Below are 287,302 nucleotides of genomic sequence, written 5' to 3' on the forward strand. Positions count from 1 at the left end.
CCCTGCCTCCCTTCTCTCCCCTCCCTGGTCCATACTTTACTCTGCTGCCCAAATTATTTTTCTGGAAAAACATTCAGATTATATCTCAGCATTCCTCAAAAATCTCCAGTAGTTGCACATCCACCTCAGCATTAAACAGAAACTCTTTACCATCAGCTTTAAAGCTCCTAATCAGCTCTCGCCCTACCTAACCTCACTGCTCTCCTTCTACAACCCAACCAACACATTCCACTCCTCAAACACCCCCGTACTCTTTACCTTGATCTGTCTCTTTCCATCCACTCACCCCTCACCCACCTTCTCCCTCAGGACTGGAACTCTCTTCCCCTTCATATCCTACAGTCCCCCACTCTCCTCACTTTCAAAACTCTCCTAAAATCACATCTCTCCCAAGAGGACTTCCCAGATTTAGCCCTTTATTTTCCTATCTGCCCTCCACTCTCTGCCGAGTATGAACTTGGCTGTGTACCCTTTAAGCATTTTGACACTCCCCCCAAACCACAAGCATGGGCTTGGGAGGTGGGATGTCTTGTGTTCTAAACCCAGCTCCGCCACTTGTCAGCTGTGTGACTTTGGGCAAGTCACTTAACTTCTCTGTGCTTCAGTTACCTCCTCTGTAAAATGGGGATTAAGAATGTGAGCCCCATATGGGGCAACCTGTTTACCTTGTATCTACCCCAGTGCTTAGAACAGTGCTTGGCACGTAGTAAGCGCTTAACAAATACCATTATTATTATTATTATACTCATGTAAATATTCATATACTCCACTAATTCTCCAATCCCTAATCTATTTTATTGTCTATCTCCTCCTGTAAACTCCCTGTGGGCAGGTATCAGGTATTCCAACTCTGCTGTATTTTATTTTCCCAAGTGCTTAGTATAGGGGTCTTCATACAGTAAACACTCAATAAATACTCGATTGATGGATTGACTGCCAAGCCCTCAATTAAAAACTGAGGTAGATGCAGGTTAATCAGGTTAGTCACGATCCCTGTTCAATCAACCTATCAATGGTATTTATTAAGCACTTATTGGGCATACGGCACTGTACTACACAATTGGGAGAGTAATAATAATAATAATGTTGGTATTTGTTAAGTGCTTACTATGTGCCAAGCACTGTTCTAAGTGCTTGGGGGGGCGGGAATACAAGGTAATCAAGTTGCCCCACATAGGGCTCACAGCCTTGACCCCCCCATTTTACAGATGAGGTAACTGAGGCACAGAGAAGTTGTGTCTTGCCCAAGGTTACACAGCTGACAGGCGGCGGAGCAGGGATTAGAACCCATGACCACTGACTCCCAAGTCTGCGCTCTTTCCACAATGTAACAGAAATGGTACTCATATTCCTGCACACAAGAAGTTTATAATCTGGGGGTGGGGGGGGGAGACAGACATTAATATAAACAAATTATGGATATGTACTTTTACGTGGGACTGAGGGTGGGGTGAATAAAAGGTAGAAATCCAAGTTCAAGAGTGACACAGAAGGGAGAGGGAGTATTATCATCATAACAATAATTATTATTATATTTGTTCATCCCTTACTTTGTGTCAAGCACTATTCTATGCTCTGGGGTAGGTACAAGTTAATCAGGTCATTCACAGTCCCTGCACTACATGGGGCTTGTAATGTATGTAGGAGGGAGAATAATAACAATAATAATAATAATAATAATAATATCTCCCCCGATTAGACTGTAAGCCCGTCAATGGGCAGGGATTGTCTCTATCTGTTGCCAAATTGTACATTCCAAGCACTTAGTACAGTGCTCTGCACATAGTAAGTGCTCAAATAACACTATTGAATGAATAATAATGATATTTGTTAAGCACTCTCTCTGTGGTAGGCATGTACTAAACCCTGGGTGGATACAAGCAAATTGGGTTGGACAGAGTCCCTGTCCCATGTGGGGCTCACAGTCTCAATCCCTATTTTAAAGATGTGGGAACTGAGGCACAAAGAAGTGAAGTGACTTGCCCAAGGTCACACAGCAAATGAGTGGTGGAGCCATGTTCTTCTGATTCCCAGGCCCATGCTCTATCCAGTACCCTGTTAGTACAATCACTCATCCTATCCCAACTTCTCACTCTAGGCTTCAAGACTCTACATCACTTTGCCCCTTCAACCTCTCCTCCCTTCTCTCTTTCTACTGCCCACCTCGCACGCTCCGCTCCTCTGCCGCCCACCGCCTCACCATCCCTCGGTCTCGCCTATCCCGCCGTCGACCCCTGGGCCATGTCCTCCCGCGGTCCTGGAATGCCCTCCCTCCTCACCTCCGCCAAACTAATTCTCTTCTCCTCTTCAAAACCCTACTTAAAACTCACCTCCTCCAAGAGGCCTTCCCAGACTGAGCTCCCCTTCTCCCTCTACTCCCTCTACCACCCCCCTTCACCTCTCCGCAGCTAAACCCTCTTTTCCCCCCATCTCCCTCTGCTCCTCCCCCTCTCCCTTCCCATCCCCTCAGCACTGTACTCGTCTGATCAACTGTATATATTTTCATCACCCTATTTATTTTGTTAATGAAATGTACATCACCTCGATTCTATTTAGTTGCCATTGTTTTTACGCGATGTTCTTCCCCTTGACTCTATTTATTGCCATCGTTCTTGTCTGCCTGTCTCCCCCGATTAGACTGTAAGCCCCTCAAACGGCAGGGACTGTCTCTATCTGTTGCCGACTTGTTCATTCCAAGCGCTTAGTACAGTGCTCTGCACATAGTAAGCGCTCAATAAATACTATTAAATGAATGAATGAATGAATGACTGGATTACTGCATCAGCATCCTTTCTGATCTCCCAACCTTCTGTCTCTCCCCACTTCACTCTATACTTCACTCTGCTGCCCGGATTATCTTTCTACAGAAACGTTCTGGGCATGTCACCCCGCTGCTCAAAAATCCCCAGTGGCTGCCTATCAACCTCCGTATCAAGCAAAAGCTCCTCACTACTGGCTTCAGAGCTCTCCATCACCTTGCCCGCTCTTACCTCACCTCCTTTCTTTCCTACTGCCTAGCCTGTACACTCCACTCCTCTGATGCTAACCTTCTCACTGTGCCTCGTTCTCTCCTGTCCCACCATCGACCCCTGGCCCATGTCCTACCTCTGGCCTGGATTGCCCACCCTCCTCAAATCCTCCAGTCACACTTACCTCCCTTTGAAGACCTATTGAAGGCTCACCTCCTTCAGGAATCCTTTCAAGACTAAGCCCCCCTTTTTTCCTCAATTCCTCCTCCCCTCCCAATGCCCCGACTCACTCCCTTTGCTCTACCCCCCCACCCCACCCCATAGCACTTGTGTATATATGTACATATCTATAATTCTATTTATTTATAATTAATCCCTGTTTACTTGTTTGCTGTGTCCACATCTATAATTCTATTTATTTATATGGATGCTACTGATGCCTGTTTACTTGTTTTGATGTCTGTCTGCCCCCTTCTAGACTGAAAGCCCATTGTGGGCAGGGATTGTCTCTCTTTGTTGCTGAACTTTCCTTTCCATGCACTTAGTACAGTGCTCTGGCACACAGTAAATGCTCAATAAATACGACTGAATGAATGAGTTCTCTTTATTCTTCTGACAGAATAGGTACTGACAGATGAGGGAAATGAAGCACAGAGAAGGTGTGATTTGCCAAGGTCACACAGAGGGTAAAGGGCAGAGCCTTATTAGAACCCAGGTCCTCTGATTCCCAAGTCCCGTGCTTGTTCCCCTAGGCTTTCCCAGGAGTCCACTTCTGACTTAGATCAGGAAGTGGGAAGTTAGTGAGCGACTCCACAGTGCCCTTAGGTATTGCTTCCTCCCCGACATTTATTTTGGTGTATCTCCCCCGACTAGATTGCAAGATCCTTGAAGGAAGGGATCTTGCTTGGATGTTCCCTAGTGCTTAGTAATGATGGTATTTAAATGATGGTATTGGTTACGCACTTACGCTGTGTCAAGCACTGTTCTCAGAGTTGGGGTAGATATGAACTAATCAGGTTGGACAAAGTCCCAAAGTCCCAAAGTCCCATGGGGCTCGCAGTCTTAATCCCCATCTCAACTGAGGCCCAGAGAAGTAAAAAACTTGCCCAAGGTCACATAGCAGATAGATGGCATAGTGGGACTTAGAACCCAGGTCCTTCTGCTTCCCAAGCCCATGTTCTATCCTCTAGGCCTTGCTGCTTCTTGTCATGCTCTACACACAGAAAGGACTCAATAAATAATAATAATAATAATTATGGCATTTATTAAGTGCTTACTGTAGGCTGAGCACTGTGCTAAGCACTGGGGTAGAGACAAGCAAATCAGGTTGAACGCAGTCCCTGTCCCACATGGGGCTCACACTCTTAATCCCCATTTTACAGATGCGGTGAAGAGGCTCAGAGGATTTAAGTGACTTGCCCAAGGTAACACCGCAGACACGGTGGCAGAGTCGGGATTAGAACCTAGATCCTTCTGTCTCTACCCATTACGCCATGCTGCATATTGCTCCAGTGTCTGCTTGACTGATTGTAGGAAGGAGAGTTAAGCTCGTTTATTCATTCAATTGTATTTACTGAGCGCTTTCAGTGTGCAGAGCACTGTACTTTGGGCAAGTCACTTCACTTCTCTGTGCCTCAGTTCCCTCATCTGTAAAATGAGGATTAAGACTGTGAGCCCCACGAGGGACAACCTAATTACCTTGTATTTACTCCAGCGCTTAGAAGAGTGCTTGGCACACAGTAAGCGCTTAACAAATACCAGCATTATTATTATTACTAAGCATTTGGGAGCGTACAGTAGAGCAATAAACAGACACATTCCCTGCCCACAACCAGTTTACGTGACAGCTAACTCTATAGCATTGTTCTCTCCCAAGAGCTTAATAATAATAATAATGATAATGTTGGTATTTGTTAACCACTTACTGCATGTGAAGCACTATTCTAAGCGCTGGGGGGGGGGGGGGGAATACAAGGTGATCAGGTTGTCCCACGTGGGCCTCACAATCTTCATCCCCATTTTCCAGATGAGGTCACTGAGGCCCAAAGAAGTGAAGTGAGTTGCCCAAAGTCACACAGCTGGCAAGCGGCAGAGCCGGAATTTGAACCCATGACCTCCGACTCCCCAGCCCGGGCTCTTTCCACTGAGCCACAGTGTTCTACTCGGGGCCAGCGATCCAGCAAATAATAAGCGCTTAACAAATACCATTATTATTATTATTGGAGAAGGACCGTGATTTAGTGGAAAGAGCACTGGCTTGGGAGTCAGAGGACGTGGGTTTTAATCCCGGCTCTGCCACTCATCAGCTGTGTGACTTTGGGCAAGTCACTTCACTTCTCTGGGCCTCAGTTCCCTCCTCTGTCAAATGGGGATGAAGACTTGCGCCCCACGTGGGACAACCCGATCACGTTGTATGCGCCCATCCCCCCGCCCCAACCCCCCCCCCCCCCCGTGCTTAGAACAGTGCTTGACACATAGTAAGCGCTTAACAAATACCAACAATATCATTATTGTCTGCTGTGTGACCTTGGGCAAGTCACTTGACTTCTCTGAGCTTCAGTGACCCCCTCTGTCAAACGGGGGTGAAGACTGTGAGCCCCATGTGGGACAAGCTGATCACCTTGCATCCACCCCTCCCAGCGCTTAGAACAGTGCTTTGCACGTGCTGAGCGCTTAACAAATACCAACTTTATTAATATTGTCTGCTGTGTGACCTTAGGCGAGTCATTTGACTTCTCTGAGCTTCAGTGACCTCCTCTGTCCAAAGGGGATGAAACTGTGAGCTCCACGTGGGACACCCTGATCACCTTGTATTCCCTCCCCAGCGCTTAGAACAGTGCTTTGCACGTACTAAGCGCTTAACAAATACCAACTTTATTACTATTGCCTGCTGTGTGACCTTAGGCAAGTCACTTGACTTCTCTGAGTTTTGTTGACCTCCTCTGTCAAATGGGGATGAAGCCTGTGAGCTCCGCGTGGGACAACCTGATCACCATGTATAATAATGTAATGTTGAGTGCTTGGCACGTAGTAATCGCCTAACAAATATCATAAATAATAATAATTATGATTAATTATTAAGAGAAGAGAAGAAGGGGCCAAGTCGGAAGGAGAGGTGGGGTTGGAGGCGGCAGGCGGCCTGGGTCGGGCGCTGCTCGACGTTGCCGGCAGAGGGCGCGCCGGCCGCCCCCCGGTCGTGCTCTCCTTTCCCGCCAAGCGTCCTCAGGCCGAGCCGCCGCCGCCGCCACCGCCGCCATTACTGGCGCCTTCCCGAGCGGGAGGGAGGCGCGGCCGCGGCCGGGGAGCGGGGCCCGGAGCCCGGGGAAGAGCGCCAACCGCCCCGCCGCCCCCTCCGGACCCCGCGGGGATGGAGGGCGAGAGCACCTCCGCGCTGCTGTCCGGCTTCGTGCTCGGAGCCCTCGCCTTCCAGCACCTCAACGCGGACTCCGACTCGGTGAGGCGGTCGGAGCTTGCAAGGCCTCGCGGGGGCCTCCGCCGGGACCCGCCGCCCCCTCCGCAGCCTCTTCTTCCTCCTCCTCCTTCTCCTCCTCCTTCTCCTCCTCCTGCCCGCAGGGGCTTGCGGGGACCCTCCTCATCGTCGTCATGCTGTTTGATAAGCGCATTGTGATCCTTAGAAATATCTCGCGGGGATATTGCTAACCATCGTCATCTTGGCATTCGTTCAGCTCTTAGTGCTTCGCACAGAGTCGGCGCTGAGCAGATACCATTGTTATCATTATAAATATCTTTCGGGGATAGTTCTAATAGTCATCATAATGGCATTAAGCGCTTAGTGCTTCGCACAGAGTCAGCGCTGAGCTGATACCATTATTATCATTATAAATATCTTTCAGGGAAAGTTCTAATAGTCATCATAATGGTATGGAGCTATTAGTGCTTTGCACAGAGTCGGCGCTGAACAAATACCATTATTATATAAAAATCTTTCGATGATGTTTATAATGATCATAATCATCATAATGGCATTTGTTCAGTGCGTAGTGCTTCGCATGTAGTAAGTGCTTAAATACCATTATTATTATAAATATCTTTCGGGGATATTTCTAATAGTCATAATAATGGTATTAAGCGCTTAGTGCTTTGCACAGAGTAAGCGCTGAACAAATACCATTGTTATCATTATAAATATCTTTCGGTGATATTTATCAGGATCGTAATCATAATGGCATTTAAGCGCTTAAATACCATTATGATTATTATAAATATCTTTTGATGATATTTAGAATCAGCATTATAATGGTATTTGTTCAGCGCTTAGTGCTTCGCACGTAGTAATTGCTTAAATACCATTATTATTATTATTATAAATATCTTTCGGTGATATTTCTAATCATCATCATAATGGTATTTGTTCAGCACTTAGTGCTTCGCACGTAGTAAGCACTTAAATACCATTATTATTATTATAAATATCTTTCGGGGATATTTATAGTCATCATCATAATGGTATTTGTTAAGCGCTTAGTGCTTTGCGCAGAGTAAGCACTTAAATACCATTATAATTATAAATATCTTTTGGTGATATAATCATAACAATAGTATTTGTTAAGCACTTAGTGCTTCGCATGTAGTATGTGCTTAAATACCGTTATCATTATAAATATCTTTTGGTGATATTTATAATGATCATAATCATCATAATGATATTTGTTAAGCACTTAGTGCTTTGCATGTAGTAAGCACTTAAGTACCATTATGATTATTATAAATATCTTTCGGTGATATTTATAATAATCGTAATCATCATAATGGTATTCGTTAAGCATTTAGTGCTTCACACATAATAAGCGCTAAACAAATACTATTATGATTATTATAAATATCGGTGATATAATGATCGTAATCATCTTAATGGTATTTGTTAAGCACTTAGTGCTTTGCACATAGTAAGCGCTGAACAAATACTATTATTATAAGTATCTTGCAGTGACATAGGATTATGATAAATATCTTTCAGTGGTATTTACAATAATCATCATAATGGTATTTGTTAAGCGCCTGGTGCTTCACATATAGTAAGCGCTTAACAAATACCATTATTATTGTGTGCTGGACTGCTTGCGGCCCCCCCACCCGGCCCCCTCCTTTCCTGGCTTGGTCCCCTCTGCCAAGAGAGTCGGGCCTCGGCCGGCTAGTCCGGCCTCGGCCCTGCCCTGTTTTGTGCCTCACCCCCCCCACCCCCCCGGCCCTTCCCCCCAGAGATTAGGGTGCCCTCTGACCGGACCCCAGGACCCAGGTCAGCCGCCCCTGGGCACCCGGCCAACCCCTGCCCCCCGCTTCCAGAGCAAAGAGGGGTTCATTCATTCAATAGTATTTATTGAGCGCTTACTATGTGCAGAACACTGTACTAAGCGCTTGGAATGAACAAGTCGGCAACAGATACAGTCCCTGCCGTTTGATGGGCTTACAGTCTAATCGGGGGAGACAGGCAGACAAGAACAATGGCAATAAATAGAGTCAAGGGGAAGAACATCTCATAAAAACAATGGCAACTAGATAGAATCAGGGTGATGTACATCTCATTAAACAAAATAAACAAAATAAATAGGGTGGTAAAGATATATACAGTCCAGCAGACGAGTACAGTGCTGAGGGGGTGGGATGGGAGAGGGGGAGGAGGAGAGGGAAAGAGGGGAGAAGAGGGTTTAGCTGCGGAGAGGGGAAGGGGGGGTAGAGGGAGCAGAGGGAAAAAGGGGGGAGCTCAGTCTGGGAAGGCCTCTTGGAGGAGGTGAGTTTTTTAAGTAGGGATTTGAAGAGGGGAAGAGAATTAGATTGAGGTGAGGAGGGAGGGCATTCCAGGACCGTGGGAGGACGTGGCCCAGGGGTCGACGGCGGGATAGGCGAGACCGAAGGACGGTGAGGAGGTGGGCGGCAGAGGAGCGGAGCGTGCAGGGTGGGCGGTAGAAAGAGAGAAGGGAGGAGAGGTAGGAAGGGGCAAGGTGATGGAGAGCCTTGAAGCTTAGAGTGAGGAGTTTTTGTTTGGAGCGGAGGTCGATAGGCAACCACTGGAGGTGTTTAAGAAGGGGAGTGACATGCCCAGATAGTTTCTGCGGGAAGATGAGCCGGGCAGCGGAGTGAAGAATAGACTGGAGCGCGGCGAGGGAGGAGGAAGGGAGATCAGAGAGAAGGCCGACACAGTAGTCTGGCCGGGATATAGCGAGAGCCCGTAGCAGTAAGGTAGCCATTTGGGTGGAGAGGAAAGGGCGGATCTTGGCGATATTGTAAAGGTGAAACCAGCAGGTCTCGGTAACGGATAGGATGTGTGGGGTGAACGAGAGAGATGAGTCAAAGATGACACCGAGATTGTGGGCCTGAGAGACGGGAAGGATGGTCATGCCATCCACGGTGATAGGGAAGTCTGGGAGAGGATGGGGCTTGGGAGGGAAGATGAGGAGCTCAGTCTTGAGGGGTTGAATGCAACCTGGGGTGGGCTTCAGTCCACGTGGTGCAGGGCCTGTAAACCCCTTATAATAATAATAATGGCATTTGTTAAGTTCTTACTATGTGCAAAGCACTGTTCTAAGCACTGGGGGGATACAAGGCAATCAGGTTGTCCCACATGGGGCTCACAGTCTTATCCCCATTTTACTGATGAGGTAACCGAGGCACAGAGAAGTGAAGTGACTTGCCCAGTCACCCAGCTGACAGGTGGCTGAGCTGAGATTTGAACCCATGATCTCCCTCTCCCAAGCCCGTGCTCTTTCCACTGAGCCACACTGCTTCTCCAGATCAGAAGCTACTTGTTTGCTGGGATTGAATCATCCCACTCCACTGTAGTCTCCTTTTCCAAGTGCTTAGCACAGTGCTGTGCACACTGTAAGCACACCATAAATGCCATCGATCGATTGGTCCATTCCAGAAGGAGGCGGCCCTAGCTTTCAGGTGATGTGCTGGGCATTATTGTCCAAGAGCTATTCCCCCACCCCGACACCAGGCCCTTAGCCGGAAGATGGTTTGCGAGGACCGTCGAGCTGGCCTGGCCCGCTCAACCCAGCCGGGCTTGGGACCCGAATTCCTGAAGGTGCTGATTGTTGGGAGTGGGCACTCTTGACGGACAGCACCATGAGACACAGCTTGGGAGGTGGATTTCTTTGAGGTCAGTTACATTTGACAACTGACCCACGGTCACCTCTGAACAGGATTAAAATGTGCCCACAGTTGCTAAAAGAAACTAAAAATTCTGAAAACTTTATCTTGTAATTTCAACCACTAAGGAAGGAAGGCCACATTCCAAATATATTTAAAAAGGCCGCCACCCACAACATACTAATGTTGGTATTTGTTAAGCGCTTACTATGTGCAGAGCACTGTTCTAAGCACTGGGGTAGACACAGGGGAATCAGGTTGTCCCACATGGGGCTCACAGTCTTAATCCCCATCAGGGTCACGTAAACCTAATAGAGTTGGATCTCCTGAAACATGATTTTTCACTACTCGGTTTGGATAGAATACCGTTGGGGAGTTCGGAAACGTTTCTCTGACAACATGCACCTGTTTGTATAGACTGTGATGCGATGACCAGAGGAAAAGGCAATACAGTAGGGGGTCATGTTGCAACACAGCTTTTTCTCAACCCAGAACTACTGCATTATTGGAGAACAGACAGAACGTACCTTGGGGGGAAAATATTTTTCAACCTGTAAGGCTTTCTCTGTGTATTTAGACGTGAGATGATGGTGTTGAGTCTCCCATCTGGAATGATGGGTACGTCTTTGGTCCTGATGCCTCGGGACTGAGAATCTGAGTGGAGGGATTGATTTATATTTGTAGTGTTGTGCACCACCTCCCGCTTCTCTGTCAGTTATTCCCCCGGTTTGTGTGTGAGATTTCTTGATTTTTTCGAGATGATGTTATTTATCTTGGATGTAAATGTAATGCAGTTGGGTTCTAATCCTGGCTCTGCTGCTTGTCAGCTGTGTTACTTTGGGCAAATCACTTCACTTCTCTCTGTCTGTTAGCTCATCTGCAGAGTGGGGATCGAGACTGGGAGCCCCATGTGGAACAGGGACTCTGTCTAAACCACTGGATTACTGGGCACTGCCCTGATGCCAAAGTAACAAAAATCCATGAGGGCATTCGGTTCTGGATTCCAGTAAAGAACTTACTGCCGGCCTAAAGTGCCAATCTACTTCTGCAAGGCCATTCTCAGTTATCTGCCGGTCATTTGAAGATTGGTCTCAGTGTTGCAGTCCCCTGCATAAAACAACTCTTGAATGTCTTGGCCGTTCAATTATGCTTGTAGTCTGTTGAACTGGAACAGATTCCTGAGAGAAGTGTTTTAGAATGCCGGTGCTCAGGCCCCTTATTGCATTCTCTAGCATGGGCCCCTGGACTTTATCACCTGCAGTCCTAACAGCGATTTCGAGCATTTTTTCCACCAGGTCCTATCCAGCAGGAAGAGGTACGGGTTTCCCTTATCATATGAGTTGCCTTTCGGTTCTACCAACTCCCATTGACCCAGGCTGCTCTTGCCACTCGTGGGGGGCTTTTAAATGGGTGGAGACTCCAAGTTTGGGTATGGGTGGAGACTCCAAGTTTGGGGTTGATCCTTCCAGACCATGAGCACCTCAGCTCCAGTGCCTAGTATTCTGTACCTGCCATTCACCCTTACCTAGGGCCTCACAGCCCAACATTTCTACTTTCCCTAGAGGGGAATTCGCTGGTCACTCACTGTGAAGTGTAGTGCGACAGCTGGTCCACGAGCCCTGAATCTGCTAGGTAGCATCTTTTTTCTTCTTAAAGTAATTAAGCACTTATTGTGTGTCAGGCACTCTTCCAAAGGCTAGGGTAGTTACAATCAGTCAGGTTAGACATAGTTCCTGTCCCATATGGGCTCACAGTTTAAGGTCCTGCTACTGAGGGCGGGTACCCATGTTGTGTTCCAGCTATTTATACCAGCAGCATAACTGTTAGGCAGCAAGTTCCCGAGCCTAGCAAAATAATAATTTCCCCACCAGACGGTTTGGAATATTCCGGGCAGGGGAGCTGGATTTTCAGCCTATATGGGTAAAGCTCCACTTTCCTGGCGATGAGTCATGGTTCTTTTGGTTCTCAGTCCTAAATCCCATCCAAAATATCCCTCTTCCTGCCCCCTCCCCCCCAACCCACTTTGGAGAGACTGGCTCCCTTTAGCTTCTGCTGGTTCCTAAATAATAACTGATAATTAAGCTTAGGGAAGATATGAGATGATCAGGTCAGATACTGTCCCTGTCCCATTTGGGGCTTGTAGTCTATTTTACAGGTGAGAAAACTGAGGCAGAAAGTTAGGTGACTTGTCCAAGATCCCATAGCAGGCAGGTGGCAGAAATAGGATTGCAAACCCTGGTCCTTTGATTCCCTGGCCTAGGTTCTGCCCGTTAGACCACACTGTTTCCCTAAAGCCCTTCAGTTCTTCCCTTCCTGGGACAGTTAGGATTTGGGGGCTCCTTCCCTAGTAGCCCCCAGATCCTCACCCCCTTCTTTCACTGCGACCATTACCCATCCACCTCTGTACCAAACAGAAACTCCCTACCCTTGGCTTTAAAGCACTCAATCAGCTCACCCCCTCCTACCTTACCTCACTGATGTCCCTCTACAGCCCAGCCTGCCCACTTTGCTCCGCTAATGCCAGCCTACTCACTGATTGAAACTCTCTCTCGTCTGCCTTGCTGCCAACCACTCACCCATGTCTTGCCTCTGCCCTGGAACTCCTTCCTCCTTCATATCTGACAGACGATAATTCTCCCTGTCTTCAAAGCCTTTTAAAACACATCTCCAAAAGGCCTCTGACTAAGCCCTCATTCCCTCTTTGTCCACTCCTTGCTGTATCGCTCTCGCCTTTGGATTTGCACCCACAGTACCGCAGCGATTATGTATATATCAGTAATTTATTGCTTTATATTAATGTTTGTCTTTTCCTCTAAACTATAAGCTTGTTATAGGCAGGGAATGTGTCTACCAACTCTGTTACATTGTATTCAAGCCTGAGCAGCATGGCTTAGTGGAAAGAACATGGGCTTGGGAGTCAGAGGTCATGGGTTCTAATCCCTGCTCTGCCGCTTGTCAGCTGTGTGACCTTGGGCAAGTCACTTAACTTCTCTGTGCTTCAGTTACTTCATCTGTAAAATGGGTATGAAGACTGTGAGCCTTATGTGGGAAAATCTGATTACCTTGTATCTACCCCAGTGCTTAGAACAGTTCTTGGCACATAGTAAGCACTTAACAAATACCAACATTATTATTATTCCAAGGGCTTAATACAGTGCTCTGCACACAGTAAGTGCTCAATAAATCAGTAAGTCAATCGTATTTATTGAGCACTTACTATGTGCAGAGCACTGTACTAATAACTTGGGAGAGTATATGACAGTAAACAGACACATTCCCTGCCCACAGTGAGCTGACAGTCACTTATAAGTGCTGTGGGGCTGGGAGCGGGGATGAGTAAATGGAGCAAGTCAGGGTGATGCAGAAGGGAGTGGAAAAAGAGGAAAGGAGGGCGTAGTCAGGTAAGGCCTCTTACAGGAGATGTGCTTTCAGTGAGGCTTTTTAAGGGGGAGAGAGTAATTGTCTGTTGGACATGAAGAGGGAGGGCATTCCAGGATGTGGGCTAGAGGTCAACAGCGAGATAGACGAGATCAGGGTACAGTGAGAAGGTTAGCATTAAAGGAGTGAGGTGTGCGGGCTGGGTTGTAATAGAGTAGTGAAGTGAGGTAGGAGGGGACAAGGTGACTGAGTGCTTTAAAACCAATGGTAAGGAGTTTCTGTTTGATGCGGACGTGGATGGGCAAACACTAGAGGTTCTTGAGGAGTGGGGAAATGTGTCCTGAACCTTTCTGTAGAAGAACGATCCAGGTAGCAGAGTCAAGTTATGGACTGGAGGGGGAGAGACAGGAGGGAGGGAGCCCAACAAGGAGACTGGTACGGTAATCAAGGTGGAATAGGACAAGTGATTGGATTAACGGGGTAGCAGTTTGGACGGAAAGGAAAGGGCGGATTTTAGCAATGTTGTGAAAGTGGAACCGACAAGAGTTAGTGATGGATTGAATATGTGGGTCGAATGAAAGAGAGGAGTCAAGGATAACACCAAGCTTACGGGCTTGTGAGACAGGAAAGATGGTGGTGCCCTTTACAGTGATGGAAAAGTTAGAGAGGATGGGGTTTGGGTGGGAAGATAAGTTCTGTTATAGATATATTAAGTTTGAGGTGACTTGAGGATATCCAAGTAGGCTGTCTGGAAGACAGGAGGAATTGCGGGACTGCAGAGAGGGAGAAACTGCAAAGAGGGAGAGAGATCAGGACTGGAGAAAAAATACCATTGATCGAATAATTGAAAGAGGATCATTTGGGTAGAAATCCATCGTTCCCCTCCCAGGGTTGGCTATAGGAAGCTGATGGTGAAAAGACTTCCTCTCCCTCCCTCAGCTTCCCAGATACCCAAAGCTTCCCCTCCAGCCATACTGTAGGCAGTAACCCAGAGATCTGATTAGGTTTTAATAGGTATCTTGTAAGTATTGTTAGCATGTTAATCAGGTAACTGAAACTGATTTTGATTCAAACCACCTTTCCTTGTCTCTAACACTTTACTTGTTTTCTTCTCCCACCCAACCTCTCTACTTCTCTGATGTATATGTTATCTATCAATCAATTTCAGCTTAAGGGTTACAGACCTAAATTCATAGGTGAAAAAGAAAGGAGGTTGAAATAGGGGAAGTGAGGGCTTAGGGAAAGCCTCTTGGAGCAGATGTGATTTTAGAAAGGTTTTGAAGGCAGGGAAAGTGGAGGATTGTTGGACGTGAAGGGGAAGGGAGTTCCAGGCCAAAGGGAGGATGTGGACAAGAGATTTTAAGCGAGAAAGACAAGATCTAGGTACAGTGAGTAGGTTAGTGTTAAGTGTTGGGTGGACTGTAGTAGAAGATCAGTGAGGTAAGATAGAATGGGGAGAGCAAATCAAAGGCCTTAATGTCTTCAGGGAGTTTCTGTATGATGTGGAGATGAGTGTGAACCGAACATATTTTTAGGAAAATAAACCAGGCAGCAGAGCTAAGTATGGACTGGACTGGGGAGAGGTAGAGAGGTCAATGAGGAGGCTGATGCTGTAGTCAAGGTGGGATATGATAACTGCTTGAACCAGTATGGTAGCTGTATGAATGGAGAGGAAAGGGTAGATTTTAGTTATGTTGTGAAGGTAGAACCAACAGGATTTGGTGACAGATTGAATAGGTGGGTTAGATGGGAGGGATAAATTGAGGATAATGCCAAGGTTGCAGGCCTGAGATAGGATAGTGGTGTCATCTGTAGTGACTAGAAGGACAAGGTTTGGGTAGGAGATGAGTTGTTTTGGCCTTGTTTAGTTTGAGGTGTCTGTGGGACATCCAAGTAGAGATGTTCTGAAGTCAGGAGGAAATGCGAGACTGCAGAAAAGGAGAGAGTTCAAGGCTGGAGATATAGATTGGAAATCATTTGTATAGAGATGGTAGTCGAAGTCGGGGGAACGAATGAGTTCCCCAAGGGGATGGGTATAGATGGAGAATAGAAGATTGCCGCAGAACTGAGCCTTGAGGAGCTCCCACAGTTCGAGGGTGGGAGTCAGAGAAGGTACCTGAGAAAGAGATAGAAAAGGAGTGGCCAGAGAGATGTTAATAATTAGAGTACTTGTTAAGTACTTACTATGTCCCAAGCAAGAACCAGGAGAGGACATTTACGGACTAGAGGGGGGAGTGTACGGAAGTAAGAAGTTCAGTGAGGAAGCTGATACAGTAGTCGAGGCAGAAAATAAGTGATCAGATCAGTGTGGTAGCAGTTTGGAGAGAAAGAGAGATTCTAAAGATGTTGTGAAGGAAGAACCTATAGGATTTAGTGACAGACTGAATATGTGGTTTGAAAAGATGAGATGAATTGGGGATAATGCTAAAGTTATGTATGGGCATATGAGATAGGGGAGTTGGTGCTGTGTCTACTCTGATGGGAAAGTATTGGGAAGTAAAGGGTTTGGGTAAGGTGATGAGGAGCTGTGTTTTGGACACGTTAAGTTAGGAAGGAATGTGAGACTGCAGAGGAGAGCCGTCAGGCCGTGGGAGTGAATGAGTTTCCAAGGGAATGTGTGTAGATGGAGAATAGAAGGAGACCCACATCTGGGTCTTGAGGGACTCCCACAGTTAGTTTGGGAGGCAGAAGAAAAGCCAGGGAACAATTCTCAGAAGAGCTGCCAGAGAGATAAGAGGAGAATCAGGAGAGGAGAGAATCAGTGAAGCCAAGGTTCTGTTAGTCCTTCCTCTTCTTCTCTTGGCCGTCCCAGTTTCCAGTGTCATCCTCCCTGAGTCCTTTCTTTGGTATCTTTGGTTGGCTGGGTTAATCTACTGAACCTCATCCTTCCTGGCATGCTAACCTCAGAATAGTGAACTTTTTGTTTATCCTGGATGATCCTCTGGGATCATCCCCTCTGTGCCCTGTGTCCTTCCAGGACCATGGCTCACACCATCTCCCTTTCCTGACCTCCCAAGATCACAGCTCAGAATTCTCTGTCCCCTCAGTGTCTGAAGGTCTCCTTCCTCAACTATCTGGCCCCTTTCATCCTTAACAGTCCTTCCCCTTGATTGACTGGGTTACAAGTCAGTGCCATAAAAGGCTTTAGTGTCTGCTTCAATTAACCTTCCTTCAGGGTGGGAGACATAGGAGTGAATCTCCTCCTGAGTTCTTTCTCCCCATCCCCTATGAGGTTCCTGTGAGCAAAGCGAAGAGGAGTGAGATTCACTGTGCCCTGTACTGTGACCTGACCATCCTGACTCTCCTCCCAAAGAAATCCAGTGCTTTGCATGCATTAAGCGCTCAATAAATACAATTGAATAAATAATTTCTTTCTTTTGACCTACACTAAACCAGGAGGAAAAGGAAGTAACAGTTCATTTGGGAATTGTTTTAGACTAAACCCTACTTGCCTAACCTGTGCCCTAAGCCTAGCAGTTAGCACGTGGTCTGATCACGTGACCTTTGTTAATCAGATTCTCTGCTTGACTCTGACCCTGGCATTAAATCTGACCATATAAACTTTGACTTTAATATTCTCTGTTGCTATCTTTTCCCATTTGTGTTACTGGTCAAATCCCAAATCTCTTATCCTGGAAACATTATCCACCCTTGGCTTCACTTACACTGTCCTCTCCTGGTTCTCCTATCTTGCTGGTTGTTAAGCGCTTACTATGATCCAGGCTCTGTACTAGGCTCTGTGATAGATAGTAGCTAATCAGGTTGGACACCGTCCATGTCCCACATGGAGCTCACGAGTCTTATCTCCATTGAACAGATGAGGTAACTGAGGCAGAGAGAAGTGAAGTGAGTTGCCCAAAGTGATCCAGCAGACAAGTGGCAAAGCCAGGATTGGAAACCAGATCCTTCTGTCTTCCGGGCCTGGGCTCTATCTACTAGGCATTCTCAGTCGCATTCTTGGTTGCATCTACAAGCTCCTCCTCTTCCATCCAGGCCCTAACTGTGGGAGTCTCTCAAGACTCAGTTCTGGGTCCCTTTCTGCTTTCCATCAACACCCACTCCCATGGAGGACTCATTCACTCCTGTGGCTTCAACTATCAGCGTGGCTCAGTGGAAAGAGCCTGGGCTTCGGAGTCAGAGGTCATGAGTTCGACTCCCGGCTCTGCCACTTGTCAGCTGTGTGACTGTGGGCAAGTCACTTAACTTCTCTGTGCCTCAGTTACCTCATCTGTAAAATGGGGATTAACTGTGAGCCTCACGTGGGACAACCTGATTACCCTGTATCTACCCCAGCGCTTAGAACAGTGCTCTGCACATAGTAAGTGCTTAACAAATACCAGCATTATTATCACCTCTATGCAGCTAATTCCCAAATCTACATCTCCCGCCCTTCTCTGTCTCCTTCTCTGAAGTCTTACATTTCCTCCTGCCTACAGGATATCTCTACTTGGATGCCCCACCGAACCTCAAACTTAGTCTAAAATTTTTTGTCATCATCATTATCTTCATCAGTGGTATTTATTGAGCACTTACTATGTGCAGAGCACTGTACTAAGCGCTTGGGAGAGTACAGTACATCAGAATTAGCAGACACACTCCCTGCCCATAAGAAGCTGATATTTTCCCATCCAAACACTGTCTTCCCCTTGACTTTCCTGTTACTGTAGACAGCACCAGCATCCTTCCTGTCTCACAAGCGTTATCCGTGACTCATCTCTCTCATTCAACCCACATACGCAATCTGTCATCAAATCCTGTCTGTTCATCCTTCAAAACATAGCTAAAATCCGCCCTTTCCTCTCCATCCAAACCGCTGCCACATTAATCCAAATACTTATCCTGTCATTCATTTATTCTTTCGTATTTATTGAACACTTACTTTGTGCAGACTACTGTATTAAGCACTTGGGAGAGTACAAGACAGTAAAAAGACACATTCCCTGCCCACAGTGAGCTTACAGTCTAGAGGGAGGTAGACAGACATTAATATAAATAAATAAATTACAGATAAGAGTGCTGTGGGGCTGTCCTGCCTTGTTCACTCCATCTGCCTCCTTTGCAGACCTCCCTGCATCCTGTCTCTCTCTACTACAGTCTGGACTTCACTCTGCTGCTCAGATCACATCCTGAGCGTTTTTGTAGGAAAAAGGTCAGCAGAGTGATATATGGACTGAAGTGGGGAGAGACAGGAGGCTGGAAGGTCAGCAAGGTGGCTGATGCAGTAATCCAGGCTGCATAAGATGAGTGATTATGTTAATACTGTTGCAGTTTGCTACCCATTATGTGTGTAGATAGAGCATGGTCAAGGCTTGCCACCCGCAGTGTGAGATTTCCTTTAAATGGGGTTGATCGAAAATGTAACTCTCCACATTATGCCTGAATTGACTGTGCTGTTTAACTGTTACATTTTTTACTACTGAAATTTTTATCGTTTCATTTTCATTTGCTTTCACTGCGTTGGCAGTTTATTCTTTTGATAAGTGTGTGTTCTCCCCCACTTTGTTTCTGAGTCGCTTGTGGGGGAGTTGTTTATTGATTTTTCAAAAATATTCCCTTGTTCAAATCAGGGCTTTACAGTTGTACCCCCTTAGTAGCAGTAGCAACTGTAATAAATCAGTATGGGATAGCAGGGGACTTTTTGGGAGGGAGACAGGCTTATCTCCCAGGCAACATTTGGGAGGGGAGTTGCTGGCTATGAGCAGAAGCTTCACAGAGTTTGGACAAAAGAAAAAGTTTCAAACAGAAGCAGGCTTGGTGACAGAAAATGCATTTAAACTGAATTTTTGTGCCAATATTGAGTCAGTCACACATTGATCTTTTCAGGTACTTGCAAAGATAAGATTTCATTAGTGTCATCTGTGAAAACAAGGTCAATTATATGTGTATGTGCACATAACATTCAGGCATGAATACATTTGTGTGGAAATTTTATTGATATTGTGAACACTACTATTCTGTTTTTGCGGCTCTCCAGCCTACTGAAATTTATTAAGTGGCTTTCCAGCCCAGTTAGTATAGCCCATTCTCCAGTAATGATTTCCATTATAATCTTGAAGAAGTTTTTCTTAACCTCTATAAAGGGGAGAAGGTACTAAGGCTTATGGCAAAAGATGTTACGATTCTTTGGGCTTGTGAAGTGCTTTACAAGTAATAAAATATTTTTCGAAATTACCAGAGGTTAGAAAACAATTGATCCAAATATTATGAAAAATTACGTCTGAGTAACATTGAAGAAGTGTGCTCCTAATGAATAGAATGTAGCCTGGGAGTCAGAATCAATAAGTCATATTTATTGAGTGCTAACTGTGTACAGAGCACTGTACTAGGTGCTTGGAAGAGTACAATACAACAGAATTAGCAGACACATTCCCTGTCCACAACGAGTTTACAGTATAGAAGTATCTGGGCTCTAATTCCGGCTCCACCGCTTGTCCGCTGTGTGATCTTGGGCAAGTCACTTAACTTCTCTGTGCCTTGGTTATGGGGATTAAGACTTCACACAGGACATAGACTGTGTCCAAACTGATTAATTTGTCTCTATCCCAGTGCTCAGTACAGTGTGGCTGGCACAGAGTAAGCACTTTTCATGCCATAAAAAACCCCAAAACATTTGAAATATTGAAATATTGATTGCAATAGCTGCTGTTTTTATAGACGAGTCTGTTGATTTTTGTAACGGCAATAAATCTGTCTGTATTTCAAATGTGGCTTTCGTTTTGGTCCTCATAGGAAGGATTCCTCCTTGGAGATGTGAAAGGAGAAGCAAAGAACAGCATTACCGACTCTCAAATGGATGATGTTGAAGTAGTTTATACAATTGGTGAGTTGAGGAGAACCACTGTGCATATACGTTGGTTGGTGTTCTTCACGTTGCAGGTTCTTTCGTAGACTTTGGATGCTTTTAGAGTAGATTTAATCCCTTGGCATGGGCAGAAGCAGAAGGCAGGATGAAGGATAGGCTGTTGGTGAGGCCTCCTTTTCTCCCCAGGAAGATCTGTAGCTGTCTAGTTTCTGAGGCACAAAGTGAGGATGCGATGAGGTCTTGGCATGTATATAGATTTATCAGAGTGACTCCTAATAGGGACACGACAATCTGGATGCCGTGTACTTTTGGATTCCCTGTTTTTAAGAGCTTCTGTTCTTGCCACAGGGTCTCTGACTCCTGCAGTCCATGAGGTGCCCACAGCAGCTTGCTCCCGAAGCTGTGAAAAGTGGAGGAATAGAGAAAATCCACCCACCTGCCGTCAGGGCCTAAGCTTTCCCACTATAAGGGCAAAAAGGTATTGAACGGGCCTGCTTTAAAGGTGATAACCATTCAAACTCAACTAGTGCTCTAGACCAAGACCCTCCAGTCACTTATAGAGGCCAGTCGAGGGAATAGGCAGTATCTCCCTTTGCTCCTGTTGGCTTTCAGTTCTGCAGGGTTAGACATCTCCCTTGCCACTTCCAGATTCTTGCCTTCTAGCCTGTCCTTTCCAGTTGTGATGGAGCTCTTTTACCAAGTTCAGGGAGAGTCCCAGTGCTAAACACCTCAGACAACCCAAGTACTTTAGAGAGGTTATTCATTCACTGGGCTTCCTGACTCAATCCACTCTGATCTCAATCTATACTACAGAGGTTTCCTGGATCATCTTTTTAAGGTGAGACCGGTCTCTCCATTCCTCAAGAAAACCTCCTGCGGTTACATCTTTTCCTCTGTGCCAAGCAGAAAGTACTGACAGTTGACTTGAAGGCTGCCATCTCTCCCCTTACTGATCTTCTCTCTTCTTCTGCTGCACCCCAGGAAATAAGCATCATATTGAGGCTCACTCCCCACCACTCCCCTCTTCATCTCTTCTCCATTATTACTAGGGACTTTCTTGACCCCTAAAACATCCTCCTCCTTGCATCATCCTCATCCACCCCCATCCCCCTAGTATTTTATTTTTTTATAAACCAGCAGTACAGGTGAACCCCACTCAAATGGTTTGCTTTCACCCTGCCAGCAGGAGGGTGTCGGGAAAATGTTACCAAGTCTCGGCTGGGACCCCAGTGGCCAAGTACCTCTGGACTGTGAGCGTGATGTGGGCAGGGAATGTGTCTGTTTATTGTTACATTGTCCTCTCCCAAGGGCTTAGAACAATACTCTGCACACAGTAAGAGCTCAATAAATACAATTGAATGAGGTGCCATTAAATGAATACTAGCCTGCCTTCGGGCTCCAAATGATGGGGAGCCAGACCAGTTTGACTTGGCCACCTCCCATTTTGCCACTTTGATATAATAATTAATACTATGGTATTTGTTAAGCGCTTACTATATGCCAGTCACCGGGGTAGATACAAGATAATACAAAGTTCAATGCATTTTGAGTTGCCTTGAACGTCTGTTCCCCAGCTCTTACTTCTGGACTCCAAACCTCTCAGAAGCTACTCCTCCAGGACCTGCTTAGGCCACTGTGGCTGTTACCACATCTCAGAGCTTCCGCAGCTGTGCCCCACTGGTCACGTTACTCCTCTCCCCCCAGCCCCTCTCTGCCGCTGCTGGTCTTCATCTTCTAATCAATCACTGAATCAATAGTATTTATTTAATGCCACCCCTCCACTACCCCTTCACTTCCCTCTCTAAGCTCACTGTTGACCTCCTTCTTGCCAAAGCCAATGGCCACTACTCCATCCTAATATTCCTCAATCTCTCAGCTTCCATTAACACCGTGGACCACCCCTTTCTCCGGAAAGATTATCCAACATTGGCTTCACTGACTGTCCTCTCGTAGTTCTCCTTTTTTCTCTCTGGCCACTCATTCTCAGTCTCTTCTGTGGGCTCCTTTTCTGCCTCATTCATTCAATCGTATTTATTGTGTGCTTACTGTGTGCAGAGGACTGTACTAAGTGCTTGGAAGAGTACAGCACAATAAACAGTCACATTCGCATTCCCTGTCCAAAGGGAGCTTACAGGGTAGATATGGGGAGACAGACATTAATATAAATAAGCAGAAGTGTACAGCCTATGGGGCTGGGGGAGGGGGATGAACAACCGGAGCAAGTCAGGGCTACTGTAGAAGGGAGTGGGAAAAGAGGAAAGGGAGACTTAGTCAGGGAAGGTTTCTTGAAGGAGATATGCTTTCAATAAGGCTTTGAAGTCAGGGAGAGTAATTGCCTGTCAGATTTGAGGAGGGAAGGCATTCCATTCATTCATTCATTCAGTCATATTTATTCAGCGCTTACTGCATGCGAAGCACTGTACTGAGTACTTGGGAGAGTAAAATATAACAACAGACATATTCCTTCCCACAACCAGCTCATAGTCTAGGGGAGAGACAGACATTAATATAAACAAATAATAGGTAATAAATAAATTACAGATAGGTACAGATATGTACATATGTCCTGGGGGAATGAGAAAGGAGCATGAATGAAGGAGCAAGTAAGAGTGGTGCCGAAGGGAGTGGGAGAAGAGGAGAGGAAGGCTTAGGGAAGACCTCTTGGAGGAGATGAGCCTTCAAAAAGGCTTTGAAGTAGGGGAGAGCAATTATCTGATAGGAGAAAGGGCATTCCAGGCCAGAAGTAGTATGTGGGTGAAAGGTCAGCGGTAAGATAGAGGATATCGGGGTACAGTGAGAAGGTTAGCATTAGAGGAACAAAGTGTGCGGGCTGAATTGTAGTAGGAGAGTAGCGAGGTGAGGTAGGAGGCAGCGAGGTGAGGAGTTTCCGTTTGATGCGGAGGTCGATGGGCAAACACTGGAGGTTCTTGGAAAAATTTTGCTTGAATGTTTTCCTGGAAAAATGATCTGGGCAGCAGAGTGAAGTATGGATTGACTGGAGTGGGGAGAGGGAAGTCATCAAAGGAGGCTCATGCAGTAATCTATGCGGGATAGGTTGAGTGATTGTATTAATGTGGTAGCAGTTTGGATGGAGAGGAAAGGGCAGAATTTAGCAATGTTGTGAAGGTAGGACTGACAGGATTTAGTGATGGATCGACTCTATGGGTTGAATGAGAGAGAGGAGTCAAGGATAACATCAAGGTTACAGGCTTGATGGTGGTGCCATCTACAGTAATGGGAAAACCAAGGGGAGGACAGGGTTTGGGTGGGAAGATAAGGAGTTCTATTTTGGACATGTTAAACTTGACGTGACCGGAGGGCATCCAAGTAGAGATGTCTGGAAGGGAGGAGGAATTATGAGACTGTGGAGAGTGAGAGAGATCAGGGATGGAGATGTAGATTTGGGTATCATCTAAATAGATGTGGTAGTTGAAGCCATGGGAGCGAATGAGTCCTCCAAGGGGGTGGGTGTAGATGCAGAAGAGAAGGGGGCCGAAGAGAAGGGGGCCTACAGCTGAACCCTGAGGGACCCTTCCTCCTCCTACCGTACTTCCCTGATTTCCTACTACAACCCAGACTCCACACTTCACTCCTCTAATGCCAACCTACTCACTGAACCTCGATCTCGCCCATCTAGCCGCCGACCCTTCACCCACATTCCTGTGGCCTGGAATACCATCCCCCTTCATATTCATCAGCCAATCACTCTCCCCACCTTCAAAACTCTATTAAAACCCTATTAAAAGAGGCCTTCCTCGACTAAGCCCTGATTTCTTCTTTTCCCTCTCCTTTCTGCATCTCCCTTGTACTCAGATTCATACCCTTTGTTCTCCCCTCCCTTATCCCTGCAGCACTTTTGTACCTACCCATTGTTCATTTATATTACTATCTGACTTGCCCTCTAGACTGTGAGTTCGTTGTGGGCCAGGAATATGTCTACCATCTCTGTTATACTGTACTCTCCCAAGTTCTTAGTACAGTGCTTTGCACCCAGTAGGCACTCAGTAAATATGATTAACTGAGTGCCTGCTTGGTACTTTGTGTTTCAGAGAGTACAATAAGAGTCAGTAGACGTGATCACTGCCCTCAAAATGTTAGCACTCTAGCTGGGGAAACACACTAAAATAATTTACAGTTGGGAAGGGGAAGGAAAAGGAGACGAGAATAAGAGTTAAGTGCTTAGTACAGTGCTCTGCACACAGTAAGCGCTCAATAAATATGATTGAATGAAGAATTAGTGCTTAACTTAATAGTGTATTGTTGCATTAGAGGTAATAGCAACTTTTATTGAGCACCCACTTTGGATGGTGCACTGTACCTGCACTTTGGATGGTGTAGGAGAAGCAGCGTGGCTCAGTGGAAGGAGCACGGGCTTTGGAGTCAGAGGTCATGGGTTTGAATCCCGGTTCTGCCACTTGTCAGCTGGGTGACCGTGGGCAAGTCACTTAACTTCTCTGTGCCTCAGTTCCCTCATCTGTAAAATGGGGATTAAGACTGTGAGCCCCACGTGGGACAACCTGATTCCCCTGTGTCTACCCCAGCGCTTAGAACAGTGCTCTGCACATAGTAAGCGCGTAACAAATACCAACATTATTATTATTATTGTTAGACACTTGAAAAATACATAATTAAAAAAAGGAAAGATTCCCTGCCCAAAAGTGTTTATATTCCAGCAGGGGAGACAGAGCACAAAAGTGTTTGCAACTAGAGTGATCAAAATAAATAATCAAGTACACATATATAAATGCGTAAGTAAATGCTAGAATGGCTCAGGTTCCTGGGTAATGCACTAGGGAAAGCTTGTTGGAGGAGGTGGGATTTGAGGTGGGATTTTAGAAGAGCTTTGACTGTGGGGAGAGCTGTGGCCAGTTGGATTTCAAGGTGGGGAAGAGGGATGTGTTGAGATGGGGAAGAGGGATGTGTTGGAGAGATGAGAGTGAGGCACAGAGAGCGTGTTAGCTTGAGAGGAATGGAGATTGCAAACTGGAGTGTAGTGGGTGAACAGAGTGAAAAAATAGGATGGAGAGAGCTGATTGAGAGCCTTAAGGCCAATGCTCAGGAATTCCTGCTTGCTGTGGAGAAGAAATGATAATCATTGGAGGTTTCTGGGGAGTGGGGAATCATTCATTCATTCAATAGTATTTATTGAGCGCTTACTATGTGCAGAGCACTGTACTAAGCGCTTGGAATATACAAGTCGGCAACAGAGAGAGACAGTCCCTGCCCTTTGACGGGCTTACAGTCTGATCGGGGGAGACAGGCAGACAAGAACAATGGCAGTAAATAGAGTGAAGGGGAAGAACATCTCATAAAAATAATGGCAGCTAAATAGAATCAGGGTGATGTACATCTCATTAAACAAAATAAAATAAATAGGGTGATAAAGATATATACAGTTGAGTGGACGAGTACAGTGCTGAGGAGGTGGGACAGGAGAGGGAAAGGGGGGAGAAGAGGGTTTAGCTGCAGAGAGGTGAAGGGGGGGGTAGAGGGAGCAGAGGGAAAAAGGGGGGAGCTCAGTCTGGGAAGGCCTCTTGGAGGAGGTGAGTTTTTTAAGTAGGGATTTGAAGAGGGGAAGAGAATTAGATTGTCAGAGGTGAGGTGGGAGGGCATTCTAGGACCGCGGGAGGACGTGGCCCAGGGGTCGACGGCGGGCTAGGTGAGACCGAGGGACGGTGAGGAGGTGGGCGGCAGCGGAGCGTACGGGGTGGGCAGTAGAAAGAGATAAGGGAGGAGAGGTAGGAAGGGGCAAGGTGATGGAGAACCTTGAAGCCTAGAGTGAGGAGTTTTTGTTTGGAGCGGAGGTTGATAGGCAACCACTGGAGGTGTTTACGAAGGGGAATGACATGCCCAGATCGTTTCTGCAGGAAGATGAGCTGGGCAGCAGAGTGAAGAATAGACTGGAGCGGGGCGAGAGAGGAGGAAGGGAGATCAGAGAGAAGGCTGACACAGTAGTCTAGCCGGGATATAACGAGAGCCCGTAGCAGTAAGGTAGCCGTTTGGGTGGAGAGGAAAGGGCGGATCTTGGCGATATTGTAAAGGCGAAACTGGCAGGTCTCGGTAACGGATCGGATGTGTGGGGTGAACGAGAGAGACGAGTCAAAGATGACACCGATGTTGCGGACCTGAGAGATGGGAAGGATAGTCGTACTATCCACGGTGATAGGGAAGTCTGGGAGAGGACCGGGCTTGGGAAGGAAGATGAGGAGCTCAGTCTTGCTCATGTTGAGTTTTAGGTGGCGGGCCGACATCCAGGTGGAGACATCCTGGAGGCAGGAGGAGATGCGAGCCTGAAGGGAGGGGGAGAGGACGGGCAGAGATGTAGGTCTGCGTGTCATCTGCGTAGAGATGGTAGTCAAAGCCGTGAGAGCGAATGAGTTCACCAAGGGAGTGAGTGTAAATGGAGAACAGAAGAGGGCCAAGAACTGACCCTTGAGGAACTCCAACAGTTAAAGGATGGGAGGGGGGAGGAGGCGCCTGCAAAGGAGACCGAGAATGACTGGCCAGAGAGATCAGAGGAGAACCAGGAGAGGACGGAGTCCGTGAAGCCAAGGTGAGATAAGGTATGGAGGAGGAGGGGATGGTCGACAGTGTCAAAGGCAGCAGAGAGGTCAAGGAGGATCAGAATGGAGTAGGAGCCATTGGATTTGGCAAGAAGGAGGTCATGGGTGACCTTAGAGAGAGCAGTCTCGGTAGAGTGGAGGGGACGGAAGCCAGATTGGAGGGGGTCTAGGAGAGAATGGGAGTTAAGGAATTCTAGGCATCGATTGTAGACGACTCGTTCTAGGATTTTGGAAAGGAAGGGTAGTAGGGAGATAGGACGATAACTGGAGGGGGAAGTGGGGTCAAGAGCGGGTTTTTTTAGGATGGGGGAGACGTGGGCATGTTTGAAGGCAGAGGGGAAGGAGCCCTTGGAGATTGAGTGGTTAAAAATAGAAGTTAAGGAAGGGAGGAGGGAAGAGGCGATGGTTTTAATAAGGTGAGCGGGAATGGGGTCCGAGGCGCAGGTGGAGGGGCTGGCACTTGTGAGGAGGGAGGAGATCTCTGAGGATACTGCAGGGAAGGATGGGAAAGTAGGGGAGAGGGTTGGTGGTGGGGAGGGGAGAGGAGGAGGAATGACTTTGGGGAGCTCAGACCTGATTGTGTTGATTTTTGTGATGAAGTAGGTGGCCAGATCATTGGGGGTGAGAGATGGGGAAGAGGGAGGAACGGGGGCCTAAAGAGAGAGTTAAAGGTCCGGAACAATTGGCGGGGGTGATGGGCATGGGTGTCGATGAGGGAGGAGAAGAAGTTTTGCCTGGCGGAGGAGAGGGCAGAGTTAAGGCAGGAAAGGATAAATTTGAAATGTATGAGGTCGGCTTGGGGCTTGGACTTTCGCCAGCAGTGCTTGGCAGCTCGAGCATAGGAGCGTAGGAGGCGGACAGAGGAGGTGATCCAGGGCTGTGGGTTAGTGAGCGAGAGCAGCGGAGGGAGGGGGGGCAAGAGAGTTGAGATGAGTAGAGAAGGTGGAGTTGAGAGCGGAGACCTGATCATCGAGAGTGGGAAGTGAGGACAGGGCGGCAAGGTGGGGAGAGATGCTTTAGAAAAATGTTGTGAGCCATGTTCTGGGCCAAGTATGGAGTGGAGAGGAGAGAGATCAGAATCAGGAATTTCAGTGAGGGGGCTGATGCACTTCTCAGGTTGGGATCTGACAATTACCAGGGCCAGCGTGGTAAGGGTAAATCCTGGCAATGTTTTAGCGGAAAAGCCAACATGATTTTGTGACAGCCCAAATATGAGGGATGATGAAGACAGGGAAGTTATGGTTACACCCAGGTTGCTGGTTTCAAAGATGGGGAAGATAGTGGGGTTGTCAAATTCTCTCTTGGGATGCCTCAGTATGCCATAGAGACTAGGTGCCATGGAGATTCAGTGATGTTTCAGCCCTGAGGCATTCATGTTGGTATTTGTTAAGCGCTTACCTTGTGCAGAGCACTGTTCTAAGCGCTGGGGTAGACACAGGGGAATTAGGTTGTCCCACGTGGGGCTCACAGTCTTAATCCCCATTTTACAGATGAGGTAACTGAGGCACAGAGAAGTTAAGTGACTTGCCCAAAGTCACACAGCCGACAAATGGCAGAGCTGGGAATCGAACTCATGACCTCTGACTCCAAAGCCCATGCTCTTTCCACTGAGCCACGCTGCTTCTCTAAACTCTTGCTGAGAGTCTGGTGTTGGGGAATGGTGGTGGTGGGTGGGAGGGTTGGGGGGATCACGGAGAGAGAGAAAGAAAGAAATGAAAATGAGAATTTATATTGTGTTTTGGGGTAAATTAGAGCCAACAGGGTGGTAAGAGGAAGACAAGTAGGTCAAACCAAGTGGCTTTCTGTAGCTTGTGGCAAGGATGCAGAGAAGGATCTAGGTATCTGGTCCTCTGGAGGGTCCCAGCCAGGACCCTGGTAGTATTTTCTTGCACTCTTACTGCTGCCAGCAACAGCTCAGGACTTGGGGAGAGAAAATGCAGAGGAGAGAGCAAGAGATGGAGGGGATTGGTTTTGGGCCCCAGAGAGGCCAGGGAGACTCCTTGAAACTGAGAACAGGAACAGAGGGAAGAGAGCATTGATTCACCTGCCATTATCAGAAACAATTTCTGGGTAGAGGCATACAGATCCTGGGCTACCTCGGCAGTCAGTGCATGACATATCTCTGGAATTTCTATTTTACGGGATGGCTGCAACTCAGGATGCAACGGTGCCCTCTCCTCTGCACACAAGAGATGCCCAGTAAATAAAATACCCCCGATTGACTAATTCATTCATTTCCCTGCTCCCTACCTCATGGGACTCATTTGCACAAAGGAACCACCTGAGGAATTTCATGCCCCAAAAGACCTCTGTGGGCCTCATGTGTTCCATGTTGCTGAGACATGTAGGACACATGTAGGGTGCCAAACAATGAAATTTGGAATTCTTGGGGAATTCCTACCATCCTTCCTCTAGGTTAAATGTACATAGTGCTTATCATTCTCTCTCTATTTATGTTTTCCTTTCTTCTTTCTGTTTTTCTCCTAGACTTCTCTTTCTGCTCCCGAACCTCTCTGGATCTGAACTCCTCTCTTATGCCCTGCAGCTGTCTCCTATCCCTGTGTGTGTTTCTGTGCTCTTGTGTGTATTAGAGTTTGTATTCATTGATGTTTATTCACTGGGGCAGGGAGGCTGAGGTCTGGGGTACGCTCCGTTCTCATTGTGCACCAGAGACTTTAAAAGCTGAGTAGTCATTCTCTAGCCAAGTTTAAGGGAATCTCCAGGCAGTCCAGCCCTAGTGCTGCTCTGTGATGGTAAAGGAGAACTCTGGCGTCTGCCTGCTCCCCTCGGTGGAAGGAAGTGGTGAATTAACCAATTTTGATTTTCACTCAGCAGGGAGGCAGAAATTCATCCCCGGGAGGGACCCTGAACAAACCCCAAATGGCTGCTCCCCAGTAGGAGAGGAGGGTGCCGGCAGTCTTTGACACACACATACATGGAGGGGAAGTTCTTGGGAAAGAGAAGGGACAAATTTTGGGTTCCCTCTCACACAAACCAGTGGGGTTTATAGGCAGCATCAGTGACCTAAGTGTGATTAAATCCTGATAGTAAAAATATCTAGGTTTATTAAGAGGCTTCATAACTGAAGCCTACTAGAACACCATGATGTTTGGAGCTATTCCCCTGGAATGATTTTGGTTAATACTACTCCCCAGAGGCCTTTGTTGTGCTTTGCCAAGCCTGCCCACAAGCCGGACGGGGCCAAGATTTTTCCCAACCCATAGAGAATGTTATTATTATTACATTTGTTAGGTTCTTACTCTGTGCTGGCAGCTGGAATAGATACAGGGTGATGAAATCAGTTACAGGCCTCCTGGGTCCCATAATCTATCTTATCCCCCATTTCATAGATGAGGAAACTGAAGCTCAGGGACGCAAAATGATCACAAAAGAGGCCAGTGGCACAGCTGAGACTCGACCCTTCCCGTCTTTCTTATCACCAACCCCTTTCCCATGTCCTCCTGACCTGGAACTCCCTTCTCTTCACCTGAGACACATCATCTCATAACCCACCTTCAAAGCCAGATCTCCAACAGGCCTTCCCCAACTAAACCCCCATCACTCCTCCTCCCTCTCTCTTCTGCCTCACCCATGCATTTGGATCTGTACCTTGTAAGCACGTGATATTCAAGCCACCCTCTCCTCCCCAGCTCTTATGTATATATCTGTAATTTATTTTAACTCCTGTCTCCCCCTCTCGATCGAAAGCTCACTGTAGGCAGAACCTGTCTGCCAACACTGTTGCACTTAGCCCAGTACTTAGTACAGTGCTCTGCGCACAGTAAGTGCTCAACAATTAGCATTAATCGACTGATCGATTGAAAATTGACGAAAAAGTGTTTTGCCACTACCAAAGAAATAGTCCACATTTAGGTTAAAATTGTAAGCGGCAAACAATATTTAGCAAGCTTATGGCGTTTAGAGTAACTGTTACCACCACCTCTGTGGAAGACAACAGTTGCCTCTCACCACACTGAGGGACAACAACCCAACTCACTGTCAGTTTCACCGTGCTGCCTTTATCAATTAATCAGGGCTACTTATTGAACACTTACCATATGCAGAGCACCTCTAATCCCACACACCCAGCTAGGTTCTCACATCTGGCACCCACACACCCCACGTCACAACAGAGACATCCCTTGTGTCACTCCTTGTGTACATTTTCCTTTCTACAGATGATGCCTTCCCCCCGCACTAATCCCTCGTGCTGTTTCCCCTTATCTTTTCCCCTTGCCCCTTTTCCCCCTCCTTTTGGCCCCCTTTTCAACTTTACCATCCTTCCCAGCAATATGTCCAGAGGAGATCTTCTGCCTCCTCTCAAGTGCCATCCCCTCCACATTCATTCATTCATTCATTCATTCATTCATTCATATTTATTGGGTGCTTACTGTGTGCAGAGCACTGTAGTAAGCGCTTGGAAAGTACAGTTCAGCAACAAATGGAGACAATTCCTAGCCAACAAGGTGTTCACAGTTTAGAAGGGGGAAATCAGACATCAAACCAAGTAAACAGGCATCAGTATAAATAAATAGAATTATAGATATATACACATCATTAATAGAATAAAATAAATACGTACACATATACACAAGTGCTGTGGAGCAGGGAGGGGGGTAAAGCAGAGGGAGCGAGTTGGGATGATGGTGAGGGGAGGGGGAGCAGAGGAAAAAGGGGGGCTTAGTCGGGAAGACCTCCTGGAGGAGGTGACCTTTCAGTAGGGCTTTGAAGAGGGGGAGTGTGCTAGTTTGGCGATTGTGAGGAGGGAGGGCATTCCATGCCAGAGGTAGGACTTGGGCCAGGGGTTGATGGTGGGATGGGCGAGAATGAGGCACAATGAGAAGGTTAGGACCAGAGGAGTGGAGTGTGCAGGCTGGGCTATAGAAGGAGAGACGGGAGGTGAGGTAGGAGGGGTCAAAATGATGGAAAGCTTTGAAGTCAATAGTGAGGAGTTTTTGCTTGATACGGAGGTTGATGGGCAACCACTGGAGATTTATGAGGAGTGGGCTGACATGCCCAGAGCACTTCTATAGAAAAATAATCTGGGCAGCAGAGTGAAGTATAGACTGAAGTGGGGAGAGACAGGAGGTTGGTTGCGCATTGGTCCCCATTCCTTCTCACCTTATAAAAACCCTCGCCCCTTCCCTCCTTAATTACCATCTTCAACCGCTCACTTTCCGATGGCTTCTTCCCCACTGCCTTCAAACATGCCCACGTCTCCTCCATCGTAAAAAAGCCCTCCCTTGACCCCACAGCCCCCTCCAGTTATCACCCCTTCTCTCTCCTACCCATCCTCTCCAAACTCCTAGTGTGAGTCATCTATACTTGCTGTCTCGAATACCTCTCCTCCAATTCTCTCCTGGACCCCCTCCAATCCGGTTTCTGCACCCTTCACTCCACTGAAACTGCCCTCTCTAAGGGCAAATCCAACAGCTCCTACTCCATCCTAATCCTCCTTGACCTCTCAGCTGCCTTTGACACTGTGGTTCATCCCCTTCTCAATACGTTAGCCAACCTTGGCTTCACTGACTCCATCCTCTCCTGATTCCCTTCTTATCTCTCTGGCCGCTCATTCTCAGTCTCCTTCACAGGCTCCTCCTCCCCCTTCCATCCCCTAACTGTAGAGGTCCCTCAAGGTTCAGTTCTTGGTCCCCTTCTATTCTCCATCTATACTCACTCCCTTAGAGAACTCATTCGCTCCCACGGTTTCCACTATCATCTCTATGCGGATGACACCCAAATTTGTATCTCCTTCCTTGTTCTCTCTCCCTCCCTAAAGGCTCGCATCTCCTCCTGCCTTCAGGACATCTCTACTTGAAAATCCTCCTACCACCTCACATTCAACATGTCCAAGACAGAGCTTCTTATCTTCCCTTCCAAAACCCTGTTCTCTCCCAAACTTTCCCATCACTGTAGACGGCACAGCCATCCTTCTCTTCTCACAAGCCCCTAACCTTGATGTCAACCCAGACTGTGCTGTCTCATTCAACCCGCATATCCAGTCCGTCACCAAATCCCGTCAGTCTCACCTTTAAAACATCGCCAAGATCCGCCCTTTCCTCTCCATCCAGACTGCTACCATGTTATTACAGGCTCTCATCCTAGCCCAACTGGATACCTGCATCAGCCTCCTTTCTCACCTCCCAACCTCCTGCCTCTCCCCACTTCAATCCATACTTTACTCTGCTGCCCGGATTATCTTTCTACAGAAATTAATGTTGGTATTTGTTAAGCGCTTACTATGTGCCGAGCACTGTTCTAAGCGCTGGGGTAGACATAGGGGAATCAGGTTGTCCCACATGGGGCTCACAGTCTTAATCCCCATTTTACAGATGAGGGAACTGAGGCCCAGAGAAGTTAAGTGACTTGCCCACAGTCACACGGCCGACAAGTGGCAGAGCTGGGATTCGAACTCACGAGTTCTGACTCCAAAGCCCGTTCTCTTTCCACTGAGCCACGCTGCTTCTCCAGAAATGTTCAGGACATGTCACCCCCCTCTTCAAAAATTTCCAGTGGTTGCCTGTCAGCCTCCATACCAAACAAAAACTCCTCACTATTGGCTTTAAAGCTCTCCATCACCTTGCCCTTCCTTCCTTCACCTCCCTTCTCTCCTTCTCCAGCCCAGTTTGCACATTCTGCTCCTCTGGTGCTAACCTCTTCAGTGTGCCTCGATCTCAACTGTCTCTCCGCTCACCCCTGGCCCACGTCCTTCCTCTGGCCTGGAACACCCTCCCTCCTCAAGTCTGCCAAACAATCTGTTTTCGCCCCCTTCAAAGCCCTACTGAAGGCCACCTCCTCCAAGAGGCCTTTCCATACTAAGCCTCCTTTTCCCCAGCCCCCCCACCATGTCACTTGGACTCATTCATTCATTTATTCAGTCGTATTTATTGAGTGCTCACTGTGTGCAGAGCACTGTACCTACTGCTTGGAAAGTACAATTCATCAATAGAGAGAATCCCTGCGCACAACAGGCTTACAGTCTAGAAGGGGGAAGACAGACATCAAAATAAGTAAACAGGCATCAATATAAATAAATTGAAGTATAGATTATTATTACTTTGTTATATATTATATTGTAATTATGGATTATTTATTATAGATTTATAGAGTTGCTCCCTTTGCTCTTCCCCCTCTGCCATATAGCACTTATGTATATATCTATAATTCTACTTATTTATATTGATGCCTGTATACTTGTACTGATGTCTCTCTCCCCCTTTCTAGACTGAGCCCATTGTGGGTAGGGAATGTCTCTCTTCATTGCTATATTGTGCTTTCCAAGCGCTTAGTACAGGGCTCTGCACACAGTAAGTGCTCAATAAATATGACTGAATGAATGAATATGACTGTAAAACAGACCTGATCCCTGGCCATAGGGGCTTTACAATCTGAAGTGGGGTGGAACAGATGGACCGATGGCCATACGGGGAAAAATAGTAACCAGACAAATTCAGCAAAAACCAACAATTTTACAGTAATAATAAGAAATGCACCATTGCTGCTAGGAGGGAATAAAATATATTCCATAAAATACCATAAAACAAACACCTGAATCCAGGCTACCTTGGATTAAATAGTCACTTAACTTCCCAGCATTTTAATCGTTCCCTCTACCTCCTCCCTTAGAATAGGCTTTCATTCGTTCATTCAGTCGTACTTATTGAGCACTTACTGTGTGCAGAGCACTCTACTAAGGCTTCTTCCCTGGGGTGGTGGGCCAGAGGGGAAGGGCAGATGCCAAAGTCTCTGGGGCTGCTCTGTGAAACATAGTGAGGGGAGTTTGAAACCTCATAGCTGCATCTAGCTTCTGCTATCCTCAGTTTCTGCCGGCCCCCACTTCTATGATAAAAACACCATCTCTTTTCTTGTTCTAAAGTTCTCTTTGAGCAAGAATTAAGGTTATTAAATCTTATTATTTTGCCATCGGTGGCCTCTCTTAGAATTTTCAACCGGTCGGTGCTTTGTATTGAGAACTTACCTCGTGCAAATCACCATATTAAGCACTTGCAAGAGTTCAGAATAGTCGAATTGGTAGACATGATCCCCACCCTCAAGGAGTTTACAGACTCTCCCCAGTCTGTCAGTCAATCAGTCAGTCCTTATTGTGTGCAAAGCACTGTACTAAGAGCTTGAGACAGTACAAGAGAGTTGGGAGACCTTTTGCCTTTTTCTCAGCATTTCTTCCTGTTCCCCCCCCCCAAAAAAAACCTCCCCTTCTGCTCTCCTTTAGTTCTTTTCCTCTGTCTAGTCTCTGGCTCCCAGGTTCAGACTCAACCCACAGTGGTCACACTTTATGCCAGGTGTTTTCTTAATTGTTTTTTAAAAATAGTTTAACTTGGGCAGCAAGTCTGAAGTTTGTGAGTAATGCAAATAAATGTTCAGCTTTTCCCTTGCAATTAACAGAGTGATTCCTCATGTGGCTCAGATCTTACAGGCCAGCTTCTAAACGTATTGTAAGGATAAACTGAATGTTAAGCTCAACAGACCCAAGCACTCTGAAGTACATTTACTATTCCGATGCACTATATACTTTCCTTTAGATTGATTTTACTTTTAGCATGTGAATGTATTTAAACAAAGTGTTATGATGTATAAACTAAAGCCATTTAATAATTGTTTTTTACTATTATTGAAAAGCTCTGTCTACTCTAGAGCCTCAAATTATACTCTTGCACAAAAAGGCTAAAAATAATAAAAAATAATAATAAAAATACTAAAAATAGGCATTTGTTCCAAGTACTTGCTTCCAGTACACCCAGAATGGTTCTAAACATTCCAAAGCTTCCAGAAACATTTAGAATATAATAAGAAAGAATCATCACACAAAAACCCCTTATTTTGGATAAATTAATTGGCTAGTGATCAAAAATGGATTAATGGAGGGGAAATTTAGGAATAGTAGATGATACATCCTTAAGCATTAGGGTGGATAGCAAGGAAGTCATCTCATAACTGCCTCCAAACATTATGTTGTCAGGGTGGAGGAAGGAAACTGGAGGGACAACCAATGATCTCCCCTAACAGTCACATTTCTTAGGTTCATACTCGAGATCATTGGGCCTGAACATGCCATTAAGGAGTAAGTTATTCATCCTTAAAGATAGAATCACTCTTTTCCGTTGCTAGTGTACCGTTAAACACTGGAAAAGGTAATTTTACCAAGTTTCTCTTTGGTACAGGTACCAAATATACTCTTTTATCAGTATAATGCTCATTATCAAAAAGTAAGTATTCATACATATATAGAGAGAGAGCTTTGCTTGTAGTAGCATTTATGATTATTATATAAAATCTAGCAAGGACGTCAGCGTATGGCTACATAAACCGTAAACAATCTTCATCCTGTATGTTGTCAGTTATTTCAGCAGTTTAGTCAAAATTAGATGACAGCATTTAAAAAATTCTTATAGTAGATCTGTACCTCGAGATCTTATCTTTTGAAGGCAGAGCAATACACTGCAATGTGCAGAACATATTAATCTAATTAACATATGAAAAATAAATTATTTTTTTCTTTCAGACATACAAAAGCACATTCCATGCTACCAGTTGTTCAGGTTAGTATAAATCAATTGATTAGTATTTACTGAGCTCCTACTGGGTGCAGAGCACTGTTTTAATCACTTGTACAATAATTAGTAGACATGAACCCTGCCCTTAAGGAGTTTATATTCTAATGAGGGAGATAGATACTAAAATCATTTACAGATAAAGAGAAGGGAAGTGGATATTTAGGTGAGTGCTTAAGCAATAGGGCATATATACAAATGCTCCAGATGTTTGCAGAATCTTAGGTTCATAGTTGGGGTGAAAGCTGAGATAAAACTGGGTGAGATGATAAATTACTCAGGAAAACCCCCTGTAGAAGATGTAACCTCTGGACATTGAAGATGGGGAGAGCTGTGTCTGCTGGATATGAAAGGGGAGGAAATCCCAAGCAGAAGGCAAGACCTGAGCAAGGGATCTGGGATAGGAAAGATGAAAGCAAGACCAAGTGAGTAGGTTAGCTTAAGGGGAACAAAGCAGTGAGTTGGGGTGTAGGTGGAAAAGAGAGTAGATAAGTAGCAGGGAGGGGAGAGGGCTTGGTGGACTGAGACCTTTAAAGCCATTTTTCAGGAGTTTCTAATGTATGTGGAGATCAATGGATAACCACTGAAAGTATTTGAGGGATGGGGAGAAGTGTGCAGAAAGAGTTTTTAGGATAGTAACCCAGGAAGTACAGTGAAGTGTGAACTTGAGAAGGGAGAGACCAGAGGCACAGAGATCAGGGAAGAGGCTGATGCAGTAGTCAAGTGGGGCATTACAGGGGTCTGTACCAACTTGATGCCCATTTGGATGGAGAGGAAAGAGCAGATTCTGGAAATGTGGAGGAGAAGCCAAAAGGATTTAGTGACAGACTGCGTAGAAGAGTTGAAAGAGAGGGTGAAAAGCAGTATAGTGCCATGGTTGCGTAGTATAGAGAAGGGAAGGTTGATGATGTGAACTGTGAAGAGAAAGTTAAGATGTAGGTGACGATTTGGGAGGGAAGATGAGACACTCGTAGTTCTGGAGGGTCAACCATTGAGAGATGTCCCGGAGGCAAGAAGAAATGAGAAATTGTAGAGAAAGTGAGTGATGTGAACAATTTTGGTCAATCTGGGAGTTATCCACATAGGGGTTCTAGTTAAAGCCGTGGGAGTGGATGAGCTCCCAGTTGAAGTGAATGCAGGTAAAAAGAGATGAGGACCCAGAATGGACCCCCACAGGTAAGCGGGGAGAGGTGGAGCAAGAGTTGATGAAAGAGAATGAGTGACCAGAGAGGCAAGAGGAGAACCGGGAGAAAACTGTGTTGTTAAAACCAAGGTTAGAGATTGTTTTCAGGAAAAGGAAGTTGTCCACTCTGTCAAAGGTAGTTGAGAGGTTGGGAAGGATTATGATAGAGAAGAGTCTGTTAGAGTCCATATGAAAATAAGTGAATGATGGATGTCAAAGGTATAAGGAACAATCTAAAAATACATTTTATTTATATAATTTCTGGGTCCAGGGAGCTAAAAGAACGTTGCAGATTTTTGAAGGTGGCTAAAGAAAAGAAGGGAAGTCTTAGAGATCTTGATGTTCCTGATTGATAAATAGAGGTGGAGAGTAAGTGACATTACAGAAATTTCAATTGTGATTTGGTTTTGGGGCAAGGCCTTTGTCTCTCCCCCCCTTCTCCCTCCTCCTCTCCCTTTTCTCTCTCCCCCTCCCCCCCATTCCATGCCCCATTTTACATCTTGTCTGTGGAATAAAAGAACTCCTAAACCCCTCCTCTGGGTCAAACAGTGGGAATAAGCCTCCATATTTTGAAGAACATGCTCTTACAAGTGTTATTTCTGAAACTGTGGTATTTGTGTATTTGATTTTCATTTTAGTGATGCAACTTGAGGTAAAGTGACTTCCCCAGGGTCTCACAGATATTGTGTCTCTACCCCAGGTGAATTTCTCAATCACTATCCATTTGAAAAATAGGAAGTAAAACTTTTCAGCTCCTTTCTCCTGCTTTGTTACCTAATTGTAAATCACTTTGCCAAATCAGCCAGGTGTTATATAGGCTTTCAATAAACCTTAAAAAAAAAAATTAATGTGTCCCTCCACTCTAAGCCAGCTATACACATTGATAACACAGAGGAAAATGCGGTTACAGAATTCTGTTACTTAGGTAGCGCATATCCCAGTGATACAAAAATAAACAAGGAAGTAGAAAACCAAATAAAGTAAACAAACCCATTCTTATATTGAGGCTGTCAGTCAGTGTTTGGCAACGGTGTAGTATCACATACATTTATTCAGTCATATTTATTCATTCATTCAATAGTATTTATTGAGCGCATACTATGTGCAGAGCACTGTACTAAGCGCTTGGAATGTAAAATTTGGCAACAGATAGAGACATTGCCTGCCCAGTGACGGGCTTACAGTCTAATCGGGGGAGACAGACAGACAAAAAAACAACATAATCATGATAAATAGAATCAAGGGGATGTACATCTCATTAACAAAATTAATAGGGTAATAAAAATATATACAAATGAGCACAGTGCTGAGGGAAGAGGAAGGGAGAGGGGGAGGGAGAGGAGCAGAGGGAAAGGGGGCTTAGCTGAGGGGAGTTGAAGGGGGAAAGGGGGAGGGAGCAGAGGGCGGAGGGGGAGCAGAGAGGGAGTAGAGGGAGAAGGGGAAGCTCAGTCTGGGAAGGCCTCTTGGAGTAGGTGAGCTCTCAGTAGGACTTTAAAGAGGGGAGGAGAGTTAGTTTGGTGGAGGAGAGGAGGGAGGGCGTTCCAAGATAGCGGTAGGACGTGGGCCAGAGGTGTGAATGGGGGACGGTGAGGAGGTGAGCGGCAGAGGACTGGAGCTTGCGGGGTGGGCAGTAGAAAGAGAGAAGGGAGGTGAGGTAGGAGGGGGCAAGGTGATGGAGAGCCTTGAAGCCCAGAATGAGAAGTTTTTGTTTCATGCAGAGGTTGATAGGCCACCACTGGAGGTTTTTAAGGAGGGGAGTGACATGCCCAGAGTGTTTCTGCAGGAAGATGATCCGGGCAGCAGAATGAAGAATAGAGCACCTACTGTGTGCAAAACACTGTACTAAGTGCTTGGAAGAGTAAAATACAGCACTCAACAGGCATGTTCCCTTCCCACCACAAGCTCACAGTCTAGAGGGGGAGACAGACACTAATATGCATAAATAAATTAATTACAGATACATATGTATGTGCTGTGGGGCTGGGAGGGAGGATAAATGAATATTAAGGATGATGGTATTTATTAAGCACTTACTATGTGCCAGGCACTGTACTAAGCGAGGTTGTACACAGTCCCTGTCCCACGTGGGGCTCACAGTCTCAGTCCCCATTTAATGGATGAGGTAACCAAGAAAAATGAAGTGACTTCCCCAAGGTCACACATGGCAGAGTTGGGATTAGAACCATGACCTTCTGATTCCCAGGCCCGTGCTCCATCCAACGTGCCATGCTGCTTCTCTGAAGGGAGCAAGTCAGGACAGTGCAGAAGGAAGTGGGAGAAGAGCAGAGGAAGGCTTAGTCAGGGAAGGCTTCTTGGAGGAGTTGTTCCTTCAATAAGCCTTTGAAATGGGGGAGAGTAATTATCTGTCTGTTATGAGGAGGGAAGGTTTTCTCGACCAGAGGCAGGATGTGGGCTAGAGGACAATGGCGAGGTAGATGAGATCAAGATACAATGAGAAGGTTAGCATTAGAGGAACAAAGTGTGCAGGCTGGGTTGAAGTAGGAGAGCAGTGAGTGAGGTAGGAGGGGGCAAGATTGAGTGCTTTAAAGCCAATGGGGAGGAGTTTTTGTTTGTTTTAGCTCCAAACCAAGCTAAAGGTCTTCAGAGTTGTAGTGCTGTTCAACCTTCTCCGAGGCTGTAAGACCGTGGATTTCCCTCATCCTCCTCTTGTAGCAGTTCCAAAATGGACATTTACAGGCTATATTCAATGTCAGAAGGTGGGACAGCATCACAACCAATGAAGTCCTCGGAGGAAATGAATTTCTTACTGTTGAAATTATGTTCACTGCAGCACAACTGCAATGGTGGCCATGTGAGGAGAGTGGATAACCCAAACAGCTTCTCTGAAGTGAACCAAGACGGGGAAACAACTGGGAGTTGCATGAGAACAGATTATTCTAAATTCAGTTCTGTCTTTTCAGCTTTTACAACTTTGTGGGTGAAGTGAATGAGCAGGCACTGAAGAAAATATTATCAGGCTGCAAAAAGGTAGTGTGACTCACCCTTTTTCCCCAGTCATCCACATCCTACCTCATTTAGAGTAATTATTTAGTTTCTATTTTAATCATTTAGTTTCTATTTAACCCATTTCATCAATTTCCCAAGCGGTATTTTGGCTACAAGTAATGCATTTAGTGTCTCTACAAAGCTTTGCATACTTTGTTTTTTGTTTTTTTACTTTGTTCTGACAGGTAGATTGAGAATAATTACACTTTTTTTTTGCAAATGAAAGAACCAAGTAAGAGTGCTCAATTTAAAAGAAGTCATGTCAAAGCTAGAACTAAAAATGAAAAGTATACAAATGCTAACCTTGTTCTAGAATTGCCTCTAGTAAGGAAAAACTTAAAATAGTAATTTCCTTTTTGCAGAGAGCACCAAATATATGTTGCCTCCTCTGTACGTTTTGCAAAGGCTGTGTGGGTCATATTTCCTCTGGAAAATATTTCAAAATTAATTTATAGTTAATAGTAATAGTAGCATTTATTGGGTGCCCACTTGGTGTTTGGGAAGAACGGAATAACAAAGTGACATGCTTCTTACCCACACGGAGCTTACCCTTGCGAGATGTGTAGTTCCTGCACAGTTGAACCATTGAAAACTCTCAGGTGGAATACTGCCTTTGTTATTCGAAAAAAAGGAAAAACTCAGATTTGAGCTACATTCTTCAGTAATGGTAAGTTCAGTCATTCCAAATGAACTTTTTTTAGGTTTTGTCATTGATTTGTGGGGAGGCAACCTTCCCTTTGAAATCCCTAGTGACATTGGTGTCTCCTTATTTAAATGCTGTAATTTGAAATCAATTTTTTATTGAGGCCCAAGTTATAGGACAGAAAGTGTAATTTCAAAAAAGGACTCTAGCCAAGGGTTTTGTCTTTCCACATCAATTGGTTAGACCTTTATCATAGTGGAAGTGGGTGGGAGGCTTTGAAAAGGCAAATGATTTGGTCCATTTCTGAATGTTTTCTTATGTATAAACAATGTATGTTCTTTTTTTCTTTTTTTATTAATGGTATTTGTTAAGTGCTTTCTATATGCCAGACACTGTACTAAGCTCTGGGGTAGATACAAAGTAATCAGATTGGACACAGTCTGCGTCCCACATGGAACTCGCAGTCTTCATTCCCATTTTACAGATGAGGTAACTGAGGCCCAGAGAAGTTAACTGACTTGTCCAAGGACACGGAGCAGACAAGTGGCCGACAAATCCTTGATGGAATTGTAAAAAAAAAAACTTTTTGAAATGCAGAAAACTCTTGTTAAACCTTGAAACTGGAGAAAGTAATTTCCCTCCCACCCCCAGCTCTCTATATTACAGGTTATCCCCATTACAAATAGCTTAGAGTTTATCTGTTCTATAAATGACTTGGGGCCGGAGGAGGCCCTTGAGTTTCCCTTTCTTCAAGCCCCAGATATTCTCTCCTATCTGGCAGATCTGTACTGCTTCACCCAAACCAGGGATTTGCATTAGCTTTTCCCAAGCATTCTGGAAACATTAACAGAGATTCCTTGCTTCAGGGTGGCACTGGTCTGGTGAAGTGGAAAATGTCCCCCAATCTTCTGGGGGACAATTTCTCAAAAATCAGGTTCCCTAGAATTACAAATCATGGTAAAGTGGAAGTTTCTACTATAGCCACTCTAGGGTTACCCAATGAGGTGGTGGTCTGATTATAGGTAAGGGAAAAACTAACAGGCCCAATATCTTAATTGTCTCCCAGAATGTAATAGGTTGGTATAAATTCAGACGTAATTCAGACCAGATGATGACGTTCCGGGAGAGAGTGGTTCACAAGAATTTACAGATGCACCTCTCAAACCAGGGACTTGTTTTCCTGTTGCTGAGACCCAGCATAACTACAGAGAGCGGCTCCACTCATCGACTGGAACATGCGTTACACAGACCTCAGGAAGGGTAAATGTTGGCTTCAAACTTGATTTTTGTGGCTTGAGCCCATATGGAATAATTATTGGGATCTGCTGTCTTGAGTTTTACAACTCAGATAAGGGGATTGTATTGAATTAAGATTATGATTCATCTCAGTGCCTCAAGCCCATTTGTGTTGCTACGACCAATTAGTTTTCCTGGGTTGTGGTGGTTAACTAGATGCAGTCCATATTCTAGACCCAAAGTGGCCAGCTATTTAAGGCCATCTGGCTAGCACCTAGAAATGCATTACCCTTGTAGTAGTTGACTCAGCTGCTGTGGAAGAAAGAGATTAAAAATTCCCTGGCCCACATGTTTTCCCTGCAGGTAACCAGAAGCTCCCCTCCCCCATCCACCCAAACAGTAACATGATTAGGTAGGGTCAGTCTCCCGCACAAAAGGCTACATAGGGAATTGCCCAAAATGCAGAGCCTGAAGCTTCACCCTCTAAGGTTATCAATTCAGAAACAAAAACACACCACAGAATGATTAATTTAGAGCATTATTCTCAGTGAAACTGAATTCAGATTCATTCCGTTTGGGCGTGCAGCTATGGCTTAGTGATGAGTGAAATGGTGGCCTCTGGTTTTAGAGAGGATTGACTTAGAACCAGCCATTTGCCTGGGTTAAATGAACAGTTCATGCTGGGCAAAAGATGTTGATTTAATTCAGCTTTAGAGGCTGGGCTTTAAAGTGAATTGCAAACCTGTTTATAATGCCTTTTCTTGGCCTGCCCCCTGCCATGGCGAATTTCACATTGGACACATATCGTTTGTGACCCAGTGTAAACATGATCAGTGTCCCCCAAAAAGAATTTAGAAAGTAGAAAGCACCTAGAGGAAACTAAGGAAAGAAAAGTAGTCAGTAGCTCGGTTTTGACCGCAGGAGGAGGAAGTAGGTGTTTTTGGTTTTGGTTTTATTTGGTTTTGATTTTATAGTATTTGTTCATTTGTATTTGGGTACACTGGACTAAATACAAGCTAAACAAGTTGGACACAGTCAGTGTCCCACGGAATAATAATGCTGGTATTTGTTAAGCGCTTTCTGTTTGCCAGGCACTGTTCTAAGCTCTGGGGTGAATACCAGCAAATTGGTTGGACACAGTCCCTGTCCCACGTGGGGCTCACAGTCTCAATTCCCATTTACAAATGAGGTAACTGAGGCACAGAGAAATGAAGAGACCTGCTCAAGGTCACACAGCAGACAAATGGCAGATAGAGGATTAGAACCCATGACCTTCTGACACATGGGACTCACAGTCTTAATCCTCATTTTACAGATGAGGAAACTGAGTCGTGGAGATGTTAAGTGACTTGCCCAAGTTCACACAGCAGACAAATGGAGTGGAAATTAGAACCAGGTCATTTTTACTCCCAGGCCTACTAAGCCACGCTGCTTCTCCTAAGTGTGTAATTGTGTAGTTGTGTAATTAAGCCTCCCAAAACTCCTGAGACATTGGGGCCCAAACCCTGCATCCCAGATGAGTCTGAATCTGGTCCTATTTAAAGAACATGCATTCATTGAGAAACCCATATCTCCTCAGAGATATGAACCTAGCAACTCCTAAGGATCTCGTGTGATCCACTGATTAGGGCTGGGCAGGCACTTTGATCAGTTTCAAAAATCGTGAGGGTTTTAAAGATGCAGGAATTATTCTGATGGAGGAGTGGATTCCTTAGCTCAGTCTATCTTCTCCCAGTTTTAGGTAGGTGCAGAGAGTGTTCTTTACAAGTACTGTTAATATTATTATTTTTTATTATTATTATCTCAAGTAGCTCAGTAGTGTCATATGAGACTTTCCGCGTAGCCTGTGCTTAAGACAAACTTAGTTCTGAAGTAATTGGGCTAGAGCAAGGGCCTGGGAATCAGAAGGACCTGGGTTCTAATCCACTCTCCTTCACTTGTCTGCTGTGTGATCTTGGTCAAGTCACTTAACTTCTCCATTACTTTAATCTGTAAAATGGGGATTAACACTGTCGGCCACGGACTGGGTCCAACCTGATTATCTCCCCACTAGATTGTAAGGTCACTGTGGACAGAGAAGGTGTCTACCAATTCTGTTGTTCTCTCCCAAGGGCTTGCACATAGTAAGCGCTCAATAAATATTGATTGATTGATCAGAATGTGCTGACTCCATTTATTTTGGGTTCAACAGCTGTGTGGTAAAAACCACCACAGTACAGGAACTGTATCAATCAATTGATAGTATTTAGAGAGCATGTAGCTCTGTGCAGAGCACTGTACTAAAGGTTTGGGAGAGAATAATAGAGCTGGTAGCATGGCTAGTAGCTAGCAGCAGTGTGGCCTAGTGGAAAGAGCATAAACCTGGGAGTCAGAGGACCTGGACTGTAATTCTACTCCACCACTTGTCTGCTGGGTGACTTTGGGCAAGTTATTTAACTTCTCCGAGAAGCAGCATGGCTCAGTGGAAAGAGCACGGGTTTAGGAGTCAAAGGTCATGGGTTCTAATCCCGGCTCCGCCACCTGTCAGCTGTGTGACTTTGGGCAAGTCACTTAACTTCTTGGTACCTCAGTTATCTCATCTGTAAAATGGGGATTAAGACTGTGAGCCTCATGGGGGACAACCGGATTACCTTGTATCTACCCCAGCGTTTAGAGCAGTGCTTGGCACATAGTAAGAGCTTAACAAATACCAACATTATTATTATTATTGTTATTCTCTGGGTCTCAGGTCCCTCATCTCTGCAAAATGGGAATTAAGTCTGTGAGCCCCATGTGGGACGTGGATTGTGTCCAACGTGATCAGTCTGTATCTACCCCAGGTCTTAGTACAGTGCCTGGGACATAGTAAGTGCTTAAGAAATACTATTTCTTTAAAAAAGATAGTAGACATGTTTCTTGCCCTGCTTTTCAATCTAGTGGGGGAAATAGGCACTAAAATTAATTACTGGGAGGGGAAAGCAACAAACTTTAAAGATATATACGTAAATGCTGAGAAGCGAGAGGTGGGGTGAGAACTTGGGCCTGCGTGATGCAGAAAAAGGGGAAGTAGGGTGGGGGAAATGGGAAAGTGTTTCCCACTCTCTAGGTATTGGCACCTCTAGTTCTGCTCTGGAGGAGGAAGACTAGTAGCCTTTTCATCTTGGGCCAAGCTACCCTCTCACAGTATAGCAAGAAGCACAGGTGTCGAATCTGTTTTTTTCCTTGCAGGAACTGGAAATATGGTGCTCTAACTCAGTTTAGCCCATTCGGGTCCTGTCCATTTTCAGCCTAATCTGGTATTGGTATGTGCCTGAGTCAGCCTTGCCTGATACTCGTTTTGGGCATGGGCATTATCAAACAGGAAGTGTCAGGCCAAACTGGAAAGGGCTGAGACTCACTTCCAAGGGAAGTGTCTTTGGCAACTGCCAAGAACTTTAACACAACCCTGGGTACCGCCTATGGGGCCCGACTGCTGGGTTGAGTGAGCTACACAGATGGCCCCATTTTTAGTGAGTAGGAAGTTATTCACAGAACATCGTACTAAGCAATTGAGAGCGTACCAGAGAAGGAGAAGACCGGGTCCCTGATCTCTTGGACCTTGGAGTCTACTGGGGATGTCAGACACTTAAATAAATTATAGATAGGAGAAGTAAGAGTGTATTTAAGGTATGTACACAAAGTGTCACAGAGGTAAGTATTTAAGTGTTTAAGAGTCAAGGAAAGGCTGAAGTGGCCGTTAGAGGATCCATCCAAACTGCTACTATGTTAATTAAAGCCCTTTTTTATGGTTTTTATTAAGTGCTTGCCACTGGACTAAGCGCTGGGGTAGATACAAGCTAATTAGGTTGGATGCAGGCCATGTCCCACCTGAGGCTCACAGTAGTAGTCCCCATTTTATAGATGAGGTAACTGAGACACAGAGAAGTTAAACAATTTGCCCAAGATCATAGAGCAGTCATGTGGTGGAACCAGAATTAGATTCCAAGCCCTTCTGACTTCCAGACTCATTCTATATACTAGGCCATGCTGCTTCTCACTTATCATATCCCATCTAGATTACTGCATCAGCCTCCTCGCTGACCTTTCTGCCTCCTCCCTCTCCCAATTCTGGTCCATACGTCACTCTGCTGCCCAGATCATTTTTCTACAAAACCATTTGTTCCATGTTTCCCCAGTCCTCAGGAGCCTCCAGTGGTTGCCCATCCACCTCCACATCAAACAGTCACTTACCATTGAGTGTTTAAAGCACTCAATCATCTTGCCCCATTCTACCTCACCCTCTTTGTTTCCTCTTACAACCCAGCCCATATGCTTCACTTCTCTAATGCCAACGCACTCACTATACCCCACTCTTGTTTGTCTCATGGTAGACCTCTTGCCCACATCCTTCTTCTGGCCTGGAACACCCTCCCTCTTCATATCCGACAGATATGGTATTCAAAGGCTTATTGAAAGCACATCCCCCACTTCCTAAATCTTCCCCAACTAAGCCTACATTTCTTTTTCTCCCACCCATTCAATCAGTCGTATTTATTGAGCACTTACTGTGTGCAGAGCACTGTATTGAGCACTTGGGGGAATACAGTACATCAATAAACAGATAAATTCCCTGCCCACAACAAGCTTACAGTGTCCCTTCTATGTCACTTGTACTTGAATTTGCATCCCGGCCCTGCCACTCGGCAGCAGTGTGACTGTGGGCAAGTCACTTAAGTTCTCTGTGCCTCAGTTCCATCATCTGTAAAATGGGAATTAACTGTGAGCCTCATGTGGGACAACCTGATTACCCTGTATCTACCCCAGCGCTTAGAACAGTGCTCTGCACGTAGTAAGCACTTAGCAAATACCAACATTAGTATTATTATTATCCTTTATCCACAGCTTCCTCAGCCCCACAGGGCTTATGTATATATTCATAATTCATTTATATTAATTTCTCTATCCCCCTCTAGACTCTAACCTCTTTGTGGACAAGGAACGTGTCTACCAACTCTGTTGTATTGTACACTCTCCTAAGCACACAGGACTGTGCTCTGCATCCAGCAAGCGCCCAATAAATGATTGATTAATTTATTGAGGGAATAGAAAATGGGGAGTTTTTCAGGAAAGGTCCTCCAAGAGGAGATTTGAACCTAGAAGGGCTTGACCTTCTCTGATGTTCCCCTGGCCTGAAACTCCCTCCCCTCAAATCTGCTTGACCACAGTCCTCCCCATCTTTAAGGCCCATCTAAAATCCCACTTCCTTCAGGGAGCTTTTGCTATGAATTCACAGCCCCCGAGCCATGTCTGCCCAACATCTACTCTTAGCACTTATGTACTTGTATCCCTGTCCTCAACATACATGTGCAGATATGTTTTTAAGTTTACATAGTTACCTCTGAATTCATTTACCAGTTCGGTAGTTTTGTCTTGAGGTGCTCATCTCTGTTCTTCCTCAGATTTGCATAATCATAGTATTTTTTTTCTTTTTCTGCCCCATTAAATTGCAAACTCCTTGAGAGCTGGGAACATGTGTCTTGCTAATGTTATCCACTTCCAAGCGCATGTAAAGCACTAGCACTCAGGCGTGCAATCAATAGTACTGATTAATTGATTGATTATTGATTATAGCTGTGGGTATGACTGGTATTTCAAATTGTTTTAAACCTTGTAGTCAGACTGGAAGAGTAAAGATGCAACTCTAATCTGTCCATATTCATGACAGTCAAAACCAAGAGCGATGCTTCCCTTCTCAGAAGCAGCATGGAAAGAGCATGGGCCTGGGAGTAAGAGGACTTGGGTCTTAATTCCACCTCTGCTAACTGCTTGCTGAGTGACCGTGGGCAAGTCACTTAATTTCACCATGCCTCAGTTACCTTGTCTTTAAAATGGGGATTAAATCCTCCTCCCTCCAGTTTAGACTGTGGGCCCCATGTGGGACAGGGACTGTGTCCAGCCTGATAAACTTGTATCTACCCCAGTGCTTGGAATAGTACTTGATACATAGTTAACGCTTAACAAGCACCATTAAAATAATTTAAAAAAAAAGTTCTGCTCTCTTCTGGCTCTGACCTCATAAACTGATCCCTTCTAGACTGTGAGCCCATTGTTGGGTACGGATTGTCTCTATTTGTTGCTGAATTGTACTTCACAAGCGCTTTTAGTACCCTGCTCTGCACATGGTAAGCGCTCAATAAATACAACTGAATGAATGAATACCTGTTCGTGCACCTGTGTGGTTGCTGTTTTACTATCTTGGTTTCGATAACACTTGACTATTGTCATAGTTTCTGGAGTATCACAAGTTTTTTCTTTACTTATTTAGATGCCGTTATTCATTTTGATTAATAATTAATTGTGTAATGATTTATAATTTTGCTTTTTTTAGGCTCTTCCACAAAGTGCCTCTAGTGGTTTCCAACTTAGGGATGTCAGAACAGCAGGGTTATAAGACCGTATCCAGTTCTTGTACATCTACTAGTTTTGGCAGAGCAGTAAAAACTCACAGGTAGGAAAACTCTCAACTTCCTTGTTTTTCTCCCGCCATTTTGAGTGGAAAAATCTTCCATGTTTAATATTCTGTTACTGAAAAGCACAACCTGTTAGTAGAAAGAATTCTTTGAAGTCCATTAACATGTGGAAAATAGTGCTCATAATATATGGTGCTTTTCAAAAAGTCTTTGATAAGATTTCAAAATAAAGTCGCCTGTAAAAGACTGAGAGCTTGGGTTTGGAGGAATGTTCTATCATGACTAGAGAGTAGATAGAAGACGGAAGCAAAAATTAGAGACACTTGGCCACTTTCCAGGTAGAGATGGGTATGTAGTGGCATTCTCCAAGGATTGGTGGTAGGATCAATCAGTCAGTCATATTTTTTGAGCAATTACTATGTGCAGAGCACTGTACTAAGCGCTTGGGAAAGTACAGCACAACAACATGAGCTTTAATATGTTTAAAAATGATCTGGAAGAGGGCATGCAATGAAAAGTTAAGATCGACAAATGAACCTCAAATCTGGATAATGAATACCATGCATCTGAGAGTCTTTTTGAAGCTGATAGAATGGGATGAAAAATGGCAAATGAGCTTCACTGTGAACAAGTGCAGGGTAATACTCCTGGAAAAAGTAATTCAAATTACAACTCTAAAAGAAGGGTGACTGGAGTGGAGAAGCTCCCTTGTTAAAATTGACTGAAAACATTAGTATTCTTCATTCTAAAAGATGAGCAGAGACATGATTGAAGTTTACAAAATCATGAAGTTTACAAAATCATGTCTGTCCGTCTCCCCCGATTAGACTGTAAGCCCGTCAAACGGCAGGAACTGTCTCTATCTGTTGCCGACTTGTTCATCCCAAGTGCTTAGTACAGTGCTCTGCACATAGTAAGCGCTCAATAAATACTATTGAATGAATGAATGAATGAAGGATGTGGACAGGACTAGTATGAGACATTGGTTTCCAAAGCCCCGCGCAGCAGGGCAAAGGGACACACACTGAAGCTTGAAGATGATAGGTTCAAAACAAATTAAAAGAGGCCCTTCTTCCCCCAGCAGGTGGTAAGCAAATGGAATTTATTACTACGGGATATCAAGATGGCTAAAAATATCAATCGGTCCATGAGAGGTTTGGATAAATTGACGGACAAGTATTTCTTAATGCAGAGAGGTGGCGGATGCTCAGAAAGAGGAGATAAAAGTTACAGATATTACAGTTATATTCCTAAACATTACAACGTTGTAATGGCTGTTGGAGGACAACCAGCACATAATTCTTCCAATCATCACCCTGTTACAGAAGTCAGAAAGAGTACTAGAAATAGATGGATCATTGATCTGTCCCCAAAATGGCATTTCTTACTTATAATTATTCCCAGGCTAAGAAGATAATTTTATGACTTTTTGAAGCCCTGAAAAATAAAGTCTTATTTTAAAATAGCCATCTAATCGACTGCACTGTTGCACTTCCGCATCCTTACGTCTGAGTCCAATTCACTCTTCCACCTTTCCCCCTCCTTCCCTCACAAATGACCTTAGAAGAGAGGGGAGAGCTAAGAACAGAGTGCCAAAAAGCCACAGGTTCTATATTACCATTTTTATCTATGTCTATGTGTTTTCTTCTCATACACAAGAAGCAGCATGGCCTAGTGGAAGGAGCTCTGGCCTCAGAGTTACAGGACCTGGGTTCTAATCCTGACTCTCCCCTTTCATGCTGTCTGACCTAGGGCAACTCTGTAATTTGCAAAACTCTATGCCTCAGCTTCCTCATCTGTAAAATGGGGATAACATACCTGTTCTCCCCTTCCCCTTGAATTCTGAGGCTGGGGCAGGAACATTTGATCTTTTGTATTGAATCTACTCCAGTTTTTTAGTACAGTACTTGCTACTTAGTAATCGCTTAACAAATACCATTATCGTTATTATCTCTACCTGTGTTCATGTATTTACTCTCTCTTTCCTTTGTCTTTTCCTTCCACCTTTTCTCTTCCTGACTCCCTTCCTTTCTGTTTTTGCCTCTTTATTTTACTCTGCATATATGTCTGAAATATCTCCAATTGCTTTCTTCCTCTGGCTAGAGCAAACACGTGTGTTTTAAAAAAAGTGTCTCTGAACTGGACTGTCAGATAAAGTAAAAAGCGAAAGGGGAAAAGAAAGGGGACTAATGGAGATTTTAGAGTTCCAGACTAATTAGAAGTATGGAGAAAAGAGAACATTACCTTCCCATTCTAAATGATTAGGTTTTAAGGGAGATCTTAAATTTCTTATGGAGTATATAAGAAAAGGTGATAAGCTGTGTCCTAAAGCAGTCATGCAAATTAGCATGAACTCATGGGCCTTAAGACTGGGTGGAGAAGAAATTAGACAGTATTTAAAATAATTTAAATTAAGCTGGTACAGTTCTCATGTAGAGAAAAAGAGTGGTAATTGATCCTAGTTTGCTTGATGTTTTGTTGCAGTGAAGATAGAGAAACTAGAATTATCTCTACCAAATGGTAAAAGGCTCTTTTTTGAACTAAACAGTTCTTTATAATGAATCCACACATCTGTCGTGTAGGAAGGTGTAACTGAGTGATTAATAGAGATTCTCCATGGAGATGATTTATATAGCCCTTCTTTAGCATTGTGTGTAACAGCATTCTTTGGTTTATCAAAGGTCAGAATTTTTTAATGAAGATGGATCTTTAAAGGAAGTCCATAAAATTAATGAAATGTATGCTACTGTACAGGAGGAATTAAAAGTAAGTATATCTATAAATGTAAAATTCAAAATAAGTTCAAATCAACTCCCTTTTTAAAAAAATTCAGATTTTATCTGGAATCAGAGTCATGGCTCAGTAATGTATTGAAATACGGCTTCCTCATCTATAAAATGGGGATTAAATCTTACTCTGACTTAAACTGTGACTCCCATGTGTCCAAACCAATTATCTTGTATCTAGCCAAACACTCAGTATTATAGTGCTTGGCACAAAGTAAGTGCTTAACTAGATTGAATTAGTCACTTTATTATATTTGTAATTATTTGAAATGAATCATTTTTTTAAGCCTGTGAGTGAACTGTCAATCAGATAAGGACATTTAACAAATATTTTACAGATATTTTACAGATATTTTACAGATATTTTACAGATATATTAACAGATATTTTACAGATAAGGACATTTAACAAAACCCAAATAAGTAAAAGCTGTACCTCTCTCTTTCACTCCTCCTCACTTTTCCCAAGACCTGACTCAATCCAGGCAACACTAGAATGTAAGAGAATCTTCCTAATGACCCCTCTGCTGCCCGCTTCCTCTCACTTCTCAACTCCTTTGACCTCCTCCTCCATCCCACATCATTCACTCACCAACTTAGACACACGCTTGATCTCATCTTTTTAATCATCATCATCATCGATGGTCTTTAGTGAGGGCCTATTATGTGCAAGCTCTGTATTAAGCACTTCAGTACAACAGAGTTGGCAGACACATTCCCTGCCCACAGTGAGTTTAGAGTCTAGAGGGGAAGAGAGACACTAATATAAATATAAATAATGTATAATATATAATTTAAAGATACATACATAAGTGCTGTGGGATTGAGGATAGCCAGTTATCAAATGCCCAAGGGTCACAGATTAAGTACATAAACAGTGCTTAGTACAGTGCTCTGCACACAGTAAGAGCTCAATAAATATGATGGAATGAAAGAGAGGGAACCAGGGAAAAGAGAAGCAGCGTGGCTCAATGGAAAGAGCACGGGCTTGGGAGTCAGAGGTTGTGGGTCCTAAACCCGACTCTGCCACTTGACAGCTGTGGGACTTTGGGCAAGTCACTTCACTGGGCCTCAGTTCCCTCATCTGTAAAACAGGGATGACTGTGAGCCCCATGTGGGACAACCTCATTACCTTGTATCTCCCCCAGAGCTTAGAACAGTGCTTGGCATATAGTAAGTGCTTAACAAATACAATCATTATTAAAAGAGGGCTTACCTGGGGGAGGCCTCTTGGAGGAGATGTGACCTTAAATATTTAGGACGTAGGGAGAGTGGTTGTCTGGTGTACATGGAGGGAGAGAGAGTTCCAGGCTAGGGGGAGGATGTGGGAAAGGGATTGGCAGTGAGATAGAGGAGATCAGGGTATAGTGAGTAAGCTGGCACTAGAGGAGCAAAGTGTGTGGGCCGAGCTATAATAGGAGATCAGCGAGGTAAGATAGAAGGATTTGAGCTGATTGAATGGTTTAAAGCCAATAATAAGGAGTTTCTGTGTGAAGTGAAAGTAGATGGGCAGCCATTGGCAATTCTTGAGGAGTAGGGAGACAGGAACTGAACATTTTTCTAGAAAAATAATCCGGGCAGCAGAGTGAAGTAAGGACTGGAGTGGCGAGAGACAGGTGGCCGAATGCAGCAGTCAAGGCAGGGTAGCAGTTTGGATGGAGAGGAAAGGGGAGTTTTAGCAATGTTATGAAGATAGAACCAACGGGATATGGTGACAGATTGAATATGTGGGTTGAATGAGAGGAATGAGCCAAAGACAATGCTAAGACTATAGATTTGTGAGATAGGAAGGTTAGTAGTATTGTCTACAGTTATGTCTACAGTGACAGGACTTGGCTGAGAAAATAAGTTCTGTTTTAGACATGTTAGGTTTGATGTATTGGTGGGATGTCCAGAGTGAACTGTCCTGAAGGCAAGGTGAAACGCAAGACTGCATGGGAGAAGAGAGATTAGGGCCAGAGATATAGATTTGGGAATCATCTGCATAGAGATGTTGAAGCCATGGGAACAAATGAATTATCCAAGGGAGAGGTTGTAGATGGAGAATAGAAGGGCACCTACAACTGATCCTTGAGGGACCCCCACTGTCAGGGTGGAAGCAGAGGAGGAACCTGCAACAGAAATTGAGCAGTGGTCAGAGAGATAGGAGGAGAACCAACAGAAGACAGTGTCATTGAAGCCAAGGTTGGGTAAAGTTTCAAGGAGAAGGGGTGGTCTACAATGTCAGAGGCATCTGTGATAGGTCCAAGAAAATTAGGATGGAGTAGAGGCAAGAAGAACGTTAATGGTTACGTTAGAGAGGGCTGTTTCCATGGTGTGAAGGGAGCAGAAGCCAGACTGGAGGAGAGAAAGTGGAGACAGTGGGTGTAAATAACTGTTTCAAGAAGTTTGGAGAGGATTGGTAAGATGGAGATGGAGAAAGGGTGAGAGCTGGAGGGAGTCAGGGTCAAGGGAGGGGTTTTTTAGGATGGAGATACATAAGCATGTTTGAAAGCAGTGGGGAAGAAACCGTTGGACAATGAATGGTTGAAGATTAATTCATTCAGTCGTATTTATTGAGCGCTAACTGTGTACAGAGCACTGTACTAAGCACTTGGAAAGTACAGTTCGGCAACAAATAGAGACATCCTTGCCCACAACGGACTCACAATCTAGAAGCGGGGAGACAGACATCAAAACAAGTAAACAGGCATCAGTAGCTCTCACTCTAGGCTTCAAGGCTCTCCATCACCTTGCCCCTTCCTACCTCTCCTCCCTTCTCTCTTTCTACTGCCCACCCCGCACGCTCCGCTCTTCTGCCGCCCACCTCCTCACCATCCCCAGTTCTCACCTATCCCACCGTCGACCCCTGAGCCACGTCCTCCCACCGTCCTGGAATGCCCTCCCTCCTTACCGCCACCAAACTAATTCTCTTCCCCTCTTCAAAACCCTTCTTAAAGCTCACTTCCTCCAAGAGGCCTTCCCAGACTGAGCTCCCCTTTTCCCTCTGCTCCCTCTACCCCCCCTCACCTCTCCGCAGCTAAACCCTCTTCCCCCCGCCTTTCCCTCTGCTCCTCCCCCTCTTCCGTCCCATCCCCTCAGCACTGTACTCATCCGCTCAACTGTATATATCTTCATTACCCTATTTATTTTGTTAATGAGATGTACATCACCTTGATTCTATTTATTTGCTATTGTTTTAATGAGATGTTCTTCCCCTTGATTCTGTTTATTGACATTGTTCTTGTCTGTCTGTCTCCCCCGATTAGACTGTAAGCCCGGCAAAGGGCAGGGACTGTCTCTATCTGTTACCGATTTGTACATTCCAAGCTCTTAGTATAGTGCTCTGCACATAGTAAGCGCTCAATAAATACTATTGAATATAAATAAATAGAATTATAGATATATACACATCATTAAGAAAAATAAATTGAATTATAAATATGTACATATATACACAAGTGCTATGGGGTGGGGAGGGAGGGTAGAGCAAAGGGAGGGGGTTGGGGCAATGCGGGGGGAGGGGGAGCTGAGGAAAAGGGGGGCTTTTTTCCGAGAAGGCCTCCTGGAGGAGGTGAGCATTCATTAGGGCTCTGAAGGGGGGAAGTGTGCTAGTTTGGCGAATATGAGGAGGGAGGGCATTCCAGGCCAGAGGTAGGACTTGGGCCAGGGGTCGATAGCGGGACATATGAGAACGAGGCACATTGAGAAGGTTAGCACCAGAGGAGTGGAGTATGCGGACTGGGATGTAGAAGGAGAGAAGGGAAGTGAGGTAAGAAAGGGCAAGGTGATGGAGAGCTTTGAAGCCAATAGTGAGGAGTTTTTGCTTGATACGGAGGTAGATAGGCAACCACTGAAGATGTTTGAGGAGGGGGGTGACATGCCCAGAGCGTTTCTGTAGAAAGATTATCCGGGCAGCAGAGTGAAGTATAAACTGAATCAGGGAGAGACAGGAGGTTGGGAGATCAGAAAAGATACTGATGCAGTAATCTAGTCAGGAGATGATGAGTGATTGTACTAACATGGTAGCAGTTTGGATGGAGAGGAAAGGGCTGATCTTGATGATTTTGTGAAGGTGAGACCAGCAGGTTTTGTTGGCTGTTAGGATATGAGGGGTGAATGAGGGAACAGAGTCAAAGATGACACCAGATTGCAGGCTTGTGAGATGGGAAGGATGGTAGTGCCATCCACAGTGACAGGAAAGTCTGGGTGAGAACAGGGTTTGAGAGGGAAGATAAGGAGTTCAGTGTTGGACATGTTGAGTTTTAGGTGGTGGGAGTACATCCAGGTGGAGATGTACTGAAGGCAGGAGGAGATGTGAGCCTGAAGGGAGGGAGAACAAGGGAGGAGATGCAGATTTGAGTATCATCAGCTTAGAAATGATAGTTGAAGCCGTGGGAGCGAATGAGTTCACCAAAGGAGTGAGTATCGATGGAGAAAAAAGGGACCAAGAACTGACCCTTGAGGAACCCCTACAGTTAGCGGATGGGAGGGGGAGCCCGTGAAAGAGACTGAGAATGAAGATGGCAGTCAAGGAGGGAAGAGGTCAGAAGTACAAGGTGGAGTGGGTAGATTTAGAGAGCAGGGAGAGATCTCTTTCTGAGATACCTGAGGGTATAGAGGGAGAGATGAAGAGGAGTAGGGGGTATTGAAGAGGAGCAGGGGAGATTTTAGGGAGATCGTGCCTGATGCTTTCAATTTTATTGATGAAGTATGTGGCCAGGTCATTGGGGTAAAGAGTCTGGTGGGGGTGGCAGGGGCATGTCTACCATGTGACCCCCCCCAAGCCCGCCAAACTAACTCACTTCCCCTCTTCAAAGCCCTACTGAGAGCTCACCTCCTCCAGGAGTCCTTCTCAGACTGAGCCCCCCTTTCCCTCTGCTCCTCCTCCCCTCTCCTCCCCACCCAGACCTCTGCTCTTCCTCCTTCCCCTCCCTCAGCACTGTGCATATTTGTATATATTATTTCTTACCCTATTTGTTTTGTTAATGAATTGTATAAGGCCATGATTCTATTTATCTTGATGATTTTGTTTTGTTTTGTTCTGTTTTGCTTTGCTCTCTGTCTCCCCCGTTTCGACTGTGAGCCCGTTATCGGGCAGGGATTGTCTCTGTTTCCGAATTGTACATTCCAAGTGCTAGTTCAGTGCTCTGCACATAGTAAGCGCTCAATAAATGCTATTGAATGAATGAATGAACTCTATTATATGGTACTCTACCAACTGCTTAGTACAGTGCTCTGCACACAGTAAGTGCTCAATAAATAGGATTGATTGATTCCAGTTTGGTTCTGGAGTGGGTTTGGATGTTACCAACCAGGGTTCCACTTGAGTAGATAATTGAAATGGATACCTCCCATAGTTTTTTGTCATTCATTTTGAATATTTTACTTACATTTCAAAGTACAACTGCCATTCTGCAATGCATCTTTTCAAAAAAGAGAGATTCTTCATACAGTTCTCAAATTAGGGAAGAAATGTGCACCTATGGCCCAAATGGAGTTACCGTAAGTTTATCTAAACTTTTGAACTGCTGCAGTGTGATAATAACAGGAAAGAAAATATCAGTCTAGAATAATTGTCAAATCCCAGGACACTTCCTTATAATTGATGAATGAGGATTTATTCTTCTAGTTTATTAGAATTGTTTTCATGGATTTGAGCTCATTATTTTTTTTCTTGTAGAAAATATGTTCTAAAGTGGAGGACAGTGAGAGGTCAGTAGAGAAACTACTAGCAGATGTTAACAAACTGAAACAAGAAATATCTAAAAGGAAGAGTATGCGGACTCAGGACTCAGGTAAAATGAATCTGTGGACCAAATCTATTTAAGATGGGATCAAAAATGATTATCTCATCAATTTTGGTTCCCCAGTCTGTGGCATAATGAGATTTGGAGTGGGGTAGAGTGAGGAGGAAGAAAATACATTGTCCTCTTCATTCTAATGGCTTGATTTTTTTTTTGGTAGTTTTTGGCATTTTTTAAAAAATTGTGTATGTACATCACTGTGAATATAAAGCTTTGTGCCATCTCGAGTGGTAGTAGACTCGTTCTGGGCTTTCATGCGGCAGCTTGCTGTGAGGGCTGGGATCTGGGGAGTGGAAAGAGCCACAATGTCCTGGGAGGGATGGACACTCCTGCAAGAGCGGAGCCAGGAGTGAATCAGGCTGGCAACCCCCACAAGGTTGGTGTTCAGTCCCATCTGCCATCTTGGAAGTGTAGAGGAGCATAGGAGACCAATGTAGGCTAGAGTGGTAAGTCTCTAACTCCCAGAATCTCTTTAATTTGCTGTTTCTGTTTGTGAGTTTCTTCCCTCTTCCTCTCGCCCACCACTCCAGTTTTGGCCTCTCCTGCCTCCTTTCTCCGTTCAAAGGACCGTTCAGACCCTTCTAACAAAGGGTTAGCCTTTGTTCTGTGCACGTTGAAGAGCACAACTCACATGGATTGGGGCTTCTAGGGATCAGTACTAAACAGGGTGAAGATTCTAATGCCTTTTTGGTCAGGGCAGAGCAGAGCCAAGTTGTAGGCCCTGCCTTTTGCCTCCTACTGGCAAGCTGCTGCAGCACCCAGCCCGGCTCTGGAGTTGGCAGAGTTTCCCTCTACTGCCACTGTGACTTCAGTGGTTTCTCTCATCTAAACTGGGTTCCATAGTTTCCACTCCCAGTAAATATCCTGCCTCGTCCCTGGCCCACCTAGACAACCCAGGGGCCTCTCCACAGACGACGCGGGATTAGAGATTGGAGCCTCTCTGGCGACTGTTCAGATTTCATGAAACCAAACAGTCACTGTGCACTCTCCCGGCTCCAAGCAGTGGTAGCTCCTGCCTGGCTGATATCAGTGGACCTTGGAATTTAAACACCCCGAATCCCCCAGGGTGTCTGGTTGCATCAGGGCTGAGCCATGCTTGCATTCGTCCATAGGGGGTTCTAGTTCCAGGCTCGAGAGGAGCCTTTGGCTCAGCTCTGGAGCTGAGGGGAAGTGAGGAAAGCCCCATTGGAAGAAGAGGAAGGTGGTGGGAGCGGGAGAGAGGCTTGGCAAGAAGGATTACAGCTATTAATGATTACTAACTTTTCACTTTGAATGTGGCGAGCAAAAACGGGGAAGGGTATTTTAGGAGCAGGTTGGGAGATACACCTTGAAGAGCTAATTGGGTCAAAAAACAACCTAAGCACTTAGATCTGGACACTTTCAGCACTTGATATTCACCCCACCTTTAGCCCCACAGCATTATTTACATACCTGTAATTTATATTAATGTCTGTCTCCCCCTCTAAACTTGTGGGCCAGGATCATGTCTACCAACTCTGGTTGTTTTGTACTCCCCCAAGCACTTAGTTCAGGGGTCTGAACATAGTAAGGGCTCAATAAATACCATTGATGCTTGACTTTTAGCCCTAACTGGAAACTCTCAAGTCTTCTGGGATGACCAAAGCATGGGAGTCCATTCCAGGAAGATGTGGGAGCAATCACTTCCATGGAGTTGGCGCCTGTGGAGACAGTACTTTTTCTCCTTTCCCTGTCTTTCTTACCTCCATCTCTTCCCTGTGTTCCTGTTCGTTCTTCTCCTCTTTTTCCCTCCCTTTCTCCTCCTTCCCCTCTTTATCTCCATTTCACCCTGCTTTTCCTCCCATTCCTTTCTGTTTCTCTCCTGTCTTCCTTATCCCCCTCCCCACTGCTCCAAAAACATTCTATCCCAATTTCACACCACACATAAAACAAAAAGATGACACCTATTTTCCCATCCCTTCTCTCTTTCTGTCCTGTCCCCTTCCCAGTTTGTGGTTCGTCAGGACTTCTGTCCCCTCTCTGTCTCCCTGCCTTTTTCTGCCGCTTACTTTTCTTCTTCCTCCTCTCTTCATAGTGTTTGCTGGTAGTTTTATGAGTCCACCTTTTTGTCATACGTGGTAGAAGTTGGATTTTTTTTACGTTACACTTTGGCCATGGCAAACTAATAAGTGCGTACAATTTTTAGGCGAGAAAGGTTTTGGATCTATGGGAATATTTTTTATTTTGTTGAAATTTTAACCTTTATTATTTGGTTTAGGTACAAAAAAGAGTAATTCAGAAGAATCAAAAGAGAACAGTTTCCTGTGTCAGGCTTTAAGAACATTTTTCCCAAATACTGGATTTCTTCACTCATGCATTGTCTCTCTGAAAAGTAGACACATCTGTAAAAGTTTCTGCAACACTGACCATGAGCACAATGTGAAGGATAAGCTAACTCTAATGCTGGAAGACGCAGACTCCCCCGAAGCTGAAACACGACAGATGGTTAAGCGTAAGGCTATCGCCACAGAGAACAGAAGACCTTTCAAGAAATCAAGACTGTTGCAGCTCCAGAATAAATCTCAGGATAGTGACCAAGAAAAAATGTTTTCCATGAGCAGTACGGAGACAGATGAAGATGTTGAGAAACTGAAGGATGCCAAGGAATATTCACAGACACAGTCTCCTACTTTCTAATCCTTTTATTGGCCAAACAACCTTTTGCCGAGGTCATTTAATCCCGAAGTTACGGCATTCAAGCAAACCCTAATTTAAGATATTTGGAATCATAACAAATGACACCTCTCCAAATGTATATCCTATTTCAGTTTTACAACATAGTTTCAACTTTAGCACATGGCAAGGGTGGTTGGGGTTTGGGGTGGCTCACAGGAACCATAGGGAAGTGGAAACCAATTTCAGAAATTTCTAGAGAGAAGGGAGAAAAGGGGGAATGCTTAAAGAGGGCAGAGTTACCAATCACCGAAGTTGACACATCCGTTTGTTTTCAGGATGAAATAAATACTAAATAAAACCTATTGTGGAACTTCTCTGCGTATTTATACGTAAATATTAATAATTGGGTAAACAATTCTTATTTTATTGTAAAATAGGGTATCTGACCAAACTTCAGGGACCAATCGCCCCCCACCCCTATTTTTAACATTGTTACTTTGAGAAAATTGGTTTTGACTTATCTTTAAATTTAAGATGCAGTTTTCAGGAACCAATTGTGTTGTGTGCAAAGTCTTTGGACTGTCTTGGGTGAATTCATTTCTCATGTATTGCTTTAAAACATTAAAGAGTATCAGGTACTTTTTTATGTTAGCTTCTGCAATTATACTTTCCTTCCTTATGGAGCTAGCTTTAGAATTCTATTCTTGAATTTGGAGTAGCTATCATTAGATGGCTCTGACTTATGTGTTGATAAAAAAGAATGTTGGTGGACAAATGGGTTTCATTTTCTTCTCGCATAGGTTTCTTTCATTTCATTTAGATTGACATTTGAACCCAGCCCAAAATGTGCATCAGGATGCATTTAAATGATGAAAGCAGACATCTCTGTCTTTAAACACAAAAAGAGCTTCCTCTTCATTTAAAGTTCAAGCAAATTTATGATATTGTATAACTCATTTACCTCAATGAATGATTTTGTATGCTTACATAAAAACTACTAAGAAATGTATCCGAAGTTAGAATTAGACCCATTTTTAGTCTATCTTTTTTCATTGTCTTGAAAACAGACTATGTAACTTGAATAAAAACAATTATCATCCAGCAAACTAGGAAATCAATTGCTAATAAATTTAGATAATTACCAAAACTTTATATTATAATTTTTAGAATCCTTCAGAAAAGCAGGTCCATGGAATTAACTGAAATGCATACTGAAAAAAGAAAATGTCTGCTAAAACTGGTCCATTTGTTATTGTGAAAAACAACTAATTCAGTTCATTCTTTCTCACCATTGAGCTGAGCCCTCATTATTATTTTTATTTTATTATGTGCTTTTTAAGCACTGGTTGTAAATACAAAAAAATCAGTTCAGTCCTCTGTTTCTTCCCACTACACTTATAGATTAAAACATATTTTCTAAATCATAACATCTCATTTCAGAGAAACTAAATGGGAAGCAGTGTGACCTATTGGCAAGAGCATGGGTCTGAGGGTCAGGGGACCCAGGTTCTAATCCCACTCTGCCACTTGCTGCTGTGTCATCTTGGACAAGTCATTTAACTCCTCTGTGTCTCAGTTCCCTCAAATGTAAAATGGGGGAACCTGTTTTCCCTCTTACTTAGAGAGTGAACATTTTTAAATTGTATTTGTTAAGTGCATACTTTGTGCCAGGTACTGTACTTAGCACTGGGGTAGATACAAAGCTAATGAGGTTGGACACAGTCCATGTACCACGTGGGGCTCACAGTCTTAATCCCCATGGAGATAATTTGAGGCCACAGAGAAGTTGTGACTTGCCTAAAGTCACCTAGCAGACAATAATTGTAGTATTAAATGCTTACTGTGTGCCAAGCACTGTTCTAAGCACTGAAATAAATACAAGGTAATCAGGTTGGACACAGTCCTTGTCTCATGCAGGGTTCACAGTCTTAATCCCCATTTTACAGCTGAGGTACTGAGGCATGGCTTAGTGGAAAGAGCATTGGCATGGGAGTCAGAGGACATGAGTCCTAATCCTAGCTTAGCCACTTGTCTGCCATGTGACCTTGGGCAAGTCACTTACCTTCTCTGTGCCTCAGTTATCTATAAAATGGGGATTAAGACTGAGCCCCACGGGGACAACCTGATTACCTTGTATCTACCCCAGTGCTCAGAACAATACTTGGCACACAGTAATAATAATAATTGTATTTGTTAAGCACTTACTATGTGTCAAGCACTGTTCAAAATGCTGGGGTAGATACAGGGTAATCAGGTTGTCCCACGTGGGGCTCACACTTTTAATCCCCATTTTACAGAGGAGGTAACTGAAGCACAGAGAAGTTTAGTGACTTGCCCAAGGTCTCACAGCAGATAAGTGGCGGAGGTGGGATTAGAAAGTGCTTAAATACTAAAATAGTAATTATTATTGTGTTTCCTGCCTAAGGTCACATAACAGACAGGTGGCAGAGCTGGGATTAGAACTCACGTCCTCTGATTCCCAACTTCATGCTCTTGCCAGTGGGCCATGCTGCTCTAGACAAGTAATGGAGCCAGGAATAGAACCTAAGTCCTCTGGCTCTCAGGCCCATGCTATTTCCAGCTAGGCTGTACTACTTCCTTTAATTGTGTATCTGCTTGGCATATTTTTTAATGGTATTTGTCAACCACTTATTTGTGTCAAACACTGTTCTAAACACTGGGGTAGATACGTTTTAATTAGGTTGGACACAGTCCCTGTCCCACGTGGGACTCACAGTCTTGCATACAGTTACTCTCCCCATCTTCAAAGCCTTATTGAAGGCTCATCTCCAAGAGGCCTTCCCTGACCAAGCTCTCATTTCCTATTTTCCCATCCACTTCTTCATCACCCTGACTCCCTTTATTCACCCTTACCCCACTCAGACCCACAACACTTATGTATATATCCTTAATTTATTAATGTCTGTCTCCCCCCTCAGGACTATAAGCTCGTTGTGGGCAGGAAATGTGCCTGTTGTGTTGAACTCACCCAAGTGCTTAGTACAGTGCTCTGTACACTGTAAGTGCTCAATAAACATTATTAAGTAGGAGGGAGGTATCCCCATTTTACAGTTGAGGAATCTGAAATACAGAGAAGTTAAGTGAGGTGCCCAAGATTAGCCAGCAAACAATTGGAAAAACAGGAATTAGAACCTAGGGCCTGAATCCCAGGCTCATGCTCTCTCCATCAAGCCACACTGCTCACGTACTAAGTGTTTAACAAAATTCCACAATAATAATTATTGTGTTGATCATTATTAAAAACCTTTAGCATTGGTTCATGAATAAAGAATTGAGAGAGAAGCAGCACGATCTAGTATGGGTCTGGGAGTCAGAAGAACCTGGGTACTAATCCCAGCTCCACTTACCTTCTCTATGCCTCAGATGCCTCAACTGTAAAATGGGGATTAAAAACTGAGCTCTATGTGGGACATGGACTGTGTCCAACCTGTTTAATTTGTATCTAATCCAGCTCTTAATACAGTGCCTGGCACATAGAAGACACCACTGGTGGTGAAATTCACCTTTGGGTGCATGTGTGGCTGAGTGAAAAGGCTGGGTGTCATTTTTGTTGTTTGCAGCTTCTGGCATCATGTTTTCTTTTGCCTCCCTGTCTCTCATCCCTTACGAAGCTTTGGTTTGAAAAGAGCCACTCCTTTTCGGATAGCAGTAGGCCATGCAGGTCTGTCCTCCGCAATTCACTCAAACGATTTTCACTTGAATTGCTGCATCTGAGACTTGATTTTGCTTTTGATTTTGCTCCTTGCTTTTTTCTTCTCTGGTTTCAGCTCTCTATATGGCAGCTGTTGGGGTATCCTACTGTCATTCATTCTTTTTCTGGGTTCCGCCCAACATAACTTTAAAATGAGCCTAGCTCTGATGCTAGGAGACTGTTCCAGAACTTCATTGTTCGAGATCTTGTCTTGCCATTTGATATTGAGTTTGGCCCATAAATGAACTAATGGATGTGATGCCTGCCTGGGGTGCAGATCTCTTAGCCATAGTCAAGATTGGACAACATTACTGCTCTTAACACCCTTTGCTTGGCTTGGAACTTGATAAATGCTGCTGTTTAACCATCTCCCAGAGAATGTGCTGGTCTTGATACTGTTTTCTACTTCCTTGTCCATCAGTATCATCAATAGAATTTAATAAGCACCTACTTCGGTCCAACCTTTATGCTAGACTGCTTGGGAATTCATTCAATCAATTGAAATGCCTCCGATTGATTGGGGAACAGACAAAAGAAGTCAAAAGGGAAGGCAAGTGGACATTAGCTTGATGATTATCCAGCAGATAAAAGAGAAAACTGACACAGATGATGAAAAAAACGAGCTTCCAGGAGTCCGTATGGGCCAGGGGTCCACAGCATGACAGGTGAGAATGAGGCACAGTGAGAAGGATACTGGCACCAGAGGAGCGGAGTGAACGAGCTGGGCAGTAGAAGGACGGAAGGAGGTGAGGTCGGAGGGGGCAAGGTGATGGAGAGCTTTGAAGCCAATAGTGAGGAGTTTTGCTTGATACTGGTCCCCTTATTCCCGGCTGAATCTGTCGCCACGCGGGCTTGGATCTCCACTCCCTTGGAGCCACGCCTTGGACCGCCATCCCTTATTCCCGGCTAGCTCTTTGGCTGCAGATTGCCGACACAAATGTGTTGGTACCGCGCTTTCCATTGGAGCTGCGCCTTAGACTGCTGGTCCCTCATTCCTGGCTGAATCTCTCTCCTCCCCTGATCGTCGCCACGTGGGCTCGGGATCTCCGCTCCCTTGGAGACGTGCTATCAGACTTCAGTGACCTGCCCCCGGGCTTATGGTCAGTTCCCCAACCCGGACTTCTGCACCCCCACCCAAGGACTCTGACACTGAGGATCTCTCCCCCGCCCCCGACGCCATCGCAGGCCCCACAGCCACCAGATCCGCGAGTAGCTCCCAGACTGCCCCACAACTTTCCCTGACCCTCCTACTCCCAACCACCCCCCAGTCTTGTACCCCCTCGTAGCTCGACCTGGTAGCAAACCTGAACCGTAGGACTCTGTTCTCCCCAGCACCCCCTTCCCCCAGAGTCGTGGGACATTGTGCTCCCCTGCTCCCCCCGACCCCCGGGCCATGGGACATTGTGCTCCCCAACCGCCCTCCGCCCCCTCTGCCCAGAAGCGGCCATCTTTTGGGGAGCCCTCACATTCTCCTCCCGTGTTCTGACCAGAGGTGACAGATTTCCCCCGCCCTCCCCCCTTTCCCACCCCCATCCCGGGCAACACTACCCTTGTTCTCACTGTATTACTTTAGCTGCTACCTGCACCCGCAACTATTCCTCTCCCCATGAGTTTTCCCTCCCCTATCCCCTACATCAGCTCCACCCTTCCCCTTATCGGACATCCCCAGGGCTCCCTCCACCACCTTGAGACATTTGGACCACGAACCCCAGGACTCTCCTTGTCTCCAGACTTTTGATGTCAATCCGATTGACCCTTCCTTAGTCAACACCTGCCCTGGACATCACCCGCTTATTAATAATATCTTATTGTATCATATTACTGTATTACCGCTTTGGCATATTATTGTTAATCGTTCTCGGTGATGCCACCTATCTCTCTGACCTCACCATGTCCTTCTACCGCCCTCCTCCCATCTGCCCTCCCGATCCTCACCTTTCCCTTCCCCTCACCCACCCAGCTCTTTCCTGCTCTCTCCTCTGCCTCCTCCCCTCCTCCCTCCCCCCGCCCTAGAACCCCACTTTACCATCACCACCCTCATCCCTTTCTCCCCACCCAGGCCCCTGCCACCTCATTCCCATCCAAACCCATGACCTCCTTCTTGCCAAATCCAATGGCTCCTACTCTATCCCAATCCTCCTCCTCCTCGACCTCTTAGCTGCCTTTGAAACTGTCGACCTATCCCTCTCCTCCACACCCTATCTCATCTTGGCTTCATGGACTCCCTACTCTCCTGGTTTTCCTCTTATCTTTCTGGCCGTTCATTCTCGGTCTCCTTCACAGGCTTCTCCTCCCCCTCCCTCCTCTAACTATAGGGTTTCCTCAAGGGTCAGTTCTCGGCCCTCTTCTATTCTCCTTCTACACTCACTCCCTTGGTGAACTCATTCGCTCCCACGGCTTCAACTATCATCCCTACGCCAATGACACCCAAATCCATATCTCTTCCCCATTCTCTCCCGCTCCCTTCAGGCTCGTATCTCCTCCTGCCTCCAGGACATCTCCATCTGGATGTCTGCCCACCACCTAAAACTTAACATGTCCAAAACTGAGCTCCTTATCTTTCTTCCCAAGCCCTGTCCTCTTCCTGACTTCCCTATCACTGTGGAAGGTATGACCATCCTGCCCGTCTCTCAAGCCCACAACCTTGGTGTCATCCTTGACTCCGCTCTCTCATTCACCCCACACATCCAATCCATCACCAATGCCTACCGATCTCACCTTTATAATATCGCCAAGATCTGCCCTTTCCTCTCCTTCCAAATGGCTATCGTACTGGTACAAGCTCTCATAATATCCTGGCTGGATTATTGTGTCAACTTTCTCTCTGACCTCCCTCCTCTTGTTTCTCCCTACTCCAGTCTATTCTTCATTCCGCTGCCTGGATCATCTTCCTGCAGAAACGCTCTGGGCATGTCACTCCCCTTCTTAAAAACCTCCAGCAATTGCCCATCAACCTCCACATGAAACAAAACCTCCTCACTTTGGGCTTCAAGGCTTTCCATCACATTGCCCCCTCCTACCTCACCTCCCTTCTCTCTTTCTACTGCCCACCCAGGATGCTCCACTCCTCTGCTGCTCACCTCCTCACGGTCCCCCGTTTAAGCCTATCCCACCGTCGACCTCTGGCCCATGTCCTACTGCTGTCCTGGAATGCCCTCCCTCCTCAGCTCTGCCAAACTAATTCTCTTGCCCTCTTCAAAGCTCTACTGAGAGCTCACCTCCTCCAAGAGGCCTCCCAGACTGAGCTTCCCCTTTTCCCTCTGCCCCGTCTGCTCCTCCTCTGCCCTCTGCTCCCTCCCCCCGCTTCACCTCCCTCAGCTAAGCCCCCCTTCCCTCTGCTCCACCCCCTTTCCCTTCCCCTCCCTTCAGCACTGTGCTCTTTGTATATATTTTTATTACCCTATTTATTTTGTTAATGAGGTGTACATCCCCTTGATTCTATTTATCGTGATTATGTTGTCTTGTTTTTGTCTGACTGTCTCCCCCGATTAGACTGTAAGCCCGTAATTAGGCAGCGATTGTCTCTATCTGCTGCCGAATTGTATATTCTAAGTGCTTAGTACAGTGCTCTGCACATAGTAAGTGCTCAATAAATACTATTGAATGAATGAATGAATGAATGAATGATACGGAGGTAGATAGGCAACCACTGGAGACTTTTGAAGAGTGGGGTGACATGCCCAGAGCGTTTCTGTAGAAAGATAATCCAGGCAGCAGAGTGAAGTATAGACTGAAGTGAGAAGAGACAGGAGGTTGGGAGATCAGAAAGGATGCTGATGCAGTAATCCAGTCAGGAAAGGGTGAGTGATTGTACTAACGTGGTAGCAGTTTGGATGGAGAAGAAAGGACTGATCTTGGCGATGTTATGAAGATGAGACCGGCAAGGTTTGGTGACTGTTAGGATATGTGGGGTGAATGAGAGAGCAGAGTCAAGGATGACACCAAGGTTGCAGGCTTGTGAGACAGGAAGGATGGTAGTGCCATCCATAGCAATAGGAAAGTGAGGTAGAGGACAGGGTTCGGGAGGTAAGATAAGGAGCTGAGTCTTGGACATGTTGAGTTTTAGGTGGTGGGAAGACATCCAGGTGGAGGTGTCCTGAAGTCAGGAGGAGATGTGAGCCTGGAAGGAGAGAGAGAGAACAAGGGAGGAGCTGTAGATTTGGGTATCATTCACATAGAGATGATAGTTGAAGCTGTGGGAGCGAATGAGTTCACCAAGGGAGTGAGTATCGATGGAGAACAGAAAGGGACCAAGAACTGACCCTTGAGGAACCCCTACAGTTAGGGGATGGGAGTGGGAGGAGGAGCCCATGAAGGAGACAGAATTAATGGCCAGAGAGATAAGAGGAGAACCAGGAGAGGATGGAGTCTGTGAAGCCAAGGTTGGATAACATGTTGAGGAGAAGGGGATGGTCAACAGTGTCAAAGGTTGAGGAGGATTAGGATAGAGTAGGAACCATTGGATTTGGCAAGGAGGAGGTCATGGCTGATCTTTGAGAGGGCGGTTTCAGTAGAATGGAGGGGACGGAAGCCAGATTGGAGGGGGCCCAGGAGAGAGTTAGAGGAGAGGAATTTGAGGCAGCGAATGTAGATGACTCTCTCCAGGAGTTTGGAAAGGAAGGGTATAAGGGAGATGGGGCGATAACTGGAGGGGGCTGTGGGGTCAAGGGGAGGGTTTTTAATGTGTGATGGATCTCATTGTCACTTTCTGATTTCTAAATCCCCTCCATCTGTGGCTCCAGCTCCAACCTTCCTCATCTTTTAAGGCACCTGAGCCCACTCTTCTTCCCTCCCTGCCTGCAGTCTTCAACTGCTCACTTGCCCTAATGGCTCCTTTCCCTTTGTCTTCAAACAAACCCTCATCACACTATCCTAAAAAATTCCTCCTCTGGACTCCACTGTACAATTGAGCTATCTTCCATTTCCCCGACTCCTATTCCTGTCCAAACTCCTCCATCAAATTGTATACATCTGCCTTCTTCACTTCTCTTGGACAATTCTTGACCCTCCACAATCCAGTTAAATGTTTAATACATTTGGGAAGCAGTGTGGCTCAGTGGAAAGAGCCCGGGCTTGGGAGTCAGAGGTCATGGGTTCTAATCCCGGCTCCACCGCTTGTCAGCCATGTGACCTTGGGGAAGTCACTTAACTTCTCCGGGCCTCAGTTCCCTCATCAGGAAAATGGGGATTAAGACTGTGAGCCCCACATGAGTCAACCTGATTACCTCGTATCTCCCCCAGTGCTTAGAACAGTGCTTGACACATAGTAAGCACTTAACAAAAAACACCATTATTTAACAACTCTCTCATTCTCCCCATTACTCAAGTCCATAGCCTTAGTAATGCTCATGGATCCTCCCTCTATTTCAATCCCTATATTCATTCATTCAATTGTATTTATTGAGCCCTTACTTTCATTCAATAGTATTTCATTCAATAGTATTTATTGAGCGCTTACTATGTGCAGAGCACTGTACTAAGCGCTTGGAATGTACAAATCGGTAACAGATAGAGACAGTCCCTGCCCTTTGATGGGCTTACAGTCTAATCGGGGGAGACAGACAGACAAGAACAATAGCAATAAATAGAATCAAGGGGATGAACATCTCATTAAAAAAATAGCAAATAAATAGAATCAAGGCAATCTACATTTCATTAGCAAAATAAATAGGGTAATGAAAATATATATAGTTGAGTGAAGGAGTACAGTGCTGAGGGGATGGGAAGGGAGAGGGGGAGGAGCAGAGGGAAATGGGGGGAAAAGAGGGTTTAGCTGCGGAGAGGTGAAGGGGGGTGGTAGAGGGAGTAGAGGGAGAAGGGGAGCTCAGTCTGGGAAGGCCTCTTGGAGGAGGTGAGCTGTAAGAAGGGTTTTGAAGAGGGGAAGAGAATTAGTTTGGCGGAGGTGAAGAGGGAGGGCATTCCACGACCGCGGGAGGGCGTGGCCCAGGGGTCATTCATTCAATAGTATTTATGGAGCGCTTACTCTGTGCAGAGCACTGTACTAAGCGCTTCGGATGAACAAGTCGGCAACAGATAGAGACAGTCCCTGCCGTTTGATGGGCTTACAGTCTAATCGGGGGAGACGGACAGACAAGAACAATGGCAATAAATAGAGTCAAGGGGAAGAACATCTCGTAAAAACAATGGCAACTAAATAGAATCAAGGCGATGTACAATTCATTAACAAAATAAATAGGGTAACGGAAATATATACAGTTGAGCGGACGAGTACAGTGCTGTGGGGATGGGAAGGGAGAGGTGGAGGAGCAGAGGGAAAAGGGGAAAAAGAGGGTTTAGCTGAGGAGAGGTAAAGGGGGGGTGGCAGAGGGAGTAGAGGGAGAAGAGGAGCTCAGTCTGGGAAAGCCTCTTGGAGGAGGTGAGTTTTAAGTAGGGTTTTGAAGAGGGGAAGAGAATCAGTTTGGCGGAGGTGAGGAGGGAGGGCGTTCCAGGACCGCGGGAGGACGTGGCCCAGGGGTCGATGGCGGGATAGGCAAGAACGGGGGACAGTGAGGAGTTGGGCGGCAGAGGAGCGGAGCATGCGGGGTAGGCAGTGGAAAGAAATAAGGGAGGAGAGGTAGGAGCGGGCAAGGTGATAGAGAGCCTTAAAGCCTAGAATGAGAAGTTTTTGTTTTGTGCGGAGGTTGATAGGCAACCACTGGAGGTTTTTAAGAAGGGGAGTCGCATGCGCAGAGCGTTTCTGCAGGAAGATGAGCCGGGCAGCGGAATGAAGAATAAACTGGAGCAGGGAGAGAGAGGAGGAAGGGAGAACAGAGAGCAGGCTGACAGTAATCTAGCCGGGATATTACGAGAGCCCGTAACAGTACTTACGGGCTTACTGTGTGCGAAGTACTGTATTAATTGCTTGGGAGAGTACAACAACAAACAGACACATTCCCTGCCCACAGTCTAGAGGGGGAGACATTAATATAGCTAAATAAATTTCAGATACGTACATAAGTGCTGTGGGGCTGGGAGGGGGAATGAATAAAGGGAGCAGTCAGGGTGACACAAAAAGGGAGTAAGAGAAGAGGAAAGGAGTGCTTAGTAAGGAAACGACTCTTAGAGGAGTTAGACCATATTCTGTCTATCGCTGAATCCTGTTGGTTCTTCCTCCACAATATTTTCACAATCTGTCCCTTTCCCTTCAACCAATTGGCCACGATACTGGTCCAGATGATCTCCCTAAAATCTCCCCTGCTCCTCTCCAGTCCCTCCCTCCTCCTGCCCCCTGCCCCTTCTTTGACTCCATGCCTCCCAACAGTATCTCAAGAGGAAATCTCCCTCTGCTCCTCAAAATCAATCCCCTCCACCTGTGCCTCTGACCTCATCCTTTTGCACCTTATCAAAACACTTGCTCCCTCCTTTCTTGCCTCCAGACCACCATCTTTAGCTGTTTGCTCTCCTATGGCTTCTTCCCCGCTGCTTTCATCCTACTCACTGTATCTTGATCTCATTTTTCCTTTCCTTTCCTTCCTTTCCTTTCCTTCCTTGTTCTCATCTACCCTTTCCTCTCCATCCAATCTGCTACCATGTTAGTACAATCACTCATGGTATATTACATCAGCCTCACTGCTGACCTCCCAACTTCCTGTCTTTCCCCACTCCAGTCAATACTTCACTCAGCAGGCCAGATCATTTTCTACAAAAACATTAAGGATATGTCACCCCTCTCCTCAAAAATGTCCAGTGGTTGCCTATCCACCTCTGTATCAAATTGAAAGTCCTCAACATTGGTTTTAAGGCACTCCATCACCTTGCCCCCTCCTACCTCACCATGCTTCTCTCCAATACAACCCAGCCCACATACTTAGCTCCTTTAGTGCTAATCTTCTCACTGTGCCTCGATCTCACCTGTTTCGCCCCCAATCCCCGGCCCACGTCCTGCCTCTGGCCTGAAACATCCTCCCTCCTCAAATATGACAGACAATGACTCTCCCCCCATTCAAAGCCTTATTGAAGGCACATCTCCTCCAAGAGGCCTTTCCAGACTAAGCCCTATTTTTCCTCATCTCCCACATCCTTCTGCGTCACCCTGATTTGTTCCTTTTGCCTCTCCTGCCCCATAGCCCCACAGCACTTATGTATATTTCTGTAATTTTATTTATTTGTATTGATGTCTGTCCCCTGGTCTAGACTGTGAGCTATTAATAATAATGTAATGTTGGTATTTGTTAAGCGCTTACTATGTGCAGAGCACTGTTCTAAGAGCTGGGGCAGATACAGGGTAATCAGTTTGTCCCACGTGAGGCTCACAGATAATCCCCATTTTACAGATGAGGTAACTGAGGCACAGAGAAGTTAAGTGACTTGCCCACAGTCACACAGCTGACAAGTGGCAGAGCCGGGAGTCGAACCCATGACCTCCGATTCCGAAGCCCACGCTCTTTTCACTGAGCCACACTGCTTCTCCAGCTCATTGTGGGGAGGGAATGTCACTGTTCATTTTTTGACTGTACTTTACCAAGCATTTAGTATAGTGGTCTGCACATAGTAAGTGCTTAATAAATACAATTGAATGAATTAATCTATCTTGCCAATGACCCCTTGCCCACGTCCTCCTTCTGGCCTGGAACTCCTTCCCCCTCCATATATTACAGGCCACCACTCTCTCCACCTTCAAAGCCTTTTAAAAATTCCATCTCCTCCAAGAGGCCTTCCCCAAATAAGCCTTCAATTCCTTTTCTCCTTCTCTCTTCTGAGTCACCCTTGCACTCCTCCCTCAGCCCCTCAGCACTTCTGTCTATATCTGTCAGTGATTTAAATTAATGTCTGCCTCCTCCTCTAGACTGTAAGTTCCTGGTGGGCAGGGAACATGTCTACCAATTCTATTATATTGTACTCTCCCAAGCACTCAGTACAGTGCTCAATAAATGCAATTGATTGATTAATGATGATAATGATGGGCAGTGAGGAGACACCTTGTACCAGGGGGATCATTCAGTAGGAAGGAGCTCCCTCTCCCCTCCCCTCCTCTCTCCCCTTCCACTCCTCTTTTCTTCCCTCCCATCCTCTCCTACTCCCGTTACATCTTCTGCCCTCCTCCATACCCAGACTTCTCCAGCCTCTCCCTGGACCTTCCCAGCTCCTGTCCCCTGGGCTGTGGAGGTGGGGCGGTGGTGGCCAGAAGGGCCGGCAGATTTTCTTGGCCACCCCATCCCCCCCACTCACCTGCAGAGCTCAGCACACTGGTTGACTGTGGAGCATTGGAGTAAAATGTGGTCAGGGTGGGAGCCGCCCATGCTGCATCTGTCTGCACAGGTCACCCAGTCCTGGGGGTAGGGGTGGAAGATCGGGGGGTGGCTGGGCCCTGGGGCTGGGGGGAAGAGGTCAGGTCTGGGACATAGGTCATGGGCGAGTGAGTATCCTACTTTGGGACCTGGGAGGGACTGTAAGCTCACTGTGGGCAGGGAATGTGTCTATTTATTGTTGTATTGTACTTTCCCAAGCATTTAGTGCAGTGCTCTGCACGAAGTAAGTGTTCAATAAATACAACTGAATGAATAAATGGAGGGGGTTAAATGGGACTGGACACTGCCCACCACTCCTCCTCCACAAGGAACCACAAGTCCTCTAGACTGTAAACTTGTGGTGGGCAGGGAATGTGTCTGTTTATTGGTGTATTGTACTCTCCCAAGCCCTTAATACAGTACTCTGCACACAGAAAGCACTCAGTAAATATGATTAATGAATGACTATCCCAGCTTGACTACTGTATCAGATCAGAGGCTCTTCCTGCCTCCAGTCTCTCCCCTTTACCAAGCATGTTTCACTCTACTACCCAAAACATTTCTCTAAAACATGGTTTCGCAACTGTGTCCTTACCCTTCAAAACCCCCCAACAGCTGTCCATTTTTCTCCTCATCAAGCAAAAATTCCTGACCATTGTCCTTAAGTCCTTTCAATTAGCTCTCTCCCCCTCTACTTATCCACTCTTTTCCTCTATACCCCTGTTGGCACATTTTGTTCCTCTCAAACTAATTCTCACAATGCCTGATTCTGGTCTCTTGCACCAACCTCTTGCTCATGCCTTCCCTCCTGCCTAGGACTCCTTCCCCTTTCACATTCAGAAGTCCAGAGTACTCCCATCGAGTTTCTGAAATCCCATCTCCTCTGAGAGGCCTTTCCTATTAGATATCTAATCTCCCAACTTAATGTGCTCCAGTGTTAATATTTCTGTGCCACCTAAGTACTCACAACTTCTAGTGGCACTTGTGTTGATATTGTTATACTCTATTACTTTCTCTTATCTATCATTTATTAAGTATCTGTCTTCCTTGCTAGATGTAAGTGCCCTTAAGGCAAGGATCATGTCTACTATTGCACTCTTCCAAGTTCTTAACACAGTGCTGTGCACACAAAAGGCACTCAATAAACACTACCGATTGAACTGGAAATGTTAGAAGAGAGGTCTGTTCCCCTTTGTCCTCCTCAGGCTCAGGCTCCGATCCGGAGAGATGAGCCCCAAAGCGCAGCCTGCTGTGGCAGGGCCCCTCCAACCCCCGCCCTTTCACGTCTTGGAATTGACCCCAGCGCCCCATATTTCCCCAATGCCTCAGCATTTTGGGGGCGCCCCCAGGCCACAAGGCTCCCAGACGGTGGATCGGGCCACCTGTTGGGGATCGACGGCCTGTTGGAGGAGGCACTAAGAGAGATGATCAGGGACCTTTGGCCAACGAGGAATGCCAATAGAAAGCCCAGAAACCCAACTGACAGCACAGAGCCCAATGAGTGTTCACTCCCAAGACAGTGTCAATAGGAGATGAAGGTGAAAACCAGTAGCAGGCTTAAGCAAATGAAAGGATGTGTTAAAATCTACCCATGCAAGCGGCTGGCGCTCAGTACCTGGTTAGTTAAGGAGTTTGGTCAGCCGGGAAGAGGGACGGGGGCTGTGTGCTGAGCCTTCCTGGGAGGGATTGGGATTAAAGGTGCCTGACTGAGAGCAAGCTGTTGTCTCTGTGTTTCCTACATTGCACCTCTCTGGAAGTGGGAGCATCAGTCAGCAGGATGGAACGCCTACAACCTGCTTTTGGAACTGCAGAACCCAAGAGTAAATTCATCCAGAAAGCCCTTAAGAAACGAGGAGGGCCCCATAAGCCTGCCCAAAAGGGCAGGTGGCCTGCCCTTCGGAAATGGGCAGAAAGGAGCTGCAACCTAAAGTGGAAGGCAAATAGAAATTGGGCTAAAGCAGTGGCAGTCCAGGGTGGGTGGGATTCATTCATTCATTCATTCAATAGTATTTATTGAGCGCTTACTATGTGCAGAGCACTGTACTAAGCACTTGGGATGAACAAGTCGGCAACAGATAGAGACAGTTCCTGCCGTTTGACGGGCTTACAGTCTAATCGGGGGAGACGGACAGACAAGAACAATGGCAATAAACAGAGTCAAGGGGAAGAACGTCTCGTAAAAACAATGGCAACTAAATAGAATTGAGGCGATGTACAATTCATTAACAAAATAAATAGGGTAACAAAAATATATACAGTTGAGCGGACGAGTACAGTGCTGTGGGGATGGGAAGGGAGAGGTGGAGGAGCAGAGGGAAAAGGGCAAAATGAGGCTTTAGCTGAGGAGAGGTAAAGAGGGGATGGCAGAGGGAGTAGAGGGGGAAGAGGAGCTCAGTCTGGGAACGCCTCTTGGAGGAGGTGATTTTTAAGTAAGGTTTTGAAGAGGGAAAGAGAATCAGTTTGGCGGAGGTGAGGAGGGAGGGCGTTCCAGGACCGCGGGAGGACGTGACCCAGGGGTCGACGGCGGGATAGGCGAGACCGAGGGACAGTGAGGAGGTGGGCGGCAGAGGAGCGGAGCGTGCGGGGTGGGCGGTAGAAAGAGAGAAGGGAGGAGAGGTAGGAAGGGGCAAGGTGATGGAGAGCCTTGAAGCCTAGAGTGAGGAGTTTTTGTTTGGAGCGGAGGTCGATAGGCAACCACTGGAGTTGTTTAAGAAGGGGAGTGACATGCCCAGATCGTTTCTGCAGGAAGATGAGCCGGGCAGTGGAGTGAAGAATAGACCGGAGCGGGGCGAGAGAGGAGGAAGGGAGGTCAGAGAGAAGGCTGACACAGTAGTCTAGCCGGGATATAACGAGAGCCCGTAACAGTAAGGTAGCCGTTTGGGTGGAGAGGAAAGGGCAGATCTTGGTGATATTGTAGAGGTGAAACCGGCAGGTCTTGGTAACGGATAGGATGTGTGGGGTGAACGAGAGGGACGAGTCAAGGATGACACCGAGATTGCGGGCCTGAGAGACGGGAAGGATGGTCGTGCCATCCACGGTGATAGAGAAGTCTGGGAGAGGACCGGGTTTGGGAGGGAAGATGAGGAGCTCAGTCTTGCTCATGTTGAGTTTTAGGTGGCGGGCCGACATCCAGGTGGAGACGTCCTGGAGGCAGGAGGAGATGCGAGCCTGAAGGGAGGAGGAGAGGACAGGGGATCCAATCTCGACAGAGGAAAGTAGATAATTTACAGGCACACATCGAGGCTTTGGAGGCTGGGGTTGAGTAACAGAGGGAACTGAACCAGTACAAAAGTATCAAATACCACCGAGGCAAATCGGTACAGGAAGAGGGAAGTAGAGGATAATGGGAAGTTAGAAGTAGAGTTTTGAAGGCTGAGGGAAGAGGTGAGAACCCTGAGCAAGAGGAAATCTGAGATGGGGCTTTATCCAGGCACACAAGAAACTCTGTGCTTTGCCTCTGCCACCAGAGGCTTCATGCCCACTTTACCACCAGTCTCCAGTGGACCCCAAGGTCACCCCATGCCATTCAGTGATAGTAGTGGAATGGAGGACTCGACACATCACCAGGCATGAGAGGGCTAAATGACCTTCAGAAGTGGGACTCAGCTCTCCCCAATTCACATCCACTCGAGGGAGGCTTTGGTAGGTGGAAGCTCTGATGTTCGACCAGACGAATAGGAGCCCTCCACCACTGTCCTTGAGGAGGTGGTGGTCACTTCCCTATCTCTGCAGGAGAGGAAATTAGGGTGGGCCCCTGGAGACTGGAATACCTTCATATGTTGGTTGATAAGAGTAGGGCAAGCAATGGCGGAATACAGTTCTGCTTACCGGAACAAGTTGTGGAAGGCTTTGTTTAGGACCCAAGGTAGGGGGCGGTGGGGGGGTGTCTTGGTGGAGGGAGGTTTTGCCCAAACAGCAAAAGAAGTGGTAAAAACATCTTTTGGGATATATAACCTGAGCACGGGAGTAGGGAGGATGAAACCCCAAGAGGAAAAAACATCCTCTGATCTTGGCTGACAGGATCATTCATCATTCAATTCATTCAATCATTTATTGAGTGCTTATTGTGTGCAGAGCACTCCACTAAGTGCTTGGGAGAGTACAACAATAAACAGATGCATTCCCTGGCTACAGGGAGCTCACAATCCAGAGGGGAGAAGACAGACAGCAGTACAAATAAATAAAACTACAGGATCCAGGTGTGGGTTCGAACATGGGAGGATATTCTTCCAGAGTCAGCCAAGATAATATCACCTTGCCCAGAAGTATGCGACGTGCGTCCATTGGACTGACCCGACTGGGGGGAATGCCTCATGGAAGCATGGGGTGAGCTTATTGATCCTGAATTTAGGAGGGAATTGGAGTTGCAAAGTGGAGACTTGGTAGCAGAACAATTATAGAGTTATCTGGCTAAGGCAGGAGTTTGGTGGAGAAATAAGATAGCAGAAAAGAGACCCATGCTTGGAGTGTTAGGGAATACACCAGAGATGCAAACCAAGTTGCAGGATTTACAGAGTCCACTAACCAAACTTGCCGAGCTACAATCACTGGTGGCCGAGAGACCATGGGAGAATGTCAGATGGGCCCGTGAGAGCCGACACAAACACCTCAAGTGAACTGAGCTCCCCATGTGGGGACCAGGACAGAGGGAAAGGAGGCCTGCTATGATTACGAGACCTAGGGATTGGGTTTTTTCCCAAGTTGCTTGTGGGACACATCATTGTGCAAGGAATGATAAATGTTTTAGATGCAACACTGTACTAATGGGGACTGTAGGGCTCATCTGGGAAGAGCACCAGGTGGGAAGAGAACAATATAGCCACTCCAGCCTATGGCTGAATTCCTTAAGGAGTGAGGGGGTGGCTCAGCTTCTCCAAGAACCTGGATGACCCTGGCAGACCCTGGGTAGTTGGGAGGGTAACATGAAAACCAGGATCGGGAATTAGTAATTGATATGGGGGGTCTCCCTATAATGTCCTATCATTGCAAAACCCGAAGTCTGGGAATGGCTTGTGGAAATGCTACTGGCATAGGGCCTTCAACCCCGTTGGTAAAGCATCAGGTTACTCCAGGGGGTGGAATATACTTTGAGGGGAATGCATTATGGGGGCCTGAGCCGCCACCACTTCAGAGTGCCTCTACATTGTTCAACAGATGTCTACGTGCACGTGTTCAGTAGTCTCCTTCCCCTACCAGTCCCAACTCCAGCAGCTCAGGACCAACATCCCCTTCCCCCAAGTTGTCCCGTCCCATCCCCCAGCCCCAGCCCCAGTCTTGGAGCGCAGCCCCAGCGGCTCCTGGAGCTGATGCCACTGCAAGATATCTCTAAATCCCGCCCTATCACAGCTTGGAATTTACCCTAGCACCCCTTGTTTCCCCAGTGCCTTGGTATTTTGGGGGTGTCTTCTGCCACCCCTACAGGCCACATGGCTCCAAGATGGTGGATTGGGCCCCAAGGTCGATATCAACGGATTATTGAAGAGGGACTAAGAGCTGAGAGACCAAGGGATGCCAATGAGAAGCCACGGAACCCAACTGACAGCATGGGAAACTAGGGATGGTTTGCTCCCAAGGAAGCATCTTTGGGAGGCCAAATGGGAGCTGACTATGTTAGCCAGGGGCGGGCTTAAGTAAATGAACGGATATGTTAAAACTCCATTCATGTAAGCGGTTTGTGATCAGTGCCTGGAGCGGCGACCATGTGCTGAGTCTTGCCAGGAAGGAGTGGGATTAAAGGTGCCTGATTTGGAGCAAGCTGTTGCTTCTGTGTTCTCTACGCTACACCACATTGAGAGAGGTAGCAAGATGCTGAGGGTTTAGCGAACCACTAGGTGGTATATTGGGGAAAGCAATAGGCTACGCTGTAGAGGATGTGTTTTCTTAAAGACCAATTGACAAAACGCCCCCACCTGGAGGAAAGTTTACCAAGGAAAGTAAGCTAAGGAGAGTGCACCTAAAAGAAGATGAACCCAGAGAAGAGGTAGTCACCAAAGTGGAGAGATGGACAGACATGAGGAGGCTGGACATTCCAAAGCATTGATTCACATTTGTTCACACAGTTTCACTTGCACACTCTGACCCAGAGCTGGCACTCTTATTGGATATTGGAGAAGCGGGACTGACTCCTGGAAGCAGCATTGCCTAGTGGATAGAGAACTTGCCGGGGAGTGAGAAACCTGGTTCTAATCCCGAGTCTGCCATTTGTCTGCTCTGTGACCTTGGGTAAGTCACTTTCCTTCTCTGTGCTTCAGTTACTTCATCTGTAAAATTCATTCAATTCAGTGTGCAAAGCACTGTACTAAGTGCTTGAGAGAGTACAGTATAGCAATAAACAACAAACAGGGGATTAATATGGTGAGTCCCATGTGGGACATGGACTGTGTCCAACCTATTTCGTATCAACCCCAGTGCTTGGCACATAGTAAACACTTAACAAATACCATTAAAAAAAGGATGGCTCTGGTACAAGAAAGCTTGGTATGGGCAGGGACCACATCTGCTAATTCTGTTGTAGTGTACTCTCCTAAGTGCTTAGTACAATGCTCTGCACATAATAAGCACTCAATAAATACCATTCATTGATCGACTGATTAATTGATTGAAGCAGAGGAGCTGGCTAGGGCTAACCTTGCCTATCACTCACTGGGGAGGTACAGGCTTGAAGGATACAAGAGAGCCTGTGGTGCCCCCAGTAGTAAGAATATAGGGGTGGTTGAGTCCTATACTAATGAATAAACTACCCAAGGTGTGCACTGGGCTGTTGGAGATATGCTGTAAATAGTAGTTCACCACGATCTGAAAGAGTTAAAATGCCTGAATGGACGTTACAGTCCATTGAAACAAGCACAGTGGTAAACGTGCCTTGGTTTTTCAAGTACCTACTGTAATAATTTAAAGTGCAAATGGCAGCCAAAACCAAATGCAGTGTTCAGTATTCATTCATTCATTCAATTGTATTTATTGAGCACTTACTGTGTTCAGAGCCCTATAGTAAGCACTTGGAAAGTACAATACACCAAATAGAGAGACAATCCATGCCACAGCGGGCTCACAGTCTGGGGGGGGGGGAGACAGATAACAATACAAGTAAACAGGCTTCAATATAAATAGATAGAATTATAGATATATACATATACACACAAGTACATCAGAATTTCATCCTACTACATCACATACTCTATGCCTGCCAAACTGGAAATAAAAGTTGCTCCTGTTCACACCCAACAGTATGAGGACTCCACCAACTCTTAGAAGATTGGTGGCTGCTGGTGTGCTCTGAACTCTGAGTCCCAAGGAACCTGAAATTCAGCCCCTCTACTAATTTTGTTTTCAGTTTGGGTTTAGTTTAGTTTGGATAGAGCATGGGCGTGGGAGTCAGAAGGTCATGGGTTCTAATCCTGACTCTGCCACTCTTGGGCAAGTCACTTCACTTCTCTGAGCCTCAGTTACCTCATCTGTAAAACTGGGGATTGAGTCTGTGAGCCCCATGTGATTTGCTTGTACCCACCTCAGAGCTTAGTACAGTACCTGGCACATAGTAAGCACCATTATTATTATTGTTTTCCCAAGTGATGCTTTAATGCTTCATCCTTCCTGATGTGTCTCCACTGCCTTCTCCTGACTCTTAGGACTCTTACATTGTGAGTCCTTCAAGGGACATGAACAATGTGTAATTTTTTAATGGTATTTGTTAAGCACTTACCATGTGCCAGGCACTGTACTAAATGCTGGGGTAGAACAAGCTGAACAGACTGACACAATCCATGTCCCACATGGGGTTCACAGTCTTCATCCCCATTTTACAGATGAGGCAACTGAAGTACAGAGAAGTGAAGTGACTTGCCCAAAGTCACATAGCAGTCAAGTTGCAGAGTCAGGATTAGAACCCACAACCTTCTGACTCCCAGGCTCATGCTCTATCCATTAGACCACATTGCTTCTCATCATTCTCCCTTGTTTATTCTCATCCAGAATGTAATACAGTCTTCTCCCCACAGTACATGCTTAAAAAAGACAATTGCTACTGCTATTTAAGGACACATTTTGCTAGTGTTTTAGTAGGCTGATTCCAAATACTGTTTTCCAAGTCCTAATTCCCATGTATTGTATGACAAATCACTAAAATATTAAAATTAGAAGCCTGGTTAAGCTTCCTTAATCTGTATTCAACATCAAATATTTAGTTACAGGCAAAATCCAGTGGCTTATTTGAAAATGGACTTAATTTCCCCTATGGGAAGCTATTATAAATAATAAATCCCCAAACAGGTAAATAAATGAAGTACAAATTATGTAAAAAACCTCCCCTGAGCATTTTATATGTGTATTGTACCCAAAATAGATTTTTAAAGTAGTCTTTTGTCAAGCTTTTCCACTGATCCTGGCCTAGAATAAAGGAAGTCTTTTGGTGAAACTTAATACATGGGCCTCTAATCTCTTACATTGAATCTTTAAATTGTTAGATGTATCAGAAAAGCAGCATGGCCTAGTGAAAAGAGCATGGGCCTGGGACTCAAGATGACCTAATCCTAGTTCCACCACTGGTCTGCTGCATGACCTTGGCCAAATCACTTCCCTTTATTCCTCTCCTCCCACCCAGCCCCAGAGCACTTCATTCATTCAATCATATTTATTAAGCACTTACTGTGTGCAGAGCACTTTACTAAGTGTTTGGGAAAGTACAATACAACAACAAACAGTGACAATTTCTGCCCCCAGTGAGCTCACAGACTAGAGTGGGAGATACAGACATCAATACAATACAATCAATACAATGCAGATAAATAAAAATTACAGATATCTATATAAGGCTGTGGGCCTGGGGCAGGAGGTTGGCGGGTGGAGGAGAGAAAAGTGGGCAGGTCTGGGTGACATAGAACGAAGTGAAAGATGAGAAAAAGTGGGGTGAAGTCTGGAAAGGTCTCTTGGAGGAAATGTGCCTTCAATAAGGCTTTGGAAAGGGAGGAGGTTTATTGTCTGTCGGGTTTGAGGAGGGAGGGCGTTCCAGGCCAGAGGCACGATGTGGGCTAGGAGTCGGTGACGAGACAGGTGAAATCAAGGCACGGTGAGAAGGTTAGCACTAGAGGAACGAAATATGAGGGCTGGGTTGTAGAAGGAGAGAAGCGAGGTGAGTAGGAGGGCAAAGTGATGGAGTGCTTTAAAGTCAATGGTGAAGAATTTTTGATTGATACAGAGGTGGATAGGCAACCACTGGACATGGTTTTGAGGAGGGGGGTGACATGTCCTGAACATTTTTGTAGAAAGATGATCTGGGCTGCAGAGTGAACTACGAACTGGAGTGGGGAGAGCCAGGAGGCAGGGAGATCAGCAAGGAGGCTGATACAGTCATCAAAGCAGAATAGGATAAATGCTTGGATTAATGTGATAGCAGTTTGGATGGAGGGGAAAGGGCAGATTTTATTGATGTTGTGAAGGTAGTACCCACAGGATTTGATGACGGATTGAATATGTGGGATGAATGAGAGAGAGGAATCAAGAATAATGCCAAGGTGAAGGGCATGCGAGATGGGAAGGATGGTGGTGCCATCTAAAGTGATGGGAAAGTCAGGGAGAGGATGGGGTTTGGGAGAGAAGATAAGGAGTTCGGTTTTGGACACGTTAAATCTTATGTACTTGTACTTAAGTACTTATGAATTTATCTGTAATTTGTAATCTGTAAACCTCTGTACATATATGTAATTGATTAATTTATATTAATGTGGTTTGTCTCCCACTCTAGATAATAAACTCATTATGGGGAGGGAATGTGTGTTATATTGTACTTTCCCAAACACTTACTACAGTGCTCTGCACACAGTAACTGCTCAATAAACATGATTGACTGACTGACTTGGCTTCTCTGTGCCTCAGTTACCTTATCTGTAAAATGAGGATTAAATCCTATCTCCCCCTACTTAGACTGGGAGCCCTATGCGGGACAGGGTCTATGTCCAACTATATATCTTGTATATACCCCAGTGCTTAAAAATTTGGAATCAGGGTCCTTGTTTAAGGTGAAACAGGGATAACATGCAGTGAATGTAGAAGACTAATTCAAACCCTAAGTCTTGGTTTCTAGAGTTTACAAAAACTGAACACGTCAATCAATCATTCATTGGTATTTATTGAGTGCTCATTATTGATATTTACTAAGCACTTGGGAGAGTACATTGCAATAGAATTAGTAAACATGTTCCCTGCCCACAAGGATCTTAAAGTGCAGAGTAATTTACACATGCTCACAGGTTCAAATATGTCCATAATATTTGACGACAGCAGGTCTTGTGATCTTCCTAATTTTGGTAGGAAGTATCAAGTTCTCCTTTGCTGAAGAATAGCTTAGGTGATGAGTTATAATTTTATCTTTTAGGGTAAGGAAGATAATGAGGAGGGTACACCAAGATGTTGTATTTGCTCTACTCTGGATGAATACTAAATAAAATGATACAATTGTAAATGTTTCTGTATTAAATGATGACACACCAAATATCCCATCATTATTATTAAACAGCTTGGAACCTTCATTATAATGTCTCAGGTTGCGGAAAGCCTGACACCAGGGACATCAAAATTGGAAGGTGAGGAAGGCCATTGATTTAAACTATCTTATTAGGCTTCCCATCCTCTAAAGATTTCATCATTTCTTATTCAATAGATATAATTTAATTGAATTGCAATGGATCAATGTAATAATAGAACATGCAGGATAGTAATCGGTAGTCTCTTCACCTGAGCTAACATCTAACTTTCATCTTACACATATAAGGTTTGGGGTTTAGGGTGTTTAAGGATCTTGGGGGGTAACAAGGTTGTAATCCAAAAGGTCAAGGTAGGGCATAAATGTGAAATAGCAATGACTGGAAGAAAATTATCCTCAGAAGAACAAAAAATCCCAAAGGGGACAGGAGGAAATTGTTTCCATTAAGTAGGACAAAAAAACAAGCAAGTATAGAGAGAGGGAGGAGTCCTGACCCCTCCCCCCAGCCTTTTCCTCCCTCTCTACCCCCTCATCCCCCCGGCATCCCTGGGATGTCAGTTGACATCCAACGGGGGGGTTCTCCAGGCACAAAGGTCATTCTGGGTGAAGTAAAGGCGATCTTTGGAGGGGACTACTGAGAATCCACAGGAAGGATGAGGGGAAAATTACACTGTATTGGCCCCTTTTAGAGAAGCAGCGTGGCTCAGTGGAAAGAGCCCGGGCTTGGGAGTCAGAGGTCATGAGTTCGAATCCGGAGTCTGCCCCTTGTCAGCTGTGTGACTGTGGGCAAGTCACTTCACTTCTCTGTGCCTCAGTTCCCTCATATGTAAAATGGGGATGAAGACTGTGAGCCTCATATGGGACAACCTCATTCCCTTGTATCTAGCCCAAATATTTAAAATATTTGCTCTAAAATATTTCTACTTTCTTGATTGCAGTGCACCTGACCATCTGCGGCAGTTGTCTTCCAGTTTTCAGCTGAGATGGAGTTTTGCCCAGGGCTCTGCCTTACTGCATCCCCCAAATCCTTCCTCTGCCTCACTTTCAGTTTCCCAATTTCCACTCATCACCCAGGAGCCAAACCGGTATGTTCTCCATTCTTCTTCTGAGGCCTGCCCAGTGAAGCAGTGTTGAGGGGAGCATTATGGGAGCTTTAATGGTAGGAATAACTTCATCTCAGGATTTTGTGGATTATGTTCCTGTCTCATTTCTTGATATTTTAGTATGACCTGCAAGTACACTGATAGGACTGCTCAAGGAGTTGGTTGTGGAACTTGAGGGTAATCCAGGTTTCACAACCACGGAAAATGTTGTGAAATAACTTCACTTTGATGACCTGTGGACCGTGTCCAATCTGATGATCTTGCATCTACCCCAGCATTTAACACATAGTAAGTGCTTAATAAAGAACAACAGAGCCCGTCTTTTAGACTGTGAGCCCCGTTGTTGCATAGGGACTGTCTCTATCTGTTGCCGATTTGTAAATTCCAAGTGCTTAGTACAGTGCTCTGCACATGGTAAGCATTCAATAAATATGATTGAATGAATGTAGTCTTAAGTCATGCTGTCATCACTGTGTCTGATTCCCAAATGATGTGTTGACCTTCTTGACTTGAGTCATCACATTTTTAACAAGTGTGCTGCATTGGCTACAGAATTTTAAGACATTATTTAGCTCCATGTTTCCAGTGGAGATCTTTGACAAAATATTAGGGTTTTCCTGATGCAGGATAAAGTTAATACATTACTATTCATTACTTTAGTTATTTTCAAGCTTATGTGGGGCTTACAGTCTAAAGGGAAGGGAGAACAGGATTTCATCCTCATTTTACAGATGAGGAAATTGGGGCACAGATAAGTTATATGATTTGCCCAAACAGCAGGCAAAAGGCAGAGCTTGTATTAGAACCTAGGTTTCCTGACGCCCAGTCTTGTGATCTTTTCACTAGGACACGCTGCTTCTCTACTGTCACAAGAACACTCTGCCTTGGGAATGTCCCAGTCCCTTATGCCTCTGTTTCCCCATCTATAGAATAAGTGCAAGGAGTTGTTGAGAAACCAACCACCCAGATACCATTAAAACTTTTAAGTGTGTGCTTATTGTAAACTTCTGACAAAGATGGTGGTTTGTAACTGGACTTTTTTGGTGCTCTACTGTGTAAGTGCTTCTTCTTGGCAATAATGATAACTCCAGTATGGATTTTTTAAGTTCTAAAAACTATGATTTGGAGGCAATCATCAGTTCCATTTTTTAAATGAAATTAAATTGGCACTCAGTTTCTAAAATTTGGGGTTTTATTTTTTATAATTTACATATTCATCTGTACAATGCATGTTTCTTTGAATTATATTACTCCCTTCTGATATTAGCAAATAATGCAAATACATAAATAAAAAGATATACAGCTCCCTCTTGACACACACAGCATTTTTAAACAACCAGGGTTTGGCTGTGAACCCCATATGGGCCAGGGACTGTGTATGGCTTGATTAGTCAAGCGATTAGTACAGAGATCTGCACACAGTAAGTATTCAATAAATACAGTTGAATGAATTATCTTGAATCTACCCCAAGGTTTAGTACAGTGTTTAGCTCATAGAAAGTACTTAATAAACACCACAAACTCTATTATTATTATTGTTATAGATTATCAGGTTTCCAACATCAATGCAAAGTTTAGCACTATCCAGCTCTTAGTTTTGAGGTGAGATGAGGGCTCTCTTCTAACAGTACACAAGAGCAGAAACTGATCTAGAGTTTCAAGGAATCCAGATCTGCAGAGCGATGAGCAAGACATGCCCCTCCAAAAAAAAAAAAATCAATCATTCATTCAGTCATATTTATGAGCACTTACTGTGTGCAAAGCACTGTACTAAGTGCTTGTGAGAGTATAAAACAACAATAAACACACACGTTCCCTACCCACAATGAGCTCACAGTCTACAGGGGAGAACAAATTAATATAAGTAAATAAAAAAAAATAACAGATATGTACATAGGGCTGTGGTGTCCTGAGGGAAGATGAACAAAAGGAGCTAGTTAGGGCAACACTAAAGGGAGTGGGAGAAGAGGAAAGAAAGGCTTAGTCAGGAAAAGCCTCTTGAAGGTGGTGTGCCTTCAGGCTTTGAAGTGGGTGAGAGTAAGTTTCTGATGGATTTGAGGAGGGAGGGCATTCCAGGCTAAAGGCAGGATGTAAGCGAGAGGTTGGTGGTGAGATAGATGACATTGGGGTACATTAAGAAGGTTAGCATTAGAGGAGCAAAGTGTGTGGCTGGGTTGTATTAAGAGAGTAGTGAGGTAAGGTAAGAGGGTGATTAAATGCTTTAAAGCCAATGAAGAGTAGTTTCTGTATGATGCAGAGGTGGATGGATAACCACTGGAGTTTCTTTAGCAGTGGAGAAACATGGTCTGAATGTTTTTGCAGGAAAATGTTCCAGGCAGTAGAGTGAAGTATGGACTGGCGTGGAGAGACAGGATCCTGGGAGGTCAGCAAGGAGGCTGATACAGTAATCAAGGAGGGATAGAATAAGTGCTTGGATTAACAAGGTAGCAGTTTGGATGGAGAGGAAGGGACAGATTTCAGTGATGTTGTGAAGGTGAAATATATATGTATCTGTATCATATGTACATATCTGTATCATATGTATACAACTGTATGTATCTGTAATTTATTTATTCATTTGTCTATTTATTTGTATTAATGTTTGTCTCCCCCTCTAGACTGTGGACTCATTGTGGGCAAAGAATAAATAATAATAATGTCGGTATTTGTTAAGTGCTTACTATGTGCCGAGCACTATTCTAAGTGCTGGGGTAGATACAGGGTAATCAGGTTGTTCCACTTGAGGCTCACAGTCTTAACCCCCATTTTACAGATGAGGTAACTGAGGTCCCGAGAAGTTAAGTGACTTGCCCAAAGTCACACAGGAGACAGGTGGTGGAGTCGGGATTAGAACCCATGACCTCTGAATCTTAAACCCCTGCTCTTTCCACTGAGCCATGCTGCTTCTCAGGAATGTGTCAGTTGTTATATTGTACTCGCCCAAGCGCTTAGTACAGTGCTTTGTACACAGTAAGTGCGCAATAAATATGATTGAATGATTGAATGGAATGTTTAGGATTTAGTGAAGGATGGAATATGTGGATTAAATGAGAGGGAGGAGTCAGTGATAATGCCAAGATTACCAGCTTGTGAGTCAGGAAGGATGGTGGAACTGTCTACAGTGATGGGAAAGTAAAGGAGAGGACAGGGTTTGGGTGGGAAGATAAGAAGTTCTGTTTTAAGTTATATTAAGTTTGAGGTGATGGTAGGACATCCAAGTAGAGATGTCTTAAAGGCAGGAGGAAATGTGAAATTGCAGAGAGGGAGAGAGATCAGGACTGGAGATCTAGATTTGGATATCATCCGCATAGAGGTGGGTAGTTGAAGCAGTCTGCGCGAATGTGTTCTCCAAGGAAATGGCTGTAAATAGGGAATAGAAGGGGACCCTGAACTGAACCTCGAGGGACCCCCACAGTTAGAGGGTGGGAGACAGAGGAGGAGCCTGTGAAGTAGACTGAGAATGAGCAGCTAGAGAGATAGTAGGAGAATCAAGAAAGGACAGTGTCAGTAAAACTGAGGTTGGATAGTGTTCCCAGGATAAGGGGATTGTTGACAGTGTTGCAAACAGCTGAGAGGTTGAGGAGGATTAGGATGCAATAGAGGTCATTGGATTTGGCAAGAAGGAGATAACTGGTGAACTTTGAGAATGCAGATTTTGTGGAGTGAAGGGGACAGAAGCCAGACTGGAGGGGATCAAGGGGACAATTGGAGGATAGGAATTTGAGACATTGCATGTAGACAGCTCCCTCAAGGAGTTTGGAAAGGAAAGGTAGGAGGGAGATGTGGGCTACAACTGAAGGGAGTCGTGGGATCAAGGGAGGGAATGTTTTTAGGATGGGGAGACATGGGTATGTTTGAATGCAGTGGGGAAGGACCAACTGGAGAGCAAACAGGGAGGACAGATGAAAGGAGGCAAGCATTTTGATAAGATGTGAAGTACCATGGCGTAGTGGATAAAGCATGAACCTGGGAGTCAGAAGGTCATGGGTTCTAATCCCAGCTCAGCTATTTGTCTGCTGTGTGACCTTGGACAAGTCACTTAACTTTTCTATCCCTCAGTTACCTCATCTGTAATATGGGGATTGAGACTGAGCCCCCCACATGGGGCAAGGACTGTGTCCAACCTGACTTGCTTTTACCTACCCCAGCGCTTAGTACAGTGCCTAGCACATAATAAGTGCTTAATAAATACCATTATTATTATTATTATGTGAAGGAATGGGGTCAGATGCACAGGTGGAGGGAGTGAATTTTGAGAGGAGGGAGATCTCCTTTAGAGAAATTGCTGGGAAAAATGGGAGAGTTAAAGAAGGAGCAAGAGAGGGGAGGGATTGGGGAGAGGCAAGGGAGATTTTAGGTAGATCATACTTGATAGTGTCAATTTTCTTAATAAAGTAGGTGGCCAGGCCATTGGAGGCAAGAGATGGGGGAGGCAGTGGAACAGCGGGTTTGAGGAGGGAATTAAAAGTCTAGAATAACTGGCGAGGGCTATGAGCATGGGTGTCAATAAGAGTGGAGAAATAATTTTGCCAGGCAGAGGAGAGGGCAGAGTTAAAACATGAAGTGGACAAAGTCAGCCATATATATTGATTTCCACCAGCAGTGCTCTGCTGCTCGTGCACAAGAGCGAAGGAGGTGGACTGTAGGGGTGATCCAGTGTTGTCGATTAGTCATTCGAGATCAATGAAAGGATAGGGGAGTGAGTGAGTTGACTTCAGTAGAGAGGGTAGTGTTGAGAGCATTAGTTTGGTCATCAAGGGAAAGTAGTTTGGGTATGGAAGCTAAATGGGGCATGGTGAGTTGAGAAAATTGGATGGGTCAAAAGATCAGAGATCTCCTTGGGGGAACAGTAGATTTACAGGGATGAGTTGTGGGAGACAAAGCAAGCAAGGATGTTGTGGTCAGATAGAGGGATTCCAGAGTTGGTGAGGGTAGAAATTGTGCAGCGGCTAGAGAAGCAGCGTGGCCCAGTGGAAAGAGCATGGGCTTTGGAGTCAGAGGTCATGGGTTCGAATCCCGTCTCTGCCACTTGTCAGCTGAATGACTGTGGACAAGTCACTTAACTTCTCTGTGCCTCAGTTACCTCATCTGTAAAATGGGGTTAAGACTGTGAGCCCCACGTGGGACAACCTGATTCCCCTGTGTCTACCCCAGTGCTTAGAACAGTGTTCTGCACATAGTAAGTGCTTAACAAATACCAACATTATTATTATTATTAGAGATGATGAGATCGAGTGTGCATACAAGTTGGTGAGTGGGTGAGGTGGGGTGGAGCAGGAGGTTAGTGGAGTTGAGGAGTGATAGGAGGCGGGCAATATCTATGTGTATATTGAAGTCCCCAACGATCAATGTAGACATGGAAAAAGAGAGCAGGACTGTCAGAAAGAGGTCAAAATGGTTAAAGAAGTTAGGGGTGGGACCTGGGGGGCAGTAGATAGCCATTACTAGAATTGGGGGTGGGTGGAAAAGGGCCATGATATGGGGTTTGAAAGAAGGCAAATAAAGTGATGGGGGAGGTAGAATGGTGCGAAAGCGGCAGTGGGGCACGAGAAGGAAGCCAACACCTCCTTACCCGGTGAGTCTGGGGGTGTGGGAGAAGATGAGGCCCCTTCTGGAGAGAGCAGTAGGGGAGACCGAGTCATCGGAAGACAGCCAGGTTTCAGTGATGGCGAGGAGGAGTGACTGAGACAGGAACATGTCAAGGATGAAGGGGCGCTTCCCATGATGAAACGGGTTCCACAGGTCAGATTTGGCTGAGGCTGTGGGGAGGGTGGGTTGGGTGGGGATGGTGGGAGGGTTGGAAGGGTTTGACTGGGAATGAGCTGGTGGGGGCCAGTGTGGAGGGAGAGGGAGGCGGGGTGGAGTTGGGAGAGGATGACAGGGATGGAGGGGTGCAGGTGGGAAGAGGGGTGAAGATGGCTCAAGTGGGTTTTTATATGGTATTTCCAACGCGCTTACTATTGGCCAGGCACTATTCTAAGTGCTGAGGTAGATACAAGGTAATCAGGTTGGACACAGTCCAGGTCCCACATGGGGATCACAGTCTTAATTCCCATTTTATAGGTGAGGTAACTGACGCACAGAGAAATCAAATGACATAGTGTCACCCAGGTCACAGGTAATGGAGCTGGGATTAAAACACAAGTCCATGTTTTACCCATTAGGCCATGTAGGGGAGTGTACTGAGGAGGACTGCCTGTGGGGAGGAGGATGAAGAGGGGTGCTATGCGCAGGTGACAGGGGAGGGGAGACCAGAGGGAGGGGACTGAAGGCACATTGTGGGGGTAGGGGGTAAGAGAAAGAGTATCCTGAGCTGCAGCAGCTGATCTGTAGACCCAGTGGGCTGTGGCAAATTCCTCTAAAGGGGGCGACTCAGCAGCTCCCAGCTAGGGGGAATCCACAGGTTCTGAGTTGGGATTAGTGAGTCAATAAAGCATCTGCATGGAGTGAATGGATGAGCGCTCCCAAGCTCTTAGTTGTCAATGGGTGATTGTTGACACGTTGTTACCTCCTTCGTAAGTCACCGCATCCTTCTTTGCCAGGGGGTCTGAGTCCTGGTGTGTATAGCGATGGGGTGGTGGGGTGGTGGGGTGGGGGATTGGCAATTCTTTTCTCATGCAATCCCGAATCCTCGGTGCATGCATAGAGAGAAAGGGGAATGAGAATATCAGTATCTCCTCCCTCAGTTCAATTGTAGGCCCCCGGCGGCGGGGGGCGACCCTCCCCTTTGCTCAGTCCTCAGGCATTCACGTGCAGGGGGTGACCCTTCCCTCAAGTGGGATCCCAGGTCTCCAGGATGAGAGGAGGGGCTGGAGGGCTCAGCATCTCTTCCCTCAGTGGCCATCACAAGTTCCCTGCGGTGGTCGGGAGGAGGTGGTAGAGACCCTCCCTTTGTCAGGTTTTGGCCCTTGGCTTGCCGGGTGGGAGCTGGGGTGGTCGGCAGCCTTCCCCTCTGGCTCGATCTTAGGCATCCACTGTGAGTGGGAAGGGGCGGAGGGCTAGGTGTCCCCTGGAGACTCTCCTTGCCTCAATTTTTGCCCCCCTGCCTTGCCACATGGGCCTTAGGGTGGTCAGCGGCCCTTCTCTCTGATTCCTTAGGCCTTCTGTGGTCAGCGTCCATTTCCTTCAAATCGACGATCCCAGGGACCCCACTAGAAACCCTCCCCAACCTCAATTTTGGCCCTCTTCTTTGCCCAACGGGCACTGAAGTGGCAAGCCATGGTATCTCACCCATTTACAAATGACAAAACAATTTGGATATTTGTAATATTCCACGTTATTGCGTTGGTAACAGCCACTAACAGTCTGTCAGTCAGTGTTTTTATTGAGTGCTTACTGCGAGCTCAGCACTGTACTAAGTGCGATTAGACTGTAAGCCCGTCAAACGGCAGGGGCTGTCTCTATCTGTTGCCGACTTGTTCATCCCAAGCGCTTAGTACAGTGCTCTGCACATAGTAAGCGCTCAATAAATACTATTGAATGAATGAGAGTGAAAAATAACAATATAACAGACATATTCTCTGCCCAAAATGAGCTTACAATCTAGAGGGGGAGATGGACATTAATGTAAGTAAATAGAATTACAGATATGTACATAAGTGATGTGGGCCTGGGAGGGGGGATGAAGAAAGGGTGAAGTCAGTGAGACGCAGAATGGAGTGGGAGAAGGGGAAAGGAGGGCTTAGCCAGGGAAGGCCTCTTGGAGATGTGTCTTCAAATAAGGTTTTGAAAGTGGAGAGAGTCTGTCAGATATGAAGAGGGAGGGCGTTTCAGGCCGGAGGCAGGATGTGGGTGAGAGGTCGCGGTGAGGTAGACAAGATGGAGGTTCAGTGAAAAGTCTGGCATTAGAGGAGCGAAGCATGTGGGCTGCTGAGTAGTAGGATAGTTAGCAAGGTGAGATAGGAGGGGCAAGGTGATTGAGTACCTTAAGCCGATGGTAAGGAGTTTCTGTTTGATGTGGAGGTGGATGGGCAACCACTGGAGGTTTCTGAAGGGAGGGGAAACATGGACAATGTTTTCGAAGAAAAATTATCCAGGCAGCAGAGTGAAGTAGGGAATGGAGTGGGGAGAGACAGGAGGCAGGGAGGTTAGTAAGGAGGCTGATACAGTAATAACGGCAGAATAAGATAAGAGCTTGGACTAAGGTAGCAGCAGTTTGGATGGAGAAGCAGCATGGTGTAGTGGGTAGCACATAGGTCTGGGAATCAGAAGCTCCACCACTTATCTGCTGTGTGAACTTGGGCAAGTCACTTCACTTTTCTGTGCCTCAGTTACCTCATCTGTAAAATGGGGATTGAGACTGGGAGCCCCATATGGTAGAGGGACTGTCCAACTCGACTTGCATGTATCTACCCCAGTGCTTAGTACAGTGCATGGCACAGAGTAAGCACTTAACAAATACCATTATTATTATTATTATGGAGAGGAATACTGACAATCACATAAATATGCTCTATCAATTTGTGCAGGATGTGGGTGATTTTTACTGATCAAAGGTATTTATTGAGCGCTTACTATGTGCAAGCACTCCACTAAGCACTTGAGAGATCACGATACAACAAAGTTGGAAGACACATTCTCTGCCCAAAGGCACTTTCTAATATATCTAGAAATTCTAGAATTAGAATTTCTAATATTCTAATATCTAAATAAATTACAGATATATACATCAGTCCCCTCTCAGGTCACATCTGGAGAGTTTTCAATACCCTATGAGTCTGAAACTACTAAAAAGCATAAGACAAGAACAGACATAAGTGCTATGGGGCTGAGGTTGGGGTGAATATCAGGTGCAAATAGTTACGCACATTTTGACAGTGAAAAATGTTAAAGAAAAACTTAAACTTGTGGAGTTTGGGGGGTTCCACCCTAAGTTTATAAACATGACTCAGGAGGTGACACATTGGATGAAATGGGATGAAAACTGTGAAAATCCCTATCCTCTTGGTGATGGAGAGGATGATGTCAGATGAATGAGGGCACAAGGTGGTGGGGCAGAACACCTGGACCTCGTCCTTTGACCCCACAGCCTTGCCTTTGGGGTATAAAAGAGGCAGAGGCTGTTTTACCAACAAAAGAGCTGGTGGCTAGCCACAACAGTGTTTATCCTTTCTGCCCGCTCTTTTCTCTCAGCCTCCTGCTTCCAGCTCAGGCTCTGACTTGACTTGGGTTCCTTGGGTTGTGGATTCTGGGGAAGCCTGATGAGGCCCAGCAAAGGAAGAAAAAAGCACTAGCTTCCAGGTGCAAATAGGCTAAAGTTCTTGTTCCCTGCTCACTTCTGCTCCTATACTTGGTGGACATCTGCAATTGAGCAAGCAAAGATTGCAGCACATGCCAGTGTGGGAGGACCAGCTAGCTGGGCCCCATGCTTGCTCCCATAGCTGCCACCTTAACTTGCCCAGGACCGCTCACTGGCTCTCTTCCACTAGGACCAGACCCTTGAGACATCACGTGGCTTGGAATTCCAGTTCTGCCCTTTGTTTGTTATGTGACTCTGGGGAAGTCACTTAACTTCTCTGGGCCTCAGTTTCTTCACCTGTAAAATGAGTGTGAAATACAAGTCTTCCCTCCCTCTTAGATTGTGAGTCCCACGCTGGTCAGGTAGACCTGATTATCTGGTATCTGCTCCAGCGCTTAGTTCAGTGTTTGGCACATAGTAAATGCTTAACAAATGCCACAGTGACTATTATTTTACAGTCCTGATTTAGGCCATCGATGTGCTCAGCAAGGTCCTGCTGGCTGCTCAGCCTACTCCCCTGGCCCCTCAAGCTGCAGCTGGAGCTGAAGAGCTGGCAGCCAGGTAGGCAGGCAGGCAGGCAGGAAGGGAGGCTGAAACCAACAGTTCCCTCCTGTGCCATCCCTAGGTGAATGCTAATCAGAGCAGTTGTCTTGGGCCTGCATTTCATCTGTCCTTTTGGAGAGGCTGAGCATTTCTCAGCATAGTTCCACTAGGACCCTGCCTTCATGGCCTCGGTCCTCAGGGGGTAGTTTAAGGAACTACGTATCATCCTCTCTTGCATTTCCAACCAGAGCCCAGAAGGATGTTATGTGAGCAGGGGACAAGCCATCCCATGGACCACTCAATTCTGCTTTTTGTTTTTGACAGAGGCCCAGGTCAAGACCATCCACTTTCCAGCCCCTCAAACTCTCAGCTCCAAAACTGAACTTTCCATCTTCCTTCCAATCCCACCCTCCTCCCAAATTTCCCATCTGTATCGATAAGAAGCAGCATGACATAGTGGATAGAGCACGGGCCTGGGAGTCAGAAGGTCATGGGTTCTAATCCCGGCTCAGCCCCTTGTCTGCCATGTGACCTTAGACAAGTCACTTCTTTGGGCTTCAGCTACATCTGAAAATGGGGATTGAGACTGTTAGCCCTGCTTGGGACAGGGACTGTGTCCAACTTGATTTGCTTGTATCCACCCAGTGTTTAGTACAATGCCTGGTACATAGTAAGTGCTTAACAAATACCATTTATTAGCAGAAGCAGCATGGCTTTGTGGAAAGAGCATGGCTTGGGAGTGAGAGGATGTGGGTTCCAATCCCGGCTTCAAACACTTATCTGCTGAGTGACCCTGGGCAAGTTACTTCACTTTTCTGTGCCTCAGTGACCTCATCTGTAAAATGGATATTGACTGTGAGCCCCATGTGGGACAACCTGATTACCTTGTATCTACCCCAGTGCTTAGAACTGGGGTTGGCACATAGTAAGCGTTTAACAAATACTGTAATAATAATAATTATAATGTTGGTATTTGTTAAGCGCTTACTATGTGCAGAGCACTGTTCTAAGCACTAGGGTAGATACAGGGTAATCAGGTTGTCCCACATGAGGCTCAAAGTCTTGATCCCCATTTTACAGATGAGGTAACTGAGGCACAGAGAAGTTAAGTCACTTGCCCACAGTACATAGCTGACAAGCGGTGGAGCCAGGATTCGAACCCATGACATCTGACTCTCAAGACTGTGCTCTTTCCACTGAGGCATGCTGCTTCTCTACAACAATAATAATAATAACCCTATCATCCTCTCTGTCCCTAAAGCCTGCACCCTTGGTATCATCAATGACCCTTCATTGTCCTTTTGCTCTCATATCCATTGAATTGCTAAACCTATAGATTCTTCCTCCAAAACATCTTGAGGAGATGCCCCTTCCTCTTCACCCTAACAACTGTTACCCTGGTTTAAGCCCTTGTCACATCAAGGTCAGGCTATTTTATCAGCCTACTAATTGGTTTCCCTCCCTCCCGCCTCTCTGGATATCAGTCCATACCCCTGACTGCTTGCCTAGATCATCTTTCTGAAATGTCTCTCAGCAAACATCTCTTGACTCTTCAGATACCTCTAATGGCTTCCCATTTAATAATAATAATGTTGGTATTTGTTAAGCGCTTACTATGTGCAGAGCACTGTTCTAAGCGCTGGGGTAGACACAGGGGAATCAGGTTGTCCCACGTGGGGCTCACAGTCTTCATCCCCATTTTACAGATGAGGGAACTGAGGCACAGAGAAGTTTAAGTGACTCACCCACAGTCACCCAGCTGACAAGTGGCAGAGCTGGGATTTCGAACTCATGACCTCTGACTCCAAAGCCCGTGCTCTTTCCACTGAGCCACACCACTTCATTCCATCAGTATTAGATAGAAATTCCTTTCTCTGGCCTTCCAGGGTTCCTCCACCAGCTTTCTGCATTTTAGATATCAGCTCTCACTTTGCCCTCCACTGACATCACTCATGCCATTCCCCTGACCTGGAACTCCATCCTCCTGCAAATCTGCCAGATCTCAGCTCTCCCTACCCTCAAAGCCCTCCTGAAAGCCCACTGCCTCCAGCAAGTCTTTTCCAAATAATTCCAACATGTCGAGTAATACAACCAATAGCAACTTTCAGCATCCGTCTATTTATATCCATCAACAGCATTTGAGTATGCATATGCATTTAGTGATTTATTCTGACTCTATTTATAAGTATTTTTCTGTCTTCTCCATTGATTTTAAGTTTCTCCTGGGCAGGGAACTCATCTGTTCTTCTCTGGTACTTTCCTGAGCACTTAGTACAACACCACTGCACTCAGTAGGTATTAATATTACCACTAAAACTCCTGGGACACGGGCCTCCTGAACCATGCTTGAGCCTACCAGGCTCTTTCTCCACCCTAGGATTTGAGCCCTTCCTAGGGTGTCCTAAGCAGGCTCCAAACAAGTCAGACCCTCGGGTCTGGGGTAGAATCGACCCTTCCTCCATGCTGTACTCTCCCAAGGGCTTAGTATAGTGCCTGGAACAGTAAGGACTTGATAAATAAAACTGATTGATTGAATGACTGATTGATTACTGGGCTCCACTCTGCTAGGTGGCCCTGAGCTAAAGAGTGAATATCTTGGGGCAGCAGGGCCCATAGATTTCAAACTGTCTGTAGAGAGGGGAAGAGTTAAAACTTGATGTGGGCTACAGGATACTTGCCTCGTCCAGTTCTTCACCCTAGAAGTTTGGGTTCCATGAGGTTCCAAACTGGTTGACATCCATTCTAACCATGGCAGAGTGTTCACTTTGAGTGCAGTAGGCACTCATTACACACTACTCATTGATTGCATATCTGGTGGCTTTTCCTGCATTTACTTCTCCCTTCTCCTTTTCTTGTCTTAAGCCTTCCAGTTGTTTCCGACCCTTAGCAACCCCACGGACACAACTCTCCCATAACACCATGCTCTCCATCTACAATAGTCTGGTAGTGGATCTATAGAATTTTCTTGGTAAAGATATGGAAGTGGTTTACCACTGCCTCCTTCCGTGCAGTAAACTTGAGTTTCTGCCCTCTACTCTCCCCCATGCTGCTGCTGCCAAGCACAGGTGAGTTTTGACTTGTAGCAGATTGCCTTCCACTAGCTAGCCACTGCCCAAGCTAGGAATAGAATGAGTATGCCTCTGCTTGGCTCTCCCTTCCGTAGCCGAGACTGGTAGAGAACTGGAAACTCTACAGATGTGACCCTGAGATGGGTCTCCTTTTCTAGGACCATTGATATTTAGTAATGACAGGTACAAGACACCTTAAAAGTAAAATGTATTTGAAAAATTCTTTCTTGTCAGTCTTCTCATGAGAGGGGTATGTGTGTGTACGTTGCAGGCAGATCCTGTGACCATACAAAGGCAGAGATGAAAGCAAGCTTTGTTGTTAACCATGTTCTGCGTGCCAGACCACAGCAGCCATAGTATATTCACAAACAGTACAGAACCAAGAGCAGTGAGTGTACAAATAGAGGTTGGATTCTCTTTTTCACCATGCATTGAGGAGGGAGGTAACTGCATATGCCTTTCTCTTTTCTTTAACTCCTCCTCCTCCTCTTTCTTACCCTGAGAGACTTCCTGTCCTAATTAGTTTTAATCCTTATTGACAAAACCCTACAATTTTCTTTATGACACACACTCCAACCCAGCCCAACTTCCTTCATTTGAATCAAATAACACTTCTGAGAATCAGCCCTCATGGGGTTTTTCCTATAATGTATTTTTGACTCACTTAAGCAACTGTTGAGTTAATTTAGGACGTTTGTGGTGGCTCTTTCCTGTGTTGTGTCACCAACCCTACCAAGGTGTAGGGAACCATAAGGCTTAACCCCTTCAATTCCAGCAGTGTCTTAGACAAACAAGGTTGCAAAAAAATACCAATGCTCTGCTGGCCCAGTATTCCTGGCATCCCTTGCGGCAAGCAGGATTTTGTTTCATTGCCTTTAAGGTTCCAGAATGGAAGAAGTTCCCCTAATTGTTCTTATGTTTATTTGTTCCTACCCTGAAGATTTTTTCTTTGATACTTTGCTTTCTACTTATTCTTCTTTTCTATAACTATTTTCTTTCCTCTTCCTATCTGTCAGATAATTACTCTCTTCACCTTCAGAATCTTACTGAAGGTACATCTCCTCCAAGACGCCACCCCTGACTAAGTCGTCTTTTCTTTTTCTTCCACTCCCTTCTGCATCACCCTGAATGCTTCCTTTATCCTTCTCTCCTCCCAGCCTACAGCACTTATGTACATATTCATAATTTATTTATTTACATTAATGTCTGTCTCCCCCTCTAGACTGTAAGCTTTTGTGGGTAGGGAATATATCTATTTACTGCATTCTCCCAAGTGCTTAGTACAGTGGTCTGCACATAATAATCCCTAAATAAATATGATTGATTGATTGATTGATCTACCCCTCTCTATTATTGGTAAACCTGATCTCTTAATTGTAATCTGGCTTCATGTACTCAACAACTACTTTGAACTTTTCCCCCATTTTTCCATGCAGCTACGTAATTTACATTTTTATTTTCTCACATTTTAATTTGATAGAATAAATTCGTTCATGAAAAATGGAACATTTTGGCCTTCATCTTTCACCCATATCCATTCTCTTTCAATAGCCACTGGTCTTTCTTAGTAGAAAAAGTACTTGTGAGAAGCTGCGTGGCTTAGAGGAAAGAGCACGGGCTTGGGAATCAGAGGTCATAGGTTCTAATCCCGGCTCCAACACTTGTCAGCTGTGTGACTTTGGGCAAGTCACTTAACTTATCTGTGCCTCAGTTACCTCATCTGTAAAATGGGAATTAAGATTGGGATGTAGGGCAACCTAATTACCTTGTATCTATTCCAGTGCTTAGAAGAGTGCTTGGTACATAGTAAGCACTTAACAAATACCATCATTATAAATTAAGTGCTTACTGTGTGCAGAGTACTATATTAAGCACTGGGAAAGAATTAGACTGGTTTCTGGGCCTTAGGTGGCTCAGGGGAGGATGGTGAACTGGTAACAGACACATAAGGAGAGATTAAAAAAAACACTAATCAAAAACACTAAGACATCACACATACAAATGAAATACACATGAGTAATATTCTCCTCAGTGTTTTCCTTATATCTACTAATGTCCAAACTTTCAACCCCATGAAAAAGAGAGTGGTCAACTTGTCAAGGCTGCAGAGAGGTCAATGAGGATTGGAAGAGAGTAGAGCTCATTAGGCTTGACTTGGAAGAGATCATTGGAGACTTTAGTAAACATGATGTTACTGGAACCAAATTGGCAAAAATCAAATTGGAGTAGGTCATGAAAAGTAGGTAGAAAGACAGAAAGAGAAGTGGTGTATACAACCTGTTCAAAGAGTTTGATCAAGAATGGGGGAAGGGAGTTGGGATACAGGCCTGCAATCTCGGTGTCATCCTTGACTCGTCTCTCTCATTCACCCCACACATCCTATCTGTTACCAAGACCTGCCGGTTTCACCTCTACAATATCGCCAAGATCCGCCCTTTCCTCTCCACTTAAACGGCTACCTTACTGCTACAGGCTCTCGTTATATCCCAGCTAGACTACTGTGTCGGCCTTCTCTCTGACCTCCCTTCCTCCTCTCTTGCCCCGCTCCAGTCTATTCTTCACTCCGCTGCCCGGCTCATCTTCCTGCAGAAACGATCTGGGCATGTCACTCCCCTTCTTAAACAACTCCAGTGGTTGCCTATCAACCTCCGCTCCAAACAAAAACTCCTCACTCTAGGCTTCAAGGCTCTCCATCACCTTGCCCCTTCCTACCTCTCCTCCCTTCTCTCTTTCTACCGCCCACCCCGCACGCTCCGCTCCTCTGCCGCCCACTTCCTCACCATCCCTCGGTCTCGCCTATCCCGCCGTCGACCCCCGGGCCACGTCCCTCCCGCGGTCCTGGAACACCCTCCCTCCTCACCTCCGCCAAACTGATTCTCTTCCCCTCTTCAAAACCCTACTTAAAACTCACCTCCTCCAAGAGGCTTTCCCAGACTGAGCTCCTCTTCTCCCTCTACTCCCTCTGCCACCCCCCTTTACCTCTCCGCAGCTAAACCCTCTTTTTCCCCTTTTCCCTTCTGCTCCTCCACCTCTCCCTTCCCATCCCCACAGCACTGTACTCGTCCGCTCAACTGTAAATATTTCCATTACCCTATTTATTTTGTTAATGAATTGTACATCGCCTTGATTCTATTTAGTTGCCACTGTTTTTTACGAGATGTTCTTCCCCTTGACTCTATTTATTGCCACTGTTCTCGTCTGTCCGTCTCCCCGATTAGACTGTAAGCCCGTCAAACGGCAGGGACTGTCTCTATCTGTTGCCGACTTGTTCATCCCAAGCGCTTAGTACAGTGCTCTGCACATAGTAAGCGCTCAATAAATGCTATTGAATGAATGAATGAATGAAAGATGGCATATGCAGAATGCAGTGGGTTCCAGAGAAAGCTTTTTGTAGGAGAGATTGAGCATGTGTGAAGCCAGAAGGGAAAGAGCCATCTGAGAGTCACAAGTTAAAGACGGCAATAAGGAGGGCAGAAGAGAAGGAGAAAGCATTTTTAAAAGGTAAGCGATAATGGGATCTGCTTAAGTCAAAATGAAGAATTTAAAAATGAAGAAAAACTCTTGAGTACGAAGAGAGGACTGGGGCCAGGGAATGGGGGATGGGAGACAAGGTCAGGGGAGGACAGGAAAGCCATTGGGACCTGGGTGAGATGAGTCAGGGGGATTAGGGATGGATGTGAAGAGGGAGGAAAGGTTGTACAGTGTAATTTTTACTTTCCTTTAGTTCTCGGTTGTCACATCAAAGCTGGCTCAGGAACAGATCTAATGGACTTTAAAAGTCTATGGGGAAACATACCCATCAATAGAATAATTCACCATACAACCACCTTTTCAAAGGACAAAAGCTAGTTTTAGAGTGGAATGCAACAATACATTGCCATTAATTAGAAGAAAAATGAATGAAATCTGTGAATAGAATAGTCTTTCAATTCTTTACAAATACAGGATTAAAAGTTAGGGACTTCACTGAGGAAGGGGCAGTGGTTCAAAATTAGGAGAAAAAAAGGCACAAAGAGGAAGAGACACTTCTGGGGGAAAGAGGGAGAGAGAGAGAGAGACAGAGAGTGTCAGAAACACACAGTCAGATAATTCTACCCTTTGGATAGTCAGGGTAGCAGGGAAGAAAGAGGCGGTTAAGGCCACTAGCAATGAGAGCCCAAATCCCCAGTGAACTCTTCCCTGAGAGAGAAAAAAAGGGTCTGTGGTTACAGTGAGCAGGGCTAAATTGCTGAATCAAATCCATCTGCAGGCTACACTCAAATATCAAAGATTTGATTACTCATGCAGCTGTCCTTTAAGGCCCTGCCATTATCAGCACACCATACCAAAGATCAAGGCCCCCCCTCTTTCCCTACACGTCCTTTGGTCTGGGTTGTCTTCTGGAAGCTGCTTCATTATCCAGCCTGACTAGAAAATGGAGGAATCTCTAAATACTGGTCTGAATAATTTTCAAATGCTGCTTTGGGTGCCTTTGCTTCCTAATTTTTTTTTTGGTGTTGTTAAGTACTTGCTATGTGTCAAGCACTATTCTAAGTTAATATACAAGTTAATATATACAAGTTAATCAGGTCAGACAGAGTGGTTATTCTACATGGGGATCACAGTATAAGTAGGAGGGAGAACAGGTATTGAATCCCTATTTTGCAGGTGAGGAAACAGGCACAGAGAAGTCAAGTGACCAAGGGTCATATAGCAGGCAAGTGGTGGAGCTGGGATTAGAACCCATGTCCTCTGGCTCCAAGGCCCATGGCTTTATCCACTAGGCCATGCTGCTTCCCCAAAGTTCTTAAAACTTGATTTGTTTACATTGGTGTCTTCATTAAGTTTGGTGAAATAGTCACAGAATGTGATTCAGAAATGGACAAGAAATGGATGTGTTAAGTCCTTCTGGTTATATTTGAATGTTTGTAAAGCAAATTTAATAAAGCCCAATTTCATCACAATACAGTTGATACTTCTGCTTTTTCAGGAGGAGGGGACTCCCTTGTGAAGCTAAGTTTCTATCTACTCATAGCGTTCTGAAAGTAAAATAAGTTTAATGTTACCAGGAATCTTTTGCTTTAGTTAACTGAGAACTGTTTTTACCGAGTTAGTGTGAAGGCAGTTGGTAGGCAAGAGAGGGAAGAGCCTGGGGATTAGATTTAAATCAATCAATCACTGGTCTTTACTGAATGCTTACTGCATGCAGAGTGCTTGGAAAAGTACAATATAATAGAATTGGTAGATGCAATCCCTGCCCAAAAGGAACTTACTGTCTACAGGGAGAGACAGACATTAAAGTAAGTTACATATAGCGGAAACAGTAGAGGTATAAGAATATTTACATAAGTGCTTTGGGCTGAAGTGAGTATCAAAGTGATTAAGGGGGCACACAGCCGGGGAGAGCACATAGGAGAAACAAAGGTTTTAGTTAGGGAAGACCTCTTAGAGAGATGTGATTTTAGGAGGGTTTGAAGGTGTGGAGAGCAATGGGACTGTCAGATATGAAAGGGGAGGAAGATACAGGCCCAAGGGAGGAAGCAGCATGGCCTAGTGGATAGAGCATGGGTCTGGGAGTCAGGAGGTCCTGGGTTCTAATCCTGACTCCACCACTTGTCTGCTATGTGACCTTGGGCAAGTCACTTCAATTCTCTGTGTCTGTTACCTCATCTGTAAAATGGGGTTAAGACTGTGAGCCCACCGAGCGACAGAGCCTGTGCCCAACCCGATTTGCTTGTATCTACCCAGCACTTAGTTCAGTGCCTGGCACATAGTAAGTGCTTAACAAATAATAATGATGGTATTTGTTAAGCGCTTACTATGAGCCAAGCATATTATTATTATATGAGCAAGAGCCCAGAAGCAGGATAGATGAGATCAAGTTACAGAGAGTAGGCTGGTGCCAAAGGAGCAAAGTGTGCAGATTTTTTTTTTAATGGTTTTTGTTCAGTGCTTACTTTGTGCCAAGCACTGTAATAAGTGCTGCGGGAGATTACAAGATCACCAGGATTGGGTTGTAGTAGGAGATCAGCGAGGTAATATAGGATGGGAAGAGCTGACTGACCGCTCTAACGCCCGATGGTAAGGAGTTTCTGTTTGCTGCGGAGCTGGATAGACAACCATTGGAAGCTTGTGAGGAGCCCCCTTCTCCTGTCTCTCCACTCCTCCCAAACCACCAATGTTTCCCATTCACCACAGCAGCAATTGGAAATGCCTCTCTATTGGCTTTAAAGTACTCGATCAGCTTTTTCCTCCACCCCCGCCTATCCTCACCGCTCTCCTATTACAGTTCAGACATCAGACTTCATTCCTATAATACCAACCTACTCACTGTGACTTGCTTTCATCTCATCTTTAACACATTGCTTTTGCCTGCCCTTCTGTCTGGAAATTTCTCTCCCTTCACATTGTGCTCTCCCTGTCTGCAAAGCCCTTCTAAAATCATATCTCCTCCAGGAAGTCTTCCCTGACTAGTCTTTCATCTCCACACTTAATTATCTTTCTTGTAGCATCACCTATGCATTTGAGTCCTTAAAAATTAATCTATCAAAGGTATTTAATGAGTGCTTACTGTGTGCAGAGCCTGGGAGGGTACAATAGAGTAGGTAAGCATGATCCTTGCCCTCAGGATCCTTACAAATTACCTCTTAATACCCAACCCTTCCGCCCGACCCACTCGATTCAGAGCACTTACTTTTGCTTAGTCTCTGATTCCTCTCCCTGTCTGCCTTCCCCCACTAAACTGTAAGCTACTTGGTGGCAGAAATTGTGATTGAGTGGTTGAGAGGGCCAACCACAGAGACATATACAAATAATATCCATTTTAGGTATGAATGGTTGAATGGTAATTAAATACTTGTCAAAACTTTTTTTTTTTAATTACAGAAACCCCTTAGAACTTAAATTTCCTAATTTTCAATGTTCAGTGTCTAATATTACAAAGATTTATATAACACTGGATTTTCCAGAATTTAACTGCACTCTTGTTAGCCAGGGACCTCAAGCAACTCTTCTCCCCTCTCCCCTTCGATAAGGTGGCACTGATTGTATTCAGATCTTGGCACGAACACTCTATTTACATCTTGGCAGGGTGTCTACTCAATTTCCAGCTCTAAGTTATCCGCTATGTGAAGAGAGCTGGATTCCTTTGCAGACCCTTCTCCCCCAGCAGAAAGCCTCTCTCTGCCAGAAGACCGACCAAACCCGAAAACAACATGGCCTTAGTGGAAAGAGCATGGGCCTGGGAGTCAGAGGACCTAGGTTCTGATCCTGCCTCTGTCACATGCCTGCTGTGTGACCTCGGGAAAGTCACTTAACTTCTCTGTGCCTCAGTTCCCCCATCTGTAAAATGGGGATTCAATCATTGTTGTTCCTCTCCTCTAGGCAGTGAGCCCCAGGTGGGTCAGGGACCACATCCCAACCTGCTTTAACTTGTATCTACTCAGCACCACAGCATAGTGAGGCACTTACTGAATACCACAACAGTAATAATCCGCCACTTGTCTGCAGTATGACCTTGGGCAAATCACTTAACTTCTGTCCCTCAGTTACCTCATCTGTAACTGAGCCCCTTGTGGGATATGAACTGTTGTCCAATCAGATTATCTTACATCTACACCAGTGCTTACTACAGTGCCTGTCACATAGTAAGCACTTAACAAATACCATAAAAAAATTAAGTAAAAGATCAAAAAGGGCCCAGGCCCCCATCCTGCATTCAGGCACACATTTTATCCACTGCAGTTCCCAAGAGCACCATCCAGACGTGGAGCAATGTTAATCGCCTTACTTTTCTGCCCACACCACCCATTGAATAGTAGTTTGATCTGCTTGGCATGAACCATTTAAATGAATCTCTTGCTACCTAAAAGTTGTCATTTTTGCCACTGCACATATATCTGGCTGCTGGCAATGGCACAGGTCAGCTCAACTCAACTCAACTGGCCAACTCAAGCACTCAGAACACCCCTCTTCTAGACTGTGAGCCTGCGGTGGGCAGGGACTGTCTCTGTTTGTTGCTGAATTGCACTTCCCAAGTGCTTAGTACAGTAAGTGCTTAATAAATACGAGTGAATGAATGAATGAACTGTGCCCAGTCCTTAGAACAGTGCTTGCACATAGTAAGTGCTTAACAAATATCATAAAAACACTCTACTTACATCTTGGCAGGGTGTCTACTCAATTTCCAATAGGCACCAGCAAGTTTCTCTCTGCACTGTCTCAAGAATCCACCAGTTTAAACACAAAGCTGTCATTATTTTGGGGGAGCTGGTCACCCTGGAAAAGGGGACCTCTCTCAGGGGAAAAAATATAAATATATCTTCATCAGCATATCAACATTAATCCTTTCCTTCCCATAATACTCTTATAACAATGTAAATACACACCTCAAATAGTATTTGGATCAAGTTCCATCTTTAAACATTTAATTAATTATGCTTCATCATTTACATAACTTTTTTGTCATTCTAAACAATTAAGATGGAAAAACTTAAAAAATCATACAGTCCAAAACTCATCCTCCCACTTAATCTCTGTCTGATTTTCCCATCACTGTAGACAATACTACCATTCTCCCTGTCTCACAAGTCTTTAACTTTGGCATTATCCTGAATTCATCTTTTTTATTCAACCAGCATATTCAGTTGGTCACCAAATCATGCAGGTTCTACCTTCACAACATCTAAATATGCACCCTTGCTCTCCATCCAAACTGCTACCATGATGCCTCCTGTCTTTTATTATTCCAGTCCATCATTCATTCTGTTGCCTGGATCATGTTTCTAAAAAAATTGTTCTGTGCATATTTCCTCACTCCTTAAAAAACCTCCAAATTGTGGCTCATTCAACTCTGCATCAAACAGAACTGCTTACAATTTGTATTTAAGGGTTTAATCAGCTCTCCACTTCCTACCTATCCTTGCTCATCACCCACTATCAATTCATATTTATTAAATGGTTTACTGTGTGTAGAGTAACTGTATTAAGTACTTGGGAGAGCTTGGGAGAGTGCAACACAACAGCAATAACAGACACATTCCCTGCTCACGACGATCCACTCTGCACACTTCACCCACGTCTACCTCTGGCCTGACATGCCCTCCCTCCTCACATCCACCAAACCAGACACTTCCCTCCTTCAAATCCCTACTGAAAGCTCACCTCTCCAGGCCGTCCCAGACTGAGCCCCCCTTTTCCTCTGCTCTTCTTCCCTCCTCATCACCCTACTCCTTCCCTCTGCTCTACCCCCCTCCCTGCCCCAATATTTATGATGTGTAAATGATCTATAACTCTATTTATATATTGATGCTATTGATGCCTGTCTACTTGTTTTGTTTTGTTTGTCTTTCTCCCCCCTTATAGACTGTGAGCCTGTTGTTGGGTAGGGATTGTCTCTATTTGCTGCCAAAACTGCCCTTTCCAATTGCTTAGTACAGTGCTCTGCACACAGTAAGTGCTCAATAAATACAATTGAATGAATGAATGAATGAATATCTCCTTCAAGAAGCTTTCCCTGACTAACCTCTCATTTCCTCACCCTATTTGACATTCCCTTCGTGTCACCTATGCACTTGGGCTGTACCCCTTAAGCATGTGACAGTCATCCCATCCTCTGCCCATTCTCCTATCTGTAATTTATTTTAATGTCTGTCCTCCCTGATTAGACTGTAAGTTCTGCTGTGGGCTGGATCATGTCTACTAACTCTATTGTATTTACTCCACCCAAGCTCATAGTAGGTGGCTCTGAAAACAGTAAGTGCTCAATCAAATATCACTGACTGATTAATTACAACAGGCTATTTAACATTAAACTCACTCCAACAAAGAGTTGAATAATTTAATATAATGGCACTGCCCTTTCTAAAAAAAAGGTTCATTCCATGTTTGTTCCCCTCCTCAAGAACTCCAATGACTGCCTATCCACTTCTCTGTCAATCAGAAATTTCTTATCATTAACTTTGAAGCACTCAATCAGCTCGCACCCCTCCCCCCTTTCCCCCACACACCTCACCTCACTGATTTGTTGCTACATCCCATCCTGCACACTTCTCTCTAGCATCAGCACATTCATGGCCTTGTCTATCTTGTCTATCTTGCCCCCCGATCCCTTCCCCCACTACCACCGCCCTAGCCTGGAACTCCCTCCCCCTCTAGACCACCATTCTCTTCACCTTAAAGCATTATTAAGGTCACATCTCTTCCAAGAGACCTTCTACACTTAAGCTCTTTATTTCCTGGCTCCCTCTCTCTTCTAATAATGTTGGTATTTGTTAAGCGCTTAACTATGTGCCGAGCACTGTTCTAAGCGCTGGGATAGACAGAGGGGAATCAGCTTGTCCCATGTGGGGCTCACAGTCTTAATCCCCATTTTACAGATGAGGGAACTGAGGCACAGAGAAGTTAAGTGACTTGCCCACAGTCACACAGCTGACCAAGTGGCAGAGCTGGATTCGAACTCATGAGCCCTGACCCCAAAGCCCATGCTCTTTCCACTGAGCCACGCTGCTTCTCTACTTGGATCTTTGACCTTTGGGCATTTGATATTTGCCCACCTTCAACCCCATACACTTATGTACATATATTTAAATTATATACTATAACTTATTTATTATATTAAAGTCTGTCTCCCCTGTCAGCTCATTGAGGCAGTGTCTGTCAGCTCTGTTTGTACTGTATTTTCCCAAGCACTTTAGTACAGTGCTCTGCACACAGTAAGCACTCAATAAATGCCACAGATTGATTGATAATGGCACTGCCAATCAGTGATAGAAATAAATTTGGAACTGAGATTTTACTACTTCAAGAATTGCTAAGTAGAAAGATGGTCTAAAGTGTTTCTTTACTATATGTACTGCATCCATTTGCACCTTACCAAAACACTTCCCTCCTGACCACTGTCTTCTACTGTTCCGTTTTCAGTGGTTCCTGCCCCACTGTTTTCAAACATGCTTGTGTGTTTCTTATCCTTTAAAAAGCCTCCCTTGACCACCCTCTAACCCCCGCCAATCTCCCTCCTACCATTCCTCTCTTTCACTGAGTGGTCTGGACTCACTGCCCCAACTCCCTCTCCTTCAATTTTTTCTTGACCCTCTCCATTAACACAGTGCTCTCTAAGGTCATCAATGACCTTCTTCTTGCCAAATCAAATGGGCTCTATCCACTTGAAACCGCCTCGACCTCTAAGCAGCCTTCAACAGTGTGGACCACCCTCTTCTCCTGGAAACATTATCAACCTTGTCTTCACTGACCACTGTCGATCAATCAATTAAATGTATTTATTTATTGAGCACTTAGTGTATGCAGAGCACTGTACTAAGCCACTCATACTGGAGCATGTAGCACTTGCACTAAGCTCTGTGCTTCTGATCCCATTCCTTCGCACCTTATCAAAGATCTTGTTCCCTCTCTTCTTCCCTTCCTGACCTCCAACTTCAAACTGTTCATTTTCCAGTGACTTTCCTCACTGCCTCTCAAACATGCCCATGTTCCCCCTATCCTTAAAAAGCCCCTCCCTTGACCTTATGGCTCCCTCCAGTTATCGCCTCATCTCCCTCCTACCATTCCTCTCCAAACTCCTTGAAGGAGTTGTCTACACCTGCTGTCTCCAGTTCCTCTCCTCCAATTCTCTCCTTGACGCCTTCCAATCTGGCTTCCATCCCCTTTGCTCCACAGACACCGCTTTCTCAAGGTCATGAATGATCTCCTTCTTGCCAAATCCAACAGTCTCCATTCCACCCTAATCTTCCTTGACCTCTCAGCCTACCTTCCACACCGACGACCATCCCCTTCTCCTGGAAACACCTAAAATTGGCTTCAACTGACACTGTCCTCTCGCTGGTTCTCCTCCTATCTCCCTGGCTGCTCATTCTCAGGCTTTTTAAAAAAAATCATGTTTGTTAAGCTCTTACTTGTACCAGGCACTGTATTAAGCACTGGGTAGACAAAAGTTAATCAGACTGAACCACAGTCTTTGTCCCACTTGGGCTCATAGTATCAATCCCTATTTTACAGATGAGGTAACTGAGGCACAGAGAAGTTAAGTGACTTGCTCAAGGTCACAGAGCTGACAAGTGGTGGAGCTGGGCATTAGAACCCAGGTCCTTTTTGACTCCCAGGCCCATGCTTATCCACTAGGCCACTACGGTTCCTCCTCTACCTCCTGTCCCCTAAATGTGGAAGCCTCAAGCAGGCTCAGTTCTGGTCCTCTTCTGTCCTCCACCTACACCCATTGTCTTGGAAAACTCATTCACTCCTATGGCTTCAACTACCTTCTCTATGTGAAGGACTCCCAAATCTATATCTACAGCCCTGATCTCTCTCCTTCCCTACAGCCTCACATTTCCCCCTGCGTTCAGGACATCTCTACTTGCAAGGGCAAAGTCTGTCTCCCCCTCTAGACGGTAAGCTCGACGTGGTAGGAGAATGTCTACAAACTCTGTTATATTGTAGTCTCCCAAGGGTTTAGTACAGTGGCTCTGGACAGAGTAGCCCATTGTCTCTATTTGTTACCAAACTGTACTTTCCAAGTGCTTAGTACACTGCTCTGCATACTGTAAGCACTCAATAAATATGATTGAATAAATAAGTTCAATATAACAGAGTTGGCAGGCATGTACCCACCTAAAAGGAGTTTAAAGTCTATATGGGGGAGTCAGACATTAATACATAAGTAGGTTTATGGATACTATACATCCACTGGGGTAGATACAAAGTAATCAGGTTGTCCAACATGGGGCTCACAGTTTTAATCCCCATTTTACAGATGAGAAAGCCCAGAGAAGTTAAGTGGCTTGCCCAAGGTCACACAGCAGAAAAGTGGCAAAGCTGGAATTAGAACCCAGGTCCTCTGACTCCCAAGCCCGTGATCTTTCCAATAAGCCACAAGAAGCCTCAGAGGCCAGAGCCCAGAATCCCAGGAGCCTCAAAGTACCAGAGCCCCAGACCCACAGTGAGCCCCAGAGCCCCTGGAGTCCCAGAGCCACAGCAGCCCGGGAACCCACCCTCCAGGAGCTCCAGAGCCTCAGAGGCCACAGCCCCAGGGTCTCAGGAGCTTCAAAGCCTCAGAGGTCCAACGGCCCTGGAGTCCAAGAACCCCAGCAACCCTAGAGCCCCAGAGTGCTGGAGGACCAAGAACCGCAGGAGTCCCAGAGCTCCAGAGTCCCAGGAGCCCTGGAGTCCCAAGAACCCCAGGAGCCCCAGAGCACCAGAACCCTAGGAGACTAAAGCCCAAAGCCCCAGAGCCTTAGAGTCCCAGCAGTCTCAGGAGCCCAAATCCACAGTGGCCCAGAGCCTCAGAGGTCTAGAGCCTCAGAAGATCCAGAGCCCCAGCAGCCCCAGGTTCACTGACCCCAAGATCCCCCCAGACCACAAAGCCCCTGTTCCCAAAACCCAGGACCTGAAGAGCCTCAGAATTCCAGATCCCCAGAGACCCAGGAGCCCCAGAGCCCAAGGATCCCTGGAGCCCAAAGCCCCAGGGGCCCCAGGAGTCCCAGAATCCACAGCCCAAGGCCCCAGTATTCCAGGAGCTCAAAAGCCACAGAACTCCAGATCCCCAAGGTCCCCAGGAGCCCCAGAACCATGAGAATCCCAGGAGCCCCCAGGACCCAGAGCTCCTGAGCCTAGGAGCCCCCAGGATCCCCAAGGCCCTTGAGCCCCAGAGCCCCAGGAACCCCAGAGTCTATAGCCCCAGAGCCCAAGGAAACCCATGGCCTGCCAAGAGCCCCAGGAGCCCCAAAGCCCAGGAGCCCGAGTCTACAGCCCCAGAAAACCAATTGAGTACCAAGGCTGGCAGACCTAAGAGTTTCAGGAGCCCCAAGGTCAAAGAGCCCCCAGGCCCAGGAGCCCAAAGCCCCAGGAGAATCAGAGTCTCCCAGCCCTAAGGAGTAAACCCTAACACCACATTATTACAATCACTCATCCTATCTGACTGGATTACTGAGTCAGCATTCCTTTCTGACTTCCCAAATTCCTGTCTCTTCCCGCTTGCAGATCTATGACTTTCACTCTCCTGCCCAGATTTAGCTTTCTACAGAAAAATGTTCTGAGGCACGTCACCCCCCTCCTCAAAATTCTCCAGTGGTTGCCTAATCAACCTCCGTATCAAGCAGAAACTCCTCACTTATTGGCTTCACAGCCTCTCCAGTCACCTCTGTTCCCCCTTTCCCTTACCTCACTTTCTCTCTCCTTCTACATCCCAGCCCCTACACTCTGCTTCTCTGCTCCCTCCGCTTCCCCATTTGCCCCCGACTGCTCCCTGTTGTTCTAACCACCGCTCCCTGTCCCACAGCACTTGTATATATATGTACATATTTATAATTACAATTCTATTTTTTATTAATGATGTGTAAAATCTATAATTCTTTTATTTGCAATAATGCTACTGGTGCCTGTTTACTTGTTTTGTTGTCTGTCTCCCCCTTTCTAGATTGTGAGCCCATTGTGCAGGGATTGTCTCTATTTGTTGCTGAATTGTGCTTTCCAAGTGCTTAGTACAGTGCTCTGCACATAAGAAGCGCTCAATAAATTTGATTTTTAAAAATAGCATTTGTTAAGCACTTACTATGTGCAGGCACTGTACTAAGTGCTGTGGTGGATGCAAGCAAATCATGTTGGACACAGCCCCTATCCCCTGTGGGGCTCACAGTCTCAATCCCCATTTTACAGATGAGGTAATTGAGGCACAGAGAAGTGAGGTGACTTGCCCAAGGTCACACAGCAGACAAGTGGCAAAGCTGGGATTGAATTGAATTGAGTCCAAAGGCCTCAAAACTCTAGAGCCCCAGGAGCCCTAGAGTCTACACCCCAGAGCCCCAAGGAGCCCAAGGCCAAAGAACCCCTAGCCCCAGGAACTCCAGAGGCCCAGTAGCCACAGAACCCAGGCCGCAGAGCCCCAAAGCCTCAGAGCTCCAGAAGCCTTAGAGTCATAGGACCCCTAAAGCCGCAGAGCCCCAGAGCCCCAGGCACCTCTAACCCCAAGAGATCCAGACAGAACCCCAGAGCCCCAGAGCCCCCAGCAACCTTAGATCCCAGAGCATCAGGAGCCCCAGCGGCCTAAGAGGTCCACAAGTCCCAGAGTCCAGGAGGCCCAGAAGCCTCAGTGAGACCCAGAGCTCAGTGCCTCAGTAACCCTAGCAGCCCCAGAGCCCCTGGCTTCCCCAGACCACAAAGTCCTCATTCCCCAGGGCCCTGGGAGCCTCATGGCTCAAAAGCTCCAGAGCCCCAAGAGACCCAGAAGCCCCAGAGCACGTAGGAGCCTCCAGGACCCCAGAGCCCCAGGGCCCCAGTGTCCAGAGCCCCAAAGCCCCAGAACCCCCACAGCCCCAAAGACCCAGAGTCCTAGGGTCCAGAGCATCAGAACCCAATGAGCCCTGGAGTCCCAAGAATGCCAGGAGCCCAGAAGGTCCAGAGCCCCAGAACCACAGAGCCCCAGGAACCAAAAGGGCCCCAGAGCCCCAGATCTCCTGAAGCCTCAAGATCCCCTGGAGCCCAAGAACCATAGACACTTAGGAGCCCCAGAGCTCCAGAAGCCCCTAGACGCTAGAGCACCTGAGCCCAGATGCCTAGAGCCCTGGAGTCCAAGAACCCCAGAAGCCCCAGAGACACAGAGGTCAGAGTCCCAGAGCCCAATGAGTCTAAGGACCCAGAGCCCAGGAGACCCAGACCACCAGGTTACCCAAGGCCATGTACCCAAAGTTCCAAGAACCAAGGAGCCCTAGAACTCCAGAGCCCCAGAGTCCCAGATACCCAAGGCCCCAGAGCTGGCAGAGCCCCAGGAGCCTCTGAACCCCAGGAGCACCAAAAACCCAGAACCCCAGAGTCCCAAAGAGCTTCAAAGCCCCAGATCCTCAGAATCTCTGCAGTCTCAAGAGCCCCAGGAGCTCCAGATCCCCACGATCCCCAAGGACCCCAGAGCTCTCGGACCCCAGGAGCCCCAGGGCCCTAGAGTTGAATTGCAAGCTCCAGGAGCTCTGAGGATCCAAAGGCCAGAGCTCCAGGAGCCCCAGAGCCCCCAGGAGCTCCAGAACCCCAGAGTCCACAGGAGCCCCAAAGCCCTAGAGCCTCAGATCTCAAGAGCCCCAGAGCCCAAGGAGCCCCAAGGCCAAGGAGCCCCAGGAACCCCAAGGCTCCAAAGCCCCAACACCCCAGAGCCCCAAATCCTCAGAACCCCTAGGACCCTTATGACCCCAGATCCCTAGGAAGCCTAGGCCCCAGAGTTCCAGACCCCTGCAGCCCCTGAGCCCAGAACCCCAGCAGTCCAGAGCCAAAGAGCCTTAGAACCCACAGCTGCAGAGTCCCAGGAGCCTCAAAGCCCCCAGATTCCCAAGACACAGGACTCCTAAGGCCACAGAGGCCCAGAGCTCCAGGCACCAACCCAGCCAATCAGACCCTATCGTGAGGAGAGGGAGGGAGCCATGGCGGCTTGGAGCACAAAGACCACTGGGAGCCACAGTCAAGACAGTCGCTCTGCTCACCAAACCACTACTCCCATCATGTCCCTTGGCCATTGGACAGAGCATGGGAAATGGTTGTTCAGGCTATTATATATATAGATGTGCTGTGGGGCTGAGGGTGGGGTGAATATCAAGTGCCCAAAGGGTAACTGATACTCCTATTTCTCAGGCTGCTCCTCTCAGTGTCCTTTCCCAGATCCTCCTCTGCCTCGCACTCCTAAATATGGGTGTAACTTTGGGTTTGGTTTTGGGTCCCCTTCTCTTCTCCAACTAAATTTACTCCCTTGGGGAATGCATCTGCTCCCAAGGCTTCACCTTCCAACTCTACTCAAATGATTCCAAATCTACCTCTCCAGCCCAGACCTCTCTCCTTCTCTGCAGTTTTACATTTCCGCTTGGACATCACTACTTGGATGTCTTGACCAAAACAGAACTCCTCATCTTCCCACCCAAACTCTGGACTTCCCCTGACTCTCTTATCACTGTAAGACAGCACCACCACCTCCCTGTCTCACTAACCCATAACACTGGCATTATCCTCGACTCATTTCTCTCATTCAACCCACACATTCTGTCTGTCATGAAATCCTGTCATCTCTAGAATCTGCCCTTTCCTCTTTATTCAAACTGCTAGGATACTGATGCAAGTACTTATCATATCTCACCTTGACCACATCAGCTCCTCATTAACCTCCCTGCCTCCCACCTCTTCCCATTCCACACCTTACTTCACTCTGGCTGCCCAGATCATTCTTCCAAAAAAAGTTCAGGTCACCTCTCTCCACTCCTCAAGAACCTCCAGGAGTTGCCCATGCACCTCTGCATCAAACAGAAATTCCTTATCCTTGGCTTAGAGCACTCAATCAGTACTCCCCCTCCGACCTTATCTTGCTGATTTTCATTTCATTCGTTCATTCAGTCGTATTTACTGAGCACTTACTGTGTAACAAGCACTTTATTAAGTGTTTGGGAGATTACAATACAACGAAGAGACATATTCCCTGTCTACAGTGAGCTCTAGGTCTAGAGGGGGAGACAGGCATTAATATGCATAAATAAATGAATAAATAAATAACAGGTGTATACATATGTGCCTTGGGGCTGGGAAGAACAATGAATGAAAGGAGCAAGTCAGTGTCACCTACAAGGGAGTGGGAGAAGAGGAGAGGAGGGAAGACTTCTTGGAGGAGATACGACTTCAATAAGGCTTTGAAGTGGGGGAGAGCAATTATCTGTCTGACAGTAGAAGAGAGGGCGTTCCAGGCCAGAAACAGGATGTGAGTGAGAGGACATCGTTGAGATAGATGAGACTGAGGTACAGCAAGGTTAGCACCGGAAGAGGAAAATGTGCAGACTGGGATGTAGAAGAAGAGTAGCAAGGTGAGGTAGGAAGGGGCAAGGTGATGGAGTACTTTAAAACCAATGGTGAGTTTTTGTTTGACGCAGAGGTGTATGGGCAACCACCTGAGATTCTTGAGGAGTGGGGAAACGTGATCCGAACGTTTTTCCTTCTACAACCCAGCCTGCACACTTCACTCTAACTCCAACCTACTCACTTTATTTCAATTGTACCTATCTAGTCGCCAAACCCTTGTCCACATTCTCCTTGTGGCCTGAAACTCCCTCTCCTTTCATATATGACAGATCACCACTCTCCCTGCTTTAAAGCCTTATTAAAATCACATCTCCTCCAAGAGGCCTTCTCCAACTAAGCCTCCTTTTCTTCTCCCCTGGCCTTTTCTGTACTTGGATCTGTACCTGTTAAGCACTTGATAATGACCCCACCTTCCACCTCACAGCACTTGTGACTGTAGCCATAATTTATTTTTAATGTCATCATTCCCCCACCTCCAGGCTGTAAACTCCTTGTGGGCAGGGAACTTGTTTACCAACTCTGGTGGTATTATACTCTCCCAACACACAGTAAATGTTCACTAAATACATTGACTGATTGATTAATTGCATATTGGCTAAGAAAAATTTTTTATGATGTTTCAATTTTTTTCTTTAAATAAATATTTTGGCATTTAAGTGCTCACTAAGTATCAAGGACCGTTCTTTGAGACATGTATTTTCCCTACGTTTATTTTAGCAAAGGTTTAGAAAATTAACTATGGAAATGAGTCACATGATAATTCACATGAGAACTTCACAATTAGTCTAATAATGACTCAGACTGGAAAGATTGTCTTCAAGCAAAAATACAGCGTAATTTTCATGAGTTTATTTTCTCTTGAAAGGAATGCAATGTAATATAGGTATGCAAAGTCAGGCTTTCAACTTTAGGAATTGGATTTCAGACAATTTTTGAAATTCATTCATTTTTAAAGGTTTTATGGTCTTTCCTAAATTTAAGTTACCGAAATCCTTATGCTGCAAACATTGTACAGCTTTAAAAAAAGAACTATTGTAGGTCAGCAAGCTGTTTAAATGAGTAGTAATTTTGAGAGAAAAAGGGACATTGAGAATTTTTATTGAAAAGTTTTATATAGCTAAAATTTTTCCATGTTCTTGGTAAAAATGCTTGTACATTGATTTTATGACTGTGTATATGTTATATGCTCTTGACACCAATAGGGTTAATGGCAGAGAGGAACAGTAATACATATAATAATAGTAATAATAATGCTGGTATTTAAGTGCTTTCTATGTGCCAAGCACTGCTGTAAGCACTGAGGTAGATACAAGGTGATCAGGTTGTCCCACGTGGGCCCAGGCTTAATCCCAATTTTCCGGATGAGGTGACTGAGGCATAGAGAAGTTGAGTGACTTGCCCAAAGTCACACAATTGACAAGTGGTGGAGCTGGGATTAAAGCCCACAACCCCTGACTCCCAAGCCCGTGCTCTTTCCACTAAGCCACGCTGCTTCTCTATATAGTATATGCTTTCATCTCACGTTTGGAAAGAATGGTGTTGGGAAATTTGGGAACATTCTTTTGACAGTATGCCTTCAGCAGGAACCTGATACAATGGTGGAAGGACATGAGAGAACTGGAGAAGGGCAACCAGGGAAAATGGAGTAGCTAACCTAGGAGGCTATATTAAAACAGAGGATTCTGCAGCCAGAAAAATGAATACTGATTGGAGACACAAATTAAAGTTTATAAAATTATGAAGGGAATGGACAGGGTGATCTCAGAATTGTTCACTAAAGCCCCACATCAGGGTGAGTTTGGGGACCCCCGAAGCTTAAGGATCACAGGTACAAAATGATCCAAAAGCTGTTCATCTAGCCAGTGGTATTATGCAGATTTCCCTACCACCACAAATAGGTTTATTCAGTTGTACGTACAATTATATATTCTGATTATTCTATTTGTAATATGTCTATGTCTCTCCCCCATTGGAGTAAAACTTTTGTAGGCATGGAAAGTGTCACTTCTTTGTTCCATACTTGCCCAAGTGCTTTCTGCAGTTTGTGACATATAATGGCTGTTCAACTAATATTATTATGACTACTGAAAATATCAGTGGTTTTTAAGAGGGATTTGGGAGGAGGAATCAGTATGTAGATGCTCAATGCATTCGGGTGCCACTGTGGAGACAGAATATATTAGGCTGATCTACTTCAGCATGGCTCAGTGGAAAGGGTGGCTTGGGAGTCTGAGGTCATGGGTTCGAATCCCGGCTCGGCCACTTGTCAGCTCTGTGATTGTGGGCAACTCACTTAACTGCTCTGTGCCTCAGTTACCTCATCTGCAAAATGGGGATTGACTGTGAGCCTCACATGGGACAACCTGATTACCCTGTAACTCCCCCAGTGCTTAGAACAGTGTTCTGCACATAGTAAGCACTTAACAAATACCAACATTATTACTATTAATACTTTCTGCTACCTATAATTTACTTTCAAGTCTGCCTCCCCATCTAGACTGTAAGCTTCTTGTGGGCAGGGAATGTATGTATGAACTCTGTTGTGCTTGGCAGACACTATGAGCTCAGTAAAGTCGCTCACAGAAGGTGCTCAATACTACTGACTGATGGAAATGCTATCTTTGATTTTAAACAGATTTCAAAGGAAATTAGATTTTTAAACTAGAGCAGGAAATGCCATCTAGTGGCACAAGGTTGGGGAAAACGCTTTTCATTAGTCTGGCCCGTCTCACATTCTTCCATATGTGGTCCACAGAGGTTTTCATGACTCCTTTTTTTTAACGGATTCTGTTAGGTGATTACTAGCTGTCAGGCCTTGTACTAAGTGCTGGGGTAAATACAAGCTAATCAGTTTGGACACAATCCATATCCCACAAAGTGTTCACCCTCTTAATCCCCATTTTACAGATGAAATAAATGAGTGGCAAAGAAGTCCCCAAGGTCATACAGCAGCAGGCGAGTGGTGGAGTCAAGATTAGAGCCAAGTCCTTCTGACTTTCAGCCTTGTGCTGTATCTACTATGTCATGCTCCTTCTCAGTATAGCGTGGTTTATTTCAGCCATGCTGCTTCTCAATATAGTGTGGTTTGTTTCATAGGATATAATAAAGGGTGGGAGGCAAGGGCCTGAGAATTCCTTCAATTTGGTACTTGATAGAGAATCAAACAATCAATCAATCATAGTTATTGAATGCTTCCTGTTCACAGAGTGCTTGGGAAAGTACACTATTACAGAGAGTTGGTAGACAAAGCCTTGATTCTATTTAGTTGCCATTGTTTTTACGAGATGTTCTTCCCCTTGACGCTGTTTAGTGCCATTGTTCTTGTCTGTCCGTCTCCCCCGATTAGACTGTAAGCCCGTCAAAGGGCAGGGACTGTCTCTATCTGTTGCCGACTTGTTCATCCCAAGCGCTTAGTACAGTGCACTGCACATAGTAAGCGCTCAATAAATACTATTGAATGAATGAATGAATTCCCTGCCCACAGGGAGGTTACAGTTTAGAGGGGGAGGCAGACGTTAAAAGAAATTATAGATATGTACGTAAGTGCTGTGGGGTTGAGGATGGGGTAAATAAAGGGTCCAAATACAAGTATGAGGGTGAGGCAGAAGGGAGAGGGAGTAGAGCAAATGAGGGCTTAGTTAGGGAAGGCCTCTTGGAGGAATTGTGATTTTAATAAAGGTTGGGAGAGTGATGATCTGTCAGATATGAAGGGAGAAGGAGTTCTGGGTCAGAAGCAGGACACAGTCCAGGGGTTGGTGGTGAGATAGATGAGATTGAGGTACAGGGAGCATGCTTGGTAGTAGCAGGAATGCAGAGAGGTAAGACAGGAGGGGGCAAGGTGATTAAGTGGTCGCTAAAAGATAAGGAGTTTCTATTTGATGCAGAAGTGGATAAGCAATGATTCCAGCTATATGACTTGTCTGCTCTGTGACCCTGGGCAAGTCACTTAACTTCTCTGTGCCTCAGTTACTTCATCTATAAAATGAGGATTAAGAGTGAGAGCCCCATTTGGGACCTGGACTGTATCCAACCTGATTAGCTTGTATCCACCCCAGTGCTTAGTACAGTTCCTGGCACACAGTAAGCGCTTTAACAAACATCATAAAAACAAACAAAAAATATTGGAGGTTCTTAAGGAGTGGGAAAACATGGACTGTACTTTTTCTTTTTTTAGAAAAATAATCTGGGCAGCAGAGTGAAGTATGGATTGAGGTGGAGAAAGAAGGCAGAGGTCAGCAAGGAGGCTGATGCAGTGATCAAGTGATTGGATGAGGGTAGTAGCAGTTTGGATGGTGAGGAAAAGGGCCGGTTTTAGTGATGTTCTACAGCATCAATATGATTTGGTGACAGAGAAGCAGCATGGCCCAGAGGAAAGAGGAAGGGGCCTGGAATCTAATTCCGCCTCTGCCACTTGTTTGCTATGTGGCCTTGGGAAGTCACTTCTCTGTGTCTCAGTTACCTCATCTGTAAAATGGGGATTAAATACCTGTTCTCCAATCAATTGTATTTATTGAGTGCTTACTGTTTGTCGTGTGCCCTGAGAGCTCACCTCCTCCAGGAGGCCTTCCCAGAGAGTCCCCCCTTTCCCTCTGCTCCCCCTCTCCCCCCCGTTTTCCCCCTTTCCCTCCCTTCAGCATTGCTCATTTGTATATATTACCCTATTTTGTTAATGAGGTGTATATCTCCTTGATTCTATTTATCTTGATGTTGTTTTGCTTTGTTCTGTTTTGCTTTGCTGTCTATCTCCCCCGTTTAGACTGTGAGCCCGTTATTGGGCAGGAACTGTCTTTATCTGTTGCTGAATTGTACATTCCAAGCACTTAGTTCGGTGGTCTGCACATAGTAAGTGCTCTATAAATACTACTGAATGAATGAACACTGTACTGAGCACTTGGGAGAGTACAGTATATCAATGTCCCCCTTAGACTGTGTCTGACCTGAACTTCTTGTCTTGAACTTACAAACTTGAGGTTTGAAACTTGAACTTATTGGCTCAAACAACAAATACCACAATTACTCTTATTACTATTATGGTATTGAGAGCAGTGCAACTCCAGTCTCCAAGGCCCTTTCAGCACACCCCCGCCTCCCCCCCCGCCCATAACTCCATATTAGATTTTGAAGCTTTTCAACATTTTCCACATTCGGGTTCCACACTGCTGAGTTTTAGCTATGGGCCCAGTGGTGTTTTATAAAAGCTGGTGAATCAGGATTAATGGTGGCAAAACACCCCCATGATTGTTCCAATTATTCTCCAACTACCCACAGAAGTCTTGGAAACAGGGATTTAGATTGAATACAAAAAGAGAAAGTGCAGAAAGAGATCAGAACTAAATCTCAATTTTTATACATCAGTTATAACCTAAATTTACTTGCATCTGTGCCTGCAGGTTTGAGCCTAAATGTTTAAAGTTTAGTTACATGGAGAAGGCAGAGGTACGAGTTGGGGCAGCGAAGGAAAGGGGAAGGGGAACAGGAGTGAGAGAGAGTGAGATGGGGGGAAAAAAGAATTCAAGCATCCTCCCCTGGATTCAAACTCTACTTATTAGCTGGACTTCTTTCTTCTAGATTGCCATGAGCCAGACTCACCTCCTCCCAGAAGTTTTCCCAGTCTTCCAGGAGATTCTGAGAAATGGAGTCCTTCAGATCTTGGGAAATGCTGTTATCAGGAAGGTGGAAGTGAAAGGAAATGCTTGAAATCCCTAACCAGAGGCACTGGATTGTAAACTCCTTGAGGTGGGGAAAACTTATTTTCCTTCTGTGTTTCCTAAGCATCAAATGCAGTGTTCTACACTCAATAATGATGATACTGGCAACCATTATCCAACTAATCCAATCCAACCAGTATCCAACCACTGTCCAAGCTTCCAAGCCTCCTGTGGCCAGTGTTGGCGAAGGAATTTTTGGGTGGATGGATCACTTGTCTGACCTAGATTTGACTCCCAATTCTATCTGGCTAGCCTGGACTGCTTATCGTTTCTGCAACTGGGCATTTCCTCTTCCCTCTGGAGCTCTTCCACATGGGAACGTGTCTACCAACTGTATTGTACTCTCCCAAATGCTTAGTACAGTGCTCTGCACACAGTAAGTGCCCAAGCATACACGATTGATTGGTTGACATCCCATCAGTATTTTAAACTGAAATCTAAATTTCCTCTCCTAAACCCACTCCTCCATCTAACTTTCTCATCAGAGTTGAAAACGCAACATCCCTCCTGTCTCTGAAGTTTGCAACACTATTATTTTTTTTAATTCCTTGCTCTTTCAACTCCCAGATTCAGTCTGTTCCTAAATTCCTTTTATTCTCCTCCCCAACATTTCCTGGTACACCCCTTCCTTTCCATCCATTATGTCTATTTACTCTTTTGAATCTTCCCAAGGGCTTACTACAGTGCTCTGCATAAGGTAAATCAATCAATCGTATTTGTTGAGCACTTATGATGTAGAGAGCACTGTATTACACACTTGGGAGAGCTAGATTGTAAGATCATTATTCTAGACTGTAATCTCATTCTGGGTAGGGAATGCATTTGCTGTTTTCTCCCAAGCACTTAGTATGGTGCTCTGCACACCATAAGCGCTCAATAAATACCATTACTTGATTGACTGAGGGTACATTAGTTGGTAAACATGCTCAGTAAGTACTGCTGATTAATCAGGAAGACGATAAGCAAAGTAAAGCTTAGCTTTGCTATTTTACAAAAATAGTCCTCTAGACTGTGAGGTCGTTGTGGGCAGGGACTGTCACTCTTTATTGCTGTAACGTACTTTCCCGAGCGCTTAGCATAGTGCTGTGCACGCAGTAAGTGCTTAATAAATACGATTGAATGAACGAATGAAAAAAACCTCCCTCAAAAACCCTACACCTGCGCCGTTCTGGTTGTTGCATTATAAGGACAGAGTAGGACTGGAGAAGGGACAGAGAAGAATACTCAGAAAAGCTTCTAAATGAGGCTAGCTTGAAAAAGTGAGGATGCTGCAGCCTGGAAAGACCAAGGCTGAGAGGAGACACGATTAGTCAATCAATCAATGATATTTATTGAGCACTTACTGTGGGCAGAGCACAGTACTATGCAACTGGAAGACTACAATTCCCTGCCCACCATGGCTTAGTCCAGAGGACTAGACTGTAAGACTGTAGTCTAGAGGACTAGACTATAAGACTAAGCTCTAGGGCAGTTTAGTCTACAGGAACAGCAGCACCCTTGGCCTCCCAATACCAGAAAGCCATGCTGTCTTACTGATAACTTGCACCAAGCTCCTTCGTATTACCCCTGGGCCTCATCTCCTTCCTGCCTTGCTCCACTATGGTGGGATGGACACAGGCAGTAGCAGCATGAGGCTGCCACAAAACACAGAACGTTGGGGGCCTAGAGCTGCGGCAGTTATTGTGGCTGTTAGACTCGGGGCCACAAGGAACCCAAGCCTCTTGCTCCTCTAGTCTCAGTGCCCTAATGTTTGCTTTTATTTTTTTCTACTTGTCTTTACCTTTTAGGTTGTTTTTGTGTTTTCATTGTTTCACTGATCCTTAGGTGCCCGCTGCCTGTCTGGTCTCCCCTCCTTTATTCTAGGATTGGGAGCCCCTGGGGGGTTCCCATTAGACTGTGTCTAATTCTCACCTGTAGAATCTTTCCCACTGTTGAGTTCAGTGCCAGTCCTATTACAACATCACAAAAGTTGTGACTAGAGGGAATGGGGGCCCTCGGCTAGGATGGGGGATATCCACTGGAGCTTGAAGGTGTAGGTTTCAAACCAACAGAAGGAATCTTGTCTGCCTCCAGCTGGGGGTGAGCACGTGGAATCCAGGCCCACGTGCTCTGCAGCTTGAAACACCAGGAGGATCCAGTGGCAACTGCATAGCTCTACGGTTGTTGGATAGTCCACGGCTAATGGTGTCCACTGTGGGTGTCCAGGGGGGCGCAGGCCTGTGCATGGTTCCTCCATGTGTTCTTGTCCTCCTTCCAGAGTTTTCTCGACGACAGGCCAAGGAGAGAACCCACCGTGGCGTTGCAGATGGGATCTTCAGACTGGGAGCCCGTTATTGGGAAGGGATTGTCTCTGTTGCCAAACTGTACATTCCAAGAGCTTAGTACAATGCTCTGCACATAGTAAATGCTCAATAAATACAACCGAATGAACGAATGTTCCATGCTCCTCGGAGGCAGCAGAAGGAAGAGCAGCCGAATGGCACCTTCTCTTCTTACCTGCTCCTGTCGCTGCTTATGGGGCCCCCAGAGTTGCCTATGGCGTAAGTGGAAAAAGTACAGGCCTGGAGTCGGAGGACCTGGGTTCTAATCCAGACTCTGCCAACTGCCCGCTGTGTGACCCCTTAGCTTCTCTGTCCCTCGGTTTCCTCAACTGTAAACGAGAAGCAGCGTGACTTAGTGGAACGAGCACGGGCTTGGGAGTCAGAGGTCGTGGCTTCTGATCCCGGCTCCGCGACTTCTCTGCTGTGTGACCTTGGGCAAGTCACTTAACTTCTCTGTGCCTCAGTTGCCTCATCTGTAAAAAAAAAAAAAAGGGAATTAAAAAATGTGAGCCCCACGTGGGCCAATCTAATTAGCCTGTATCCACCCCGGCGCTTAGAACTGTGCTCTTCACATAGTAAGCGCTTAACAAATACCATCATTATTACTACTAAACGGGGCTTGAATCCCCGTTCTCCCCCCGATTGCGACTGCGAACCCTAGGCGGGCCAGGGACCGCGTCCAACCGAATTATCTGCCGCGACCCTTGGAGCGGTGAGCCCAGAGTAAGCGCTGAAGAGAAGCAACGACAACCACCAGCTTCCCTGGGTTTGGCCCACAGTTGGGGGGCCGGAGCCGGAGCCGGAGCCCTCTCGCCCCCAGCCGTCCCGGGACCTCAGGTGGCAGCTCGAAATCCTTTGGGCCACCTCAGGGGGGGATTTCTCCCCCGGCTCCGGCCGCCGGGGCAGTCCCCAACCGAGCCTGGTAGGGACCCGCCGTCTTCCGAAGGCCCCGGGCCCCGGCTGGGCAGTCCCCGGGGGCAGCCCGGTCCCGCGCTCCACGCCGCCACCGCCCCGGGCCCTAGCGCCCGCCGCTTTCTCTTCGGGACTTTCCGCCACCCTTCGGCGCTCCCCGGCGAAGCCGCGTTGGGCCAGCGCCGCCTCCCGGCGCGGGCCACCGCGGGCCGTCGGGCGGACCCGGGGCCGCTCGGCAAGTTCCGGCGGGAGCGCGGGGCGGCTCGGGCGTCTCCGGGCGGCGCTCGGGCGTTTCCGTGGGCGGCCGCTGCGCACTCGGCACTGGGCGGCGCTGGCCGGCTCCCTGGCTGCGGTTCCGTAGTCGGCGGCGGCGGCGGCGGCGGCTGCCTGTGGCCCGGGCGGCTGGGAGAAGCCGAGTGTCGGGGAGTGACGCGGCGGAGGTGTAGTTTGACGCGGTGTGTTACGTGGGGGAGAGAATAAAACTCCAGCGAGATCCGGGCCGCGAACGAAAGCAGTGACGGAGGAGCCTGGGCCACCGGTAAGAGGAGCAGGAGGAGGAGGAGGAGGCAGGAGCCCGAGAGCCGGGGGGACGGAGGGGCGGGAGGTGCCGGCCGGACCCCCGCGCTCGGGCCTGCCCCGCAGGAGGGGCCGCGCCAAAGATGGAGCCTCGCCCGAGCCTGCAACATCGCCGCCGCTCGCAGCGAACAAAGGATAATGGCGGCGGCGGCGGCGGACTGGAGCCCGCGGCGGCGGCGGCGGCGGCGGCCGGGCCGGGCCCATCCCATCCCATCCGATCCGGGCCTGCGGCCCGCGGCGGGGGGCGGGGGCCCGGAGGAGGAGGAGGAGGAGGAGAAGGGGGGGCGGGGGCCCGGGCCCGGAGGAGGAGGAGGCGGCCCGCACCCCCAGCCTTGGCGGGGGCGGGAGCGGCGGCCCCGCTTCACCCCCTTCTCTCGACCCCCCACCCCCGTCCCCGGACCGCCCCGCACACCGGGGACCCGGGCGGGCCTCTCTCCCCCGCACCGTGCGCGTCTTCGGCCCCGATTGTCTGGGGGCCGCGGGCAGGGGCGCCGCCGGGCGGGGGGAGGGGAGGCCGGGCCGGGGATGGCGGGGGTGGAGCAGGGGGCAGGAAGGAAGAAAAAGAAAGACCGAGGCAGTCGAGGGGCCGAGGGCCCGGGGCCCGGCGGCAGCCGCCTGCTCACCCCCGCCCCCTCCCCGGCCTCGGCGGCGCGCTCCGGAGGGACAGGCACACTTGGATCTTCCCTCCCTCTCTCTCTCTCTCTCTCTCTCTCTCTTTCTCTCTCGTGCAATAAAGTTCCAAACCAAAGGTTTATTTTCGTACTGTATTTTATTCATGCACATTTCTCCCCGCTCTGCCCCTTCAGGGGGCTAGGCATTGTTTGTTCCTGCCTAGGGCTGTCGTGGCGTTCGTTTCCACTTGCTTTTCCCTCCTTTTTCGGAAAACCCGGGTTCTGCCCTCTTGGGCGGCGTTTTAAAAAGAGCTTCTGTCATCGTAGAAATACCCCCAAATGAGCGGCAGCCTGTCAGGAGGGAAAGCCAGAGCTCCCAAGGCAGTTTTAGATTAGCTCTTTTCATCAGTCTTTTTCTTGGGGCCGTTCCCCAATGACTTTTCATGGAAGTCGACTTTTCCTATTTTTATTTTTTTTGTTTCCTCTGCCGTGTGAGGGGAGTAGGTTCCTTTGATCTGTGTCTGCTTTTTTTTCTCCCCCTTCTGTTTCCAGAGCAAGTCTTGACAATAGACTTTTCTTGTCAGAAATTGGTAAATAGAAGAATCCAGTGTGTGTCTCGACAGATAAAAACGACTTTCTCATTTTTAGTCATTGTCCATCTTTGAAGAGAGGTGACAACAGAAAGTGTACTTTTGAAACCTCAAAGATTTGGGGTGGATTTCTTAACTTCCTTAATTATATAAGGAGGCAGAAAACAACTCGACTCACTTCACCCTTTTTCCCTCCCCGAATTTCAGATGGTGTCCCAAAAGCATGCTTTCCCATTTTTGAAATGGTTTTTGTTATGCAGACACCTCCCCCTTTTTTCCACGGCACTGGTTTTTGTCTGTACTTGGGATTTTGGCACAATTAATACTCACTTTTCTAGGGTCTTTTTTTGGCAAGGGTTACATTTTTGTTTTAGTAGAACTATTTTAGAGAACTTGGGGGTGGCTATCGTATAATCCTTTTGTTCATTTTGGATTATCAGTCTTCAGGTATGACACTCCTTAAAGCTTTCAGAGATTTGTAATTGATGAACTAGACAGTGAGTGATAGCCAACACGTTAGGTTGGTGATGGTGATTGCCCTTCTTTTTAAAAATAGCTTTGGACCCCAGATTTTCATTAGTGTTCCCTAAATGGGTTTAAAAAATCCATTTTGACAATTCAACATTAGTTCAGATTACCACTAGGCAAGGGCAGTTTAAAAAGGGACATCTGTAGTGAGGAATTTCCAAGCACCTCAACAGTAGGAGGAGGGGAGTTATAAACTGCAGGAAGTGCTGATGGCAACCCTCTCAGTATTATGCAGCCCGTGCATCTGTGAGTTCTCTCAAGTAGGAGTTGTTAAACTAATCTATTTAAGAGTTTGTTGGGGTTTTTTTTCTTAAAAAAGAAAGGTAATACACTCCCCACCACTAAGCACTAGGGTAGATACCAACTAATGAGATTTGACACAGTCCGTGCCACTTGTGGGGCTCACTGTCTTAACCCCCAGGGACAGAGGAAGGGAAGTGACTTGGCCGAGGTCACACAACCACAAGTAGAGCGGGAATTAGAACCCAGGTCCTCTGACTCCCGGGCCCATGCTCCTTCCACTAAGCCAGACTACTTCTCTAGATTAAGCAGAATTAACTGTGCAGTTGCCTTTTTTTTCCCTTTATTTTTGGCCTCGAGAAAGGTTTATCAATTTTGGATTTATTCCTTGGAGATTCTCCCAGAAATTCCCCAAAACTTTTTAGAGATACCCTTTAATATTCAAATGCCCCTTGCAGTCATTAAGTACATGGGGAGATATTTAACTGCGATAAGGGTATTTGCACTGAGGGGGTGATTAAACTTCGTAATAACCAAACAAGGAACATATTTCCAGTAGACAGGAATTACTATGAAATGCCATAAAAGTTATTTTTTCCATACCTTAATAATACCTTAGCTACCTTGTGTAGTTTAGACAAGCCAAGTAAACTTTGCTATGAAAGTAACAATATTTTTCTCGCTATTTGATGTGATATGATGAAAGTGAATGTTCGTAATTAGTTCTATAATGTGGCACAGAAGAATAGATAATGACTAGGTAATGTAAGGTACAAACTTTTCGTTTTGGCTGGGGAGAACCCAAGTAGAGGAAAAATCTGGAGTTTTTCCATTCATTGAAGTTATCTTGCCCTTCATATTAATGCTGAGCTTTCACATATCAAGTCACTTCACTTCTCTGGGCCTCAGTTCCCTCATCTGTAAAATGGAGATTAAGACTGTGAGCCCCACGTGGGACAATCTGATAACCTTGAATCTACCCCAGCACTTCGAGCAGTGCTCGGCACATAGTAAGTGCTTAACAAATACCATCATCATTATTATTATTATATCGATAAATAGGTCTTTATACTGAAAACATGATTTAATAGCCGTAGTTGTTCTTGCAGATTTATCCATTGTGCTGAGAGATCCCTACCTCAGATTTGTTTTTCAAGTATGTATTGGTCTCTTCTCCCCCCACACTGAACGCTCCTTGGGCACAGGGATCTTGTCTACTGACTTTATTGTCCTTTCCCAAGAATAGCATTGATTGGTTGATAAATGGGAATGTATTCACATTATGCCTAAGTTGTTAGAATTTCTTTTCACTCTATATCTGGCCCTCTTTGGGATTCAGTCAGTCCATCGATCAATTCTATTTATTGAGTGCTTTCTTGCTTTCTGTGTGCAGAGCACTGTATTAAGTACTTGGAGAGTACAATAAAATAGTTGACAGACACAATCCCTGCCCAGTGACGAGCTTGCAGTCCAGAGGGGGTGACAGACATTAATATAAGTAAACCCCTGCAAGATCACCTGCCTTTTATCTTCAATTTTTATGAAATTCCTGTAGCTAACTTCAGTTTTTCTAGCTTAAGTTGCATGTTTTTTAATGGTATTTAAGTGCTTAGTATGTGCCAGGCACTGTACTAAGCGCTGGGATAGATACAAAGCTAATCAGGCTTGATATTGTTCATGTCCCACATGGAGCTCCCAGTCTCAATCCCCATTTAACTGATGAGGTAATACAGCAAACAAGTGGCGGACCCGGGATATAAAGACATTTTCATTAAAAATGGGGCAGAAGATGTGCTTCATGTGAAAAACTTGTTTATACTCACAACTGAGTGTCACCATCAATAGTACCATCATTTTGACACTGGAAAGCAGTGTGGCCTGTTGGAAACATCATGAGTCTGGAAGCCAGAAGAGCTGGATTCATATTCTAGCAGTTGCCTCCCATGTGACCTAAAACAAGTCACGTAACTTCTTTGTATCTCAATTTCCTTATCTGTAGAATGGAGATGAAATGCATGCTATCCCTTCCTCTTAAATTGTGAGCCCCATGTGGGATAGGGACCTGTATCTGACCTGATCATCTTGGGTCTACCACCACTTAGTATGGTGCTTGGCACACAGTAAGTGCTTAACAAGTACCACCATCATTATTAATGGTGGGATAATTTATGGTTAGGAATGAGCAAGGGCAGTATTATTATCATTGGTCACATTCTCAGTCAATCATTTAGTACCATAGCCATCTCACGTGCCTAGGCCTATGTTGCTACATTAATTAGAATTATACTTTGTTTCTCTCTTCTCCCTTCTCCCTGAAAGACCATAAACAGTTTCACTCCTCAGTCAGAGAAATGGTCTCTTTGGTCTAGAATTCTCTTTGAGTGACAGCAAAATGCTTGAGGGGACTGTTAGAACTTATGACGTGCCTTTGAAACCAATCCTAGTCATCAAGGACTTTTCTAATTTTTCATAAACAGTCCAGACGTTTCCACCAGGGACTTTGTGATGGATGTCTTTTCAGTGAATTTATTTAAAACCTTCCTGAATTTGCTGATATCTCAACCTGCACAACTTCCTTTGGGAACAGATTCCAGATACCACATACCACCTTTCCTCTAGTTTCTTAGGCACCTTCCACCTTAGGGCTGTGGAATTTGATGAGCAACAATTTAGTGTTTGCCGTGCTTACAACCTTCATGATAGGTACTGAAAAAAATTGAAAATCTTTCATACAATTTCTTCTATTGAAAGCATATATCCATAATTTTCTCGGTTGAATAAAGCAAAATTTTCAGGAAGAAAATTGTCCTCTCATCAACACTCTTATGAAAAAGTCTCATTACCTTACATAAGTGTTGTTGGCTAGAGAAGATAGTTTTATTTTTGAATGCAAGCTTTGTCCCAGTTTTTTTTTTATAGTTTGTAATGACCTTTAGCTGCTCTCTGCCCCTTAATCCTCTTGTTTTGGTCTCCCAAAGTTTCTGTGTGCTGGAAGAATATATCATCAGTAGATTTCAACTCTGATTACCAAGTGAACAGGTAGAGTGAGGAAATGGAGCATCTCAGTGCCTCTTTCATTATTATTATTTCAGCTTTTCTACAGCCAACAGTTAATGCAGTGTCTGAGTCCTTGCAGTATGGAGCCAGAGGACCTGAGTTCTGATACTGGCTCGGCCACTTGTTGTATGTCCTTAGGCAAGTCGCTTACCTAATTTCTGTGCCTCAGTTCTCTCCTGCAAATGGGGATTCAGTGTCTTTATAGGGACCTGATAATCTTACATCTACCCCAGTGCTTAGTACAGTTCTTAACCCATAGTAAGTGCTTAACAAATACCACAGTTATTATTATTGTCGTTTCAAACAATGACATTAAGCATACTGTGTCCAGAGCACTGCACTACGTACTTGGAAGAATATGGCAGAGGCAAGAGATGCCGTCCTTGCCCTCAAAGGGCTTACAATTTAACTGGGGAAAGAAACATAAATTACTTAAGTAGGAGAGAGAATAAGAATTTAATAGCATGAGAATGTTAATATTGAATTGTACAATGAAGATATACATGCTTCAGTACCTATATGTAATTGCTAAGGGTTGGCTATAGCAGTAATCTGACAAGGAGTTTGGGGAATTAATCGGGAAAGCCTCCTTGGAGATGAGATTTTGGGAGGGTATTGAATTAGTAGTGATATTTGTAGTATATCAGGAGTTCTTGCTGAAAGCAACACCCTGTACTAAGCATTCAGGAAAGGGAGTGTGAAAGACACCTTCCCTGCCCACAAAGAGTATACAGGTGGGAACAGTTGTGGTGTGGCAAATTTCAAGGGAAGCGGAGTTCCAGGTAAAGGGAATATTTGTGCTACATGGCAGGCTGTGAGTCAGAAAACAAAGCAAATTTCTTGGGGACAACGTTCTATTTTATTAAGAGCATATCATTAAATGTCCACTGGGATGGTCTTTTGGATTCTTTGTTCCTTTTGGGGATTTAATCAACTTCATGAATGCATCTTAACTCCAAAATTCTAACAACAACAAAAAATACCCTTCTCATGAAATTCTGCTTGGTTAAATAGAATCTCTTACCCTAGAGAAGCAGTGTGGCCTAGTGGTTAGAGCACGGGTCTGGGAGTCAGGAAGTCATGGGTTCTAATCCCAGCTCCACCACTTGTCTGATGTGTGACCTTGGGCAAGTCACTTCACTTCTCGTCTCTGTGCCTCAGTGACCTCATCTGTAAAATGGGAATTGAGACTGTGAGCCCCACATGGGACAGGGACTGTGTTCAACTTGATTTGCTTGTATCCACCCCAGCGCTTAGTACAGTGCCTGTCACATAGCGCTTAACAAATACCATCATTATTATTATTATTGTTAGTAATCAAATTAGCATTTTTACAGCAGGGTATTGCCTAAACAAATTTCTTTATTGATGTGTTCTCCATTAAAATGATCAGATTCTGTAACAAGGTGTACATTTCAAATAATAATAATTGTGGTATTTGTTAAGCACTTATTATGGGCCAGACACTGTACTAGAGCACTGGGGTGGATACAAGGAAATCATGTTGAGCACAGTCCCTGTCCTAGAGTGGGCTCACAATCTGAATCCCCTTTTTACAGATGAGGTAACTGAGACACAGAAAAGTTAAGTGATTTGCCCAAGGTCACAGCAGACAAGTGGAAGACTCAGGATTAGAACCCAGCCCCTTCTAACTCCCAGGCCCATGCTCTGTCGACTGGGTCACATACTTCTCATATTGAATACCAACCAACTAGCCTAATGGAAAGAACCCGGATCTGCAAGTCAGGAGCCCAAGGTTCTAACTGCAGCTCTCTGCCTGGCCTGATGTATGACTTTAGGGAAGTCACTTAATTTTCCCTGAACCTCTCTGAAATGGGAGTAGATGCCTACTCTCCTGCATGATTATCTTGGTTCTACCCAAGCAGTTAGCATATTGCAATAATAAATTCCATGGTGATTATTAACAATTTCAAAGTATCTGTTAGATTCTTGAGCAAACCTCAGGCTCTGCCCTTTGTAACTGAAATCGTAAAAATTGAAGGAAAATTTCTTCCTAGGTTGTCATAGGTTCTCCAACTAAATTTCAATAACTGAAATTCAGTAAAATTTCATAGCGTTGTCCTCCAGTGTGAAGGTAACACTTGATAGTGAGACTGAATCCCTGAGTGTAAATGTCTGAGAAAGAATCACTTGCACCCTTTGCCCACAAAAATACAGAAGTATACTTTTTCTGGTCCTTTTCCATTTGGTAGACTATTCCCCAGACACCAGTGGGTAAGAGGGAACAGGTTTGGCTTACCACCAGCAGGGCATGTGTTTGAATTGCTTTTTATAGTAGTGGGGAAGAAGCATGGCCTAGTGGAGAGAACACAGGCCTGGGAGTCAGATGGACCTGGGTTCTAATTCCTGCTCTGCCACTTGTCTGCTATGTGACCTTGGGCAAGTCACTAAACTTCCCTGTGCCTCAGTTACCTCATTTGTCAAATGGAGATTAAGTTGAGAGCCCCATGTGAGACAGGGACTGTGTCCAACCTGAATAGCTTGTATCTATCCCAGTTCTTTGAACAGTGCTTGACAAATGCCATCATTGTTATTATAATTGTTATTAGTTATATCATTGATTTAGTACCCACTCGGTGCAGCGTGGAATAGAGGTATGTGAAGTCCCAAATAGTGACACTTTCTTGCCCATAGGAGTTTACAGTCAAAGTGGGGAGAGCAACATAAAAATATTTACAAGTGTCAAAGTTGTGTTTTTTCTTAAGGGCTTTTTTTTTTTAACATGAGTGCTAAGAAGGGTGTAAACCCCAGGTGGCACAGGGTTTGGGTCAAACCTGATTAGCTTTTATCTGCCCCAGGGCTTAGAGCAGTGCTTGACACATAGTAAGTGCTTAACAAATACCGTTATTATTAAGTTCATAAGTGCTGGAGTTGGCTGATGGGATGATGCAGGTTAAGGTGCTGGGAAATTAACTGGGGCAAGCTTGTTGGAAGAGGTGGGATTTAAGGAGGGATTTCGATATGGGGAAAGCTGATGTGGGGAGGGAGAAAGTTCCAGGTTGGGAGAGCAGTGTGAGCCAAAGAATGGAGTTGGGAAAAGTCAAAAGAGGTGCATCTGGAAGCTTAGGTTGGGTGCAACTTAGACTTCTTTAGACTGTGAGCCCCTTTTGGGACAGAGACCGTCCAATCTGATTATCTCGTATTTACTCTAGCCCTTGGTTCAGGACTTGCTACATAGTAAGTGCTTAACATATACCATTATTATTATTTTCATTATTATTATTACAATTATTAGTAGTAATAATAGTATTGAAGATATTGAGCTGAGAAATAATGGGAGAAGAGAGCAGATAGGTAAGGGAAACCAGAAGGTGAAGAGCCTTAAAGCTGGTTGTGAGGCGTTTTTATTTTATGTGAAACAACATGGAGCCAGCAGAGGGTTTTGAGGAAAGGAGAGATGAAACTGAGTACCACTTGAGGAAGATGATCTGTGCAGAAGTGTGTAGTATAGATTGGAGGTGGGGAAAGGCCGAAGACTGGGAGACCAGTGAGGAGACTAGTACAGCAGTTTATCCCTGACAAGACCAGGAATGGTACCAGAATGGAACGGTTTGGGTAGAGAGGAAAGGGAGGATCAGTGAAACGTTGCGCAGGATAAACCTGCAGGATTTCGATCAATCAGTGGCATTTATTTACTGCCCGCTGTGCTAAGTGCTTGGGAGAGGACAGTCCAATAGAGTTGGTAGACACGATTCCTGCCCATGGTCTAGAGGGGGGGATGGGCATTAAAATAAAGTACAGCTATGGGAAAAAGGCAGTGTATAAGAATACATATATTAGGGTGGGGCTGAGGGAGTCCCGATTATCGACTGCTTAAGGGGTGCATAATAATTACGGTATTTAAGTGCTTACTACGTGCAGAGCACTGTTCTAAGTGCTCGGGTAGATACAGGATAATCAGATTGTCCCACGTGGGGCTCACATTGTGTAATCCCCATTTTTGCAGATGAGGTAACTGAGGCACAGAGAAGTTAAGTGACTTGCCCAAGGTCACCCAGCAGGCAAGTGGCAGAGCTGGGATTAGAACCCGCGACCTCTGACTCCCAAGCCCAGGTTCTTTCCACTAAGCCACGCTGCTTCCAAGTGTATAGGTGGCACAGAAGAGAGGGCAATTAGTGGAAATGAAGACTTAAGGGATTTGGAAGTGGACTGGTTGGGAGAGTAGAACAACAGATAGCGCAGGGTTGATCCATCAGTGGTATTTATCCGCTGACTGTGCTGTGATAGCGCTGACTGTGGACAGCTGTGTATTAAATGCTTGAGTGAGTACAGTAGAGTTGGAGCAAACCGTGCCATCAGGGGGTTTACAGTCTAGAGGGGAGGCAGACATTAAAATTGATTGTACATAGGGGAAGAAGCAGCAGAGTATGATATGTAGGTAAGTGCTGAGAGAGTGGGATGAGTATCAAAGAGCATAAGGAGTACTGACCCAAGTGCATAGGAAATGCAGAAGTCAAGGATGACACCAACCAAGATTGCCATCTTCTGGGATGGAGAGTATCCCAGATTGAGATGGGAAAAGTTAGGGGAAACGTTAAGTTTGTGGCCACTCAAAGCTGAGGCAGGAAATCCAAGTGGAATGTGGAATTGCAGGTCAAATGGAATGTCAGAGCTAAAGCGGTAGCTTTGGGAGTCATCGACATGGAGGAGGTAGCTGAAGCCATGAGAGCAAAAGAGCTTCCTCCTGAAGTAAGAGTTAAGCCAGCAGGTTTTAGAACAGAACCTTGGGGGATGAGACAGGAGGAGTCAGTGAACCAAACTTAGAGCTGTCAGGTAAGGGAGGCGTCAGGGAAACAGCGTTGATGGTTTGCACTGAGCCTTCCATGTACTAGCCTAGTCCCTGTGTGCTTAGGGGGTGAGGCAGCTGGTAGGAAGAACCAATGTAATTTGGGGATTCAGTCCTAAACAGGCCTTTTAGTGTGTTTCAGTTACCTGACAGAGAATGGGAAGATCTCATTGTTATGTCTTTTCTAGTGTATCTGCCTGATGTTGGGAAACCCTTTTAAAATTTGTTTCCCCAATTGTAAATGAGTCTAGCCAAGGGGGCCTGGTGAACTCCACTAAAATTGTGGTAAAGGCAGGTAAGGCAGACAATCATATAACTTGTTTTTATCGTACTCCATTCTCTCACAAAACTTTTGGATTCTTTAAAACAGACTTTGGGTGTGGCTAACTCCGGGGCTACCCTCCTCTAAGCAAAAATAATTTGCCAGCACTCATGTTCTCTAAGACTTGTTTTTTAAAAAAGTCCACAGGCAGATAAAACACTTTTTGGAGCTTTCCAGATGTAAACATGCTTTCCAATCTGAGATAAATTGTAGTCATTACATAGAGCTAGAAGAGGAATCTAATTAAGAATATAATAATAATAATAATTTTGGTATTTGTTAAGCGCTTACTATGTGCCGAGCACTGTTCTAAGTGCTGGGGTAGACACAGGGGAATCAGGTTGTCTCACGTGGGGCTCACAGTCTTAATCCCCATTTTACAGATGAGGTAACTGAGGCACCGAGAAGTTAAGTGACTTGCCCAAAGTCACACAGCTGACAAGTGGCCAAGCGGGGATTCGAACCCATGACCTCTGACTCCAAAGCCCGTGCTCTTTCCACCGAGCTCCAAGGAACCATGTGATAATGACCCCCCTTATCAATCCTATTTGGGATCATCCCAGTTTTTATTTCCAGCCTGCCCTCTAATAGCCCACTGGGACTGTTCATCTACAGCCCAGCCCGCACACTCCGCTCCTCTACTGTTAACCTCCTCACTGTGCCTCGTTCCCGCCTGTCCCACTGTCGGCTCCTGGCCCACATCCTACCGCTGTCCTGGAATGCCCTCCCTCCTCACATCTGCCAAACTAACCCTCTTCCCCTCTTCAAAGCCCTGTTGAGAGCTCACCTCCTCTAGGAGGCCTTCCCATATTGAGCCGTCCCTTTCCCTCTGCTCCTCCTCCCCTCCTCATCACCCCTACTCCCTCCCTCTGCTCCACCCCCTTCCCCTCCCCACAGCACTAGTATATATTTGTACATATTTATTGCTTTATTCATTTTATTAATGATGTGCATTTATCTATGGTTCTGTTTATTTTGATGGTAGTGATGCCTGTCTGCTTGTTTTGTTGTCTGTCTCCCCATTCTAGACTGTGAGCCTGTTGTTGAGTAGGGATTGTCTCTATCTGTTGCCAAATTGTACTTTCCAAGCGCTTAGTACAGTGCTCTGCACACACTAAATGCTCAATAAATATGATTGAATGAATAAATCCATGAATCAGTTAATCAGAGGTATTTATTGAGTGCTTACTGTGTGTAGAGCCCTGAGCTAAGCACCTGAGAGAGAACACTACAACCGAGTTAGTAGACACATTCCCTGGTGACCAGCTGCTCACAGTCTAGAGGGGGAGATAGACATGAAAATAAATTATGGATATGTTTATAAGTGCTGTGGGGCTTAGGGTGGAGAGGATATCAAGTGTTTAAAGGGTAAAGATCTTGCATAGGTGATGGAGGAGGGAGAGGGAGTTAGGGAAATTAGGGCTTAGTGGGGCAAGTCACATCTCTTGAGAGAGATATGATTTTTATATACAAACTCCTCCTGAATTTGCTAATATTTTCTTTCCAGCTTCCCTGCATCCATTGGTATTTGGGTGCTTACTATGTGCAAAGCCCTGTAATAAAGACTCTAAAGGAATACAATAAAGCACGTATTAGACACAGTCCTGGGTGGTGAATTCCACATACTTATCACCTATAGGCTTAAATGGGTGTGCTTTGTCCTAGTGGTGTAGGATTTGATGAGGGACATAATATAGAGCTCATGAGTTCTAACCCCAGCTCTGCCACTTTTCTGCTGTGTGACCTTGGACAAGTCACTTCTGTGGTCCTCAGTTCCCTCATCTGTAAAATGGGGATTGGGACTGTGAGCCCTATGTGGGATAGGGACTGCGTCCAACCCGATTTGCTTGTGTCCACCCCAATGCTTAGTATGGTCCCTGGCATATAGTGTTTAAATGCTGTAATTGTTGTTGTTATATTTATTGAGTGCTTACCGTGTGCGGGGCATTGTACTAAGTACTTGGGAGAGTACAACACAACAATATAGCAGACATTCCCTGCCTAGATAAGTGACAACTCATGTACATATCCCCTTCACCTTCGTCCTATCTGTAAATTATTTTAGTGATTGTCTTCTCTGCTACTCTTCAAGCTCCTCGAGGTAGGGATCCTGTTTATTGTGTACTCTTCCAAGCGCTTAGTAGAGTGATCAGCGCACATGCACTCAGTGAATACTATTGATTGATCAGGAGAAAACAATGCCAGGGGCTGCAAACACTAAACACAAGAGCAGAACAAGAGACGACCTTATTGTGCGGCCTGGCCTGTAGATCCCACATTGGCCTTTTTCATCCACATACTCCCTCAGAGCTGAACCTCATGTCAGTGGTGTCTTTGGAGAATACGAAGGCCAACTCTCTATTGCCTGTTATCCGTATATATGAAATGATTGATCCACCTTCATTCACTCTTTCCTTGCCCCTCATGACTTCAGTTCTGTCCCTTCTGAACTGGAGACTTTCCAGCTGAAGAATTGTAATTCTTTCTGTTGAATTCTTGAACCCAACCCAATTTCCTCATTTTAAAGTATATATATATATGTATATATATAGCAGCCCCTCCTAAGTGATTTTAGCATTTGTGGAAATCGTTGTTTTTTCCTCTAGAGTATGGAAGGAAAAGAAGGCTGCCCACCTTGCTTCAGTGATTGTGCAGCTCAGGTTGGAGAAGGGAATCACCTGCGCCAAGAAATCTTGATCCAGACAATACCCAAGCGGGCTGGGGTATTATCTACCAGGGCCTTGGATCTTATCTCTCAGGTCCCTCGACTTAAACTTAGGTTTTCTAGAAACAGTGCTTTCCTTCCTTGCTCATTTTGAGTGCTGCTCTTCAAGACTTAGAAGGAACTCCTGGTTCAAAGAAATCAAATACTTGGGAAAACAAGTGAGGGTACTCAGAATTTGAAGGGAGATTAGGCAAATAAAGTACTTAAAGTGTTAAAGTAGATATGATCTTATTGAATTGCTCGCTTCCTCCTTCACCTAAATATAAATCATTCATATATATGTCTCAGGGTTTTGGGATCAAAGGAAAAACGCTTCTACAATTGGAGTCTTCAGAACTGCGGCCAAGTGGAGATTTCTCTTCCAACACCACTCCTTTTCTGCCCTGACAGACCAGGAATAATTTTCCCTATTTTGTCTTCTATATTATATTATTTTGCCCTATTCTGTCTTATGTAAGTGGACACTTTTCCAGATGTTGAAGCACATGGAGAGGGCAGCAGGGAAACATTATCAAGGGAGATAGGGAGAAAGGGAGGTTTGAAAGGCAGAAGCGTTGCATTTTCCATTTCAGTTTCTACCAGTCACTGAGCTAGCCCCATAAACAGCAAAACCCCTAGTTCTTGGGGCGGTGGCAGGTGGGGATGCTGACTGCATCCATACCAGTTTAGAGCTGCCATGGACGAGAGTGCTGCCAAGGCTGTGAACCGGGTGGCAGGCTGAATTTGTCTTGTGGGCATATTTGCCCCCTCCCATGCTCATATAAGCAATCTGATATTTATTGAGTGCTTGCTATGTGCAGAATGCTTTATTAAGCATTTGGGAGGAGATGGAATAAGTAAATACGATCCTTGCCCTCAAGGTGCATATCTGCCAGGAGGGCTTAGAGTCAATTATACCTGCTGGTGAGAAGAAATGAAAAAGAAAAATCGGATAAGTGGCACCTTCAGTTTAGTAATACAACTATTAATCAATGGTATTTGAGAACTTACTGTACTAAGTGCTTGGGAGAATATAGCCTAAAAGAGTTGGTAGATGTGTTCCCTGCCCGCAGTCAGCTTACAGGCTAGAGAGGGAGACAATAATTAATATGAATAATAATTTACAGCTATGTATATATGTGCTGGGAGACTGAGGGTAGGGAGAATACCAAATGTCCAAAGGTCCCAGATCAAGTGCATTTAGATGATGCAGAAGGGAGAGGAGTCAGGGAAAAGAGGGCTTAATTGGAGAAGGCCTTTTGGAGGGGATGTGACTTTAATAAGGCTTTGAAGTGGGGAGAGTGATGGTCTGGTGTATATGTAGGGGGAGAGAGTTCCAGGCCAAGGGGAGGACGTGGGAAAGGTGTCATTGGCAAGGTAGATGAAACAGGCACAGTGAGCAAGCTGGCACTAGAGAAGCAAAGTGTGCGCTGAGGCAGGAGGCAGGGAGGTCAGCAAGGAGGAAGATGGAGTAAGATGATAACTTGAGATATGAGAATAGCTCACTGTTTATGCAAATACATATATAAATTGTAAAGAAACCTTAGGCAAAAACAACACTTATGGATTTTATTCTGGATATAACCCTCCAAAATATCCCAGCACAGTTTACTGCCCTAGCTGGTTCTTTTCTTTCTTTTCCACTGACAATTTAAGAGACAATAAAAGCAATATTTCACTTTATTTGAAATTGAAACGAGTAGTTATGTATCTAAGATAAGTAGTTGTTTGCCAAGGTGTCAGTACAAATGCTTGGAAAGCATGAATATTTATAATAGTGAAATAGAAAACTACTGGGATAAGAAATTAAAATCCTGAGAAATAATTTTCCACAAATTGAGGCATTCTTGAGACATTCTTAGCTATTTAAGGTTTTTCAATTCCTAGCAGACAAAGAGGAAAAAAGGGTCTGAGACACTGGAGTTCCCTAGATTTTCCAGAAAATAATTCCAGGCAAGTGTTAAAGAATGTTACCCACATTACCTCTATTTTTCTGGAAGGAAGAACAAACTAGTGGAAAAAAAAGTGTATCCTGATTACTGTAAAATTACTTCAAAGTCAATGAATCAACTTTTGATTAATTTCCAAGACCTCAGAAGTAGAACTTAACGGTTTTAGGTTTAGGTCACTAAATACATATTTTGCATAGATATATTGATTCACATTCCAAATCATTAGATTCAAATCATACCTTGCTCAGAATCTTAGTGATGGAGATATGAATTGTTGAGAATAAATGCACCTGTGAGTAATTCTCTCCAGAGCACATTTTTTCAGATTTCTGAGGATGACAGGTGACATGGCTTCAGGCAACAGGAATTTCATATTCTGGGAAAATAATTAGATATTCAGAAGCCTTCCTCAGTAAAAACAAAGAAATAAGGGCTAACTTGTTACTGTATTTTTAGAGGCCTCAGTTTCATCTGTTAGAAAACAAAATCATCAAATATTTTGGTGCCTTCTGAGAACATTACATTTTAGGAAAGAAAAGTTGAATGGACAATTTTATATGAGATACAGTTGACCAGCATTGCCTTTCACTTTAATTTTTAGTGACTTGGATGCTGTATGAATTTAGCATTCTCATCTCTAATCACTATCAATTAATCCTATTTACTGAGTGCTTACTGTGCACAGAGCACCGTACTAAGCGCTTGGGAGAGTATGATATAACGGAGTTGGTGGACATGTTGCCTGCTCACAAGGAGCTGACAGTCTAGAAGAAAAAGCATTACTTTGCAAGAAAAAGTGTCACATGATTATGTGAAACAAAGTTAAACCATCTGAAATCAATAGAACTTAGTGATGATGATAATTTTAGTATCGAGCTCTTACTATATACCAAGCACTGTGGTAGATACAGTACAATCATGTCGGACACAGCCCTATCCCACATGGGGGCTGTCAGTCTGAGAGAGACCAGGTATTGAATCCCCATTTTACAAATGAGGAAATTGAGGCACAGAGAAGTTTTGATTTGCTTAAGGTCACACAGCAGGCCAAGAGAGGAGCCAGAATTAGAACCCAGCACTGAGAAGCAGCATTGCCTATTGAATAGGACTTGGGTTCTATTCCCAGCTCTGCCAATTGTCTGCTGTTTAACCTTGGGCGAGTCACTTCACTTCTCTGGACCTTAGTTCCCTCATCTGTAAAATAAGGTTGAAGACTGTTGACTGGGGACTGTGTCCCCATGTGGGACAAGGACTGTGTCCAACCTGATTAGCTTGAATCTACCACAGCACCTAGAACAGTGTTTGACACATAGTAAGGGCTTAACAAATACCATTATTATTATTATTATTATTATTAATAACTCAGGTCTCCTGACTTGGAGGCCTGTGTTTTTCATTCATTCAATCATATTTATTGAGTGCATATGCTGTGCAGAGCACTGTACTAAGCGCTTGGGAAAATACAGTATAACAGTGACAGTCCCTTCCCTCAACTAGCTCACAGTTTAGAGTGAGGGAGTCAATCAGTACAATAAAATAAAATGGCAGATGTATACTTAAGTGCTTTGAGGCTGGGAGGGGGGAAGAGCAAAGAAAGCAGGTCAGGGGAATGCAGAAAGAAGGGAGTGGGAGATGACGAAAAGTGGGGCTTAGTCTGGGAAGTCCTCTTGGAGGAGATGTAACTTCAATAAGGTTTCGAAGCGGAGAAGAGTGGTTGTTGGATTAGAGGAAGGAGGGCATTCCAGACCAGAGGCAGGATATAATAATAATGGTGGTATTTGTTAAGCGCTTACTATGTGCAAAGCACTGTTCTGAGCGCTGGGGGGATACAAGGTGATCAGGTTGTTGCACGTGGGGCTCACAGTTTTAATCCCCATTTTACAGATGAGGAAACTGAGGCACAGAGAAGTGAAGTGACTTGCCCAAAGTCACAAAGCTGGCAAGCGGCAGAGCTGGGATTAGAACCCATGACCTCTGACTCCCAAGCCCGGGCTCTTTCCACTGAGCCACGCTGCTTCTCTGTCTGTGGGTTAGGGGTTGACAGTGAGACAGATGAAATCGAGGCACAGTAAGAAGGTTAGGGCTAGAGGAGGGAAGTGTGTAGGCTGGGTTGTAGATGGAGAGAAGTGAGGTGAGGTAGGAGGGGGCAAGGTGAGTGTTTTAAAGCCAATGGTGAAGTGTTTTTGTTTGATAAGGAGGTGGCTGGGCAACGCATTGGAGTTTTTTGAGGAGTGGGGTTCTGTGTCCAGAATGTCTTTGAGAAAAATGATCCGGGCAGCAGAGTGAAGCATAGACTGGACAAGGGAAAGATAGGAGGCTGGGAGGTCAACAAGGAGCATGATGCAGTAATCCAGGTGGTATAGGATGAGTGAGTGTAATAATGTGGTAGCAGTTTGGATGGAAAGGAAAGGGCGGATTTTAGCAATGTTGTGAAAGTGGGAACGACAGGATTTGGTGACAGATTGAATATGTGGGTTGAATGAGAGAGAGAGGAGTCAAGGATAATGCCAAGGTTACAGGCCTGTGAGACATGAAAGATGGTGGTGCCGTCTACAGTGATGGGAAAGTCACGGGGAGGGCAGGATTTGGGTGGGAAGATAAGGAGCTTTGTTTTGGATATGTTAAGTGTTCTTTCCACTGGATTGTTGTGATTCTAGTGCCCCACTGAAATTTGATTTGTAGGAAACTTTGATAATGGAGGGTTTTGTTTCATCTGCCAATATGACGGCCACATTTTCTTAACGTTTATCTTCAAAAAATCTCAACTCGAAGTGGCGCTTCCCCTTGTACATAACTGTATATGATACTGTAACAAAAATTACAGCTCTCATTTTCATCTGTGTTCATAAGATTAAAGGTCTATAAGAACAGTTCTTTCAATTGAATAAAAATGTTTTCAAGTGCTTTAATAAATTTAACATACTGACCTTTAAACCATGGATTGAATGTGGTGTCATCTTATTCCAAACAGTGTCTCATAGTGACAACACATTACCTTCCATAATATAGATTCTTACAATATCAATGTTTAGTTATGAAGTAGGAAATTCCACATTTTAACAAAGCAATTTTATTTTTTTAACTTGCATTTGCATCCTCTGTCCACCCCTCCCTCAGCCCCTCAGCACTTACATACATACTCACAATTCATTTATTTAATGCCTGTCACCCCCTTAGACTGTAAACTTGTGGACAGGGAATGTGTCTACTAACTGTTATATTCTACTCCCCCAAGTGCCACAGTGTTCTGCACACAGTAAGCGCTCAAGTACGATTGATTGAGTGACTGCTGTGCACACAGTAAGCAGTAAATATGATTGATTTTAGTTCTTCAAAGTGTATGCATTAAGGAAAAGTTGTGGGTTTTATGCTCTTGCGGGGGTTGGGAGGGGTGCAAACTCAGAGACCTCTTCAGAAGTAATCTACATAGAAATATTTGGTGAGTTACATAACTTTCACCCCTTTTCCCAACAAATCTCAGAACCAGCATCTGGAAGTTAAAGTGGGGTGAGTCTTAGAAGCCAGATCAAGTGTTCAAGCATAAAAGAGGAGTTCACTTATGGCATCTGTGATATACTAAGGCACCTCTCACAGAATTAAAGTATCAAAATTAATGAAAGATTAGTTAATGTTTATTTAGTAGTTAAAACTTTTATTTTGCCTCTTTGTCGGCCTGCCATTTGACTGTAGCTAACTAACCTAAAGTAAAGATTGGCTCATCTAGTTACTACTTCTGATGGGCTTGAGGATTGCTCCCAGGTGACAGTTGTAAATTGAGCAGAGAGAAGAAGAGGTGGGACCTGGATGGTGGGAACTGGATGCCAGGAGCTGGGGAAGTAGTGGTGGGGTGAGCCATGAGGGACTGACAGAGCTGGGCTCTGAGCAAAGTGGGTAGATGGGGGAGCTAAGGTGGGTGGGGAAGAGAAAAGATGATGATGATGAAAGGCACATAGGTAAGACATCATTAGCCACAAGAGTCTAGATCAGACAGTTACCCTAAAATTAATAATTGCGGTATTTGTTAAACGATTACTATGTGCCAGGCATGGTAATAATGCTAATTGTACTATTAAAGTGCTTACTGTGTTCCAAGCATTGTGCTAAGCACTGGGCTGGATACAAGCAAATCAGGTTGGACACAGTCCCTGTCCCACATGGGGCTCCCAGTCTCAATCTCCATTTGGCAGATGGGATAACTGAAGCACAGAGGAAGTGATGTGACTTGCCTAAGGTCACACAGCAGACAAGATTAGAATCCAAGTCCTTCTGACTCCCAGGCCTGTGCTATATCCACTAGACTATGCTGCTTCCCAGGCATGCAGATAAAGTGAAGGAGCTTTGAGTTAAATTTTGAGAAGGTTGATTCTCTAAAAGAACTTTAAGAAATATGAATTGAAATTGATTGCTGACAATCACAGCAATATAAAGACTGAGAAAATCATTTTAAAGCAGAGAAAAAACCATAGCAGCCATAGGTCTAGGAAGTAGCCCAAACATCATAATCCAAACAGAATATTTGCATAGCAAGTGTGAAAAGGAATGAATATCACATATTGAACTTTTAAGATTAACCTATCAATGTACAGAGCTGTATAGGAATACTTTCTGATTATGAAGGATAACTTTTGTTAAAAATAAAAAAACCCCTAAATTCCCCAAGTGTTGGTTCCTTTAAAGTTGGCACTCTTCAAAGTGCATACTGCTGTTGTATCTATTTTAAACAAAGACTCAGGATCAAAATTATGGGCATTTAGGAGAAAATGATCCCTCAAATTGGATAGATTTAAAAGATAATCATGCAGAGCACTGTACTAATTCTTTTTTTTTAAAAAAATGGTATTTGGTTAAACGCTTACTATATGCTAGGCATTGTACTAAGCACTGGAGTGGATACAAAATAATCCAGATTGGACACAGTCCATATCCTGCATGAGGCTCACAATCTTAATCTCCTTTTGACTGATGAAGGAATGGAGGCACAGAGAAGTCAAGTGACTTGCCTGAGGTTACACAGCATTCATGCAGATGTATTTGTCAAGCGCTTACTGTATGCAGAGCACTGTACTAAGCGCTTGGGAGAGTACAATATGACAGACACATTCCCTGTCCATAAGAAGCTTACCATCTAGAGGAGAAGATGGATATTAATATAAATAAATTATAGACATGTACATAAGTGTTGTGGGCCTTGGTGGCCCCTTCCAGTTATCGCCCTATCTCCCTCCTACCCTTCCTTTCCAAACTCCTAGAACGAGTCATCTACACTCGCTGCCTTGAATTCCTCAACTCCAACTGTCTCCTGGACCCCCTCTAATCTGGCTTCCGTCCTCTCCACTCTACCGAGACTGCCTTCTCAGAGGTCACTGATGACCTCCTTCTTGCCAAATCCAACGGCTCCTACTCTATCCTAATCCTCCTCGACCTCTCAGCTGCCTTGGACGCTGTCGACCATCCCCTTCTCCTCCACACCTTATCTCACCTTAGCTTCACGGAATCTGTCCTCTCCCGGTTCGCCTCTTATATTTCTGGCCGTTCATTCTCGGTCTCCTTTGAGGGTTCCTCCTCTCCCTCCCTTCCACTAACTGTAGGAGTTCCTCAAGGGTCAGTTCTTGACCCTCTTCTGTTCTCCATCCCTACTCACTCCCTTGGTGAACTCATTCGCTCCCATGGCTTCAACTATCATCTCTACACAGATGATACCCAAATATGCATCTCTTCCCCTGTTCTCTCTCTTTCCTCTCAGGCTCGCATCTCCTCCTGCCTCCAGGACATCTCCACCCTGGATGTCTGTCCGCCACCTAAAACTCAACATGTCCAAGATAAGGACTGAGCTCCTTATCTTCCCTCCCAAACCCTGTCCTTACCCCGACTTTCCTGTCACTGTGGATGGCACTAACACCCTTCCCGTCTCACAAGCCTGCAACCTGGTGTCATCCTTGACTCTGCTCTCTCATTCACCCCACATATCCTAACAATCACCCAAACCTGCTGGTCTCACCTTCATGGCATTGCCAAGATCAGCCCTATCCTCTCAGTCCAAACGGCTATCGGGCTGGTACAAGCTCTCATAATATCTTGGCTGGATTGTTGTGTCAGCCTTCTCTCTCATCTCCCTTCCTCCTTTCTCTCCCCACTCTAGTCCATTCTTCATTCCGCTCCCCGGATCATCTTCCTACAGAAACGCTCTGAACATGTCACTCCCCTCCTTAAAAACCTCCAGTGGTTGCCTATCAACCTTTGCACAAAACAAAAACTCCTCACTCTTGGCTTCAAGGCTCTCCATCACCTTGCCCCCTCCTACCTCACCTCCCTTCTGTCTTTCTACTGCCCACCCCACACGCTCTGCTCCTCTGCCAGTCATCTCCTCACCGTCCCCCGTTCATGCCTATCCCGCCGTCGACCCCTGGCCCATGTCCTACCGCTGTCCTGGAATGCCCTCCCTCCTCACCTCCGCCAAACTAACTCTCTTCCCCTCTTCAAAGCCCTACTGAGAGCTCACCTCCTCCAAGAAGCCATCCCAGACTGAGCTACCCCCTTTCCCCTCTGCTCCCCCTCTGCCCTCTGCTTCTCCTTCTTCCCCCTTCACCTCCCCTCAGCTAAGCCCCCTTTCCCTCTGCTCCTCCCCCTTCCCCCTTCACCTCCCCTCAGCTAAGCCCCCTTTCCCTCTGCTCCTCCCCCCTCCTTTCCCCTCCCCTCAGCACTATGCTCTTTATATATATTTTTATCACCCTATTTATTTTGTTAATGAGTTGTACATCCCCTTGATTCTATTTATTGCTATTGTTTTTGTCTGTCTCCCCCAGTTAGACTGTAAGCCCCTTATTGGGCAGGGATTGTCTCTATCTGTTGCCAAATTGTACATTTCAAGTGCTTAGTACAGTGCTCTGCACATAGTAAATGCTCAGTAAATACTATTGAATGAATGAATAAAGAGGGCAAGTCGGGGTGATGCAGAATGGCGTGGTAGAAAAGGAAATGAGGGTTTAGTTATTGAAGGCCTCTTGGACGAAATGTGCCTTCAATAAGGCTTTGGAGGTGAGGAGAGTAATTGTCTGATATGAAGAGGGAGGGCCTTCCAAGCCAGAGGCAGGGCGTGGGCGAGAGGTCAGCAGTGAAATGGACAAGATTGAGGTACAGTGAGTAGGTTGGCATTCGAAGAGGGAAGTATGCCAGCTGGGTTGTAGTAGGAGAATAGCAAGTTGAGGTCGGGGTGGGGGGCATGGTGCTTGATAGCATTAAAACTTATGATAAGGAGTTTCTGTTTGATGTGAGGTGGATGGGCAATCACTGGAGGTTCTTGGGGAGTGGGAAAGCATGAACTGAACATTTTTGTGGAAAAGTGATCCAGGCAACAGAGTGAAGGATGGACTGGAGTGGGGAGAGACGGGAGACAGGGAAGTCAGCATGGAGGCTGATACAGTAATCAAGGCGGGGTAGGATAAATGCTTGGATTAACATGGTAGCAGTTTGGATGGACAGGAAAGGGTGGATTTTAGCAATCTTATGAAGGTAGAACTGACAAGATTTAGTGATAGATTGAATATGAGGGTTGATTGAGAGACAGGTGTTAAGGATACCTCCAAGGTTATGGGCATGTGAGACAGGAAAGATGGTGGTGCTGTCTATACTAATGGGAAAGTCAGGGGAAGGACAGGGTTTGGGTGGGAAGATATGGAGTATTGCTTTGGCCAAGGAGAGAATTGGAGGGGAGGAACTGGAGGCAACAGGTGCAAGGAGTTCTCCAAACTGAAGGAGTTTGGAGAGGAATGGTAGAAGTGAGATGGGGTGATAACAGAAGTGCGCCTTGGGGTCAAGGAGAGCTTTTTTAGGATAAGGGAGATATGCAAGATCCTCCCTTTCCTCTCCATCCAAACCACTACCACGTTGGTACAGTCACTCATCCTATCAAGACTGGATTACTGCAACAGCCTCCTTTCTGAGCTCCCAACATCCTGCTCTCCCCACTTCAGTCTATACTGTATCTACCGCCCGCATTATCTTTCTACAAAAACATCCTGGGCATACCACCCCTCAAAAATCTCCAGTGGTTGCCTATCAACCTTAGTATCAAACAAAAAACTCCTCACTCCTGACTTCAAAACTGTCCATTACCTTTCCCCTTCTTACTTCACCTCCCTTCTCTCCTTCTATATCCCATCCTGCATACTTCTCTCTTCTGGTGCTAACCTTCTCCCTGTGCCTCGTTCTCACCTGTCCCGCTGCCGACCCCTGGCCCTCGTCCTACCTCCTCAAATCCGCTAATCACTCTTTCCCTTTTCAAAGCCCAACTAAAGGCTCGCCTCCTCCAAGGTGCCTTCTCTAAGTCCCCCTTTTCATCAGCTCCCCCTCCCCTCTGCATTAACTTGCTCCCTTTGCCTTACCCCCCTCCTCCCCACAGCACTTATGTATGTATATGTATATATCTATCAATTTATATCGATGCCTGTTTACTTGTTTTGATATGTCTCCCCCCTTCTAGACTGTAAGCCCGGTGTGGTTAGAGATTGTCTCTCCTTATTGCTGAATTGCACTTTCCAAGGGCTTAGTACAATGCTCTGCACACAGTAAGATTGAATGGATAATGATAAGCATGTTTGAAAGCAGTGAGGATAAAGCCATTGGAGAGTGAACAGTTGAAGATAGCTATCAGGGAGGGAGTAAGGGAGGGGACTGTGGGGGGGGGGGGTGGAGTGTGAGAGAAGGCAGGAGATCTCTTGAGATACTGCTGGGAAAGATGGGAGAATTGAAGAAAGGGTAGGAGGAGGAAGGAACTGGAGAGAAGCAGGGGAGATTTTAAAGGAGATCACACTTGAAGGTTTCAGTTTTCTCAATAAATATGTGGCCAGGTCATAAAGGCAAGAAATGAGGGAGTTAAAGATTGAAATAACTGTCTAGGGCAGTGGGCGTGAAAGTCAATAAAGATGGAGGGATAATATTGAAGTGATATTTCAATATAAAAATGGAAAAATAATAATGCTTTACCCTGGTTAATACCCTCAATTGGTTTCATGAATATGGGAGTGTTAATAATAATGTTGGTATTTGTTAAGCGCTTACTATGTGCCGAGCACTGTTCTAAGCACTGGGGTAGATACAGAGTTATCAGGTTGTCCCACGTGAGGTTCACAGTCTTAATCCCCATTTTACAGATGAGGGAACTGAGGCACCGAGAAGTTAAGTGACTTGCCCAAAGTCACACAACCGACAGGTGGCGGCGCCGGGATTAGAACATATGACCTCTGACTCCTAAACCCGTGCTCTTTCCACTGAGCCACACTGCTTCTCGAATGAAAGAGCACTAAATGAAATATGATTGCCCACAGAAAGTAATGTAAAGTGCGTTTGCTAGATCAAAAATTGAAAAAAAAACACACTTTGAGTGTATTAAACAGTGGAAAATTGGTCAAACCCATAATAGATAATATCAGTCAATCAGCATTTATAGAGTGCTTACTCTGGGCAGAACTAATTCTTTTGTATTTTATGCTCCCAAATGTTTAGAACAGTGCTCTGCACATAGTAAGTGCTCAGTAAATATACCATTGACTGATTGCAGAGCACTATACTGAAAGCTTGGGAGGGTACAATACAGCAGAATTAGCAGACAGGTTCTCTGCTCCTTATGATTTTATAGTCTAGAGGGGAAGACATATTGATATAAATAAAGAAGTAGTTTATAATATATAAATTAATATTATAATATATTTGTTGTGGGGGTGGGGTGAATATGAAGTGTCCAAAAGTCACAGACTGAAGTGCAGACAATGCAGAAGGGAGAGCAGGACCGGGGAAAATAGGGCTTAATTGGGGAAAATGTGACCTTTAATAATGCTTTGAAGGTGGAGAGAGTGGTGGTCTGGCGAATGTGGAAGGAGAGGGAGTTCCAGGCAAGGGAATGATGTTGGAAAGGGGTTGGCAATAAGATAGATGAGATCGGGACAAAGTAAAGTAAGCCAATGCTAGAGGAGCGGTGTGTGCAGGCTGGACTGTGGTAGTAGATTAGTGAGGTGAAGATGGGATGAACTGATTGAGTGCTTTAAAGTCGATGTTTAGGAGTTTCTGTTGGATGCAGAGGTGGAAGGACAGCCATTGGAGGTTCTTGAGGACGTGGACTGAACGTTTTTGTTGATAAATGATCCGTTCAGCAGAGTGAAGTATGGCTTGGATAGGGGAGAGACTGGAGGCCAGAAAGTCAGTGAGGAGGCAAATACAGTTGTCAAGAAGGGGATAGGATAAGTGCTTGAATCAGCATGGTAGGAGTTTAGATGGAGAGGAAAGGGTGGATTTTAGCCGTGTCCTAAAGGGAAAATTGACAGAATTTGGTGACAGATTGAATATGTGATTATATGATCAAATAGAAATATAAATATAAACTAATGATGAGAGAGAGTGAATTAAATTTGTGCTTAAGTGTGTAAATGAATGTCATCTTTCACATTGTATTTAGTAAAAAGGCACTCTCTACCAATTGGCTGGAAATGTTTGTGCTAGCAGATCTGCCATTATCTGTTCTAAATTAAAGTAATAATGTTGGTATTTGTTAAGCGCTTGCTATGTGCCGAGCACTGTTCTAAGCGCTGGGGTAGATACAGGGTAATCAGGTTGTCCCACGTGAGGCTCACAGTTAATCCCCATTTTACAGATGAGGTAATTGAGGCACAGAGAAGTGAAGTGACTTGCCCACAGTCACACAGCTGACAAGTGGCAGAGCTGGGATTTGAACTCATGACCTCTGACTCCCAAGCCCGTGCTCTTTCCACTGAGCCACGCTAGTCAGAGTGCTTCAAAGGGATGGGAAAGAGAAGGTCTTAAAACAGGGTGAGCTTTGTTTATCTCCGAGTTTATCTCTGAGCTTGTAAATCTTCGAGCTGCATTCAAGTTCAATAGCTTTATTGCTACTTTGGTATTTTCAGTTATTTACTTTTATGGGGATACTCTTCATATTGCTTTTGCTTCTGACTAGATGTTTTTAAGAAATAATTCTACCTGTTATCCTTGGAAGTGTGGAATACTGTCTGATTTAGCCCAAGTTAATTTACAGAGTATTACTATCAGCTATTACAAAAGTGAGGTGTGATTGGTGATTTTGGATAAAGACCAGGAATTTTTGGAGACATTTTGATGGGTGTCTTTAATGAAATTTTATTATTGGTCCAGAAAGCATGTTATTTTTCTCATTCATAATTTGCCATTTCTGTGTTCTGGAGCTTTTAGGTAATGACCAGATCAGTAAGTGGATAAAAGAAGGACAGGGCATAGTGATGTTTTAGGCACATGATGATTTGGGACTAATTTCTTGGGAATAATAATTAAGGGATATTTATTATGCAATTGTGATGGCATAAAGTACATGTAATGAGCCTGGAAGTAATAATGGGATCTTGTCGTACCCTTGTTGAGGTTCTTTAGACTGAAGGAATGGCACAACCAAATATACTCACCGTACATTTCACTATTACTGTAGGTAACTAAATGACCATGGAATCTGGTGCAGAGAATCAGCAGAGTGGAGATACAGCTGTTTCGGAGGCAGAAACTCAACAGATGACGGTACAGACACAACCACAGATTGCAACATTAGCCCAGGTACAAAATGATTGTGGCTAATCACTTTCCTATTCAGGGTTTTCACCTCAAAGGGCTGCAAGTTATGATTGGATCATTTATTTTGTGTGACTACAAAGAAGCAGAATTAGTGGATGTATTCATCCTATTAATTTTTATATGTAGCATTTTAAACTTGAAATTTTCACCGTCATGATTGTGTCCTTTCCTGCTTTGAGGAACTACCAATAAAATGCAATTCACTGCATAAACTGGGAGTTATTTTAAAATCTGGGGCAGGACTACATGTGAAATGCTTATATTGTATCTACCCCAGTGCTTAGTACTGTGCTTGGCCCATAATAAATGCTTAACTATCATTATTGTTACATTTCAGATATTTTTAAACAAAAAGAAAATTTGGATTTTATTTCAGTTTTATTTGAAAGAGGATTCTCCAGGCCCAGATCCCGCTTCTGAAAGGCCATTAGGCTGGCCAGTGCAGCATCACAAAAAAAACAGGCTCAAAGATACATGTGTATGGCTTACAGTGTGCAAAGCATTCATGCTGGGTGAAAATACACAGGCGGGAATTAGGCACCGTCCCTGTCCCATGAAAGCTTATGGAAGATAATTCATTTTGGTCCAAATCTACTTCAACCTAATAAGGTTGTTCTAAATTGTCCTCGCAATTGTCCTAAAGCCTTTGCATCACACCCCCATCCCCATGTCCATGTGACAACTGAGGCAGCATCTAAGCTACAGTGGAGGAAGGCCAAGTCTGAAAATTAAAAAAAGGGACACGGAAGTGTCATGACAGGGCAGTGGACAGGCCAGCTGCAAACTGAATAGATTTATACCGGATGGTTGGGCATTGATGGGGGGGTGGGGGGGTGAATGTGGAGGTGAGGAGGGGCAGGCTGTTTCAGCCTCTGAGGTGGGAAAGGATGCAGGAGGAGAGCACCAAGGAGAGGAGGAGAAGGATGAAAAGTAGTGGAACTTCCTGTAATATGGAGAAGGGGGGAAAGGTGCAGTGAGTAAGGATTCGCCAATGGTAACAGACAACGTTGAAGCGGACAAATTGAAGCAGAGGTACAAGGCCTTCAGATGACAAAGACAAAAATCCAAATTTTTGTTTAAAAAAAGGAATAGAAACTAATTCCCCACAGAAGATGCCTACCTCACTCTTTTCCTCAAGGTGTTTCCGACATGGGAAGTAGTTCCTTCCAGCTGGAAACATGAAATGTATTTCTTTAAAAAAAATAAAATAAAACTGGCTAGACAATGTCTCAACTGATGCTAATCATTTTTAAACAACAAACTGAAATTGTAGAGATTCAGTATCAAATGAGCCAGAATATGGCTTGAGAATTATAGCAGCACATTTTTTTGGATTCACAGAATTAGATTATTAAATGATTTGGGGTAGATTTCTTACATCCATTTTGTGTATATCATTACGATATCATTAAAAAACCCCCCAAACCCTCCAATATTACATAATCTCCTCAATCAGTCAAGGGTATTGATTGAGCATTTATGTGTAGAGCACTATACTAAGCCCTTGGGAGATCACAACACTTCTGCCTTAGATACTACGGGACCTGGTACAAATTAGGTACGAGCTAAATACATTTTCAGCCCCGCTGTTGGTGCAGGGAAAGAGCTCCCCTCCAGGAATCAGAAGACCTGAGTTCTTGTCTCATTCTTCCTGTAGCATGCTAGCATGGGTGGAAGCTGCATGTGCACTCTGTGGGTGGGCTGGACCCCTGCTTGCCTACCTATTCACTTGTTGCTCTTTATGCCCGAGGGGGATTATGCCTGCTAAAATAGTGCAAGTGGGGCTGTGCAAACCAGCCGCACTATAATCCTTCCCTCTCTGCTGGCTCTTGGTTATGAAGTTTCAGGACCGAGGATCATCTACAGAAGAGTCCGTCATCAAATACTGTTCTGTCTCTGAGGTTCTATCCCATGAGTCCTTTAAGTCCCATAAACATGGTCTTTTTCAATCATTGTCTTCAAATTTTTCTGAAAATACTTGCATTGTGTATTTTGATGTCACCTTCAAAGGAAGCAGCATGCCATAGTGGTTACAGCATGGGCTTGGGAGTCATGCATTCCAATGCCATTCCACCACTTGTCTGCTTTGTGTCCTTGAGCAAGTCACTTAACTTCTCTGTGCCTCAGTTACCTCATCTGTAAAATGGGGATTAAGACTGTGAGCCCCAGGCGGAACAGAGACTGTGTCTAATCCAATTTGTATCCACCCCAGTGCTTAGTACAGTGTCTGGCGCATACATAGTATGCACTTAAATACCGTAATTATTATTATACTGCTAATTGTGATGTTGACTAGCTGAGACTCAGTGAAACCTTCAAGTACTTTTGTAGTAGGTTGTTTCCACTCTGTCCTTTTCAACTTTCTTTTGCTTTGCTTCTGTTTTTACATGCTCCATTTTGAAGTCTATCTTGTTAAATTTTTTATCTCTTATTCAGTGCACCCACAAAAATTTGCTGAAAAACCACAGACATGCATGCATTCATTCGGACATGCTCAGGCATGAAAAATAAATACGGCTCCATTCAACAGCTGCAGGGAACCCAGTTGCTGCCAGGGAGCTGGCGTTTGCTGGAGAGAAAGCCTGGTGCGATTTCCCATCCCCCCATGGATTCTGCCAGGCCAGAACCTCAGATATCAGACAGGTGGGCTACAGGGAAAGGTGAAGCCCGGAGCCGGTTCTGGCCCTGCCCAGCAGGGCTCCATCATCCCTTAACTCGTGCTGGGATAGAACTTCTTCCTGCATTATTGGTTGGGAGTTACTGGGGTTGGAACCTTTTCAGCTTGGGTCTGCACTACCATCTTTTGCCCATCCTCAGGTCCTGCTGGGCTAGGCATGATCTCATCATCTCAAAATAAATGGCTTATCTATTACCCCACCACCTCTGGCTTTTCCATTCCAACCTTCTAAACTGCCACTTCACTCATACCCTCCATCTCTTAAATTCTGTCCTCACCCCCTATATGAACTCCTGCCTTAGAGCCGCCCAGCCTGTCCCAGGCAAACTCACACATCCTAGACTCTCTGCCAGCCCCTCCATCTCTAGATACTGAAATACACATCCTGGACCCTACCATCTCCACCACACTCACTCACTCTTCACTCTCTTGCCCTCTCCCCCTGCATTGCTCTCACCACCATCACCTAACACCAAACCTCAGCCCTGAATCACTGGCCACGGTCCATTTCCTCCACTTCTGTGCCCATGTGGCCAGAGGCAGTTGATGGTAATCCAGGTTCCTAGCCAGCTTTTGCCATTAGAAATTAATTTTGTCTTATTACATTCCAATTCAGTTTTTCTGTTTAAAAACTCTCCACTTCCTACCCCACTGATTCTCGTAACTATGCTCCCCACCAGATTTTCCAAACTTTTAACTCCCTCTTGATGCCCCCATCCTCATCCAACAGAGCAGGTTGGCCTAATGGAAAGAGTGCCAGCCTGGGATTCAGAAGATCTAGGTTCAAATCCTGGCTCTGCCACTTGTCTCCTGTGTGACCTTGGGCAAGTCATTTAACTTCTGTGTGCTTCAGTTTACCCATCTGTAAAATAGGGATTAATTCTGTGAGCCCTCTGTGGGATGGATTGTATCCAGCCCAATTATCTACTCCTGTGCTTAGTACAGTGTCTGGCACATGGTAAGTACTTAACAAATACCACAATCGTATTGTTGTTATTAACCCCCCAAATGATGTCGCTAGCTATTTTTTTGGTAAAATTGAAACCATCAGGCATGAAGCAGTGTGGTATAGTGGGTAGAGCACAGGTCTGGGAATCAAAAGGACCTGGGTTCTAATCCTACTCTGCGACTTGTCTGCTGTGTGACCTGGGGAAAGTCAGTTAATCTCTATACCTCAGTTGCCTCATATGTAAAATGGAGACCCTGTGAGCCTTGGGTGGGACCTAGATGGTGTCCAGCTTAATAATAATGTTGGTATTTGTTAAGCGCTTACTATGTGCCGAGCACTGTTCTAAGCACTGGGGTAGATACAGAGTAATCAGGTTGTCCCACGTAAGGCTCACAGTCTTAATCCCCATTTTACAGATGAGGGAACTGAGGTACAGAGAAGTTAAGTGACTTGCCCACAGTCACACAACTGACAAGTGGCAGAGCCGGGATTTGAACCCATGACCTCTGACTCCCAAGCCCGGGATTTTTCCACTGAACCACGCTGCTTCCCCAAGTTCCCCAAGTTAATCAAGTTAATTAAGAACTTGATTAACTTCTATCTACCCAGCACTTAGTACACTTCTTGGCACATATAGCATTTAACAAATACCATGGGGGAAAAAAAAACCTTTTCAAAATCTCCCAGTCACCCCCGCACTACTTTATAATCTGTCCCCTTTTTTCTCCCATTTTCAGGTGCTTCTCAGGAGGAGGTTTCTAATTACTCTATTAATCCACCCCAACTACCTGTGACTCAGATCCTGTTCTTCGTTCACATCTTAAAATCAGGAGCTCCCACTGTCCTCTATGCCCTTCACCAGTATTTTAAACTTCTCATTCTCTGACGGCTTCTTCTTCTCTGACTTCAAACTTGTGTCAAATTTTCCCGCCACCTGTCATTCAGGGACGGGTTTGAAGGTCAGTGTGGCGAGAATGAGTCAGAAAGGTCGAGTCATGCCAAATTTATTCCTCATGTCGAATTGAACTTCCCTCTCTGGAGGAATACATTTATTTTTTGTTATTCACTTGCAGTGAATTGAGCTTCCCTTTCAGTTCAATTAACTAACTCTTATTTTAGTTTGATGTTCTGTGCCTTGTGAATCGTTCCCTATCAGGAGAGCTACACTTAGACGTTACCTGGACATGACAAGCACCAAGCTCCAACCCGTGAACGCTTCCCATTTGGGAGGAATACATTTATGTGTTACTCGCATATGGTGAAGCACCTAGTTCCTGCCCATGAATACTTCCCATTCAGGAGAAATACACTTGTGTGTTACTCACACATGGTGGAACATCTTGCTCTCGCCCACAGGCAATCAGCACTTAGAACAGTGCTTAACATATAGTAAGCTCTTAACAAATACCATCATTACTAAACGATCCAGTGGGACACTCACCAGTCCCATAGCCCCTTACCTGGTGCAGAGCTAACATCCCACAATCACACTTCCCCCCCCTCAAAGCCCTCCTGAAGACTCATCTCCTCCAAGAGGACTTCCCAGACTGTCTCCCTATTCCTCAGCTCCCTCTCCCGTCCCCTTCACCCTGACTCACTCCCTTTGCTCTACCCGCCCTCCCCGCCCCCAGCACTTGTGTATATGTGTGCATATCTGTAATTCTATTTATATTAATGCCTGTTTACTTGTTTTGATGTGTGTATATATATAATTCTATTTATTTATATTGATGCTATTGATGCCTGTTTACTTGTTTTGATGTCTGTCATCTCCCTTCTAGACTGTAAGCCCATTGTGGGCCGGGATTGTCTGTCTTTATTGCTGAATTGTACTTTCCAAATGCTTAGTACAGTGCTCTGCATACAGTAAGCACTTAATAAATATGATTGAATGAATGAATGAATCCCCTGCCAAGGGCAACTGACAGCTGTTGTGATCCTCTGTGCAGAATGTGAGAGGTGGCGGATATTTATCACCTGTCCTTCAGGGCAGTTCAAGCTTCTGGATTCCATTTGTCCAACTCCCGCCACCCCCGTTCTTCCATACTCTATTTGGTTGGCACAGGGTAAGGGACACCTTCTTCTGCCATATAACTGGCCTGGGTTGTCTAGTGGCTTTGGTTTTAGGGGCGGTGTCCTGTCTGTGCTTCTGAGTTCCGCTTTGCCAGCTTGTGCAGTCACGAGATAGCATTTTAACCTTGAGATGGGTGAGTTCCCTGGTTCAATTTGCCACATCCCCTTACCAAAAAAATCCCTCTTTCAGTCCCATGGCCCCTTAATAATACCAGTTGTGGTATTCATTCATTCATTCATTCATTCATTCATTCATTCATTCATTCATATTTATTGAGCACTTACTGCACGCAGAGCACTCTACTAAGCGCTAGGGAGAGTACAGTATAATGATAGACACATTCCCAGAGAGCTTACAATCTATAGGGGAGACAGACATTAATATACGTAAATATAGAAATGTACATAAGTTCCGTGGGGCTGGGGGGGGGGGGGTGAATAAAGGGAGCAAGTCAGGGTGATGCAGAGGGGAGTAGGAGAAGAGGAAAGGAGGGCTTAGGGAAGTCCTCTTGGAGGAGATGTGTCTTAGAACCCAGGTCCTTCTGACTCCCAGGCCCATGTTCCACTAGGTAGTGCTGCTTTTCTCAACTGGGGGAATACAGGGTGGAAGGTTGAGAAAATACTACTACTACTAATAATAGTGGTGTATGTTAAGTGCTTACTATGTGCCAAGCACAGTTCTAAGCACTGGGGTAGATACAAAGTAATCAGGTTCATCACAGTCCCTGTCCCACATGAGGCACACGTCCTTTATCCCCATATTAGAGTTGAGGTGACAAAGGCACAGAGAAGTTAAGTGATTAGCCCAAGGTCACACAGCAGGGACATTGCAAAGTCAGGATTAGAAACCCATGTCCTCTGACTCCCAGATCCTTGCTCTTTCCACTAGGCTACACTGCTTCAGCACGGGCATCCGAATCAGAAAGCCCTGGATTCCAATCCTGGCCCTGCCACTTTGTCATGCTGCTCAATCAATCACAATTACTATGTGCGGGAAACTTCTACTGGCATATGGGAACATACAGTACAATGGAGTCGGTTGACGCAGTCCTCAAGGAGATTACAGTCTAGTGAGGGATACGAACATTAAAATACACTACGGCACAGAATGCAACTATGTATATAAATTCTGTGGGACTGGAGTGGGGTGAGTATCAAAATGCTTAATGAGTACACACCCAAGTATATGGGTGCCATAAAGAGGAGAGTGAATAGGGTGGGGAAATGAGGGGTAAGTCAGGGAAGGCCTCTTGGAGGAAGTGATTTTAGTAAGGCTTTGAAAATGGGGAGAGAGGTCATCTGTCAGAATGAAGAGGGAGGACGTGGGCAAGTAGCTAGATGGCACTCAGGTTAGAGCCTCGTGCCTCTCTGATCCTAGCCTCTGAACTCCAATGTGAATGGTAAGCCCTTAACAAATACTATAAAAAAAAAAAAAGCAGTTCTGCACCCTGCCCATCTTTACTTCCTAAATATCCTTCTCAAATTGGCAAGGGATCTCTTACCCTCCTTAGTCTCCTCTTCCCTTCCCAATCCTCCTCTGTAATTGGTTGGGTTCCAGGTGCAGGATAGGTCCCTGATGCTTACCCTAAGCCTTCTATTAGGGAGGAGGTTTATTAGGAATGAGTTTTCTCCTCTTCTGGAACTTCCAGTTTCTCTTCCCAACTTCCACCAAATATGGGGCTAGGTGGAGTGACCATCAGAGCCCTCATGAGTTTTTATAAAGTGAGAAGGTATAGATTTTGAAAGCAAGTGGAAAATCTCTTGAAAGTCAGCTGAGTATGAGAGAGTGAAAGGCGGGGAGGGTATGAGGTATCTGGTGGGGAGATTTTGGGGTGCTCACCTTTGCTGGGTTTGATTTTGTCAGCAGAATATTTGGCAAAGTCATCAATCAACAGTGGTGTTTATTGAGTGCTTACCATGTGCAGAGCACTCCACTAAGTATTTGGGAGGTTACAGTACAAAAGAGTTGGTAGACACATTCCCTGCCCACAGTGAGCTTACAGTCTAGAGGGGGTTTGTAAGCCCGTCAAACAGCAGGGACTGTCTCTATCTGTTGCCGACTTGTTCATTCCAAGCGCTTAGTACAGTGCTCTGCACATAGTAAGCGCTCAATAAATACTATTGAATGAGACAGACATTAATATAAATAAATTACAGATATGTTCATAAGTGATGTGGTTGGGGTGAATACCCAGATACCTAAAAGGTGCAGATCCAAGAGCACAGATGGCATAGAAGGGAGAAGGAGTTGGGGACAAGAGGACTTAACTGGGGAAGACTGTTTGGAAGAGATGTGACCTTAGTAAGATTTGGAAGGTGAAGAGTGTGGTGGTCTGGTCCATAATGGAGGGGGAGGGAGTTTCCAGGCCAGGGGGAAGATGTGGGAAAGGGGTTGGCGGTGAAAAAGACAAGACTGGGGCAAAGTGATAAAGCTGGCATCAGAGAGATGATACGAAAGTGGCATGGGTGAGTTAAGAGCAGGCCAACTCCAACCCCCTTGCCCTTTTTCCCTATGAGCCTTGGGAAGTGGGAATAGGTGAGGCCCTGGTAAGGGAGGCATTGTGGACTGAGCAAGATCATGTTGGCAGTCAGGAGGAAAAGTGAATTAGGAAGAGGTGTGTATGAAATGGAGTTTGTCCACTGGGGAGCAGGGGTTCAACAGTCCACATTTGGACAGGGTTGTGAGGCTAAAGGTGGCACCAGGGGTTGGGATGGGAGCAAACTGCTGGGAAGCAATGTTGGGGATTGAAGGTTATGGGCAGTGGCAAGAAAGGGATGTAGTGAACAAAGGGTGGGGTAGGACATTGGAAAAGTCTGGAGCCTCAAGGGTCACAGCCTCCAGAACTTGGTACTGAATGACTGCAGCTTCTAGCTCCTGGTCCAAAGTGACTGCCGATTCCTGTCCCTGGTCCCAAGTGACTGTGGCTTCTCAGGGTTTTAAAGACTGCATAAGTAGCCTTCTAGCAGCCATGGTCAGGGGAGGTGAGTCCTGGAACGTTTTCAGGCCTAGTTGTGGTAACGTGGGAGCTGACTGAATAGTCTGTTTCGATGGCACCTAGTGACATAGGGATGGGAGGGAGGAAGGGAGAGAGGAGATACCCAGTACAGAACTTGGTGTGTTTTTCACCCCAGTCCAAGCTCTTCTCATCGTTTGGCTAGACTCTTTTATGAGCCTTTCATTGGTCTCCTTGACTCCAGCCCCTCTTCCCTCCTCCCCGTGTCGTCATCTCCTCCCAACCCCCCATTATACATATTGCACACTCCTTGCTTGGGTCATCCTCTTGTAGGGCACTTGGTAGTCATCCTTAATATTCTTAATATTCTCCTTAATATTCTACAAAGGTTAACATCTCCTTGTGCAGCAAGCAAAAGTTCACAATTGGCTTTAAGGCTCGCCATCAGTTCACCCCATCTTCCATATATCTGCTTTCTTCATTTGCTCTCTCAGATATTTGAACTGTAACTCGCTGTCTTTTCCCAGTTCTCCATAGCCTCATTTTTTTTAATGGTATTTGTTAAGCGCTTACTACGTGCCAAGTATTGTACTAAGTGCTGGAGTAGACACAAGCTAATCAAGTTGGACACAGTCCATGATGTAGAGGTGGATGAGCAACTGTTGGAGTTTTTCGAGGTGTGGGGAAACATGTCTTAAACATTTTTGTAGAAAAGTGATCCGGGCAGCAGAGCGAAATATGGATTGGAGTGGGGAGGACAGGAGCCAGGGAGGTCAGCAAGAAGGCTGAGAAAGTAATCAGTCTCGTCTATCTCACTGCCGACCCTTTCCCATCTCTTCCCCCTTGCCTGGAACTTCCTCTCCCTCTGTATTCACCCCACTACCACTTTCTCTACTTTCAAAGCATTGCTAAAATCACATCTTCTCCTAGAGGCCCTTCCCGATTAAGCCCTCTTTTCCTCTGCTCACTCTCTCTTTTGCATGGTCTCTGCAGCTGGATTTGTGACGTTTGGACATTTGACATTCACCCCATCCCCAGCCGCACAAAGCAGATGGTAGTATCTTCAAATTATATATTATAAATTACTTATGTATTCATATTAATGTGTCTCCCCGTCTAGACTTTAAGCTTTTTATGGGCATAGAACATGTTTGCTATTTCTGTTATATTGTACTCTCTCAAGCGCTTCGTACAGTGCTCTGTGCAAGTAATGCAATTAATAGCATTGATTAATTGATAAATTTTTGGCTACCATAGCAAAGTTGCACAACCCTCTGATAATTGGCAAGTATATGATTATCATAGGGGCAGCCAGACAGTCTTAGAAGCGTCTTCTGAGGGAGGATAAGTGTTGTGCCATTTGATATACCTTCAGGGACTTAATCTTGCAAAGCTTAAAGTAACCCCAGGCATAGGCTCCTTGTCTCTTGGGGACCTAGGAAAATCACCCTACAGTCAGTCCATCAATGCATGGCGTGGTGGATAGAGCACGGACCTGAGGGTCAGAAGGTCACAGGGGTTCTAATCCCAGCTTTACCACTTGTCTGCTGTGTGGCCATAGGCAAGTCACTTCACTTCTCTGTGCCTCAGTTACTTCATCTGTAAAAGGGGGATTAAGACTGTGAGCCATTATGCGGGACAAGGAGTATATCTAACCCCCTTTGCTTGTAAACACCCCAATGCTTAACAAATACAATAATTATTATTATTAGTATTAGTGTTATTTATTGATAACTTACTGTTTCTAGAGTACTATACTTAGCACTTGGGAAGGTACAATAGATCAGAGTTGGTAGACATGTTCCTGCCCATGTCTTGCAGTCTTGAGGGGGAGACAAACATTAAAATAAATTATAGCTGTCTGTATAAGCACTGAGGGGCTGAGATGAATATCAAGTGCTGAAAGGGTACAAATCTAAGTATGTAGTTAGCACAGTAGGGAGAGGGAGTTGGGGAAATGAGGGCTTCATCAGGATGCTATTGATGCTGTTGAGGCCTGTCTACTTGATTTGTTTTGTCTGTCTCCCCTTTCTAGACTGTGAGCCCGTTTTTGCGTAGAGATTGTCTCTAGCTGTTGCCGAATTGTACTTTCTAAGCAGTTAGTACTGTGTTCTGCAAACAGTAAGCGCTCAATAAATATGATCGAATGAATGAATGAATGAAAGACCTATTGGAAGGTCCACTGCAGAGTAGCGAGTGGTTCTCCAGCTATAGGTGAGCTTGGAATAATAGAGTAGCACCCTCTTCTCCTCCCCATCCAGTGCAATGAAGATTATATTTTAATTCTTATAATTTATTATCAATAATAATAGTAATGATAATAGAGCAGATATAACTAGAAGAGCTAAAGAAGAGGGGAAAGGCACTGTGGCCAGTCCTCTTTGGGAGGAGACTAAAGGGAAAAGCCCTGAATGCTAAATCGTAGGTTTGCAGTAAAACTGTTCTGCGGCCTTTAGGAGGGAAAGGAAGTAGGAAGGGGATAGCCCAGGTTGACGGAAAGGAAAGAGGATGGTATTCCTAGGCCAGGTGGACTTTGGGATGGGAGTCTCCCCTCCCGGCGGTGCTCTGATTGAACATGAGAGTCCTGAGGGGAAAAGGCTTTCATGTAAAATGAAGAGGAGTGACCTTAGATTGAGAAGCAGCATGACTTAATGGAAAGAGCACAGGACTGGGAATGGGCATTTTACTTAACTTCTCTGTGCCTAAATTTGCTCATCTGTAAAATGAGGATTAAACAAACTTCTGTTCTCCTGCCCTCTTAAACTGGGAACTCCATCCAGAGTAGGGACTGTATTTGAGCTGATTACACTGTGTCCTCCTTAATGCTTAATATGGTGCTTAGGGGCAAGAAACCTGTTTACCAACTCATATTGTACTCTCCCAGTCATTTAGTACAGTGCTCTACATACAGTAAGTGTTCACTAAATACCATTGATTGATTGATATTAAGTTCCTAACAAGTATCACAATTATCATCATTAATAATATAATGATTCCTCTGAGTGTAAGCTTCTTGTGGGCAGGGAACAGATCACTTCTTTATTCTATACTACGTTCAGTTCACCGCACCATGTCATCACTCAGTAAATTGTACTTTTGCTATTACTCTTTATTACTGCTTCTCTTAAGTCTCCCCCCAAGGAGCACTTCCTCCCTGGCCAGAAGCTCCTCCTTCTCTTCTGAGGATCTAGCACCACCCCTGTTGAAGCCAAGGGGAGCAGAATGGAGGGTTGGGTATATATGGCAGCCGCTCCAGTCAGCCACCAATTCTCCCTGTTTCACAAGGCCGTAATCTTGGTGTTGCCCTTGACTCACCTCTCATTCAAACTGCATATTCAGTCTGTCCCCACATCCGGTCGGTTCTACCTTTTCTACATCACTAACATCCACCTTTTTTTCTCCATCCAAATTGATACTATACTGATGCAAACACTTATCTTCATCCTATCCTGTCTTAAAACTACTGCATCTGCCTCCTTGCTGACCTCACTGTCTCCTCCTTCTTCCCATTTCAGTCCATAATTCACTCTGCTGCCTGGATCACTTTTCGTAGAAAAACAAAGCAAAAAAAAGTTCAGGTCAAGTTTCTCAATTTTTCAAGAACCTCCAGTGGTTACTCATCCACCTCCACCTCAAACAGAAAAGCCTTACCGTTGTACTTAAATAATAATAATAATAATTCTGGTATTTGTTAAGCACGTACTGTGTGCCAGGCACTGTACTAACTGCTGGGGTGGTTACAAGCAAATTAGATTGGACACAGATCCTGTCCCACCTGGGGCTCACATTCTCAGTCCCCATTTTACAGATGAGGTAAGGAGAAAACACAGGCTTGCCAGTCAGAGGTTGTGGCTTCTAATCCCGGCTCCTCCACTTGTCGGCTGTGTGACTTTGGTCAAGTCACTTCACTTCTCTGGGCCTAAGTTACCTCATCTGTAAAATGGGTATTAAGACTGTGAGCCCCACGTGGGACAACCTGGTAACCTTGCTTGGCACATAGTAAGTGCTTAACAATTACTATTATTATTAATAATAAAGAGAAGTGAAGTGACTTGTCCAAGATCACACAGCAAACAAATGGGAAGCCAGGATTAGAACCCATGACCTTCTGACTCCTAGGCCCATGCTCTATATACTATGCCATGCTGCTTCCCAAAGCACTTTAAAGCACTCAGTCACATTGCGTCTTACTGTCTTGTGTTTCCGATATCCTACTACAACCCAGCACGCTAACCTCACTCCTGTAATGCCAGCCTATTCACTGCACCTCGATCTCCTCTCCCTCTTGACTGAGCAGGGAGTGTCTCTATCAACTCTGTTCTCTTGTACTCTCCCCAGCCCTTAGTAGAGTGCTGAGCACAGTAAGCACTCAATAAATGTGATTGATTGATCTCACCATGAACCCCTTGGCCGTATCCTGCCTGTCGTCTGGACCTCCCCCCTTCATATCCGACAGAGTTTCACTCTCTCCATCTTCACAGCCGTATTAACAGCACATCTCTTCCAGGAGGCTTTCCCAACTAAGCCCTCATTTCCCTTACTCCCTCTTCCCTTATTTGTCACCCTTGCTCTTGGATTTGTACCCTTTATTTACCCCATTCTCAGCCCCACAGCGCTTATGTACACAGCCATAATTTATTTTAGCCTCTGTCTCCCCTTCTAGGCTGTAAGCTCCTTATGGGTAGGGAACATGTCTAGCAACTCAGCAACTCCCACCTGCGCATATATGATGTCACCTGTTTGGCCCTGTTCCCCACTTTTGTCTGCCCCAGTTGGATATCATTGAATAGAAAAAAATAGAACGCTGTAGCCAATCCCACACACTGTCCTCCTGTTCGCCTTCCTTTCATTGTTGCTTTTTCTCCTGCCAGAATGGAGCATTTATAATTACTTGATTAAGCTCATGTTTTAAAAGGAGAATCTTGCTTTTCTTCATTAATTTGTTAATTTCTTTTCACTGAACAAGCCTTAGGTTCGTTTTCATAGCCCCCTTTTGTTGCCTTTTCCCACCCAAATGACTGCCCAGGACGAACCTGGTGTCCGCCTGTCCCTCCTTCACTTGACCCTTCCCTATCTCTTTCAGGGATTTTAAGAAAATTTGGGGTACACATAGGGCTGAGATCTAACAGGTGCTGCAATTTCAAGTAATCCTCACCAGGAGCACCTGTTTGCCCATCATCACCTATATCAGATAGTGGGGTAACTCAGGCTCTCACAACAGCTTACCTCTAGACCAAAACGTGGCATTGTACAAAAAGGCATGAAAGTGTTCCAGCAGCTAGTGAGAAAGTTCTTGCATAAGTAGGCAGAAATCATTCTGTCCCTTATCAAACATGTAAAACACTTAATTGCTCCATCTTCCAGAAACAGTTTTTACAGGGGTCCTTTATCACAAGAAACAGAATACAGACCTCAGGAAAAAGGCAAGCCCCAAGAGGAAGAGCTCAACTCAACTGAAGAGCTTCTTTTTTTGTTAGAGGTGATCAACCTTCCAGACTTCCATTTTTCCACTAATGGAAGAAATCATCACTTTGAATATCTGAACATTATTTCCCTGACACACCGTATAAACTTAACGGGAGAACCCAGTAAGCCAATTCTTCTTGGCTCTCCATACCTCTATGAGAAGGCCAAACTTTGCTTTTCTGAAAGGGCTATAGAAATGGTGCCTTACAGGAAGAAGTGAAATGGACCTAAGGCAAAGGAAGATCTCAGCAACCTGAGCTTTTGAGTAATAGAAAAATTAAGCATGGTGTCCTTAAGAAAGCATTTCCGTTCACCTCAAGAGGGCACAAGCTTTATGTCTTCAACCAGAAAGTCGTATGCCTCCACTTCCAGATAGCCTGTTTAATTTCAGTCAGTGGTATTTATTGAGTGCTTACTGTGTGCACAGCATTATACTAAGCACTTAGAAGAGTACATATATAGTTCCATTCTCTTGCTTTAAAACTAACATCCATTTTTTGTAATTTTACAAGTTGCCTAGCAATCCCAGTGTCTTGGGAACTCCCTAACCCGAATTTCTGTCCGATCAAATGTTCTGGCAATCTGGATCCTGGAGCAAGGTGTAGAATGTGATGCCTGCAGACTTTGCATGGCTTTAATTCATTTTTAGCATTCTCTCCATTTCACTATTCCCAACTGCCTCTTCCATTGCTGAACTCCTTTTAGTTGTCAGTATCGAACAGTGGAAGTGAGCATCTCTCCAAGTAACAGTGAAAAAAGTGGGTCATAAATGCTATTAGCCATTTCTTGATTTTCAAAATAATGATAATAATTAGTACCTGTTAAGTGCTTACTACATGTCAAGCACTGTGAGTGAGCTCTCTGTGTCTTTTTACTGGACTGACTCAAAAAGGGGTTTTTGGGAATTGTGGCTCCCTTGCTCCTGGCTACCTGGCTATTGTGGTGCAGTATGGCCTTTTCCCACCATGCTCTTTCATTGTCTGCCAGTGTCATTTCAATATTGAATTCTCTCTGACTGGGGCACATTATTACGAGGAGAATGTATCTCAGAAAATATGGCATCACTTGTAGCACCCAGAATGGGCCAGCAGTAGAGTTCATGCTGCAGAACTGAATGAGAATGGATAACCTGATGAAGGTTGGCTAATACAGATTGGATTTGGATGTAACTTGTTTCCATAGTCTTCATCAAGATGGCAGCTGACCAGAGGTGGTAATTTCACAAACAGGTAGCTGCTGAGATCAGGGCTTCCAAATCTGCCCAGGTTGGAAGTCTGGGGATGTTGTAATACACCCTGGCTGGTGTGCTCCCTGCTCTGATGTCCCTGTGGTTTCCAGCCCGAGCCTGTCAAGTTGTATGAAGATCATCTGTGTCTTTTGGGTGTCGCCACTATTCTTTGTCTTCTTTGCTTTTGCTTTTCATGTGGTTTTTACCAGAAAGTGGAATAAGCCCCTCCTCTTTCTCCCATCCCATGCTGGGCACTCTGAGTACCTAGTGGATGAGGGCACAAGGTCTGCTGCTGCTGTTAATGATCTCAGAGATTATGCAGCCCCAGACTACATCCTTTCTCCCTACTAGTCACTCCCCATGGCCACGAGGAACCAGGGGAGAGCAGAAGGATGGAAGAGCACAAACTCACTGCATTACCACAAAAAAACACCCAAATGTATCTCTTGCTGGTGACATGATATATTTTCCTTTCTCAATGACTGGTTTCTGAGCCTTGTTCACCAGAATGTCAAGGGGCCAGAAAAAACAAAGCTCTCTCAAAGGCATTCACTGATTGAGTGATCTCAACTTTGAACTGATGGACAAATCTACCAGACTGATTTATTAATAATCTACCAGACTGGTTATTATAATAATAATTATTATTATGAGAAGCAGCATGGCCTAGTGGATATAACACAGGCCTTGGAGTCCGAAGGACCCAGGTTCTATTCCCGGCTCTACTGCTGGTCTGCTCTGTGATCATGGGCAAGTCATTTAACTTCTCTGGCCCTCAGTTACCTCATCTTTAAAATTGGGATTAAGACTGTGAGTCCTATGTGGTAAAGGAACCATGTCCAACCTGATTACCTTGTATCTACCCCATTCCATAATACAGTGTCTGGCACATAGTAACATGGTAACTTAACAAATACCATTAAAAAATAGTAATAGTGGTATTTTTAAGCACTTGTGGTATGCCAAGCACTGTTCTAATCACAGTATGGTTACAGTATGCACATCGGACACAGTCCCTAGGCCGTATAGGCTCACAATCTAAGTAGGAGGGAGAACAGATATTGAATCCTCATTTTCCAGATTAGGAAACTGAGGGACAGAGAAGTGAAGTGATTTGCTCCAGTCCCACAACAGGCCAGAGGTAGAGTAGCGATTAGAACCCAGGTCCTCTGACTCCCTAGACTTTTCTCTTTCCATTAGGCCACAGTGCTTCCCTGCAGAACCTACAGACTAGCTTCTCCTAAATCTTTGGACATCATAGGAGATACTGGGGACACCGGGAGAAGAGGTCATTTCTGACTGTCAAAGGAATTCAGAATATCCTGTCATTAATTTCTAGCTTCAAAACAAAGAAACTGTATCTCAGCAAGTGTACACCTACCTGTAGGTTTCGTGGAGGCTGCAACTGATGCCCTTCTGTTGGCTCACCTTCAGATAGGACCCTCACAACTAGCCTTCTTTCCTAAAAGACTTTGACATAGGAGTGAGCCCTATGTGGGACAGAGACCATGTCCAACCTATTTGTTGTATCTATCTCAGCACTTAATACACTGCCTGGCACAGAGAACAAGTACCACTTTAAAAAAGGACAAGGTGATTCAGTAAATCCACTCATCCACATAAAGGGGACCCTATAGGATAACTTATCCAGGGGTCACTCATTCACAGAATCCTCTTACCAGATTGTTTTCACTGTGGATGTTGCCCTAACAGGCTTGGGTCATTATCCCACTGCAAACCAGAGGGTGGCATTCTCCATTATCTGAACTCCAGATAAGTTATTCTGTACTGCCTGGGTTCCCTAAATTCATCAGGATTGACAAGTAATTGTTTTCTGGCATCCCAGTTTCCTGCAGCAGGTCATCCAGAAATCTTTTCATCTCACATTCCTGCAATAGGCTATTCAGACATCGTTCCTTGCCAAATGTCTGGCTAAGTGCATTCTGTTCAATTTTGAGGGGATGAGACCAGCTCTCCAAAGCCCTGCCTCAACTCACTTCTTAAGAAGCAGCATGGTCTAGAGGAAAGAGCACCAGGCCTGGGAGTCAGAGGGCCTAACTTCTAATCCTGGCTCTGCCACCTGCCTGCAGTGTGACCATGGGCAAGTAACTTAACTCCCCAGGGCCTCATTTTCCTCATTTATAAAATGGAGATTTGGTACCCATTTCTCCCTCCTACTTAGATTGTGACCCATGAATGGGTCTGGGGCTGTGTCCGACCTGATTTTCTTGTGTCTACTTCAGTCCTTAATATGTATGGGCATATATGTAAATTGTTTATGTTAATGTCTGTCTTCCCCTCTAGTCTGTAAGCTCGTTGTGAGCAGGGACCGTGTCTGTCAACTCTTGTCGTTTTGTACTTTCCCAAGCTCTTAGTACAGTGCTCTGCATACAGCAAGTGCTCATTAAATACCACTGATGGATTGATTGATGTACAGCGACTAGCACATAGCACTTGATCTTGTTATTTTTGTTATGGTGAGAAGGAAAGATTGCCACCATAGAGGCCTTGAGAAACATATTAATAGAGGATGAATGCTTAAGTGCCCCTTGGTTCTCCAGTGATAATGTATGGGAAGGGGCTGCTTATTTCTATCTGTCGAGGACATTTTTCATTATTCTAATGCCTACCTCTTTTGAGATTTGGTATGAACTGTATTAAATTGATCACTTAGCATGACGCATCTTGCTGGAGAAGCAAGAGCAATGTTTACAATAAGTAATGTATTCAGGTTAGATAAGGGATGTACTTCTTATTCCTTATCCCTTGGCCTGGGAGTCAGAAGGTCATGGGTTCTAATCCTGACATTGCCACTTGTCCGCTGTGTGACCTTGGGAAAATTACTTAACGTCTCCATGCCTCAGTTATCTCACCTGTAAAATGGGGATTGAGACTGTGAGCCTCATGTGAGACAGGAACTGTGTCCAACCCAATTTACCTGTACACCCCAGCGCTTAGTACAGTGTCTGGCACATAGTAAGCACTTAACAAATACCACAATTATTACTATTATTATTTCTTTCTTTCCTTTTTTTGTTCTAGTGTATTTGTGTTGCTCATTTTGTACTTCTGCTCTCGCACTTTCCCATGCTAGTATTTTTGTCTGGGTCCCAGAATCTGATTGTGGAACCTTGAGTGTGTATATGTGATCTTGTATATTCCACTTAAAGGTGTCTTCCATCTCTAGGTGCATTTGCTTCTATGTGCTTAGCTGTTGCGGTAGGAAAGGAGAAGCAGCATGGCTTAGTGGAAAGAGCAAGGGTTTGGGAGTCAGAGATTATGGATTCTAATCCCAGCTCCGCCATTTATCAGCTGTGTGACTTTAGGCAAGTCACTTAACTTCTCTGTGCCTCAGTTACCTCATCTGGAAAATGGGGATTAAGACTGTGAGCCCCACGTGGGACAGCCTGAATACCTTCTATCTATCCCAGCATTTAGAACAGTGCTTGGCACATTCATTCATTCATTCAATAGTATTTATTGAGCGCTTACTATGTGCAGAGCACTGTACTAAGCGCTTGGGATGAACAAGTCGGCAACAGATAGAGACAGTCCCTGCCGTTTGACGGGCTTACAGTCTAATCGGGGGAGACGGACAGACAAGAACAATGGCAATAAACAGCGTCAAGGGGAAGAACATCTCGTAAAAACAATGGCAACTAAATAGAATCAAGGCGATGTACAATTCATTAACAAAATAAATAGGGTAACGAAAATATATACAGTTGAGCGGACGAGTACAGTGCTGTGGGGATGGGAAGGGAGAGGTGGAGGAGCAGAGGGAAAAGGGGAAAATGAGGCTTTAGCTGCGGAGAGGTAAGGGGGGGATGGCAGAGGGAGTAGGGGAAGAGGAGCTCAGTCTGGGAACGCCTCTTGGAGGAGGTGATTTTTAAGTAGGGTTTTGAAGAGGGAAAGAGAATCAGTTTGGTGGAGGTGAGGAGGGAGGGCGTTCCAGGACCGCGGGAGGACGTGACCCAGGGGTCGACGGCGGGATAGGCGAGACCGAGGGACGGTGAGGAGGTGGGTGGCAGAGGAGCGGAGCGTGCGGGGTGGGCGGTAGAAATAGAGAAGGGAGGAGAGGTAGGAAGGGGCAAGGTGATGGAGAGCCTTGAAGCCTAGAGTGAGGAGTTTTTGTTCGGAGCGGAGGTCAATAGGCAACCACTGGAGTTGTTTAAGAAGGGGAGTGACATGCCCAGATCGTTTCTGCAGGAAGATGAGCCGGGCAGCGGAGTGAAGAATAGACCGGAGCGGGGCGAGAGAGGAGGAAGGGAGGTCAGAGAGAAGGCTGACACAGTAGTCTAGCTGGGATATAACGAGAGCCCGTAACAGTAAGGTAGCCGTTTGGGTGGAGAGGAAAGGGCGGATCTTGGCGATATTGTAGAGGTGAAACCGGCAGGTCTTGGTAATGGATAGCATGTGTGGGGTGAACGAGAGGGACGAGTCAAGGATGACACCGAGATTGCGGGCCTGAGAGACGGGAAGGATGGTCGTGCCATCCACGGTGATAGAGAAGTCTGGGAGAGGACCGGGTTTGGGAGGGAAGATGAGGAGCTCAGTCTTGCTCATGTTGAGTTTTAGGTGGCGGGCCGACATCCAGGTGGAGACGTCCCGGAGGCAGGAGGAGATGCGAGCCTGAAGGGAGGGGGAGAGGACAGGGGCGGAGATGTAGATCTGCATGTCATCTGCGTAGAGATGGTAGTTAAAGCCGTGAGAGCGAATGAGTTCACCGAGGGAGTGAGTGTAAATGGAGAACAGAAGAGGGCCAAGAACTGACCCTTGAGGAACTCCAACAGTTAAAGGATGGGAGGGGGAGGAGGCTCCAGCGAAGGAGACCGAGAATGATCGGCCAGAGAGGTAAGAGGAGAACCAGGAGAGGACAGAGTCCGTGAAACACATAGTAAACGCTTAACAAATACCATTATTATTACTTTTATTAAAGGGGAACCTGCCCTGTCCTGTAGTTTGGAGGCCCTCCCCTGCACCAGATTAGAGCATTAACCCAAGTTTAGTACAATGCTCTGCACACAGTAAGTGCTCTCTTGGTCCCTGGGACTGGAAACACAGGCATCATGGTGAGGGTGGGACCTGAGGCCCCAGGGTCCAAGTCTTTTTCCACCACTCATCTGATACTTTTCCCCTCCAGGAACTTCTGTACTTCCTTGTTGGTGTCCCAAGACTCCTATTTTTCTCCCTCTCAGGAGCGGAAACCTTCCTCCTCCAGAGACTTGGCCACTGCATTTCAAACCCCTTGGGATCCTTTCCGATAATCCCTGTATCCTTGGCACGAGCACTCCCGTGTTCTTCTCTCCCAGGCATATCAGCTTGCTTCTCCTTGCCCTAAGATGGCTGAAGTTCTCCTTCTTCCCAACCTGCCCCTCCTCTTCAATCTCTCTCTCTCTCGTTTGGTTTATGCTTCAGGGAAGGGCAGCGAGGAGTGACTCTCCTGACTTCCTCCTCCTTTTCCAGGTGTGGGGGTCAGTGGAACTGGTCATCGCAGTGTTCATATCTTATTTGGGGGTGTTTAACAAAAAACAAACCCAAAACCCCAACTATTTTTGGCTGAATTTGAAGATAAAACCTGGAGAAAAATAATAATAATAATAATAATGGCCGGTGCAAGGCCTCTTTGGAATGCCCATGGATGGGGGAAGAGGTAGAAGAAATGCCAGCACAAGAAACAGAAGGAGCAGCTGGAGAGGTGTGAGGGGATCCAAGAGAGTAGCTCTGTGCTCTTCAATGTCCATGAAAACCTCTTCAATAAAACCTTAGGAAATTGAATTTCAGAAAAATTGAGGGTTAACCTTTCTTCAGGGTAGGTTCTCCTAAACTCTCTGCTGTCTTTTGAGTGAAGGGCTTGTATATGCGCCTGACAGTGTACTAAGCACTGTTAATCAGGTTGGACACAGTCCCTGCCCCTCCTGGGGCTCACAGTCATTGCCCATTTTACAGATGAGATAACTGAGGCACTGAGAAGTTAAGTGACTTGCCTAAGGTCACACAGCAGGCAAGTGGCAGAACCAGGTTTAAAACCTAAATCCTTTGACCTCTATGCCTGCTGCTCCTGTTGAAAACTGACTGCTAAATTAAAGGTCACCTTCATCTGCTGTTAAGATTTATTTTAATTTTGAAAATCAGAATTCTTCCTTTGTGTTGTCTGTATAATTGTATGTCTTTTTGTTTTATAGGTGTCTATGCCAGCAGCTCATGCAACATCATCTGCACCTACGGTGACCTTAGTGCAGCTGCCTAATGGGCAGACAGTACAAGTTCATGGAGTTATTCAGGCAGCTCAGCCATCAGTCATTCAGTCTCCACAGGTTCAGACAGTTCAGGTATGAGTCGAACCACTGTTTTTCATCTTTCCTATTGTTTTGCATAACTGCATCCATCTTTTTTCCTCTGAAAACGAGGTAAGTATAACTAGAGTGCAAGGTTAGTCGCACATCAAAATTCAAATCTCATTAATCCAGACCCCACTAATCTGGACTACCACCCTATATATTCCTTCTTTTACCTGTCTACTGCTGCCAAAGGAAAGAAAACAGGTTTGATGAGAAGTTTAGGGGTTTTGCAAGTCAGATGGGCTGGCCTTGAAGGCAGGAGAGTGGTCAGACTCCTAGGGATGTAGCTTTTCATTTTATATACTGATTATGGTCTTTAGAGAAACAGCATGGCTTAGTGGATAAAGCGTGGGAGTCAGAGGAACCTGGGTTTTAATCCTAGCTCTGCCCCTTGTCTGCTGTGACACCTTGGGCAAATGACTTCATTTCTCTATGCCGTAAAGCTGTAAAATGAGGATTATGACTGTCTCTTGTGGGACAGGGTCAGTGTCCAACCTGATCTGCCTGTATACACCCTCTTGCCTAGTACAGTGCCTGGCACATAGTAAGCACTGAAGTGCCACAGCTATTATTAATGTTAACTCTGTTCTGGAGAACATATAAGGTTAGGAGATCGGACCCAGTTCCTTACCTGCATGGGCCTCACAGTCTACACAGAAGGGAAAGCGGGGATCTTATTCCTATTTTACGGATGACAGATTTGGGGCACTAAAATGTCAGTGGCGGAGCTGGGATTAGATAGAATCTGGGTCTCCTGACCCCCAGCCCCATATTCTTTCCAGTAGGAATCCTGTGATGTAGTTAATGATCTGCAGAGTGGTGGGAGCTGAAACCATGTGAGTTGATGAGTTCCCCAAGAGAGTAAAGGTAGAAGTAGGAGAAAGGTAGGTTAAAAGTGGGAGGCCCAATGCAGGGCCTCCTTGGAATGCCCATGGATAGGCGAAGAGGTAGAAGAGATGCCAGAAGGAGCAGCTGGATAGGTTCTCCTAAACTCTCTGCTGTCTTTTGGGGAAAGGGCTTAGATAATAAAGGAAGAGTAACTAGTGGTTTTTCTCAAACTGTGTGCAAGAATGCTGCATATGTGCTGAATTTAATTTCAATTGTAACATTTTTCTTATGTTTATTTTCAGATCTCCACTATTGCAGAGAGTGAAGATTCACAGGAGTCAGTGGACAGTGTCACTGATTCTCAAAAACGCAGAGAGATTCTTTCAAGGCGACCTTCTTACAGGTAAGGGTAGTAAATATAGTAGCTCTTATTAGCATACACATGCACATGTATATGTATATTTATATATTATATACGTGTATATTCATGTATGTATGTGTACACACACTCATATATATCTGGTTGCTTGGGTTTCCTGCTGTCATTAATATTCCTCACATGTGCAGCTCTGTTGAGTTAAGCATAGCTTCAATGCTAGGAGACAGTCTGTGTTCCAAAATTTAATTCTGCAGCCATAGAGAAGGTTGAGCAACTTTTATTCCATTTACAGTCAGCAACTTTCTTATTTCAGTAATTTACAGCAGGATAGAGTGAATTTGCAATGGTAGTTGGGCTGCTTCCTGGATTTCTACCAGCTACAGATAGTTGGCTGGACATAGCTGTATAGACTGTGAGGGTGACTGAAGGCTAGGCAGTAATATTGCAAGGCGGTGAGGAGAGAGAGGGTCAAGGGAATCAAGAGTGATGGAGAGGGTAAAGTTTTTTTTGTTTTTTTTTGCATCGGGGAAAAGAGGGTGAGCAGGGAGTCTACAGGAGGTCTAATTGCTTGGATTGAGAAGAATGTGTCAAGAGTACGGAGGTCATAGTTAGGGGTGAGAATTGAGGTTGCTGGGGAAGGAGTTTGGATGAGCTGGCAGATTAGAAGGTTGTGGTAAGAGAACAGTAAATCCGAGTTGGTGAGACTAGAAATGGGGCATCTTTTCAAGATGACTAAAACTAGTATGTGTCCACACTGATCGTTGTTGAAGAGGGAAGAAGCAGGTCAGTGGAATGAAGAAGTGAAGGGAAACAGGGGGCAGGGAGGTCAGGGGGATGTGGCGGTTGAATTCCTTTGGAGAGAGAGCATGAAGGTGAAGAAGGCATCATCATCATCTGTTGACTGCACTGCTGGGACTGCGAGGGCAGTAGATAATGAGACTAGCAGTTGTAAAGAGTGGTAAAGACAAATGATATATAGGATTCAAGGGAGGAGGACAGGGGAGGAGGGGACGAGGTAGAATGGAAAGCAACACTGCAAATTGAGGAGCTGGTTGACTCCATCCCATTTCCTTGAGGGCCAGGGAGGGAGGAAGAAGACGAGGCCCTCCCTGCCCCTCGAAAACAAGCAACAGGAGAGAGCCAAAGTCTCGGTGATGGCAAGGAAGAGGAGTCAGTGGGCAACGAACAGACGTCAGTGAGCTGGAGTCATGGAATGGGAAGGTGACAGGTGAGAAGAACAGAGGGGTAGGAATACAAAGTATAGAGATGAGGTGTTAGATGGTGTTTTGTTGTGGGAGGGAAGAACAGGATTATGGAAAAAGAAGGGGAGGAAGGAAAAAGGAAAAGGGCCCATGGGTAAGACCATCCAATACAAACACAATCCTTCTCTCCTTCAGCAGTTCCTCGGCACACTGCACAGCCTCACCAGTGTTCTAAAATTTGTGAACACATTCAGTCTCCAATCAGTCAATCTTACTTATAGAGCACTTACTGTGTGCAGAGCTTGGGAAAGTACAGTATAAAAGAATTGGTAAATACATTTCCTGCCCACATGAACTTTCAGTCTAGAGGGGGAGACAATACTGTGGGGCTGAGGGAGGGATGAATAAAGGGTACAAATTCAAATGCAAGGGTGATACAGAAGGGAATAGGAAATGAGGACTTAGGAAAGGCCTTTTGGAAGAGATTTGCTTTAAATAAGGCTTTAAAGGTGGGGAGAGTGATTGTCTGTGGGATTTGAAGGGGGAAGGTGTTCCAGGCCAGAGGCATGATGTAGCTGAAGGGTTGGCAGTGAGATACATGCGATTGAGGTAGAGTGGGATTAAAGGAGCAAAGTATGCCAGTTGGGTTGTAGTAGGAAATCAGAGAGATAAGGTAGGACGGGACAAAGTGACTGAGTGCTCTAAAGCTGAGGGTAAGAGTTTCTGATTGATGCGGAGGTGGTGGGCAACTACTGGAGGTTCTTGAGGAGTGGAGAAACCTGGACTGAACAGTTTTACAGAAAAATGATCTGAGCAGCATAGTGAAGTGTGGACTGGAGTTGGGAGATAGAAGAGGTTGGGAGGTCAGCAATGAGGCTGATGCAGTAGCCAAGGGTGGGATAGAATAAGGACTTGGATTAACATAGTAGCAGTTTGGATTTTAGCAATGTTTTGAAGGTTGAATCGACAGGATTTAGTGAAAGATTGAAACCTGAGTTGAATGAGAGATGAGTCAAGTATAATACCAAGGGTGCGGTATTGTGTGATGGTGGATGGTAGTGCTGTCAACAGTGATGGGAAAGTCAAGGGGTGGACAGGGTTTGGTGGGAAGTTGAGGAGTTCTGTTTTGGACACGTTAAGTTTGAGATAGAGATATCTCAAGTAGAGATATGCTAAAGGCCGGAGGAAATAAATACAAGACTGCAGAGGAGAGAGATCAGGATGGAGTGTACATTTGGGAATCATCCACATGGAGATGGTAGTTGAAGCCAAGGGAGTGAATGAATTCTTCATGGGAGTGGCTGAGATGAAAAATAGAAGGGGATCCAGAACTTTTGAGGGGTCTCCCACAGCTGCAGAGAGGGAGCTGAAGGAGGAGTCTGAGAAGGAGACTGAAAATGTGCAGCTACAGCGAAAGGAGGGGAACCAGAAGAGGACAGTGTCAGTGAAGCCGAGTTCAGATAACGTTTCGAGGAGAAGGGAGTGGTTGATAGTACCCAAGGCAGCTGAGAGGTCAGGAGGATTAGGTTGGAGTAGAGGCCATTGGACTTGGCAAGAAGGAGATCATTGGTGACTTTTGAGAGGAAGTTTAGTTGGAGTGAAGGGGTTGAAAGCCAGATGGGAGAGGGGTCAGGAACCCACAGCCCTGGATTACTTGCAAAGTGTGCCTTCTTCGTTCTTGTGCTTGAGCCTCAGAGCGCTGCCGGAAGAAATCTAAGTATCAGGCCGACTTCCTCCTCTTTCCTTGCATGTTTTAACTCTGCCCTTTTCTCTGCCCGGCAAAACTATTTCTCTGCCCTTATTGACATCCATGCCCATCACCCTTGCAAGTGTTCCAGGCATTTAACTCCCTCCTTAGGCCCCCGTCCCCCCTCCTCCCTGCTCCCTTGCCCCCAATGACATGGCCAACTACATTGCCCCCAATTGACATGGCCAATAGAATTAAGAAAATTGACACCATCAGGTGTGAGCTCCCTAAAATTGCCCCTGCCTCTTCTGGCCCCCTCTTTAACTCTCCCCACCTTCCCAGCAGTATCTCTAGAGGAGATCTGCCTCCTCTCAAACGCCCCCCCCCCCCCCACCTGTGCATCGGATCCCGTTCCTTTTTACCTTATCAAAACTCTTGCACTTGTCCCTTCTTCCCTCCTTAACAGCCATCTTCAAACGTTTGCTCTCCAATGGCTTCTTCCCCACTGCTCTCAAACATGCTTGTGTCTCCCCTATCCTAAAATAACTCTCCCTTGACCCCACAGCTCCCTCCAGTTTTCTCCCTCCTACCATTCCTCTCCAAACTTCTTGAGCAAGTTATCTATATCTGCTATCTCAAATTCTTCTCCTCGACCCCCTCCAATCTGGCTTCTGTCCCCTTCACTCCACAGAAACCTCCCTCTCAAGTCACCAATAATCTCCTCCTTGCCAAATCCAATGTCCTCTACTCCATCCTAATCCTCTTTGACCTCTCTGCCTTTGACACTATCAACTCCTCCTTTCTCCTAGAAATATTATCCAACCTTGGCTTCACTGACGGTCCTCTCCTGGTTCTCCTCTTATCTCTCTTGCCTTTCATTTTCAGTCTCCTTTGTGGGCTCTTCCTCTGTCCCCCACCCCCTCTGTTCCTCAAGGTTCAGTTCTGGGTGCCCTTCTATTCCTCACCTACACCCACTCCTTTGGAAAACTCATTTGCTCCTATGGCTTCAACTATTACCTCTATGTAGATAATACCCAAATCTTCATCTCCAGCCCTGATCTCTCTCCCTTTTTGCAGTCTCACATCTCCTCCTGCTTTCAAGACCTCTCTACTTGGATGTCCTCCCATCACTTCACACTTAACAGGTCCAAAGCAGAGCTCCTTATCTTCCCACCCAAACCCTGTCCTGTCACTGTCTTTCCCATCACTATAGACAACACCACCATCCTTCCTGTCTCACCAACCCATAGTCTTGGCATTACCCTTGACTCCTCTCTGTCATTTAACCCACATATTCAATCCATCACAAAGTCCTGTCGGTACCACTTTCACAACATTGCTAAAATGCACCCTTTCTTCTCCATCCAAACTACTACCATGTTAATACAGTCACTTATCGTATCCCACCTCGATTACTGTATCAGCCTCCTTGCTGACTTCCCAGCCTTCTGTCTCTCCCCACTCCAGTCCATACTTCACTCTGTTGCCCGGATCATTTTTCTACAAAAATGTTGAGGACGTATCACCCCCTCCTCAAAAAACTCCAGTGGTTGCCCTTCCATCTCTGTATCCAAAAAAAGCTCCTCACCATTGGCATTAAAGTACTCCATCACCTCCATCATCCCCCTCCTACCTCACCTTGTTTCTCCTTCTGCAACCCAGCCCAGACACTTCGCTCCTCTGGTGCTAACCTTCTCACTACACTTTGATTTTGCCTGTCTCACTGCCGACCCGTGGCCCACATCCTGCCTCTGGCCTGGAATGCCCTCCCTCCTCAAATTCAATAGACAGATCCACCATCCCCCCCCAACCCCCTTCAAAGCCTTATTGAAGGCACATGTCCTTCAAGAGGCCTTCCCAGACTAAGCCCCACTTTTCCTCATCTTCCACTTCCTGCTGCGTCACCCTGACCTGCTCCCTTTGCTCTTCTCCCCTCCCAGCCCTACAGCACTTTACATTATCTGTAATTTTATTATTTATTTGTATTGATGTCTGGCTCCCTCCTCTAGACTGTGAGCCCGTTGTAGGCAGGGAATGTCACTGTTTATTTTTGTATTGTACTTCCCCAAGTGCTTAGTACAGTGCTCTGCACACAGTAAGCACTCAATAAATGTGATTGAATGAATGAGTTAATTAGAGGAGAGGAGGTCAAGGCAGCGGGTTAAGCAAAGGAAGAGCAGGAGTGGCTTACCCCCAGTTGATGGTGAGTTAGTCTAGAGCACGTCTCAGTTCCCTTAGTCCTCAGCCTAGTTGGTTTTTGCCTCATGTCCACACTTAAACACTTACATCCACCTGAAACTCCTTGAAGGCAGGGATCATGTCTCTGGACACACTCAGTGAAACATTATTCATTGACTGATATTTATTAGCTCTCTTTTTTCTTTTTTGTTTCTCATTTAACATTTCTCACTGCTATTCCTACTACATTTGGCTTTGTTTCTACTTTGAGAGTTAATTTTGACAATGTGCTTTTTCATTAGGAAAATTTTGAATGACTTGTCCTCAGATGCCCCAGGAGTTCCCAGGATTGAGGAGGAGAAGTCTGAAGAGGAGACATCAGCACCTGCCATTACCACTGTGACGGTGCCAACTCCAATTTACCAAACCAGCAGTGGGCAATATAGTAAGTGATCTGAGCGGTTAAATTCAATTTACATGAGTAAGACATGATTTTTAAGTATGTGTTTCCAGATTTTGTCAGACTTGCTCTCTTTTCTTTTATTATATTTATACATGCAAAGGAATTGAATTTTGCATAGTATTTTTTCTTTTCCCTTTGGGTATTTAAATTGGAGGGCAGATTGTGTTTAGGTTAATATGGCCAACTAACTGATGAAGGCATAGGAGAATGAGTTTGATGCAGGATGTTTATGTGTGTGAGGGCGGGTGGGGGGATGGATGTGTGTGGGAGAGAGGGATGACGCATGATTCCGTAGGAGGAGAAAGAAATGATTGTACCTCAGTAGAAGTAAAATGGGCCAGAGAACAAGAAGAGGGGAAGTTGGAGAAACCATTGAGAATCACCTGACAGGTAGCCAAGAAAAAGCTGAGGGACTAAACTAAATAATCACCTTGTTGCCTTTTGTTAGCAGACACTGAGACTTGACTTGTTTTTCAGTAGATAACTTACAGTGTAATCATATTAACTCAATTACATGGTAGGAAATCAGGACTCCTATGTGTCACTTCCAACATGTCCTTCTAAAAGAATCTGGTTTAAAGTGATAGGATATTCACGCGTGTCAAGTTGTGCTCTCCAGCTGAATTTGTGTATGGTAATTAACTATGTATGGTATTAATTATCCTTTTAACTTTCAAATCCATTGGGTTTTAGTTGCCATAACCCAGGGGGGAGCAATACAGCTGGCTAACAATGGCACGGATGGGGTTCAGGGCCTTCAGACGTTAACTATGACCAACGCTGCTGCCACTCAGCCTGGCACCACCATCCTGCAGTATGCCCAGACCACTGATGGACAGCAGATCCTGGTACCCAGCAATCAAGTGGTTGTACAAGGTAGGGGACTTAAAATTTTGGAACTGGTCAGAAGAATTTAATTTGCCATATTAGCTGAGGATAAGGACTTGCAGTGTAAATGGAGTGCTGTGGAGAATTAGCTTTGACCCAGATCTTTGGAAATGCTTTTGTTAATGGAGTAAAGTCAGTGTTGCGTAGATACTTCCTTGATTTCAGGCACATTAAATGGTAAAGTACTTGAAGTTGAGGTCTCTGTGTTTTGCTTTCATTGTTTGTTTCTCACAGTCTTGTACGGTGTTATCCGTGTAGTAGGGGCTCAATAAATTACTGCTGAAGTATTATGCCCATGTGAAAAAGAAAGAAAACAAAAACTTTCCATCAATTCTTTTGGACCAAAACTTATGGTAAAAATGAACAACAACAAAGAACACCTCTTTCATATTCTTAAAGAAATGATTTGTCTCTTTCTTTATGCAGAGTTTGATATTTTCTTTGCTTTCTCCAGACCAGAATCTGCTCTTTTTGCTTTTACAATAAAAATGGTGAGCTGAAAAAACTCCCCCCTCCCTTTTTAGCAAAGAATATATATTGTTAGTTAGGATCTTCTCTCTAATCATTTGTCAAGCATTCAATTCCAAGCATTCAAGCCCTCATCACTTCCCTTTCTATATTTCTTTACTTTGATGAGACCACTCCCATTTGATTAATTTCTAGTCTTTGTAAGGAAAGGGATCTGAGTTTCCTATGAATTTGAGTCAAATGAATATAATTAAGTATGTATTCTTTGACTTTATTTTAAAAGTGAAATGTACAAGCTTCAGTAATTGGAAAATTTCTACTCCTAAAAAGTATTCTATGTTCAGGCAGCTTTTGACATCAAAATTGGAATTATTCTGAAGCACACTTTCAAAAGGCCAGGTACTTTTACAGAAAAGGAAAAAAAAAAGGAGAGACCACAGTAAAAAAAAATCAATGATATTTACTGAGTGCTTACTAGATGCTCTATAGTAACACAGATAAAACTGTGTTAAATGGTACTTTTCCAATGAGAAAGCTCTGGTTTTTCTAACCAGAAACCAAACCACTGGTGGGTAGTGCTTCCATGTCCCAGCCCGGACTTTACAGGGACCACAATCTGAGTGTTTCCTGACCCTTCCTCGCAGTCAATGCTGTGGATCACTGAAGTACTGTCTTATGCAGCTTCAGGGTAGCAAGTAGTGAAGTGTTTTGCTATATCTAATTACGCTGTGCAAAGACCCTTCCTGGGAATGATTACCTGGCAGAGTCCTGATTCTTAATTAACCACAATTTTTGGCTAACTGGCATTCCAGAAGCAGTGTGCTCTAGTGGAAACAACATGGAAAGAACATGGAGTCAGAAGAACCCGGGTTCTAATCCCTGCTCTGTCGCTTGTTTGTTGTGTGACCTTGAGCTAGACATTTAACTTCTCTACCTCAGTTGCCTCATCTATAAAGTGGAAATTAAGACTGTGAGCCCCATGTGGGACAACCTGACTATAGCGTACCTACCCTAGCATTTAGTGCTCAGCAAATAGTAAGCACTTAATTAATACCATTCCCCTCAGCACTTTGAATAGCAACATTGCACTCTACAACATTTCAAGTTACAGTGAATGGCACTCCTTTAAAAAAAAATTCTCTCCTTTATCTCCCAGTCCTCCCCCCAGTTAATTAATACCAATTAAAATACTAGTTTGGCGGAAAGGTTTGGATTCATTTTTCTTTCTCAGCTGCCTCAGGAGATGTCCAGACCTACCAGATTCGCACAGCTCCAACCAGTACCATTGCACCTGGGGTAGTTATGGCGTCTTCTCCAGCACTTCCTACCCAGCCTGCAGAAGAGGCAGCACGAAAGAGAGAAGTGCGCCTAATGAAGAACAGGTATTTACAGTTCCATCTTGGTTCTAAATCATTTCAGTGTGAAAAATAGAGATGTCATAATTACTGTTCCTTCCCTAATTCAAGGACATAAAGTATCAAGTTGCATTTGTAAATAGGTTCCCATTTTCTCTCATTCTGAAACCCCTTTGGAGGACACTTGAGTTTTGGAAAAAGACCATTAGATACCTCTCTGGGAAGAAACAACCTCATGGACATTTTTAAATGTCATTTTAGAGCCTATGTGCACATTTATGTTATCACTGGTACTCAGGTTAATAATGCCATCTCAGTGTCCAATAATACATAGTTTTTACAGAGATTCTCAAAGGATGCTTGACTGAGGGCGGGTACTGCAGTCCCCATCTTTTTAAAACCAGTAATGAAAGATGGTTTAAATTCAGTCCATTTAAGCAAATAAGAACGTGATCAAAATTAATGTATAAAATTAATTTTCATTGAGGTCACCTATTCATTATTTAATCGTTGAAGATTAACAAAATGGGTGGTCACACTTGAATCACTGTTCCATAATAGTGTCTGTCCCAAGCTTCTAGAAATCCAACATGCTTGATATAAAAAGCAACCACATTAATGAGACTGCCAAAATTTTATTTTCAGAAGTTCATTTAAGACATATCACAAATACTTATATGACTGTTCATAAAATCTGTTCGAATCATAAATTTATTATAGGTTAAATCAATAAAATGAAAAAAAGACTTAAATACTTTTCTATCCAGGATCAGTAATTTAATATGGTCCACGGATAGACTGCAAAAATTTATAATTCTTCAGTTTGAATATTTGAAGGCTTAGAGGGGTCATATTGAAATCTACAAAGCGGTGTGGCTTAGTGGAAAGAGCAGGGATTTGGGAGTCAGAGGTTGTGAGTTATAATCCCGGCTACGCCACTTATCTGCTTTATGACTTTGGGCAACTCACTTCACTTCTTTGTGCCTAAATTACCTCATCTGTAAAATGGGGATTAAGACTGTTAGCCCCACATGGGACAACCTGATTACCTTGAATCTACCATAGTGCTTAGAACAGTGTTTGGCACATAGTAAGCGCTTAGCAGATACCATCGTTATTATTACAAAAGTAATGAAAGGCTGTATAGGTGAACATCGAGTTGTTCAACCAATCCCTTAGCACCAGAACAAGAAGACACCCACTGAATCTTAAAGGCTGAAAGGCTTCTTCACAGAGTGGGTGGTAAGCATCAACATGGTTTCTTCAAGGGCCCTTTTGTGCCATGGCCTGTAACACAAAACACTGGACTTGAATGAACCGTTGGTCAACCCATTATGCCATTTCATATGTTTATGGGTGGAAGGTAAAGTGTGACTTCTTTTTCATTTGCAATTTTGTAAACACATGTACACACTTGCACCATCCTTCTTGTCTCACAAGCCCGTAACCTTGGCATTATCCTTGACTCCTCTCTCATTCAATCCACATATTCAGTCCATCACTAAATTCTGTCGGTCCCACCTTTACAACATTGCTAAAAATCCATCCTTTCCTCTCCATCCAAACTGCTACCATGATAATATAATCACTGCGTGGATTATTGCATCAGCCTCCTTGCTGACCTCCCTGCCTTCTGCCTCTCCCCACAGCAGTCCATACTTCACTCTGCTGCCTGGATCATGTTTCTACAAAATGTTCAGGACATATCACCCCACTTCTCAAAAAACTCTAGTGCTTGCCCATCCAACTCCATATCAAACAAAAACTCCTCACCATGGCTTGAAAACATTCAGTCACCTTGCCCCTTCGTGCCTCACCTTGGTACTCTCCTACTGCAACCCAGCCTGCACACTTCGCTCCTCTAATGCTAACCTTCTTGCTGTGCCTCCATCTCGTCTATCTCGCTGCTGACCGCTCGCCCACGTCCTTCCTATAGCCTGGAATGCCTTAACTCCTCAAATCCGATAGTTACTCTCCCCCACCTTCAAAGCCTTATTGAAGGCCCATCTCCTCCAGGAGGCCTTCCCTGAATAAGAACTGTTCTCTCCCTCCCCTCTCCCCGTCACCCTGATGTATTCCCTTTACTCATCCCCCATCACTGCCCTGCAGCACTTATGTACATATATGTCATTTATGTATTTGTTTATATTGCTACCTGTGTCCCCCTCTGGACTGTAAGCTCATTGTGGGCAGGGAACATGTCTGTTTATTGTTGTATTGTACTTTCCCATTCACTAGTACAGTGCTCTGCACACAGTAAGCATTCAATAAATACGATTAAATGAATGAATGTGTGTGTGTGTGTGTGTGTGTGTTCATTCATATGCGTATGTATACATACACACACAAAATTGCAAATGAAAAAGAAAAGTCACACTTCACATATGTGTGTGTATAAATATATATATATATAAATATATATAAAGTGTGTGTATTTCTTGTTGGAAGCTACATCTGGGACAGATCTTTACTGGTATGTACATAAGCGGCTAATAAAACCATAATGTAACTGATAATCCGTTCTATGTTTTTTGCAGACAGACATTACTGTGCATAGTTTCTGGTGCTGTTTTCAGTGAATATTTTCATGAAAGGCTGGTTTGCCTGCTGCTACTTTCTTCCAGATATCTATGGTTGTGCCACACCAGTAGACGTCTTCCTCCCTTTTGTTTTTAAAATGTATTTTCTGTCCACTGTGTTTTTGTTCCCCATCTCAGCTCTCCATAGAATGGGGTGGAGTTTGGGTAGTTGACCTTCAGATTCGAAGAAGAGATCACTGACAGTGAAATTCACCTTTGAGGACATCTGTAGCTGAGAAGGTCAATGGGGGACCCAAAGGCCCAACCACATTGTGGTCACAAAAAGGCAATCTTTGTTGGGTTGTCATGTTTAATGTTGGCAGTACCAGGTGCTAGTGGGGTTTTTTTGCCTTCCTTTGTCTCTTGTTCTTTACAAAGTTCTTGCTTGAAAAGAGCCACTGTTTTCATGATGATAATGTGCCCTGCTGGCCTATCAGCAGTTGACTTCCAGTTTTCAGCTGGGATGGTGCATTGTCTGAGGTTCGCTTTACTGTGTCCTTAAAACATTTCCTCTACTTTGCTTTTGGTTTCCCAGTTTCAGCTCTCTATATTTTGTCAATGGTTTATTTTATTCACATCCCATATAATCCACCTGTGTTAAAGAGAGCATAGCTTACAGCTCTTGGCTCTTTTAGTTTGTACCACACTGCCGCCATACAGTGACATTCTTCCAAGGACTGTGCTAATCATCTTGATTTGGTTTTCTACTCCCTTGTCTGCTATTGTATTGTTGATTTGAGGTGCTACCCAGGTAACACAATTCTTCCACAGCTATTAGTTCTGGATTGCAAATTTGAATTTTTGTCTTTGTGTATGGCCTCCCTGGTGCAGGCTAATACATCACCTCCGTTTTCTTTAGACTTCTCGACAGCCAATACCACCTAGCTGATGTGGCAGTTTACAGTCATTTGCATGCCTTCTTGGATTTGGGCCTCAAAGGTACATTCATCTGCATTCAGTTGTTCTTGAATGACTGCTTGAATGACTTCTTTTGGCTGGTGCCCAGAAATCTGTTGAGTTCGAAGAGTTTCCCAGAGCTACATAAAGTGTATTCTAACACCTGCATCCAGATCTCTTGTTGCATCCTCCAGCATGGCTGTATAGAGTAAGATGAACAGGACCGGGCCCACTATACATCCCTATTTTACTCCATGGGCAATGTGGAATCAGTCAAATCGGGCACATCTGGCTGTAACTTGGTCAGCCATGCCTTCCATGAAGTAGCCTTGGAATCTTGATGAACTTTTCAAGGTACTAAATTTGCTTAGTAATTTCCAAAGCCCAGTCTATTGATGGAATCAAATGCTTTGGTGAGGTCCGTGAGAACTATGTAGAGATCTTGGTGCACTTTTCTTTTTTCTGACACCCACTATTGCTGGGCCACACCATGGGGTCTGAAGCAACCTTGTGTTTCTGAAAGCATTCACTTGATGAAGTTTTTTATGATTTGATCCAGGAGAACTCCTCATAGGATTCTGCCTGCAATGGAGAGTAGTGAGACACCCCAGTAATTGTTGCTTTTTGCTCCTACATCCTTCTTCTTGAAGATGGTGCAAATGGTGATATCTTTGAGATCCCGTGGGATTTCCTCAAGTGGCCCATATGTTGAGAAAGAGTTTGTACAAGTGTTTAAGCAGACCGTCCCATCCGTGCTTATAGATCTGAGTAGGCATGACATTAGGTCCAGGTACTTTGTGGATTTTCATGGTTCTAAATGCTACAGTGACTTCTTCAGTAGTTGATAGAAGGGTGGTGTGTTCAGCTGTTAGCAGGTGGTTTGTAGAGCCTCAATTTACATAGAAGAGAAAATGTGTTGAACATATTAATTGGAATGCTCTTGCCATCTTTTTAGAATTCCCTCTAAAAAGTGTAAGTGATGAGACTTGAGCCATCCTCTTCAGAGGTACAGTGGATGGTATATCTTTAGTTTTCATGGCTGCCTGCCTAGCTCTGAATCTCTTCTGCTTTGGTATCCCATCATCTGCCACATGTGTTCCTTAATTTGGTTGGCAAATGTGAGGCAGGTTGCTTTGGTCTTCATTCCTGGGTGCTGCAAGTTGCTGCTGATGCAACTGATGTTTCGTACCAAGTAGGCTTTTTATTTCCGAGTCATTTACATGAAACCAATTGGTTTCTTCTATTGGCTGTGCCCAATGAGGTCAATAAATCAGTCAATCGTATTTATTAAGTGCTTACTGCGTGCAGACCACTGTATTAAGCACTTGGGAGAGTAAAGTACAACAGAATTAGCAGACATATTCCCTGCCATAATGAGCTTAGGGGGAGACAGACATTTATATGAATAAGTGTACTGACAGCTACCTGGAATACAGTATCACAGGATTATGGTGATATTGCTGTAGATTTGCTTGTGGGTTGCTTTCACTCTCCAAGAGTTAAATGTTCAGGTGGCTTGGAGATTTGGAGGCCAGTTTTTATTGCAGTGGTTCTAAGAAGAGTGTGAGCTTGGAGTTTATGAGACCAATGAATTGTCCATTATTCCACTTCGCACATGTCTTTGGTGAGCTGAACCTCTTTGAGATCCCCATTGCTGTGGAATGATGTAATCAATGAGATGGAACTCTTTGGATCAGGGACGCATCCAAGATGTTTTTTCTTTTGTTTGGCGGGCATTTTTCATTTTGAGGTGGTGGTTGGTCCATTCACTCAACAAAAAAAACCCTCTGCTTTATAGTTTGCCAGCCCAAGAAAGCTGATGACTTTCCATGTTGTCTGGGCATCACTTGGAACATTGTATTGAAGTCATCCATTAAAATTAATTCATCCAATATAAATATTCCTGAGATACGTTTGTCTCAATCTGTATAGAAGTGCTGTTTATCTCCACTGCAGAGTGTCATTGTGTGGTTATAAATGCTTCTGATAGTAGCAAAGCACTTTGGTTTCAGGGGAAGGCAGAGTATCACCAGGTGCTTTCCTTCACTGGTCTTGCTTAGTGCTTGCTGTGATAGTAATTCTATGTCTGGGGAATGGAATGAATTCCTCTGTCAGACAGTTTGACTTTGACAGTGGGGAGAGGAAGAATGAAGAATTTGATGAGACCTTTTGTGTCTATTACCAGTGCAGGGAATATGTATTTTCACAGAATACCAGGTCCCAGAAACATAGATCTGGCCCAAGAGGTCTGCGATGGGCCCAGCCCGGTATATTTCTTGTGAGCTGAGTGGGTGTATGCTTTAGGATTTCTTGGGTGCATAAGCACTGCTTAATGGGAACCCTGTTTCTAGGTTGCACTGATTTATCTGCCCTAAAAATCATGCATAGCATCTAAAGAAGCGCCCCATTTCATAGTCATAAAGAAGGTTGGATTCTGTAGCTGTTCTTTGAACTTTTAGATTAGTCTGAATCTTGATGCCATGTAACGCACTACATTCTGTGTATCTCCCAGAAAACACATTAGCATTCCTGATTCAGTTTTCCATTTTTTGTTTAAACGTACATTTGTAGGCTGTATGCTGCCTGAGTAGCAGGACACTGTGACACCATTCAGTTCTGTCACTGCTGTTGATTCTTGGTTGGGTATATGGGGTGTAACCTTGGATTTCTAGCAAATTCTGTAGGACTTCACTGACCCTGGAAGGTGATTCAGAATCATCTGTGTCATTTTGTACTTACACTTCTAGAATAGAATCACCACATATTTGAGCTATTCCATTATGGATTCAAGAGCTTTAGGTGATACTCCCAGTGTGCTGAATTCAAAAAATTTATCAGAGACACACAATTTTATTCTCTTGAGTACTGAAATGTGTCTGCATAGAATAAGCTGAAAAAAATTGGGCCTAGCAAGTAGCCCTGCTTTACCTTTTGGTGGCAGGAAAAGGGCCAGACAATTCCGATGTGTCCAGTCATATCACTGTGGAGCAGTCTTAACATCTTGGTAGACTTTTTGGGGCAACTGAAATTCTTTAGTATTTGCCTGCAAGGGCCAGGTTCTTTTGTATGTTTTGTAATGCTTTGAAAGTCATGATGTTGTTCTCCAAACTTTTCCTGTGCAGGGAGACCCTAGGATTTCCCTTAATATGACCCTCAAAATTGTGAGTGTATTGTGAATCTTTGAATTGTGGGATGTTTTCCCAAAGACTTAATTTCCTGTTAGTTTGTTAGTTTCCTTCTCCTGACATGGCAACTGATATAATGAATGAATCCTACAGGTAATTTTAAAAGTACACAGCATATCCTTCCTCTCTGCCCCTCTGCCCCTCTGCCCTCCCCCCTCCCCCCATTATTCTCAGGACCTTTTCCTGACCCCTGTCTCCCTGCCTTCTCTCACTCTGCTATCAGGGTCCACCTCCAATTGGCCAGGCACCAGAACCCCAGTCCTAACTTCTGTTTGATTAGCCTAGCCATAGATTGATTCACAACATAGCTAAAATCTGACCTTTCCTCTACATCCAAACTGCTTCCACATTAATCTAAGCACTTATCCAATTCTGCCTTGATTACCTGCCTCGAGAAGCAGCGTGGCGCAGTGGAAAGAGCACGGGCTTTGGAGTCAGGGCTCATGAGTTCAAATCCCAGCTCTGCCACTCGTCAGCTGTGTGACTGTGGGCAAGTCACTTAACTTCTCAGTGCCTCAGTTCCCTCATCTGTAAAATGGGGATGAAGACTGTGAGCCCCACATGGGCCAACCTGATTCCCCTGTGTTTACCCCAGCGCTTAGAACAGTGCTCTGCACATAGTAAGCGCTTAACAAATACCAACATTATTATTATTATTACCATATCTGCCTCCTTGCTGACCTCCCAACCTCCTGCTTCTCCCCACTCCAATCCGTACTTCACTCTATTCTCCAGACCATTTTTCTATAAAAAGTTCAGTCCATGTTTTTGCACTCCTCAGGAACCTCCAGTGGTTGTCCAACTACCTCCACATTAAAACAGAAACTCCTCATCGTCGACTTTAAAGCACTCAATCACCTTGCCCCCTCCTTGCCCCATTGCTACTCTCTTACTATAACCCAGCTGGTATACTTGGCTTCTCAAAAGCCAACCTAATCACTGAACCTTGATCTCGTCCATTTCACTGCTGACCTCTTACCCATGTCCTGCAACACCCTCCCTCTTCATATCCGACAGTTGCTCTCCTCACCATCAAAGCCTTTCTGAAGGCACGTCTCCTCCAAGATGCCTTCACTGACTAAACCCTCTTTACCTTTTCTCCCATTCCTGTCTAAGTCACCCTGACTTGCTCCTTTATTCATCCCCACTTCTCAGCTCCACAGCGGTTATGTACATAGCCATAATTTATTTATATGAATATCTGTCTCCCCCTCTAGACTGTAAACTTGTGGGCAAGGAATGCTTCTGTAATATTGTTGTATTCTCCCAAGTGTCTAGTACCGTGCTCTGCACACAGTAAGCATTCGATAAATTTGATTGATCAATTGATTCTCAGAATGTGGGTAGGAATGGGAACAGGGAAATGGGGCAGCAAAAGCTGGAGGGGCCTGGGAGGTTGAGAGAGTTTTCTTAGAGTGGATAGGACTTAAGCATGTTTGAAGGTGGGAGAGAAGGAGCCACCAGAGGCAGAATGGTTGAAATGACAGTGAGGGTGGGGAGGAGAGTGATTTTTAAGAACTGTGGGGATAAGGTCAAGGATAATGTCACAGGTAGAAGGGGTGCATTTATAGAGCAGGCAGATCTCCCCTTGATTGAAAGCCACAACTTCACTTATTTGTGGATTAGCAATGGGTTTAATTTAAAAGTTTTGCTGTTCATAATGAGTGCAGCTAACTTTCAGTGTTGCTGGAAACATGAGTTATGGGAACTTCTTGGGGATGCGTAGAAATCATTTGACTTTGGTTTGTGTATCCTTGGATCTCTTCAGCTTTGGTGACCTACCATTTGCCTTCTATATTCTTTTGCTTATTTGAATCAATAGTTTACAAAATAAACTTTGGTAAATATCCCTTTTTTTCAGAATAATGAAAATCTGCAGGGGGTTTGCTAAACCCGCTTTGATTTTGGAGTTTTCATCATGCCAATTCTGGGCTCAATCTTAAAGGTTGCCAGCTAGATGCTTTGTTTTAGAAATTTTACCCTATTGTCATTCTCATTGATAGAGGAAGATAAGGTATCTTGATCGATAGGCTTGCTTCAATGTTCTCTTACAATTTTTGTAGGTATTGTCATTCTCCAAGAGTTTTAACATTGAGGCAACATGTTAGTTTGGATGTCACTTCCTTTATTATTAGTGAACACTTAATACATATCAGGAAATGTTCAATACAATTCTCGGTCGATCACTGAAGCAGAATTATGAACATCTTTCAGCTCTTGCTATTGGGTAATGACAGTAATTGTAGTGAGACTGTAAGCTCGTTATGGGCAGGGACATGTCTACCAACTCTCTTACAATTGTACTCTCCCAAGCACTTAAAACAGTACTCTGCATACAGTAAACATTCAGTAAATACCACTGATTGACAGTGAGGTGAGGAAGCCCACCTTCAGGGGTTACATATTCTTAAGATATAATGGGTTCCTGTAAGGGAAACATCAAGAGGCTCAAAACAATGATGATTACTGGCTGGCCGCACAGCGGTGTACAGACCAATGGACTTGGCCTGCAGGGCAAAGACCCAAACCTCCTTTCAGCCCCTCCAACATTCCCTGCCCCTCCCTGGTTCCTCCCTGAATTCATTCAGTCATATTAATTGAATGCTTACTGTGTGCAGAGCATTGTACTAATTGCTTGGGAGAGTACAATACAACAATAAACAGACGCATTCCCTGCCCCAAACGAGTTTACAGTGTAATATTCATTCAGTCGGATTTATTGAGTGCTTACTATGTGCAGAGCACTGTACAAGGTTCTTGGAATGTACAGTTTGGCAACAGAGACAATCCTGCCCAACAACGGGCTCACAGTCAAAAAAAGGGAGAGACAGACAGCAAAACAAAACAAGTAGTCAGACATCAATACCATGAAATAATAATAATAATGGTATTTATTTAGCGCTTACCAAGGCATTTACCTTGTCAGGCACTGTTCCAAGTGCTGTACTAAGCATTGTACTAAGTCTGTGGGGGGGAGACAGACATTAATATAAGTAAATAAATTACAGATATGTACTATGAAGTGCCATGGGGCTGGAAAGGGAGAAGAACAAAAGGAGCAAATCAGGGCGCAGAAGGGAGTGGGAAAAGAGGAAGGTTGGGGGGGGTGGGGGGGGTGTTAGTCAAGGAAGGCCTCTTGGAAGGCATCCCCCTCAAGGAAGGAGATGTGCCTTCAGGTAAGGCTTTGAAGTGGGATGAGAGTTGGATTTGAGGAGAGAGGGTGTTCCAGGCCAGAGGCAGGACGTGGGCAAGTGAGATAGTGGTCAAGGGGTTAGCAAGTGAGATAGATGAGATTGAGGCAAAGTGAGAAGGTTAGCACTAGAGGAGCAAAGTTGTGGGCTGATTGTAGTAGGAGTGTAATGAGGTGAGGTAGGAGAGTCAAGGTGATTGAGTGCTTTTAAGTCAGTGGTGAGGAGTTTTTGTTTGATGCAGAGGTGCATGGGAGACCACTGGAGTTTTTTTAGGAGTGGGGTGACATGTCCTCTTCATTTTTGTAGAAAAATGATCTGGGCAGCAGAGTGAAGTATGGACTAGAGTGGGGTGAAGCAGGAGGTAGGGAGGTCAGCAGGGAGGCTGATACAGTAATCCAGCTGTGATAGGATAAGTGACTGTATTAATATTATAGCAGTTTGGAGAGGAAAGGGTGGATTTTAGCGATGTCGTGAAGGTGGGACCGCTAGGATTTAGTGATGAATTGAACATGTAGCCCCTGAAGGTGGACTTCCATACCTGGATGATTTGGAGCAACCCTGAGGGCATGTATCCTTTTCTGGCATTCCTTCTTTTGTGTCTGGGGTTTTGTCACCCTTTCTGGGGATGGGTTCCTGTTCTTGTGGGTATTCAGAAGTTCAGGCTTTGCTAAAAAGCAAGGCTGCAGCTGTTGCTGGATCAGAAGCAAGCTCTGAGTCTGAACTGGCTAGTTCCCCACCCAGACAAGATAGACTGCAGAGTTTTCACTCTGCACATTTTAACAAAAACATGGTCTTGTTTTCTTCAGTGATGCTGTGATATTTTAGATTACAAAGTATGAAATTCCCAGCAAATGCTGGAGCTGTCCAAAATTTTGTCTAGTGGTAGGAAGACATGCTTTCTTTACCTATTTTGGCATCTTTATAATTATTTATCAAAACTCATCTTTCCTCCAGAATGCTGTCTCCCACCTAATTTTCCCATCCCAGTTTTGACTCCTTCCTCTTTGCAACAGCCAGATTCAGTCTATTGCCAAATCCTGATAATTCTTCCTCCACAACATTATGATGTAATTGATTCTGTAGCCATATCACTTATTGAGTGAAACAGATTTTCTTCTGAAAAATACTTTTCTTTTCAGCAGATCAGGTCAGAGAAGCAGCCTAGCTTAATAGAAAGGGCACAGGCTTGGGAATCAGAGGTCGTGGGTTCTAATTCCGACTCCACCACTTAGCTGTGTGACTTTGGGCAAGCCACGTAACTTCTCTGTGCCACAGTTACCTCATTTGTAAAACGGGATTAATTCTTTGAGCCCCATGTGGGACAACCTGATTACCTTGTATCTACCCCAGGACTTAGAACAATGCTTGGCACATAGTAAACACTTAACAAATAACATAAATACCATAATTATTATTATTATCATCACAGGAAGATGTAAACTGCAAGTAAATTAAATAGAGCTACTACTTCCCCAGTGTTTTGGTCATTGAAAGAGGGAAGGGTCAAAGAACAGAGATTAGCAGAGAAAGAGAAGGGCCATGGAGAAGGGTTCTTCTAAACACCAGCCTCTTCACTTTCAGGGACCCAAGGACAATTCAGCCATCTCCTCAGGGTATCACCAGATTAAGTAGTTATTGCTGTCTTTTACCTCAGCTGCAACGTTTAAACTCACCTACCCCACCATTCATTCATTCATTCATTCATTCATTCATTCATTCATTCATTCATTCGGTCATATTTATTGAGTGCTTACTGTGTGCAGAGCACTGTACTAAGTGCTTGGAAAGTACAATTCAGCAATAGAGAGAGACAATCCCTGCCCATACCGGACTTACAGACTAGAAGGGGGAGACAGACATTAAAATAAGTAAACAGGCATCAGTATAAATAAATAGAATTATAGATATATGCACATCAGAACAAGTAAACAGTTTCCTCCTCTCCCTCCCATCCAAACCACTGCTGGCCACAGGGTCTCAGGAGAAGCAGCTTGGCCTAGTGGATAGAACATGGGCCTAGCAGTCAGAGGACCTGCGTTCTAATACCAGCTCTCGCAGTTGTCTGCTCTGTAACCTTAGGCAATCGTTTAACTTCTCTGTTCCTCAATTACTTCATCTGTAAAATGAGGATTAAGACTGTGTGGGGCTGATTAGCTTGTAACCACTCAGTGCTTAGTACAGTGTTTAGTACTATATGCCTGGCTCATAGTAAGTGCTTAACAAATACCATATATATATGGTATATATCTTACATATATATTTATATACATATATGTTATGTGTGTATACTTATATATACATATATGTAAGATATATGATAATATATATATACCCCCACACACATATATCTTAAAAAATTGTGATATTTTTTGTGACTGTTTTAAGTGCTGGGGGATACAAGGTGATCAGTTTGTCCCAAGTGGGGCTCACAGTTTTAATCCCCATTTGACAGATGAGGTAACTGAGGCACAGAGAAGTTAAGTGACTTGCCCAAGGTCACACAGCTGACTAGCAGCAGAGCTGGGATTAGAACCCGTGATCTCTGACTCCCAAGCCCGCGCTCTTTCCACTGAGCCACATTGCTTCTCACACTATCTTACATAGTGTGATTTAGCAGAAAGAGTGTGGGCTTGGGAGTCTGAGGTCGTGGGTTCTAATCCCGCCTCCACCATTTGTCTGCTGTGTGACCTTGGGCAAATCACTTAACTTCTCTGTGCCTCAGTTACCTCATCTGTAGAATGGAGATTAAAAATGTGAGCCCCATATGGGACAACCTGGTTACCCCATATCTACCCCAGCGCTTAGAACAGTACTTGGCACATAGTAAGTGCTTAACAAATACCATTATTATTATTAAATATATATATATACACACACACACACACGTAGATAGATATAGGTATAGATAGATCAGGCTTGTTTGAAGTTCGACACTGGACAGATTGTATACACTTGGATTTGGAGCTACATTTGAAGCCAAAAAATCCAAGAGATCTTGGTGTGAACTGGATTCCTCCTTATAAGACAAATTTTCACAGTCCCAGCTCACCTGAGAAAGCATGAGAGTTCTACAGCCCATAAACTACTCACCTGGCTCCTGGGCTAAAGGTAGCCAAGACATCTTGCCTCTCCAAGTGTTTTACCTATGTTGTATTTCCCAAGTGACCACCGCAACGATCCTCCCCCTGGGACCTCTGAATCATTGCGGCCATCTCCGCCCATCCCAGCCCCACCTCCTTTCCCAGCCTCAGCAGAATGAGGCCCTCCCTCGTAACAAATTTGGTAGTGGCTACAGGGGAGAAGCAAAAGCCCAAGCCTTTGGGCCAAACCATTTCCCCCACCGAGCCTCCCTGGCCCACCGTTTCAATTCTCCCCTCCTCCAGTCAGCCCATCCCAGTGCTCCCTTCCCACCATACATCCCCTGCCCCCTCTGCCACCCAATCACTCCCCATCCCTAGTGCCATCCCCATCCTTTCTCCCTGCCCTATCCCAGTTATCTGTCCCAGAGCCACTCCTCATGCCCCTCCCCTTGCACCAGCTCCCATCGACTCCCATCCAACCTCTCCCCACCCCTTGTGCAATCCTCTCCCCGCAAACCCTCCCCATGGCTTCAACCAAGTGCAGCCTGTGGAACCCCTCCTCCATCATGGGGAAGATTCCATCATTCTTGACCTGTTCCTGACCCAGTCACTCCTCCTTCTCACCATCATTGAAACCCAGCTCTCCCCAGATGACACGGTCTCTGATGCTGCTCTCTCCAGAAGAGTCCTTATCTTCCCCAACTCTTCCAGACTCGATGGGAAACTGGCTTTCTTCTTGGACTCCGATGCCGCTTTTGCACCATTCCACTTCCCACATCCCGCAGTCTCACATTTCCTCCTGCCTTCAAGACACTTCTACTTAGATATCCTCCTGTCACCTCAAGCTTAACATGTCTAAAACAAAACTCCCTATGTTCCCATTCAAACCCTGTCCTCCCCCGACTTTTGTTCACCCTGACTTTCCCATCACTGTAAATGGTACCACCATCCTTCCTGTCTCACAAGCCTGTACCCATGGCATTATCCTTGATTCCTCTCTCTCGTTAAACCCGCATATTCATTCTATCACTAAAGCCTGTCCGTCCCACCTCCATAACATTGCTAAAATGCACCCTTTTCTCTTCAAACTACTACAATGTTAATTCAATCACTTACTCTACCCTGCCTTGATTACTGTTTCATACTCCTTGCTGATCTCCTAGCCTCCTGTCTCTCCCCACTCCAGTGCATACTTCACTCTGTGCCTGGATCATTTATCCACAAAAATGTTCAGGACATGTTTTCCCATTCCTCAAGAACCTCCAGGGGTTGCCCATATACCTCTCCATCAAAAAAACCCTTCCTCACCAATTGGCTTTAAAGCACTCCATCACCTTGACCCCTCCAGTGTCATCTTGGTACTCTCCTATTACAACCCGGTCTGCACACTTCGCTCCTCTAAAGCTAACCTTCTTACTGCCTGGATCTCATCTACCTCGCCACTGACCCCTCACCCACACCCTGCCCCTGGCCTGGAATGCCTTCCCTCCTCAAATCTGACACATGATTTCTCTGTCCCTCTTCTCATCTTCTCCAAGGGGCCTTCCCTCACTAAGCCTTACTTTCCTTTTCTCCCATTCTCTTCTGCATTGCCCTGATTTGCTGCATTCATTCATTCATTCATTCATTCATTCATTTGTATTTATTGAGTGCTTACTGTGTGCAGAGCACTTTGGCCTAGTGGCTAGAGCCCAGGCCTGGGTGTCAGAAGGTCATGGGTTCTAATCCTGGCTTTGCCACTTGTCTGCTGAGTGACTTTGGACAAGTCACTTAACTTCTCTGTGCCTCATCTGTAAAATGGGGATTGAGACTTTGAGTCCCATGGGGGATAGGACTGTGTCCAACCTGATTTGTTTGTACCACCCCAGCGCTTAGTACAGTGCCTGGCACATAGTGAACACTTAATAAATACCATTATTATTATTACAGCTGCACAGCACTTATGTATGCCCCTGTAATTTATGTATTTATTTTTATTGATGTCTGTCTCCCCCTCCAAACTGTAAGCTCCTTGTGGGCAGGAAATGTGTCTTTTTATTGTACTCTCTCAGTCGCTTAGCACAGTGCCTTGCACACAGTAAACACTCAACAAATTTGGTTGAATGAATAAATGAAAACAACACCACAATCAATGGAGTGGGGAGAGGGGAAGGTGGGAGGGAGAGTGGAAAGAGCAACTGGTACCACTAGGTATAGCATAGGAAACACTAAAGCAGCAGCTTATTCCAGTTTTAGTGCCTTTGTTTCCAGTCCCGGTACTGAGCACGTGTAGATACCACCTGCAAATCTAGTCATTTGTTGCTCTGATCATTTACATATTCCCTCTCTTGAATAATCACACCAGTGCAGATCCTCCATGGCCGTCCATAAGTTGTCGGGCCATCAAACCGTTCCTGCAGCTAATCATCGGTCACTATCATCAGGGGCTGCTCCTTATGGTGGGGCACACTGGGAGCCAACATTTTGGATTCTCTGCCATCAAGTGGCCACGGCCTAGGGCTTGAGCGCTGGGTGGAGGTGAGGCGCCGGAGTCAGACCTCTGCCGGACTCGAGAGTACAGTTGGGTGGCATCCATGTCCCCACCACCACGGGGCTGGGCACTGGGAAGCAGGAAGACAAGGAATCACCCGATGAGGGGAGTGTCTAGCTCTCTAGTTCCACCCACCTCTCAGAACACATGGGATCGGAGGGCCAGTGGAATGGAGCTGGAATCAGGGGTTTCATCTCTGAGGAGGGGGGCAGGGGATGTAAGCTCCACAGTAGTGGCAGCTCAAACTCTCCATTTGGTGAATGCTCCCACTCTCACTCCTGCCTGCATGCCAGACTCAGAGCCACCCTCCTCTTCCTTGGCCACTGACAGCACTTGCCCACATTCCAGGCTTTGGAGGAACCAAGCCTTCTCCCCTCCTACTCCCATCATGGATGCAGCTCTCCCACATCCTGTACCTTGGAGGAACCAAGTCCTCTCCCTTCTCGCTGTGGAGGCCATCTGTCTGTATCCCAGGAAAACTGAAACCGACTTGTTCATTCCAAGTGCTTAGTACAGTGCTCTGCACATAGTAAGGACTCAATAAATACTATTGAATGAAACTTCCCATTCCTCCCCACTCTCCCTGGGCCCCTTCTCCCTAGCCACTGCAGGCACACTCCTGGCCAGGATCCTGGACTCCTCCAGGCACTACTTATGCAGATGGCCACCACCACCCTCAGCATCGGGGAGGGCATCACCCAGACGGAAGCTATCTACCTGAATAAAGGCAACAATAATTAGATTTATGATTATGAATTTCAACTGTGAACCCATTTAATAGAGGGTAGATTAGGGTTTGAAAGAATAATTGAGGGAGTACTTGATAGCCATTGTGATGTTCAAGTGGTAATTTAATTTAATTTCAATTAAAGGAGTACGGGTTTCATATGCGTTGTAAGCTTTTCAGTGGAATAAAATTTCAGTATATTAGAAGCTTAAAATGTTTGAAATTTCTCCGGACTAAAAGCATAAAACGATAGGGAAAACATTTGTTTGGGTGGTAGATATTTAATATAAAAAGCTATTTCTGATTCATTCATTATGTCTTTAGGAATGAATCCTGCAGACTGGTAAATTTACTCATCAGTCTAACCTAAAATCACCTAACAAATGGACTTTGCTTTGAAATTTTGACTGCCCTTTTTTGCATATAGGGAGGCAGCACGCGAATGTCGAAGGAAGAAGAAGGAATATGTGAAATGTCTAGAGAACCGAGTGGCTGTGCTTGAAAATCAAAACAAGACACTGATTGAGGAACTGAAAGCACTTAAGGACCTTTACCGCCACAAATCAGATTAATTTTGGATTTCAGTTTTCATCTCCCAACGTGAGAATAAAGACTGGTTTGGCCCCAACCAGAAAGACAAAAGAAACTTTTTATTTTCTAAACATTTCTCTTTTTTTTCTATGCGCAAAACTGCCTGAAAGCAACTACAGAATTTCGTTCATTTGTGCTTTGCATTAAACTGTGAATATTCAAACATCTGCCTCCACTTTTCCCCCTCAAGAACTTATTTTCTTCATCCTGATCTTGAAGAAGAAAAGACAAGACTTCTATATGCCCACCCTCTTCAGGAACTAATACTTTTATACAATTGTGAAGATACTTTGGGGAGGAGAGTAAGAATTATTTTGTGACAATTTCAAGGGTTTGTGCTGAGCTTCTTGGTTGTTTCTGGCCTGAAGTACCGTGTGGGCCTCATACAATTTAGAGGTTTTGACTGCCAAATTGATACATAGTTTCACATATTCATTGGAAACACTGCAGTGTGTTGCTAAATGGCATTCCCCAAAAAAGGAGACATGGATTTGGAGTTGGGTGAACAGAGGTTTTAGAAAAACAGAAAGGGTTTCCTGCATAATCATGTTAATTCTCCACATTCTGCAATATTAAGACCTTTTTTTCCCAAAGCTCCAAAGGCATTTGCTTCATCACCATCACCGATGTATTTTGTTGTTTCTGTTCAAGGTTTGGGATGCATTAAAAGAAGTCATTAAATGAGATAGCTTGATAATAATTGAAAATGAAATCAAAGGTACAGTAGCAAAGAGCATTTTTTAAAAATTTTAGACATCAGTAATGCATTTGAGGTTTTAAGCAGAGAAAACTGTTAAGGACAGCCTGTTCCTTTCAACACATTCACTCATGAAAATGGGATTGTTTTTACCATCCATCCTTCATACGGTCTCTGTGTTTACTGTTTCAAATGTTTTAAACTGTAACCTCCCTGTTTTTTTTCCTATTGTACCAATGCCTCCAGCACCAAAAAAGTCCCTTATAAAGTTTAACAGAAACCCAAGCAGAAACTTGTGAGTGAAAAACACTTTTTCAGTTAAGTTGGCAAAATCTGTGCTTTGTTTATATTGATTATGAACTTCTGTGGTAATATGTTTACAGCAGCATCAGGTCATATGTTTCTTTTTCCAAGAAATCTCATGTCTCTGTTACTATACTATAAAAGTATCAGTCTGACTACTGTCAGTATTATTTTATTAAGTGTGTGTTTCTTCAGAAATATTTGACTGGAAGTGTTTGTATTCCCTGTACTCATCCCCAAAAATCAACTCTGAATTTGTGTTTTGCGGTAATAACATGAATGGTTTCTGCTGGGGAAAGAAGCTACATGTCGTAGCTGCAGAATGTCATTTGTGGGTGTGTGTGCCATCACACCCTGTAAATAGCCAAGACTAGTTTTATGGAGCAACTTATGTTTCACTGACTACTCAATCTGCCTAATTACCCCCCCCCCCAAAAAAAGGGGTCCCATTCAATGAGGTACATGTAAGAGGAAAAATGATAAGCAGTTTTGGACATTTGTTACAGTATTACAAATTGCGATTTTTCTTCCTGAAGAAGGATATTCAGAGGAGTTTAAGAAAAAAGAAGGGTAAAGATTTAAGCATTAACGTTTTATCCCAAATCATAGTGATTTGAGGTTGGTGTTAGTCCCATGTTAAACAAGAATAATTGTTGAGTGGGTTGGTTTTGGAAAAGAAGATTTTATGTTACCTATTTGTAATTACAGTTGAAATTTACCATTATTTTAAGAACAAACAAAAATAATCCTTAATTTCCAAAGGGAATTCATTTTAAGAATTCAGTGACACAGGAAGTTCTGAAAGTTTCCCCTTAAAGTAGGTATTTCAAATGCTCAACTTAAAAAAAATACATAAACATAATAATAATAATCACTTCAGCATTGGTTCCAGAAGAATCATAAAGCAATCCTAGGCCAATTTTCCTATTATAATTATTTCTTATAGGGCTGAAAGATTCTATAATTGTGCTGTGTTGAGCAAATTACTTCCCCCTTGTAAACGCATCTTTTTTTTTCAAAAGATTATGTGGTGAGTTGTTAGTCTACCTAGTCCCTGGTAAGTAATGGCCATTACTTGAACCAATTGAACAGAAAGGTTGGAGAATACCGAAACCTGTTCTGTTGTTGACCCTGAGTTGAAATTATGGATACATTGAAAACTGCAGTTTCCTCTATGGGCACCTGGCACCTTTGGGAAGAGTTAATTGTACTGAAAAAAATTTGAAAGATATTTGTTTTATGCATGTTTTGAGAATTGGGAATTCTTGAAATCTTCTTTGGAAAACAGCTTAATAAAATAATCAAATCCATCAAGTGAGTTTTAGCCAAGAGCGGTCCCAGCTATGTGTTACTAGTAATAATGCACCCTACTTTCTTCACATTGGCCCACAGAGGGAAGCCAAAGTCTCTAGAGGGTACTGTGTAGAAAACAGCAAAGGTTGGGTTAACTGATTTTGCAGATCAAGTCCTTGTGGAGGTTAATTTATAGGACAGATACATTCAGATAAAAACTAAGTGAGGGTTAGTTTTATTTTTGATATCTCACAGTTCTGAATATTCAAGCTTTGATAGCATGGTTTAACTGAAAGGTAGGCTAGAAAGGGCTAGATCCATTATGTTCACTATATAAAAAAAGTAAAATATAATTTTAATGTCATTGTTTTACAAAATTAAAGCACTAGATTGGCAGTTTAGATATTGCCACAGGTGCTCTGCTAATTTAGATATTCTTGGAAGAACACATGTATTATATATGTACATATATATACACAGTATATAATCTGAAGCTCTGAGAGCTCTTAAATCAGGAATGCTGAGTATTATAGTATATTACGGTCAGATGAATCTTTATGCTTTGTGTGCTTGCATTTCTTTTAGAACAGTAGTTCATTTGAGGCTGCATTATTCTGGCACTCATAATTCATTATTTTTCTTAATTATCTTGTTCCCAGTTTATTTTCTGATATTTTACTCTGTTTTCTTAGATTGATATTTTAAAAGTTATTAGCCATGCTTGAAAAATTTTCCCAGAAAAAGTTTTTTTTTTTTTGGCTTTATTTTTGGCAGCTATACAGTAGTAACAAAACATTTAGAAAAAGGAACCACTGATTTACAGGGGTGGGTGACATCATCTTGAAAGAGGTAATTTGGTATGTAATTTGAGCAAGGATTTTATCGAAATTGGTGTTTCACAGAAGGTCAACAGCACTGCTTGGTTCTGTAAGCACAGTATCAATCATGCGAGGCTATCCTGTCTGTAATTTATTTCTGTGCCTTGGGCCTTATTCCTTCTAGTATTTTGACCAGTAAAGATGGTTATTTGGAATCAAACAAAAGCTTTTAAAAGGAAACAACACTATTTGATTGTACAAAATTACTTGCGCTGATTTTAATGTTTCTAATCCAAATTTGGATTCTAGCCTTTTAATCAGTGTTATAGAAGCTGCAGCCAGTCATAGATTCAAATTGGTCCCTGTTTATTTAGAAAATGTGAAAGGTCTTTCAAAGAAAGATTAGCATCTAAAAATTTGAATTAGGGTCAGAATGCAGGAACATTAGAAACATAGTTTTTCAGTAAGTTTTAGGGGTTGGTTCTGTTACTATTTTACCCCTGAAATGGCAGAATATATTCCATTGATCTAACTCAAAAGTTGTATATTTATTTGGGTTCTTTTTGCAGTATACTCTTTGTAAATGTTTGGTAAAAATTGCACTTTTATAAATATCCAGTTAGTAGAAAATTGGGTATTGGTGACTTGAGAAACTCCCTCATGTGGTAATTGTGAGCTGACTGTCTATCGCTCCTCTCTAAAAATCATGTAGCTTTTTTTATGAAAATTTTTTGTTGGTTGAGCTCTCTTTGCACCTGAAATGTTCAACTTGAATTAAGGTGTTCTACTTGACTAGAAGGAGATCCAGGATTGGCAGGGCCAATAGATAAGTCTGTGTCTGACCTAATGTTATCACTTAGCAATTTGTTAAACACACTAAGGACTAAGTTATGATTTTGACCAGAGAAGGAATAAATCATTCCCAAAGTTAAAATTAAGTTGGAAGGGGATGTGGAATGATTTTTTCAGTCACTTTCGTCCCCTTCCCATATTATACAACCTGGTTGGAGGTTTTAGAAACCCCAACTCAAATAGGGGATACTGGAGGAAGATTTCATTTATGTTTAGTAGATCTAGATCTAAAGGCAAGAGTGCATTGGTATAATTTCTTCATTCCATTGTGGAAAAAAAAAAGCACAATTGAAATGTTTGATGGGCGGCAATGAAGGGGAAATGATCATTTAAGAAATAATCTGAGTGCTTTAATGTCGACATGAAAAATTGACTATAAGCTCACTTTATATACTGTCACTAGGGACTGGTTTCCTTGACTTTCTTGAGTCCTTGGCTTCGAGAGATGCATTTCACCTCTCCAAAATCAGTATCATAAAACTCAGCCAGTTTGGCAGGATTTTAAAATACATTATAAATAGGGTGGTGAAGTTCCATCTGTCTCCTCTGCTTATGATAAGTTCTTATTGATTTGGAGAATGTAGTTTAAACCTTTGTATGAGTCTATAGAAGCAGTCAAATGTAAGAGGGACCAGATTCAGTTTGGAAAGAGGGATTGTATTTCAGGTGTTTTAACTTGAAATTTATTTTTTAAAAAAGGAAAAATTTAAAAAAATGAAGCTTTTGAAGCAAGTTGATTTTATAAAGCGACAGAGTAAAAATATTGGTTCTGTGAGTGCAGGTCTTATCTGGAGATTGGCCTGGTGGGTCATGGTAATTTTAGATCTCATTCTCACCAGCAAATAAAATGAAAAAAATCAGCTAGCCTTTGGAGATGCATTTAGAAGAGCAGGTTGAGTCAATATTGGATTACTTTATTGGAGCAAATCTTATGCAGGACTTGCCCACTCGGGCAGGGAATTTCTAAAGCAAGAATTTCAGTCTCAACTGCAAGACTCCTCTGAGAAGCCAGGGTTCATCTAAGATATGGGTTGAAGGAGGAGCAGCAGGGCTGGGAGGGAGAAATCCCTAGAGTGAAAAAGGTTTTGTGCCAGCTGGCCATGGGACAGTGTCTATTACTGTGTTTTGGAATTTTTTTTTCTGTAAAAGTTGTATTTTATCCAGGTGCCACTCCATTTTGTGTGTTTAATAAAATTATTTATATTTTTTAAAATGGGAGAATAATGATTGAAAACTACAGAATTGTCTGGCATTTAACATTCTCTTGATGGAATGGATTAGTGAAGAGAGGAGTGCTAAGGTAGCTTCCAATATAAAAGAATCCCCAACTGATATATGGCATATTGATTGTTACAAAAAACGATAATGTCTAGATGCAATTTATAATTTGAAATGTATTAACAAAAAATGAGACCCAGGAAAGTATAAAGAAAGATTTTGTTATTTAAGAGATTTGGGGTGAAGCATTGTTGACTACCCAAAACTCTCAGCACCAAACAGGGTATTGATCTTAACTCCAGTCTTTCTGTTGGAGTCTATTACTAAACAAATATCATATGGAAACAAATCTCTAAAATTCCCTACAATCTAGAAATATCCCTGTTTTGATTTGTTTTCTCTTGGGGTTTTTTTGTTGTTGTTGTTGGGTGTTTTTTTTTACTTAACCTTTTGTGCATCATCCATGTAAAATAATGTACTGAGTTATAGTGCATTTTATTAACACTATGTACATATTAGCTGCTTTGTGTTTCAGAATGATAGTAATTGCTTTGTATATTAAAGTGATCCTTGTGAATTTGTGAATTATTGTCATAAAGAAGTGTTTTTTCTTACTGTAACCTTTGTGGTATAAACTGTTATAACTCCGTTTTTACACCAACATTTATGAGCAGTCACATAAACATGCTTTTAAAAATCTCTAAAACGTCTCTTTTTGGGGGGAAAGTATTTCTGATCAACAGCTGCATAGAAGCTGGATTTTTTTTCCAAATGATTTTTATTTTTATTCTCAAATGAGCAGTTGTACAAAAAAGATAGAGAATGTAGCATGTCAAGTACTCTGATAAAATAAATCTTGTGAAATAAAAGCCTTAGCATATAGCAGAGAATTAGTTAATGTGACAAATCTACTTGTATCTGTTTGACTGGCCTTCTAATTCCATCCAGAGTTTCTCAATGTAAGACTTGAATGGCAGTCTAAAAATGAAATGGAAAAGGGGTGTAAAACCCAACATCTTTCTCACCTATTGGTTTTAAATTAAAGAATAGCTGGTGACTTGGGACGGGGATGGCTCATATTCAAAACTTTACTTAGACTTTTGTTCATTTAAGTATTCACTTTGAATAAATTTGGAACAAAGGAAATGAAATTAGTCCGCATTTGCATATCTATACACCACAAGTAAAAAAAATAACAGGAAGTAAAGAAAGTAGTGTTGTAGGTAACTGTTGAATGGTCACTGATTTTTTTTTTTTATTTGTGAAGATTGCTTTTAATACTTTATTCTCCCTTCCTCATCTTCGAATTTCCATGAAAGCCCTACAGGGTCAACAGTACATATTGAATGCTGACTGGGCAGAGCATTTTACTAGGTGCTTGAGAAATCAGTGTTATTTTTTGAGCACTTGGGAGATTGTAGTACAATAGAATTAGTAGACATGTTCCCTGCCCGTAGGGAGCTTACAGTTTAGACGGGGAGCTAGACATTAATATAAGTAAATTATGAATTTGTACAATGCTGTATGGGACTGAGTGTGGGGTGAATATCAAAGTGCTTTAAAGGGTACAGATCCAAATGCATAGGCAACACAGAGGGAAGGAGTAGGGGAAAAGGGGCTTAATTGACCATTCCTTCATCTTCCCTCTTCCTACAGTCCAGCCTGAATACACAGCAGAGAACTCCAAACAGGTATGGCTGCCTGACGTCTTGGTGATAAAGGCCTCTTTTTTTAAATGTTATTTGTTAAGCACTTACTATGTACCGCATACTGAACTAAGCGCTGGGATAAGATACCAACTAATCAGGTAGGACACAGTCCATGTCTCACATGGGGCTTGTAGTTTTAATCCCCATTTTACAGATGAGATAACTGAGGAATGGAGTTACGTTCATTCATTCATTTGTATTTATTGAGCGCTGTGTGCAGAGCACTGTATTGGAAAGTACAATTAAGCAATAAAGAGAAACAATCCCTGCCCACAAAGGGCTTACAGTCTAGAAGTTCATTCAATAGTATTCATTCAATAGTATTTATTGAGCGCTTACTATGTGCAGAGCACTGTACTAAGCTCTTGGGATGAACAAGTCGGCAACAGATAGAGACAGTCCCTGCCGTTTGACGGGCTTACAGTCTAATGGGGGAGACGGACAGACGAGAACAATGGCAATAAACAGAGTCAAGGGGAAGAACATCTCGTAAAAACAATGGCAACTAAATAGAATCAAGGCGATGTACAATTCATTAACAAAATAAATAGGGTAACGAAAATATATACAGTTGAGTGGACGAGTACAGTGCTGTGGGGATGGGAAGGGAGAGGTGGAGGAGCAGAGGGAAAAGGGGAAAATGAGGGTTTAGCTGCGGAGAGGTAAAGGGGGGATGGCAGAGGGAGTAGAGGGAGAAGAGGAGCTCAGTCTGGGAACGCCTCTTGGAGGAGGTGAGTTTTAAGTAGGGTTTTGAAGAGGGAACGAGAATCAGTTTGGCGGAGGTGAGGAGGGAGGGCGTTCCAGGACCGCGGGAGTTAAGTGACCTGCCCACGGTCACATAGCAAACAAATGGAGTAAGGATTAGAACTCAGGCCCTTCTGACTCCCAGCCATGTGGTCTAACCATTAGGATGTGCTGCTTCTTTTTACATTATCAACTAGCTGCCTGCCTTCCCATCCAGGCAGCCCTCTGTTTACTCCAAAACATTTACCTCTTCGCTGTCAAAGACCTGCATTAAATTCAGCAATTAATCATTGAACCACAGGATTAAGCAGTTATTGCTATTGACAACTTCACCTATAACCCTTTAACTTCTCTGACCCTGATATGCTAGTTCAATGTTGGTATTTGTTAAGCGCTTACTATGTGCCGAGCACTGTTCTAAGCACTGGGGTAGACACAGGGGAATCAGGTTGTCCCACAAGGGGCTCACAGTCTCAATCCCCATTTTACAGATGAGGGAACTGAGGCACAGAGAAGTTAAGTGACTTGCCCACAGTCACACAGCCAACAAGTGGCAGAGCTGGGATTCGAACTCATGAGCCCTGACTCCAAAGCCCGTGCTCTTTCCACTGAGCCACACTGCTTCTCCCCTTCTATCCCCTCCCTCTAATCAGCCCAACCCTGTCCTTCCCAGCAGCCCCACTCATCTGCTTCCATCCAACCTCTCCTCACCCTTCTCCCCCACCATGCCATCATCCCTGTTATCCTGTCCCAGTATACCTCCTCCTCCCCTCCTCACTGCCTATCTCCCCATCCAACCTCACCCCTTGGTTCATCCCTTCTCCCAGCACTTCACAACCTCATCCAAATGAGCCCTGTGGAACATCTTTTCATCCTTTTATCCTTGACCTGTTCCTGACCCAGTCACTGCTCTTCACCATCTGGCTCTCCCCACATGATGCTGTCTCCCTGCCACTCTGTAGGGTAGGCCTTATCTTCTCCCACCCCCCAAGGTCAGTAGAAAAGCCAGGGTGGGAGTGGGCTTCCTTCTCACTCCCCAGATATCAGGCCAACCTTGTCCATCTTAATGTCATCCTAACCGGCTTTAACTCTGGCAACATTATTTCCCCATCCTTATTGACTTATTGCCCATTAGCCTTGCCAGTTGTTTCAGACATTTAACTCCTCCCTCAAACCCTCTGTCCACCTATCCTCCCTCCCCCATCTCTTGCCCCTATTGATCTGGGCACGTATTTAATTGAGGAAAATTGAAACCATCAGGGATGATTCCCAAAAATCTTTCCTGCTCCTCTTCAGTCCCTCCTGCTGCCCATTCTTTGACTCTCCCATCTTTCCCAGTAGTATCTCAAGGGATCTCAAGAGATGGCTTCAACTACCATCTCTATGTGGATCATTCACAAATCTGCATCTCCAGGTCTTACCCTTCCCTGCAGTTTTATATTTCCTCCCTTTTTTTCCGGACATCCCAGTTGAGCTGTCTTGAAGACTGCTCTTAGATATAGAGGTGGATGGACAATCACTGCTCTACTTGGATGTCCTGCTGAACCATCAAACTTAGTGTGTCCAAAATAGAACTCCTCACCTTCCCACCCAAGCCCTATCCTCCCTGACTTTCCCATCACTGTACACAGCACCAGTAACCACCTTGTCTCACAAGCCCATATCCTTGCCATTATCCCTTCAGCTGTACGCTAGTGAGCAGGGAACATGTCTACCAACTCTGTTGTATTGTACTCTCCTAAGTGCTTAGTACAATTCTCTGCAGACAGTAAATGGTCAATAAATACCACTGATTAATCTTTGACACATTCGACACACATTTTCAATCTGTCACCAAATTCTGCCGGACCAACCTTCACATCATTGCTAAGGTTCAATCCTTCCCTCCATCCAAACCGCTGCCACGTTAAATTAAAGCACTTATCCTATACCACCTTGATTACTGCATCAGCTTCGTTGCTGATCTTCCTGCCTCCCGTTTCTCACCAGTGCAGTCCATACTTCACTCTGCTGCCTGGATCATTTTTCTACAATGTTCAGTCCCTCTCCTCAAAAATCTCCAATGATTGCCCATCAACCTCCACATTAAACAGAAACTCCTTACCTTTGGATTTAAAGTACTCAATCACCTTACACCCTTCCTACCTTACCTCTCTGATTTCTCACTACAACCCAGACTACACACTTCGCTCTTCTAATGCCAACCTATTCACTGTATCTCATTCTCATTTACTTCACCACCAAAACCTTGCCCATGTCCTGCTTCTGGTTTGAAACTTCCTCCTGCTTCATATCCAACATGATTTCTCTCCCCACCTTCAAAGCCTTATTAAAATTATATTCCCTCCAAGAGGTCTTCCCTAATTAGGCCTTCATTTCCTCCTTTTCCCTCTCCCTTTTATGTCACCCTAGCACTTGGATTTGAACCTTTTATTCATTCCACTCTGTGTCCCTCAGCATTTGTTTATAAATCCTTAATTTATTTGTCAATGTCTGTCTCCCCCACTAAACTTTAAGCTCTTTGTAGGCAGGGAACATGCCTACCAATTCAGTTATACTCTCCCAAGCATTTAATACAGGGCTCTGCTCCCAGTAAGTGCTCAATTAATATGATTGCTTGACTGATGGATTTAATCAAAGAAGTCCTATTGAAGGAGGTGTGATTTTAATAAGACTTTGAAGGTAGGGAGAGTGGTGGTAAGTCATAAATGGAGGGAGAGGGAGTTCTAGGTCAGAGGGTGTATGTGGGAAAAGAGTAGGCAGTTAGATGAGATTGAGGTACACTGAATACGTTGGCATTAGAGGAGAGCAGTGTGTAGGCTAATCTGTAGTAGGAAATGAGTGAAGTAGGTAGGAGGGAATGAGCTGATGGAGTACTCTAAAGCTGAGAGTAAGGGGTTAATGTTTGATCCAGAGGTGGATGAGCAACCACTGGAGGTTCTTGAGGGGGGAGAGGGGAGGAGACATGGACTGAACTTTTTTAGAAAAAATGATCCGATCAATCTGTCTTCTGTCCCCTTCATTCCACAGAAACCACCCTCATTTAGTCATCTCATTTATTCACTCGTATTTGTTGAGTGCTTACCTTGCAGAGCACTGTACTAAGTGCTTGGGAAAGTAAAATACAACAATAAGTGGACACATTTCCTCTTCACAATGAGCTTACAAGCTGGAGTGGGGGAGACAGACATTAATATAAATCAATACATTTCAGAAATATACGTAAATGCTGTGGGGCTGGGAAGGAGGATAAACAATGGGAGCAAGTCAGGGTGATGCAGAAGAGAGTGGGAGAAGAAGAAAAGGGGGCTTAGTCAAGGAAGGCTTTATGCGCCCTCAAGAAGGCTTTGAAATGGAGAGTAATGTCTGTCAGATTTGAGGAGGGCCAAAGGCAGGATATTGGCTAGGGGTCAGCAGGGAGACAGGCGAGATTGAGGCACAGTGAAGAAGATTAGCACTAGTGGAGTGAATTAACCCAAACTTTACCCACAACCCTTACCCTTTATCTAACCCTAGCCTTATCCCTAATCCTAACCCTAAACCTTAACCTAACCCTAACCTTAGCCCTTAACATAACCCTAATCCTAACCCTTTCCTTACTCTGAGGTCTTAGTGCTATTGTTGCTCTGGGGTTCTGGACTCTGGGATTCTAGGGCTCCTGGGGCTTGGGGGCTCTGGGGCTCCTGGGCCCCTGGGGATCTGGGGTTCTGTTGCTTTGGGGCTCTGGGGCTCCCGAGGATCTTGGGCTCTGGAGTTCTGCGGCTCTGGGGCTCTTGGGGATCTTGGGACTCCAGGACTCCTGGGGCTCTGGGCATCTGGAGTTCTGGGGGTATGGGGTTTCTGGGACTCCAGGGCTGCTGGGCCTCTGAGGATCACGGGACTCTGGGGCCTTGGGGCTCCTGTTGGTCTGGAGCTCTGGATTCTGGGGTTCTGCAGCTCATGGGTCTCAGGGGCTCTTGGACCTTGGGGCTCTTGGATTTCTGGGGCTTGGGGGCTCTCAGGCCTTGAGGCTTTATGGCTCTAGAGCTTCTGGAGCTCTGGGACTGTGGGGTTCCTGATGCTCTGTGACTCTGGGGACTTAGAGCTCCAGGGCCCATGGGCTCTCAGAGCTCCTGAGGCTTGGGGACTGTGGGACTCCTGGCATTCTTGGGACTCCAGGGCTTCTGGGGATCTGGGGGTCCTGGGGCTCTGGGGATCTCGGACTTTGGGATTCCTGGGGCTTTAGGTCTCCTGGGGTTCTTGGGACACCAGGTCTCCTGGGGCACTTTTGATTTGAAGTTTTGGGACTCCTGGAGCACTTGGGCCTTGAGGCTCCTGGGTCTTTGGAGCTCTGGGGCCTTGTGGCTTCTGGCACTCTGGGGCTTTGGGGGTTTTGGTGCTCTGAAGCTTCTGGGGCTGTGGGGCACTGGGGATCCTGGGGCTCTGGGGCTTTTGGGCCTTGGAGCACTGGACTCTGGGGTTCTAGGCCTCCTGGGACTCTGAGGATCTGGAGCTCTGGGGCTCCTGGAACTCTGGGGTCCTGGGGATGTGGGCCTCCTGGGGCCTTGGGGCTCCTGGATTTCCTAGGCTCTGGGGCCTTAGGGCTGTTGGGGCTCCGGGACTCTGGGGCTCCTGGGGCCTAGAGCTCATTGGGCCTTGGGGCTCTTTAGCCTCTGAGGTTGCTGGAGCTCTGGACTCTTGAGGTCCTTGGGACTCCAAGGCCCCTGGAACTCTGTGGATCTGGGGCTTTGGGGCTCCTGGGATGTTGAGGCTCTGGGGTTCCTGGGGATCTGGACTTCTGAGGCCTTGGGGATCCTGGGGTTCTGGGGCTTTGGACTCTGGGACTCTGTGGGTCTGGGGCTCTGAGGCTCCTGGGACTCCAAGGTTCTGGGGCCTTGGGGCTTTTGGTGTTTTGGAACTCTCAGACTTCTAAGGTTCTTGGGACTCCAAAGCTCCCAGGGCTCTGGGCATCTGGGGTTCTGGGACTCATGGGGCTCTGAGACTTTGGGGCCTTGGGATCGTCGGGGTCTGAGGCTGCCGAGGCTCTGGAACCTTGAGGGCTTGGGGTACCTGGGGCTCTGGACTCTGGGGATTCATTCATTCAATTGTATTTATTGAAAACTTACTGTGTGCAGAGCACTATACTAAGTGCTTGGAAAATACAATTCAGCAATAAAGAGAGACAGTCCCTGCCCACAGTGGGCTTACAGTGTAGAAGATCTGGGGATCTGGGGCTCTTGGGGCTCTGGGGCTCTCGAACTCTGAGTTGCTTTTGGTCTTGGTGTTCATGGGACTATAGGACTCCTTGGCCCCTGGGGATCTGGGTTTCTGGGGCTTTGGGGGTCCTGGGCCCTCGGGCCTTGGGGCTTCTCAGGCTCTGGGTATTTGGGACATTGGGGCACCTGGGGCTCTATGCCTACTTGGGCTCTAGGACTTCGGGCCTTCAGGCTCCTGGGACACTGGGACACTGGATTTTGGGCCTCTGGGGCCCTTGGTGTTTTTGGGACTTCAGGGCTCCTGGGGTTCTGGAAATATGGGGCTCTGGGCTCTTGGGTTCCTGGTGCTTGGGGGTTCTGGGGCTCTGCAGCTAAGGGACCTGGGGGCTCCTGGGGTTCTTGGGACTCCAGTGCTCCTGGGGCTCTGAGGATCTGGGGCTCTGGGGCTTTGGGACTGCTGGTGCTCTAAAACTCTGGGCTCTGGATTTCCTGGATTTCTGGGGCTCCTGGGGCTCTGGAGCTCTTGGGGGCTTGGGGCTGCTGGGATTCTGGTGCTTTGGGGCTCTGGGACCTTGGGGGTCCTGAGGCTCTGTGCCTCCTGGGGCTCTGGAGTTCATTCATTCATTCATTCAATAGTATTTATTCAGCACTTACTATGTGCAGAGTACTGTACTAAGTGCTTGGAATGTACAATTCGGCAATAGATAGAGACATTCCCTGCCCAATGACGGGCTTATAGTCTAATCGGGGGAGGCAGATGGACAAAAACAAGACAACATAATCACGATAAATAGAATAAAGGGGATGTACACCTCATTAACAAAGTAAATAGGGTAATAAGAATATAAACAAATGAGCACAGTGCTGAGGGGAGGGGAAGGGTGGGGGGAGGAGCAGAGGGAAAGGGGGCTTAGCTGAGGAGAGGTGAAGGGGGGATGAGGGAGGGAGCGGAGGGAAAAAGGGAAGCTCAGTCTGGGAAGGCCTCTTGGAGGAGGTGAGCTCTCAGTAGGGCTTTGAAGAGGGGAAGAGAGTTAGTTGGGTGGAGATGAGGAGGGAGGGGATTCTAGGACAGCGGTAGGATGTGGGCCAGAGGTCGACGGCGGGATAGGCGTGAATGGGAGACAGTGAGGAGGTGAGGGGAAGAGGAGCGGAGCGTGTGGGGTGGGCAGTAGAAAAAGAGAAGGGAGGTGAGGTAGGAGGGGGCAAGGTGATGGAGAGTCTTGAAGGCCTGAGTGAGAAGTTTTTGTTTTGTGTGGAGGCTGATAGGCACTGGAGTAAGAGAAGGAAGCTGACCCCTCCTCCTTTTCCGGTGAGTCTGGGGGAGTGGGAGAAGGAGAGGCCTCTGCTGGAGAGCGCAGCAGAAGAGACCGTGTCTTCAGGAGTGAACCAGGTCTCCGTAAGGGCCAGGAGGAGGAGAGAGCGGGAAAGGAAAAGTCAAGGATGAGAGGTAATAATAATAATAATGTTGATATTTGTTAAGCACTTACTATGTGCAGAGCACTGTTCTAAGCGCTGGGTTAGATACAGGGTAATCAGGTTGTCCCACATGAGGCTCACAGTCTTAACCCTCATTTTACATATGAGGTCACTGAGGCACAGAGAAGTTAATTCATTCAATAGTATTTATTGAGCGCTTACTATGTGCAGAGCACTGTACTAAGCGCTTGGGATGAACAAGTCGGCAACAGATAGAGACAGTCCCTGCCATTTGACGGGCTTACAGTCTAATCGGGGGAGACGGACAGACAAGAACAATGGCACTAAACAGCGTCAAGGGGAAGAACATCGCGTAAAAACAATGGCAACTAAATAGAATCAAGGCGATGTACAATTCATTAACAAAATAAATAGGGTAACGACTTGCCCACAGTCACACAGCTGACAAGTTGCTGAGCCGGGATTCGAACCCATGACCTCTGACTCCCAAGCCCGTGCTCTTTCCACTGAGCCACGCTGCTTCAGTTTATCTGTAATGGAGCGGGGATTCCAAAGGCCACACTTGACAGCGGCTGTGGGTGGAGGGGAGAGAGGGGGGAGGGAACGCGGGGAGGGGAGGGTTTGGATGGCAATGAGATGGCAGGGTGCCTGGGCGGGGAGAGGGGGATAAGGGGTGGTGGTGGTAAAGTGGGGTTCTAGGGTGGAGGAGGGGAGGAGGCAGAGGAGAGAGCAGGAAAGAGCTGGGCAGAAGAGGGGAAGGTGAAGGTGAGGATCCGGAGGGGCAGATGGAGCCGGGGGCGGGTGGAAGGACATGGTGAGGTCAGAGAAGTAGTTGGCAGCACTGAGAACAATTAACAATAACATGCCAAAGCGGTAATATAGTAATACGATACACTAAGATATTATTAATAAGCGGGTGATGTCCAGGGTCAGGTGTTGACTAAGGGTCAGTCGGATCGACATCGAAAGGCTAGCAGCAAGGAGAGTCCTGGGGCTCGTGGTCCAAATGTCTCAGGCGGTGAAGGGAGCCCTGAGGATGTCCTATGTGGGAAAGGGTGGAGCTGATGTAGGGGATAGGGGAAGGGAAACTCATGGGGAGAGGAGTAGTTGCGGGCGCAGGTAGCAGCTAAAGTAATACAGTGAGAACAAGGGCAATGTTGCTCAGGTATGGGGGTGGGGAGGTGGTGGGGGAAATCTATCACCTCTGGTCAGAGCACAGGGAAGGAGGGAGTGAGGGCTCACCAAAGGATGGCCACTTCTGGGCAGAGGGCGGGGGAGGGCTGTTGGGGATGTAATGTCCCACGGCCCGATGGGGGTTGCAGCTGGGGAGCAATGTCCCATGGCCCGGGGGTTGGGGGGAGCAGGGGAACACAATGTTCCACGACTCCGGGGTGGGCAGGGGGAAAGGGGAGCACAATGTCCCATGGGACACAGTGTCCCGGTGTCGTGACTCTGTTGGGGGGAGGGAGGGTGCTAGGGAGAACAGAGTCCTACGGTCCGGGTTTGCTACCGGGACAGGCTACGAGGGGGTGCAAGACCAGGGCGGGGTTGCGGGTAGGAGAATCAGGGAAAGATGCAGGGAGATTCATTCATTCATTAGTATTTATTGAGCGCTTACTATGTGCAGAGCACTATACTAAGTGCTTGGAATGAACAAGTCGGCAACAGATAGACACAGTCCCTGCCGTTTGTCGGGCTTATGGTCTAATCGGTGGAGACAGACAAGAACAATGGCAATAAATAGAGTCAAGGGGAAGAACATCTCGTTAAAAACAATGGCAACTAAATAGAATCAAGGCGATGTACATTTCATTAACAAAATAAATAGGGTAATGAAAATATATACAGTTGAGCGGACGAGTACAGTGCTGAGGGGATGGGAAGGGAGAGGGGGAGGAGCAGAGGGAAATGGGGGGAAAAGAGGATTAAGCTGCAGAGAGGTGAAGGGGGGGCGGTAGAGGGAGTAGAGGGAGAAGGGGAGCTCAGTCTGGGAAGGCCTCTTGGAGGAGGTGAGTTTTAAGTAGGGTTTTGAAGAGGAGAAGAGAATCAGTTTGGCGGAGGTGAGGAGGGAGGGTGTTCCAGGACCGCGGGAAGACGTGGCCCAGGGGTCGACGGCGGGATAGGCGAGACCGAGGGACGGTGAGGAGGTGGGCGGCGGAGGAGCGGAGCGTGCGGGGTGGGCGGTCAAAAGAGAGAAGGGAGGAGAGGTAGGAAGGGACAAGGTGATGTATAGCCTTGAAGCCTAGAGTGAGGAGTTTTTGTTTGGAGCAGAGGTCGATAGGCAACCACTGGAGGTGTTTAAGAAGGGGAGTGACATGCCCAGAGCGTTTCTGCAGGAAGATGAGCTGGGTAGCGGAGTGAAGAATAGACTGGGGTGGAGCGAGAGAAGAGGAAGGGAGATCAGAGAGAAGGTTGACACAGTAGTCTAGCCGGGATATAACAAGAGCCTGTAGCAGTAAGGTAGCCGTTTGGGTGGAGAGGAAAGGGCGGATCTTGGCGATATGGTAAAGGTGAAACCGGCAGGTCTTGGTAACGGTTAGGATGTGTGGGGTGAACGAGAGAGACGAGTCAAAGATGATACTGAGATTGCGGGCCTGAGAGACGGGAAGGATGGTCGTGCCATCCACGGTGATAGGGAAGTCTGGGAGAGGATCGGGCTCGGGAGGGAAGATGAAGAGCTCAGTCTTGCTCATGTTGAGTTTTAGGTGGCGGGCCGACATCCAGGTGGAGACATCCTGGAGGCAGGAGGAGATGCGAACCTGAAGGGAGGGGGAGAGGACAGGGGCAGAGATGTAGATCTGCGTGTCATCTGCGTAGAGATGGTAGTCGAAGCCGTGAGAGCGAATGAGTTCACCAAGGGAGTGAGTGTAAATGGAGGTCTGGGAGCTACTCGAGGATCTGGTGGCTGTGGGGCCTGTGGTGGCGTGGGGTGGGGGTGGGGGGTGATCCTCAGTGTCAGAGTCCTTGGGCGGGAGTGCAGAAGTCCGGGTTGGGGACCTGACCATAAGCCCGGGGGCAGGTCATTGAAGTCTGATAGCACGGCTCCAAGGGACCAGAGATCCCGAGGCCACGTGGCGATGATCAGGAGAGGAGAGAGATTCAGCTGGGAATAAGGGGACTGGCGGTCTAAGGTATGGCTCCAATAGAGAGGCGGTCCTGGTGCAATGGTGGCGGCAATCGGCAGCCAAAGAGCTAGCCAGGAATAAGGGACAGGTCGTCCAGGGCGCGGCTCCAGAGGAGCGGAGATCCCGAGCCCGCGTGGCGGCGATCAGTGGAGGAGAAAGATACAGCCGGTTCTTGGGATTCCAGTGCTCCTGGGGCTCTGGAGATCTGGGACTGTGGAGCTTTGGGGTCCCTGGAACTTTGGGGATCTGGGGCCTTGGGACTCCTGATCCTCTGGAGCTCTGGCCTCCGGGGCTTAGGTCTCTTGGGATTCAGGACCTCTGCGGCTCTTGGGCCTTGGGGTCCCTGGGCTGCTGGGGCTCTGAGGCTCCTGGCGCTCTGGCTCTCTGAGGCTTTGTGGCTCCTCAGTCTGTCTGGATGTGGGGCTCTGGGATTCTTGGGCTCCTGGGGTTCTGGGGCCTTGGGCTCCTGGCACTCTGAAGTTCCTGGGGCTCTCGGGATCTGGGACTTTGGTGTTCCGGGGGCCCTTGGGATCCTGGGCTCTGGGGTTTGAGGTGCTGGGACTCCTGGAGCTCTGGACTCTGGGGATTCTGTGGATCTGGGGCTCTGGGGCTTTTGGGCTTCTGGGACGGACTCTGTGTTCTAGGGCTCCTGGTATTCTAGGGCTTTTGGGTTTTAGGGCCTGAGGGCTCCTAGGACTCTGGGGCTTCTGGAGCTCTGGGCTTCTGGGGCTTTGGGGTTCTTTGGTCTTGAGTCTCTTGGGGTCTGGGGCTTTGGACTCTGGGTATCTGGGGCTCCTGGAGCACCCCGCTCTGTGACTCTATGCCTGGGAGCTCCTGGGGCTCTGGGACTTCTGGGCCTCTGGGGCTCTGTAGCCTTGGGGCTGCTGGTTGTCTGGGGCTCAAGGGCCTTGGGTTTCCTGGGGCTCTGAGGCTTTGGGTCTCTAAGACTCTTGGGGTGCTGGGGATCTGGGGCACTGGGGCTTCTGGGACTCTGGATCTCTGGGACCCTGGGGCCTTGCTTCTTTGAAGCCTCTGGTTCTCTGGGACTCTAGATTATGGGACTCTGGGACTCCTGGGGCTCTGGGAATCTGGGGTTCTGTCGCTTTGGGGCTCCTGAGACTGTAGGACTCTGGGGCTTTGGAGCTCTATAACTCTGGGGCCCCAGGGGTTCTTGGGCTCCAGGACTCCTGAGGTTCTGGGAATCATGGGTTTCTGGGGCTCTGGGGCCTTCAGGTTCCTGTTGCTCTGGGGCTCTGGACTGTGGGGTTCTGTGGTTTCTGGAGCTTGGTAGCTCTGGGGCCATGGGACTCCTGGGCTTCTGGAGCTCGGGCTTCAGGGCTCTGGAGCTCTTGAGGTTCTTGGGCCTCTTGGGCTATTAGGACTCTGGGATCTTGGGGTTCTTGGGCTATGGGTGCTCTGGAGTTCCTGGGGCACTAGGACTGAGGCTCCTTTGGTTCTTGGGACTTCAGTTATCTTGGGACTCTGGGGATCTGGTGCTCCTGGGGCTTGGGGACTCTGGGGCCTTTGGGCTTCTGGGTTTCTGGGGCTGTGGACTCCGGGGCTCTGGGACTCCTGGAGCACTGGTGGTCTGGTGATCCAGGGTTTTTTGGGACCCCAGAACTCCTGGACCTCTGGGCATCTGGGGCTCTGTGACCTCGGGGTTCCTGGGGTTCTGGGGCTCCTCGAGCTCTAGGGCTCTGGGTCCTGGGAGCTTCTGGGGCTCTGAAGCTCCTGAGCCTCTGGGGATATGGAACTCCTGGTGCTCAGGAGCTCCTGGAGCTCCGGGGGGCTGAGGTTCCTGGGGCTCTGGGGCTATGGGGCCCCTGGGGCTCTGGGCCTCTCTGGTCTTGGTGCTTCTGGAATTCTTGGTATCTGGGGTTCTGGGGCTCCTGGGGTTCTTGGGACTCTTGACCTCCTGGGGCTTCTGGGCCTCTGGGGCTCCTGCGATTGTGGGAGTCTCTGGGGCTTTGGAGCTGCTCCTGCATCATGGCTCAGTGGCAAGAGCCCGGGCTTGGGAGTTAGAGGTCATGGGTTCGAATCCCAGCTCTGCCACTTGTCAGTTGGGTGACTATGGGCAAGTCACTTCACTTCTCCGTGCCTCAGTTACCTCATCTGGAAAATGGGGTTTAACTGTGAGCCTTATGTGGGACAACCTGATGACCTTGTATCCACTCCAGTGCTTAGAACAGTGCTCTGCACATAGTAAGTGCTTAACAAATACCAACATTATTATTATTATTTTGTCTCTCTTTGACCTTATAATGCCTTGGGCTTTGGGGCTTCTGGCGCTCTGGGGTTCTGGAGCCTTGGGACTCCTGGGGCTCTGGGCCTCTGGATGCTGGGGTTCTAGCTCTTCTGGACCTCTGGGGCTGTAGGGTGTAGCTTCTGGAGCTCTACTGGCTATGGATCTCTGGGGCTCTAGGGCCTTGGGGGTCCTGGAGCTCTAGGGTTCCTGAGGCTCCAGAGCTCCTGGGACTTTGGAGTTCTGGGGCTCTGAACTCTGGGGCTCTTGGCCTCTGGAGATCCTGAGACTCTAGGGCTCTTAGATTTATGGGCCTTAGGGTTCCTGGGGCTCTGGGATTCCAGCGCTCCTGGGGCTCTGGGAATCTGGAGCTCTGGAACTTTGGAACTTCTGAAACTCTGGAGCTCTGGGGATCCTGGGGGCTTGGGGCTACTGTGACTCAGGGGGTCTGGACTCTGGGGTTCTGGGGTTCCTGAGGGGCCTAGGGGGCTGTTGGAGCTCTATAGCTCCTGGGACTCTGGGGTTCTGCAGCTCTGTGGCTCAGTCTCCTGTGGTTCTTAAGACTTCAGGACTCCTGGAGCTCTGGGAATCTGAAGCTCATGGGCTTGGAGGACTCTGGGGACTCTGGGGTTCTAGGACCTTAGTGCTCCTGTTGCTCTGGGGGTATGGACTCTGGTCCTCTGGCGTTCCTGGGGCTCCTGCGGCTCTGGGTCTCTGGGACCATGGGGCTCATGGGGTTTTGGGGGACTCTATATAAAATAAATAAATGAATGGTAGTATTTGTTAAGCACTTACTATGTGCAGAGCACTGTTCTAAGCGCTGGAGGATACAAGGTGATCAGGTTGGCCCACGTGAGGCTTACAGTTTTAATCCCCATTTTACAGATGAGGGAACTGAGGCCCAGAGAAGTGAAGTGACTTGCCCACAGTCACACAGCTGGCAAGTGGCAGAGGCGGTATTCGAACTCATGACCTCTGACTCCCAAGCCCGGGCTCTTTCCACTGAGCCACGCTGCTTCTCTTATATCTACTAGGTCTCTGGGGTCTTGGAGGCTCCTGAGGCTCTGGGGCTCTATGGCTCCTGGGGCTGCTTCAGCTAAGTGTCCTTATGGCTTCTGGGACTCTGGTTCTCCTGGCTCTGAGTCTACTGGGTCTCTGGGGCCACTAGGACTTTAGAACTCTGCAGTCTGGGATTCTAGGGCTCCTGGGGCTCTGGCGCTCTGGGGCTGCTGGTAATCTGGGGTTCCTGGGGCTCTGGTCTCTGGTCTGCTGGGGCTCTATGCCTGCTGGGGCTCTTGAGCTCCTGAGCTCTGGGAATCTGGTCTTTGGGGCTTCTGGGGCTCCTGGGGCCTTGGGGCTTCTGGACTTCTGGGGCTCCTGGGGCCTTGGGGCTTCTGGAATTCTAGGGCTCCTGGGCTCCTGGGGTTTTGGGTATTTCAAGAGCTTCTGGGGCTCTGTGATTCTTTCACTCTGGGGCTTAGGCCTCCTGGGGCTCTGGGGTCTTGTGGCTATTTGGCCTCTAGGGCTCTGGGGTTCTTGGGCTCTGGGGCCTTGGTGCTCCTGGGGTGCTGGGATTCTGGGTCCATGGGCCTCCTGGGCTCTGTGGATCCTTGGGCTCTGGGGCTTTGGAGCTCCTGATGTTGGTAATCCTGGGCTCCTGGGCCTCTGTAATCTCGGGTTCTGGGGCCTTGGGGCTCCTGGGACTCCTGGAGCTCCTAGAGTTTTGGCTGTCTTTGGCCTATGGCTCCTGGGACTTTGGGGCTCCTGGGGTTCTGGGGTTCTGGTGCCCTGGACTCTGGGTTTCTAGCTCTCCTGGGCCTCTAGAGCTCTAGGATCTTGTGGCTTCTGGGGGTCTAATGGCTCTGGATCTCTGGGATTCGGGGGGTCTTGATGCTCCTGGATCTCTAGTGTTCCTGAGGGTCCGGGGCTCTTGGGGCTTGGAGATTCTGGAATCTTGGGGCTCCCCGGACTCTGGGGTTCTGGGGCTCTGGACTCTGGGGATATTGGGGGTCTAGGGCTCTGGGGCTCTTAGACCCATGGCCTCTGGACTCTGGGTTCTGGGGCTCAGGGCCTCAGGGCTCTTTGACCTTGGAGCCCCTGGGCCTGGGGGGCTGCTGGGGCTTTGTAGTTCCTGGTGCTCTGGAACCTAGTGGCTCTTCAGGCTGTGGGACTGTGGGATCCTGGGATTCTGGGACTTCTGGAACTCTGGAACTTGGCTCCGGGGCTTCTGGTTCTCTGGGGATCATGAGGCTCTGCAGGTCTTTGGGGCTTCTAGGCTCTGAGTCTCCAGGGCCTCTTGGAATCTGTGTCTCTGATGCTCCTGGGATTCTTGGGCTGTGGTGCTCTGAGGTTCTGGGAACTTGGGTCTCCTGGGGTTCTGGAGTTCTATGGTTCTAAGTCTCCTGGGATTAGAACAGTGCTTGGCCCATGATAAGTGCTTAACAAATGTCATCATTATTATTATTCTTGGGACTTCAGGGTTCCTGGGGCTCTGGGGATCTGGGGTTCAGTTGCTTTGGGGCTCCTGGGAATGTTGGGCTCAAAACTCTGAGGCTGTTGGAGTTTGTGGGACTCCAGGACTTCTGGGGCTCTGGGGATCTGGAGTTTTGGGGCTCGGGGTCTTCTGGGGGTCTGTTATGGGGCTCTGGGGTATTGGGGCTCCTGTTGCTCTAGGACTCTGGACTGTGGTGTTTTGTGGCTACTGGGACTCAGGGGCTCCAGCTATAGGGCTCCTGGGGCGCCCGGGGCTCCTAGGCTCTGGGGCTCCTGGGGTTCTTGGAACTCCAGTGCTCCTGGGGCTCTGGGGCTGGGAGTCTCTGGGACCTTGGAGTTCATGGGGCTTTGGTGCCTTGAGGCACTTGGTGCTCTGAGGCTCTGGACTCTGGCACTCTGGAGATCCTGGGACTCTGGGACTCCTCTAGGACTTTAGGGCTCTAGGGCTCCGAGTCCTCAGGGGCTTTTTGGTGCCTTAGGGCTCCTGGGGCTCTGGGGTTCTTTGAGACTCCAGGACTCTCTCAGGATCTGGAGTTCTGGGGCTTTGGGGCCCATGAGACTCTGGAGCTCTTGGACCCCTGTAGTTCTTGGGCCCTGGGTCTCCTGGGACTCTGGGTCTCCTGTGGCTCGGGGGTTCTGGTGCCTTGGGTCTCCTGGGGCTCTGGGGCTCATGAAGCTCTAGGACTTTGGGGTTTTTGGGCTCCTGGAGACCTGGGACTCTGGAGCTCTTGGACTCTGGGGCTCCTGGAACTCTGGGACTCTGGGGCTCCTTGGGTTCTTGGGATCCCAGGGCTCCTTGGACTCTGTGGCTCTGGGGTTTTGGGGTTCCCGGACCTCAGGGGATCTAAGCTCTGGGGTTCCTGAGGCTCTGGGCCTCTTGGATTCAGGGGTTCTTGGACTCTGGACTCTGGGACTCTAGGGCTCCTGTGGCTCTGGGGATCTGGACATCTGGAGCATTAGGACTCCTGGGACTCTTGGGCTTTTGGCTCTGGGGCTCTGAGTTTCCAGGGGCTCTGGGGCCCTGGAGTTTGAGCTTTCGGACTTCTGGGGCTCTGGGCTCTGGGGCTCCTGGTAACTTGGGGCTACTGGAGTTCTGGGCCTCTTGGACCTCTGGGCTCCTGGAGCTCTGGGGCTCCTGGGGCCCTGGGGCTCTGGACCTACTGGGCTATTCAGGTCCTGGAGTTCTTGAGATTCCAGAGCTCTTGAGGCTCTGAGCCTCTGGGGCTTTGGTACTCCTGGGGCTTTGGTACTCCTGGGGCTCTGGATTCTGAGACCATGGGGCTTCTGTGGCTTTGGGGCTCTGGATTCTGGGGCTCTGGGGCTCATGAGGTCCTGGGAATATGGGGATCTGGGGATTTGAGGCTCCTGGGAGTCCGGGGCTCTGGGCTCTGTAACTCCAGGGGCTCAGAGACTGCTGGGGCCCTTTGGCCTTGGAGCTCTTTGGTCTGTGGGGTTTGTGGGCTCTGGAGCCTTGGAGATCCTGAGGTGCTGGGGCACCTGCGGCTCTGAGGCTTGGGGGCCTTGGGGTTTCTAGGGTTCTGGGGCTCAGGGGCTTCCAGGAGTAATGGAACTCCAGGGTTCCTGGATCTCTGGGTCTTGGGGTCTCTGAGGTTTTTGAGCCTTGGGGCTCCTGAAGCTCTTTGACTCTGGACTCTGGGACTCTGGGCTTCCTGGGGTTCTTGGAACTCCCGGGCTTCTAGAGCTCTGGAGATCTAAGACTCTAGATGTTTGGGATCCTTGGGCTCTGGGGATCGATGGCTCAGAAGCTGTGGGGCCTTGGGGCTCCTCTTCCTCTGTGGTTCCTGGGGCTTTGGACTCCTTGGACTCTGGGACACCACTGCTCTGTAGCTCCTGGGGTTCTTGGGACTCCAGGGCTCCTGGGGTTCTGGGGATCTGGGGCTCTGAGGCGTTGGGGTTCCTGGGACTCTGGGGATCCTGGGTCTCTGGAACTTCTGGGGATTTGCGGCCTTGGCGCTCTTGTTGCCCTGGGCTTTGGGTCTCCTGGGGCTCTAGGGCTACTGGGGCTATGGGACTGTGGGACCTGAGGGCTTCATGGGCTCAGGAGCTCCTGGGGCTCTGAAGCTCCTGGTGCTCTGTGTTCTGGTGTCTTGGGGATCCTGGGGCTCTGGAGCTCTAGGGCTCTCTGTTCCTGATGTTCTTGGGACTCCAGGGATCCTGGGGCTTTTGGTCTTCTGGGACTCTGAGGCACTGGGCTCTGGGGCCCCAGGAGCTCTGAGGCTCCTTTGGCTCTTGGGCTCCAGGACCGTGTGGCTCCTGGAGCTCTGGGACTCTGGATTCTGGGGATCTGGGGCTCTATGGCCTTGGGGGGCTCCTGTTCCTCTGGGGCTCTGGGGTTCCCGTGGCCTCTGGGTCCTTAGGATTCCTGGGCCTCTGCATCTCCTGGGGCTCTAGGGCCTGCCTTTGGGCTCCAGGCTTTTGGGGCTCTGGGGCTCTTAAGGTTCTGGGGTTCTTGGGACTCCAGGGCTCCGCTTCCTTGGAATTCCTGGGCTTATGAGGCTTTGGGGCCTGGGGGCTTCTGGAGCTCCAGGGCTTATGGTCTATGTGGTTCCTGGGGCTCTAGAGCTCCTGGAGTTCTGGGGCTGTGGGGTCTTGGGGCTCCTGGGGCTCTGAGGCCTGGGGACCTTTGAGCCTCTGGAGTTCTGGGGCTCAGTGTCTATTTAGTTCCTGGCACTCTGGAGCTCCTGGGGCTCTGGGGTCTTGGGGTTCTGGGGCCTCGGGGCTCTTTGGTCTCTGGAGCTTTGGGGCTCTAGGGCTCTGCGTTTCTGGGGTTCTAGGGACTCCAGGCATCCTAGGACTCTAGAAATTTTGGACTCTGGGGACTCTATGGCTCAAGAAACAGCGTGGCTCAGTGGAAAGAGCACGGGCTTTGGAGTCAGAGGTCATGAGTTCGAATGCCGGCTCTGCCACTTGTCAGCTGTGTGACTGTGGGCAAGTCACTTCACTTCTCTGGGCCTCAGTTACCTCATCTGTAAAATGGGGATTAACACTGTGAGCCCCATGTGGGACAACCTGATTCCCCTATGTCTACCCCAGCGCTTAGAACAGTGCTCTGCACATAGTAAGCGCTCAACAAATACCAACATTATTATTATTACTCAAGGGGCTCCTTTGGCTTTTAGACTCTGGGACTGTGGAGCTCCTGGAGCACTGGGGCTCTGGGCTACATGGGGCTCTGTGGCCTTGAGGATCCTGAGGCTCTGTGGCTCCTGGGCCTGCAGGCCCTAGGACTTCTTGGGCTCTGAGGCTCTGGACCTTGTGTCTCTGGGGCTCCTGAGTCTCAGTGGCTCTGGGGCTCCTGGGACTCTGGGACTCTGGGTGTTTGGGGTTGCCAGTGCTCTGGGTCTCCTGGGGCTCTGGAACTCTGGGGCTCTAAGAATCCTGGGATGCTTAGGGCTCCTGGGGTCTTGGGGATCTGCATCTCTGGAGATCCTGGGGCTCTGTTACACAGGGGCCTCTGGGGGTCCTGGGACTATGGGGATCTGGGGTTCTGTCGCCTGGGGGCTCCTGGGGCTCTGGCCTCTGGATCCTGGGGCTCTGTGTCTTCTGTCATTCCTGGGATTCCAGGATTCCTGGGGATCGGGGCTTTGGGGCTCCAGGGACTCTGGATCTCTGTGCTGTGGGACTGCTGGGGCTCTGGGGCCCCTGTTGCTCGTGAGCTCTGGACTCTTGGGTTCTGCAAGTCCAGGAGCTCTAGGGTCTTGGGGCTTGGGGGCTCTGGGGCTTCTGCGACTCTGGTGCTCCTGTGGTACCTGGTACTCCAGGACTCCTGGGGCTCGGGAGCTTTAGGGCTCCTGGGATTATGGAGCTCTAGTGCCTTGGGTCCTTGTTGCTCTTGAGTACTGGACACTTGAGTTCTGCAGCTCCTGGGACTCTGGGGCCCCTGGGGGCTCTGAGGCTCCTGGGACTCTGGGGTCTTGGGGTCCTGGGGCTCTCAGCCTCTGGTGCTCTGCGGGTCCTGGGACTCCAGAGCTTCTGGAGTTCTGGGGCTCTCAGGCTTTGGAGATCCTGGGACTCTGGGGCTCCTGAGGCGCTCGGTGTTTTAGGGCTCTGGGGATCTGAGGGTCCTTGGAAGCTGGGGCTGTGGGGCCCCTGGGACTCTGGGGTTCATGGGGTTCCTGGAGCTCTGGGGCTCTGGGACCTTGGTACTCCTAAGTATTTGGGGCTCTGGAGCCTTGGGGCTCTTGGGGCTCTAGGAACTCCAGGGCTCAAGGGGCTCTTGGGATTGGAATTCTGGAACGTTGGGGCTCCTAGGACTCTGGGATTCTGGGCTCTGAAGCCTTGAGGTTCCTTTTGTTCTTAATCTCTGTACTCTTGGGTTCTGATGCTCTAGGGGATCAGGGGTCTGAGGCCTTTGGGTTCTAGGGCTACTGGGGCTCTCAGGCCTTTGGACTCTTGGGACTCAAGAGTTCCTGAGGTTCTGGGACTCCAAGATTCCTGGGACTCTGGGGCTCCTGGGGCTCTGGGAACTTTAGTCTCCTGGGACTCTGGGGCTCCTGGGGCTCTGGGAACTTTAGTCTCCTGGGACTCTGGGGCTCCTGTAGAACTGGCAGTCTGGGGATCCAGGGGTTTTTAGGACTCCAGGACTCCTGGAGCTCTGGCCATCTAGGGTTTTGGGGCTCCTGGGACTCTGGGTCTCTGGGGCTCCCCGGCCTCCGATCACTCTGGAGCTTCTCTGCCTCTGGGGTTGCTGGGGCTCCTGTGACCCTGAGGCTCCTGGGGCACTAGTGCTCCCGTGTCTCTGGAGCTCTTTTGCCTTGAGGTTCCTGGGGCTCTTGGGCTACTGGGGCTCTGGAGTTCTGGGGGTGGGCTCTAGGGCCTTGGGGCTCCTGGGCCTCAGGGACTCCTTAGGCTTTGGGGCTCTGGGGATCCTGGGGTTTTGGGGACTCCAGGGCTCCTGGGTTTCTGGGAATCTGGGCCTCTGGGCTCCGGTTGTGCTGGGAGTCTGGGGTTCTAGAATGCTCGGACCTTTTTGGTCTTGGGGTTCTTGGGACTCCAGGGCATCTGGGGCTCTGAGAATCTGGGGCTCTGGGTCCTTGGGCTACTGTAGCACAAATGCCCCAGGAGCCTCCTGGGTTTCTTGCGATTCCAGCTCCTGGGATTCTGGGACTTCGGGCCCTGGGGCTTGTCCTGAGCCCCCAGCTCTTGTTAACCAGGACCTTCCTGGACCGGGGGAGCTTCAGTGATATGTAGTAGAGTCAAAACACACACCAACCACCAAGGTTACTGTGGAAAGTTTTTTACTTAGTTTTACCAATGTGTAAGGGAGTGACACATACGCACTCACGCACTCACTCCACCAAGGGTCTAATACTAGTCTGCTGGTATTCATTCTGCCAATGCTTCTTTCTGCTTCCAAATGCAGCTCTCCTGCAGCTCTCAGCCTGCTTCCTGAGTGCCTTCGTCTTGATTCAAAACAAGCATCTTTTATCCGCCTTAGGCTTCGCAGCAATGTGTGGCTTACGTAGCAGTCATTGATTGGTCCAGGCCCTTTACCGGGTAGAACAGGGAGAGAAAGCCACACCCCCTTCCATGCTCCGCCCCCACAGGCCCGCAATCACCTGCCACAAGTAGAGCACATCAGTGCTCCAGTCTCTTCCTTGTTCGAGGGATCACAAATGGTCACTAACAAGGCTGTTTGTAGTGGGTTCACCACAGGCTTGGGACTTCTGAGGCCCTGGAGCTCTGGGGTTCCTTTGGTTCTTGGGACTCCAAGATTCCTGGGGCTCTGGGACTTCTGGGGCTCAGGAGTTCTGGGATTACTGAGCCTCTGGGATTGTTTGGCCTTGGGGCTCCAGGGTCTCTAGGGCTCTTGGGTCTTAGAGCTGCTGGGGCTCTGGGGCTCCTTGGACTCTGGGGCTCCTGAGGCCTAGGGTTCCTGGGGCCTTGGGGTTCCTAAGCCTCTGGGGCTCTGGGACCTTGGTGCTCTAGGGCTCCCGGGGCTCCTGGGGGTCTGGGACTATGAGGCTTCTGGGGCTATGGGGATAATGGGCTTCTCTGTCTCTGGGGCTTTGGGGCCTTCGGGCTCCTGGGACTTTGGGGCCTTCGGACTCCTGGGACTTTGGGGATCTGGTCTCTTTGTTTCTGGGGCTCCTGAGGCTCTGGAGCTCTGGGGATCCTGGGGTTCTTGGGACTTCAGGGCTCATGAGGCTTTGGGTTTTTGGGGTTCCCAGGACTCTGGGGCTCCCTAGATTCTAGTGTTCTGGGGCTCCTGGGCTCTGGAGTACCGGGACCTTGGAGCTCCTGGGCCACTGGGGCTCCTCGGGCTTTGGGATTCTTGAAACTCTGGGGCTCATAGGGGTCTTGAGACTCCCAGGACTCTGGGTCTCTGGGCTCTGAGGCTCCTGGAGCTCTGAGTCTTTGGGGCCTTGGGGCTCGTGGGTCTCTCAGGCTCTGGGGCTTTTAGGTTGCTGGGGCTCTGGAGCTCCTGAGGCTGTGGAGGTCTGGGGCTCCTAGGGTTCTTGGGACTCCAGGGCTCCTAGGGCTCTGCAGACATTGGTCTCTGGGGCTTGTGGCTCCTAGGTCTCTGGAGCTCTCTGCTCTGGGGCTTTGGGCCTCCTGGAACTCTGGGTCTATGGGCTCTGGGGATCTTGGGGCTCTGGGGCTTTTGGACTCCTGGGATTTGGGGACTCCTGGGATTTGGGGACTCTGGGCTCTCGTGCTCCTCGTGCTCTAGGGCTCTGGGACTCTTGGGCCTGGGGGCTCCTGAAACTCTGGTTTTAGGGACTCTGGGGCTCTGGTGATTTGGGGTTGGGGGGCTCCTGGGGCTCTGGGGCTCCAGGGCTTTTTGGGAATCCAGAACTGAAAGAGATCTGAAGCTCTGGGGTTTGGGGCTCCTGGGATTCTGTGGATCTGGGGCCTTAGGGATTTTGTTGCTCTGGGGCTCTGGGGCTCTGGGGTTCTTATATCTTGGGGGCTCAGCGGCTCTGGGGGCTTGGGGTTCTTCTGCCTCTGGGGTTTCTGGGGCTCTGGTGCTCCTGAGGCTCTGGGGCTCTGGGGATCCTTAACCTCTGGGATTCAATGCTCTGGAGCTTTCGAGCCTTGGCTCTTCTGGTGCTCTGACATTCCAGGCTCTGGGGCTCTGGGACCCCTGGGTTTCTTCGGACTCCAGGGCTTCCTGGAGCTCTGGGGCTCTGGGTCTTTGGGATCTTGGGACTCTGGGCTCTGTGGATCCTGGGGCTATGGGGCTCCTGGGACTCTGGGCCCTGGAGCCTTGTGACTCCTGGGGCTCTGGGGCACCTGGGGTTCTGGGGCTTCTGGGGTCTTGAGGCTCCTGGGGCTAAGGAGATCTGGGTCTCTGGGGCGTTGGGGATCCTTGGGTTCTGGGGCTCACGCTTGGGAGTCCTGGGGCTCAGGGTTCATCAGGCACCTGGGACTCTGGGGACCTGGGGCTGCTGTGGTTCTGGAGACCTGGGGCTTTATGACTCTGGGACTCTGGACTCTGGAGACACAGGACTCCTGGCTTTCGGGAGCTCTGGAGCCTTGAAACTCCTTGGGCTCTGGGCTCTTGGAGTTCTGGGACCTTGAGTTCTTGTGACACCTGGGGTCCTGAGTCTCTGGAGCTCTGGGAATCTGAGGATCATTGGACTCTAAGGTTCTGGGGCTCCTCGGGTTCTTGGGATTCCAGGGCTCCTTGCACTCTGGGGATCTGTAGCTCTGGACTTTATGGCTCCTGGTACTCTGGTACTCTAAGCTGTGGGGTTCCTGAGGGTCTAGAGGTTCTGGGCTCTGGAGATCTGGGGCTCCGGGGCTTTGGGACTCCAGGGACTCTAGGGATCTATGTTCTGGGTCTCCTGGGCCTCTGGGGCTCCTGGGGCTCTGGGCTTCTTGGACCTTGGGGCTCCTGGAGCTCTTGGGCTCTGGACTCTGGGGCTCTAGGGGTCCTGGGGCTCTGAGGATCTGGGGCTTTGGGCTTCCTGGGACTCTGGGGATCTTTGTCCTGGGTCTTCTGGATCTCTGGGGCTACTGGGGCTCTGGGCTGTTTGGACCTTGAGGCTCCAGGGGCTCTTGTGTTCAGGACTTTGGGGCCCTGGGTATCCTGGGGTTCTGGGACTCTGGAGCTCTCGATTTTTTGGGGTCCTGGGGTTCTTGGTACTACAAGGCTCCTGGGACTCTAGGGCTCTGGGGCTTTGGGAATCCTGGGGTTCTTGGGACTCCGGGCTCTGGGGCTTTGAGGCGCCTTGAATTCTGGGGCTCTGGTCTCTGGGATCCTCAAGCACCGGGGCTCTGGGTGTCCTGGGGATCTGGGATTCTGGAGCACTCAGGCTTTAGGGGTCGTGTAGCTCTTGGGACTCCAGGGCTCTTGGGGCTCTGGGGCTTTGGGGCTCCTTGCACTCTGGGGCTCTGGGTGTCCTGAGGTTCAGGGGCTCTTGGTATCCTGTTGTTCTTAAGGCTCCAGGGCTCCTGGGGTGCTGGGGTACTGTAGCTCTGGGGCTCTGACTCCCAAGCCCATGGTCTATCCACTATCCAAGTCCTTCTGACTCCCAGGCCCATGCTCTATCCACTAGACCACGCTGCTTTCCTTTCCCTTGGCTGTATACAGTACCTCATTTCTTCCTGTCTCACAAGCCTGAATCCTTGGTATTGTGCTCGACTCAATCAGTCAATCAATCCATCGTCTTTATTGAGCCCATCTTGTGTGCTGAGCGCTGTACTAAACGCTGGGGGGAGTACAACACAAAAGTATAACAGTAACGGTAAGCGGCCTGAACCCTCAGGGACCGCTCAGTGCCTTGGCCACTGGTTGTGTTGTGAACCCCAGGGAGGGAATGGGATTAAAGGTGCCTGATTTTGAGCGAGTTTAATAATGTTGGTATTTGTTAAGCGCTTACTATGTGCTGAGCACTGTTCTAAGCACTGGGGTAGACACAGGGGAATCAGGTTGTCCCACGTGGGGCTCACAGTCTTAATCCCCATTTTACAGATGAGGTAACTGAGGCACCGATAAGTTAAATGACTTGCCTAAAGTCTCACAGCTGACAAGCGGCCAAGGTGGGATTCGAACCCATGACCTCTGACTCCAAAGCCCGTGCTCTTTCCACTGAGCCACGCTGCTTCTCAGTTTGGGGGGGGGTGGTCTCTGTGTTCTCTACGCTACACCTTATGGAGAGTGGTGGCACGTTCTTAACAAATACCATCATTAATATCACTGTTACTCGGAAAACGGCCTGAACAACCATCTCCCGCGCCTTCCAAGCTTTCTGCCAGTCTCCCAATGGCTGTCACGTGGCCAGACCAATCAGGGCAGCTGCGCTCAACTGATGCTTCAGGACTTTTGCATTTCGTCATCCTCTATGTCGTCCTCTTAGCGGGAATGTGTTTTTTCGCCCTCCTCCCATCTACATTGTCCAGTTCCTTGGGGCAGGGACCTCGTGCACTACGTCCCGCTGATTCCTCCAACTAGTCATGTCCAAAAAAGAATTCCTCTTCCCACTTAAACCGTGACCCAGTACCTGGTTGTTTGTTTTTTTGTCGTCATTTTTAGTATTTGTATTTTCTTCTACTGGTATTTGTTCATAAGCGCTTGTTCTGTGCCAGGTATTGCAAAAAGCGCGGGGATGGATTCCAGATAATCTAGCTGGACACAATACTGTCGCACATGGGCCTCACAATCTTACCCTTCTCTTTTACAGATGATGTAACAAAGGCCTGGCGAATTCATTCACTCATTCATTCATCAATTCATTCAATCATATTTACTGAGCACTTACCATGTGCAAAGCACTGTACTAAGCGCTTGGGAGACAACAATATAACAATAAATGGGCACATTGCCCGCTCAGTCTAGAGGGGGAGAAAGACATTAATCTACATAAAAAGATTGATAATAATAATGATGGTATTTGTTAAGCGCTTACTATGTGCAAAGTACTGTTCTAAGCACTGGGGTTGATACAAGGTAGTCAGGTTGCCCCACGTGAGGCTCACGGTCCTAATCCCCATTTTACAGATGAGGGAACTGAGGACCAGAGAAGTGAAGTAACTTGCCCAAGGTCACACAGCTGATAAGTGGCAGAGCCGGGATTAGAACCCATGACCTCTGACTCTCAAACCCGGGCTCTTTCCACTAAGTTACACTGCTTCTCGTGCATTTCTTTCTTAAGAAAGAAATGAATAAATAGTTAAATTATAGAGAAGTGACTTGCCCACAGTCTCACACAGTGGAGATGTGGCAGAGCCACAGGACTTTCAGTCTCCCAGGACTATGCTTTATCCACTAGACCGTGCTGCTTTCCTTTCCCATCACTGTAGACAATGCCACTTTTCTTCCTGCCTCTCAAGCCTGAAACCAACAGTATAACAGTGACATTCCCTGACATAATGAGTTTTCCACCTAGATGGGGAGACTTACAACAATGTAAATAAATTAATTTCAGTTCTAGACCAAAGTGCTGGGGGTCGGGGGTAGGGGCTCAGTGCACCACTGCGAGCCGGCAATGCCTCCTTCCGCCAGGTTGAAATTCTGCCTCCCGCGCTTTCTGCATGCCCCTCAACAGCCGTGAAACCCGCTGCTAGGCAGGATGGGACTGATAGTTCTGTAGGTGGAGGCAACGCCGCCAAGAGCGAGCCTCAGACTACAACTCCCACAATTCTTAGTGCCAAGAACCTCCATGGAACCACCCTCCCCTTGCAACATGGCCTGATTGTCTGGGCTACATGGAAACCCGACAGACAGTGCTGGGACTAATGGGGGGTTCGGTCCTGTGGGAGCATCTTCGGGAGAAAGTGAAGGGAATCTACATGTGTCAGCTCAAGTGGGCTCATGCAAATGAAAGGATGTATTATAACTCCAACTGGGTAATCAGGTGGGGCCGCTGAGTGCCTGGGCCTTTGGTTGTGTGGTGAACTCTCCCGGGGGGAGTGGGATTCAAGGTGCCTGATTTTGAGCAAGTTTGGGGTTTCTGTGTTCTCTATGCTACACCTCAAGGGGAGTGGTGGCAACATCTTAACAAATACTGTAATTACTATTGTTATTACTCTTAAAGGGCCTGAACAACCACCTCCTATGCCTTGCGCGCTCTGACCAATGGCCACGTACCCTGCAGCGGGGCACAGTGGGAGTGATAGGTCAGTAGGCGCAGGTGAACGCCATCCAGAGTGAGGGTCAGATTATGACTCCCTGAAGTCTTCATGTTCTGAGCCGCCACACCACCCTAACTCCCCTCGTGATGGTGCCTGATTGACTGGCTCGGTGCCGGTGCTGGACTCCATCGTATTTGCATTATTGTGGTGGTTTTGGTTCAGCGATTACTCTGCCTGCGTCCCACATTGAAGTTCCCAGACTGGAAGAGGGAGGCCAGGTAGTTCATCCCCAGTTTTACAGGTGCGGCAGGGTTGCCTAGAAGAGCCTTGTCCAAGGTCAAACAGCACAAAAGAGGTGGAGCTGGGACTAGTTCCCAGGTTTCCTACCTCCCAACCCCATACCCTTTCCACTTGCTTTGCTGCTTCTCTAGGGTTGTGTGGTTTTGTTCGGATGGTGGCAGGGTGCTGGGAATCCAGAGGAGCCAGCTGTGGCCAGAGTAATCAGGGCAACTGCCTCTTGAGGGGACTTTGTAGTCTTCCATCAGCGCTCAACTGATGCTCCAGTGCTTCATCATCCTTTAAGATGTCCTCCTCCCGGGAATATATTTTTTCCTTGTGTACCATGTCCCACCGATTCCTCCAACTAGACATGTTCAAAACAGAACTCCTCTTCCCACTCAAACCCTGATCCTGCACCTGGATTTTAAAAATAATTATTAGTTCATTTATATTTTCTTCTACTGGCATTTGTTCATAAGCACTTGTTCCATGCCAGGCACTGCACACAGCCCTGGGGTAGCTTCCAGCTAATCTAGTTGGACACAATCCTGTCACAAATGGGACTCACAGTCTTACGCTTCCCTTTTACAGACGACATAACTGAGGCCAGGCGAATTCATTCACTCATTCATCATTCATTCATTCAATCATATTTATGGAGCGCTTACCCTGTACAAAGCACTGTACTAAGCGCTTGGGAGACAACAATATAGCAATAAACGGGCACATTCCCTGCCCAAAACGAACTCTCAGTCTAGAGGGGGAAACAGACATTAATCTACATAAAGAGATTAAGAAAGAAAGAAAAAAAGGAATAAACAACTATGTTACAGAGAAGTAACTTGCCCACAGATTCACAGAGTCAAGATGTTGCAGGGCCAGGATTAGAGTCCAGGTCCTTCTGACTCCCAGGCCCAGGCTGTATTCACTAGACCACGCTGCTTTCCATTCCCATAGTTGTAGACAATACCACTTTTCTTCCTGCCTCGCAAGCCTGAATCTATTATCGAACTTGACTCAATCAATTAATCAGTCAATCCCTCACGTTTATTTGAGCACACCCTGTGTGCAGAGCGCTGTACTAATTGCTCTGGGGAGTACAACACAACAGTGTAACAGACATATTCCCTGCCCACAGTGTGGTGCTTGTTTAAATGGGGAGACAGACACCAGTATAAATAAATTTTGGCTCTAGACCGAAGTGTTGGGGAGTGGGAGTTGGGGGCTCAGCGCTCCTCAGCAAGGCCGGAATGCCGGCTTTTGCCAGGCTGAAGTTCCACCTCCCGCGCTATCTGCGCACCTCCAAACAGCTGCGAGCTCCACTGCTGGCCATGATGGAACTGGTAGTTCGTTAGGTGGAGGCCAATGCCACCAAGGTGACAACTCTCAGAAGTCTTTGTGCCTAGAGCCTCCATGGAACCTCCCTCCCCTCATGACAGGGTCTGATGGGCTGAGTGGGTGCCTGGGCTGTCCTACTTGGGATACATGTCGGACAGCGCGGGGATTGTTAGGGGTTCGCTTCTATGGAATATCTTCGGGAGAGCCAAGAGGATCTGCATGTATCAGCTCAGAGTGGGCTCAAGCAAATGAAAGATAAGTGGCCCGAACTCAGTAGGTGGGGCCGTTCAGTGCCCTAACCATTGGTTGTCTAGTAAATACTCTCAGGAGGGAATAGGATTAAAGGGGCCTGATTTTGAACGAATTTGGGGTCTCTATGTTCTCTATGCTACACCTCATGGGGAATAATAGCAAGTTCTTAACAATTTGGTAGTCGAGCATCATTCTACGACTCCTAGAAGTCTTTGTGCCCCAAGCTGCAATGCTACCCTCCCTCCCCTCACGACAGGCTCTGATTGGCTGTACGGTGCCTTCGTCGAACCCCCATTATTGCAGAGATGTTCATTCAGTGATTATTCTTGGCCAATCTCTGGTGTGGGGACTGCATTCATTCATTCGATCATATTTATTGAGCACTTACTGTGTGTAGAGCACTGTACTAAACACTTGGAATGTACAATTCTGGTTTGGGGACTGCATTCATTAATTCAATCATATTTATTGAGCGCTTACTGTGTGCAGAGCACTGTAGTAAGCGCTTGGAATGTACAGTTTGGCAGAAGATAAAGACAATCCCTGCCCAACAATGGGTTCACAGTCTAAAATGGGGAGATGGACAGCAAAACAAAAGAAGTAGTCAGGCATCAATACCATCAAAATAGATAAATAGAATCATAGATTTATACACATCATTAATAAAATAGAGTAAAAAATAATATATACAAATATGCACAAGTGCTGTGGGGAGGGGAAGGGGGTAGAGCAGAGGGAGGGAGTAAGGAGAATGGGGAGGGGAGAAGGGGCAGAGGGAAAGGGAGGGCTCAGTCTGGGAAGGCTTCCTGGAGAAGGTGAGCACTTGCAAGAAGGGAGGAGATCTCCTCTGAAGATACTGCTGGGAAGGATGGAAAAGTAGAGGAGAGGGTTGAGAGTGGCGGGGATGGAATAAGGGGAGACCTGATGGTGTTAATTTTCCTAATGATGTGGCCAGATCGTTGCCCGTGAAGGATGGAGGAGGAGGAAGAACAGGGGGCCTGAGGAAGAAGTTAAATGTCTGGAACAGTTGGTGGGGATGATGGGCATGGTGTCAATGAGAGAAGAAAAATAGTGTTGCCTGGCAGAGGAGAGGGCAGAGTTAAGGCAGGAAAGGATAAATTTCAAGGGAACAAGATTGACTTGGTGCTTAGACTTTCGCCAGCAACGTTTAGCAGCTTGAGCATAATTGCGAAGGAGGAGGACAGAGGCAGAGTTCCAGGGCTGTGGATTAGTGGAGCAAGCGTGACGGAGGGAAAGGGGAGCGAGCGGGTTGAGTTGAGTAGAGAGGGTGGAGTTGAGAGCAGTAATCTGATCAAGAGAGAGCAGAGAGCATAGAGAGGCAAGATGGGGAGTGATGCTTTGAAAGAAATGGATGGGGTCGAGAGAGCAGAGGTCTCTGTGGGGGACTAATAAGATATACAGACTACTATCAGAGTAGAGGCAGAACAGGTAGTTCATCCCCAGTTTGAGGGAGTACAGGTGAGGCCGCTGAGACTCACACAGAAGCCAAAGATCCTTTCTCAAGGTCACACAGCACAAAAGTGGGGAAGCCAAGGCTAGGAACCAGATCTTTGACCTCCCAACCCTATGTACTTTCCACTCAATTCGCTGCTTCTCAACAGTTGTGCGGCATTGTTTGGAGGGCGGTGGTGCTGTGGGATCCAGAGGAGCTGGCTGTGGCCAGAGTAATCAGGCCAACTGCTCTCTGGTGGTCACTCTGGAATCTTACATCAGTGCTCAACCAATGCATCAGTATTTTAGTACTTCGTCATCCTCTACGACCTCCTCCTACCTGGAATATCTTTGTTGTCCCTCGTCCCATCTACAATGTCAAGTTCATTGGGACAGGGAAAGTTTGTACTACATCCCGCCGACACCTCCAACCAGACGTGTCCAAAACAGAACTTCTCTTCCCATTACATCCCTGTCACGGTACCTGTTTGTTTGCATTTTTTTCCTTCTATTCATTCATTCATTCATTCATTCATTCATTCATTCATATATACTGAGCGCTTACTCTGTGCAGAGCACTGTACTAAGAGCTTGGAATGTACAATTCGGCAACAGATAGAGACAATCTCTGCCCAACAATGGGCTCACAGTCTAAAAGGGGGAGATAGGCAGCAAAACAAAACAAGTAGGTATCAATACCATCAAAATAAATGAAAGAATCATAGATATATACTCATCATTAATAAAATAGAGCAATAATATATACAAATATACACAAGTGCTGTAGGGAGGGGAAGGGGATAGAGCAGAGGGAGGGAGTAGGGAGAATGGGGAGGGGAGGAGGGACAGAGGGAAAGGGCAGGCTCAGTTTGGGAAGGCTTCTGGAGGAGGTGAGCTCTCAGTAGGGCTTTGAAGAGGGGAAGAGAGTTAGTTTGACAGAGGTGAGGAGAGAGGGCATTTCAGGTCAGTGGTAGGACGTGGGCCAGGGGTCGACAGCGGGACAGGTGCGAACGAGAAGCTGTGAAGAGGTTAGTTGCAGAGGAGCGGAGTGAATGTGGTGGGCTGCAGAAGGGGAGAAGGGAGGTGAGGTAGAAGGGGGCAAGGTGATGGAGAGCTTTGAAGCCAAAAATGAGGAGTTTTTGCTTCATGCAAAGGTTGATAGGCAACCACTGGAGGTTTTTGAGGAGAGGAATGATATGCCCAGAGTGTTTCTGTAGAACAACAATTCGGGCAGTGGAGTGAAGTATAGACTGAAGTGGGGAGAGACAGGAGGATGGGAGATCAGAAAGGAGGCTGATGCAATAATCCAGTCGGGATATTATGAGAGATTGTACCAGCAAGGTAGCATACATAAAGAGATAAAGAAAAAAATTAATAAGTGAATTACAGAGAGGTGACTTGTCCACAGGCCCATAGAGTTGAGTTGTGGTAGAGCCGGTGTTAGAGCTCCAATCATTAGACCACGCTGCTTATCTTTCCCATCACTGTAGACAATACCACTTTTATTCCTGTCTCACAAGCCTGAATCCTTGGTGTTGTGCTGGATTCGATCAGTCTGTCAATCAATCTATCGTGTTTATTGAGTGCCTCCTGTATGTAGACCACTATTCTAAGCTCTTGGGGGAGTTCAGCACAACAATATAACAAACACATTCCTTGCCCCCACCGAGGTTTCAGCCTAGAGGGGGAGTCAGACACTGATATAAATAATTTAATAACAGTAACAGATAAAAGTACTGGGGGACCTGGGGATGAGGGGAGGTCCTTAATGTATTTCAACACGGCCGCAAGGCCACCCTTTACCATGCTGAATAACCATTACCTGTGCCTTCTGCGTGCCCCCCAATGGTCGGAAGCCCTGCCACGGTGCACGATGGGAGTGGGAGTTCATTTGGCGGAGGCGAACACCATCAAGAGCATCAAACTCCGACCAGAAATCCTTATGTCCCAAGTTGCCACGGCCACCTCCCTCACCTCGCAACAGGGTCTGATTGGCTGCGTTGCTACCTAGTCTGGGCTACGCTGTTCCCACATTATTTTGGTGGTGTCGGTTCCGTGCTTACTCTTGGCCAATCGCTGGTTTGGAGACTGTATGATTAAGCGGAAGCCACCTGCAACCAACACAGGGGTCTCAGACTGAGGAAAAGGGAGAACAAGTAGTTCAGTCTCAGTTTTACGGGTAAGGCAGCTGAAGCACAGAGAAGCCAAAGAGATTTGCCCAAGGTCACACAGAACAAACTTGGTGGGGCCGGGATGAGGATCCAGATCTCCCACCCGGGGTTCTGGCAATCTAGACCTTTGGGATCCTGAGACTCTGGACCTCTGGGTTCTGGGGATCCTGGTGCTCAGGGCTTTCGGGGACTCTGGGCTTGGGGCCTGGGGGCTCCTGGGGATCTGGGGTTTCTAGGTCTTGGAGGTTTGGGGGCTCTAGGGCCTTTGGACTCCTCTGCCTTTTGGGTTACTGGGTTTTAGAGCTCCTGGGGCTCTGGTGCTCTTAGGTTTCTGAGGACTCCAGGGCTACTAAAGCTCCTGGGGCTCTAGGGTCCCTGGGGTTCTAGGGTTCTACTGCTCTGTGTCTCCTGAGGTTCTTGGGACTCCATTGCTTCTGGGGCTCTGGGAACCTCGGGCTATAGAGCATTGGGGTTTGTGGGGCTCTGGGTCTCTGTACTTAGCGGATCTATTACCTTTGGGCTACCCCTGGGTCTTTGGGGCTTGGAGGTTCTGGCACTCTGGACCTCCTGGAGCTCTAGGGCTTTTGGTTCCTGGGCTTCTTGAAACTCCAAAGCTCCTGGGAGTCTGGGGCTCTGGGGCTTTTGGATTCCTGCAACTCTGGGGCTCTGAGCTTTGGGGGCCCTGGGATTATGGGCTTCTTTGGCTTTGGGACCTTGGAACTCCTGTGGTTCTGGGGCTCTGGATTCCAGTGCTCTGGGGCACATGGGGCCTAGGGGATTTGAGGATCTGGGGCTCTGGGGTTCCTGAGATCCTGGGACTCCCAGTTTGGGGCTCCTGGTGCTCTAGGGCTCCTGGGTCTCTGGCCCCAGTGACTGTGGGGCTCCTGGGGCTCTTCGATTCTGGATCCTTGTGCCTCCTGAGGCTTTGGGTCTCTGCCTCTGGAACTTTGGTTTTCCTAGGTCTCCTGGAGCTCTGGGGCTCCGGGGATCTGTAGTTCTGGGGTGTTGGGTCTCCTGGGGCTCTGGGATTCTGGGGCTCAGGGAATTTATGGCTCCTGTGTCTCTGGTGCTCTAGTGCTCCTGGAGCTCATGGACTTAAGGGCTTTGAACTACCCAGGGCTCCGAGGCTCTGGACTCTTTCGCTCTCAAGCTCCTGGGACTCTGGGGCTTTAGGGGTCCTGGGCTCTGAGGATTTAGTACCTTGGGGCTCCTTTGTCTCTGGAGCTCCTGGGGCTTTAGTGTCTGGAGATTCTGGGATCCTTGGGGTTCCTGGGGGTCCTGGGCTCTGGAGCTTTGGTGCTCCAAGGATTCTGTGGCTCTGGATTCTGGAGCCCCTGGGACACTGGGGCTCCTTTGGCTCAATGGCTCTGGGGCCACGGAGCACCTATAACTCTGGGGCTCTGGACTCTGGGGTTCTGGGGCTCATGGGAATCTGGATCTGGGTATCTGGGGATTTGGAGCTCCTGGGACTCCGAGGTTCTGGGTTTGGGGGTCCCTGGGGCTTTGGGACTCCTGGGGCTCTGGGACTTTATGACAATGAGGTTCCTGGCCTCTGGGGCTCTTGGAGCACTCCAGCTATGGAGCCTTGGGACTTTTGAGCTCTGAACTCTGTAGTTCCGGGGTTCCTGGAGCTCTTAGGGTCTGGGGCTCTGCAGCTCAGGAGCCCTTGAGGATCCTGGAATTCTGGGGGTCCTGGGGCTCTGAGGCTCTGGGGTTCTGGGACTAGGGAGCCTTGGGACTCTTGGAGCTTTTGCGGCTTCTGGGATTCTTGGGACTCCAGGGCAACCTGGACTCTGGGACTCTAGGGATCTGGGAATTTCAGATTCCTAACTCTGGGGCTCCTGAGGCTACTGGGTTTCTTGGCACTCCAAGGTTCCTGGGGATCTGGGGCTTTGGGGCACCTGCAGGTCTGGGGCTCCAGTGGTTCGGGTTCTCTGGGTCCTTGGGGTGTCTGTGCCTCTGGGACACCTGGGGGTCTGGGACTCTAGGGCCTTGGGACTCCTAAGCCTCCAGTGCTCTGGGGTTCTTGGGATTCTTAAGACTCCAGGAGCTCTGGGTCCTTGGAGCTGCTGGGCTCTGAGGCTCCTGAGGCTCTGGGGCTCTTGGGCTCTGAGGCTGCTGGTAATCTGAGACTCCTGGGATTCTTGTTTGAGAAGCAGCGTATGGCTCAATGGAAAGAGCCCGGGCTCGGGAGTTAGAGGTCATGGGTTCTAATCCTGGCTCTGCAGCTTGTCAGCTGTGTGACTTTGTGCAAGTCACTTCACTTCTCTGTGCCTCACCTGTAAAATGGGGATGAAGACTGTGAGCCCCACGTGGGACAACCTGTTAACATTGTATCTACCCTAGCGCTTAGAACAATGTGTGGTACATAGTAAGCACTAAACGAATACCATCATTACTGTTGTTCTTATTATTACCATCATCATTATTATTATATTGTTATTTTGCCAACTCAGGCACAGAAAGAAGCCTCAGTGCACAACTTGGGGTAGGATGACTGAAGGAGGAATCTAACCACCTTGTATCCCCCCAGAGCTTAGAATAGTGCTTTGCACATAATAAGCACTAAGTAAATGCCATTATTATTGTCTATGGTGCTGTTGGAGTTCTATGGCTGCTAGAGCTCTGAGGCTTCTGGGGCTGCTGGGCTCTGGGGCTGCTGGAGCTCTGGGGCTCTCTGGCCCTAGAGATCCTGGGCCTCTGGGAGTTTGGACTCTGGGGCTGTGGGAGTCCCATTCACTGGTATTCTGGGTCTCCTGGGGCTCGAGATTCCTGGGACTCCAAAGTCGCTGGGGCTCTAGGACTCCTGTGTCTCTGAAGTCTCTTAGGCTCTGGAGCTCCTCGGGCTCTAAAGCCACTGGGGCTCTGAGGTTCCTGGCAAACTAGAACGTCTGAGGTTCCAAGGTCTCTGGGGCTCTGGGGGCTTTGGGAATCCTGGGGCTGTGGAGCTCTGGGGCTCTGGGGCTCCTAGGTCTCTGGGACTTTGTGGCTTTGAGGCTCCTGGGGCTCTGGGTCTCAAGGGCTCTGGGGCCTTGGGGCTCTTGGACCTCTGGGGCTCCTGGAGTGTTGGGGTTCTGAGGCTCTTAGGGCTCTGGGACTCCGGATCCTTGAATCTCCAAGGGCTCTGGGGCTCCTGGGGGCTCCTGGAGCTCTTGGGCTCCTGGGGCTCTGGCACTCCTCAGTCGCTGGGGCTCTGGGCTCCTGGGTTTCTTAGGACTCCAAGGCTATTGGAGCTCTAGGATTTTGGGGCTCCTGTAGCTCTGAATTTCTGGGTCTCCTGGGACTTCTGAGGCTCTGGGGCTTTGTGACTTCTATGGCTCTGGGAATCCTGGGCTTCTTGGCTTTTGGTGCTCTAGGGGACCTAGAGCTCTGGGGCTCCTGGAGCTCTTAGGCTCTGGGGATCCTGTAGCTCTGGGGCTCCTGGGGCTCTGGGACTCTATGGCCTGTAGCTCTGGAGCTCTTTGGCCTTGTGGCTCTTATGGGATCTGGGGGTTCTAGCGCTCTGGAGTCTTCAAGTCTTCAGACTTTTGGGACTTTGGGTCACATGGCACTCTGGGGGTCTTAGGCTCGGGAGTCTGGAATCTGCTGGTTCTCTGGGACTTCCGGGACTCTCAGGCTCACGGGTCTTGAGGCGCTGGGTAATGTACTGGAGGGAGAGATAGCTCAGAGATGAGATAAGCTGGCCCGGGAACAGAACTTGTGTGCCTTTACCACCCTGCTAGCGTCAAGATTATCGGAAAAGCTGGAGGAGCAGGTGATGAAGTTAAAGAATTTAGCTTGTAGATTCGTGCAGTTGGGGGATGCAAAGATCTGGAAGCCTTGGGACGTGGAGAGTGAAGAGGACGACTGGGTACGAAACCACAGAGTGCAAGTCTGTCCTCTACTCCAGAGGAAAGCATTGGCAGAGCAAATGCTTCCAAATGGGGTCCCTTGGGGAGGGCCCATTATGGAGAAAATGACCATTCGGGAGTACACGGCAGCTGAGCTTATCAAAATTGCCAACCCATTTAAACAACATCTGTGCAAAACAATAGCTGCTTGGTTGGTGCAGCAGTGGGACATGTGGGGAGATATTTTTTCCCTACTGGAGATGGAGGCAGAAAAGCTGAGCAGTATTACGGCTCCAGTATTGTGGAGATGTATAGCTACATCTCCACAATGCCTGGTCAGTACCAGGAAATCACTCCCTCACCGATTGACTTGTTAGTGCCCTGAGAGAGGCATGGCCAAATAAGGGGGGCCTCCCGGGGCTGCCTGGTATGTGGAGGATGGTGAAGGAGGCCCAGGCTGTCTTGAGGGAATTGAGAATGAGGCAGGCAGTATATGCCTCCACTTTCCACAGACCCGACCGGGCTGTCTTTACAGTGGGGATGAAGAATAAGCTTTTGTCAAGTGCTTCATGGGAATGGCATGGGCCCCTCATATCCTTGCTGAGCCCCATGGTGGGACAAAATGTCTATGACGTGGGGGAAATGATAGCTGACCTAGGGGAGACAGAAAAGGGCTGTGACTGCGTGTAGTTTGTGACGCGGGATAAGTTGGCAGATAGGGCCCGGTTGGGTGGGACCCGGTTGGGTGCCAAGCGCTCCGGGGGACGGGGTCCTGTCCGTGTGACACGTAAGCAAGTATGGTATGATCTGGTGCAAGCAGGGATAGATAAGGCACATATCAGTGGACAACCAAATGTGATTCTCGTAAAGCTATGGAAGGACTAGAGACAGAAACAGCAGTTCTGCAGGATCTTGACTGCCCCGCCCTGGTAGCCGTGGGAAACAGAGGGTAGCCGCGAATCGAAAAGGGGGATCATAGAGGATTGAATGATGGTTGGGTGGCACCAGCCCCCCTAGATTAGGGGTGGGGGCGAGATCGCCCCAGGGTACGGGCCACTGTGGGTGACCGGAGGCCCCATGTTGCCCTGACCATCCATTGGGGGGCCCCATAACCAGGAGTAGACATGGGCCCTGGTGGATACTAGGGCAGAATGTACCCTCATACATGGAAATCCAGAGCGACATTTGGGATCCTGGGTGACTATTGATGACTATGGGGGTAAGGGGATTCGAGTAAAACTAACCCCATTTTGGATGAGCGTGGGGCGGACCCCTCCTAAGGAATATGTAGTGCATATATGCTCTGAACCAGAAAATATATTAGGGGTGGATATTCTGGCAGGGAGGACTCTACAGACTACCGCTGGGGAATTCCGCTCGCGAGTGCGAGTGATTAAGGCAGTACGGAGAGGAAGTGCGAAATGGGAACCCATATGGCTCCCAGCGCCCTGCCAAGTAGTCAATACCCGGCAGTATTGGCTCCCCGGCAGGAAGGAGGATATCTCACAGACAGTAAGGCCATTGGAGGAGGCAGAGATCATACAGCCCACACAGTCTCCTTTTAATAGCCCTGTGTGGCTGGTCTGAAAAACGGATAGGTCATGGCGTATGACAGTATTTTTTTTTTTATTGGTATTTGTTAAGCGTTTACTATGTGCCGAGGACTGTTCTAAGCGCTGGGGTAGACACAGGGGAATCAGGTTGTCCCACGTGGGGCTCACAGTCTTAATCCCCATTTTACAGATGAGGGAACTGAGGCACAGAGAAGTTAAGTGACTTGCCCACAGTCACACAGCTGTCAAGTGGCAGAGCTGGGATTCGAACTCATGAGTCCTGGCTCCAAAGCCCGTGCACTTTCCACTGAGCCACACTGCTTCTCTAGACTACTGGGAATTGAATAAGGTGGTACCGGAGATGCAGTCAGCAGTGCCGAGCATCGTGAGCGTACTGGAGGATGTTGGTGCTACACCTGAGATCCTCTCACGTGGTGCTGGATTTTGCTAATGCATTTTTTAGTGTTCCCATTCAGGCAGCTGCTCAGGATCAGTTCGCATTCACCTGGGAAGGACAGCAGTGGACCTTCACCGTGTTACCGCAAGGGTATATCCACAGCCCTACCATCTGCCATCAAGGGGGTGATTAGCGCTTGATCAGGAGAAGGGGCCCTCCCAGAGGGAATCACCCAGTTTCATTGTATTGATGATGTTATGCTAACTGGTATTGATGCCACTGCCTTGCAGACCTGCTTGAAGCTACTGATAGAGCACCTCCAGGATTGAGGATGGGCGATAAACCCCAACAAGGTGCAGGGACTGGCGTCGGTGGTCCAATTCTTGGGGGTCACCTGGTCGGGTAAGAGCCATCTAATGTCAGGAGTGGCCATAGATAAGATGCATGCACAAGGGCCCCCACGTAGTGTTAAGGAATTGGAGGGGTTCCCGGCCTGGTGGGATACTGGAGATTGTATATTCCTCACCGAGCCCAGTGCCTGTGGCCATTGTACAGCTTGGTGCATAAGGGGGCAGGTTGGAATTGGATGGTAGAGGCTCAGGAGGCATTCGAGAAGGCCAATCTGTTGGCCAGACAAGCTCAGGAGCAGCAGGCTCCAGAGCCCCTGAACCCCATGATGCTGGACATCAGCATTCACCCGGATGGGTTCGGGTGGGGCCTGTAGCAGCCACAGGCAGGAGCCACCATCCCGATCGGACTCTGGTCCCAACTTTGGAAGGAGGCAGAAAGCAAGTACTCACCCACTGAACAACAATTCAACAGGTAGAGCCCATTATGAATATAGTCCCCGTCATGGTGTGGACCACATATCCCATCAAGGTGTGGATCAAGGGACTGTTTGACCGACCAAAGTCAGCCGTGGCACAGAAACCTACTCTGTGCAAATGGCACACATATCTGCCGCAACGAGTGACCTTCTCAGCCAGCCCCATGAAGGCCGAGTTGCACGCTCTATTAAGGCCAGCGATTTACTTGTCGGACATGGGTCATATTCCGGAACCACCCCCCGGGCAGGACAATATTGGAGAAGGGGTTGGGCCAATCCCGCAGGAGTCCTGGTACATAGACGGGTCCAGCTAGGGCAACCCTGCCCACTGGACCACCGTTGCCATTCATCCCTTTCACACTCACTATTTGGATGAGGGCCGGGGGTGGCCAGCAGTTAATGGGCTGAGCTGCGTGCAGTATGGCTGGTGGTAACCAACGAGCCGTGGTCCCTCAGGGTGCTTTCGGGTAGTTGGCAGTGTATAGGGGCCTAACCACCTGGCTGGCACAATGGGCAACTGACAGATGGAAAGTGGGCAACTGGGACCTGTGGGGCAGGGAGATGTGGGAAGACATGTGGAGGCTGGCTCAGGCTAACCACAAGAAACTCACCTTTTACCATGTCTCAGCCCATCTATGACTTTCACCCCCAGGAAATATGGAAGCTGACACACTAGCCCAAGTACAATTCCACCTGGCTAGGACTGTGGATGACCTAGCAGACTGGGTACACCATAAGACTGGGCATAGGGGTGCGAAAATGTCATGGCAAGTGGCCAAAGGGGCAGGCCTCCCATTGAGCCTAGCACAGTTACAAGCCATGGTGGCCGCCTGTCCCGTATGAGCCTGAAAAAGGCCCAGGCAACTACCTGCTGCGTCAGGTTATATTTGAAGGGGAGTGCTTGCATTGCGAGCTTGGCAAGTAGACTACATTGGACCACTTATCCCTAGCTAAGGGAACCAGTACACCCTAACTTGCGTGGACACGGTGACTGGGATTATGCAGGCCTTTCCCAGCAAGAGGGCGACTAAGTATTCCACCATAGGGGGATTGGAGAAGCTTGTGGGAATGTATGGGATGCCCCAGTAGATCGAGAGTGATCAAGGGAGTCACTTTACAGGTCAGGAGGTCCACTGCTGGGCAGAGGAGAATAATGTCGAATGGAGGTACCACCTCCCCTACAATCCACAAGCCGCAGGGTTAGTAGAAAAGAAAAATGGGCTACTAAAGGAACTACTCCAAAAGGAGGGGCTGTGCCTGCTCGCCTGCCGGCCGCTATACAAGTGGTCATTAGCAGCGTGGCTCAGTGGAAAGAGCACGGGCTTTGGAGTCAGGGCTCATGAGTTCGAATCCCAGCTCTGCCACTTGTCAGCTGTGTGACTGTGGGCAAGTCACTTAACTTCTCTGTGCCTCAGTTCCCTCATCTGTAAAATGGGGATTAAGATTGTGAGCCCCACGTGGGACAACCTGATTCCCCTATGTCTACCCCAGCGCTTAGAACAGTGCTCGGCACATAGTAAGCGCTTAACAAATACCAACATTATTATTATTATTAGTAAGTGAGGGTGGGACCACCCCATATGAGAAACTGGCCATACCGCTGGGTCCAGTGCCTGCCCTATTGAAGGTACATGTTACAGCCGCATTAGCCCAAGTGAATCAGGTCGTGGGGAAAATTGCAGAAATTGGAGAAACTGATTCATTTACCACATGGCTAATGAATTTGCCTGCTCATTGGCATACTTTGCTCTTCACAATAATCATTTTAATACTATGCTTGCTTCTTGTATGCTGCGGGATATATTGCTGCTGCGGCATCATGCTCCAGGCGACCTCTGAAGGAATGAACGGGACACTGATCGCTTATTTCAGTTAGCATTATTATTTACCCCTGGGCGTGCGATTAGGCATCTTTGCGAAAAGGGGACGCATCAGTATTGTACAGGTGACGTCCTTAAAGGGGTGGAGTGTATGGTCAGACTCCATGGGAAACATTTGGGCTAGCACAGTCAAGACCGACCCCCGCTCCATCCTGCCTCGTTAATTGCACACCACCGGCATAGTGCCAACCCCGGGTGGAAAGAAGACAGACCTGCCGGAGGAAGGAGGCCCCACAGCAGCAACAAGACCATACAGTGAACAACTACCAAGAACATACCGCTGCGCGAATCTTGGGACCCCAGAGATATCTGGAAGGGAGCATCGAGCCAGGTGGCCGATGCCTCCCTCCCCTCTGCCCATACAGGGCCCCCTTTGTTCTTGGCACACCAGAGGGGATATAAGATAGTGCATGCTGGGGGACGGTGTGATGTTATCTCTACTAGTCCGCTGGCCACCACGGACTGTTCTGTGGGTAAGCCCCCCCGTGTTCCACTTTAAATAAACTATCAACCTGGACTTATCCACCTCTTTCTTCAGTATTCCGTTATTATCGATGTACGGGGGACAGGTAGTCTCTGCAGGCTCCGGTCCCGCCCGCTACACCCTAGCATAACCTTTTTGCCTTGCCTAATCTTTTCCTTGTCCTAAGCTGTTCCCCTATCCTATCCTTTTCCCTCCCCTAACCTTTTCCAACGGCCTAACCTATTCCCAAGGCCTCACGTTTTCCCAAGGCTTAACTATTTCCCCTGGCCTAACCTTTTCCCCTAGCCTAACCTTTCCCCTAACCTAACTGTTTCCATTGAGCTAATCTTTTCACCTGGCCTAACCAATTCCCCTAGCCTAAACTTTTCCCCTAACCTAACCTTTTCCATTAGCTTAACCATTTCCCATAGCCTATCCTTTTCTTTTGGCCTAACCTTTTCCCCTAGCCTAACCTTTTCCCCTAGCCTAACCATTTCCCCTAGCCTAACCATTTCCCATAGCCTAACCTTTTCACCTGGCCTAACCTTTTCCCCTAGCCTAACCATTTCCCATAGCCTAACCTTTTCCCTTGGCCTAACCTTTTCCACTGGCCTAAGCTTTTCCATGGCCTAACCTTTTCACCTGGCCTAACCTTTTCCCTTAGCCTAACCTTTTCCGCTGGCCTAACCTTTTCCCGTGGCTTAACCATTTCCCCTGGCCTAACCTTTTCCCCTAGCCTAACTTTTTAATAATGATGGCATTTGTTAAGCACTTACTATGTGCAAAGCACTGTTGTAAGCGCTGGGGGGATACAAGGTGATCAGGTTGTCCCATGTGGGGCTCACAATCTTCATTCCCATCTTACAGATGAGGTAACTGAGGCTCAGAGAAGTAAAGGGACTTGCCCAAAGTCTCACAGCTGACAAGTGGTGGAGCTGGGATTAGAACCCATGACCTCTGACTCCCAAGTCTGGGCTCTTTCCACTAAACCACCCTGCTTCTTGCCTAGCCTATACTTTTCCTTGACCTAAGCTTTTCTCCTGGTCTAACCTTTACCCCTAGCATAACCTTTTCCCTGGCTCAAAGCTTTCCCCTGGCCCGTCCTTTTTCCATATCTTAACCTTTTTCCCTAGCCTTAACATTTCCCCTAGCCCAACCTTTCCCCTAGCCTAAACTTTTCCCCTAGACTAAATATTTCCCTGGCCTAACCTTTTCTCTTTCATAAGCTTTTCCTCTGACTTATTCTTTTCCCCTGGCCTAAGCATTTCCCTTAGGTAAACTTTTTCCCCTTGCCTAACCTAGAGAAGCAGCGTGGCTCAGTGGAAAGAGCTCGGGCTTGGGAGTCAGAGTTCATGGGTTTGAATCCCGGCTCTGCCACTCATCAGCTGTGTGACTGTGGGCAAGTCACTTAACTTCTCTGTGCTTCAGTTCCCTCATCTGTAAAATGGGGATTAACTGTGAGCCTCACGTGGGACAACCTGATTACCCTGTATCTACCCCAGCGCTTGGAACAGTGCTCTGCACATAGAAGTGCTTAACAAATACCAACATCATCATTATTATTATTATTATTAATAACCTTTTCCCAAGCCTAACGTTTTTGCCTAGCCTAACCTTTCCCCTTGGCCTATCCTTTTCCCTCACCTAAACTTTTCCCCTGGCCAATCGTTTTCCTCTGGCCTAGCATTTGCTCTTAGGCTAACCTTTTTCCCTAGCCTAACCTTTTCCTTTGGCCTAACCTTTTCCACTGGCCTAAGCTTTTCCCAGGCCTAATCTTTTCCCTTAGCTTAAACTTTTCCCCTAGCCTTAACTTTTCCCCTATTCTAACCTTTACCCCTAGCCCATCCTTTTCCCTAGACTAACCATTCCCATAACCTAACCCATTTCCCATTTCCCAGAGCCTAACCTTTTCCCATAGCCTAACATTTTCCCCTGCTCTAGCCTTTTCCCCTAGCCTAACCTTTTCCCCTAGACTAACTTTTTGCCTTGGCCTAAACTTTTCCCCGTCCTGACCTTTTCACCGGCCTAACCTTTTCCCTTGGCATAATAATAATGTTGGTATTTGTTAAGTGCTTACTATGTACAGAGCACTGTTTTAAGCACTGGGGTAGATACAGGGTAATCAGCTTGTCACCCGTGAGGCTCACAGTTAATCCCCATTTTACAGATGAGGTAACCGAGGCATAGAGAAGTTAAGTGACTTGCCCACAGTCACACAGCTGACAAGTGGCAGAGCTGGGAATCGAACCCATGACCTCTGACTCCGAAGCCGAGGCTCTTTTCACTGAGCCACGCTGGGCCAATCGTTTTCCTCTGGCCTAGCATTTGCTCTTAGGCTAACCTTTTCCCCTAGCCTAACCTTTTCCCCTGGCCTAACAGTTTACTCTAGCCCAACCATTTCCCCTAGCCTAACCATTTCGCGTAGCCAAACCTTCTCCCTGGCCTAACCTTTCCCCCTATTCTAACATTTTCCCTCAGACAAACCTTTCCCCTAGCCTAAACTTTTCCCTAGTCGATCCTTTTTCCCTAGCCTAACCTTTTCTCCTAGACTAATGTTTTCCCTGACCTAACCTGTTCCCTTAACCTAGCCATTTCCCATAGCCTAACCTTTTCCCCTACCATGGCCTTTTCGCCCTGCCTAATCTTTTCCCTGTCTTAAACTTTTCCCCTAGCCAATCCTTTTCCGTCCCCTAACCTTTTCCCCTGGCCTAACCTTTTCCCCTGGCCTAACCTTTTCCCCTGGCCTAACCTTTTCCCCAGTCCTAACCTTTTCCCATGGCCTAACCTTTTTCCATAGACTAACTTTTTTGCCTAGCCTAACCTTGTCCCTCAGTCTATACTTTTCCCTGCCCTAACCTTTTCCCCTAGCCTAACCTTTTTCCATAAACTAACTTTTTTGCCTAGCCTAACCTTGTCCCTCACTCTATACTTTTCCCTGCCCTAAGCTTTTCACTTGGCCTAAGCTTTTCCCCCGATCTAACCTTTTCCCTGGCTTAAAGCTCTCCCCTGGTATATCCTTTTTTCCATAGCCTAATCTTTCCCCTAGCCTAACCTTTTCCCCTAGCCAAAACTTTTCCCCTGTCCTAACCTTTCCCCTATCGTAACTATTTTCCCTGACTTAATCTTTTCCCCTCGCCTAACCTTTTCTCTTAGCCTAACCTTGTCCCCTAGCCTAACCTTTCCTCTACCCTAACATTTTTGCATAGCCTAACCTTTTCCCTTGGCCTATCTTTTCCCTGACCTAAACTTTTCCCCTGGCCAAAACTTTTCCCCTGGCCTAACATTTTCTCTTAGCCTAACCTTTTTCACTAGCCTAACCTTTTCCCTTAGCATAAGCTTTTCCCCTTGCCTAACCATTTCCCCTAGCCTAATCTTTCCCCTAGCCTAAACTTTTCACTTAGCCTAACCTTCCTTCTGGCCTAACCATTACCCCTGGCCTTAACGTTCCCTCTGGCCTAACCTTTCCCCTTAGCCTAACCTTTCCCCTCACCTAACCTTTTCTCCTTGCCTAACCTGTTCCCCTAGCCTAAACTTTTCCCCTTGCCTAACCTTTTCCTGTAGAATAACCTGAACCCTAGCCTAACCTTTATCCTAGCCTAACCTTTTCCTCTAACCTAAACGTTTTCCTTGGCCTATCCTTTCCACTGACCTAACTTTTCCCCTACCCTAACCTTTTTCCTTAGCATTAACTTCTCCCCTAACCAAACCTTTATACCTAGCCTAACCTTTTCTCATAGCCTAAACGTTCCCCTGGACTAACCTGTCCTCTAGCCTAAACTTTTTCCCTAGCCTAACTTTTTCCCCTAGGCTAACCATTCCCATTGCCTAACCTTTTCCCTGCCCTAACCTCTTCCCCTAGCCTAAACATTTCCCCAAGACTAACCTTTTCCCCTAGCCTAAACATTTCTCCAAGACTAACCTTTTCCCCTAGCCTAATCTTTTCCCCTAGCTTAAACATTTCCCCAAGATTAACCTTTTCCCCTAGCTTAAACATTTTCCCAAGACTAATCTTTTCCCCTAGCCTAACCTTTTCCCCTGGCCTAACTTTTTCCCTTGGCCTAACCTTTCCCCTGAGCCTAACCTTTTCCCAGGCCTAACCATTTTCCCTGGCGTAGCCTTTTTCCGAGGTCTAACCTTTTACCCTAGCCTAACCCTTTCCCCTAGCCTAAGCTTTTCCCCTAACCTAAACTTTACAGATAGCCTAACCTGCTTTTCCCATAACCTAACCTTTACATCTAGCCTATCCTTTTCCCAAAGGCTTACCTTTCCCCCGGCCTAACCTTTCCCCCTGGCCTAACCTTTTCCCCTAGCATAACCTATTCCGTGAATTAAACTGTTCCCATGGCCTAACCTTTTCCCCTGGCCTATCATTTTCCCTAGCCTAATCTTTCCCCTAAAATAAAGTTTACAACCTGCCTAATATTTTCCCGTAGCCTAACCTTTCCCCTTGCCTAACGTTTTGCCCTAGCCTAAACTTTTCCCGTAGTCTAACCTTTTCCTGTAGCCTAACCTTTCCCCTTGCCTAACCTTTTGCCCTAGCCTAACCTTTTTCCGTAGCCAAACCTTTTCCCTCACCTAACCTTTTGCCCTAGCCTAACATTTTCCCTGATGTAACATTTTCCCCCATCCTTAACTTTTCCCCTACCCTAAACTTTTCTGCTGGCCTAAGCTTTTCCTGGGCCTAAGCTAACCTAAGCTTTTGGTTCCAGTTTGGGCCCCCTAGAATTTGCCTTGCAGGTTTGGCTCCTAAGCCTTTTGGTTCCAGTTTGGGTCCCCTAGAATTTGCCATGCAGGTTTGACCCCCACAGCCTTTGCATTGCAGGTTTGGCCCCGAACCCTTTTCATTTCAGTTTGGGCCCTGCAGGTTTGGTTCCGAACACTTTTGGTTCCAGTTGGGCACCCTAGAGTTTGTCTTGCAGGTTGGGCCCCAAACCCTTTTCATTCAGGTTTGGGCCTTGTCTTGCAGGTTTGGCCCCGGACACTTTTGGCACCAGTTTAGTCTCCCCAGAGTTTGCCTTGCAGGTTTGGCCCTGAACCCTTTTGGTTCCAGTTTGGATCCCGCAGGCTTTGCCTTACAGGATTTTCCCCGAATGCTTCTCATTCCTGTGTGGACCAGGAAGGCTTTGTCTTTCAGGTTTTTCCTGAACCCTTTTTGTTCCTTTACCTTGCAGGTTGGGCCTGGAACGTTTTTTGGTTCCAGTTTGGGTCCTGCAGCCTTTGTCTTGCAGGTTTGGCCTCACAGCTTTTTGTTCACAGTTTGGGCTCCCTAGAGTATGCTTTGCAGCTTTAGCCCTGAAAACCTGTGGTTCCACTTTGGGCCCCCCAGCCTTTGCCTTGCAGGTTTGGCCCCAAACCTTTTTGGTTCCAGTTTGGGCAGCCTAGAGTTTGCCTTGCAGGTATGGCCTCTAACCCTTTTTGTTCCAGTTTTGCTCCCCCAAGATGCCTTGCTGGATTGGCCCCGAACCTGTTTCGTTTCATTTTGGGTCCTGGAGACTTTGTCTTGCAAGTTTGGCCTTAATCCCTTTTGGTACCAGTTTGCCACCCCCCAGCCCCTGCCACTGAGTTTATCTCACAGGTATAGCCCCGAACCCTTTTGGTTCCATTTTGGAACTCCTAGAGTTTGCTTTGCAGGTTTGGCCCTGAACACCTTTTGTTCAGGTTTGGGCTCCTCAGACTTTCCATTGCAGGTTTGGCCCCAAACGCTTTTCTTTCAGGTTTGGGCCCCGCAGCCTTTGCCTTGCAAGTTTGGCCTGGAACCCTTTTTGTTCCAGTTTGTCCCACAGAATTTGCCTTTTGAAGGTTGGGCCCGGAACCCTTTTGGTTCCACTTTGGTCCCACAGCCTTTGCCCTGCAGGTTTGGCCACCCATCCTTTGCCTTGCACCTTTGGCACCGAACCCTTTTGGTTCCAGTTGGGTTCCTGCAGCCTTTGCCTTGCAGATTTGGCCCCAAACCCTTTTGGTTCCAGTTTGGGCCCCCTAGAGTTTGCCTTGCAGGTTTGTCCCCGAACCCTTTCCATTCACGTTTGGGCCCTGCAGCCCTTGCCTTGCAGGTTTGGCCCCAACCCTTTTCGTTTCAGTTTGGGCCCCCAGCCTCTGTCTTGCAGGTTTGGCCCTGAACACTTTTGGTACAAGTTTGGACCTCCTAGAGTTTGCTTTGCATATTTGGCCCTGAACATTTTTCATTCAGGTTTGGGCCCCACAGACTTTCCATTGCAGGTTTGGCCCCGAACCCTTTTGGTTCCACTTTGGGCCCCGCAACCTTGGCCTTGCAGATTTGTCCCCTAACACTTTTGGTTCCAGTTTGGGCCCCCTAGAGTTTGCCTTGCAGGTTTGGCCCCACACACTTTTGGTTCAAGTTTGGTCCCCACAGCCTTTGCCTTGCAGATTTGGCCCCAAACCCTTTTCATTCCTCTTTGGGCTGGGCAGCCTTTGCCTTGCAGGTTGGGTATGGAACATTTTTGGTTCCAGTTTAGGTCCTGCAGCCTTTGCCTTGCAGGTATGGCACCGAACACTTTTTGTACCACTTTGGTCCCCCCAAGAGTTTGCCTTGCAGGTAATGTCCCAAACCCTTTGGTTTCCAGTTTGTGACCCGTAGAGTTTGCCTTGCAGGATTGGCCCTGAACCCTTTTCTTTCAGGTTTGGGCCCTACAGCCTTTGCCTTGCATGTTTGGCCCATTGCCTTTTCATTTTAGTTTTGGTCCCTCATCCTTTGCCTTGCAGTTTTTGCCCTGAACGTTTTTCCTTCCAGTTTGGTCCTGCAGCTTTCACCTTGCTGGTTTGGCCCCGAACCCTTTTGGTTCCAGGATGCATCCTACAGCCTTTGCCTTGCAGGTTTTACCCCGAACCCTTTTGGTTCCAGTTTGGGCCCTGCAGCCTTTCCCTAGCAAGTTTGGCCCCAAACCCTTTCGCTCCAGTTTGGGTCCCCCATACTTTGCCTTGCAGGTTGGCCCCAAACCCTTTTGGTTCCAGTTTGGGACCCCTAGAGTTTGCCTTATAGGTTTGGCCCTGAACTGTTTCGGTCCAGTTTGGGCTCCGCAGCCTTTGCCTTGCAGGTTTGGCCCCAAACACTTTTCATTCATTCAATAGTATTTATTGAGCGCTTACTATGTGCAGAGCACTGTACTAAGCGCTTGGAATATACAAATCGGCAACAGATAGAGACAGTCCCTGCCCTTTGACGGGCTTACAGTCTAATCGGGGGAGACAAGTCTAATCAGGGGAGACAGTTCCTGTTTGGGCACCCTAGAGTTTGCCTTGCCGGTTTGGCCCCAAACAATTTTCATTTCAGTTTGAGCCCTTCGGCCTTTGCCTTCCATGTTTGGCCCCAAACCTATTTGGTTCCTGTTTGGGCCTTGCAGCCTTTGCCTTGGAGGTTTGGCCCCAAAGACTTTTCATTTCAATTTGAGCCCCTTGGCCTTTGCCTTGTAGGTTTCTCCCCAAACCTTTTTGCTTCCTGTTTGGGCCCTGCAGCCTTTGCCTTGCAGGTTTGGCCTAGAACCTTTTTGGTTCCAGTAACGGCAACCTAGTTCTGCCTTGCAAGTTTGGTCTGAACTCTTTTGGTTCCAGTATGCGTCTTGCAGCCTTTGCCTTGCAGGTTTACCCCGTACCCTTTTGGTTCCAGTTTGGGCCCTGCAGCCTTTCCCTTCCAGCTTTGGCCCCAAACCCTTTTCATTCCAGTTTGGGGCCCCCCTACTTTGCCTTGCAGGTTGGGTCCCAAACACTTTTCATTCAGGTTTAGGCCCCACAGTCTTTGCCTTGGAGTTTTGGCCCTGGAACCCTTTTAGTTCGAATTTAGGCCCCAAAGACTTTGCCTTGCAGGTTTGGCCCTGAACCCTTTGGTTCCAGGAAGGGCACCCTAGTGTTTGCCTTGCAGGTTTGGCCCCAAAGCCTTTTGGATCCAGTAATGGCACCCTAGTGTTTGCCTTGCAAGTTTGGCCCCGAACCCTTTTCGTTCAGGTTTGGGCCCCGCACCTTTGCCTAGAGGTTTGGCCCCAAACACCTTTGGTTCCAGTTTGAGTGCCACAGCCTTTCCCTTCCAGGTTTGGCCCCAAACCCTTTTTGTTCCAGTTTGGGTCCTCCATACATTGCCTTGCAGGTTGGGCCCCAAACACTTTTCGTTCAGGTTTAGGCCCCACAGCCTTTGCCTTGCAGGTTTTCACCACGAACCCTTTTGGTTCCAGTTTGGGTCCCGCAGCCTTTGCCTTGCAGGTTTGACCCTGTACCCTTTTGGTTCCAGTTTGGGCCTCACAGCATTTCCTTGCAGATTTGGGCCCAAACCCTATTCGTTCCAGTTTGGGTCCCCCCTACTTTGCCTTGCAGGTTTAGCCCTGAATGCATTTCGTTCAGGTTTGGACCCCAAAGCCTTTCTTTACAGGTTTTGCCCCTAACCCTTTTCCTTCCACTTTGTGCTCCGCAGCACAGAGTTTGCATAACAGGTTTGCTCCAAACCCTTTTGGTTCCATTTTGTGCCCCCTAGAGGTTGCCTTGCAATTTAGGTCCCAAATGCTTTTCGTTCCACTTTGGGCTGGACAGCCTTTGCCTTGCAGGTTGGGTACAGAATGCTTTTGGTTCCAGTTTAGGTCCTGCAGCCTTTACCTTGCAGGTTTGGCTCTGTACCCTTTTGGTTCCAGTTTGGGCCTCCTAGGGTTGCCTTATAGTTTTGGTCCTGAACCCTTTTCCTTCTTCTTTGGGCTGGGCAGTCTTTGCCTTGCAGGTCGGTACAGAATGCTTATGGTTCCAGTTTAGGTCCCGCAACCTTTGCCTTGCAGGTTCATCCCTGAACACTTTTGGTTATAGCTGGGGCTCCACAGCCTTTCCCTTGCAGGTTTGGCCCCAAACCCTTTTTGTTCAGGTTTGGGTCTGCCATACTTTGCCTTGCAGGTTGGGCCCTGAACCCTTCTTGTTCCAGTTTGGGCCCCCTAGAATTTGCCTTGCAGGTTGGGCCTTGAACCCTTTTCATTCACGTTTGGGCCTTTGCCTTGTAGGTTTGTGCCCCCAGCCTTTGCAGTTTTGGCCCCGAACCCTTTTGGTTCCAGTTTGGGCCCCACATCCTTTGCCTTGCAGGTTTGGCCCCAAAGTCTTTTGGTTCCAGTTTGGGCACCCTAGTGTTTGCTGCAGGTTTGCTGCAATTTTCATTCAGGTCTGGACCCCACAGCCTTTGCCTTTCAGGTTTGGCCCTGAACACTTTTGGTTCCAGTTTGGGCCCCACAGCCTTTGCCTTGCAGCTTTGGTGCCGAACTCTTTTCATTTCAGTTTTGTCCTGCATCCTTTGCCTTGCAGGTTTGGCCTGAACCCATTTGGTTCCAGTTTGGGACCCCTTGAGTTTACCTTGCAGATTTGGCCCCGAACCTTTTTCATTCAGGTTTGGGCCCCATAGCCTTTGCCTTGCAGGTTTGCCCACCCAGCCTTTGCCTTGCAGTTATGGCTCCCAACCATTTTTGTTCCAGTTTGGTCCCCCCATAGTTTGCCTTGCAAGATTGGCCTCAAACCCGTTTTGTTTCAGTTTTTGTCCCACATCCTTTGTCTTGCAGGATTTGCCCCGAATCCTATTGGTATCAGTTTGCCCCCCCCCCCCGGAGTTTGTCTGGCAGGTTTGGCCACGAACCCATTTGGTTTGGGCCCCCTAGAGGTTGCCGACCTGGTTTGGCCCTGAACCCTTTTGGTTCCAGTTTGGCCCCACATTTTTGCCTTGCAGGTTTGGCCTCAAAGTCTTTTGGTTCCAGTTTGGGCACCCTAGTGTTTGCCTTGCAGCTTTGGCCCTGAACCCTTTTGGTTCCAGTTTGGGTCCTGCAGCCTTTGCCTTGAAGGTCTGAACCCGATTTCTTTTGGTACTAGCTTGGCTCCCCCAGAGTTTACATTGCAGGTAAAGCCTTCTTTTGGTTCCGGTTTGGGCCTTGTAGCTTTTGCCTTGCAGGTTTGGCCCCGAACCCGTTTGATTCCAGTTTGGGCCCCGCAGGCTTTGCTTTACAGGTTTTGCCCCTAACCCGTTTCCTTCCACTTTGGGCCCCACAGCCTTTGTCTTGCAGGTTTGGCCCCGAATGCTTTTGCTTCCAGTTTGCATCCCACAGCCTTTGCCTCACAGGTTTGGCCCTGTACCCTTTTGGTTCCAGTTTGGGCCCCACAGAGTGGGCATCGCCCGGAGCCTTGGAACCATTACCACGTGGGCCCGGGATCTCTGCTCCCCTGGGGGTAAGTCTCAGACCGCCGGGCCCCCTCTTCCCAGCCGAATCGACCACCACATGGACTCGGGAGCTCTCCTCCCAGGCGGTGGTCCCTTGGGCTGCCTGCCCCCCGTTTCCAGCCTAGCTCTTTAGCAGCCTTTTGGCCACTGACCGCCGACTTTAGCGGCTTTTTGGTCGCCGACCGCCGACTCATCCACGCCGAGACCACCCCCCTCTCCCGGGAAGCTGAGCCTTGTCATCGCCCGGACCCTTGGAGCCATTACTTCGTGGGCCCGGGATCTCTGCTCCCCTGGGGCTGAATTGACCACCACATGGACTCGGGAGCTCTCCTCCCAGGCGGTGGTTCCTTGGGCTGCCTGCCCCCCGTTTCCAGCCTAGCTCTTTAGCAGCCTTTTGGCCATCGACCGCCGACTTTAGCGGCTTATTGGCCGCCGACCGCCGACTCATCCACGCCGAGACCACCCCCCTCTCCCGGGAAACTGAGCCTTGTCATCGCCCGGACCCTTGGAGCCATTACCTCGTGGGCTCGGGATCTCTGCTCCCCTGAGGCGCAGCCTCGGCCCGCCCTGCCCCGATTCCCGACAAGCCCCCCTTCGCCTACCGCTCGCCGACTCATCTGCGCTTCCTCCCCCTCCACCGGGGAGCTGAGCCTCGGACCGCCCGGACCCGCGCCCGCCTCAGCCTTTCGCAACCTGGACCTCCGCACCCCCTCTCGGGAACTCCGACACTAAGGATCTTCGCCCCCACAGACCCCCAGCCACCAGCTTCCAGTCCACCCCCCCCCCTGCTCGGGCCCGGGGACATTGCGCTCCCCTTCTCGATCCTGGGGACATTGTGCTCCCCTGCTCGGCCCCAAGGACATTGTGTCCTCTGGGGACATTGTATCCCCCTGCTCGGGCCCGGGGACATTGTGCTCCCCAACCGCTCCCCCACTCCGCCCGAGGCGGCCATTTTGGGAAGCCCCCACTCTGCCTGAGGCGGCCATTTTGGGAAGGCCTCACTCCCTCTTCCCTCTTGAGGTGATTCATCTCTCCCGCCCCCGCCCCGGGCGACGACGTCCTTGTTCTCACCATGTTACCTTACCTTAGCCGCCGCCTACGGCCGCCACCCACTCCGGACAACCTCAGGGCCCCCCCGCCGCCACAGGGTTATTTGGTCATGAGCTCTGGGACTCTCTCGGCCGCTGGCCGCTTGACTTTGAGTCTGATCGGGTAGGGTCGGCTCGTCCCCCGACCCTGGTCATTGCCTACTTGTTAACACTATTGTAGTATGCCTTACTCTAGCATGTTGCTATATTAGCGATGTCGCTTGTTATTGTTTATTGTCGTCAGACTTTGAATTTGATCAGGTCGCCCCTTAATCGAGTCTACCCCCGACCCTGATCATCGCCCCTTTTATTAACACGACTATATTGTATCATACTGTATCATGTTGCTATATTAGCACTACTGTATTGTATCATACTGTATCATGTTGCTATATTACCGATTTCGTTTATTACTGTTTATTGTTGTCAGTGCTGCCACCCACCTCTCTGGCCTCGCCATGTCCCTCCTCCCCCCCTCCCCCCTCCCGCCCCTTCCTATCCTCCCCTTCCCCTTCCCCTCTCTCGCTCAGCTCTTTCCCGCTCTCTCCTGTCTCCCCCCCCCTCCCGTCCTAGAACCCCACTTTACCAGCGCTACCCCTCTTCCCCCTCCCCCTACTCTTCCCCCCACCAAACCCCCTCTTCACCCCCTCCCCCCTTCTCTCTTCCCCACCCATGCCCCATCCCAGTCCTCTTGTCCCACCGCTACCCCTCATCCCCCTCTCCCCGTCCAGGGCCCCGCCACCTCCTTCCCATCCAAACCCTCCCCTCCCCCCGCCCTTCCCCCCCTCCCCCCCTTGCACCCACAGCTACTTTCAAGTGTGGCCTCTGGAACCCCCGCTCTATTACAAGTAAGCTACCTTTCATCCATGACCTTTTCCTCTCTCGCTCTCTCCTCCTCCTCGCCCTTTCGGAAACGTGGCTCTCTCTCGAAGACACGGTCTCCGCCGCCGCTCTCTCCAGCGGAGGCCTCTCCTTCTCCCACTCCCCCAGACTCACCGGTAAGGGAGGAGGCGTCGGCTTCCTCCTCTCGCCCCGTTGCCGCTTCCGCACTATCCCTCCTCCCCCCTCCCTCTCCTTCCCCTCCTTCGAAGCCCATATCATTCGCCTCTACCACCCACTCCAGTTACTTGTCGCCGTCATCTACCGCCCTCCCGGTCCCACCTCCGACTTCTTCAACCACCTTGACCCCTTTCTCACCTTCCTTCTCTCCTTCTCTCTGCCCACTCTGATCCTCGGAGACTTCAACATCCATATGGATGTACCCGACGACTCCTCTGCCGCCCGCCTGCTATCCCTCCTCGACTCTGCCGACCTCCTCCTCCACCATACTGCGCCCACTCACCGACTCGGTCACACCCTCCATCTCGTCATCTCCTACCGCTGCACTATCTCCTCACTCACCAACTCTGAAATCCCTCTCTCTGACCATAACCTTCTCACCTGCCTCATCTCTCACACTCCCTCCCCCTGCAAATCTTCGCTACTGCCCCACAGAGACCTCCGCTCTCTCGATCCCATCCGTCTTTCCAATAGCATCTCTCCTCACCTTGCCGCCCTGTCCTCTCTTCCCACTCTCGACGATCAGGTCTCTGCTCTCAACTCCACCCTCTCTACTCATCTCGACTCTCTCGCCCCCCTTTCCCTCCGCCGCTCTCGCTCCACTAACCCACAGCCCTGGATCACCTCCTCCGTCCGCCTCCTACGCTCCTATGCTCGAGCTGCTGAGCGCTGCTGGCGAAAGTTCAAGTACCAAGCCGACCTCACACACTTCAAATTTATCCTTTCCTGCCTTAACTCTGCCCTCTCCTCCGCCAGGCAAAGCTTCTTCTCCTCCCTCATCGACACCCATGCCCGTCACCCCCCGCCGATTGTTCCGGACCTTTAACTCTCTCCTTAGGCCCCCTGTTCCTCCCCCTCCCCCATCTCTCACCCCCAATGATCTGGCCACCTATTTCCTCACGAAAATCAACACGATCAGGTCTGAGCTCCCCAAAGTCACCCCTCCGCCTCTCCCCTCCCCCCCACCAACCCCCTCCCCTACTTTCCCATCCTTCCCTGCAGTATCCTCAGAGGAGATCTCTTCCCTCCTCGCAAGTGCCACCCCCTCCACCTGCGCCTCGGACCCCATTCCCTCTCACCTTCTTAAAACCATCGCCCCTGCCCTCCTCCCTTCCTTAACTTCTATTTTTAACCACTCAATCTCCAAGGGCTCCTTCCCCTCTGCCTTCAAACATGCCCACGTCTCCTCCATCCTAAAAAAACCCGCTCTTGACCCCACTTCCCCCTCCAGTTATCGTCCTATCTCCCTACTACCCTTCCTTTCCAAAATCCTAGAACGAGTCGTCTACAATCGATGCCTAGAATTCCTTAACTCCCATTCTCTCCTAGACCCCCTCCAATCTGGCTTCCGTCCCCTCCACTCTACCGAGACTGCTCTCTCTAAGGTCACCCGTGACCTCCTTCTTGCCAAATCCAATGGCTCCTACTCCATTCTAATCCTCCTTGACCTCTCTGCTGCCTTTGACACTGCCGACCATCCCCTCCTCCTCCATACCTTATCTCACCTTGGCTTCACGGACTCTGTCCTCTCCTGGTTCTCCTCTTACCTCTCTGGCCGGTCATTCTCGGTCTCCTTCGCTGGAGCCTCCTCCCCCTCCCATCCTTTAACTGTTGGAGTTCCTCAAGGGTCAGTTCTTGGCTCTCTTCTGTTCTCCATTTACACTCACTCCCTCGGCGAACTCATTCGCTCTCACGGCTTTGACTACCATCTCTACGCAGATGACACTCAGATCTACATCTCCGCCCCGTCCTCTCCCCCTCCCTTCAGGCTCGCATCTCCTCCTGCCTCCAGGACGTCTCCATCTGGATGTCGGCCCGCCACCTAAAACTCAACATGAGCAAGACTGAGCTCCTCATCTTCCCTCCCAAACCCGGTCCTCTCCCAGACTTCTCTATCACCGTGGATGGCACGACCATCCTTCCCGTCTCTCAGGCCCGCAATCTCGGTGTCATCCTTGACTCGTCTCTCTCGTTCACCCCACACATCCTATCCGTTACCAAGACCTGCCGGTTTCACCTCTACAATATCGCCAAGATCCGCCCTTTCCTCTCCACCCAAACGGCTACCTTACTGTTACGGGCTCTCGTTATATCCCGGCTAGACTACCGTGTCAGCCTTCTCTCTGACCTCCCTTCCTCCTCTCTCGCCCCGCTCCAGTCTATTCTTCACTCTGCTGCCCGGCTCATCTTCCTTAGAAACGATCTGGGCATGTCACTCCCCTTCTTAAACAACTCCAGTGGTTGCCTATCAACCTCCGCTCCAAACAAAAACTCCTCACTCTAGGCTTCAAGGCTCTCCATCACCTTGCCCCTTCCTACCTCTCCTCCCTTCTCTCTTTCTACCGCCCACCCCGCACGCTCCGCTCCTCTGCCGCCCACCTCCTCACCGTCCCTCGGTCTCGCCTATCCCGCCGTCGACCCCTGGGTCACGTCCTCCCGCGGTCCTGGAACGCCCTCCCTCCTCACCTCCGCCAAACTGATTCTCTTTCCCTCTTCAAAACCCTACTTAAAACTCACCTCCTCCAAGAGGCGTTCCCAGACTGAGCTCCTCTTCTCCCTCTACTCCCTCTGCCATCCCCCTTTTACCTCTCCGCAGCTAAAGCCTCATTTTCCCCTTTTCCCTCTGCTCCTCCACCTCTCCCTTCCCATCCCCACAGCACTGTACTCGTCTGCTCAACTGTATATATTTTCGTTACCCTATTTATTTTGTTAATGAATTGTACATCGCCTCGATTCTATTTAGTTGCCATTGTTTTTACGAGATGTTCTTCCCCTTGACTCTGTTTATTGCCATTGTTCTTGTCTGTCCGTCTCCCCCGATTAGAATGTAAGCCCGTCAAACGGCAGGGACTGTCTCTATCTGTTGCCGACTTGTTCATCCAAAGCGCTTAGTACAGTGCTCTGCACATAGTAAGCACTCAATAAATACTATTGAATGAATGAATGAATGAATGAAAGAAAGGTTTGCCCCAAACCCTTTTGGTTCCAATTTGTGCCCCCTAGAAATTGCCTTGCAATTTTGGTCCCGAACCCTTTTTGTTCCAATTTGGGCTGGGCAGCCTTTGCCTTGCAGGTTAGGTATGGAATGCTTTTGGTTCCAGTTTAGATTCCGCAGCCTTTACCTTGCAGGTTTGGCCCTGTACCATTTTGGTTCCAGTTTGGGCCCCACACAGTTTGCAGAGCAGGTTTAGGAGCAGGCAGCTCCTCTGGTAGATGGGAATTGTCTCTCCCTCACCACCTCTGCCTGAGGAGATGCGCCCCCTCCTCACACAACCCTTATATTCTCCCCAGCCTATGACCAAGATGTACTTCAGTCAGTCAGTCAATCATATTTGTTGAGTCCTTACCAGGGGCAGAGCACTTTATTAAGTGCTTCGAAGATTAAAATACAACAATAAACAGACACATTCCCTGCCAAAACGAGCTTACTTTGGCCACTTCCTCAACGGGTTTTAGAGTGATGCAGTGCCTGAACAGTCACTGTCACTCTAAGAATTCCAGTATTCAGCCTGCCCCATGTCTATATGGGTTTTTGCTGGCTAATACAGGTCTCTGAAGCATCTGGCAGTTCCATCAGCCTTCTCTATAGCCAACCATGGTCATGGACACTACACGTTCACCAGCTCGAGGCCACGTGCCTTGAAATGAGGGCTCCTCACCAAATAACACCCGAGGACATCGACTCAGAGCTTATTATTGGCAGGCACTGTGTTGACAAGGGGAAAAGGTTAGGCTAGGACAAAAGGTAAGACAAGAGGAAAAGGTAAGACAAGATGAAAAGTTAAGACTAGGGGTAAAGGTTATGCTAGGCCAAAAGGCTAGGCTAGGGGAAAAGGTTAGGTCAGGAGAAATGGTTAAGCTAGGTGAAAAGGTTAGCCTAGGCGAAAAGGTTATGATGGGGGAAATGGTTAGGTTGGGGAGAAGGTTAATCTGAGGAGAAGGTTAAGCTAAGGAAAAAGGTTTGGCTACCGGAAAAGGCTAGGCTAGGGCAAAAAGTTAGGCTGGGTGAAAAGATTAAGACAGGGGAAAATGTTATGCTAGGAGAAAATGAAGGCTAGTGGAAAAGGTTAGCTTAAGGGAAAAGATTGTGTGAGGGAAAAGGTTAGGCTATGGGAAACTTTTAGGCCAGGGGAAAAGTTTAAGCCAGGGGAAAACGTTATGCTAGGGGAAAAGGTTAGACCAGGGAAAGAGGTTAGGCTGGAGGAAATGATTAGTGGAGGGGAAAGGTTAGCTGAGGGGAAAGGTTAGGCTACAGGAAAAGGTTAAGTTAGGGGAAAAGGATAGGCTAGATGAAAAGGTTAGGCTAGGAGAAAAAGTTAGGATGAAGGGAAAAGGTTAGGCCAGAGGGAACATATAGGCCAGGGGAACAGGTTAGGTCAGGGAAAAGGTTTGACTAGGGGAAAAGGTTAGGCCAGGGAGAAGGTTAGGCTATGGAAAAGATTAGGTTAGGGGAAAAAGTTAGAATGGGGAAAAGGTTAGGTTAGTGTAAAAGGTCATGGCAGAGGAAAAGGTTAGGCCAGGGGAAAAGGATAGGCCAGGAGAAAAGCTAGGCTGGGGATAAAGGTAGGCCAGGGAGAAAAGTTGTTCCAGGGAAGAGGATAGGCCTGGGTAAGTGTCCCAGGTAACCCTGGGGTACCGACCATCTCAAGGTCAAATGCTACCTCGTGACCTCCTGAGCCAGCAGGCGAAACTCGGAAGTGAGGGTGGGACACTGCCCCCACAACCGAAACTGCCAGATTGACAGCCCAAGCTGGGAATACAGAAGGTGCCCCTCGCCCCTGTGCCAATCAAATTAGGAATGGAGGAGGGGGGAGGGCAGAGATTGGATAAACTGAGGCCAGAAGCTGGAATGGCCTAAGGGCACAGGTGATAAATACCTGCCGCCTCTAACCTGTGCAGAGGAATGGGACTTGCAGCAGTCGGCTGTGGGTCGCCTCTGTCCAGAGTGTGAGAAGGCCGCTCTGCCTGCACCAAGTGAGGAGCCGTGGGATGGGTGAGTGTCCTCTCCTGCTGAGAACTCGTGGGGTTGGAAGCCAGATGCTTCACCATGGGTATGTAATGTTTAAAATGGATTTGATGTCTAAGTGGGTGCTTCCCCAGGGGGACGTGAACAGGGTGGGAGCTAGCCGCCTCACCAAGTGCCAGTAACCATAAGTGGGTAATGCCTAACTGGGTTTAACGCATAAGTGTATGTAACTCATTAGTGTTTAACACATAAGTGTATTTAACGCAAAGGTGGATTCCTCCTGGGTGGGGTGATCACATGGTGGGAGCCAGCCGCCTCACCACGTTGTGAGTAAATCATAAGTGGGCTCGGGTGTCCGCCCACACGCGAGTAACATACCAGTGTATTCCTCCCGTTAGGGAAGCTCTAACCCCATATTCCTCCCAAAGGGGAAGCTTTAACACTATGTTTCCCCCAAAAGGGAAGGCCGATTGTCGCGTCTAAATAATTAAATTCAATCCACCCTGCGGAGTAAATTCTATACAAAACTCAGGTTTTTCCATCCCCGGCCTCTCTCTCTCTCTCTCTCTCTCTCTCTCTCTCTCTCTCTCTCTCGCCACGCCAATTCCGAAAGAACCTGTCCCTGGCGACGGCTGACAGTAAGAGGTTAGCTAAGGGAACAGGATAGGTTAAGGGAGAAGGTTAGGCTAGAGGAAGAGGTTAGGCTAGGGGAACAGATTGGTTTAGGGGAAAAGATTAGACCAGGGGAAAAGGGAAAGCCAGGGAAAAGTTTAGGGCAGGGGAAAAGTTTAGGCTAGGGTAAAAGAATAGGCTAAGGGAACCTGCTAGGCTATGAGAACAGGTTAAGCTATGGGGACAGGTTAGGCTAGGGAAAAAGGTTAGACTAGGGGAAAATGTTTGCCTAGGGGAAAAGCTTAGGCTGGGGAAAAGGTTCGGCCAGGGGAAAAGGTTAAGCTAGGGGAAAAGATTAGACTAGGGGAAAAGATTAGAATAGGTGAAAAGGTTAGGCTAGGGAAAGGTTAGGCAAGCAAAAAGGTTAGGCTAGGGGAAAAGGTTGGGCCAGGCTAAAAGGTTAGGCCAGTGGAAAAGCTTAGGCCAGGGGAAAAGGTTAGGCCAGGCTAAAAGGTTAGGCCAGTGGAAAAGTTTAGGCTGGGGAAAAGGTTAGGCTAGAGGAAAATGTTAGGCTAGGGGAACAAGTTAGCCTAGGGGAACATGATAGGCTAGGGCAAAAGTTTAGGTGAGGGAAAGGTTAGACAAGCAAAAAGGTTAGGCTAGGGGAAAAGGTTAGGCCAGAGTAAAAGGTTAGGCCACTGGACAAGGTTAGGCCAGGGGAAAAGGTTAGGGCAGGGGAAAAGGGAAGGATGGGGAAAATGTTGTGCCAGGGAAAAGGTTAGGCCAGGGGAAAAGTTTAGGGTATATAGATAGGTTAAGCTAGGTTAAAGGTTAGGCTAGGAGAAAAGCTCAGGCCGGGGGAAAAGGCTATGCCAGGCAAAAGTTTAGGGCAGGGGAAAAGGTTAGGCTAGGGGAAAAGGGTAGGCCAGGGAAAGGTTAGGCCAGGGCTAAAGGTTAGGCTAGTGGAAAAGGGTAGGCCAGGGCAAACGGTTAGGCTAGGGGAAAAGGTTAAGCCAGGGTTAAAGGTTAGGCTAGGGGAAGAGGTTGGGCCAGGGGAAAAGTTTAGGACAAGGTAAAAGGGAAGGCCAGGCAGAAAAGTTGTGCAGGGAAAAAAATTAGGCTCGGGGAATGGGTTAGCCTAGGAGAAAATCTTAGGCGGGGGAAAAGGATAGCATAGGGGAAAAGGCTAGGCTAGGGGAAAAGGTTTGGCTAGGGGAAAAAGTTAGGCTAGGGGAAAGGTTAGGCTAGGGGAAATGTTTGGGTAGGAGAAAAGGTTAGGACAGGGAAAGGTTAGGCAAGCGAAAAGTTTAGTCCAGGGGAAAACGCAAGGCTAGGGGAAAAGGTTAGGCTAGAGGAACATGTTAGGCTAGGGGAACAGGTTGGGCTACGGGAAAAGGTAAGTTTAGGGGGAATGGGTTAAGCCAGGGGAAAATGTTATACCCGTGAAAAGGTTAGGCTAGGAGAAAAGGTTAGGCAAGTTAAAAAGTTAGTTCAGGGGAAAAGGTTAGTCTAGGGAAAGGTTAGGCGAGCGAAAGGTTTAATCCTGGGGAAAAAGTTAAGACTGGGGAAAGAGTTAAGATAGACGAACATGTTAGGCTAGGGGAATAGGGTAGGCCAGGGGAAAGGAATAGCTTAGGGAAAAACTTAAGCTAGGGGAAAAGTTATGCTAGAGAAAAGGATAGGCCAGGGGAAAACGGTAGACCACAGGTAAAGCTTAAATCAGGGAATAGGTTATGCTAAGGGAAAATGTTAGGCCAGGGGGAAAGGTTAGGCCAGGGGAAAGTTAAGACTTTGGGAAAAGTTCAGGCTAAGTGTAAAGGTTAGGTTAGGGGAAAGACAGGTAAGACTAGCTGTAAAGTTTTGGTTAGGGGAAAACCTTAAGCTTGAGGAAAGGGTTAGGCTAGGGTAAGAGGTTAGGCTACCTTCATAAGATTAGGCTAGGGGGAAAAGGTTAGGCCAGGGGAAAAGGTTTGGCCAGGGGAAAAAGTTAGGCAAGGGGAAAAGGTTAGACCAGGGAAAAGGTTAGGTAACAGGAAATAAGTAAGCTAGAGGAAAAGGTTAGGCTAGCAGAAAGATTAGGCAAGGGAAAATGTAGGCTATAGGAAAAGTTTAGGTAGAGTGTAAAGGTTTGGTTAGGGGAAAAGTTAAGGCTAAGGAAAAAGGTTAGGGTAGGCAAAAAAACTAGGTTTGGGGAAAAGCTTAGACTAGGGGAAAAGCTTAGGTCATGGGAAAAGTTTTAGCCAGGAAAAATTTATGTTAGGGGAAAAGGATAGACTAGAGGAAAAGGTTAGGTTAAGGGAAAGGTTAGGCCTGGGGAAAGATTTAGGCTGGAAAAAAGCTAATGACATGGAAAAGATTAGGCCAGGGGGAAAGGTTAAGCTAGGGGAAAAGGTTAGGCCTGGGGAAAACGTTAGACCAGGGGAAAAGGATAGGCCTTGGGAAAAGGTTAGGTGAGGGGAAAGCATAGGCCAGGGGAAACGGTTAGGTGGGGGAAAGGTTAGGCGAGGGGAAAAGGTTATGCTAAGGGAAAAGGTTGGGCTATGGAAAAAGGTTAGGCTAAGAGAAAATATTAGGCCAGCAGAAAAGGATTGGCTAGGGGAAAAGTTTAGGTCAGGGATAAGGATAGTACTATGGGAAATGGTTGGGTGAGTGGAAAAGCTTAGGCTAGGGGAAAGGGTTAGGATAGGGGAAAAGGTTAGGCTAGGGGGAAAGGTTAGGCTGGGGAAAAGGTTATGCCAGGGAAACGGTAGGACCAGGGGAAAAGTCAGGGCTAGGGGAAAGGTTTAGGCTAGCCGAAAAGGCTAGGCTATGGAAAAAGGTTAGGACATGTGAAAAGTTGAAACTGGGGAAAAGAATATGCAAGGGGAAAAGGTTAGGCTAGGTGTACAGGTTTGGTTAAGGCAAAAGCTTAGTCTAGGGGGGAATGGTTAGGCTATGGGAAAAGGCTAGGGTAGGGGAAATAAATAGACTAGGGGAAATGGTTAGGGTAGGGGAAATGGTTAGGATATGGGAAAAGGTTAGGCTAGGGGAAATAAATAGGCTAGGGGAAATGGTTAGGGTAGGGGAAATGGTTAGGCTATGTTTTGCACCAGCCTTTGTTTTCCAGGCCTGGCCCTGAGCCCTTCTCATTCGACACCTGGCCCCCAAGCCTTTGCCTTCCATCCCTGGCCTGGAAACCCTTCTGGTTCCAGGTTTGGCTTCCCAGCCTTTGCCTTCCAGGCCTGGCCAGGAACCCTGCTCTTTCCAGTTTTGGCCCACCAGACTTTTCCTTCCAAGACTGGCCCCAGACACCTCTCTTTGCTGTTTTGGCCCCTGAGTTTTTGCCTTTCGGTCCTAGCCCCAAACTTGTCTCATTCCAGTTTTGGCCCCCAAGTCTTTACCTTCCATACCTGGCCCCAAACCCTTCTCATTCCAGTTTTCGCTCCCCAGCCTTTACCTTCCAGGCCTTGCCTGAAACGCTAGCCATTCCAGGCCTGCCCGCTCCCATTCTTTGTCTTCCAGGCCTTGCTCCACAGTCTTTGCCTTCCAGGCCTGGCTCAGAACTCTTCTCATTCCACTTTTGCAACTCCAGCCTTGGCATTCCAGGCCTGGCCTTCCAGCCTTTGCCTTCCAGGCCTGGCCCCAAACTCTTCTCCTTCCAATATTGGCTCCTGCGCATTTGTATTCCAGGTCTGGCCCCGAGCCCTTCTCTTTCCAGTTTTGGTGCCCAAGCCTTTACCTTCCAGGTCTGGCCCCGAACAATTCTTGTTCCAGTTTGGCATCCTCAGGCTTTGCCTTCTAGGCCTGGGCCCCAACACTTCTCTTTCCAGTTTTGGCCTCCCAGCCTTTGCCTTCCAGGTCTGGCCCCAATCCTAACTCATTCCAGTTTTGGCACTCACCTTTGCCTGCCAACCCTGGCCCCCGAGGCTTTGCCTTCCAGGCTTGTCCCCGAACACTTCTCGTTCCAATTTTGACCCCCCCAGCCTTTGCCTTCCAGGCCTGGACACCCAGCCTTTGCCTTCCAGGCCTGGCACCGAACTCTTCTCATTCATGTCTTGGTTCCCCAGCCTTTGCCTTCCAGGCCTGGCTCTGAATGCTTCTCGGTCTAGTTTTGGCCCCACAGCCTTTGCCTTCCAGGCCTGGCCCTGATCCCTTCTCATTCCAGTTTTGGCCCTCCAGCCTTTGTGTTCCAGGCCTGGCCCCACAGCCTTTGCCATCCAGTCCTGGCTCTGAACTCTTCTCATTCATGTACTGGTCCCCCAGGCTTTGACTTGCAGGCCTGTCTTGGAACACTTCTCGGTCCAGTTTTGGTCCCCCAGCCTTTGCCTTCTAGCCCTGGCCCTAAACCCAACTCTTTCCAGTTTTGGCCCTTGCCTTTGCCTTCCAGCCCTGGCCCCCGAACCTTTGCTTTCCAGGCCTGGCCCCGAACCCTTCTTGTTCCAGATTTGGCCACCGAGCCTTTGTATTCCAGGTCTGGCCTGGAGGACTTCTCAAGCCAGTTTTGGTTCCCCAGCCTTTGTATTCCAGGCCTGGTCCCGTTCCTTTATCATTCCAGTTTTGTCCCCCCAGCCTTTGCCTACCAGGCCTTGCCCCAAACCCTTCTCATTCCAGTTTTGCCCACCAGACTTACCTTCTAAGACTGGCCCCCCAGCCATTTCCTTCCAGGCCAGGACCCGAACCCTTCTTGTTCCAGGTTTTCCTCTCAGCCTTTCCCTTCCAGGCCTGGCCCCCCAGCCTTTGCCTATCAGACCTGGCTCCAAACCCTTCTCAGTCCAGTTTTGGTCCCCCAGCCTTTGCCTTCCAGGCCCGGCCCTGAACCCAACTCTTTCCAGTTTTGGCCCCCCAGCCTTTGCCTTCCAAGCCTAGCCCCCAGGCTTTGCCTTCCAGGGCTGGCGCCGAACCCTTCTCATTCCAGTTTTATCCCCTCAGCGTTTGCCTTCCAGGCCTGGCCCCGAACCGTACTTGTTCCAGTTTTGGCCCCTCGGCTTTTTCCTTCCAGGCCTGGCCCCCCAGGCTTTGATTTCAGGGCCAGGCCTGAACCCTTCTCTTTCCAATTTTGGTCCCCCAGCCTTTGCCTTCCAGTTCTTGTCCCAAACCCTTCTCGTTGCAGTTTTGGCCCCCCATCCTTTTCCTTCCAAGCCTGGCTCTGAACCTTTCCCTTTCCAGGTTTCCAGGCCTGGCCATGAACTCTACTCTCTCCAGTTTTGGGCCCGCAGACTTTGCCTTCCAGCCCTGGCCCCTAACCCATCTCGTTCCAGTTGTGCCCCCCTAACACTTTTCTTCCAGGCCTGGCTGGCCAGATTTTGCCTTCTGACCTGGCTCCTCAGTCTTTGCCTTCCAGGCTGGCCCGAATCCTTCTCTTTCCAGTTTTGGCTCATAGCCTTTGACTTTCAAGCCTGGCTCCTAACCCTTCTCATTCCAGTTTTGGCCCACAGCCTTTGCCTTCCAGGCCTAACCCCCTAGCCTTTGCTTTCCATGCCCAGCCCCAAACCCTTGTCGTTTCAGGCCTGTCCACTCAGGCTGTGCCTTTCAGGCCTGGCCTACCAGGCTTTGCCTACCAGGCCAAGCTCCCCATCCTCTGTCTTCCAGGCCTGGTCATCCAGATTTTGCCTTCCCTGCCTGGCCCCAAATCCTTCTCATTCCAGTTTTGGTCCCCCAGCCTTTGCCTACCAGGCTAGGCCCCAAACACTTCTCGCTCCACTTTTGGCACCCCATCCTCTGCCTTCCAGGCCTGGACCCAAACTCATCTCTTTCTAGTTTTGGCCCCCGCCCCTTTGCCTTCCAGGACTGGCCCTGAACTCTTCTTGTTCCACTTTTGTCCCACCAGCCTTTACCTTCCAGGCCTGTACCCGAACCTTTCTCTTTCCTAGTTTTGCTCCCCCAGCCACTGCCTTCCAGGCCTGCCCCCAACTCTTCTGTTTACACATTTGGCCCCTTAGCCTTTGCCTTCCAGGCCATGCCCAAAATCCTTCTCATTCCAGTATTGTCCCCCCAGCCTTTGCCTTCCTGGCCCGGGTCACTCAGTCTTTGCCTTCCAGGCCTGGGCCTGAACACTTCTTTTTCTAGTTTTGACTCCCAAGCCTTTGCTTTTGAAGCCTGGTCCTGAACGCTTTTCTTTCCAATTTTGGCCACCCAGCCTTTGCCTTCCAGGCCTGTCCCTGAACCCTTCTACTTCCAGCTTAGATTCCTCAGCATTTGCCTTCCAGGCCTGGCCCCGAACATTCTCTTTATAGTTTTGGCCCCGCAGACTTTGCCTTCTAGGCCTGACGCCGAATCCTTCTGTTCCAGTTTTGGCCCCCAGCCTTTGCCTTCCAGGACTGGACCCGAGCCCTTCTCTTTCTAGTTTTGGGCCAACAGACTTTGTCTTCCTAGTCTGGCCCCGAACCACTCTCTTTCTAGTTTTGGCCCCCTAAACTTTCCCTTCCAGTTCTGGCCCTGAACCCATCTTGATACAGTTTTGGCCCCCAGCCTTTGCCTTCCAGGCCTGGCCCCAAACCCTTCTCGTTCCAGATTTGCCCCCTCCCCCCCCACAGCCTTTGGCTTCCAGGCCTGCTCCTGACTCCTTCTGGATCCAGTTTTGGGCCTCCAGCCTTTGCCTTCCAGGCCTGGACTCGAACCTTCTCGTTCCAGTTAGGGTTCCCCAGCCTTTGCCTTCCAGGCCTGACCCCCCAGCCTTTGCCTTCAAAGCCCGGTCCCGAACCACTCTCTTTCTAGTTTTGGCACCCTAGCGTTTGCATTCCAGGCCTGGCCCTGAATCCTTCTCATTCAAGTTTTGGCCCCCAGCCTTTGCCTGGCCCCGAACCCATCTCGTTCCAGTTTTGGCACTCCATTGTTTGCATTCCAGGCTGGGAACTGAACACTTCTTGTTCAAGTTGTGACACCCCAGCCTTCGCCTTCGAGGCCTGGCCTTGAACCGCTCTCTTTCTAGTTTTCGACCCCAAGCCTTTGTCTTCCAGACCTGGCCCTGAACCATTCTCATTTCAGATTAGCCCTCCCCAGCCTTGCCTTCCAGGTCTTGTCCCTCAGCCTTTGACTTCAAGGTAAAGCCTGGCCCCCACCCCTCCTAATTTCAGTTTTGGCACCCAAACATTTCCTTCCAGACCTGACCCCGAACTTTTCTCTTTCCAGTTTCGGCTTCCCAGTCTTTGACGCCCAGACTTGGCCCTGAAACCTTCTTGTTCCATTCATTATTGGCCCCCAAACTTGGCCTTCCAGGCCAGGCCTCGAACAATTGTCGTTCTCGTGTGACCACCCAGCTTTTGCCTTCCAGGTCTGGCCCCAAACCCTTCTCTTTCCAGTTTTGGCCACCCAGCCTTTGACTTCCAGGCTTGGCCACGAACCCTTCTTTGTCCAGCTTGGCCCCCTCAAGCCTTTGCCTTCCAGGCCTTGCCCCGAACACTTCTCATTCCAGTTTTGGCCCCCTAGTTTTTGATTTACAGGCCTATCCCGAACCACTCTCTTTCTAGGTTTGGCCCCCAAGCCTTTGCCTTTTGGGCCTGGCCCAAATCCTTCTCGTTCCAGTTTTGGCCCCCAGCCTTTGCCTTCCAGGCGTGGCCCTGAACACTTCTCATTCCAGTTTTGCCTCCCTAGCCTTTGCCTTCCAGGCCTGTCCCCAACTCTTCGCATTCCAGTTTTGACCCTCAAACAATGTTTTCCAGACCAGGCCCTGAACACTTCTCATTCCCATTTGGCCCCCAGCCTTTGCTTTCCAGGTCTGGCCTAGAGCCCTTCTCTTTTAGGTTTTGGCCCCTGAGGCTTTGCCTTTCAGGCCTGGTCTCGAATCCTTCTCGTTTCAATTTTGAACCCCAGCCTTTGCCTTCCAGGCCTGTTCCTGAAAGCTTGTCGATCCAGTTTTAGCCCCCAAATTTTGCCTTCCAGATCTGGCTCCGAATACTTCTCTTTCCAGTTTTGGCCTCCAAGTCTCTGCTGGCCCCGAATCCTTCTCGTTCCAGTTTTGGCCCCCAAACATTGCCTTCCAGGCCAGGCCCTGAACACTTCTCATTCCCGTTTGGCCCCCATAGCCTTTGCTTTAAAGGCCTGGCCCAGAGCCATTCTCTTTCCAGTTTTGGCCCACCAGCCTTTGCCTTCCAGGCCTAGCCAGGAACCCTTCTCGTTCCAGTTTTGGCCCCCAGCCTTTGCCTTCCAGACCTGGTTCCCTGGCCTTTGCCTTCCAGATTTGGCCCTGAACCCTTCTTTTCCTAGTTTGGGCCCCGAGCCTTTCCCTTCCAAGCTTGGCCCCAAATCCTTCTCTTTCCAGTGTTGGCCACCCAGGCTTTCCCTTCCAGGTTTGGCCACAAACTCTTCTCTTTCCAGTTTGGCCCCCCAGCCTTTGACTTCCAGGCCTGGTCCCCCATTATTTGCCGTCCAGGGCTGGCCCACAGCCTTTGCACACCATGCCTGGCCGAAACCCTTCTATTTCCAGTTTTGGCCCCCCCATGCTTTGCCTTCCAGGCCTTGCCCCGAATACTTCTCCTTCCACTTTCGGCCACCAGCCTTTGCATTCCAGGCCTGGGCCCTAACGCTTCTCTTTCTAGTTTTGACCCCCAGCCTTTGCCTTCCAGACCTGCCTCTGAACCTTTCTGATTCCAGTTTTGCCTCCCTAGCCTTTGCCTTCCAGGGCTGGTCCCAACCCTTCACATTCCACTTTTGCCCCCGAGCTGTTGCCTTCCTGACCTGGCCTTGAGCCCTTCTCTTTACAGTTTTGTCCTCCTAGCCTTGTCTAACCTTTTTCCCTAGCCTAACATTTTCCCTGATGTAACATTTTCCCCTCCCTTAAACTTTTCTCCTGCTCTAACCTTTTCCATGGCCTAAGCTTTTCCCCTGCCTAAGCTATAACCCTGTTTGAGCCCCCTAGAGCTTGCCTTGAAGGTTTGGCCCCTAACCCTTTTGTTTCCAGTTTGGGCCCCTCAGCCTTTGCCATGCAGGTTTGCCCCCAACAGCCTTTGCTTTGCAGATTTGGCCCCGAACCCTTTTAGTTCCAGTTTGAGCACCCTAGAGTTTGTCTTGCAGGTTTTGTCCCTAACTCTTTTCATTCAGGTTTGGGCCCCGCAGGCTTTGCCTTGAAGGTTTGGCCCCGGACACTTTTGGTACCAGTTTGGCTTCCCCAGAGTTTGCCGTGCAGGTTTGGCTCCAAAACTTTTTTGTTCAGGTTTGGGCCCCGCAGCCTTTGCCTTGCGGGCTCGGCCCTGAACCTTTTTAGTTCCACTTTGGGCCCCACAGCCTTTACCTGGCAGGTTGGGCCAGGAAGCTTTTTGTTTCCAGTTTAGGTCCTGCAGCTTTTGCCATGCAGGTATGACCCCCAACCCTTTTTATTCCCGTATGCCCCCCAAAGAGTTTGCCTTGCAGGATTGGCCCCTAACCCATTTCGTTTCAGTTTAGGTCCTTCAGCCTTTTTCTTGCAGGTTGGGCCCTAAACCTTTTCGTTCCAGTTCGGGGCCCCACAGCCTTTGCCTTGCAAGATTGGCCCCGAACCCATTTCGTTTCAGTTTAGATCCCTCAGCCTTTGTCTTTCAAGGTTGGGCCCTGAACCTTTGTTCGTTCCAGTTTGGGACCCCACAGCCTTTGTTTACAGATTTGGGCCTGAATCCTTTTGGTTCCAGTTTGGGCCCCACAGCCTTTGCCTTGCAGGATTGGCCCCCAACCCATTTCGTTTCAGTTTAGGTCCCTCAGCCTTTGTCTTGCAGGTTGGGCCCCGAACCCTTTTTCATTCCAGTTCAGGGCCCCGCAGCCTTTGCCTTACAGATTTGGCCCCAAACCCTTTTGGTTCCAGTTTGGGCCCCACAGCCTTGCCTTGCAGGTTTGGCTCCGAACCCTTTTGGTGCCACTTTGGGCTCCTTAGAGTTTGTCTTGCAGATTTGGCCCCAAACACTTTTGGTTGTAGTGTGGGCCCCGCCGCCTTTGGCTGGCAGGCATGGCCCCCAACCCTTTTTGTTCCAGTGTGCCCCCCCCAAAGGTTTTGCTTTGCTGAATTGGCCCGAATCCATTTTGTTTCAGTTTGGGTCCCACAGCATTTGCTTTGCAGGTTTGGCATCGAACCCATCTGGTTCCAATTTGGGCACCCTAGAGTTTGCCCTGCAGATATGGCCCTGAATGCTTTTTTTTTGGGGTTTGTGCCCCACAGCCTTTTTGGCCCCGAACCCTTTTGGTTTCCGTTTGGGCCCCACAGCCTTTGCCTTGCAGGTTTGCCCCCACCAATCTTTGCCTTGCAGCTTTGGCCTCACACAGTTTTGGTTCCAGTTTGGGCCCCCTCGAATTTGCCTTGCAGGTTTGGCCCCAAAACCCTCTCATTCCAGTTTGGGCCAGGCAGCGTTTGCCTTGTAGGTTTGGCTCCGAAACCTTTTCATTCCAGTTTGGTTCCCATGGACTTTGCCTTGCAGTTTAGGCCCGGAATGCTCTTGATTCCAGTTTGGGCCCGCAGTCCTTTGCCTTGCAGGTTTGGTCCCGAACCCATTTCGTTTCAGTTTGGATCCTGCTGCCTTGGCCTTGAAGGTCTGTACCCGAACTGTTTTGGTACCAGCTTGGCCCCCCTAGAGTTTGTCTTGCAGGTAATGCCCCAAACCCTTTGGGTATCAGTTTGGGACCCCTAGATTGTGCCTTGCAGGTTTGGCCCCGACCCCTTTTGTTCCAGTTTGGACCCTTTAGAGTTTGCCTTGCAGGTTTATCCCCCAACCCTTTTTGTTCAGTTTTGGGCCCCACAGACTTTGTCTTGCAGCTTTGGCCCCGAACACTTTTTGTTCCACTTGGGCCCCACAGCCTTTGCCTTGCAGGTTTGTCCCCCAACCCTTTTTGTTCAGTTTTGGGCCCCACAGACTTTGCCTTGCAGCTTTGGCCCCAAACACTTTTTGTTCCACTTGGGCCCCACAGCCTTTGCCTTGCAGGTTTGTCCCCCAACCCTTTTTGTTCAGTTTTGGGCCCCACAGACTTTGCCTTGCAGCTTTGGCCCCGAACACTTTTTGTTCCACTTGGGCCCCACAGCCTTTGCCTTGCAGGTTTGGCCACAAACCCTTCTCGTCCTGTTTGGAACAGGCAGCCTTTTTCTTTGCAGGTTGAACCCCTAATCCTTTTCGTTCCAGTTTGGGCCCTGTGGCCTTTGCCCTGCAGGTTTGGCCCCAACCCTTTTTATTAGAGAATGGACTCCAAAGAGTTGGCCTTGCAGGATTGGTCCCGAACCCTTCTTCATTCCAGTTTGGGCCTGGCAGCCTTTGCCTTGCAGGATTGGCTCCCAACCTATTTTGTTTCAGTGTGGGTCCCACAACCTTTGCCTTGCAGGTTTGGCCCCAAACCCTTTTCATTCCCCCAAAGTATGCATTGCAGGTTGAGCCCTGAACCCTTCTAATTTCAGTTTGGGCCCCCTAGAGATTACCTTGCAGGTTGGACCCCGAACCCTTTTCGTTCACATTTGGGCAGATGCCGAATTTGCCTTGCAGGTTTGGCCACCAAATCTTTTCATTTTAGTTTTGGTCCCGCAGATTTCGACTTGCAGTTTCAGACCTGAATACCTTGGCTTCCAGTTTGCGTCCCACAGCCTTTGCCTGGCAGGTTGGGTATGGAACGCTTTTGATTCCTGTTTAGGTCCTGCAGCCTTTGCCTTGCAGGTTTGGCCTCAAACACTTTTGGTTAGAGTTTGGGCCACCTAGAGTTTGCCATGCAGGTTTGGCCCTGAACCGTTTCGTTCCAGTTTGGGCACTGCAGCCTTTGCCTAAACTTTTCCCTTAGCCTAACCTTTCCCCCTGTCCTAACCTTTTCCCTTAGCCTAGGGTTTTCCCCTAGCCTACCCTTATGCCTTGCCTAACCTCTTCCCCTGGCCTAACCTTTTCCCATACCCTAACCTGAATCCTACCCTTTCATTTTCCCCTGGCCTAATCTTTTCCCTTGGCCTAACCTTTTCCCCTGGACTAACTTTTTCTCCTGGCCTAACCTTTTCTCCCGGCCTAAACTTTTCCTCTAGCCTAACCTTTTTCTGTAGCCTAATCTTTTCCCCTATCCTAACCTTTTACAGTAGCCTAACCCTTTCCCCTAGCCTAAGCTTTTTCCCTAACCTAACCTTTACAGCTAGCCAAACCTTTTCCCAAAGGCTTAACTTTCCCCTGGCCTAACCTTTCCCTCTGGCCTACCTATTTCCCCTGGCCTTTCCTTTTCCATTGTTTAACCTTTTTCCTAACCTAAAGTTTACACCTTGCCTAACCTTTTCCCGTAGCCTAACCTTTCCCCTTACCCAACATTTTGCCCTAGCCTAAACTTTTCCCGTAGCCTAACCTTTTCCTGTAGGCTAACCTTACCCCTCGCCTAACCTTGTGCCCTAGCCTAAACTTTTCCCGTAGCCTAACCTTTTCTCGTAGGCTTACCTTTCCTCTCACCAAACCTTTAGCCCTAACCTAATATTTTCCCCTGGCCTACCATTTTTCCCTGACTTAACCATTTCCCCTCGCTTAACCTTTTCCCTTAGCTTAAACATTTCCCCTAGAGTACCCTTGTCCCCTAGCCTAACCTCTTACCCAGGTCTAAACTTTTCCCATTGCCTAACCTGACCCCCAGCCTGACCTTTCTGCTAGCCTAATGCTTTTGCCTAGACCTAGACTAACCTTTTACCCTGGCCTCACCTTTGTCCCGGCCATACCTTTTCCCCAGCTTAACCTTTCCCCCCAGCATAACCTTTTCCCCTAGACTTAACTATTCCCCTCTCCTAACCTTTTCCCGTGGCCTAACCTGACCCCTAGCCTAACCTTTATCTTAGCCTAACTTTTCCCATCTATCGTTTCCCATGACCTAACCTTTTCCCCTGGCTTAACCTTCTCCCTGGCCTAACCTCTTCACCTACCCTAAACCTTTCCCCTAGCCTAAGGTTTTCCCTTTGCCTAACCTTTCCCCCACCTAACCTTTTCCCTTCTCCAACTTTCTCCCCTAGCCTAATATTTCCCCTAACCTAACATTTCCCCTAGCCTAACCTTTTCCCTCACCTAACCTTTTGACCTAGCCTAACCTTTTACTGTAGCCTAACCTTTTCCCATAGCCTAACCTTTTCCCCTACTCCAACTTTCTCCCCTAGCCTAACATGTTCCCCTAACCTAATGTTTCCTCTAGCCTAAACTTTCCCCTCACCTAACCTTTTGCCCTAGCCTAACCTTTTATGGTACCCTAACCTTTTCCCGTAGCCTAACCTTTCCTCTCACCTAACCTTTTGCCCTAGCCTAACATTTTCCCCTGGCTTAACCTCTTCCCCTGGCCTAACCTTTTCCCATAGCCTAACCTGACCTCCAGCCTAACCTTTCTGCTAGCCTAACGTTTTTACCTAGACCTAGACTAACCTTTTCCCCATGGCCTCCCCCTTTCCCCTGACCATACCTTTTCTACCCCAGTGCTTAGAACAGTGCTCTGCACATAGTAAGTGCTTAACAAATACCAACATTATTGTTTTCCCCCAGCGTAAACTTTTCCCCCAGTGTAACCTTTTCCCCTCATCTAACCTTTTCCCCTGGCCTAACTTTTTCCCCTAGCCTAACCTTTTCCCCAAGCCTAATCTTTTCCCCTAGCCTAACTTTTTCCCTTGGCCTATCCTATCGGTTTAACCTTCTCCCTTGGCCTATCCTATTGGCTTAACCTTCTCTCTGGCCTAACCTTTTCCGCTAGCCTAACCGCAAACTCTAGGGGACCCAAACTGGAACCAAAAGTGTTCAGGGCCAAACCTGCAAAGCAAAGGCTGAGGGGCCAAACCTGCAAGGCAAAGGCTGCAGGGCCCAAAAGGGTGTGAGACCAAAGTTGCAAGGCAAAGAATGGGAGGCCAAATCAGCAAAGCAAAGGCAGCAGGGCCCAATGTGGAAACAAAAGGGTTCCGGGCCCAAACTGCACGTTAAAATCTGCAGGACTGAAACTGGAACGAAAATGGTTTGGGGCCAAACCGGCAGGGCAGAGGCTGCCCTGCCTCAACAGGAACAAGAAGGGAACAGGGCCCAAATTGGAACAAAAAGGGTTCTGGGCCCAAACTGCAAGTTAACGTCTGCAGGACTGAAACTGGAACGAAAATGGTTCGGGGCCAAACCTGCAAGGGAAACTCTAGTGGGCCCAAAATGGAAACAAAAGGGTTAGGGCCAAACCTGCAAGACAAATTCTGGGGGGGAGGGGGCAAACTAGTACAAAAGGTGTTTGGGGGTAAACCTGCCAGGCAAATGTTGCGGGACTCAAACTGAAATGAATATTGTTTGGGGACAAACCTGCAAGGCAAACTCGGGGGAGGTGGTATAAACTGGAAAAAAAAAGAGTTGGGAGCCAAAATTTCAAGGCAAAGACTGCGGAGCCCAAACCTGAACGAAAACAGTTCAGGGCCAAAACTGCAAGGCAAAAACCGGGGGCCCAAAATGGAACCAAAAGGGTTTGGGGCCAAACCTGCAAGGCCAAGGCTGTGGGGCTCAAAACTGAATGAAAAGGGTTCGGTGCCAAAGCTGCAAGGCAAAGGTGGTGGGACAAACCTGCAAGGCAAAGACTGCAGGTCCCATACTGAAACCAAAAGGGTTCGGTGCCAAACCTGCAAGGCAAAGGCTTTGGGGCCCAAACTGGAAACAAAAGGGTTCAGGGCCAATCCTGCAAGGCAAAGGTTGCAGGGCCCAAACCTGAATGAAAAGGGTTCGGAGACAAACATGCAGGGCAAAGCCTGCAGGGCCCAAACCGGAAAGAAAAAGGTTCGGGGCCAAACCTGCAAGGTAAACTCTAGGGGGCCAAAACTGGAAACAAATGGGTTTGGGCCAAACCTGCAAGGCAAAACTCTGCGGGGGGGCCAAAATGGTACCAAAGGTGCTCGCGGCTAAACCTGCCAGGCAAAAGTTGCGGGACTCAAACTGAAACCAATAGGGTTTGGAGACAAACCTGCAAGGCAAATTCTGGGGGTGCCAAATTGAAACAAAAAGGGTTGGGAACCAAACCTGCAAGGCAAAGTCTGGGGAGCCCAAACCTGAATGAAAACGGTTCAGGGCCAAACCTGCAAGGCAAAGACTGGGGGCCCAAAGTGGAACCAAAAGGGTTCGGGCCAAACCTGCTAGGCAAAGGCTGCTGGGCTTAAACTGGAACAAAGAGGGTTTGGGGCCAAAGCCACAAGGTAAAGGCTGCCAGGCCCAAACCTGAACGAAAATGGTTCGGTGCCAAAGCTGTAAATCAAAGGCTGGGGTGACAATTCTACAAGGCAAAGGCTGCGGGGCTCAAATTGGAACCAAAAGAATTTGGGGCCAAATCTGCAAGGCAAAGGCTGCGAGGCCTAAACTGGAAAGAAAAGGGTACGGGGCCAAAGCTGCAACGCAAAGGCTGCAGGGCCCAAACCTGAACGAAAATGGTTCTGGGGACAAACCTGCAGGGCAAGACTGGGGGCCCAAAGTGGGACCAAAAGGGTTTGGGGCCAAACCTGCTAGGCAAAGGCTGCGGGGCTTAAACTGGAACCAAAAGGGTTCAGGGCCAATGCTGCAAGGCAAAGGTTGCCGGGCCCAAATCTGAACGAAAAGGGTAAAGTGCCAAAGCTGCAAGGCAAAGGCTGGGTGACAACCCTGTGAGGCAAAGGCTGCGGGGCCCAAACTGGAACCACAAGGGTTTGGGGCCAAACCTGCAAGGCAAAGGCTGCGGGGCCCAAACCTGAACGAAAAGGTTTTGGGGCCACACATGCAAGGCAAACGCCATGGACACAAACCTGCAAGGCAAAATCTGCGGGGCCCAAACTGGAACCAAAATGGTTCGGGGCCAAACATGCAAGGCAAATGCTTCGGGGCTCAAACTGGAACCAAAAGGGTTTGAGGCCAAACCTGCAAGGCAAAAGCCTGCAGGGCCCAAACTGAAACTAAAAGAGATTGGGGCCAAACTTGCAAAGCAAAGGCTGTGGGACCCAAACCTGAATGAAAAGGGTTTGGGGCCAAACTTGCAAGGCAAACGCTAGTGAGGCCAAACTGGAACAAATCGGGTTAGGAGCCAAACCTGCGAGGCAAAGACTGCAGGGCCCAAACCTGAACAAAAAGGGTTCAAGGCCAAACATACAAGGCAGAAACTGGGGGCCCAAACTGGAAACAAAAGGGTTCGGGGCCCAATCTGCAAGGCAAAGGCTGCAGGTCCCAAACTGTAACTGTAAAGGTTTCAAGCAGCATGGCTCAGTGGAAAGAGCACGAGCTTTGGAATCAGAGGTCATGGGTTCAAATCCCAGCTCTGCCACTTGTCAGCTGTGTGACTGTGGGCAAGTCACTTAACTTCTCTGTGCCTCAGTTACCTCATCTGTAAAATGGGGATTAGGACTGTGAGCCCCACTTGGGACAACCTGATTCCCCTGTGTCTACCCAGCTCTTAGAACAGTGCTCTGCACATAGTAAGTGCTTAACAAATAACAACATTAAAGGTTTCGGGGCCCAGTCTGCAAGACAAAGTCTGGGAGACCCAAACTGGAACGAAAATGGTTCGGGGCCAAACATGCAAGGCAAAGAGTGGGGGGACAAACTTTCAAGGCAAAGGCTGCGGGGCCCAAAATGGAACCAAAAGGGTTCAGGACCAAGCCTGCAAGCCATACCCTACAGGGCCCAAACTGGAACCAATAGGGTGCGAGGCCAAAGCTGCAAAGCATAGCCTGGGAGGGCAAGCCTGAAAGGTAAAGGCTGCGGGGCCAAAACTGGAATCAAAAGGGTTAGGGGACAAATCTGCAAGGCAAAGCCTGTGGGAACCAAACTGGAACAAAGAGCATTCATGTCCTAACCTGCAAGACAAAGTCTGTGGGACCCAAACTGGAACAAAATGGTGTCGTGGCCAAACCTGCAAGACAAAGACTGCCTGGCCCAAACCGGAACGAAAAGGGTTCTGGGCCAAACCCGCAAGGCAAACTCTAGGGGGCCCAAACTGGAACCAAAAGGATTCGGGGCCAAACCTGCAAGGCAAAGGCTGAGGGATCCAAACTGAAATGAAAAAAGTTTGGGTACAAATCTGAAAAGCAAACTCTGTGAGGGACAAACTGGAACAAATGAAGTTGGGACCCAAACCTGCAAGGCAAAGGCTTTGGAGGCCAATCCTGAACGAAAAGGGTTCGGAGACAGACCTGAATGGCAAACTCTGTGGGGAGCCAAACTGGTACCCAAAGTGTTCAGGGCCAAACCTGCAAGGCAAAGATTCGGGGGGCAAATCTATAAGGCAAAGCCTGAGAGACCCAAACTGGAACCAAAAGGATGTAGGGCCAAACCTACAATGCAAAGGCTGCCAGGGCCCAAACCTGAACTTACAGGGTTTGGGGCCAATCCTTCAAGACAAACTCTAGGGTACCCAAACTGGAACCAAAAGGGTTTGGGGCCAAAGCTGAAAGGCAAAGGCTGCCAGGCCCAAACTGGAACGAAAAGGGTTCTAAGCCAAACCCGCAAGGCAAACTCTAGGGGCCCAAACTGGAACTAAAAGGGTTTGGAGCAAAACCTGAGAGACAAACTCTGGGTGGGCCAAACTGGTACCAAAAAGGATTGGGTCCAAGGCCAAGGCTCTGAAATGCAAACTTAAATGAAACGGGTTCAGGGCTAATCCTTTAAGGCAAGGCTGGGAAGCCCAAATTTGAAGAAAAAGGGGTTGGGGCCAAAGCTGTAAGGCAAAGGACGGCGGGGCAAACCTGCAAAGCAAAGGCTGTGGGGCCCAAAGTGGAAACGAAAGGGTTCAGGGTCAAACCTGCAAGGCAAAGGCTGTGGGGCCCAAAGTGGAAACAAAAGGGTTCAGGGCCAAATCTGCAAGGCAAAAATTGTGAGGGGGACAAACTTGAAAGGCAAAGGCTACGGGGCCCAAATTGGAACCAAAATCATTCGGGGTCAACCATGCAAGGCAAAGGGTGCCTGGTCCAAACTGTAACAAAAAGGGTCTGGGGACAAGCCTGCAAAGCAAAGGCTGGGGGCAGGGGGCGGGGGGCAAAGCTGCAAGGCAATGGCTGTGAGGCCTAAACTGAAACTAAAATGGTTAGGGGCCAAACCTGCAAGGCCAACACTGGGGGGCCAAACTGGCACCAAAAGTGTTCGGGGCCAAACCTGCAAGGCAAATGGCTGGGGGGACAAACTTGCAAGGCAAAGGCTGCAAGGCCCAAACTGGAGCCAAAATCATTCTGGGCCAACCATGCAAGGCAAAGGCTTCCTGGCTCAAACAGGAATAAATAGGGTTTGGGACCCAAACTGCAAGGCAAAATCTGCGGGCCTCAAACTGGAACGAAGACGGTGCAGGGATAAACCTTCAAGGCAAAGGCTTGCGGGGTCCAAACCTGAAAGAAAATGCTTCGGCCCAACTTTCAAGGCAAACTTTAGGGGGCCCAAATTGGAACCAAAAGGGTGCGGGCCAAACCTACAAGGCAAACTCTGGGGAGGCCAAACTGGTACCAAAAGAGCTTGGGGCTAAACCTGCAAGGCAAAGGCTGTGGGGCCCAAACCTCAACGGAAAAGGTTTGGGGACAAACAAGCAAGCAAAGGCTGTGGGTCCCAAACTGGAACGAAAAGGATTGGGGCCAAACTTGCAATGCAAAGGCTTTAAGTCCCAAACCTGAATGAAAAGGGTTCAGGGACAAATCTACAAGGCAAACTCTGGCGGGGGGGGGTGGGCAACTGGAACCAAAAGCGTTTGGAGTCAAATCAGCAAAGAAAAGCCTATGGGGGGCAAACCCGCAAGGCAAAGACTGCAGGGCCCAACCCAGAACCAAAAATATTCGGTGCCAAACTTGCAAGGCAAACTCGGGGGTGGGGGTGGGGGGGGAGGGGCGGCGCAAACTGGTACAAAAACGGTGCGGGGCCAAACCAGCAAGGCAAAGGTTGCTGGGCCTAAACTGGAACCAAAAGGGTTTGGGGCCAAAGCTGCAAGGTAAAGGCTACAGGGCCCAAACCTGAACGAAAGGGTTTCAGGGACAAACCTGCAAGGCAAACCTTGGGGGGGCCAAAGTGGAACAAAAGGCGTTGGAGGCTAAGCCTGCAAAGCAAAGGCTGGGGGACCCAAACCTGAACAAAAAGGGTTGAGGGTCAAACCTGCAAGGCAAAGACTGGGGGCCCAACTCGGAAGCTCCTCTCCCTTGCAGCGGAGCCTTGCACTGCCCGGCCCCTATTCCCGGCTAGCTCTTTGGGCTGCCGGTCGCCGACTCATCTATGCTGGCACCGCCTCTCCTGGGAGCTGAGCCTTGGCACGTGGGCTCGGGATCTCTGCTCCCTCGGGGGTGAGTTTTGGACCGCCGGTCCCCCTTATTCTCCACTGAATCGGCCGCCACATGGACTCGGGAGCTCCTCTCCCTTGCAGCGGAGCGTTGCACCGCCCGGCCTCTATTACCGGCAAGCCCTTCGCCTGTCGATCGCCGACTCATCCGCGCCACCACCGCCTCTCCCAGGGAGCTGCGCCTTGGACCCCCCCGACCCCGCGCCCGCCTCAACCTTTCGCAACCTGGATCTCCGCACCCCCGCTCAAGGACTCCTACACTAAGGATACCCGCCCCCCGCTCACCGCCGACCCCCAAGGCACCAGCTCCCCTTGTGCTCTCCTGCTCAGCCCTGGGGACATTGTGCTCCCCTGCTCGGCCCTGGGGACAGTGTGTCCCCCTGCTCGGGCCCGGGGAAATTGTGCTCCCCTGCTCGGCTCTGGAGACATTGTGCTCCCCTGCTCGGCCCTGGGGACATTGTGCTTCCCAACCGCCCCCTGACCCCCGCACTCTGCCTGAAGCGGCCATTTTGGGAAACCTTCACTCCCTCTTCCCCCGTGAAGTGATTCATCTCCCCAACCCCCGCCCCGGGCGACGATGTCCTTGTTCTCACCGTGTTACCCTACCTTAGCCGCCGCCTACGCCCGCAACCCACCCCGGACATCCTCAGGGCTCCCGCCACCGCCTCAGAGACATTTGGACATGAGCCCCGGAACTCTCCTTGCCGCTGGCCTTTTGACTTTGATTTTGATCAGGTCGACCCTTAGTCAAGTCGACCCCCGACCCTGGTCATCGCCCACTTATTAATACTATTTTATTGTATCATATTGTATCATGTTACTATATTACCGATTTCGCATGTTATTGTTAATTGTTGTCAGTGCTGCCACCTACCTCTCTGCCCTCCCCATGTCCTTTCACCCCCCCCTCCTCCCACCTGCTCCTCCCAATCCTCTCCTTCCCCTTCCCCTCTCTCGCCCAGCTCTTTCCCGCTCTCTGCTCTGCCTCCTTCCCCTCCCTCTCCCCCACCCTAGAACCCCGCTTTACCAGCGCCACCCCTCTTCCCCCTCCCCCTACGCTTCCCCCCACCAAACCCCCTCCTCCCACCCTACCCCCTTCCCTCTTTCCCACCCACGTCCCATCCCAGTCTTCCTGCCCCACCGCCACCCCTCCTCCCCCTCTCCCCGTCCAGGGCTATGCCACCTCGTTCCCATCCAAACCCTCTCCTCCCCCCGCTCTCCCTCCTCTCCCCCTTGCACCCACAGCTACTTTCAAGTGTGGCATCTGGAACCCCCGCTCCATTACAGGTAAACTACCTTTCATCCATGACCTTTTCCTTTCCCGCTCTCTCCTCCTCCTCGCCCTTACGGAAACCTGGCTCACTCCTGATGACACGGTCTCCGCCGCTGCTCTCTGCAGCGGAGGCCTCTCCTTCTCCCACTCCCCCAGACTCACCGGAAAGAGAGGAGGCGTCGACTTCCTCCTCTCACCCCGTTGCCGCTTCCGCACTATCCCTCCTTCTCCTTCCCTCTCCTTCCCCTCCTTTGAAGCCCATATCATTTGCCTCTACCACCCCCTCCAGATACTTGTAGCCGTCATTTACCGCCCTCCTGGTCCCATCTCCGACTTCTTCAGCCACCTAGACCCCTTTCTCACCTTCCTTCTCTCCTTCTCTCTGCCCACTCTGATCCTCGGAGACTTCAACATCCACATGGATATCCCCGGTGACTCCTCTGCCGCCTGCCTGCTACCCCTCCTCGACTCTGCCAACCTCCTGCTCCACCATACCTTGCCCACTCACCGATTCGGTCACACCCTCGATCTCATCTCCTACCGCTGCACTATCTCCTCTCTCACCAACTCTGAAATCCCTCTCTCAGACCATAAGCTTCTCACCTGCTTCATCTCTCACACTCCCTCCCCCCTGCAAATCTTTGCTACTCCCCCACAGAGACCTCCGCTCTCTTGATCCCACAAATCTTTGCTACTCCTCCACAGAGACCTCCGCTCTCTTGATCCCATCCATCTCTCCAAAAGCATCTCTCCCCACCTTGCCCCCCGTCCTCTCTTCCCACTCTCGATGATCAGGTCACCGCTCTCAACTCCACCCTATCTACTCATCTCGACTCTCTTGCCCCCCTTTCCCTCCACAGCTCTCGCTCCACTAACCCACAGCCCTGGGTCACTGCCTCTGTCTGCCTCTTACACTCCTATGCTCGAGCTTCCGAGCGCTGCTGGTGAAGGTCCAAGCACCAAGGACTCTCCTCCGTCAGGCAAAACTTCTTTTCCTCCCTCATCGACACCCATGCCCGACACCCCCGCCAATTGTTCCGGACCTTTAACTCTCTCCTCAGGCCCCCTGTTCCTCCCCCTCCCCCATCTCTCACCCTCAATGATCTGGCTACCTACTTCATCACAAAAATTAACACAATCAGGTCTGAGCTCCCCAAAGTCACCCCACCCCTTCCTGCCTCCCCCCTCCAACCCTCTCCCCTACTTTCCCATCCTTCCCTGCAGTATCCTCAGAGGAGATCTCCTCCCTCCTCGCAAGTGCCACCCCTTCCACCTGTGCCTCGGACACCGTTCCCGCTCACCTTATAAAAACCATCGCCCCTGCCCTCCTCCCCTCCTTAACTTCTATCTTTAACCACTCACTCTCCAATGGCTTCTTCCCCTCTGCCTTCAAACATGCCCATGTCTCCCCCATCCTAAAAAAACCCTCTCTCGACCCCACTTCCCCTTCCAGTTATCGCCCTATATCCCTACTACCCTTCCTTTCCAAGATCCTAGAATGAGTCATCTACACTCGCTGCCTAGAATTCCTTAATTCCCATTCTCTCCTGGACCCCCTCCAATCTGGCTTCCAACCCCTCCACTCTACCCAGTCTGCTCTCTCTAAGGTCACCCTTGACCTCCTTCTTACCAAATCCAATGGCTCCTACTCTATTCTAGTGTTAGGCTAGGGGAAAAGAAAGGTTAGACAGGGAAAAGTTTAGATTATGTAAAAGGTTAGGATAGGGGAAAAGTTTAGGCCAGGAGAAAAGGTTACGCCAGGGAAAAGGAAAGGCCAGGGGAAAAGCTTAGGCTAGTGGAAAAGCTTAGGCTAGGGTAAAAGTTTAGGCCAGGGGAAAAGGTTAGGTCAGGGGAAAAGGTTAGGCCAGGGGAAAAGGTTAGGCCAGGAGAAAAGGTTAGGACAGGGAAAGGGTAGGCTATGGAAAATGGTTGGTCTGGGAAAAAAGGGGAGGTCAGGGAAAAGGTTAGACTGGTAAATTTTTAGGCTGGGGAAAGGTTAACCTAGGGGTAAAGCTTAGGCTAGGGGAAAAGGTTAGTCTCGGGGAAATGTTTAGGCTAGGGTAAAAGGTTAGGCTAGAGGAAAAGTAAAGGCAGGAGGAAAAGGTTAGGCGGGGGAAAAGGTTAGGCCAGGGGAAACAGGCCAGGGGAAACAGGCCAGGAGAAAAAGTTAATTGTTAGGCTAGGGGAAAGGATAGGATAGGTGTCAGGTTAGGCTTTGGGAAAAGGTTAGGCCAGGGGAAAAGGTTAGGCTAGAAGAAAAGGTTAAC

At 47.2% G+C, this 287,302-nt stretch overlaps 2 protein-coding genes and 1 long non-coding RNA gene across 8 annotated transcripts; all 3 read left to right on the top strand.

The window, feature by feature from the left end:
- Positions 1-6,265: 6,265 nt before the first annotated feature.
- On the top strand, positions 6,266-61,195 carry ABRAXAS1 (abraxas 1, BRCA1 A complex subunit). 5 transcript variants are annotated; one of them, XM_029069329.2, is made up of 9 exons: positions 6,266-6,423; positions 20,184-20,274; positions 36,340-36,376; positions 40,493-40,559; positions 42,287-42,480; positions 48,803-48,922; positions 51,566-51,650; positions 57,332-57,446; positions 59,692-61,195. In XM_029069329.2, exons 1-9 carry the CDS (start codon positions 6,337-6,339, stop codon positions 60,108-60,110), a joined length of 1,215 nt encoding a protein of 404 aa, XP_028925162.1. In that variant the 5' UTR covers positions 6,266-6,336; the 3' UTR covers positions 60,111-61,195. The 5 variants fall into 5 exon arrangements, with proteins under 5 accessions (XP_028925162.1, XP_028925164.1, XP_028925166.1 ...); XM_029069331.1 differs by lacking the exons at positions 20,184-20,274; positions 36,340-36,376 and adding an exon at positions 41,122-41,244 and having other exon boundaries at positions 6,348-6,423; XM_029069330.1 differs by lacking the exons at positions 6,266-6,423; positions 36,340-36,376 and adding an exon at positions 41,122-41,244 and having other exon boundaries at positions 20,188-20,274.
- Positions 61,196-84,463: 23,268 nt separating this feature from the next.
- Positions 84,464-123,399, top strand: LOC114813309. The gene is made up of 3 exons (XR_003761029.2): positions 84,464-84,590; positions 120,831-120,998; positions 123,228-123,399. It is a non-coding gene; the product is annotated as an uncharacterized LOC114813309 (long non-coding RNA).
- A 1,158-nt stretch (positions 123,400-124,557) lies between these two features.
- On the top strand, positions 124,558-205,160 carry CREB1 (cAMP responsive element binding protein 1). 2 transcript variants are annotated; one of them, XM_029068747.1, is made up of 8 exons: positions 124,558-124,741; positions 151,055-151,176; positions 172,727-172,873; positions 174,013-174,113; positions 179,459-179,601; positions 180,313-180,495; positions 180,934-180,998; positions 182,207-182,353. In XM_029068747.1, the coding sequence occupies exons 2-8, from the start codon at positions 151,063-151,065 to the stop codon at positions 182,273-182,275; spliced, it is 822 nt and encodes a 273-aa protein (XP_028924580.1). In that variant the 5' UTR covers positions 124,558-124,741; positions 151,055-151,062; the 3' UTR covers positions 182,276-182,353. The 2 variants fall into 2 exon arrangements, with proteins under 2 accessions (XP_028924580.1, XP_028924579.1); XM_029068746.2 differs by lacking the exon at positions 180,934-180,998 and adding an exon at positions 198,947-205,160 and having other exon boundaries at positions 124,560-124,741; positions 182,207-182,357.
- Positions 205,161-287,302: the final 82,142 nt, after the last annotated feature.

This window comes from Ornithorhynchus anatinus, chromosome 7, assembly GCF_004115215.2.
Source record: "Ornithorhynchus anatinus isolate Pmale09 chromosome 7, mOrnAna1.pri.v4, whole genome shotgun sequence".
In the NCBI taxonomy this organism is placed as follows: Eukaryota; Metazoa; Chordata; class Mammalia; order Monotremata; family Ornithorhynchidae; genus Ornithorhynchus; species Ornithorhynchus anatinus.

Coding starts and splice junctions, on each gene's coding strand:
- CREB1 (XM_029068746.2), top strand. CDS start 151,063: ATGACCATGGAATCTGGTGCAGAGAATCAGCAGAGTGGAGATACAGCT. Junction 151,177..172,726: donor AGATTGCAACATTAGCCCAG/GTACAAAATGAT, acceptor TTTGTTTTATAG/GTGTCTATGCCAGCAGCTCA. Junction 182,358..198,946: donor GTGCGCCTAATGAAGAACAG/GTATTTACAGTT, acceptor TTTTGCATATAG/GGAGGCAGCACGCGAATGTC.
- ABRAXAS1 (XM_029069329.2), top strand. CDS start 6,337: ATGGAGGGCGAGAGCACCTCCGCGCTGCTGTCCGGCTTCGTGCTCGGA. Junction 36,377..40,492: donor CCATGCTACCAGTTGTTCAG/GTTAGTATAAAT, acceptor CTGTCTTTTCAG/CTTTTACAACTTTGTGGGTG. Junction 42,481..48,802: donor TTACACAGACCTCAGGAAGG/GTAAATGTTGGC, acceptor TGCTTTTTTTAG/GCTCTTCCACAAAGTGCCTC.